This window comes from Cervus elaphus, chromosome 1, assembly GCF_910594005.1.
Source record: "Cervus elaphus chromosome 1, mCerEla1.1, whole genome shotgun sequence".
NCBI lineage: Eukaryota > Metazoa > Chordata > Mammalia > Artiodactyla > Cervidae > Cervus > Cervus elaphus.
In genome coordinates this window covers 40,103,411-40,391,768 of record NC_057815.1, presented here as the reverse complement: position 1 = coordinate 40,391,768, position 288,358 = coordinate 40,103,411, and the positions used below count along the sequence as shown (strand labels likewise).

Genomic DNA, 288,358 nt, shown 5'->3' with positions numbered 1-288,358 from the left:
TGAGCCTCCAGGTCAGTTTGTGAGAAATGATGCAAAGGAGGACAGTTCTGTTTAGGGATGTAGTAAGCATCTTCTAGGGGGTGTCTTACCAATTTACAGTCTCCCAGTTCTTTGGCTACTGCCTGACATAGGAGTGTGGTCCAGAAGCTATGTTTGTATTACATGGTGCTCATTCATTGTCCATACTTGAGAGGACCAACACAGACTCATGACCCAGCAGGGTTAATCTGATCTTCTCTCTCCAGGAGTTGAGAAAGAAGACTAAAAGACTAGTTTCAGCCCATGCTAGTCCTTTGAACAGAAAGTAGTAAACTGGTGAGCTGGGTTGTCAGGAAGCTGATAGCCACATTTGGCTACGTACATGTGAGGCAGGAAAATCCAATCTGAAAGAAAGTAGAGAAGACTAAGGCAGATGCACAGAGAGAAGTGAGGCCAGACATCCAGAAAAACCCTGCTTAGGCACTTGACAACTTTCTAGTCCATCCTGAGGCTCAGCTCCTCCTTCTCCTCAGTGTTGAAGATGCCCCTGTGCCTTTGGAATAATCCCCACCCCCTGCCAAACTTCATAGCTTTTGTTTCCATATTTTGCTTGTTTTTAAAGTCCACAATCAAAACAACATTGCTAAAAGTAAAATCAGATGTCAATGGAAATGGCTGTCATCTTGTATTGAAGTTTGCAAAGATAGAAATGACCCAGTTAAGACAAAGTGGCACCCTTTATTTCATTTGATTACCATTATGATAGAAAGCATGGTCAATAAGAAAGAAGAGACAAGATTATGGTTTTGGCAAGATGGTAAATCATTACAACCTAAAAGTCTTATGCCACTAAAAGCAGCTATAAATGTTTGATATTTATATAAAAACAATCTTGTAAAGGCACAAATTAAAGTCTTAAGAAAAGAAAAGGAATAAATGAAAGAAGAAACCAAGACCTAGGGAAATCAGAGGAAGACACGTGGAAATGGTCTACCATGAGTGAGAATCTACAAACACCAAAAACAGGAACATTTGAGCATCAGAAAGTTGACAGGCTAGCAATCTGAAAGATAATACAAACCAAGTATGTTGCAGACTTTTAAAAAGTAATGTAGATTCTAGTACATGCATAAGTCACTATGAAGACAGAAAAAAGTATTAAAATGAACCAAATAAAAATTTTGAAAATACAGCCTTTGGAACTAAAGGTTCAATAGAAGTATTTTGAAAACAAGAGAAAAGATGAATTAGAAGTTGATCAGGAGACTTTAACCAAAGTAGAATATGATGTGAGAAAATGATGGAAAATATGAAAAGTGTCAAAATAGAGAATGGAATTAGAGCCACGATAAATGCCTAATAGAATTTTTAGAAGAAAAAAACTGAGTATGCATAAAAGGAAAGCTGTCCAGTACTGGACAAACTTGATTAATTATGTTTTTAAAAAGGCATACTGTTCAGGTAGAATAAATTAAAAAATCTATAACTAAACATATTATAGTGAAACTGCTGAATATAAAAGTGAAAGAAAGTGAAGTCGCTCAGTCTTGTCCAACTCTTTGCGACCCCGTAGACTGTAGCCCACCAGGCTCCTCCGTCTATGGGATTCTCCAGGCAAGAATACTGGAGTGGGTTGCCATTTCCTTCTCTAGGGGATCTTCCCGACCCAGGGATCGAACCCAGGTCACCCACATTGTGGGCAGACGCTTTAACCTCTGAGCCACCAGGGAAGCCCCCTGGTGAATACAAAAGTCAAAGACAAAATAGAGAAGATGGTTTTCTGTAGACAAACAATAGTTACTTGGGCAGCAGACTTCTCAATGGCAATATTTAACCCAAAGGATAATGGGACAAGTCTTCAAAATGCTGAGGAAAAATAACTCCCAACCCCAGCTTCCATCCTGATCTAAACTATCATTCAAAAGTGAAGGAAAAATAAAGATAACTTTAAAAAACTCAAAGATTAAGAGTTTATAACTCATGGAATCCCACTGAGAGAAAAATTGTAGAAAGGAATTGAGCCCATAAAGAAAGAATAAGACAGAAAATGTAATGGTGAACAAAGAAACTGGTGAACATATGGGTGACATAAAGCAAAACTTGACTGTATAAAATAAATATAATGAAAATATTTGACTTGGGATTTGAAAAACAAGGTGGAAAATAAAATAGTGGACAATAATATCAAGTAAAATAAAGTATAATAGTTGGAAGCTGAAATGTTCAAACATTCTTGTTTTGTTCAGGAAGAGGGTAGAAATATTGATTAACTTTACATTTTCCAAGTCAGCAAGCATGTTACAAATTTAAAGCTAACCACACACACACACACACAGAGAAAAATAGTACATAAAAGAAGTAAAATTAAAAGAGATGTAATTAATCAAATAAAAGCAAGAGAAAGCAGGAAAATCTAGGATTTAAAACAATGAATCTAGAAATAGAACAATGAAAGGGACAATTCAATGCAAAAATCAGTAAGCACAATAAATATTCTACATTGAATGCTGTTTATGCATCTTACATATACACTAGGACTGTGTCAGATAAGCAAGAGTCCATGGTCACCATTGAGAAACCATATAAACAGTGAAAAATTATATTTAAAAAATCATATGAAGCAAAGGTGCTTATCCTCACTAGTAATCATGAAATACAAACTTTAAAAATAAGATGTAACTTGAAATCTATTTGATTTACAAAGATAAATGTTAGTCGGGGGTAAAGAAACCCTGAAACATTCCTAAGGAGGGTACAGATTGAAAGTAAATGGGCAATACACATTGTAAAGTAAAATGTGAACATATAATCAAGCAATAACCACTCTGGCTTTAAAGGAGTAAGAGAGTCCAGACTTGGCTTCCTAAGGTGAACAAATAGAAAACTGGACAGATAAGTGAACCAACACTTTTCTGATCTTGAACAAGAGGCATGCTGTACTGCAATCCCTGAAAGAAGGAAAACAAACAAGTGAACCCCACCATCCTTTCTGCCTTGATGCAGTTTCTAGATATTACAGGGGATGGGGACAAAAATGACCTGATGGTCCCAATAAGTTGAGAAGGTAGATGTCAGAGTCCCGCAAAACTGAAGTGGCAAGAATTCCTGAGGCAGAGTATTGGAGAGGGGAAGATACACAGATAAAGAACCCCATGAATCAGCATAGGAATTCCCTTGAATAGTTGACTGAAAACCATTCCTCACATGTACAGGATGAAACTCCTGAAGACTGGACAAAGATCAGCTCCTGAGAGGTGGGGGGCAGGGGACAATTACAAGCCAAGAACAATTTACAGAGTTCACACAGTCCAGGAATCATCTGAGTTCCCACTAGCCAGAATGGAGAGACTTTGTTGCTTACACAGAAAACTTAGTAAGGACACCAAAAGGGTCATGGTTGACTAGGGGAATAAATTAAATGTACAGGTATTTTCTCAGTCTAAAGTGTTTTCACATTTCACTTTACAATGTGTATTGCCCATTTACTTTACTTTCAATCTGTACCCTCCTAAGAATGTTTAAGAGTTTCTTTACCCCTCACTGACATTCCTCTGTCTTTAAAAAAAAATTCCAAAACAAGCTGTAAAGAAATCAAACTGATTCACAAGTAACTTCATTGTCTGTCAAATAAAACCCAATAATTTTACAAGAATACAACAAAATCCAGAGCTGAACAATATAAGGTTCACCACTTCTAATATTGAATTAAAAACTAGTAGACATGTGAAAAATGAGTCAAGAGAAAAAGCTGAAAAGAAAAATGACAGTAAATGAAACAGATTTACATAAAGGAATGTAGAGTGCTGGACATAGCAATTATGGAGCTAAATATAATATTTTTATTCACTTAATCTGTTCTATCATTGATTGTATAAAGAAACATAATGCTTTATTTTGGGATTTGTAACATGTAAGATTAAACTCAGTTATCAGTTCAGTTGCTCCATCATGTCTGACTCTTTGCGACCCCATAAACCTCAGCACGCCAGGCCTCCCTTTCCATCACCAACTCCTGGAGTTTACCCAAACTCATATCCACTGAGTTGGTGATGCCATCCAACCATCTCATCCTCTGTCATCCCCTTCTCCTCCTGCCCTCAATCTTTCCCAGCATCAGGGTCTTTTCAAATGAGTCAGCTCTTCGCATCAGGTGGCCAAAGTATTGGAGTTTCAGCTTCAACATCAGTCCTTCCAATGAACACCCAGGACTGATCTCCTTTAGGATGGACTGGTTGGATCTCCTTGCAGTCCAAGGGACTCTCAAGAGTCTTCTCCAATACCACAGTTCAAAAGCATCAATTCTTCGGTGCTCAGCTTTCTTCACAGTCCAACTCTCACATCCATACATGACCACTGGAAAAACCATAGCCTTGACTAGATGGACCTTTGTTGACAAAGGATTGTCTCTGATTAAAATATGTAGCAACAAAAACATAAAGAATGGAGGAGAAAAAATGGGATTTTTACTTATATGTTGTTAATGATTCAAGATTCTTACTTATATGTGACATAATGTGATATGACTGTAGATAGATTGTGATAAGCTATTAATAAAAATGTATGCTGCAAACCATGATGCAATCATTAAAAAACATAAAAATATAACCAATTCTCCACAACAGGAGATAAAATGAAAACATAAAGAGTACTCAATTAATAAAAAGTTAAAAATTTTGAAAGGTCCATATAATGGAAGAAATAACAAAGAATGGATAGAGCAAATAGATAACAAAGAGCAACATAGTAAGTGAAGTGAAGTCGCTCAGTCGTGTCTGACTCTGTGAGACCCCCAAGGACTGTAGCCCACCAGGATCCTCCGTCCATGGGATTCTCCAGGCAAGAGTACTGGAGTGGGGTGCCATTTTCTTCTCCAGAGGGTCTTCCCCACCCAGGGATCGAACCCAGGTCTCCTGCATTCCAGGCACACGCTTTGCCATCTGAGCCATCAGGTAAATCTAAACTCAACCTAATAAATACATTAGGAGTAAACTCTCCAACTGAAAGGCAGAGATTCTCAAACTGGATTAAAAAATAGATGATTAAGATTTATAAGAAATCCAACTTAACTACAAAGATATAGAATAGTTAAAGTTTGGGTTTCCCAGGTGTCTCAGTGGTAAAAAATCTGCCTGCCAATGCAGGAGATGCTAGTTTGATCCCTGGGTCAGGAAAATTCCCTGGAGAAGGAAATGGCAATTCATTCCAGTATTCTCTTTTTGGGAAATCCCATGGACAGAGGCCTGGTGGGCTATAGTACATGGAGTTGCAAAAGAATCAGACACAACTTAGCAACCAAAGCAACAACAGCAAGTTGAAATTCAACAATGAAAATGTGGTATTATGAAAATAATTATATAAAAGCTGAAGTGGTTATACTGATACCAAAGAGACTTCAGAACATAGAATATTACAGGGAATAGAGCCATTAAATAATGGTGAAGAGATCAATTTATCAAGAGGACATAATAGTTCTAAATGTTTACATGTCTAATAATATGTTTCAAAACACATAAAGCAAAACTGATAGAACTGAAAGGAGAAAGAAGTCAAAAATTATACTCAAAAACTTTAACTACTCTCTCATTATTAATAGAATGAATAATCAAAAAAATCAGCAAGAATAGATGCTCTGGACAGCATTATTAACTAGCACAGTCTATTTTAATTATCTAATTATTAATTTGGTATTTATACAACATCCTTCCCAACAACAGAATACACGTGTTTTACAAGTGTACCTGGAATGTTCATTAAACTAGACCACAAAAGCGATAAAAGCAAATAATATAAAAGAATTAAAATCATTAGAAGTATGTTCTCTGTCCATAATGAAATTAAAATAGAATTCAATAATAGAATGATATCTGGAAAATCCCCACATAATAAACTTTTAAACAATACACTTTCAAATATATTGGATATTTAGTTGCATCAAAAGAAAGCCATAAGGGAAATTAGTAAACATTTTTTATTTAATAAAAATTTAAATGTAACTTGCAGATAAAGCAAATGCTTAGAGGGAAATTTATAGCATTAAATGTTTATATTAAATAATAAAAATCTCAACTAAATTACCCTAGGGTTCACTTTAAGAAGCCAAATTAGAATATAAAATTAAACAAAGCAAAAAGGAGAAAGAAAATAGTAAGACCAGGAATAAATAAAATTTAAAACAGAAAGCAATAGAGGGGGAAAAAAAACAACAATGAAATCAAAAGATGCAAAAGATGGTTCTTTGTAAAAACCAATATGATTGATAAACTTCTAGCCAAACCTGACCGAGGACTAAAGAAAGATACAAAAGAACAACATCGTAAATGAAAGAGGAAACATCATGCAGATCCTACAGACCTTAAAATGATAATAAAGGAATCTTTGAACTGTTATGAAAATAAATTTGGAAACATAAAAGAAATTGACACATTCCATGAAAGACCCAAATTTAGCAAAGTTCACTCAAGAAAAAACAGACAACCTGAATAGCTCTATATTTATTAAAGAAGTAGAATTTGTTTATAAACCACCCCCCCCCAAAAGAAAAGTCTAGACCCAGATGATTTTACTGATGAATTCATACTGAACTTTGAAGGGGAAAAAAGTACAAATTCTGCAAAAACTCCTCTAGAAGATGAAAGGAGAGAACACTTTACAAATAATTTTATGAGGTCAGCAGTTCCCTGATACTGAAACCAAAGAAAGAAAAAAGAAACCAAACAAAGAAAAACCAAAAAAGAAAAAAATAACCTATAGATTAATACTCCTCATGAACATGGATATAAAGCCCCTTAATAAAATAGTAGCATTGATTCAGCAATAACATAAAAATGATAATTTGTTGTTGCTGTTCAGTCGCCAAGTCATGTCCAACTCTTTGCAACCCCATGGATTGCAACACGCCAGACCTCTCCGTCCCTCACCATCTCCTGGAGTTTGCCCAAGTTCATGTCCATTGAATCGGTGATGCCATCCAACCATCTCATCCACTGATGCCCTCTTCTTCTTCCTTCAAGCTTTCCCAGCACCAGGATCTTTTCCAAGGAGTCGGCTCTTTGCATCAGGTGGCCGAAGTACTGAAGCTTCAGCTTCAGCATCAGTCCTTCCAGTGACTATTCAGGGTTGATTTCCTTCAGGACTGACTAACATTTTTGAAATTCAACATTCAAAAGATGAAGATGATGGCATCCGGTCCCATCACTTCATGGCAAATAGATCGGGAAACAATGGAAACAGTGACAGACTATTTCCTTAGGTTCCAAAACCTCTGCAGATTGTGACTGCAACCATGAAATTAAAAGACTCTTGCTCCTTGGAAGAAAAGTTATGACAAACCTAGACAGCACATTAAAAAGCAGAGACATTACTTTGTCAACAAAGGTCCATCTAGTCAAAGCTATGGTTTTTCAAGTAGTCAACTATGGATGTGAGAGTTGGACCATTAAGAAGGTTGAGCACTGAAGAAATGATGCTTTTTTTTTTCCATTTATTTTCATTAGTTGGAGGCTAATTACATTACAATATTGTAGTGCTTTTTTGTCGTACATTGACATGAATCAGCCTTGAAATGATGCTTTTGAACTGTGGTGTTGGAAAAGACTTTTGAGAATCCCTTGGACTGCAAGATCAAACCTGTCAATCCTAAAGGAAATCAACCCTGAATATTCATTGGAAGGACTGATGCTGAAGCTGAAATTCCAATACTTTTGCTACCTGATGTGAAGATTTGACTCATTAGAAGAGATCTTGATGCTGGGAAAGATTGAAGGCAGGAGGAGAAGGGGACGACAGAGGACGAGATGGTTGGATAGCATCCACACAGTCAAAGGCTATAGCATGATCAATGAAACAGAATTAGATGTTTTTCTGAAATTCCCTTGCTTTCTCTATGATCCAACAAATGTTGGCAGTTTGATCTCTGGTTCCTTTGCTTTTTCTAAACCTAGCTTGTACATCTGGAAGTTCTCGATTCAAGTACTTCTGAAGCCTGGCTTGAAGGATTTGAGCATAACCTTACTAGCATGGGAAGTGAGGGCAGTTGTCCAGTAGTTTGAACTGGACTAGTACTGCCCTTCTTGGGAATTGGGGTGAAGATTGACCTTTTCTGGTACTGTGGCCACTGCTATATTTTCCAAATCTGCTGGCATGTTGAGTGCAGCACTCTCACGGCATCATCTTTTAGGATTTGAAATAGCTCTGCTGGAATTCCATCACCTCCACTAGCTTTATTGGCAGCAGTGCTTCCTAAGGCCCATTTGACTTCACATTAAAGGATGCCTGGCTCTAGGTGAGTGATCACAGCATCCTGTAGTCAAATGATAATATATTTGACAAAATAGAATATTACAGGATATTGCTCCTACTAAACATTGTACTGGAGGTCTTCATCAGTGCAATAAAGCAAGAAAAAGAAACAAAAGGTATTAGAAGGAAAGAAGTAAAAATCTTGTACTTTGCAGATAACATGATTATGCAGAAAATCCTAAAGAAATCTATAAAAAATCTACACTCTATTAGAATTAATAAGTAAATTCAATAGTTTGCAGCATAATTTAAAAAAATCAGTTGTATTCTATATCCTAGCAATGCACCAATGGAAGTTTAAACTTACAAAAGGAATATCATACATATTAACAACACAAATCTAAAATCTTATTATATGTATGTAAGATTTCTGTGCTGAAAACTGTAAAACAATGTTGTCATCATGACAATGATGAGAAGAATTAAGGGAGACATAAATAAATGGAGAGATATTATGTTCATACTTTGGAAGATTCAATATTGTTAACATTGGGAAGAAGTGAGTTCTCCCCAAATTAATCTATACAATGGAATTTCAATCAAAACTGCTAAGGGGTTTTGTTTTTGTTTGTTTGTTAATGGCATCACCGACTCAATGGACATGAATTTGAGCAAGCTCTGGGAGTTGGTGATGGACAGGGAAGCCTGGCAAGCTGCAGTCCATGGGGTTGCAGAGTTGGACACGACTGAGCAACTGAACTGGACTGAGAAATCAGCAAGTTTGTATATATAGGCAAAGGACCTGTTGTGGTAACTAGCCTCCAAAATGACCTCCAATGATTCTGGTATTCAGAGTAGTCTGTATGACCAATAGAATGCGGCAGAAATAGTTGTATGTTACTTCTGAGAGTAGGTTACAAAAGGCATCATGTCCCTTTCTTTCTTTTCTCCCTCACACATTCCCTTTCTCTCCATTGACCTTGGGGAAAATCAGCAGCCATGTGTGGGCAGACTTACGAAGAATCCCTTGTGGTGAGACCCTCACTGGAGTCTCTAACCAACAGCCATGTAACTGAACTTGAAAAGGACCCTTCTAATTCAGCCAGGCCTTCAGATGATTGTAGCTCTGGGTAACATCTTGACTGCAACCTATAAGAGAACCTTATCTGGAAAAATCCAACTAAGCTTCTCTGAATTTCTGACTCAAAGAAATTGTGAGATAATAACTGTTTACTTTTTTTTTTTTTTTAACTTTTACATTTTGGATAAACTGTTATGCAGTCATGAACAAATAATATCCTTAGAGTAATAAAAACAATTTTGAAAAAGAACAAAATTGCAGGACTTACAAAAGACTTTTATAAGGCTTACTATAAAGAGCTAAGTAATCAAGACCATGTGGTCTTGATCCATATAAGTAAAAAATATAGAAATACAGATCAATGAATCAGGTTGGGGAGTCCAGAAATAGACTCGAAATTTACAGCCAACAGATTTTGACAAAGTGCCAATGCCATTTATAGAAACAAAGATAGTATTCTCAATAAATGTTACTGGAACAATTGAATATCCACATGAAGAACAAAACCAGAAACATCTCAACCTACACCTTGGTCCATAGGGTCACAAAAGAGTCTGACATGACTTAGCGACATAACAAAATCACCAAAGATGAGATACAGATGGCAAATGTTGCTGTTGTTTAGTCGCTCAGTTGTGTCTGACTCTTCTGCGACCCCATGGACTATAGCCTTCCAGGCTCCTCTGTCCCTGGGATTTACCAGGCAAAAATACTGGAGTGGGTTGCCATTTCCTTCTCCAGGGGATCTTCTTGATTGGGGGATCAAATCTGCATCTCCTGCACTGGAAGGTGGGTTCTTTACCATTGAGCAACTGAGATACCAGTGAAGCCCACAGATGGCAAAAAAAAATAAGAACCTGAATATGCTCAACATAACAGGAAGGCAATTTAAAACCACAGCGATACCACTACCTATTAGAATGGCCTTCATTAAGAAGGAATAAAATCTGACAATACCAAGTGCTATTGAGGAGGATATGGAGCAACTGGATCTCTCATACATTGGTTAGGAAGGCAAAATGGTATTGCAACTTTGGAAAATAGTTTCCATTTTGGTATTAAGTTAAATGTACACTTATCATTACTTCATGGCAAATAGAGGGGGAAAATGTGGAAGTAGTGATAGAGTTCCTCTTCTTGGGCTCTAAAATCACTGCAGATGATGACTGCAGCCATGAAATCGAAAGACATTTACTTCTTGGCAGGAAAGCTATGACAAACCCAGACAGTGTGTTGAAAAGCAGAGACATTACTCTGCCAACAAAGTCCACATAATCAAGGCTATGGTCTTCTCAGTGGTCACGTACAGTTGTGAGAGCTGGATCATAAAGAAGGCAGAGCATCCAAAAATTGATGCTTTTGAACTATGGTGCTGGAGAAGACTCCTGAGAGTCCATTGGATAGCAAGGAGATCAAGTCAGTCCATCTTCGGGAAAATCAACCCTGAATACTCACTAGAAGGACTTAAGCTGAAACTCCAGTATTTTGGTCATCTGATGCGAACAGCTGACTCATGGGGAAAGTCCCTGATGCTGGGAAAGATTGAGGGCCAAAGGAGAAGAGGGCGTCAGAGGATGAGACGGCTGGATGACATCACTGACGCAATGGACACAAACTTGGGCAAACTTCAGGAGATGGTGAGGGACAGAGAGGCCTGGCGTGCTGCTGTCCATGGGGTTGCAAAGAGTCAGTCATGACTGGGTCACTGAAAAACAACAACACTTAGCATACAAGCCAGTAATTTCACTGCTAAGTATTACCCAAATACATTAAAAATTATAGTTCATATAAAAACTTGTATCTAAATGTTTGCAACAGCTTTATTAACAATTAACAAAACCCAGAAGCAACACAAGTGTCCAACTGGTCAATGCATAAATAAATTGTGGTATAGTCCTATAATGCAGCACTTCTTAAAGTAAAAATCAAGTACTGACACATGTGTTAATATGGGAGAATTTCTCAGGCATTATGCTAGGTGAAAGAGAGTAACCTCAAAAAGATGCATGCTCTATAATTTTTTAAGATATTCTGGAAAAAAAAAATTACAGAGACAGAAAACAGATCAGTGCTTGTCAGGGGCTGGGGGTAGAGAAGGAAGATTAATTATAAACGGGCACAAGGGAAATTTCTGAGGTGACTGAAACATTCTATATATTGATCAGATGATGTTACATGACCATATAAATTTTTTAAATTCATAGAACTGTATACCAATAAAGTATTGATTTTGTTGTGTATAAATGAGACCTCAATAAAATAACATTTACAAATGTGGAATACTGCTTAAGTGTCCTTTGTGGGAAATATATCTTTAAATACTTACATTAGCGTAAAGAAGGAAAGTCTGAAATAAATTATTTCAGCTTCTAGCTGAAAGAATCAAGGGAGAAAGTGACCAAATTAGCCCTACAGTGGGGAGAAGAAAGGAAATATTAAAAATAAGAGTAGAAATCAATGAAATAGGAAATGGATAAACAAAAGATAAAAAATCAAAGAAACAGAACATTGGTTCTTTTAAAACACCAATACAATAGACAAATCTTTAGCTAGACAAAATGAGAAAATAAGAAAAGACACAAATTAACAATATTAGGCATGAAAGAAAGGACAACAATACAGGTCTTACAGATGCTGAAAGGAAAATTATTAATTAACTGAATACTTAGATGAATGAAAAATATTTAAAAGATAAAAATTACCAGATTGACCCAATATGGAATAGAAAATCTGTTATTTTTAAATAAATTAATTATATTTAATAAATAGTCATTTACTAAAGAAATTAAACTTGTAATTAAAAGTTTTCCCACAAATAATACTCCCAAGCCCAGATATTTCACAGGCGAATTTAAACAAATATTTAAGGAAAAGTAATGCCAATACTCCAAGACTCAGAAAATATAAGAGGGAAAACTTCCCAATTCATTTTACAAGGCAGAATAATCCTGATACAGAAAACCAGTCAAGACTTCAAGAGAAAAAAAACCCTACAGACCAATAGGAGTCATTAATAAAATATTAGCAAATTGAACCTAGCAATAGATAACAAGAATAATAAATCATGAATACAGAATTGGTTTATCATTTGATAATTAATGAACATAATTCACTAAAATAACGGACTGAGAAAAAATCACCTCAATACATGCAGGAAAATGCATCTGATAAAATTCAGCAGCCATTTATGAAAAATTAATAACTCTCTGCATACTAAAAATAGAAGAAATCTTCTTCTACCTCCAAAAGTCATCTGTGAAAATTTTATAGCTAACATGTTTCTTAATGGTGAAATACTGAATCCTTCTCCCTTTCAGTTGGGGATGAAATAAACATAACCACAATTGCCACCTCTATTTTACGTTATACTGAATGTCTCAGCCACTGCAATAAGGCAAGCAGAAACAAAGGAATGGCATAGCATATAGGTCGTCTGCATTTTGTCAAAGTGGAATACTAGAAACTGCATTCACCCTCCCACCTGAAACAATCAAAAAACTGACAAAATATATGAAACATCCATTTTCAAAACACTAGACATCAGGCAACAAATAACAGCGATCTCAAAGAAATAGGAAAGAAACAACCTGAGCCCTGTGGTCGCATGTTGCACTAGCTTACTGCTTTGAGAGTATCCAGGAGGAGAGGTTATTCCCTGAGAAGATGGAGCTGAGAATTTGAGACCAGAGAGACTAGGGTTGGCAAGAAAGAGCATTAAAGAGGAGAGATCTACACAGAGAGCACTCAAAAGTTTTTTATACCACTCTCTTGATAATTAATAGATCAAATAGACAGAAACTCAGTAAAAATATGAAAGACTTGAATAACTACATCAATCAAATTGACCTTATTGACAATTACAGAACACATTGCCCTCAAACAAAAAAACATAGATTCTTTTGAAATGTCCAAGGGGTAATTCACAAGATAGACCATATTCTAGGCCATAAAAGCACAGAAATATAAAAGAGTTCACCATATACAAAATATAGTCTCTGTTCAAAGTAACTTTACAATAAAATCAACAGAAATGTATCTGGAAAAATCACCAGATATTTGGTTACTTCTAAATAACCCATGGGTCAAAGAGGAAATTAAAAAAAGAATTAGAAAATATCTTGAATAAAAATGAAAACATGAGAGCTGACATTTGTAGGATGCTGCTAAAGCAGTGCCTATAGGGAAATTTATAGCACTAAATGCCTATGTTAGAAAAGGAGAAGGTATCAAGTCAATGATCTCATCTTTCACCTTAAGAAACTAGAAACAATAGTAGCAAATTAAACTCATACAAAAGAAAGAAAAGCAAATAATAAAGATCAGAGAAGAAATCAATGAAGCAGACTGAACAGACAAAAATGGGAGTAGACTCAAATTTAGCAATATTAGAAATAAGATATATTGCAGATATTAAAAAGATAATAAGGAGATATTATTAATAACTTTATGCTAATACATTATATGACTTAGATGAAATGAAAAAAATAATTAAAGATGAGAACTATCAATGCTCACTCAAGATGAAATAGAAAATGTGACTAGCTCTGTACTTATTAAAGTTATTCAATTAAAAACCTGCCCACAAAGAAAACTTCAGTCCTAGGTGACTGCATTGGTTTCCTTCTATCAAACATTTAAGAATACCTGTTCTACATAAAATATTTTTAAAAGTGGAAGAGAAGGGAATATTTCTCAATTCATTCTGCAAGTTCAGCATTAACATGATACCAAAACTGCGTAAAGATAATACAAAGAAAACTACATCTTGGTATCAGCTTTATGAACATGAAGTAAAAATTTCTTTATACTTTAGCAAGTTAAGCCCAATAATTTATAAAAAGCAAAACATATTATAACCAAGTAAGTTTTATCTCATGCATGCAAGGTGAAATTAAGATTTGAACATCAATCAGTATACATTTATGTTAACAAACTAAAAAAAGCCATATGATCATCTCAAAAGATACACTAAAAGCATTTGACAAAGTCCAATATTGGGACAGGGAAGCCTGGTGTGCTGCAGTCCATCGGGTTGCAAAGAGCTGGACAAAACTGAGTGATTGAACAACAACAATATTCACTTCTGGCAAGAATGCATACAACATATGGAAACAGAAGGAAAATTAGTCAACCTGACATCAAACATCCATGAAAGACTCATAGCTAACATGGTACATGTGCTCAGTCATGTCCTACTCTTTGTGAGCCTTTATGGACTGTAGCCTGCTAGGCTACAGGGGATTCTTCAAGCAAGAATACTTGAGTGGGTAGCCATTCTCTTCTCCAGGGGATCTTACCAACCTAGGGATCAAACCTGGGTCTCCTACATTGCAGGCAGATTCTTTACTATCTGAGCCTCCAGAGAAGCCCAACTAGCATGGTGTTTAATGGCAAAAGGCTGGACATTATTCTTCTAAGAATGGGAACAACACAAGGATGCTTACTCACTTTACCTCTATTCAACTAGAAGTCCTAGACAGGATAATACAGCAAGAGAGAGAGAAAAAAAAAAAAAAAAAAAGACATCCAAGTTGGAAAGAAGAAACAATGTTATCTACATTTATATACCATGTTATCACCTATGTAGACACTCTGATGGCATCTACTAAAAAAGCTACTAGAACTCATTAGTGAGTTTGGAAATATTGAAGGATACAAAATATATACAGAAATCAATTATATTTCTTTGTGTTAGTAATGTATGGGCTTCCCAGGTGGCTCAGTGGTAAAGAATCTGCCTGCCAATACAGGAGCCTCAGGAGATGCAGATTTGATCCCTGGGTTAGGAAGATTCCCCTGGAGAAGGACACGGCAACCCACTCCAGTATTCTTGCCTGGGAAATCCCATGGACAGAGGAGACTGGCAAGCTACAGTCCACAGGATTGCAAAGAATCAGACACGATTGAGCGACTACACAACAACAAACAACACAGGATGGATTCTGTCCATGGTTCTGAAGGTAACATTTGTACCTAAACTTGTGGGAAGGAAGAAAAGAAATCATCCTCTTTTCCATGAGCCAAGAGTCGGACTCAACTGAGCATGTGTGCATGTACCATACATAAGAAACAGAAATAGCCTTTCTTGCAAGTATCCTATAGACCTGCTAGACTGGCATGTCTGACAAATAAGCACAAAGCAATGTGCGAGGATTCTCACTGCAGCACTGCTTTGCAAAAGTGAATAAATAGAAACAAACCATCCCTCACCAGGGGACTAATAAACTGATTTATTCACACAGTGAAATGCTGTACAATAAAAAATTTCAGTGAATGCACCTGATTCATATATAACCAAATCCATAAGTCTCTAAAACATAAAAGTGATGAAAAAATGAGTTACCCAAAGATGGGTATTATTTATAGACAACTACATAGTAAAAACACAAAAGATGAATGGAAATTACACTAACTTCAGATTAGCGGATAATCTGATATGGAGAGATGGGCAAGGATGCAGATGAAGCATGACCTGTATTCACAGTGTTTTATTTCTTTAAAAAGTAAACATTGGAAGCAAATATGGCAATGTGTTAATTTATGTTTAATTTCAGTTGTGGGAACATTAGTGTTTATTATATTTTGAAAATTTCTAGTTTTTATCTTAAATAACATAAGCAGGAAGGGATTGGCCTGCCCTCATCAAAGGGATTTCGTTTGTTGAGCCCCACTCTCAGGAATATAGGAAAAGCAAGTTTCTTGAGGCTTCCATTGTGTCTCCTAAAGAGGAGTGAGAAAACACACCCCAGAGACCATGCCTGAGAGAATGGTGTGAGATTCTGGAAGCTGTTCAGTTCCTATATTTGGTATCTGTCACTTCTACTTCAGTTCCTGACAGCAATTTGCAGTCTTGAACAGGAGCTGAATTTCTCAAAACCAAAAGGACCTATAAGCTTGTCTTTAGGAGAAGCAGGGGATGAGAAATGGGAAGAAATGGGTTAATCTTGTACCCAGATTTGGGGAGAAGTCTTAAGTAATAGAATGGGTGTTGTTGAAGTTGTTTTTCAGTCTCTAAGTCATGTCTGATTCTTTGAGACCCCATGGACTGTAGCACACCAGGCTTCCCTTGCCTTCACTGTCTCCTGGAGTGTGCTCAAATTTCATGTCCATTGAGTCCAACCAAGTCCAACCATCTTGTCCTCTGTCATTTCCTTCTCCTCCTGTCTTCAATCTTTCTCAGCATCAGGGTCTTTTCCAGTGAATCAGTTCTTTGCATCAGGTGGCCAAAGGATTGGAGCTTCAGCTTCAACATCACTTCTTCCAGTGAATATCCAGGATTTAATTCCTTTGTGATTGACTGGTTTGATCACCTTGTAGTCTAAGGGACTCTCAAGAGTCTTCTCCAGCACCATAATTTGAAAGCATAAATTATTCAGTGCTCAGCCTTCTTTATGGTCCAACTCCCACATCCGTATATGACTGCTGGTAAAACCATAGCTTTATATGGAACTTTGTTGGCAAAGTGATGTCTCTGCCTTTTAATATGGTGTCTAGGTTTGTCGTAGCTTTTTCTTTCAAGGATCAAGTGTCTTAATTTCATGGTTGCAGTCACTGTCCGCACTGATTTTGGAGCCCAAGAAAAGAAAATCTGTCACCATTTCCACTTTTTCTCCATCTGTTTGCCATGAAGTGATGGGACTGGATGCCATGATCTTAGTTTTTTGAATGTTGAGTTCCAAGCCAGTTTTTTCACTCTGCTCTTTCACCCTCATCAAGTCTTTTTAGTTTTCTTTGCTTTCTGCCATTAGGGTGGTATCATCTGCATATCTGAGGTTGTTGTTATTTCTCCCCATCAACCTTGATACCAGCTTGTGAGTCAACCAGCCTGGCATTTTGCATGATGTACTCTGTATATAAATTAAGTAAGAAGGGTGACAATATACAGGTTTCTCAGGAAACAGGTAAGGTGGTCTGGTATTCCCATCTCTTTAAGAATTTTCCATAGTTTGTTGTGACCCACACAAGGGCTTTCATGTAGTCAGTGAAGCAGATATTTCTTTGAAATTCCCTTGCTTTTTCTGATCCAATGGATGTTGGCTATTTGATCTCTGGTTCCTCTGCCTTTTCTAAATCTAGCTTGTACATCTGGAAGTTCTCAGTTCACATACTGTTCAAGCCTAGCTTGAAGGATTTAGAAAATTACCTTGCTAGCATGTGAAATGAGTGCAGTTGTATGGTAGCTTGCACAAAAATGGGTGTGGCTTGAGATAAAGAAGCAAGGGAGGCAGAGTGTACCTTGGTGTGGGAAAGAAGAGGTGTACTGGATGAAGCCCGAAAGAGGCTATAATTCTACACAGACTCCTGAGATGCCCTAACATACCCACTTTCCATCAGCACTTGGTGTTTCCTTGCATCCTACCCTTTGGGATATTTCTGCATTCTTGAAGAGATGACTCAACACAATAGTTTATAAGTTCTTTGACCTTCTCAATCCCAGCTAACATTGCTTCCAATCCTATGTAGTTGCAGTCTGCCTACATTCTATCACCGAGTTCTTCCCTTAGTGTGAACACCTCAAATGTGGTGTCCCCTGCTCTGCCAAAGCCTTAATTCCAGTTCTTTTACTTTCTAATTCCCATTGCACTTGTCCTTCGATCCTGCTGATGTCTCTAAGACCCTTGAATCCTCCATTTTCCTATCATCTATTAACTATTTTTTAATTTCATTCTTGTTATCCATAAAAACCACAGTTGATTCCTTGAGTTATTCACTTGTAAACTTTTGTTCCCATTTTCTTACATAGTACCCTTTCTAAAGGGGCTTCCCAGGTGGCTCAATGGCAAAGAATATTTCTCCTAATGCAGGAAACGTGGGTTCGATCACTGGGCCAAGAAGATCCCCTGGAGAAGGAAAAGACAACCCACTCCAGTATTCTTGCCTGGGAGGGCAGAGGAGCCTGGTGGGTTATAGTCCGTAGGATCACAAAAGAGTCAGACATGACTTAGTGACTGAACAACAACAGCCCTTTCTAAAACCATTCTACAATCTGTATTCTCTGCCCCTAGACTGTAGGGCCGAGGAGAGCTGAAGAAAATCATATAGCCACGCAGGCTGATATCATTAGAAATTTGGGGTTTCCAAAAGGAATCAAAGCTTCAATTCTGTTTAGCACTTTCCTATTGGGTCTTAGCCAACTCATACCCAATATTCCCTTAGAAGGCATTCCCAACTGATCTGCACTCAAGCACACTGTTCTATGCAGTTACTTTCTACTTCATAAAAAATATGAAGGTCATTGGGTGTGAGTGAACTCTGCCTATGTCTAAATCCACAAGAGGAATACTTGCTAATCTGTATAATCATGTCATTTTTCTGTTCAAGGCTTATCATTATTATTGCTCTCCCCTTTTAGGATCTCTTAAATTTCTAAGATCATAAAAAGAAATGTCTAAGCTAAAGAGAGAAAACAAAAAACATAATATATATACACATATAAATATTTCCAGAACTCACTGCTTTCACTATTTCACTAAAACTACTCTAGCAAGGGCACCCATGACCTTCTATGTTCAAGTCCAGTGGCTGCTTTCTGCCCTTTACCTGTGTTCCTGCAGAATTGGATTCTGCTTCTGAATCCCTTCCTTCAGGGAGGAATCCACTGCCCTGGCTTCCTCTGTGTTAAGCTCCCTGATCCTTCTGCTCTCCTCTCTCTTTGCATTCTGTGTACTCACCAAGTCTCATTAACTACCCGTCTCCTTACTGCTTGACTTTGACCCTCTTCCCTTCTCAGCCAGCAAACTCTTCCTGGGTGACTGCAGTGATGTCCCCATTCCCATGGCTTTAACTACCACCTCAGTCCTGACAACTACCAAAATCTATATTTCCAACTCAAACTTCCTTTCCTGAGCGCCACATCCTCATACACAACAATTTGCAGGTGATCTCCCACAAGACTTCAAAAGCAACACGTTCAAACTCATATCTTGCAAAATGCCTCTTCTTCCTGTTGCTCTGTTTTGATTGGTGGAAGCCCTGTCTTCTCAAAAGTCTGTGCAATCAACCTGGAATTTAACTCCTATGGCTCTCTCCGTAAACATCAGCAACAACCTCCATAGACATCAGCCATAACCTTCATAGACATCAGCGATAACCTCCATAGACACCAGCGATAACCTCCATAGACACCAGCCGTAACCTCCACAGACACCAGCCGTAACCTCCACAGACACCAGCCGTAACCTCCGTAGACACCAGCAGTAACCTCCATAGACACCAGCCGTAACCTCCATAGACACCAGCCATAACCTCCATAGACACCAGCAATAACCTCCATAGACCTCAGCCATAACCTCCATAGACCTCAGCCATAACCTCCATAGACCTCAGCCATAACCTCCATAGACATCAGTGATAACCTCCACAGACACCAGACGTAACCTCCGTAGACATCAGCAGTAACCTCCATAGACACCAGCTATAACCTCCATAGACACCAGCAATAACCTCCATAGACATCAGCGATAACCTCCATAGACATCAGCCACAACCTCCATAGACCTCAGCCACAACCTCCATAGACCTCAGCCATAACCTCCATAGACACCAGCCATAACCTCCATAGACACCAGCCATAACCTCCATAGACCTCAGCCATAACCTCCATAGACCTCAGCCATAACCTCCATAGACACCAGCAATAACCTCCATAGACATCAGCCATAACCTCCATAGACCTCAGCCATAACCTCCATAGACATCAGCCATAACCTCCATAGACCTCAGCCATAACCTCCATAGACACCAGCCATAACCTCCATAGACACCAGCCATAACCTCCATAGACACCAACCACAACCTCCATGGACCTCAGCCACAACCTCCATAGACACCAGCCATAACCTCCATAGACACCAGCCATAACCTCCATAGACCTCAGCCATAACCTCCATAGACCTCAGCCATAACCTCCATAGACCTCAGCCATAACCTCCATAGACACCAGCAATAACCTCCGTAGACATCAGCCATAACCTCCATAGACCTCAGCCATAACCTCCATAGACCTCAGCCATAACCTCCATAGACCTCAGCCATAACCTCCATAGACACCAGCAATAACCTCCACAGACACCAGACGTAACCTCCGTAGACATCAGCAGTAACCTCCATAGACATCAGCCATAACCTCCATAGACACCAGCCATAACCTCCATAGACACCAGCAATAACCTCCATAGATACCTACCATAGACATCAGCCATAACCTCCATAGACATCAGCCATAACCTCCATAGACACCAGCCGTAACCTCCATAGACACCAGCCATAACCTCCATAGACACCAGCAATAACCTCCATAGACCTCAGCCATAACCTCCATAGACACCAGCAATAACCTCCATAGACATCAGCCGTAACCTCCATAGACATCAGCCATAACCTCCATAGACATCAGCCATAACCTCCATAGACCTCAGCCACAACCTCCATAGACATCAGCCATAACCTCCATAGACACCAGCAATAACCTCCATAGACCTCAGCCATAACCTCCATAGACCTCAGCCATAACCACCATAGACCTCAGCCATAACCTCCATAGACACCAGCCATAACCTCCATAGACACCAGCAATAACCTCCGTAGACATCAGCCATAACCTCCATAGACCTCAGCCATAACCTCCATAGACCTCAGCCATAACCTCCATAGACATCAGTGATAACCTCCACAGACACCAGACGTAACCTCCGTAGACATCAGCAGTAACCTCCATAGACATCAGCCATAACCTCCATAGACACCAGCCATAACCTCCATAGACACCAGCCGTAACCTCCATAGACACCAGCCATAACCTCCATAGACCTCAGCCATAACCTCCATAGACACCAGCAATAACCTCCATAGACATCAGCCGTAACCTCCATAGACATCAGCCATAACCTCCATAGACCTCAGCCATAACCTCCATAGACATCAGCTGTAACCTCCATAGACATCAGTGATAACCTCCACAGACATCAGCCATAACCTCCATAGACATCAGCCATAACCTCCGTAGACACCAGCCATAACCTGAGGTCTACCTCTCTCCGGTAGACCCAAGCATTACTCAGAAGAGGTAGAGTCAGGTGATGATTGGAGCATGAGTCTTTGAGCCAAACAACATAAGTCTAAAGGTTGGTTTTACCACTTACCAGCTGTTGACTTTGATGAAGGTACTTATTTTGTGTCTTATCAATTTCCTCATATCAAAGGAGGAAGGCTAATAATATTACCTACTTCATAGAACTGTTGGGAGATTTAAACGAATATATGGAAAGCACCTAAAAAGTAGCCTGCAATAAGCATTCAGTAACTGTTCACCCACGGTCACTGTTACAACAGCATTCATTCCTCACCATCTCCACAGCCTTAGCACTGCTCAGCTGTTCATCTTGTCCTACAAAGGCCTTTGTCTCTTCTCTCTTTCTTTTTTTTTTTTTTTCAGTGATTAGGATCCTGTGTTGGGGTTTGCTCTGAGAGTCGTCAGGACTGGCTCATAGCAACCAGGCATGAAACTGGGGGTCACTGGTTATTCGATTTCTGAGTGAGGCCAGGTTGGGAGCAAAAAAAAAAGTCTAGAAGACCTCAAGAGAGAAAAATGGGAAGAACTGGGTTTGAAGGGAAGAACTGGCTACTGGGAACAGATGAGCCAGATGAAAAATGGAGGTGGCACTGGAACAGTCCAGGCATAACATGAGATTGGATAAAGAGAAAACAGATTTCAGAGCAATAGCTTCCTAACCCAGCATTTTGCAATCCATGATCTGTATTATTATCACCTGGGAAGCACTTAAAATCATACAGAAGCCGAGATACTGCTCCAGATAGTTTTAATTAGAATCGTGGGATTAAAGTCACAATATTATTATTATTTTTTATTTCCACAGGCAATTCTAATGTGTAGCATACAGGTAGGGTTTAGAACAACTATCTTTTAACTACTCCCCTAATTTGCATCATTTACTTCTCTCACACCATGCGTGCATGCCTGCTTAGTTGCTCAGTCGTGTCTGACTCTTCGTGACTCTATGGACTGTAGCCTGCCAGGCTCCTCTGTCCATGGGATTCTCCAGGAAAGAATTCTGGACTGGGTTGCCATGCCCTCCTCCAGGCTTTCACACCATACCCACCCATAGTTACACTCATGTGTAGTTTTTACTTGTTTTCCTTTACAAAAAATTTTAAATTATTTTTAATTTTTTAATTGAAGTATAATTTGTTGTACAATTTTATGCTACAGGTGTACAATATAGTAATTCACAATTTTAAAAGTCATAATTTTATTTATAACTATTATTAAATATTGGCTATATTCCCCATGTTGTACGATATATCCTTAAACTGTATCTTATACCTAATAGCTTGTACCCCTTATTTCCCCACTCCTATATTGCCCCTCCCTGCTTCTCTCTTTTCACTGGTAACCACCGAATTGTTCTCTGTATCTGTTAGTCTGTTTCTTTATTCACTAGGTTGTTGTATTTTTTAGATTCCACATAATAATAATATCATACAGTATCTGTCTTTATCTTTCTGACTTATTTCACTTAGCTTAATGCCCCCCAAGCTCTATCTATGTTGTTGCAAATTGCAAAATTTTATTCTTTTTTTTTTACAGCTGAATCATATTTCACTGTGTATATATTCACATCTTTGTTTCTTAACCATTCATCTGTTGATGTACACTTGGTTGCTTCCATTATCTTTGCAATTATAAACAATACTGCTAAGAACATTGGAGTACGTGTATCCTTTCAAATTCATGGGTTTCTTTATTAAGGCAAAGCTAGTCATGTCGTTATTTAGCTTTAAGTCCTTCATTGAGTCCTCAGAACCCCATAGGACAAAAATCCCAGTTCCTTAACCCATAAAATCCTTTCCTGATTATATCTTTTTCTACTTCCTACTGGCTTGTGAGAACCATTTGAACACAATTTTTCCCAACTCAGTGTTCAATGGTGTCACAGCAGTCATTTGCAATCAGCTATGACAGAAACATTTACATCATAGAAATAGGCAAATACTATAAAAATCCCCCAACTCCAAAGGGCTTATTATTAAACATTTAGGAGCTCACTGCTGCTTTCTCCCACCTTTTCCACATACCCATACTCTACTGAATCATCAGACAACTTGAAATTTCTAGAATATGGTCTTTCAGATGCTGTTTCTTCTGCTTATAACATTTTTTGTCTTTCCTTACTAATTATTCACACTTCTACCTATTATTCCAGTCTCAACTTAAACAGTACCCTCTCCCTGAATCCTTTCTTACCCATTCTGAGCAGAGAAGATCGCTTCCTTCCCTGTTAGCACTGCACTCTATTGCTATGATAGCTAAGGATTATTTGGTTTTTTAACCACATTTGATAACACAAGTTGTTTATGTACATGTGTAGTTTTCTTCCTCACCAGACTGTGAACTCCTTCACGTCAAGGATCATGTCTCTATCACATTTGTATTCCCATTACCTGTCAGAACGCCTGGCATACAGCTGACATTCAATAATTGTTTCTTTAATGAATAAATAGATGAAAAGTGGGAAGATAAATGAGCAACCCCTCATTGGAGGGGAATATTCAGAACAGAGAAGAACTTGAGAAATACTGAGGTGCTTGTTTGGGAGGGTATTTGATGCCAGATTTGAACTTCATCTCATAGTAAACAGAGAATGGCTGCAATTTCTCTGACAAGGGAAGTGACCTGTAAAAAAAAACATGTTTTAGGATGGTTAGTCTGACAGCAGCGTGCAGAATGAACCCGAGAGAAGAGAAACTGGAGGCAGATAGTCTGTGGTCAGATCCAAGGAGATCAGAGCCTCAGGCAAAAAGGTAAAGAGGCAGAATGTGGGCTCAGTTGAGGCACACCTACAGCCACTAGCATCCTGAAGTGCACCTAGAAAGTGAACATGATTGTCAGAATCCCAGGGAAAAAAAAAACGAAAAAAACAGGAAGGATTTTATTTGCTTTTCTGAGGCATAGAAAACATAAGCAACATGACGGTTCTCTTCAAGTCCTTGATGACCACTCCCAGGGGAGCAGGAATTGGCCAATTTACTTCTGTGTTCTGTTTTGCCTAGAAGTCAGATCTGAGACAAACATGAAGAGGAACAGGGCACCCAGAGAAGTGGTGAGTTCCTTATCACACGAAACGATGAAGTGGAACACTCTGTGCCGCTGTCATTAAGGGAACTCAAGGATTAGACCAGGCTACCTTTCCAGCGCTTGAAATTCTGTTACTTTAGGAAGGTTTTAGTCCTGGTGAGTTTGAGGAAACAGTGTGACCTGCAGGTATCTTGTCCAGCAGTTGGAGTTCCTGGACAAAAAGCCAGAGAAAACTTGAGGCCAGTGTTGGCTGTCCATGCCCAGGGTTGTTTGTGTTATACCACAGTTACCACGAAGAAGGACTCCTCGGGCCCCAAACTAGTGGCAACTCCAGGTTAAAAGAAATCTTGGATCCTCCCTAGCCCCAGGGAGACATGAAGAGGCTATGAGAGGGTGTCAGGGTGTCATCAAGAAAACACCCACAGCAGCTTTCCTTCTCCCTGACCCCTCTTCTCATTCTCCCAACTACACAGGTGCCCCTTCTCAGCCTTAAAGATGATCTCATGAGGTCTTCATCCAATGAGATCCTCAGCTCAGAATTTCCTCTGCTCTTTCACTCTCCCAGAGATACGCCATGATTGCCCTCCACAAATGTTCTTGATCCCATTTCCCTTCTCCCATTATCTTGCGACTGTTTCATTTCTCTCGATACCAAATCCTTCCTTGTCTGGCCCAAAGCATTTAAGGTTGTTTTTTATGCTAGAACACATATTCCCTCTGATGATCACTCTGTTTCTCTTCACCACCCAGACTTTCAAAGATGGTGCTTTACTCTCGGCACCCTGAACACTGACCCTCTCCTGGCAGCTCACTCCTTCCTTGCAGCCTAGCTTTGGCTCCAAGCTGCTCTCTTGAGGAATGCTGTCTGTGCAAAGTAACAGAATGAGGATGAGATCTGGAATCAGAAAATGTGGGTTCAGAGTCTGGATCAACTATTTACTCTCTGAGCCTCACTTTCTTCATCGTAGTTTTATGAATATCAGATGAACTAATAAGGAAGACCCCCGCCACACACACACTGAAGAGCATTATGCAAAATGCTAGTGTCCACGGAAACCACTGTCACAAGATGGCTAATGGCATCCCAATCACTTGTTTCAGTGGCCTTTCCTCAGGTCTCAATCTCATAACTTCTTGGCTACATTTAAATTGGCTGACTGTGTCCTTCTTTGTGAAGCTCTTTATTCTCATGATTTTTTCTTCGTTTGTTTCTAGGAAATTGACATTTGTTACCCAGTTACCTTTCTGAATCCTCTTCCTGCCCCTCACAGCGTCATTCTTATTAAGGCTTTTCCATGTTCTACTGTTACGCCTTCAATTAGAATTAAAGGAGCAATTTCTTTCCTAAGTGTCTATCTACTCCAGGTCTGTAACCAGTTCCAGGCCTTGGCCCCAGCTTTGCAGTTCTGCTGGGTTTCTCCGTCTGGTTTTCCTGCCAGCCTCTCCAGCTCTTCATTGTTGACACAGGGTAAATCAATACATCTTTGTAGATTCTCCTGACAAAGCAGTTTGAAAAGGCCAGACACTGAATGATTATTCGTCAGCCCTGCAGAAGACTGTACTTACCATCAGGGACTACCCCCAAAATGCCAATCAGAGAAAACAATATCTTTTACATAAACTTCATGCCATAAATTATAGCATCTGCATTGAAGCATTAGGTGGTGATATCTGCTCCCAAAGAAGTTTTGAATTGTCAAGGCATCTTATGGGTTGACAATTCCTTGATGTATTGTAACCCATCTCTCTGGGTCCTAGGTTCTAGATTCTTGAGGGTGACTGGGACCAAATTCTATAAACTGAACTCCTGGGTCCTCCTCAAAGTTTCCTTGATGGATAAACAATGTGTTTACTAGAAGAATAATTAGCACAGTTATCATCAGATGACATTTTCCTGGCCTGAACCAAAGAAAACCACTTAACTCCTCCATCTGGCTCAGATATTCTGTCCTTCTGGAAAATTCTGAATCATATCAAAGTGCAAAAATCTATTCTTTATATTACAGAAAAATGTGTGATCTTCCCATATTTCCCTCCTCCTAGCCTGGCTAATTTTTATTAACGGTATGTGTTTAATAAATGTTAGTTTTCTGTCCCTGTTTCCCTTTCTGCTCTCAGTCTAGAAGTGCCATGAGAGCAGGGACTCTGCGTTTCTCATTTTCTGTACCCACAACACCAAGCCTGTCCACCTATCCATCCACATACAAGCACATATTAAATGGAACATTATATTTTTCAAGATTTTAAAAAAAGTTTACTTGGAGGATAATTGCTTTACAATGTTGTGCTGGTTTCTGCCACACCACAACTGTGAATCAACTCGTATACATATATCCCCTTCTTTTGAGCCTCCCTCCCACCTCATCCTCAACCCAACTCCTCCAGTTGTCACAGAGCGCCAGACTGAGCTCCCTGTGTTACGCAGCGAGTTCCCACTCCTATCTGTTAGTATTTTACACGTGGCAATGTATGTGAGTAACAAGCAGCTCGTGCAGCTCAATATCAGAAAACAAACAACTCCGTCAAAAAAATGGGTAAATGGGTGGAAGACCTAAACAGACATTTCTCTAAAGAAGATACACAGATAACCAACAAACACATGGAAAGGTGCTGAACATCCCCCATTAGTAGAGGAATGCAAATCAAAACTACAATGAGGTGTCACCTCACATGGGTCAGAATGGCTATCAGCAAAACATCTACGGTTTTTAAGTAGAAAATATCTAGGTTAGTGATATGGGAACATCTGGATTTAAAATGGGATCATGAGGAATCAGGTACAGTGCCTCTTGCATTGAATTGTGGAGTGTGCTAATGTTTAGTAGTTGCATCTGAATGTAGCAACCGGAATCCTCAGCCTATTGCCCCATAAATTTTCTCTCTAGTCCCATCAGTCTCACTATCTGATCCCTTAACGTTGACCAGGACCCATTTCCTACTTGTGTGGCTGGGTAACCCTGAACCAGCCGTGTGTTGGAGGCCATTCATGCAGGATAGTGGGAATCCATTTTACACATCGTTCCCCAGTTCTGTGTTCAGCAATATCATGCTGGCAGCTTGAAATTGGCAGTGTAGAAGTATTTACACCATGGAAACTGGCAAACACTACAAATCAGGGCTTTTTTCTCCCCCAGAGAGCCTGCTGTAAAACACTCACCAGCACACCACTGATGCCAACCCAACCCTCTTCCTATTTATCTCTTGGAATAACTGGCTTCTTCTAATCCATACATTTCGGCTCAGATATCACCTCTTCAGAGAGACCTTTCTATCTGATCTTATCCCCCACCCCAGCCACCTTCTATTGTATCATCAACTTTTTCTTCAGAGCACTTATATCAGTATATAACTACCTCGTGTGTGTATGTTATGGACTGGTCTGTAGCCCAGCTTACCCACTAGAAATCTTGCTTTGTCTTGTTTACTTTTGTCTCCCCAACATCTAGTGAAGGGCCAGACACATGGTTGGTGCTCACAAAATATCTCTGATGAATGAATAAAAAGAATAAATGGTTCCAACAGTTCAGGCATTAGAAAAGCAAAGCATATATGTGTTTGTACTTTATAGTACATCCTGACTGCTTTTTTTGGAGGGGTGAGGGCAGTGAAGGAAGGTTTTACTACTTGCAGCTGGTAATAAGAACACCAAGATTTTGCTAGAAACTGTATCTCTCTTCCTGAGCATTTAGAGAGTGTTTTTCATTGTATGCCCAGGACCAAGCACAGTGCCCAGAATTTTCAGAATGGATAAAACTGGGGATTATCTAATTCATTTAACTTTCCATATAACACCCCAGGGGCTTCCCAGATGGCCTCAGTGGCAAAGAATCCACCTACTGATACAGGAGAAACAGGAGGTGCAAGTTCCATCCCAAGGTTGAGGAGATCCCCTGGAGAATGAAGTGGCAACCCACTCCAGTAATCCTGCCTGGAGAATCCCGTGGACAAAGGAGCCTGAGGCTACAGTCCATGGGGTCACGAAGAGTCGGACATGACTGAGCAACCGAGCACACACTCACATAATACCATGGAGAACTCCATTCCTTTGCCTTCATCAGCAACATAAAGCACAACTATTTCCTTCTGAGAAAGCAAAATCTCCAAATCAGGAAGAGTTCCTCACCACTAGGAGTGCTAGAAAGCCAGAGGTGGCATCAATTTATCTCTGTATCTGTAAAAATATCTGTGTTTTTCTTCTCTGACTAGGTCACAGCAATTCATTATGTCACCCTTAGGCAAGACACCAAATGGGGATGAGAGGGTCCGTGGTCCCATCTCTTCCAGCCAGCGGGCTGCCTCAGAGATAGCTGTGCTTACATGACTGAATGGCTGTGAGTCACCTTTGCCCCAGCCTCCTGGAGAAGGTGAAAGAAGTTTTTGAAATGTTTTCCTGCCACACGGATCACTGCATTATGCATGAGGGCAAACCCAAGGAACAGCAAATCATTGTGGGATGGAGGGGCAGGGTTCATGCAGAAAGGAAAATCGAAACTTTACTTGCCTTCTCCTCGTGATGGTTTCCCTCAATTGATAATTAGTGTTATATTATCCCACATCTTTAATAGGTTATTGATGCCTTTGGCAGCGATATAATCCTGGTGTCAAGAGTAATTCTTTCTTTCTATTAGACTGTGCTGACTACACTCAGGCAAGGCAGCTTGGACACAGGGTCTGGCTGATCCAACTCAAATCAATTCAATCCAGTATTTCTCTGGGCATTGACACGCAGAAGGAAAGATGCATATTCACAATTTGCCTTAAAAACACAAGAAGGCATGAGACTCGGGAGTCCAGTAAGTGAATACAAGCTGAGGAGGTCTTTTCTCTTCATCATCTTTGGGTGGAAGATGCCAAATACCCTGCTGCCATGTTCTTGGTACTCACCGTCATGAGCTGGAGTTGCTCTCCACTTCAGAAATGGAAACGATCCACTTTGTCTCAGTCAGCACCGCATCTCCTAGGTAGGTTTTCTCCCCTTTTCCAGTTCCTCTTTTCCTGTGGGCAGTAGTACTTCTGGTCCAGAGGACTCCAGACAATCCACAAAGCAGAAGTACCTCTAGGTATCCCAAATTAGTTAAGAGCTGAGTGGCTGAAGGGGCTGGAGTCTGTGAATATGAATCCTGGTTAGACAGCAAAATTCCTGCACCACGTGGGAATGGCCATTGAGGTCAGATTCATGTATCTCAGGGGATCCCAGCAAACTTCCAGGAGAAGCTAAGGAACAGCAACCAATTTAGGGTACTGTAAGCTGAGGATTTACATATTTCAGAAAATCATGATCTTGTCATAAGAGACTCCTTTTCTAGAAAGCTCAGAGTCTTACCAAGTCACCTCCCTTATAAGGGCATAAGCACTGGTGTTAAAGTGAAAAAAAAAAAAAATACCTGAGGCCTGGACTGGTCATTTAGAAGCTGTGTGACCTTGCTTAAGTTGCTTAATCTTTCTGAACCTCATTTTTTTCCAACAGTGAAATAAGAGCAAGTATAAAGACTCTGCACTCCTAACAGAGTGAAGAGGGACAAGTAAATGAGATGATACATAAAAGAGACACTTGTAGCCAAGTGCTGCATGAACTCCAGGGAATCTTTGATATGCCAGGACCCTTCCCTTCTTCTAAGAACAGAGCTTCCATCACTAGGAAACTTCCCCAAAACAATCCTTGTGATTTGAATCAAACACACTACTGTATATCAGATAGATAACCAACAAGGGCCTACTGTTTAGTAAAAGGAACTCTACTCAATATTCTGTGATAACCAATATGAGAAAAATAATCAAAAAAAAGAATAAATATATGTATACGTAAAACTGAATCACTTTGCTGCTTGAAACGAACACAACATTGTAAATCAACTATATTCCAACAAATTAAATGCTTAAAAAATTTAAAAAAAAAACAAACGAAAAAAATCTGCCAAGTTGTTACTCTATGTGGATATCTGCCCAGATCCAGCCAGTCATGGCAACCCTCTCTGTGGCTGTCATGGTTGACTGGGATGGCCCTGGTGGGGGAGCATGAAACCCCAGTGAGGCACTGTGAGCCCCTCCCCATGGGTTTTAATCTTGCTAAGAGAAAGATTATGAAGCAGTTTCCCCTGGGGTAGAAGCTATTGGATGTGAGGCATGGAGATTGTCGTAGCTTTGTTCCCTAATGCGTGAAGGAAGTCTGACTGCTGAGGGAGAAAATAGAGCCAGGACTCAAAGGAGAGATGAAATACAGAAAGAGATCTATCTCGTTCAGATTTTCCTGTGGGTCCAAAAGAAACCCTTCTCCTTCATGGCTTGAAAGGATATTCCATCAATATCCTTCCAGTACATTCCTCTTTTTTGCCTAAGCCAGTTTTTGTTATTTCTGTCACTTACAACCAAAAGAGGCTCAATAAAGAAATCGCAGTTCATTATTCAGGCTCCCAGCTCCAGGCTGAACTTAGATCATACATTCTGGTCTCTCTGCCTCATAGTGCACAGGTCTCCTTCTCTAGGGCCGTTTCACTTGCTTTGTCCTTCGTTCACTCCACCAAGAATCAATGACCTCTCCACATGTGCCAGGCACCCTCTCATCCCTCTGGGTTCTGCGTGTAATCTAAAGAAGACATTTGGGTGCTATCCAGAGGAAACTAACAGCTCCATACCTTACAGGCACCCAGTCAATAGGTCAAGTTCTAAATATTTAGCCTGATGCTCTCGTTTATTTGTTTTCTTTTTCTGTAGCATCTATTTACGTAGGATTCTTCAAATCCTTCATGGAATGGAATAGGTTATAACTCACGAAAAATTGCTGAGCATCTACTGTCGACTGGGAACTATTGGGGGAAAAAAAGACATGCCTTTGCCCTTGAAATGTGCAGAGTCTTGCTGAGCAAACAATGCAAAGCTAGAGAACAAGTCAGAAAAATCAAACCTGGCAATTTATGGGGCACAGATCATACCATTTCAAACAATCACAGAAGGGAAGTATTTGATAGACTAAGGTGTTTAGGATAGAATTGAAATAGGGTATACCCTGCTGGATTTTCTTTTACATACAGCACAGTAATTAATTTTTAAAACTAGCTGAAATTCAGGAGATTATATATTTTAAAAATATATATAGATTTCTGTCTTTTTTTGATAAATTAGGAGAGTTGGTAACAATTCCCATTTGGCCATAATCCACTGGAACCAAACAACCGTTGCCCTCTTCAGAAAGGGCAGCCACGTCTCTGTTATATCTGACCCGTTTGCACATTTGGATTCCTCAGCCTGGTTCCCAAAGACATTTGAATTTTATACCTAAAAACCAAGTTGAAGAGTTCAAAATGTCCCAGCTCCCCAGAAGCTTCAAACAAGGGACCTTAGAGACAACTCACATCTAAAGTTGAGGCCCACCTTGACAGGCACCCAGTTTAGCATTTTTAAAGCGTCATTGACCAAAGTGCCCTACACCAGCCAGGCTGCATTCACCCACCTGGCTCCAGATGGACAGGAGCCAGGGGAAGGGTTCTCTGCAGGAACATAAAGATGGAAGCATCCTTCATGAAGTCATCAACCATCAAATGCCTGCCACTCAGAGTCTCAGACTGTCTTTAGCCTCTCTTCCTCCTTCTTCTTTTTCTTCTTTTAAATGGCCACATTTTCTCATCTTGTTGCATTTGAAAGCAGACGATACAGAATGAAATTCCTTTGGCGGCTGTATGTGCGGGAGTGCGCAAAAGTATTTTTGAATCCTAAATGAAGCAGGCTGCAGAGCCCCGGAGCTCCAGCAGAGCCCGGCGTGTGTGCCCGGCGGAGTCTGATCTCTTACACAGGAAGCTGCGTTTGATATCTCATTTGTTGGCTGTGTTCCTCACAAAGCTGAGTGCTGTTTAACCCACTTTCACATAGCAGAAGAAAATGCAGAAGAGGCTGGGTGAGCAAGGGAAGGCCGTCCCATAAAAACGCCCTGGAATGGTCAGAAGAGATGCTCACAGGGCCTGTGGAAGGTGCTGCCACCCTCTGGCTGGGTGTAGCATCACACCTGCTGGACCACGTTGGTACCCCTCTCCCCTCCTTGAGGGCCTTTCTGCTTCTAAACTACCCTGAAATCCCAGAATTGTAGATGAATTCAGACTGGCTTGTTTTGTTTTTTTTTTTTTTTATTTAGGTCCTTAGACAAAGATGTTCTTTCTCCGCTTCTGGTTTCATAAGAAACTTTTCTTGGGTAAACCAAGACCCCCCCTCCAACCCTGGCCTATGAGAGACCCAGCATGTAGCCGGGCCTGAATCCACCTCTTCCTGCTAGATATTCAGCCCACGCATGACAAAGACTTTGGCAAAATGCTAGCAATCAGAAATCCGCTCTTCATAGACATAAAAGAGTCAGTACATAGGTCTCCCCAATAATGATAGTCTACATGCATTAGCATATATTTTCTTGAGAAGTGAACTATCAGAGTATGTCCCTAAAAGCAATTCATTCTATTTACAGCTTTTCTGAAGCCCCCGAGAGGGAATCATCTCAGAACACTGCAGACACCACACTGAAAATAGTGAAAAACATTCAATTTGGAAACAATTTTACCTCGATCTATCTTTTTTTTTTTTTTTTTCATTTGTGAGTCAGCCCACTGCTTCTCTTCCTTCCCTACCTGGTGGCAGTCCTCTCCACTCTCCCTCCTGGGGGCACCATGATGACAAGAATGATGCTATATCCCCAACATGTGGCCCGGGGGAGACCAAGGAGGACACCCTGTCTTTTTGTTGTTTTGTTTTTGTGTTTTTTTTCTTCCAGTTTGATTGAGATTTAATATACAGCACTACATACCTTTTAGGTGTACATGATGGCTTGACTCACATACATCATGAAATAATTACCACAATAAGTTTAGTGAACATCCAACATCATGTAAATACAAAAGAAAAAATATATATATTTTTTCCTTGTGATGAGAACTCTGAGGGTTTTCTCTCTTAAAATCTCTCATATAACATACAGCAGTATTAATTATATTAATCATGTAGTACATTATACCCTTAAATGTTTTCTATCTTATAACTAGAAGTTTGCAATTTTTGATTGCCTTCATCTTCATTCAATTCTGCCCAACCCCTCTTCACCTCTGGTAACTACAAGTCTGATCTCCTTTTCTATGAGTTTGCTTGTTTGTTTTTGAGGTATAGTTGACCTACAGCACTATTTTAACTCCTTGGAGAACACCGCATCTTTCCTCCTGGTGGAAAACACTTCATTCCCAGAACAGAGGAAGGCTGGTGAGGGAGGCAGAGAACAGAAGGTGCATCTGATCAGCGGTGGTGTTATTGCTACCATACACAGATGACTCTCCAGGAGCTGACTGCTGCTCTTTAAACAGTGTCAACATGGATGTGGCCCTGCATTACCCCATCCTCTGGGCTAACAATAAGATTGGGTAACCACATCAGGGCTTCCCAGGTGGTGCTAGTGGTAAAGAACCCCTCCTGTCAACACAGGAGACACAAGAGACCCAGGTCTGATCTCTGAGTTGGGAAGATCCCCTGGAGAAGGGCATGGCAACCCACTCCAGTATTCTTGCCTGGAGAATCCCACAGACAGAGGAACCTGGTGGGCTACAGTCCATAGGGTCGCACAGTCAGACACAACTGAAACGACTTAGCACACAACCGTGTCAACAGTAGAAAAGGGGAGCAAAGAAGTATCCCTTTGTTTACAAAACGCCCAGGTACCGGTACAGCTGAAGAAATCACTCAACTCTTAGGCATGTACGCCCTTTCCAGGTGACTCAGCGGTAAAGAACTCACCTGCCAGTGCAGGAGATGCAAGAGACATGGGTTCAATCCCTGGGTTGGGAAGATTGCCTGGAGAAGGAAATTGCAACCCATTCCAGTACTCTTGCCTGGGAAATCCCATGGACAGAGAAGCCTGGCGCGCTACAGTCCATGGGGTCACAAAGAGTCAGATACGTCTAGTGACCGAGCACACACACGCAGGCACGTGCTGCCCGATAAAGGACTAAGAGAATGGCAGGTCCTGCATCTTCAGCAAAGCCAAGGGCATCACAGCCTGGACTAAGTAAGTGGCAAATGCCTACTGCCTGCCCATAGCCATCCTCTGAATAGGAAGGAAACAGAATAAATAAATGCTAAAATACCATTTTTGCTTTTGAAAGAAGTGAGCAAGGCAGCTAGAGGTAAGCCACACGCAGTTGTGGGAGGTAAGTGCCCTGGATTCCGAACTCAAGAGACAGAAGATGGGACCTGCCATGTTCCCTTGGGAAGACAGTTGGCTGCTCTAAGACTTCAACTTCCTCTGCTGATACTAATCCTGTATGTCCCATAGCTTCTTGTGAGGAGGAAATAAAAAATGCAGTGGTTTTCAGGTCAATAGTGCTATTGTTTTTCAAAAGAAAAATTATATATGAAACTGTAAGTGAAAACGCAGATAAGAGCTGAGCTGTTGATTTGGGAGGGGTAGAGGCATGGGGCTCACCACCTACTCAGTCTTTCCTTGCCCCCCGAGTGGCTTCTGGGGCACCCGTGAGCACTCTATACCTCTGAGAAGTGTAACTTGAAGGCCAGTGAGATAATGGTTTGAAACTGTGTATTATTTTTATTAATGATCATACAAACTGGCCATTAGTACAGGTGACTGTAGGAATTGAGAGAAGGGAGAGATCAATATGGGCTTAAGTGTTCAAATAACAGTAGGACATGCACTGATCCTTAAAGGAAGGCAGGTGTCTGGCTGGGACAGAGGCTGTGGGGTGGGGACTCCAGGCGGGGTCGTGGACATGAGATGGTACCTGTGCTCCACAGGGCAGGGCCGGGGGAGAACCCACCTGGTTAGAGATGACCATGTGTTTGACGTGGACAAGGGAGCATGGGGTGGTTTAAGCTGCTTTTAGGCAAATGAATGATGATACAGGGTAGGGTCTTATACAGTGGCCGCTTTGGGAAGCCTACACCAGGAAGGAGCTGGCTGGGAGTGGTCCTGAGGGTAGTTACCCTGGCTTTGCTGTTTGACTCTAGTTGGACTAATTCATTGCCTTGAACCGTACTTGATTGAGGAGCCAAACTTCTAGCATCAAGGTCCATTTGCTCTACTGACTTTTGCTCTGGACTCTGAGTCCGAATCCTGGTTACCATGTCACAGCTCCCATGTGCCCTGCTCGGCCCTGCCACTAACTTATGCGTGTGGAAGTCCCCTACCTCCATGGAAGCATCTCCTAGAAGTCTGTTTCCTCAGATTCTCAGTCTCTCCAGATCCCCCTGGAGCCCCCGTGGCAGCCCCTTTAGGGCCCTGTGCCTGAGGGGAGAGCTGTCCCTGCCCTGCCTTCTCCACTGCAGTCCTTTAAGGCCCCAGGAATGATTGACCTTCCCTGTTTGTCTCAGAACACCTTGTTGTCTTGTCCTCTTTGAAATGCCTGACAGCAGCAAATGCTTGGGTCTAAAAGCAAAATAATGAAATCAAATGAAAGCTCCCCAATTTCTCAAGCGCTTGTCCTTGGTCCGGTGTGGTACACGGCATGCATTATTCAGAGAGGAGCAGCTGCATTACCTGAAGCAGAAATTCTGTTTTTCAGGTACCAGTCTGGAGGGAGGACTGAAGTAGAGCCGGATGGCCTGCCCAGCAGCCAGTGGGTGCTTTGGGAGCAGAGGAGGGTCCAGCTTTGGTGCTGGATCCCATGAGGTCATTGAAGTAGTTTGTGTCTGCTGCCCAGTCACAGGAATGGTTAGGTCAGTTACCCCAGTCTGAGAGGGAGGGAGGTCTTGAGGGGTAGGGCAGATGGCAGGAATGAAGGAGAGATTGTGCAAACTACGTGACTGGAAGAACTGCCAACTGCACCAAAGTCCCCCAGAGAGATGGCCCATACCCATATCACAGCCTCTAAATGCACAAGCTGCATGAAATTAAAGAATACAGAATATCTGCTAAATGAGATAGCTACAGAATTGAAATATGGTGGGTGAGGGGGTGGAGAGGGTCCACCGGGGAGGATTGTAGTCTAATCTCAGTTACGCATCCACTTCCCATAAGATCATTATGCTCCCTTGCCTATTTACCCGTGACTTACTGAGGCCCTGAAAAGAGGGAGTGTATTTTAGTCCCACCCCTCTGCATTGTCAGGTTTGATCATGTGACTTACTTGGGCCAATGGAATGTTGGACAGTGTTGCTCTAAGAAATATGGTGCTTTCACCGGTTCTCTTCAGTTCTCTTGCTTCTTTCCTTCTGTCAGAATAGCAGGTCCCAAATTAGGTTCAGCCTAAGTCCAGGAATGAGAAGACACATGGAGAATATCTGCAACTGCCAATATACTCTGTGAACAGAAAGAAATGCTTGTGGTTCTGAGCCACTTAGATTTTAGGGGGCGTTTGTTACCATGGCAAAGCTGGCTAATATAGTTGATGTCAATCAATGATGAGGAAATTAATCATGTCTGCCTTGAGTTAAGCTTTTTTAAACTTGATTTGTTTATTTAATTGATTGTTGTCATCTTCACTTGGGGTGAATAGCATTGATAAATAAGAGGGGTTGTTTGTTTTAATGAATCCATGGAAGAATGTTGACTTTTACAGAATCCACATATTATAATTTGACAAGTCCTATGGCTGGACTTCTAACTGAATTTCCCTTCATTTATGGTTGACTAGGTCTAAACAGAGTGTGTGGTTGTCCATTCTCTGCCCTGAACCATTGAGAACACTTTCACCAACACTCTCCAGAATCATACCAACTTTATGTGGACAGCTGTCCTTCAACTCTGACTTAATACGTATTGTCTAAGCCTTTACTCTGCCTAAGGCCATGAGAGTATACATCCATTACTTCATTTGGCCTTCCCAACAATTCTTTAACAATAGGTAATATTGCTGCTATAGACTGAATGTGTCCCCCTACATTCATATATTGAAACCTAACCCCGACTGTGATGGTCTTAGAGGGTGGGGCATTTGGGAGGTACTTAGGTTATAGGGTGGAGCCCTCATGAACAGAATTAGTGCCCTTATGAAAGAGACTTCAGAGGATTCCTTCATCCCTTCTTCCATGTGAGGACACAGTGAGAAGATGGCCATCTGTGAACCAGAAAGTGGGCTCTCACCAAACACCAAATCTATGTTCAACTTGACCTTGGAATTCTCAGCCTTCAAAACTTTGAGAAATGAATTTCTGTGGTTTGTAAGCCACCTGGCCTATGATATCCTGTTAGAGTAGTCAGAATTGACTAAGATAATTGTTATGCACCTTTTGAGGGAATCAGAGGTCCAAAGGGTTTTCCAAGGGCACAAAACTGGTAAGAATCAAATCATAATTTAACTTAGGTTTTTTCCTTCTTGACCCAGGGCTCTCTCTTTACTATCCCAAGATCCATGGATTGCACATGTTCTATATGAGGTTACCATCTAGGATCTAATCTGCCAGGAGCTCAGAGATACAGGTACACAGACTGTTATAGGGAGATGGGCCAGAAGCTAAGGCTTCTTATACTTCATACATTTTTATTTCAATTTATTTTATTCCCAGACATAAATTCACGTATATTATATCCCTAGAATGAAAAATTCAACAAGCTAGGAGCCTCTGAACTCTAGGGAGGTAATGGTCCTTTTGGGGGAGGTACTTCTGTGTCCTCTTAGAAGAGACGCATTAGTGGAATTAAAAATATATACCTCTGCAAGAGAGTTGGTCTCCAAGGGGGCTGCAGTCTTTAAAGAACATTCTTTCCTACTGTTAATTATCTGAGAGTAGCAAGACTCGTATTGTGGACAAAACAATAATAATAATATTAATAATTAAATAATAGCTTCAGTGTCAATAAGTATTTTGCACAAGGCTTTCATATAAATTATCTGTCTGCTGTCTGAGAAGGCTTCCAAGAGCCACTTGGATTGACCCTGTCTTCACTGCTAGCTACCATCTGTCTGGGGCTCAATAGTGCATGTGTCCAGGCCTGGCCGGGCTCCATCCATCACCTCCTGCCTTTCTGCCTCCAGAAAGAACAGACACTTGATGGTCTGGGAAACCTGGCAGCCACTGAGAGAGACCCCTTCCTATCCTTGTACCTTTAATTGACTGGACTATAGACTTGCTGGGTGACCTTGGCTTCTTATGGGGAGATGAGGAGAAAAGATAGGAGTTTCCAGTTTGCCTTTATTTGGCTTCCATACAACACTTCCCTGATGTCTCAGATGATAAAGAATCTGCCTTCAATGTGGGAGACCCAGGTTTGATCCCTGGGTCAGGAAGATCCCCTAAAGAAGGGAGTGGCTAACCACTCCAGTGTTCTTGCCTGAAGAATCCCCGTGGACAGAGGAGACTGGTGGGCTACAGTCCATGGGATCACATGGACTCTCATCGCATGAGAGTCAGACACAACTGAGAGACTAACACACACACACTCACAATTTCCACTCTAGGAAGCAGCTTTTGTGAGACCCATTACTTTCTCCCCAGCATCTGAATCACAGATACATTTCCTCAGGAGCAAAGAAGTACCAGCAAGAGGACGCGGATGGCTCAGTATACATCCATGTCTACCACTAAAGAGCCAAGGCACAGCCATGAGATGGAAGGGCATCTCCCTGTGAAGAGTGCAAGTTCTCCTTGAGTCTGGCCTCAGGTTCCTTGGATGGAAGGGCTTGGGAACTTGGCAATGGCCAGGCCTACTTAAGGGGCACTGTGGGCCATTTTGCTCTTGCAGAGAGTTTTCTGCATCAGTATGCTGTCTGGGGTGCTTCCCTTCCCTAGAGTGATGCTGAAGGGCTGAAGAAATCACAGGTCTGTTGGCTGTGTACAAAGCTACAAGTCCTGTCCTCAACTTTTCTGCACCTTTCTATGCCTGGGGAAAGGTGAGGTTCTGACTGTACTTACCTCCTAACCTCATCTTACTGACATCTACATCTGGCCATCTGCAACCTGGACCAGACTGCCATACTGGAAGAAAAGAGTTACTTTCTTTGAGACATTCTGATTCCCTCTCTGTGAAAGCTGCTTCAAGGTCAAGTGAGGAATCATACAAGACCTGGTTTCTGAGTGCCTCAGAAGGTCCCAGGCCCTATATTCTGATCCCTACCCTAGCCTGCCTTCTTGTCCACTCTTGTCCTGGGATGTAAGGCCGTGGCTGCCTGGTTGACTGTCCCCTTCTGGGAAGGGAGGTGGTCTCAACCCTGCCCTCCCACAGCCCTAGCCCTCTTTGGAGGGCATCTTATACACAGTGTCCATGCCTCTCACCACAGCTAAGAGACAAGAGTGGGCCTTGGACCCAAGGGCAGCCAACTGTAGCCTGCCATCAGCCTGGGTGGTGGGCTTGCTTTAAAACCTTTGGAACTGGCCAGTTCCAGATGACTGGCCAAATCTGGCAGATTCTGCTTCAGAAGTTGAATGTTAGAGGTACAGAGAATGGGCTGGTGATTAAAGTGGGGGTGGTAGGATCCAAAGACACCAAAAACCAGCAGTAGCTCACTCTCCGTGGGGGGAAGAGGGGGTGCTGGTGGGTGGAATGCCTTCTCCTGCAGGCGTGACCAGTGACCCAGGCACAAAGGCTAGGGTGGCACCTCAAGGACCCCCAGGCTTGTCTTTTCATAATACTGCTTTCCTGTATTCTTGCAACAATCTCAGTAACCCAATTCTATTTCTTTTTATAGAACCTGAAAGAATATAAGTTGTACAGAACACATACTTGAGAGGCCTGAATTTAAAAGGCAGAACAAAACAATTGACCAGAGGTTCCTTGGACCCCCATCAACTTGCTCACCCGGGTCAGGCTGAGATGTATCTCTGGCCCTGCCACTGGGAGTGATGCACCCTGGGGGATTGGAGGGTTCTGGGTGAAGATGATTTGAGAGAAGGGGCTCAGAGAGGGACAAGCAAGGCTGTTGAGATGGGAAAAGCTCTGACCTAAGAAGGGGTCCCTTTCCTGTTCTGCAGATACTCTGAGCAGAGGAAGGGGAGAGTTGAGACAGTGAGATGAGGATGGCGGTGAGGATAGGGTGGGATTGGGGGATGGGATAAAGGAATAGTCTTCTGCTCCTAGGATCCCAGTCTCCCCAGGCTTCAGCTCCTGGCTCAGACCCAGTCAGACAGTGGGGAGATGGATGAAGTGGACGCCCAGTGTCTGGGCCGTCCTCCTTGCTCTAATTTTGGCTTCGTGTCTGATGTCCTCACTTCACCCTCTTTGCAGCCAGAGCTGAGCCTCCCTGACCCGTGGGGGAAAATCTAGCTTTGTGTGCCCGGAAGCTCAGTAACCATGGTAAAGAGAGAGGAAGATGGCTTTTGAAGCCTGCCTTCTTCAGGAAGCCTTCTCTGCTTAATCCCAGCTGGACAAACTCTTTATTTTGAGTTATCCAGGGAATGTGAGAGCTGGACTGGCTGACTGGGAGCACCAGGAGGACAGCAGCCATGTCAGCCTTGTTCGCTGATACATGCGGAATGCTTAATTAACACAGCGCCCAGCCCAGAGAAGGGGCCCGATTAGTGGTCACTGATTAAATGAATAAACAAATGGATGCGTGATTGAATATACTCTTCTTTTTTTTTTTTTTAAGCCAAAGTATCTTTAATCTATATGAAATAGTATGCAGCTGCTAATATGTAAGAGCAAAGTCATGAACTGTTATGGAGGGAGAGGAGAGGGTCCAAACCTCTGCATCCTGGGCTCCTCCATGTTTCTCTGCATCAGTTTCCTAGGGATTCTCTGCATATTTTGAAATTCCATGTGAAACTATTCTCATTTTCCCAGTGAAGAAACAGGTCCCCAAAGGAAAAGTGGCTTGTCTAAGCTAGAACAAGCACCCTGGTCTCCCGACCCCCAGACAATTTTTCATGTGCTCCATTTAGACTGTATTAATTCACTGTGCTGCATGCCCAGCAAACAGTGGGTGACTGAAGCTTTGGGAGGGAGGGAAAGAATGCGAGGCGGGGGAAGGGGGGGACTTGTTGATTCCCAGGCTGTGTGCGCTGGCAAGAGTCATGAGCGACATCCGCAACAAAGGATGCGGCACCAAAATAAAATGTATTGTATTTAAATATTCCCCAAGTCATTTTGTGTATTTAAGTCTTAATTCATCTCCTCTAAATCTCTCCCCGCTACATTAATGTGACGACTTTGACAGAAAGATGAATAACATTATTAAAGGAGCTCGGGAGCAAATTTCACTCATAAAAATCTCCCATTCACTCACTTGCTTTGCCATTCCCACTCCACATTCTGTTCCTGTTCATGTCCCAGGTCTCCATCCCTCTGGGCCCCAGGCTGCTGGGAGGGAAGGGGTGCTGGTAGAGAGAATCAGAGGACAGGGGTACATGTGCATTTCATACTCACTTCTAAATCTTCCCCCCTTTCATTTGAAAAATAAATTGGTTGAGCTAAACCCCAGATGTGGCAAGATCCAGCCTGGAAAGGGGAAGAGAAATCAGATCCTTGTTTGAGAAAAGCCCCCTACAGGGACACAGGATGGGCACGAAGCAGGGCCGTGACCAGCAGGCATCCTCCTTGAGGAAGCACATCTCAGGAGAGCAGGGACCCTCCCTACAAAACCCTCCTCTGGGGATTCCGCCAAACCCACACCTTTCACGATGCTGGCTCCTGCCCAGCCGGAGGCAACCCTGGAACCGGTCGTCACATCCCGCTCCTCCTCCCAGAACCCTGCTTGGCTTCACTGGCTGGGGATTTATGCCCCTCTTTGCCAAGCCGCCTTGATGGATCGCTTCCAGGATGGCAGCAGAGTCAGTGGTATTCATCTCAGCTATGTCTCAACCTTCTCCTTTAAATCATTGCTCATGCTGGCAGCCGCTTGCTCGCTCCTGACAGCCTGGCCTGGGCCTGGCTGCTCCATCCATGGGACTCCCAGCTGGAAGGGCCTGCAGGGTCTACTCTGGCAGGCGCTGGAGGAGACTCCTTTGGCCTTTTCTTACCTGCCTAAGCCTCTGTTAGGCCATCTGACATTGGGGTCGCCAGCCCTGGAGCCCCAAGGCACACCTCTGATCCAGCACTGACTATTTAACAGGAAAGTCAGCTGCTGGTGTGGTGCCTGGGCTGCTAGCTCTTCTGGCCGTGGATGGCGCTCACTCTCTCTCTGTTCCCAGTGCCTAGTGGGGCTGCTGGCCCATCATAGGTGCTCAGAGACTGTTGGATGAACTCAAATTCTAAATTGGGCAGTGGTTACATTCTCTTTGGAAAACTATTTGGCAGTATCTACTAAAGCCAAGGGCTTCTCTGGTGGCTCAGTGGTAAAGAATCCGCCTGCCAATACAGGAGACACAAGAGACACAGGTTTGATCCCTGGGTCAAGAAGATTCCCTGGAGGAGGGAATGTCAACCCACTCCAGTATTCTTGCCTGGAGAAGACTATGGACAGAGGAGCCTGGCGGGGTTGCCAAAGAGTCAGACACGATTTAGCAACTAAACAACAACTGAAGCCAAACATACACACGCTCTGTGGCTCAACTGGACATGTATCCCACAGAAATGAGTGTGCATCTGTCTGCCCAAAGACATGCACAGGACTCTTCATGGAAGCTTATTCCAAACAGAACCAAACTAAAGGCAACCCATATGTCCATTCACAGTGAAATGGGCAAGTAAATTGTTGTGTATTTACACAAGGATCCCATGACCCCTGTGCTATGTAGCAATGAAAAAGAATGAGGTCCTAGTCACACGACAATATGGGTGAATCTCACACAAAAGAAGACACAAAACAGCATATATTGATTCGAATACAGGTCAGAATAATGGTTATCTTTGAGAGGTGGGAGGACATGATGGCTATTGATTGGGAGGAAATATAAGGAAGTCTTCTAGGGTATTGGAAATTTTCTTGATCTTGCCAGTGGTTGGTTACATAGGTGTAGACACAGGTAAACATTCACTACAGATGTACCCTTATTATCTGTAATCTTGTAAGTATATCTTATTCAAAATGGTGAAGAAAACGTGGCAGGATACCCAATCTTTTTGCATCAAAGTCTGTGCCTTATTGCACATGCATTCTACCTTCTGCATGTCCAAAACCATGTAACACTACCACACTAAGCTTTTTCCATGTTTTATATTATGAAAACAATTGATGTATTGCATATACGTTTTCCAACTATGCAAAAACATGCCCACCAGAAATTTTTATTTTCTTATTTTTTTGATGTATTACTTAAGTATAGTGGATTTATAGAGGCTTTCCTGGTGGCTCAGATGGTAAAGAACCTGGCTGCAATTGCAAGAGACATGGGTTCAATCCCTGGGTCGGGAAGATTCCCTGGAGAAAGGAATGGCTACCCATTCCAGTACTCTTGCCTAGAGAATTCTATGGACAGAGGAGCCTGGTGGGCTAAAGTCCATATGGTCACAAAGAGTCAGACATGACTGAGCGACTAATACTTTCACACATAGTTGGTTTATAATGTTATGTTAATTTCTGCTGTGCAGCAAAGTGATTCAGTTACACATATACGTACATTCTTTTTCATATTCTTTTCCATTATGGTTTATTACAGGATATTGAATATAGTTTCCTTTGCTATACAGTAGGACCTTGCTGTTCATGCATTCTATAATAGTTGGCATCCACCAGAAGTTTTAAACATATCAATCATCTCCCTTCCCTAATACCCTGAGTGAAAATTACTGCACTAAAGTGTATTTACCTCTTAGCATAAAACATATTCATTACTTCCCAAGACTATGTCTCATTAGAGTGAGATGGTGGGTAAAGAGGATGATTGCTAACTCATAAAGGTGGGGGCTGGGGACCATCATAGAGCAGAAGCAAAGGGGGCTTGTGTCCAAGAACCTCAAAATTATTGAGAGGTCTATATGCAAGACTTTACAAGAAGAGCAAAGGGCTAGAGCAACTCTTACTTTATCTCAGCTCAGTTCTCTGAAGACTGAGATGTGTATGTCCTGTGAATGCAAATGTGACTGGGTATCCATGGAGGCTGACCACCCAAACCATAGGAGTCAGTTTGAGAGAAGAGACAAATGATGTGGGGTTGGGCGGGAGGGGGTTGGTGCGGGGAGGAGAGGTGAAGTGTCAAAGCAGAGTCCAGAAATGAGAGGTAGTTCATATGGGTGAATTTCAGATTGCCATTTGTTCACTCCTCACCACCAAGATCTTATGCTAGAGCCCTAAGAAGAAAACCACTGAGGATATTTTGACTTAGTTTATAGAAAGCTCAGATCAACTTTGATTGAAAATAATAAAACTTAACAAGTGCCTTGTAAGTTTCCTTCTAGAGCTAAAATCTATGATTCTATAGAAAACAGCAACATTAAAAGACATATTAGCTAACTTTTATTATGTTTGCTAGGTTTCAGGCACTGTTCTAAGCATTTTGCATATATAGCTCATTTTAATAACCATATGAAGCACATACTATTATTAGCCCCATTCTACAGATAAGGAAACCAAGTCATGAAGAGTTAATGACCTTGCCCAAGGTCACACCCTCATAAGTGGTAAATCTGGGATTCCAACACAGATCTTCTGGTGCCAGAGCCCAAGCTCTAAGCTCCCACTGCCTTTGACAAGGAGCAGACAAAGGGATGTTCTCTTCAGAGCTCTCCAGACAGTTTATATAGATGAGGCTCCTTGCAGATTGGACAAATCCTGCCAGTGAGGGCCAGGGCTCTGTGGGATGACAGTATAACACCAAGTGCCTCCCTGAGTTGAGGTGGGGAGCAGTGGGAGGCAGGGTGAAAAGAGAAAGGAAAGGCACTTAAACCACACACACCACAAAGCATAAAACAGGAAGCGGTGCATGCTGCTTTGCCTTCAAATAAGGCTCAAATAGTTACTGTGCGTTTGACCTCAGTTAAGTTACTTAACATTGCTGAGCTCAAGGGCTCCATCTGCAAAATGGCGGGAGCAGTAATCCCTCCCTCCTGGGTCTACCACGAGGATTGTAACAACATGGAGTCCTGGCAGAGTATAGGGCATGATGAGTTCACTCTATGTGGTTGCTAAAGCTCTTAGATTGGGTCATGAGTTAAATGCAAATTAAAACTTCTTGTCCCTGGGGTTTTGTTTGGGGGGAGTTTGCTTTCCAAGGGGGGAGACGAGACAGACCACAGCAAAGCCAGCGAAAGAGTGTTCTAATGGGCTCCTTAGGATGTAAACGCAGTTTGGAACGAATACCGTCCTTGTTCCATTTGGGAGGGGTACCCATGGGATCAGGCAGGAATTAAGATACCGTGTGTGTGTGCCTGGAACTCAGGATGGGTGCTTCCCTGCCCGAACCCCTAGGGAAGACAGAACCACTGAGCTTAAGGGAGGGAGGGACCTGAGTTAGAATCCTGGCCTTGTCCCTCACCGGTTGGTGACCTTGAGCAGGTGGAGTTATATTCTCTGACTTACAGGATGAGCACAGGAAAAAAAATATACAGGGCTCTTGGACCAGGGCCCGGCACACAGTCCCTAAGGGGTGATTAGTATTGGAGACATACAGTGATGCCATGGGAATGTTTGGAACATCCTCTTCTTAAACTTCCAGGAAGGGCACTGTGTCTGCCGCCTTGCCCTCTTCTACCAGAAGGAATGACCTTGCTGAATCTTCCTCAGTCCCTGGATCTGAAACCCTAAGAAAGTCTCTTTCCTCTCTCCCCCGACTTGGGACTGAACCACTATAGTAGAAAGTGTGCTGAAATGAGAGTCAGTTGGACTAGACTTTCAGTGATTTACTCAACAGCTCTGAACCTCAGTTCGTTGTTGCTGCTGCTGTTTATCTGTAAAGAGAGAAGGGCTATATTTGAAAGTGTAGTTGTGAGAACTAAACTAGGCATCCTCTGTAAAAACTGATGGCCAGTGTTCATAGAGTTTGCCATGAATCTGGGGGGTGGGCTTTCTTTACTGCCTAACCTCAAATCCCTACACATGAATGCGTGCTTAGGCGCTCAGTCGTGTCTGACTCTTTGTGACCCCATGAACTGCATCCTGCCAGGCTCCTCCGTCCATGAGTTTCTCTAGGCAAGAATACCTGAGTGGGTTGCCATGCCCTCCTCCAGGGGATCTTCCAGACCTAGGGATTGAAACTGCGTCTCTTATGTCTCTTGCATGACAGGAGGGTTCTTTACCACCAGGGCCACCTGGAAAGCCCCAAACCCCTATGCATCTCCCCTTTATTCCCTAATGGGGACCTTTTCCTGCCCCAGTGGGTGCAGCATATTCTTGTTCTGCTCAGCAGGCACACTCAGGCCTCAGCCCCGGCATATCACACACACACACACACACACACACACACACCCTCCCCCCCCACCCAACACACACATGCGTGCACGCACGTCCACCAATGGCTGTCATGGAGAGAAATAGCAGCAGGAGGAATTCCCCACATCCTTTCTCCTCATGTCACTTTGTTCTGCCTGCACAGGCAACAAATTAAAACAAGAACCCCCCATCGCCCAGAGCTGCCTGGGCTTCTGCCACGACGGCTCTAATAATAGCTGAGCAGAGAGGCTCCCCCCGTCCTTCAGGTCCTGGAGCGAAGAGGCAGCGCTTTTCATTGGCAGCCAGAGAAGTGGCTGGGAGCTTTGGCTGTGTTTATTCAATGCGACTTTGGGGTGATTATATATTGTTTCTTGTCCTCTGTCTAAGTGCTTCATCAGAGATAGGGGGGTGGGGGACAAGGGTGAAGGGGCAATAGTAGGCAGAAAAGCAAAAAGGAAATCCAAGTTCCCCAGGAAAACACACACGGCACGCTCAGTCAATGCAGGCACCAGTACACGGCAAAATTGAACTTTCCCTGCCTCACCGTGGTCTTTGAAAGCATTCAATTATCTGTCTGCACCTATAGAAAATGTTAGGGATTGCTTCCAGAAGCCTTTAAAAGGGTCTATACATAACAGAGAGGCACATACACTCTCAGCGGCAGGCAGAAAAACAACAACAATCTATTCATTTACCTTTGAAAAAGCCAAAAAGGTATAAATTCTGCCCAGAAATCAATCTCCCTCTCTCTTTCTTTCTTTGTCTTTTGCCACATCCTTTCCCCAACCTCTCACCCCATCTCGTGTTTATTTATTTATTTCTCAGTTAAGACCACAGAAACAGCCAAAGAAGGCAACATGAATGCAGAGGAAAGGAGCCAATTTATTTCGATGGAAATGCCCGCTCTGCTCAGGCAAAGCAGAAGCTTCTGCAACTGCTTCCCTGCGGGCCTCTGATCTGAACTGAAGGATGCAGCACCCACTACCTGTGGAGACACAGCGCCCATCACTTTAAGGAATGCCTCCTCTCTAGATTCTCCAAACAAATCTTTGATCTCTGAGTCTGTGATAATCAAAGAGGATCTACTGTTTCTGTTTTTCAAATAAGTTCATTAGCATCGTTTCTTTTTAGATTCCTCACGTAAGGAGTATCAGATGATGTTTTTCTCTCTCTGTCTGACTGATCTCACTTGGTATGACACTCTCTAGATCCATCCACGTTGCTGCAAATGGCATTACTTCATTCTTTTTCATGGCTGAGTAATATTCCTCTGTATACAGAGAACAAACTTATGGTTACTAGAGGGGAAGGATGGGGTGAAAGGATAGTTAGGGAGTTTGTGATCAACATGAACATACTGCTATACTTAAAATGGATAACCAGGACTTCCCTGGTAGTCCTGTGGTTAGGAATCCACCTGTTAATGCAGGGGACATGGGTTCACTCCCTGATCCAGGAAGATTCCACATGCTGTGGGGCAACTGAGCCCATGTGCCACAACTACTGAGCGCACATTCTAGAGCCCACAAGCTGCAACTACTGACGCCCTCACACCGTGGAGCCCATGCTCTGCAACAGGAGAAGCCACTGCAATGAGAAGCCCTTGCACTGCAACTAGAGAGTAGCCCCCGCTTACTGCAACTAGTGAAAGCCCACACACAGCAATGAAGAGCCTGTGCAGCCAAAAATAAAAAACAAAAATAAAATAGATAACCAAGGATCTACTGTATAGCACAGGGAACTCTGCTCAATGTTACGTGGCAACCTGGATGGGAGGGGAGTTGGAGAGAGAATGGATACATGTACATGAATGGCTGAGTCACTCAGGCTTCCAGGTGGTGCTAGTGGTAAAGAACTCACCTGCCAATGCAGGAGACATAAGAGACACTGGTTCGATCCCTGGGTCAGGAAGATTCTCTGTAGGAGGGTAAGGCAACCCTCCTCCAGTATTCTTGCCTGGAGAATCCCATGGACAGAGGTGCCCATCGGGTCACAAAGACGTGGACGTGACTGAAGTGACTTAGCATGCATGAGTTGCTCTGCTGTGTACTTGCAACTATCACAACACTGTTGATCTGCTATATGCCAATATAAAATAAAAAACTTAAAAAATCTTTGAAGTAGATGTAGCTCCTCCTACTTCACAGATAAGGAAAGGGAGACCCAAAGAGAGAATGGAGTCATTAAATAGCAAAACTGGGCAGCTAGTTGATTCCTGTTTCTCAATTCAGGTCTCTTCCTAACCCTATCCATTTCTGTTTTTGAACCTGGACTATTATATTATCTATCATGGGAAGAGACATCACGGTGGGGTCAACAGATAATGTGCGAAGTTACCCACTGCCACAAAAGGAACCTGGCTTGCAGACAATGTTTATTAAAGGCTGGAGGACATTATGATTGATAAAAATAATGAAGATGAAATTGATAAAGGTAATAATGAAGGATGGGGGCAGAGTGTTGACTTAGAAGGTGAGTGCTCCAGGACTCAACTCAGTCCCCTTGCTTCCAGCTGTGTGACTCATCCAAGAGTTACTTCACCTCTCTGTGCCTCTGCTTCCTTCCCTGTGAACTAAAGAGGTTGGGACTAGATGAATGGCGTTCACACTGGGCTCAGAGGAGTCACTGGGACTCTAAGGACTCTCAGGGGTTGCTGGAAAATGGGTGGATCTCAGGAATCTGTTTCTACCAGAAAATTCTCAACCTCTTAAAAAAAAATCTAGTTTCTGTATCATGGTTCTGCAGGGTAATTCATCAGAAAGAAGAGTTCTAGTGTTAATGGGGTGGGATCTAAAGGCTTTTCCTGCTAGAACATTCTGTACTGTGATGGTGCCATGACTTCCAGAACCCAAGGAGCTCATTTGCTGTCTGAGGGGCTTAGCGTCCCAGAAGAAATGACTTATGCTGGGTAAACAGCTCTCTGCTGGGCAAGGAGAGTCTGCATCCCTCTCATTACTCGAGCGGATCTGCACTGGGAGGACAGAGCTGGTAGGACGAGTCAGAGATAGAAATGGTGAAAGAGAGCAGAGAGTCTGAGGCTGGGGAGGCCAGACCTGACCATCAAGGACAAAGGGCACATCACCCAGTGAATGATCGGAATCACAGAAAGTGGATGGGAACTGGAATCTGAATCAAAGCGGTGGCTGCCCAAGACAGAGCAGGCAGGGCATAGGACCATGTTGTGAACATCGTGACATCTGCCTTGCCTTTTTTTTTTTTAAGAACTTTTTTGATGGGGACCATTTTTAAAGTCTTTATTGAATTTGTTGAAGTATTGCTTCTGTTTTATGTTTTGGTGTTTTGGCCATGAAGCATGTTTGATCTTAAGCTCCTTGACCAGGGATCGAACCCTCATTCCCTGCATTGGCAGGTGAAATCTTAACCAACGTAACATCAGGGAAGTTCCTCTGCCTCACTTTTATGGGCAGGAGTACCATGTGTTCAATGTAGGGATATGGGATCCTGATTTGTGCCCCACCATCCCCACATCCCTGTGGATAAAAACCCAGGATGGCACAAAGCGTTCTCTGAGGCCTAAGTGTGTTTCTTAAAATGTTAAATGAGCCAGTCGGTTCCAAATCTTTAGGAGCAGAAGCAGTTCATTACATCCATATGATCAAGAGTCTAATTGTGAACCACAAAAGCACAAGTTGGCAGCATTTTGGAACCAAGAAACCTTACAGTAGCCCAACTTTGCTACTGCCTAAAATCAAGGCCGGCTTTTAGGGTCGGTTTGCATTTGGAACATTCAGCTCAAAGCAGATGGAATGGGCAAGATGGACCCTTTCCCAAGACTGGGCTGATGTCCTGGGAACGACTGCCTGGAAGCAAGGCTCAGAGTACTGTGCTGGGTGTGAATTGGCTTTACTAACATTAAATTTGGTGAGGTTGCTGCGAGGACCAATTACAACCCATCTGTTCCCAGCTACACGCATCTGAGAGGCTTGCTGAAGAAGGAATTTTGTTTCTGAAATGTGTCTGAAAGGTAATCACACTTACGTTTTCAGGGTTCTATGTCTGTTGTGTCTAATAAGTGAAATACTGAAGCTGTATAAGAGTCAGTTTCATTTGTCCCAATTTATAGATGAGTAGACAGACTGAGATGGCATAATGTAAGGTGGCATCACCAACTCAATGGACATGCATCTGAGCAAACTCAGGGAGACAGTGAAGGACAGGGAAGCCTGGTGTGCTGCAGTTCATGAGGTCACAGAGAGCTGGACATGACTTAGCGACTGAACAACAGCAGCAGACTGAGACTCAGAGCACCAAGTGACCTACTCAGGGCTTTTCAGTGAGTTAAGGGCAAAACTGGGGCTGAGACCCCATCTCCCACCACGAGCCTGGGCTCAGCTTCCTGGGGCCAACTACTCCTCCATGGACCCACGTCCGCTGAGCTCCTTAATCTGACCTCCTGAAGTCTCACTGACCCCCAGGGCCCCAGCTTTAGCATGGAGGGATTGAGGGTAAGTGAGAGAGTGACTTTCCATGACATGTGACTTGTCGACCAATTTGAAGAGCGTTTTCTTGGCCAGCGCTCTAATCCCAGTGCTTGAGTAATGCCCTGAGACCACATCGATCGGGATCCAGGAAATTCTGACCTGACCACAGCACGTTGTAATGGCCTTTGCCCGGGTGACCTTCTCCCTGTCAGAAAATACATCTTTCCTGCAAGTCCCTAGCCTGCAAACATCACCCGCAGCCAGCTTATCCCAGACAAAGGGCTTTTGAAACGGTCCAGATAATGCATCAAGGGGAAGACTGTTTTCCAAGTGTGTAATTCGTCCACTATTAACCTGCAGCTGTGGCGATGGCCCTGCCTTTGATTCCCGTCTCCAGTCAGGGGCACTTCTGTCACATAATGCATTGCATGATGCATGCAGAGGACAGGGAGCAGAGGCTTGTCATATCTCCTGAATGTCAATGACCCCTTCTCAGGCTGAGTGACACCCTGCTGGTTGCCTGGCTGTGCTGCAGGCCTGACCCACTGTGAAACGTGTGGTCTTCTTGGTTCTGCCAGAGAAGTTGTCCTGGAATGAGGGACATTCTAGAAGGGAGTTGGCATCTCTGGCCATCTGGAGCTGTGTATTCAGGAAGGATGAGACTTGACAAGAATACATGGCCTTCTCCTTTACACCTTAGAAAGGTGTCTCAGATACTCAGATACTAACAGCACTGGGAGGCTGTGTGCCTTTGCAGAAGGGACGCCCCTCTTCTGGGCTTCATTTTTGTTGTACACAAAATAGAAGGATTGGACTGCGTACTTAGTGTCAGATGAACTGATTCTATTTTTTTTTTCCGGATAGTTGTCTGTCTTGGATTAAATTAGATCTAAAAAAGCAAGGTGATAGGAAAGAAGAAAAGGAGGAGGACTGGGAGAAGAGGAAGAAGGGGAGGAGGAGGGATGAGAAGAAGGATGCTAAAGGCTGGAGTGAATTCTTAGTTTTAATCACCAAAACATGTGTGTACGGGGTGAGAAAAGAGATTTTTACCACGATCCTCCTGTCTTTTCCTTTCCTTTCTTTCTCTTTTCTTTCCTTGTCATCATTATTCTAGTCTTAGAAAGTTTTCTGACCTCCCATGAGCAAAGCTGTGCCTGGTGTTCAAAGAAGCAGGACCAAGTGAAAAGGGCCTCACACGGCCCCAAGTTTCCACAGGTCCCGGCACTGGAGTGTGTCCAGCAGGTGGGAGCGGGCCTGTGAAGCACGAGGATGAAAGAGGCAGTGGATGACGAGCAGGCATCAGAGCCAAAGCACGGGTTCTGCGCCACTAAATGGACCAGGCAGCCGGAGGAGGTGGGGGGCGGGTCAGCACCAGTGAGAGTTTCAAAAGCGATGGGAGGCAAACGCTGAGGTCTTCCAGACAGTATCTTCAGAAAGGTGTGCACAGGGGAGGAGCTCAGTTGAAAATCAAGCCAGTTCAAAGACACCGGTTTTGGACAAGTAACTCTCGGCCACTGGCCAACTTTCAGAGTTAACCAGCTAATGTCTGGCCCAAGACTGATGGTCTGTTTAATTTGCTAATTCGAGAAATCATACACTAAAAGCAAAAACTCTTCTTCATTAAGTTCCCCCAAACTAAGGAGGGGCCCACATGAAAGAATAAAAATCAGAAAAGCAGAATCACATTTAGATTGTCAAAGGAATGTATTTCCTCCCATCTTTGGGCTCCAGTTATCCTCAGGATGGCAATCAGATGGTTCACCTGCAGAACTTCTGGAAAAAAAAAACAATATCTGGGCCTCACTCCAGCCCTAGTAAATCCAAGATGAAGCCTCCCCAAGGTCTGGACCAAGAGTTAGTCTTGCCTCTTGAGTGTGGGTACCAGAGGATGTCAACCGCTCCTAAAACAAGAGCAGTAACAACTGCAAGACTTGAAAACAACTGCCCGGGAATGTGTGCAATCAGGCCAACTGTTTGTTTGACTAAACATTAAACATTTCAGGGCTAGACAGTGAGTTCCCTACCTTCTACAAGCTTTCAGTGCAGGGGGTTTGTCCAAAAGTCATCTCTGTGTCCCCAGTGCCTAGCACATGGTTGATGCCCAATGCATATTTGTTGAGTGTATAAGGCGCTACTGGTAAAGAATCCACTTGGAATGCAGCAGATGCAAGAAATCCAGACTCGATCCCTGGGTCAGGAAGCTCCCCTGGAGAAGGAAATGGCAACCCACTCCAATACTCTTGCTTGGAAAAAATCCCATGGACAGAGGAGCCTGGCAAGCTACAGTCCATGGAGATGTAAAGAGTCAGACACGACTGAGCACTTGTCAGTCAGTCAAGGGAATAACATGAATGTGGAATGAGTCTTCCTTTTGGAGTGGTGGAGTAGAAAGAGCCCAAGTTCTGACATTAGACATCTCTGTTCAAACCCTGGTTGTATGACTTTTTAATCCGAGTTCCTTGGGCAAGTTGCTTCCAATTGTGTTCCCCACTGGACAAAATTGGGGCCCATGGAGCATCCCTGTGCTCCACAGGGATGAATGAGTTAATCCGTGTGAATAGGCATCGACCCGTTTATAGCACAACATTCAATTAATACGAATAGAACAAAGTTCCATCTGGGCCTCTGATGTCAGATACTGGTTCAGTTCCCCTGATGTTCATATGCATCACTTGAGACCCCACAGCCTGGAAATGCAGGAGGAATTAGAGATGGTGGCTCCAAAATAGCTCCCCTCAAGTACTTCAGCATCCTCAAATAAGACCAGAGCCAAAGCTATATTTAATGCTGAGTGGCCTTGATTAAAAAAAAAAAAAATCTCATTTTCCTTTAAATTCATCATCAGACAACACTCCCTTCTCCCAGAAGCTGTATAGGAGTTTGGGTTGACACGACACACCAATGCAGCAAGACAACATAATTTAAAGGAGCCCTGTGGCTTGTACATTTGAGGCCGACTGCTTCGCAGCGTTTGAGCCCATGCTCAGCGAACAGCTGGGAGATTAGGTACTAACGAAAAGGAAATGATTTGAAATATCCACGCCACGCTCCCTGCAAATCAGAGCGCTGTGACTTGGCAAGCTTCATCTTTCCTCCCCACCCCTGTCACTGAAATGTGTCTCCATACGGGGCTGTCTGCAGAGCGGCACTGAGATGTTTACGGCTCTCTCCCTCTTGGCTTCTGTGTCCGCTAGTGTGATAAAGGTTTGGCTTTGTTGTATCAAGTGAAATCACAGAGCTGAATGTTCTCCTTATCTAAGAAATACTGATATATTATATTAGGTGGCCCCTTTGGGTGCCGTGATTCACCTCACTTATAGCTGTACCTTTTGGGGACCATAGAAGATGGTAGAGAAGGAGAGAGGAGCTACAGGGAGGTTGGAGCACATCACCTGGCCCAGCCCCCTGCCTCTGAGCAAGGACCTGCCTCTACCTTGTTCTAACTAGAGTAGCCTGGCCTCTGGGGACTTCCTCCAGGGACTGACGGGTCCTATTTGCCCAATCCAAGCGGAATCCCCTTGATCATCTAAAAGTCTTCCTCTTGGCCAAATCAAGCAGTTGCATTTCTGTTTTCTAAGGTTCCAAGTCTTCTCTTCTTTCATCTGTGTGTTAAGTCGCTTCAGTTGTGTCTGACTCTTTGCGACCCTATGGACTGTAGCCCACCAGGCTCCTCTGTTCATGGGATTCTCCAGGCAAAATTACTAGAGTGGGTTGCCATGAAGGGGGCCCTCCTGACCTAGGAATCAAACCCAAGTCTCTTATGTCTCTTGTAATGGCAGATGGGTTCTTTACCACTAGTCCCACCTGGGAAGCCCCTTCTTTCATCTACTCAACTCTAATGTTAGTTTTCTTCTTAACTGGTCTTCCCCTGGAGACAGTTCAAATTGGAAAAAGAACTGTGTTGCCCCTTTCTCCTCACACCCACCCTCCAGTACTTCTCAGGGTCCTATCCTCTCAGAACTTCATAACTTACAAAGAAGCTACTTGTCACTCTTTGAGACAGGTGCAAATAATAAGCAGGTAAATAACAAAGATGCTTGTGCTGGTACCTTCCTGGCCCACTCAAGTCAGGGAAGCGTTGCCGGGAAAAAAGACTATCTCTGCCTGATGAGGATTGGATCCTCCATGGTAATGTTGGGACTTCCCTGGTGGTCCAGTGGTTAAGACCTCGCCTTCCAACGCAGGGGGTATGGTTTGATTCCTGCTCAGGGATCTAAGATCCCTCGTGCCTCCTGGCCAAAAAAGCCAAAACATAAAACAGAAGCAGTATTGTAACAAATTCAGTGAAGAATTTCAAAAAATGGTCCATATCCATGGTGAGGTTGAGCTAAGGCAGGAAAGGAGAATATTCATTCAACAAACAACTGAGATCAGCCGGACATTGTGGATCAGTTTAGCCTTTGCTGCTTCCCAAGTTCTTTGCCTCTCCCTGGTATCCTGGTGTCCAGCGCCTCAGATGAGAGAGCTTAGCAGACAGACAGCATCTTTTAAAGAAGACAGAGGAGGGGAAGCTGTGAACACACATGCTTTTTGTTGCTGTTACGACTGCAGATGCTGCTCTAACTAGAGCGCTTGTACCCCTGGGGGTATGCGGTGGCAAACGAGGCGATATAAAGGCACAGAATAAACAAATGTATCTTCCCAGGGCATCAGTTTTGCTTGAAGATACGGGGTTAAACATTTTTATATTAGAACAAACAGATATGTACTGTGGCATGGAATGCAAAATTCACATGAATTCCTGAAATAAAGCATAAGACTTCAAAGAAACGTCACTCTGGTGGCAGGCTGCTTCGGGCTCTGCCCCCAGACCCCCTGGGGGGTGGGGCTGTTCTCAACTCCTCTGCCAGGAGGAACTTGGATGGGTGGGAGCATCTGAAAGGATCAGGTGTATCCCACCTCTGAGAGAGGGCAGCCTTCCCCACAGAGCAGAGCGGGGTGTCCCTTGGGCTCCAAAGCCCACCGGGATGACTGTGTGGGAGCCCCAGAACCATGGAATGAACTAGAAGAGGGTGTTCTCAACAGCAGAGGGGCCTGGCAGACTGCTGCAGGACAGCTCAAAGAGCTTGCTCCTGTTAGAGGAGGACAAAAATAGCCAATTTCTCCCCGTCATGGAGATGCATCACCCCGGGGCCTGTCACCTCCTTGGAAGAAGTGGGATGGATTACAGTTATGGAAAGGCAGCAACTAACTCACTTTTATTGCAGGAGAACTTAGTCCCCGGCTGCTCCGAGGGGACAGACACACTCACACACTCACCGACACATGGAGGCTCCACGCACCTACCTGCTGTCCTCCGAGCCAGCCAGACTGAGGAGAGAGAGCAAATGTGATTAATGGGGCCACCCCAGGGGACTTGCTGGATGGCAAGCAAACGTGCCGTACCACGGAGCCAATTTCAGTAACAGGTTTAAGGGAGCCCTGAGACGAGGCAGGGGGAATGCAGCTGACTCAGCCATTCCAGCCTCCTCTGGTCCAGAGGGAGCCTCAGGAGTAAAGGAATGGAGATTACTGCAGAGACCAGGGCCAGGGAGGACTTAAGGCTCACACCTCCATAGCGGCTGGCCTGAGGGTGGGAAAATGCAGGCATTACTAAGGACAAGGGGGACTTTTTCCATTCACAGAGTTAACATAGTTCTTGGTCTTAGACAGTGTCAGAACAAAAGACCACGCTCAATATTCCTAGAGTGCTTTACGTTTTCCAAAGCATTTCCATAAACATCATCTTATTTAATCTTTATGCTAATTTCATGAAGTAGGGATATAAAGGCTTGGAGAGTTCATTGTGGTTGGTTTTTTTTTTTTTTTTGCTACTGGACTCTAGAGTCAGGGCTGGGAACCTGGGCTTGGCATTGAGGTCAGTGTCCTCTTCACCCTTTCATGCTGTCATCAGATGTGATGACTATCTTAGCAGTCAAGGCTCTTGATGTTGAAACAGAGGGTCCAGGAGCAGATCCAGGAGAGGAGGGGCTTCAAGGTCTGAAAGGTCAACGGGCTCAGAGTCAGCCTGTTTCTGGATTCCCCCACGGGCTACCTGTGTGACCTTGGACAAGTTCCCTAACTTCTCTGAGCTTTTGTAACATGGGGATGACCTAAGTACACCATGTGAATGAACAAAATAGCTTACATTATGTGCTTAGCACTGTATCTGACACACACTACTTTCTCAATAAAAATGAGATATTAAATATCTCATCTTTATTGAGAAAGTAGTTTCATTTTGAGAGGAAAATAGTTTCCACTTGCTTGGACAGGAAAGAGAAAATCTCTATAGCACCATGTCCATCAGAGATTTTCAGAAGATGCTGTTAATCTGAAGGAGGCAGCAATAAAAATCTAAACCCTAGAATGAGCTGTCAATGGAACCGAATTTGAACTAGCATCTGTTTATAAGGGCTTCCCTGGTGGCTTAGCAGTAAAGAATCTGCCTGCAGTATGGGAGACCTGGGTTCAATCCCTGGGTTTGGAAGATCCCCTGGAGGAGGGAATGGCTGCTCACTCCACTATTCTTGCCTGGAGAATCCCATGGACAGAGGAGCCTGGCAGGCTACAGTCCATAGGGTCGCAAAGAGTTGGACACAACTAAAGTGACTGAGCTCACACACACACACACACACACACACACATATATATATAAAACACAAAAATACGTTGAAGATATTTTTCAATCTGCACCTGGGAACATCCCCAGTGACTACAGCTGGGTACCAATGAGAGAAGAGAGGGCATCAGAGAAACTTCTTGTTTTTCTTGTGTGAAATAAGCAGATGGATCGCAGTGGGCTGAGAGGAGGGCAGGACCACCTATAGGTGGTCAGGTGTCAGGCAGGACGCCTGCCCTGTCTGGGTGTGGCTTCTGTGGGTGCCACTTGGGGAAGGTGTGCATTGTCCATCTTCAGTACTAAAGCAAGAGCGGGTGACGTCCTATTTGTGAATGCATTTTCCCTGTACTCCTCCTGCTAAGAGAATCTGACTCTCAGGATGCTCCTTTGAGACCAGATCAAAGGGCTAGGCTACTCACACCAGAACTAGCAACTGACCCCTCCTTTTACAAACAAAGACGCAGAGGCCCAGAGAGGGAAAGGCATCTGCCTTGGAGCCACACAGCAGTCTCTCATCTTTACCCCACTGTCTGGGTCCCCTCAGGCCCCCCAGAGCACTGTCTCCTGCTACTGACCTGGCTCCAAGCCTCGGACGCAGGCACCAGGGAAGGTCGAGCCCCATCTGCCCAGCGATCTCCCCAGCTCCAGGCTGCACGCCAGCCTCGGGAAAAGCATGTCTTCTGAGGCTCCCTGAGTCCTTGACCAGGACTCCGGTACAATGCAAACAGGAGAACAATAGGGAGTGTGTGAGGGAACCCAGCCGGAGAGGGTATTGATCATGTTTAAAAAAAAGCAACACACACAGAGGAGCCCAGAAAAAAACCTTCCCAACACACCAGCTGGCTTAGCTAATTAGCGCTGGTGAGCCCGTGTCAGCCGCCAGCTCGGAGCCAGGAAGAAAACAATTCGCTCAACAAACAGAACATCTAAGAAGGAACAAAAAGAAAACAGCCTCTCTCCCCTAACCTCCGGAGAGTCCATGCAGCCCAGGGAAGGGGAGGCGATGGGGCAGGAGAAGTTCTGAGGGCAGGATGGGACTTGGGGTGAGGATGCTCTCAGGAGAGCATCAGCATCATTTAAACCAGGGATTCCCTGCAGGGCAAGGGGCCGAGGTGGCATCCAGACTGCATCAGGGGTGTCAGAGAGCTGGGGGCTGAGCTGCCCCTTCCTCTCTGCAAAGGGAATCTTGTCACCCCCTCAGAGGGCTGACTCTGAGCCCTGCCTCTCTCTCCAGGGGTCTTCCTCACCCTGCTCACAGCTCCTTTTCTGGACAGGTCACAGTTCTGGTGCGAGCAAAGCCAGGGAGCCATTGTTGGTCCCACTGAACCCGGTCAGAAGGCCTCCCTGACAGCAGGCTAAGCACAGCAAGCAGATGCCTATGGTCCCACGGAAGATATCACCCGTGGTACTTCCTCTGGAGGAAGGGGAGGTGGGTGAGGGTCAAGGGACAATTGGACAATTCAGGCTCCTCGAATGAATTAATTCAGGTTACTTGGGGTCAAAGCTACCAAATAGTGAAAAGAGAGGCAAGGAAGCAATGTTGGAAGGGAGGAAGAAAAATGGGTGAAAGGAGGGAAGGAGGAAGAAAGAAGGAAGGAAGGAAAGATGTAGTAATTAAATGCTTCTCTCTTCTTTCCCCCCTGGTTTTCAGTAAGATCTTTTATTTACCACCTGTTCCCGACCGTATCACGTGAACACAGGTAGCCAGGTACCTGAGTAGGCTGGTTGGCTTTGTAAGTGTAGAACAGCCAGTATGTATAGAAATCATGTACCTCAAGGATTCTTTAATAAGAAAATTTAATGAGTAAAAAAAGACTTCAGGTGTGTTTGAAATTTCTGCCCTTGGCTGCATTCTAATCACTGAAAAATATCTGTGTATTTTACTCAAACGTGGACATGCCTCAGCAGTCCTCAGGTACATTTGTGAAACCAGGCTTTTCACCCCTGTTGCAAAGCTAAGGAAATGGGCCATGCATTGTGTACCCAGGAGTCGTACCGGCAGACTGCACAGTGCTGGGCACCCACGCCCGAGGATTCCCTGGGCTCTGCAGATGGAGATACACCGTGAGCACGCTGTGTGTCCCACCGATGTATCTGCGACTCCTCCTCTCTGCTTCTCAGGCCCCATTGCCTTTTCTCCCACGTACTAGGAGCCTTCTGATCAGAAAGAAACCAAGATCCGGAGGTTGATTACCCCTCTATTTCAGAATCCTGAGCTAGGATAGAATGTGCTAGAACAGAAAACACGTTGGAATTGAATTCAAGCACTTGTGCTCGAGTCTCAGCTGCCCCACTTCCTGACAGGGTGATACTGAATGAATCACCTCATCCCTCTGGAGCTCAGTTTCATCATCTGTAAAATGAGGAAAAGTACAATAGATAGCCTTCAGAAGTATCATATTAGAAAAATGGTAGCCCGGAAAGATTCAGAATATAATTTTCTGTTTTTTTAAATTTTATTTATTTATTTACCTTTGGCCGTGCTGGGTCTTCGTTGCTGTGTGCAGGCTTTCTCTAGTTATGGTTAATGGGAGCTACTCTCTAGTTGTGGTGCATGGGCTTCTCATTGCAGTGGCTTCTCTTGCTTGTTGCAGAGCAAGGGCTCTAGGGAGTGTGGGTTGAGTCATTGTGGTGCATGGGCTTAGTTGTCCTGTGGCGTATGTGATCTTCCCGGACCAGAAATTGAACCTGTGTCCCGTGCATTGGCAGGAAGATTCTTAACCACCAGACCACCGGGGAAGTCTTCTTTCTATTTTTCAAATGACATCATGGATGGATCTTTAAGAGTGTTGTTTCCAGCATCACGACACAGAGATCACGGAGGCCTACTGGGGATCTTTCCCAACCCCTCAGATCCCATCCGCTGGTCTAACCTCCTCTCTTCCTCTCCTCCAGATCCTAAGGCAGGTACTAGGCACGGGTGGGGGCGGAAAGTAAGGCTATGCATTAGGAGGTCCCTTTGCGGAGTCTCTTCCTGTAAGTGTAGACACGATCATGTTCGTGTCTGTGTGTTTGTAAATGTACATGTGAACGAGGCCACGTTCATGTCCATCCATTTTTTGCTTTTATGTCTCAGTCAATAGTTTTTGGCAATGCCTTTGCAACACCATGAACTGCAGACAGGAAATAAGACCCATCCATTTGTGCTGGTACAAGCTAAAGATTTTCTATAAAGTGCCCACATTTCCAGGCTGGGGGAATGGATTTCACTGCAGGGAAAAAAAAAATATTGTAAGGTGAGAGAGGTGCAGCAAAGGAAAATATTGGCCACTTTAATGATTTACAGAAGCATAGAAAACCTCCTCGCCTGCTGAGATTTCATATTTCCCCTCCTGCCAGTAAGGGGGCTGGGGCAGGGGGTCTGATTGGAGCTGTCATGTGCGGAAGCGTGAAAAAGCCAAGCCAAGGCTGGCCCCTTTCTGAATATTCTGTAAGCTCCAGTTAAGGCACTCTCTGACCCAGGGAGAAGGGGCTGGGCTGGAGAGGATGGAAAAAGGAATAAAAATGGATACACATTTTAGGGGTGACTACTTGGTCTCTGCATAGGGTATAGAAAACTAGCCCTGGAAGAGATACTTAAGAAATAGGAAGTGACTTTTCCAAGATCAGCACTCTCATTTGTAGAGAAACTGAAACCATACCCCAGTCCAAAATTCTTTCATCTATATCCACTATTAATATTATCATTATTGTTAGTAAATTACCATCACAAAAAGACCACCGAGGGTTTCCTATGTGCCAGCAGCCATACTACCTGTACGAACACCGTCTTGTTTAACTGTCATACTATCTTGAGAAAATACGTGTTATGATTTCCACTTTAGATGAAGAAATTGAAACCCAGAGGGAGACTAAATAACTTACCAAGATCATGCGGCCAGTATGGGACAGAGTCAGGGCTGGAGCCAACTCCAGAATCCATGCCAGAATCACTTTCTTGCAGGTATTTCTACAAAGCAGGAAATGTGTGGACAGAGTCATAAATGCTACTCCCCAGAGAAGTTCCTCACCAACAAAGAAACACAGTCAAAGTCTCTGGCTTGGGCAATTTAGAGGATGGTGGCTTTAGAGCAAAGCCCAAGGTGGTTAGAATTAAATGGTAAACAAATGGGAAGCAGCCCCTTTCCTATACGGTTGCAGTAATCTGAATGGCTTGCAGCAGCGAGTCGTGGGAATTGAGCTATTAATAAAGGGAGTCAGCAGAATGATTTACAATCAGACATTAATATGGAGATTTTCATAAACACAATAATTCACACCCAAGCAGAGTCATAAATGTAAAGTTGCATTAACTATTCTAGTTGGCATGGAATGCCACACACAGTGTGAAACTGAACACTCCATTGTACTCTAATAATGGACTAATGGAAAAAAAATTTAGTGGGGGGAGGGAGGGGTAAGGGTAAGGCAGTGGGGGACCAGATGCTCTATATTTCAAACTTGCCTAGGCCTTGCAAGAACCATCCCCAAATTCTGCTCTTGCCTTCCAATTTTAAAAAAAAAAAAGGGGTTTTATATTGGAATAATTTTAGATTTACAGGAATTTACAAAGTAAAGAGAGTATTATATATCATTCAGTTTCCCTATATTTTACCATCTTATGTAACTGTGGCCTATTTGTCAAAACAAAGAAATTAACACAGTATAGTACTGTTAATTAAACTCCAGACTATATTAGAATTTCACCAGTTTTTTCTTTAATGTCCTTTTATTCTGTTCCAAGATTCTAAGCAGGATCCCACATTGCATTGAGTCATCACATCTCCTGCATTGCTGTTCTGTGATGGTATTTCATGACCTTGACAGTTTTGAAGGGTACTGGTCAGGTATTTTGTAGAATGTCTCTCAATTTGAGTTGCTCTGATGTTTTCCTCACATTTTGGTTGGGGTCTGGGTTTTGGGAAAGACCACCACAGAGTGGAATTGCCCTTCTCATCACATCATACAGGGGGTACATTATATCCGTGTGACTTATCGCTAGCATCGCTGACCTTGATCGCTTGGGTAAGGAGGATGGTATTTGTCTAGTTTCTCCATTCTAAAGTTACTATTTTTTTTCCCCCTTTCTGCATTCTATTCTTTGGAAACCAGACACTAAATCCAGCCCAGACTGAGAGGTGGGGAGGATTAAGTTCTACTTCCCAGAGGGGGAAGTTTCTACATATATTATTTGCCTTACACTTATCAAAAATTAATTTTACATTGAACTCTTTAAATTTTATTATAAAATTCCCTGCCTTCTTAAACACATTATTTTGAACATGATTTGACTTTTTCTTGGTCATTTCCTATTCTAAGTATACTCTAATCCCTCCCTCTCCAAATGTGTTCAGCTCTTACCCTCCTTGACCTCTCTGTAGAATTTGACATGGTTAGCCCTCTTACTATGGAAAAAAAAAGAAAATTTCTCCCAATTGCCTTGCCATTATTCTCTTTTGCTTTCTCTTCTTCCGTCTGAACTCATCACCATTCCAAATCTGTCTCATTTCAGTCTCAATCTCTGCTCCTTTCCTCCCTTCCCCAACCCCAGTAGTTGTACTCTTCGGGCCTTCTGTGGTCCTCACTTCTCTCTCTCTCCAATGTTCCCCTTAGCAATCCTGTTCCCTACCTGGCTTCAGTTATGAACATTATTCACAGGACTCCCACATCAATATTCACCCCTAGCCCTATCTCTATGGCTACCGTGCCCCAGTCTCAACTCTCTTCTGACCGTCTCCACCCACATTTTCCTCTAGCTCAAGCTCATCATCTCTCCACAGTTAGGGGACAGTCTCAGCTGTTTTAACAGAATCTGTAACAGTGGTCTAAACAATGTGGAAGGTTTATTTCTCACTTATGTGCAAATCTGAGCTGGTAGAGGTCTGAGAGGAGACAAGCAGTTCTGGCGGGGCCTCGTGTTGTTTTAACATAATGTTTTGGTGGTACCCTCACCTGCATAGCGGAAGCTGGCTCCTTGCTGCTGTGTTTCTATACAGACCTTCAGGAACAAGGACTAAAGAGTGGAAGACAAGTATATTTTTAAAAGGGAATGATCTGGAAGAGATACACATCACTCTGCTCAGAACTCATCAGTCAAAACTTAATCACATGGCAATACCCAGTTGCAAGGTAGGATGGGAAATGAAGTCTCTAACTGCACAACAGAGAATAGAATAGATATTGGTGTCATATACAATCTCCGGAACTGAAGCCACCATTTTGCTTTATTTTCTGACTCCTATAACTCCTGGCCTACTTCTCCTCTTATTGTCTTAATTTGTTGTTGTTCAGTTGTTAAACTGTGTCTGACTCTTTTGACCCCATGGACTGCAGCACACCAGGCAGCGGTCCTTCACTATCTCCTGAAATTTGCTCAAAAAATCCATTGCGTTGGTGATGCTATCTAATCATCTCATCCTCTGCCACCCCTTCTCCTTTCGCCTTCAGTCTTTCCTAGGATCAAGGTCTCTTCCAATGAGTTAGCTCTTTGCATCAGGTGGCCAAAGTATTGGAGTTTCAGCATCAGCATCTTCTTAGTATTTGTTATTATATTAATACTTATGGGTGTTCATTTCAGGAACGACAATTGGAAACTTGGGTAGCTCTGAGAGTTCTCCTGATTTCCCCTTAGAAACTTCTCTCATGTTCAAGATCATTTATTCATTCTTACTAACACTGTACAAATTCAGGCTTTCACTACCTCTTTTGAACTCTTGTAATCATTTCATAAACAATCTTCATGTGTTCAGTTTCTTGTTTCTCCAAACCATCTTCAGTATAGCTACTGGTTAATCTCAGATAACATAGCTCAACTCCTCACCCTATTCATACATTTTCTGTGGCTCCCTATTGCCTAAATCCAGAACTGTGGTATTGGAGAAGACTCTTGAGAGTCCCCTGGACTGCAAGGAGATCAAATCAGTCAATCCTGAAGGAAATCAACCCTGAATATTCATTAGAAGAACTGACGCTGATACTCCAGTACTCTGGCCATGTGATGTGAAGAGCCAACACATTTGAAAAGATTCTAATTCTGGGAAAGATTGAAGGCAAAAGGAGAAGGGGGCCCAGAGGATGAGATGGTTAGATAGCATCACCCACTCAATGGACATGAATCTGAGCAAACTCTGGGAGAAAGTGAAGGACAGGGAAGTCTGTTGTGCTGCAGTCCATGGGGTTGAAAAGAATGGGACACACAACTTAGAGACTGAGCAACAACAAAAACATTGCCATCTCAGAAAAGTTCAAATGCCCTAAATCTATCACTCAAGACCTTCCACAATCCCTCCCAGACTCTCTGCCTTACCTTCATTCTCTCCATTTTGTTCTGCACCATATGCATTTCCTTTATATGGCAAATCCTACCTCAAGTCTCACTCCCTGTTACTTTGTCTTACTAATAGGATAACAGCTAACTGTATTGATCACTTGTACTGAGTCCAGCTAAATATGTTATCTCATTAAATCTCACAACTCCGGAAGGTAAAGAAATAAACTGTTTTACAAACAAGGAGCAGAGGCTCAGAGAAGCAAAGTAGATTGCTCTTAATTATTTGATTAGAATGTGACAGAACAGAAGTTTGAGCCCAAGCCTGTGTGACTCCAGAGCCTGTGTTCCTAGCCTAGACCCTCTCCCACCCGAGTCACTGCTCAGGATGCTCCTTCAGCTAGAAATGCCCTTTCCTCTTATCAACTTACGGCAAAATCTTATCCATTTTCAAAGCCTATCTTAATGCCACTTCTTCCATGAAGTCTTCCTTCAATCACCCAGGTGGAACTTTTGTCTCTTCCCTCTGATTCCTACAGCTAGGTATCTGTGCCTCTCTTTCAACATTTGGCATCTCCTACTTCACATTATAGTGTCTGTAGATATATCTTAATTTTTTCATACTAGACACTGAACCTGAGGACAACAATATTATTGGGCAGGATAGAGCAGTTTTATTCACTTTTTTGTGTCTGAAGTAGAGCATTTATTACTTAAGCTCAACCCCCACATATAAATACAGCATCCAAAATATTTCTCAAATCAAACTCTCCTTTCCCATTCCTAACACTTCTTCACTTGTTCAGGTCCTTTTACATGTCTGTCCTATATCATTGCAATTATTCCTGGGTGTCCTACTCTTATTATCCCCTCCATACAGCTGTCAGAGCAATCAGTCCTCATCACAGGCTTCCAGACTGAATGCAATGTACTCTAAGCACCCTAACCTCTATAAGATTAGCACAACTCTCAAGGATGTGGACCGTGCTTGTCTCTATTGTCTGGGTTGTACTTGCCCTTTCTTATGCTCTAGAAATATTGTGCACACGTAAAAGGTTTCACACTTTCATGGCTTTCTCAGACTGTTCTGCCTTTCAGAAAAGTTCTTTCCCATTTCTCTTTGTTAACTCTTACTTCAAGACTCACCTTGGTCAAGATGACCTTTCAGTTCAGTTCAGTCACTCAGTCGTGTCTGACTCATTGCAGCCCCATGGACTTCAACATGCCAGGCTTAACTGTCCATCACCAACTCCGGAAGCTTATTCAAACTCATGTCCATGGAGTTTGTGATGCCATCCAACCATTTGTCGTCCGCTTCTCCTCCTGCCTTCAAACTTTCCCAGCATCAGGGGCTTTTCAAATGAGTCACCTCTTCGCATCAAGTGGCCAAAGTATTGGAGTTTCAGCTTCAGCATCAGTCCTTCCAATGAACACCCAGGACTGATCTTTAGGATGGACTGGTTGGATCTCCTTGCAGTCCAAGGGACTCTCAAGAGTCTTCTCCAACACCACAGTTCAAAAGCATCAATTTTCCAGTACTCAGCTTTCTTTATAGTCCAACTCTCACATCCATACATGACTACTGGAAAAACCATAACTTTGAATAGACGGACCTTTTTTGGCAAAGTAATGTCACTGCTTTTTAATATGCTGTCTAGGTTGGCCATAGCTTTTCTTCCAAGGAGCAAGCATCTTTTAATTTCATGGCTGCAGTCACCATCTGCAGTGATTTTGGAGCCCAAATAAATGAAGTCTGTCACTGTTTCTATTGTTTCCCCATCTATTTCCCATGAAGTGATGGGACCAGATGCCATGATCTTAGTTTTCTGAACGCTGAGTTTTAAGCCAACTTTGTCACTCTCCTCTTTCACTTTCATCAAGAGGCTCTTTAGTTCTTTTCTGCTTTGTGCCATAAGGGTGGTGTCATCTGCATATCTGAGGTTATTGATACTTCTCCCAGAAATCTTGATTCCAGTTTGTGCTTCATCCAGTCCAACATTTCTCATGATGTACTCTGCATATAAGTTAAATAAGAGGGTGACAATATACAGCCTTGATGTACTCCTTTCCAGATTTGGAACCAGTCTGTTGTTCCATGTCCAGGTTGCTTCTTGACCTGCATACAGATTTCTCAAGAGGCAAGTCAGGTGGTCTGGTATTCCCATCTCTTTCAGAATTTTCCACAGTTTGTGGTGATCCACAGTCAAAGATTTAGGTGTAGTCAACAAAGCAGAACTTTGAACTTTCTTGAACTCTCTTGCTTTTTTGATGATCCAGTGGACAACTTGATCTCTGGTTTCTCTGCCTTTTCTAAATCCAGCCTGAACATCTGAAAGTTCACGGTTCATGTACTGTTGAAGCCTGACTTGGAGAATTTTGAGCATTACTTTACTAGCATGTGAGATGAGTGCAATTGTGCAGTAGTTTGAGCATTCTTTGTCACTGCCTTTCTTTGGGATGGGAATGAAAACTGACCTTTTCCAGTCCTGTGGCCACTGCTGAGTCTTCCAAATTTGCTGGCATATTGAGTGCAGCACTTTCACAGCATCATCTTTTAGGATTTGAAATAGCTAAACTGGAATTCCATCACCTCCACTAGCTTTGTTTGTAGTGATACCCCTTAAGGCCCACTTGACTTCACATTCCAGGATGTCTGGCTCTAGGTGAGTGATCACACCATCATGGTTATCTGGGTCATTAAGATCTTTGTTGTATAGTTCTTCTGTGTATTCTTGCCACCTCTTCTTAATATCTTCTGCTTCTGTTAGGTCCATACTATTTCTGTCCTTTATTGAGCCCATCTTTGCATCAAATGTTCCCTTGGTATCTCTAATTTTGTTGAAGAGATCTCTAGGCTTTCCCATTCTTTTTTTTTTTCCTCCACCTCTTTGCATTGATCACTGAGGAAGGCTTTCTTATCTCTCCTTGCTATTCTTTGGAACTCTGCATTCAAATGGGTATATCTTTCCTTTTCTCTTTTGCCTTTCGCTTCTCCTTTTCACAGCTATTTGTAAGGCCTCCTCAGACAACCATTTTGCCTTTCCTTTTCTTGGGGATGGTCTTGATCACTGCCTCCTGTACAATGCCATGAACCTCCATCCATAGATGACCTTTAAGAACTCCATATCAGGCTGGCTCATTTTCTCACCTAGTTTGTTCATATCTTGTCATGCCCAGATCCAAATCTTTCTTAGATGTACCACTTAATTGAAAATTATCTATTTGTGTGTGTCTGCTAATCCATTTGTTTTTACACTTTTTGAGGTCAGGAACCATACTTTGGTCATCTTTGTCTTCCTTGTACCTAAGTTGGTACATATATTAGGTAATCAAGTATAGAGTTGGTCAAATGAATCATAAAAATCAATGATTGTATTATGCCTTAATACAGTGATACTACCAGCCCTACTGAAGTTCATGTGGATTACTGCCTATATTGAAGGATCCCATTTTCTATGTTTTCCTGCAGCCTGTCTGCTGTCATTTCACACTATGGTGAGAAAACCTGCCTGGATTGGCTCTTCTCCCAATAGACTTTATTGAAAGTCCTTATAAGAGAGGACTCTTGGTATGAATCAGAAAACCAAGATGGCTATGATAGTACTGGAACAAGAGTGTTTTATAAGTGTTGTGGCAGCAGCATCAATTCTACGTGATCAGGTCTTTGTTCCATTTTGGTTCTTGGTATATTCTGGCTCTAGGATTCAGGTAAGAGAACCCAAACCAACTGGGACACAGAATGCACCATTTTGCTCTTTCTTCGCATGGGACCAAAATAAGTCCTAGATTGACCAGGACTATTCTAGACATACTGTTTCTGCATTCACACATTTTATCTGGTTTGATCCCCAGAAGATCCCTTTGCTGCTGATGGACTATTTGAATTTTACAGATAATAAAAGAGACGTGAAGAGGTTAATGGGCATATCTAAGGTCGCAAAGTCAGTAAGTCACTGAGTCATGCTGTGAATTATGTGTCTTCACTCAAAATCCAGTGTTCCTTCCTCTATCTCACATTTCACATGATTTTCCTGTGGGAAAATTGTATTTACATAAACCAGTGCTTTTTCAAGATCTTAGTTCCTCGACCAGGGATCCATTGTGGTTCTGGTAGTGAAAGCATGGAGTCCTATCACTGGACTGCCAGGGAATTCCAAACCAACACTTTTTCAAACCACAGCTTGCAAACCATTACTTAGTCATCAAATAAATTTAGTGCATACCAAAAAGTCCATTGAACTGCAAGGAGACCTAACCAGTCAATACTAAAGGAAATCAACCCTGAATATTCACTGGAAGAACTGATGCTGAAACTAAAGCTCCAACACTTTGGCCACCTGATACTAAGAGCTGACTCCTTGGAAAAGACCCTGATTCTGAGAAAGACTGAGGGCAGGAGAAGGGGGTGGCAGAGAATGACTTGGTTAGATAGCATCACTGACTAAATGGACATGAATCTGAGCAAACTCCGGGAGATGGTGAAAGACAGGGGAGCCTGGTATGCTGCCGTCCATGGGGTTGCAAAGAATCAGACACAACTTAGTGACTGAACAACAATAAAGCAGCATTCAGAATGGAATGGGAAGGGATGGATAAGATCTGATAAAAGTATGAAATATCAGAAAGTGAGTATTGTTTATGAAACTTTTGTCCCAGGTTATAGTATAAGATATTCTTCTTACTCTGAGTTACAGGTTTTTTTTAAAAAAGGAAACAGGTTGAATGTTTTTTTTTTAACAACCTTATCTAAAACTAAATTGCCACAGTGACCCTCTATTGCCAAATATGATATGAGTTTCTGTCCCTGTCTTCTCTGACTCTTGGTAGAATATGGTTCCTTCCTCTATTTTTAGCATCATGAAGCACTTGTCTCCCTTGGCCCTTTAAATCCCGCTTTTTCCTGGTACCTCCATCTTTCTGACAGTCCTCACTTTAGCACTTACATTTTGTTATTTTCGAGAGTTCTTCATGACCCTTTTTTTCTTCCTGTTCTGTCATCTCAGCGCAAGTTCAGATTTGACCATCAAATAAAAGCCGATATAACCGTTGATTCATGCATCTCACCCTCAGTCACCTCCCAGGTTTCCGACTCATGTTTTGAACTCTACTGTACATCTCCTCCTAGACAGTGTCCACATGTCTCTCAGAACCAACGTATCCAAATGAACCCATTATTGTCCCTTCAAATTCACTCTCCTCCCCCTGTGTCAGTAGGGACACTCCCATTCACCCAGTCATCCAGGCTAATGACCTGGGAGCCCTTCTTGACTCCTTTCTTGCTCTCCTGCCTCGACATCTAATCAATTGCCCCGTGCCGTCAATTCCGCCTCCTCTACAACTCTCCAAATTGTCTGCTCTGCCACTTTCTTAGTTCACAGCCTCATTATCTCTCATTGAACTCCATTCTCTCTCCTCCAGTCAATCTTCCACACTGCTGCCCCGATTTCAAAAATGCAAATCTGACCACACCGGTTCTTTATGTAAGATCAGCCTGTGGCTTCACTGGAGTGTGGACTAGACAAAGATCCATGCTTTTCGGCATTCCTTGTGAGCCCCTCCAATTCTTTCACCTCCCGAGAACCTCCCCTCTTGCCTGTTCTTGCGTGTCCACCCCGCCCCCACCAAGCTTCAGATCCACCTGCTGAAGTCCTATTTCAGGTTGAACCCCATTGCCACTTCCCCTGCAGGGTGCTCTTCTTCAGAAGCATTTCCTGTGTAGATACCTGGGTGCACCCATGACTTCAGGACATTCCCTCAATACACATTGCCTCTCAGATCACACTAAATTGTAATTGATTATTTGCATTTCAGACTCTGGCACTCTACCGTGAACCGTTCAAGAGCCAGAATTATGTCTTATCCACTTTCCTCTGCCTGGGGCACTGGCATATAGTAGGTGTTCAATAATGTTTGTAAAATAAATGAAGTCTCAGTTCTGCCATTTACTGGCTGTTACTTTGAGCAATTCCCTGAACCTCTCAAGCCTCATTTTCTTCATCTGTAAGTGGATAGAAACTAATGATTATCCAGTGCTTCTATGCGTCTTTAAATACGTTATTTAATTCTTACCACACACCTCATCTTATAAGTCAGAGAGATGATTCTTCATCTTATAGGCAAGAAAAAAGAAACTGGGAGAAATGAAGTAAATTGCAGTTGGAGAGCTAGTGGAGGTAAGGGGGTCATTGTCAGGATTTGAACTTAAGTCTATCTGGCTTCAGAGCTCTTTCCTCTACATTGAGCTGCCAATAGAATGGAGAAGAGACCACCCATCTCACAGGGATTAAATTTCTAAACTGTTAAATGCTGATTAAACTGTGAGATGATATTATTGTCATTAAGGTGTGTCATGGTCTACATACGCATGGTCAGAATTCTCAGAAACTGAATATTGGAAATCACTTCATTAAAGCTGGCTGCAAAGCCCCATGGAAATCAGACACCACTCTGGGGTTCTTTCTGCAGAATCCCTGCCCCGTGCCTGTGGATGCAAATAAATGGTGGCCACATGACAGGAGGCCCAGTAGAGCGTATGGATGCTGTGCCCAGCAAAAAATCGCCACGGGTGCGCTTGTCGGTTACAGGTTATGCCACCTTACAAATGCCCAGTTGACACAATTGTATTTTAGAATCTTCAGGCAGCTTTGTTGTTGCAACAGTCCATTTAGAATCCTGGCGTCATGCTTAGGGTCGCGAACTGCACTGCTTTTAGCTTCTGCCACCAGTTTATGAATCATTCTGTTTACAATCCTATGGATGGTGTCTGGGTGGCATGCTTGCAGAAAGACGAGGATATATGGCAGTGCCTGCCTCAGGACACATCAGGGACCACCCAGAGAGGCAAGAGGCAGGCTCAAAATATATTGCACTGAGCTCGCCAGTTAGTCACCCAAAGCCAACAGGAGGGTCCTGAAAGGACGGCTGCACAAGGGCATATGGCGCCACTGGACACCGGACCATCTGAATTACTTTCTCCCACTGATGGCAGGGATGGCAGGAAAGACAGGATTGTTATTTTTACTGACTGGGTGAACTGCCCTGGTGGTGGAAGGTTAGCTCCTTAATTTTCCCTTTCATCATTTGAACGTTACTTAATTCCATCTAACATCATTGCTTGTTAATGTCTCTAGTTTTTTATTGCTGCAGAGAAACATGCTGTAACCAATCTGGACAAACCATGGACATGTCTGTAATTTAATGTCTGCTGACCCCAGTTGGTGGGGTTTTTTCTTCAAGCATGTTTTTCTTGGGTCTGTAAACCCTCACTTACACCCCTCCTGACAGCCTTTTCCAAACTCAGTTCATTTTCTTCTCAAGTTAATTTTTAAAAATTGGAGAAAACTTTACAGTGACGCTCTGCAAAAGCTGTGGAGAGAGACTGTGCTGAATATGGAATCAAATCTTAAAAAAGTTTGCCTTGTTTCCTAGGAACTATGAAATGTTTTCTATAGTGCATAACAGCTAGTTCAACCCTATATGCTGAAGCAAATACTCCCAATTTTGTCTCTTCAGGGACAGCTTCCTTTGAACACTCAGCTCTGCCCCCAACATGGTAGTCCATGATCAGTTTTGGGGTGCAATGACTAGGGATGAATCTGACTGTTCTTAAATATTGTCAGTGCTGGAAACTTCCTCATATACTAAGAAGTACTGTATTTACAATAGTCTGGCTTCTACATCACAAGTAGATAGTGAGTCGTTCAGGTTCATCAACAATGCATGTAGATATCAATTTGTTTCCAGTTTCTCTTGGGTCAGAGCTATCATTAAACCTTTTTTTCTCTTTTCCCAGAAAAAGGAGATGGTAGATTATGGCCCCTCAGCAGGTGGTGCTGCACCTTGCAGAATGGCCATAAGATATCAGACCAGTTGGTAGAATACACTTAGTAGTCACGGCTTTCATCCTAAGGGTTCAACATCCCAACTTGCAGACCGCCATGTTTACCATGAAGGGGCACGCACGTGGGCATGCCTGTGTGTCACCATTTTAAAGATGGCAGGAGTGAGGCCAAACACACTAAGTGATTTTCCTTAGGCTGAATAGTTTGTAAGAGTCAGAACAGAAGCCAAGACTCTTCATTCCCTGTTCCAGCTCTCAACACACTGGCCCCAAGCTGTTTCTAAACAGGTTAGAGGGAGTCCACTTCTAGGGTCCTCTGGTCTTCCTGCCTCCATCTTTTATAACAATTCCTGTTGTCTTTGGGAGCTAGGCACACCTGTGGGGAACCAAATCCCATAAACCTGGCGCCTGAGTTGTGCCCCTGAGAGGCTGTGACTGCACAGATAACAACGTTGAGCAAGAAAGCTAATAGCCCAGCATGGCTCACGGCAGTGTTCTGAGCTTACCTACAGGTTCGCTGTGGCGTTACTTATGGAGATGACAGATTTACTGTAGCTCAACTTAATAAAATAACATTTATGGGAATGTCTGCACAATTAGAGCACATTTCAGGTCATAAATATGCTCCAGCCAAAGCCACATTGTCCACGTCCCCCTGCTTTGGGACACCGCTGTTCTTTGGAGATTGATGAGAACTGTGGCAGGTCTGAGTATCTGGGATACAGGGGAGGTGCCCAGAAAAGGAGAGGAGCAACTCCCCAGTTCTCAGCAGAGAATTCTCCTTCACAGCCCGTTCCTTCTGAATATCCCCCATCACAAATTCCTCCACTGGATCCAGCTCTCCCAGTTCGCCAGCACCCACAGACAGCAGAGCACACGAGAATTTAGGCAAGTAGACACTTGCTTCCTACTCTCCTAATTCTGGGTGTGTCCTCCTACCTTCCTGGCCTCCCTTGTCTCTTCTTTAAAATCTGGGAGTTGGGTTCATGATCTCCAAAAGACTAGGATCAGTTTGTTTACTTGGGGTCACTCAACAGTCTTGGATGAAAGCAAAACTTTGGGTCAGCATGATTTTGGAGGATTACCTCTGGATTTCATAGCTTTGAACTCTGTCTGACTGCTGTCTCTGCCTCCTACCTCTGGACAGCAGATAGTATCCAAGATGCTCCCCAGACTTGGAATTTAACAGAAGTGGTCTGGTTCCCCCAAAGTCCTGTCTCTCCCATCTACCACTATTTCCTATGGGGCTCACACAGAGGACACGCTAACTAGTGAGGGGGATAGTTGATGGTTTGATTCTATTAAGTAGCTTGCTGCAGAGTTTTAAAGCTGTGTAGACAGTGCGTGGATGGAATTGCTGAAAGCCTCTGGGGGGTAAGCCCAGCCTCAGTGTCGTAATGACCAGCTGGGAAGTGAAACATGTAACCAAACAACGGGCTGCTTTCTTTTCCACCTTGCCAAATCTCCAGTGTCACTGATTTTCTTTTCCCACTGGCTTAATTGTTTTCTCAACGGATCTGACTCACTTCACAGATTGTTTCCAATCATGCGGACACAGCCCAAGTTGCCAAGTACGGTGGTTCCTGTTCCCTGCAATCCAGAGAGGAGCCCGGCTGACTCACCACACGCTACCAGCCTTGTGACGGGGCTTCATCACATCCGCCTCTGGGTGCAGAACACTCTGCTGCTGACATGGAAATAACAGATGCTGGGAGACAGACACACAGAGAGACACACAGACATGCACACCGTATCAGGCAAGTGTGGTTAGGATACGGTGAAGCTCAAAGGACTGGGCCTCCTGAAATTTTGTAAATAGCCACTAACCCAAGACAAATCAGGCCCATTAATAATGGAAAATGCCGATCTCATTGATTTACCTGTCTTACAGTCCACTTGCTCTTCTTCTCAGGATGACAAACTCTACCTCTGATCGCCTTACCTTCTCTAATGCATAGGCCAGAAGCTGGGGCTGGCCTGGATGAGTTCTAGGAAGCCCAAGGCAGAGCTCCAGGGGACGGGGGTGGAAATGCAGTCAAGAGTTTAATTGGGAAGAAGAACTGGTCAGTAAGTTACAGAAGCATATCCAAAGGGATCACTGAAGCAGGGAAGACCTGAAATGGTTATAGGGAAATAGAGCTCATAAGAACCAAGACATAGAGAGGATGGATATAGGGCACCATATGCTGACATGAGTAACCAGAAAAGTAGGCCAGCAGAATGCGCAGGACAGGCAGCCAGGATGCTGGCTAATTTACCAAGAGCTCCCAGCCTTTGTGGTGTGGGCAGGCTAGTCTCGTGACATCAGAGCTGTGGCATGGCATAGTTATTTTACAAAACCATTTCTACTAAACTGTTTTGACTCTAGTTGAACATAGCCATCTTGTAATTCTAATAATTCCATTCCCAAATATATAGAAGTGCACATATTATACAACACAATCCCTGTTAAAATAATTAGAATAGCATTGTTCATAGTAATCAAAATATGGAACAAACCCAAATGTCTATTACCAGTGAAACAGATAATTGTGAATTACTCATGCAGTGGGATAGTATACAACAATGAAAAATAACAAACTGTATACAAACATATTATTGAACAAAGGCCTTGTGTGTGAGCCTAGTTACACAAAAATTCCAAAACAATAGCAATGAATCTATGGTGATTACAGTCGGGAGGTCCCTTTTGGAGAGGAAGCAGGGTATTAGTGACTAGAATGGGGACTAAGGAAAGCTTCTGGAGTGCTGTGAATTTTCGAATACTTCATCTGGGTGGGAGAGTTACACTAGTATGTCTACTTTCTGTGTGTATTAGACTCTAATACAAATCTTTATAAAAATTTTAGGCAGGTTATAAAAAGGAGGGCAAGAAAAGTTGACAGAATGCTATAAACACCCTCTGCAACCAAGTACCTTTCTCACATGAATGAGCAGGATCACACCTATGGATCCTGCAGGTTTTGTCTTGCCTGGTGTCTGAAGGTGCTTGGTCTGTGTGATCATCTCAGAAATTGGCAAAGAGACTGAAGAATGGGGGGAGGCGCAATCTGCGTATCCATGCCCTTCACCTACAGAGGAATGTATGGAAGAAGGCACATGGAGGGGACAGTAGGAGAGGGTGAAGGTGAATGCACCTGCTCAGGAGAGGGGAAAGACTAGCAAGGGGTTGCAAGCTGGGAAGGGGGCCCATCGGCCTCTCACATCTGGACTCTGAAACCACCATCTGATGCCACGCCCCTCAGAAGTGCCAACGCTAATCACCACCAGCTGACACCCCCAGCCACATCTGCAGCACCCCGGCTAATCACTGCCCACGATTGCCTACACCTGTCTTCCCCGCCCGCCAGCCCCCAGCCACCTGCCTACCTGCCACTTTCGGTCCTCACGCTAAATCAATAACAAGGACCTCCAAGGGCTGCCTCGCTTCTTGGCTCGTGCCCCCCCTCCCCTGAAGCCCACTTCCCCTCCTCCCCTCTCCCAGCCCGATCCATCTGCCTGAGCTCAGATCGTCTCTGGCAGGACTGGCAGGCCGGCTTTCCTTGCAGACGGCAGGGCTCAGCCTGGTTTTAGCAGCTGCCGACGATGCAGTTTAAGAATCACCGTGTCTGGGAAAAGTCCATTAAAATACAGTAACAATGTATATTGTGCGGTGACCCTGGGGGCACCCAATTCCACCTTGTTAATGATCTCTTTGAAATAGCCGAGGCTATGGAGAGAGACACGGTTCAGAGGTCCCCAGCGCTGTGTTGTTAGGACACGGCTGCATTTGCTATGTTTGGGCAACTTTCCGGAATCACTCTCATGTTAATGGGGGCAGGTCCTCAGAGACCCACACAACCAATTAAAACGCTCTTCAGGAGTGTCTGTATCCAGTCACTGGGCAGATCTGTGAATATGAAGTCTGGGGAGGAGAAAGCTGAAGATCTGGTCAGCTATTCCACGGTGAATGAATGTTCTAACTGTGAATCTCATACTTGTAGCCCCCACAAATTAAGGTGCTTGGATGAAAGTTACCTATTCAAAACACACCCACTGCCTTCACAGAGGTTCTATACGGTGCCCTCGACACCCTCGATCCCTGGGTTGGGAAGATCCCCTCGAGGAGGACATGGCAACCCACCCAGTATTCTTGCCAGAAAAATTCCCATGGGCAGAGGAGCCTGGTGGGCTACAGCCCCTGGGGTTGCACAGAGTCCTCTGTAATCCACCTCTGACTCCTTGCTTTCCCACTAAGGAAGGAAACTGAAAGGCCAGTAAAAGGACATTATGATAAGTGCTCTTTTAGATCTTCTCTATTTCACAAATAAAACCTTCCCTGACTTGATGCTTTATTATCGCTAACAAATTACTTGCAGTGTACCTCCTGGCAGATAAAACAAGCCAGTGTGTTTTGACACCTAGGCTGAGAAGTGCGGCCGGGGAACACAGAAACCCACAGCTAACCACACGATAAGGAATACAGGAGTAGCAGGAGAGAAGGATGAAAGAATTTCTCGGAAGGAAGACTTATTGAGCATTCAATAACGCAGCAAACATTTAATGAGCACCTACTTGGTGTAGGCTGTCTCCTAGGTAGAGGGCATGATTGGCTTATTTTGCAAGGGTAATGGAGTTTTCCACTACCTTTTTTTTAAACTGTGGTATAAGTCACATAATATAAACATTTTTAACCATATCTAACAGTACAGCTCAGTGGCACTAAGGACATTCACATTGTTGTGCAACTCTCACCGTGATCCACCTCCAAAATTTTTCACCTTCCTCAACTGAAAGTCTGGATTTAAGAATAGTTTAAAAAATCATCTAAGCAGAGATGGGCAGAAGACAGGCAGGGATAAAGATGTTCCAAGATATTTCATTCCTGTTTCCTTCCATTCCATTCCAAGCATTTACAGATGATTTTGTGACCTTAGTCCCAGGATTGGAGAATGTGAGAGTCTAAGAGGGAAACCTACCACTGGTTCATGCACTCACCTGCCTTCACCTGGTCATGGTGTCTTGCTAACCCACAGGTTTCATTCTGGAGAGATGTTGGGACACTGGCTTTTAAACAGTGTCCCTCCTATACCCTTACCACCATGCCCCTGCTAATGTGAACAGGTTATAGAAACTCCCAAATGAGGAATTAAGAGACATAGGTTTTAACGCCATCAGAGCATAATAATTTAAGGAAGACATTGAGGGTCCAAGGTGTCACACTTCCATCATTATAAAGGAGCTATATTCCCAGGGTCAACAAGGAGGATCTGCAAGTCAGGACTTTGCATTTTTTTAGAAGAATATTGCTGTTAAAACATGGACCCCTGGGAACTAGAAAACATCTTTCCCTAGCATCTATATAATGCTTGGCCACTGTTCAGGCCTACTCAGTCCTCACATGATGCGACAAAACTCTGTTCACTGTTTTTAAGCCCTGAACACACCTCCAAGCCCACTGCTGTCTGTGAACACAAGCTCTGTCCTTTCCTACCTCCCACCCTCTCCCCTTTAATTGACCAATTTTTCTCCCATTCCAGAATCTTCCCTAGCCTTCCATCCATTTGTCCACTCTAGCCACATTTGCTTCCCTTGACCCTGTGCCCCAGGCCAGCCACTTCATAAGCTCACAGTCACTTTAGGAGTCTCCACACTCCTAACCCATCAGTCCCCTGGTGCCAGAACCCAAACTCAGCCAAGTGTTACATGCTGTCCGACCAAATGCATGGAAGACAACCATGCATTCATCATTAGTTAGCTGGACCATCTTCTCTTCAGGAACCCATTCATCCAGCTTTTATTGACTTCCCCACTGTGACTCTTCTGAAATATTTGCATCCTCCCAAACCTGTACTTTCCCCTCACCTTTAATGTGTAAGGGCTGCGGTAACAATTTTCACTTAGTAGGATAAGCTTCCCTGGTAGTTCAGCGGTCAAGAACCCACCTGCCAGTGCAGAGGACGTGGGCTGGATCCCTGGGTCAGGAGGGAAGTGGCAGCCCTGTCCAGTATTCTTACCTGGAGAAGTTTGGACAGATGAGTCTGGCAGGCTACAGTCCCTGGGGTCACACAGACTTGGACACCACTCAACAACAACAACAAAGAGTTTTAAACAACAGAAATTTGTATCTTCACGGTTATGGACACAAAAGGTCCAAGATCAAGGTGTTTGTAGGTTGTTTCTTCAGAGGCTTCTCCTTGGCTTGCACATGGCCCTCTTCTTCCAGTGTGAGTCTGTGTTTTAATCTCCTCTTCTTATAAGGACACCAGATTAGGGCTCACCCACCTGCCCTCATTTTATCTTAATTACCTCTTTAAAGGCCTGTTGTCAAATAGTCACATTCATAAGTATTGGATTTAAGACTTCAACTGTGGATTTTGGTGAGACACAATTCAACCCACAACACCTACCCCCAACAGACGAATTTGCTTTCTGTTTGTTGGGACATCAGAACCGCTGACTTTTTCCTCAACTGCCCTGCTTTGGACTCCAATTATTCCCTGTCTTCACACATTTCCCATTTCTTTCTCTCAGCTCTGAGGGGTTTTTTTGTTTGTTTTTACTTTTTTCCAGCTGAGCTTCTTCACTGTGGCATGAGGTCTTCCCTGGTGGTCAACTGGTAAAGAATTTGCCTGCAATGAGGAAGAACTGGGTTCCATCCCTGGGTTGGGAAGATCCCCTGGAGAAGGGAACGACTACCCACTTCAATATTCTGGCCTTTAGAACTCCATGGACTGTATAGTCCATGAGATTGCAAAGAGTCGGAAACAGCTGAGCGACTTTCACTTCTTCATTGTGGCATGAAGGCTTAGTTGCCCTATGGCATGTGGGATCTTAATTCCCCCACGAGGGATCGAACCTGCATTCTCTGCATTGGAAGGTGAATTATTAACCATTGGATCGCCAGTCAAGTCCCTACATTCATTTGAATAATAGTTTCTCTGGGAAGATTTGCTGGGTCCTCTGGGCAGGGTAAATCCTTTCTTCATCTACAATGCCATTGTATTTTGTCTCAGAAGGAAGAAAACTAAGCTTTCTAGAAGGCCTACTACATGCCCATTGCTATGCCAGCCACTCAGCCACTATATTCTTTCTTTCCCTTAAAGGAGTATTTCTTTCCTTTACACCGTAAATGTTTCTATTACAGAACCTGGCAAGTTTCTAGGGATTGTTTCTTTCCATCTCCTTCTCTTCTAGAGAGAGTAGCTATGCCCGGCCCTCCTCTTTATGCCTAGCACCCTGGAGTGAAACCTGGCACACAGAAGGAACCTAATCCAGGCCTGTTGAATGATCGAATGAATGAATCCTCTTTGTAAAAACTAAACTCTCTTGACCCCACTTAAGTTCTTGATCCCCTCTCCTTCTCTGAGCCCTTCTCCATGTATTATTCCTTTTCTTTTGCATCTTTAATATCTTCCTTTCCACTGGCTTAATTCCTTCTACCTGGTATACATCTCTTCTGCTTGAAAGGACATTTTTTTCTTCCTGCCTCGCTGCACTGGGGTTTCAAACGATCACAGTTCCTCCTTTTCCCTACAATCTAACTGAGAGAGAAGACCCGCCCCCATCCATGCAGATTATAACTCAGTGGGTCTATTTTGAGATGCTGGTATATTTTAAAGTCTTACTAGATACCAGGTGTAAGAGCTTGGAATCTAAGCTCTAGGCTTCCACTTTCTTACATAGTTATCCCTTAAAAAAAACAACTTTCACTGTCATCGCCAAAACCACTCTCTGAAGGTCTTCAGGAATTTCAGAAGTTCCATCTTCTCCTGGGGCCTCTGTGTGAACTCAGACCTCTGGTGAGTGCATGACCCCTTCAGTCTTGCTACAACCCCCTCCTGGACCTCTCCTATTCCCCATCCACAAGGGCTGCTGCTTGTCCTTCTCCCATGTGCCAGATGGAGAATTCCCCAAGGACTGGTATCTTCCCTTTTTCTTTTCCCCTCCTCATTTTCTTCTTGAATGATTCTATTCACTTTTCTAATTTCAAGCGCTTTGGTTCTACAGATGATTTCTGAGTCTAGATCTCAAACCTCGGCCTCACTAGAGTTCTTGGTTCACATTTACACTTTTCTTAGGAAGGGTCCACCTGAATGTCCAACACTCACTTTACCCATGATAGGTCTGTTTTGGATCATCCCAAAAGCAAAGCTTGCGACAAGGAATGGGTGCAGGGAGTCTATGTGAGAGGTGGTCCAGGAGACCGGAGCAAGGTAGCAAGGACAGGGGAGGCAGGGGTAGGGGAGCATCCAGAGAAGGGAGCATCCTCAGGATCAGTGCTCTGAGCAATGCAGCCTCCATCCCTCTGGGACCTCCTGAGAAGTGGTCAGAGGGCTCTCCACACTGTGCTCCCGAAGGACCGAAGGTAGAGCATTGATTCCCTTCCCCGTTGGTTGGCAATTGTCCAGGGGATCCTTTTCCCCTTATTCTCGGGTTGCTCCTATGAGCAGGGCAAGAAGACTCCTAGGGTTTGGAGATGGCTGTGTGGCACAAAGTAGAGAGACGCCCAGGGGGCCCTTGAGGGGAGATGCAGGCAATGTGCAAGGTGATTGAGGCCATGTGGATCTCTCTATTACAGTAAATATCCCAAATGTACTGTGATCAGAGGCAGACCTCTCCCAAGTCAGCTCAGCCAAGAATCAAGTACAAAACTGTGAAACTTTCAATTCTTCCTCTCCCTTTTACTTAGCAGTTATCAGAACCTCATCCCCTTGATTCTAACCAGACCTGCTTCTCAACAGTGTTCCCGCATTGCTTTCTCACCAGGAGTCCCATCCCTCAGACTGTCTCATATTATATCAACATTCATCTACATTGCCTAGCTTCCACTTTCCCAAACTTCCTTACACCTCTTGCTAGATTCTTCTTCCTAAAGATGAAATTTGACATCAGTAACCTGCTAATAAGTCTTCAATAGCCTCAATGAATTGCCAAAATATGTTCAACCTCATAAACCCGGAGTTCAATGCCATTTTTGCTCTGAGACTACATCAACAGGGCTAAAATGTCATTCTTATTACTCTTCTTCCTGTACCTTCTGTCCAGGAGGTTCTTTGACTTCTTCAACCCCACTGCCCTGATTTCTTCATCTATGTCTTCTCCTCTTTCTCCCTGCCCATAATTTGTTAGATTCCCCCACAGCCCCATACACTGTAACGGTTCCAGTCTCATCTGTCCTTCCTGGCCCACAAATGCTCCTTAATCCTCCTTGAAGACAAGGGAAGTCCACTTCCCCTCTCTCTAAACCCTCAAACACTTAATCTCTTCTAGTTTACATCTGATTTCCCTTTTATCTTTTCACAGTGCAGTGATTTTCAGCTTGCCTTGCTTCTCAAGTTGAGTGTGACCAGGTCCTTGGTGGCAGGGTGGCAGGGGGTGGGGGGTGTAACTACATCGTCTCTGATTCTTCTACAGCATGAAGCATGGTGTGATGCACAGTCAATGAAGGGAGAAAGGAAGTCAGGAGAAGGGGAAGAGAGGGCAGTAAATCTGATCCCCCACTGAGAAACAGACTGCACAGTAGAGCAAATGTTACAAGCGAAGTAAGGTCTGGCATATGCCAACCCACCCACCTCTCCAACAGACTCCCACCTCCTTGAAAAGGACTTTATTGTTGCTCATTATCTCACCTGCCCTTGCCGCTGAGTGCCCCCCTGGAGTCAACCTCCTTCTGCCGGAGACAGCTGTTCCTGATGTCTGGGTAAAGGTTGTGTAGATTTCAGCTGGGGGCGGGGGTGGGGGGGCAGTGGCGGAGCTGGCAGAAGAAAGATCTTTTGCTAATTCCAGATGGCAAAGGTGAAAAATACATAAAGGCAGCATGCCAACTGTTTTCACACTACCCCTAAGCTGTGTCAGCATTATGTCCACAACAACCAGGGGAAATTAAAAAAAGAAAAATCAGTCCGTCAGACATTGCTTTGACTACATTATGTCAAATACTTGGTATCACAAATGCTGTACCTACACAAGGCTGTCAGATGGACTGAATGCACCAGTATATTTGTCACTCTATTGATGGGATTTAACCAGATAGCCAGTGTCTTTCTGCACCTTAGTAGAGTCAGTTGCTCTCCAGAAGTCTTCAGATATCCCAAATGACTGGTGGTTTTGGTCAAACAAGAGGCCTGACTCGCTCATCAATGACATGGCCAATTCACCTGTGAGTTTGGCTGTGTGCCGAGCCAGCCTCCGTCACAGGCTAGCCACACTTAATTAAATCAGCAGTCAGGAAGATTCCATTGCTCCTCAGTTCCTGGCCGCATGAATGGCAGAGGGCCAGGAATAGGGCCCGTGGGGTTATTCATGAGCTGTGGTGAATCACAACCAACTAACTTTTCCTCCTTGCCTCATGTGCCCATTAGCCCAGAGACAGATCATGATGCTTATTGCTCTCCACATACTTTGATTAAAAACTAGTGAGGGCCGGGGATAAATTAGAAAGGATGTGGAGATAAACTTTGGGACCTCCTACCTTTCCCTCCAATGAGGTTATCCTTCATTTGAGTCATTTGTGTCAGTCCCCTCTCCCCCCAAAGCAGGGTCACCTGCAATAATGTTTATTTACCTACCCTGTGTTATTGTGCACCTGCCAACTCATTTATCCATTCAACAAATAGATGTGGGGCACCTCTGATGGGCTCAGACGGTTCCCCATCCTGTTAGGACAGTCTCAATCACAGGAGAGTTTTGTACGTAATACCTTCATTTAAGGGAGTGAGCCAGGAACTTCCTTGGGTCTTCCAGTGGTTAATAATCAGCCTACCTACCAATTCAGGAGACAAGGGTTTGATCCCTGGTCCAAGAAGATTCCATATGCCCCAGGGCAGTTAAGGCAGTGGACCACAACTATTGAGCCCAAGCACCACAACCACTACATTCCACATGCCTCTAGAGCCCATCTTCTGTTTTTGCAATAAAAGGAGAAACCGCTGTAATGAGAAGCCCACACACCACAACAAACAGTATCCCCCACTCGCTGCAATTAGAGAAAGCCCACACACAGCAACGGATACCCACTGCAGCCAATAAATAAATAAAAAATTTTTAAAAATAATAAAGGCATGAGCCAAAGGGTTGGGATTATGGGTACCCTGGCAGGCCCAAGGAGGAGGGGTGATTGTGTGGGGCATATAGGACTTCAGGACTTCAAAAATCAAAACAGGAACAGATCAGTCATCTTCTCTTTCTCTCTTGCTCAGAGGCAGGGCCCTTCTCTTACCACTCAGACAGGACTCTGTGTGAAACATGAAAAAGATAAAGTTCCCCATCCTCAAGGACATTATAACTGATGGGATTCCTTGCCTCACTCACCCTTATAAACCAGAATGAAGGACAGGACCATACAGAAAGTAGATTGGTCTCATCTCTCCCTCCCAGGAAAAGCAAAAAGCAGAGCTCTGCCCAGGCCAGCCATCCCAGCCGTAGCATCTGTTCATAGTGTCCTATCTGTCTTGGAACCCAACGAGTCCACCATGTGATGGATGATGTTCCACTTGATAGGGAATGGAACGAGCCATGATTTGTCATTCACCATAAAGTACTGCTATTTCATCTGCTCCCATTCCCCGGGACGCAACTCTGGCTGTTTGCTCTATGCATCAGTTTATAGTTTATCCTAAGACTAATGATGCTGTATTTAAGAGGCAAGGTGGGGCTGTGTTTTTGTGTTCTACCAGCAGAGGATTACATTACTGATTGATCGTACACCGTTGTCTGAGGCAAAAACATTTTGAATTGATACCCGGATTTGGACTACAATCAACTTCCTCGACAATTGCCTCTTGGTACTGAATAGATCAAGGAGCCACAGCTTTCTAATAGGGCCTCAAGGAGATTTTGACAATCCCTGCTAGAAGTGAGCAGTTTGTTGCAGTGAATGGGAGGCAGATAGATCATCCAAAGGGCTGGCTTGCAGCTTCCAGGAGCCTGAGGATTTGCCCTAAGACCTCACGAGTCCAGACAGCTGAAATGCGGCAGGAACAATGATGTGCTGGTGAATTGTGACAGTCAGCTCTCTTAAGGAAAAAGTACAAGGCCTAGTTGGTAGCACCTGCCAATTTCTATAGTGTAAATACTCCCACTATCACTGCTTTCAAGCTAGCAATGCCATGTTCCTGAACACAGATTTGGGAAGAGATGGCTCATAAGCTGGTGCAAACTGGCTTCAGCACAAGATAGTGACTAGTGTGTATTACTTACACTTACCATCTTGTTCCAGCAACGTTTTTTTCTGATAAGGATATTGGGGCTCAGAGAAGGTATGTAGCCTACCCAAGGTCACAGAGCTGTAAAGAAGTTGAATCTTCTTACCCAAGGGTTGCACTCTTTTCATTATCTGTAGTCCAGGGCATGGAGCCAGCTTGTTAAGGCTGGTCTCTGATTCCAAGGTCTTTTGAGGCAGCAGGCTGCTGCTACAAGAAAGGGTAGAATCCAAGGACATGCACTTTACATCTAAATTTTCATCGTTTCAGCCCGATTCTTCCCATTGTTGCCACCTCACTTACACTAGTGGGGAAATTCAGGTCTGCCTCTGAACTTATTTGTCAATCTCTAGCCCCAGTAAATTTCAGGAAAAGGATGTAAACTTCCATGGTGACTCTTGCCTGGAATCTGGGGAAGGAACAAGATGACCCTTAGGAGATCCCAATCAGAAGAGCCCACGAAGCCAACACAACAATCAATTTGGCCGGAAGACTAAATCACTTCCCCTTGGATTTGTTTTCTCCGTTTCTAATTTTCCCACCTACCGTCTGTGCTAGCTCATTTCCTTCCTGAAATTCTGAAGCAAATGAGGCAATGGCAGTGAGGAGGGGGGCAATGAGTGAGGGGGCCTGGGCAGGGACCCACCCTGGTGCTCTGGCAGGCAGGTTCCAGTGAGTGCAAAACAGCGGGGCACTGATGGCCATTAATATCCCCAGAAGAAATGCTGAAAGGCCAACAACCTAATTACCACTTATTCAGCATATTCAGCTGGTCCTCAGCTTCTTCTAGCAGTGTGTCATGCTATCCTGAAGTGGGGAGTCTGGGAGAAAAGGGGAATTAAGAGAATCAGCTAGCTTTTCCCCACCCACTGCCCTACCATCCTGTGATGGGGATGTTGGGCAGCCCATAGGCACTGCGGGTCCTGGGAAGGCCCTGTGGCTAGAGTACCAAGGCAAGTAGGGTGCCCTGGGCAAGTTCTAGATGGTGGAGAGCAGTGGTCAAGGAGGTTGGCTGCTGATTCAGAAGCTCCACAGCTGCTCAAGATTCTGCGGGGCAATCGGAGGGGAGAAAGGACCGTAGGCTGCCTGCAATTTTCTGCTTCCGAGAAGGGCTGTCTTCTGGACAGCTCACGAGCCCAGGTGACTTCCTGAGAAGGCAGAGGAAGGAGGCGATCCAGCCAGTCTTTCGGGTACTCCCACCCAAGGTGCCCAGGGCACTCTCACCCTCATTCCATCCCAGGAAAATGTAATAGTCTGATTCTGTTTCTAGATCAGGAATAGTTTCTAGATCAGGACAGGATAGTGGGGAAGAGATCAGTGCTGCTTCCCCCCACCCTTCTCCCTGGTCCCAGCTTGACTGGCAGCCTGGGCAAAGAAGAGCCCATTCTAAATGCTCCCTGGGGTCCAGAATGGAACTCATTACATCAAACCTGCCGGTCGCCAGCAGCTCTGCTTTGTGAGCTGTGAAACAAATGTTTATCCACCACTCAGTGAGGTTCAGAGCTATTTAAGGAGCTCAGGGTATTGAGCTGCAGGCAAGAGCTGTGTGTGTGAGGCCAGTGCTGGCACGGAGCGAGGCGGGCACAGTCTGGGACTGGAGCCGCCCCCTTCCACGAGTCAGGGCAGAGCGATCGTAACAAGACTGGGGTTATGTGTCGCCTTTCATCTTAAGCCCCTTCCTCTCCTTTCTTCCATTTCTCCTTCCTTTTCCTTGTCTCTGATTCTCTTCCCTCTCCCTTCTATCACTTTCTTTTTCCTTATTTTCTCTCTTCCTTCCCCTTCCTGTTATCATTTCCTGCTTCTCTTCTCTTGGACAGGCCTTTGGAGTCCTCATCATACTTTAATCTGCCTTGTTCTCTCTTGTGGAGACAGTGAGGAAATTCACAAATTTACTCACAAATTTATAGAAGAATAAAAGAAAGCTAAGCCTCTACCTTCACAAAACTTCCAGACTAAGGAGAACTCCTCACAGTGTGATCCTCAAGGGTATTTGCCAGTAAAGGAATGGAGCGTGGTAACAGAGCATGCCCAGCCTAAGTTCCACAGGGATTTCTTGAATGACATACAGGCCAGGGTCCTCCAGATCCTAGCATCACGGGCAGCATTTCTGGTTTTGAAAGGGCCCTGAAGATCACGGTTATATATGAGAAAGCTGAGACTCCCCTGCACTGGTTTTCATAGTTTTAATGAGGTGTCTACTCAGCTTGTATAGAAATGGCTTTTATTTTAAAGATAAGTGAAGAGGGGACCCAAGGAGGGTTGACAGATGAGGCTAAAGGAGGTGGCCTTCACTGCCAGGGACCTGGTGATACATTGTCAATTATTCTCCACATTAACTACCTTGATCCAAGGGTTATGTATTGGACACCCCAAGCAGGAGCTTAAGAGAACAATGATTATTCCTTTTGTTCACAGATCTGGGAGTTGCCTGGGCTCAGGGCAACAGTTCTCACTGCTGCTTGTCCTTTGTTGTTGTTCAGTCGCTCACTCGTGTCTGACTCTTTGCCATCTCACAGACTGTAGCCCGCGAGGCTTCCCTGTCCTTCATTATATCCCGGAGTTGGCTCAAACTCATGTCCATTGAGTCGACATGAGCCGAATGCTGCTTGTTCTAATCTTCCCTTAATTCTCCTAATCATGCAGGGAGGTGGAGGTTACTGTACCCATATCACAGACAGGGAATCTGAAGCTCAGAGAGGTTAGGAAATCTGTCCTGGATCACAGAGCAAGAAAGTAGGAACTCCAGGATTTAAACCCAGGGCAGCCTGATTTCAAAGTTTATGCATCCCTAGTTCTTCCTGGGTGAGGGAAGCTCTCACAGTTACAATTAGGAGATAGCTAGGACTGGGGGCATCCTGCAGGCTCTTCATTCCACGTGTTTGGAGTCTGGGCTGGGAGAGACACAAACCACCGGAGCTCTCAGGGATCTTGTCTCTCCTCTGTGGTCCTCCCACATAGCTTCTAGGAGGCCAGAGTTCTTACAAGGCTGCTGAAGACTCCCAGAGCGAGCATCCCAAGAGAGAGCAGCAGAATCCAAAAGGCCTTTTCTAATACAGCCTTGCACACCACACAGCATCGTTCTGGCTGCATCCTAACTCTCGAAGGCAGGTACAGGGTCCTTTCAGGACGTCCAAGGGGAGGAGACCTAGACTCTACGTTTTGACAGAAGAGTGTCAAGGAGTTTGCGGCCATGCCTAGAGACCGTCGTCTATTGTTAAACTGTTTCTTAGGTTCAGAGGGTTATCTAGCCCTGTCCAGAGGTACTGCAGTGTTTCAATGCAGGTACTGCAACTGAACTGCCTGGGCTCAGGTCACTCAAGCTTTGTGGATTAGCCACGTGATGCTGGGCAAGTTACTTAATATTCTGAGTCTTGGTTTCCTCATCTGTTAACTGAGGTTAAATAATTCTTCACTCACAAGATTGTTGCAAGGATTAAATTAACATATATTAAGAATTTAGGGCTTCCCAGGTGGCACTGGTGGTAGACCCTCCTGCCAACGTGATATGTAAGAGATGCGATTTTGATCCCTGGGTCAAGATGATCCCCTGGAGAAGGACACAGCAACCTACTCCAGTATTCCTGCCTGGAGAATCCAATGGACAGAGGAGCCTGGTAGACTACAATCCACAGGGTCACAAAGAGTCAGACATTACTGAGCAACTTAGAACGTATGCAATAACTTAAAACAGAACCTGTCGTATTGTTGGCATTCTACAAGTATTAGCAGCTATTATTATTATTCCCATTTTATAGATGAGAAAATTGAGGTGCCAAGAGGGTAATGATCATCCTCTGTCATGTAACTAGGATTTGAACATAACCCCAATAGACTCCAAAGCCAAAAAGCCTCCCTGAGTCCCTGATAGCAGCACTTTTTCCTTCTTCCCCATGAGAATCTTTCCTAACATTAAGATTCCTTTATGTATGGGGATTCGGAATTTGGGCCCCCAGAACTTTGCAGAAGGTCCTACCCTGGACTTGTGACCCCTCTTGATTCTGACCATATTAGTCAAGCTGCATGGCCATGGATGGGGGGAGCCAGGCTCCCAACTTGGCCTGCCCTGTACATGTCTGACCTTACGGGTTGAGAAGGTAGAGATATGAGGAGACGGTCCATAAATAGCAGAAAGAGCACCTTGTGGCGTTCAAGGACTGGGGAAACCACCCAGGATCTGACTACAAAAGGCAGGCATTTCTGAGTCTCTGCGTCTTGATTTCCAGCTCTGTAAAGGCTACGGCTCTGTCCACCATTAGTTTGTTGCGAGAGCCTGAGGGTGATAAAGCTCCCAGTGAACACCCAAGTCCTGGCCACGCGTCGGTTATGAATTCAGCCCAGCAGAGGATGAGGTGTCTGCCTTGAACTATCACCCCACTTCAGAGTCCATATTAAGCTGGGGAGTGGACAGGTCAGCCCTGACATGGAGATGGAAGACCATCACTTTGGATGATGTGCCCTGGGGAGGTCAGCTGGTGGGGGCTTCAATTTGCCTGTCTGCCTTTCGGGCAGGTGAATACACTCACACACACTCAGACACACGCAGATATGAATGCATGCAATCTGTGCACTGATAAGTGTGGCTCACACACATGTCCACACATGCACTCACATACACACAGCAGCCTTCAGACCCCTGCTCCAACAGAAGTGCTTCAGATAAACGTCTATTGCCACCAGGCCCAGACCTGCCCTCTGGAAGCTGAGGATTGCCTGGAGTCCCTGAGGGCCCTGCTGGAAGGACACCTTCTTTTGGCTTCTAGAATATGCAGCTTCTTTTCAGCATCCACTGCCATGAAGCCTCCAGCCCCACATGGGCTCCAGAGCCCAGCCCCTGTGTAAGTTGCCTCGTGCTTAGATAGCCTCTTCTTGATTGCGCGTCATCTCCTGGCTTTCTTCTTCCTTTCTCTGCTTCTTCAGCCCCTCTTTTTCATCCTCTGCCACTGTCCCTCCGTGGAAGCCTGCAGAGGGCATGTGAGCCCTTCCCAAGGCCCTTGAGGCCTGTGCCCTCTCTCTGTCACCAAGGAAGGAAAGGAGGTGAGGTGAGTCTCTGGGGTCCAGCGCAAGAGCAAACCCCCAAGCTGAAGAAGCACCCTGCTTTCCATTCCCAAATCCTGAGAAGATAAACAGCAAACTCCATAAACCCAAAACAGAGCTGTTTAAAGAATAGGGCCATGAGTGAGGTGGCGGGTCTCACCCCCCCATCCATCTGAAGGGAGGAAGGCAGGAGGGGTTGGGCTCCTGAGCATCCTGACGCTTATTCTCCCCTGAGAGGGGATTTGTTTCTCCCTCAGTGAGAAACCGCATTCTCTAGGACCCACAGGCTGGGAGTGCAGGGCGCAGGGCTCAGCAGAGGAACTGAGGCTGGCCAGGCCACAGAGGCACGTGAGTGTGCGTGCAGGCTTAGTTACTCAGTCGTGTTTGACTCTGCGACCCTAAGGACTGTAGCCAGTCAGGCTCCTCTGTCCATGGAATTCTCCAGGCAAGAATACTGGAGTGAGTTGCCGTGCGCTTATCCAGGGGATCTTCCCAACCCAGGGATCAAACTCACATCTCTTATGTCTCCTGTACTGGCAGGCAGGTTCTTTACTGCTAGCGCCACCTGGGAAACCCATGTGGCCAACACGCATAATCTCACCTGGGTGAGCCTAAAAGTGCATCTCCAGGTAACATTTCAGGCTCTTCAAGTCAATTTGATCCTCTGAGCTCAATGGGGCATTACTGCCACTCCATTTCTCAATGAAGGAAATTGAGATGCTGTGGGGTTATGACTGGTGGTTCACTGTGACTCCCACCAATGTGAGACGGGCAGAGCATGGCCGGTTACCGATCACCGAATACTCTGCATTAACTTCTCACAGCTGTCCCAATCTCTTCTCCTGATCCCTGAGGAGTCCACTGGTCAGGCCCATAGTGTGTAGGGGCTGGGCAGGGCATCCCACAGGGGCCTTCCTGAGCCCACTCCTCCATGCTGGTCTCCAGGGCTCCTGGCTGAGGGTTCCTGATTAAAGAAAGTAACCCTCCCCAAAGCAAGGCGTGTATAGTCTATCAGGGCTTCACATCCCCCCTTCAGCTGTCCTGCGTGTCTTTGCAGAATTGGTCCTATTGTGGTTTTATTGTTATAGTTTATTTATAGTATTTGTTTTATACTATTGTTTTATATTGGTTTATACTGTTATTACTCCAGGCCTCAGGAAAACTCAGGGCACTGAGTTGAAGGGGCCTGCTCAGACACCTAAGACCAGAGAGTGGCTGAGCTGGGCGTTGCCTGAGAAGGAACCCCGAAGTCAGGGACACCACCAATCTGCCCTGGTCTCTCTTTGGCTCACAAGCCAGTGAACCTCTCTTTGGATTTTCAAAATTGTAGAAGCTGGATTTTGTCCAAAGTTGGGACAAAGCCAGCCGCCTTGAAGCCAGGTCATTCAGAGCAAGGGGCTTGAAGGGCCAGGGGAGGCAGCCAAGAGCCATCCTTTCCCTCTAGCACATGCTTGTACACACACACACACACCCACACACCATGGTTAGCTGGGAAAACTCGTGATTCTCTTCTGTCTTTTTCTGTTCTTGTTGATTTGGGTCAATAAAATGTGTGTGTGAGAAAGACCCAAGAGGGGGAATAAAAGTTCCAACCTCCAGGAAAAGGATAATCCGTTCAGCCTGATCTCCTAGGAAGAGCAGGCATGGGCTTTGAGGGTGGATGTCAGTGGTGTGTGGATTGGCTGCAAATCCCTGTGGCCCCGGCGGGAGTCCCTCCAGGCATCCATGGGGCTCTGTGTCCCCTTGGCTCCCTTCCCATCTGCTTAAACCACAGCAACTCTTTCCATCTCAGCATAGACCGTGACAGACTGTTTAAACCCCTCAGGAGAGGGGCCTTCTTTGCTTCATTTTTCTCTAACACCGCTGACCAATGGGTAGGCATGTGGGACAGACAACTGTCAACTCGGCGTTCTGTGATACGAGGGGAGCCCAGAGTCCTTTAGCACCCAGTTGTCTCCCAGCCAGTTTGGTTACTAGAAATCCCACAGGGCCTGCTCTCCTTTAGTGCATCTCAGTCATCACCTCCTTATGGCCCCTTCAGGATGTGGGCAGAGGAAGTGGAGGTGAAGAAAGGAGAGGGGAGAGGAGGTAGGGGATGAAGGAGAAGGAGTTCCTTTCTGCTCACTCTCTGTCTTTCAAAGCTGGAACTGGGGGAGCGTGTAGCCCTGGAAGGAGAGGCTGCTTCTTCACATGGTAGGAAGCCAAGATGGGTTGTCTGAAAGCAGACACATCCTGCCCACCAAGTTCCTCTGGGAGGCGGTACAGGGCAGTGATGAGTGGGTTTGGGAGTCAGAGCACCCTGGCTTTGAATGCCAGACTTACCTTTCACAGAGCTCTATAACCTGAGGCTAATTAAATCCTCTGAGCCTCAGCTAGGTCCTCTGAAACCTGGAGATAACACCGCCACCACCCCCAGCCTCATAAGGTTGCTCAGGATTAAATAAGACGATGTAAAATATTTGGCACATGCTTAGAACATAAAGGCTTCCCAGGCAGTGCAGTGGTCAAAAATCTGCCTGCTAATGCAGGAGACATGAGAGATGCAAGTTCAGTCCCAGTGTTGGGAAGATCCCCCGGAGTAGGAAATGGCAACCCACTCCAGTATTCTTGCCTGGAAAATTCCATGGATAGAGGAGCCTGGCGGACTACAGTCTATGGGGTCACAAACTGTCAGACACGACTGAGCACACACATAATCCCACAATTCTAATAGCACATAAAAGGTGCTCAATAAATAGTCATTATTATGAAGCCCAGAATACTGTCATTTGGGAGTGAGGGGATGAAATTCAAATTGTAACGATAAATGGTAACAATTGTGAAGGGCTTACAACGCACGAGGCGGTCCTCTAAGGATTTTACATGTATTAACTAAGTGAATTCTAACAACAGCCCTGTGAGGTTGCTGCTATTATTTGCTCCATTTCACAGATGGACAAGCTGAGATGAGAAGTTGAAAAACTCTGCCCAACTACATATGGTGGAATATTATTCGGCCTGAAAAAGGAAAGAAATTTGGACACATGGTGTTACATAAATGACCCTTGAAAACACTACGCTACATGAAATAAGCCAGACACAAAAGTACAAATACTGTACAATGCTGCTTGTAGGAGGTACCTAGAACAGGCAAATTCATAGAGACAGAAAGTAGAATGAAGTTTATCAGGGCAGCTGGGAGAAGGGGAGATAGGGGTTGTTCATGGGTTCAGAGTTCATCATTTGCTAGATGAAATGTTCTGGAGGTCTGTGTGCACAACAATAGGAATATACTTAACACCACTGAACTGTACACTTAAAACAGTCAAGGTGGTGAATTTTATGGTATGTGCATTTATCACAAATATTTAAAAGATATGTGTTTCATCCTACTTGTAAAATGTGATTTAGACACACAGCTATGAGTGTTTCTATACACACACACACAACCATAACTGAACATCTTCCCTCCAAAGTGGTAACAGAGCATGTTTGTGTGTATTAGAATATGAGTTTATAAGTTTTCCATGTCTTCTGTAGCAACACATGAGTCTGCAATAAAATAAATTTATAAAAAGGAGAGTTTTTTAAAATAAACACTATCAATAGTATTTTTTCAAAAAGAAAGACCTAGAGAAAAATACCAGCACCTACACCACTACGACCACCAACAAAACATGTCCAAGGGAATCGAGCTAGCTGTAGCAGGGCCTGTAAGATGGGGGAACCACAACTATTGTCTTGAGTTATCATGAGGAGTAAATGCAATTGTGTTTCTAAGTGATCAGACATATTGTCTAGCCCCTAGAGGTGCGCAAATATACATGAGTGCCCCTAGACAGGCCATTTCAGGCTCTAGCTCTTCTTTCTCCACTTCTGGGAAACACTGCAAGCCGAGAGTCACTGGCTGGCACGGGCTTGGAAAGGGAGGAAAAAAAAATACCTTCCTGGTCCTAAGCATAGCTAGTGGCACATGCGAGTGGCCGAGTTAGTCCTGCCATGCCTCCATCCCTACTGGAGAGAAAGGGAAGGCCTGTAGGAGGCAGGGGGATGGACCCAATGACTTCACAAAACACATCGCCTTCCCTCTCCCTTGCCTGCTCCACCCCCACCACATGCTGCTGCTGCTGCTGCTAAGTCGCTTCAGTCGTGTCCGACTCTGTGCGACCCCATAGACAGCAGCCCACCAGGCTCCCCCAGCTCTGTTCTGCCACAGACTGGCCCGTTCAAATTGGGTGCATCCCTCCATCCTCTCATTTGCTGGCGGTAGGGAATAAATCAAGGCAGGGCTCCTGCAACTGTCTCTTTGGAGTTTAAAACAGGCCCCTCTCCCCTGCCCAGAAACCCGGGTCATCGCCTCTCCAGGCCCCCTCCCACTCTGGCTGCTGTTTTCAGCATGTATTAAAATGCCTCTCCAAGGGGTGCTTTAGAGGCAGGCATGGCAGGGGCAGCGATCTAATACCAACCAGACAGCCGGACCCCTGGGCGGGCAGTTTTGATAGCCCCATCCACGAAGAAACTCACGGAGAAAGCAGGGAAGCAAACGCCTTTCCATCAGCCAGAACACGCTAATCGCCCCCAGGGAGAAGGGCAGAGTTCACCCAGGTAACAGGTGTGCCTTGTCTTAATGAAGACTGACTGTTTGCCCAGAGCTGCCTGCAGAGGTGGGAGGAAGTGGGGGAGAAGGGAGGTTGGCTGCTTGGCTCGGGACTGAATGCCCCCTAATTAGAGGAGCTTGCTTTGTCCCCTCCACGACCCTCCCCAGGGCTGGCCATGCCACAAGAAGGGGAGGTAAAGGGTATCCCCCCAAATAGTGCTTGCCTGAAAGAATGGTGGTGACTGTGATTACTTACAGGAGGTATATTGACTTTGTGGGGTATCACTGACCTTCTTACTGCCCAGAAAGGTTGAATTAGGGGGGCCACAGGGAAGTGATGGGACAAGCGGGAGAAAACAGGAGGACAAAGTAAGAGGAGAAGGAAGAATGCAAGTGTGCCGTGGGAAGGGAGATGGGGGATGAGAGCTGGGGGTGAGCAGCTCTGAGCTCCATTCAACATCAAGTGTTTATTATTTGTGTGGTGCTGGCCTGGGCAATGGGGACACAGGGAAAGAATAACCGTGGTCCTTGTCCTAAATCCGGCTGGGGAGGCCACCGCGTAAATAGACAATTACTGCACAGTGCGAGGCTCTGCTGAGTGTCGTGGGAGCAGAGAAGAGGGAGAAGTCTGGAGAGGAACCAAGAGGGAGTTAGGCAGCTGAACTAGGCTGTCTCCCCACTAGGGCCACAGATCAGTTGTCAAGAGTGGGCAGCAATGCTTGGGGCTTATAAGAGGCTGTTTACCTTTCAACAGACCTAAGCTCCCCCCTTCCTCTTTCCTTCTCAGCTGCACCTCCTGCTAAGGAAGCAGCAACATGATCTCTGCTCAACAGATGGATGCAAGAGAGCACGGAGATTTCAGGGACTGGCCCATGGTAGCTCAGTCTGGTTTGAGTCCAACTGTCCTGTCCAACATCTCATCCGTCTTTCCTTCATCCAGACTTAACTGATGAAAATCACTCACCGTGGAACTGATCAAAGTTGAAAGGATGGAGTTCTGGAATGACCAACCAACAACCAAAACTAAACCATGACCCAGACATTTTGCCTAAAGCTCATCACAACAGTGCAAACTGGGTGTCGGTTTCCCATGGGAAAACAAGCTCAGAGAGGTTAAGTAACCTGCCCATCATCACAGTTCTCTAGAGGCTGAGCTGGAATTTCAAGCCAGGTCTCGGTAACCCACCATCCTGTGTTCTATGTGCCTTCACATTTCAGGGCAGCAAGGCTTCTAGTAAGAGTTAAGGGGAAGACTAAGGATAAGAATGAGTGGAGACGGCATCTCAAAACTGATCCAGTGCCGAGAGCTTGAATCTCAGTTAATTCCATCCTATGATTTATTAGTTACAAACAAGGGGTTGGGGAGGACAACATAGTTGTGTTGGTTTTGTGTTGTGATTTTTTTTTTTTTAATCTTTGAGATGTCCCAAAATGTTTACCTTGTAAATTTGTTCAGTGGAGAGGTGGGTAAACACAAGCTTTCGGAATGCTATCAGCATGGCCAGCCAGAAAGCCAGGCAGGTTTGCAGAGGTAGATGTAAGACACTGCACACAGCATGTGGGGGCGGCGAGCCTCCGTGAGCAGGAAGCATGACCTCAGCATGTAGCTCGCAGCCCCCACCAAGGCCAGAGAGAGGACAGGCATGCGCTGGGCTGCCTAGGTGGTCCTTCGGGCTCCACTCCACCCCCCAGGAGTGCAAGGCCAAACTGTACACAGCACACCCATTTCAAGCCTCGCTGCCTGCAGTGAAATGCTGTCTCCATGGGTCAGCCTTTCCCATCTCAACAGCCCACGTTCCCACTTGACTACAGAGCTTTAATCAGGCCTGGCCCCAATCAGACATGCAGTCCTAGCATTCGAAATGCATCCTGGGTGACCACAGGAGAAGGTCAAAGACCCTGGGAGGGAGACATGGGCTCTATCTGACAGCTCGATGGGAACCTGGGAGGTAGTGAGCACCCTGTCACTGGCAGCATCCAAGAAGTCATCAGATGGTCATCTGCACAGCCTAGTGTACTTGCAAAGGACACAGACTCTAGAATGACACTGGTCTGAGTTGGAATTCTGGCTCCACTGTTCATTGGCTTAACTTCCTCCACCCTCCGTTTACCCATCAGCAATGGGGGTTAATAATGGCTTCAATCATCTCCTGGGGTGGCTGTGAGCAGATGGTGCATGAATAGGGCTAAGCACAGAGCCCAGCGTTTTGTGAAGTGCTCAGCAAGTAACAAAAGCGATGAGGTAAAAGCAGTAGAGATGCTCAGGTGAGGAGGAGGAGGAAGACAGAGCTCGCAGGGAGGCATTTAGTAAGGAGGGATCTCGGTGGGTTCAGCCAGAGCAAATACCACCGTACTAGCTGTGCTCCTCTCTGAGACTCTAAAGAGAAGACCCTCTTAGATGGTGATCCTTTTATTCCACAATGAAACCCACCCAATCCCCCTACCTCCCTTGTGAGTCAGATGCTCCCTAACCACACCAGGTTGGACAGCGGGATGCAATTCTGCCAGTCAGAGCGCTGCTTTTCAGCATTTTGCAAACCACTGCCTTATTGGCTGTAAAGGCAATGATATCAAAAAGACCTCAGGGTGACTTCAGAGTTGGGAAAAATACCTGCCCCTAAGTCATACCCTCTGCCCTGGGCTGGGGGTCAAACCCCTCCCTCCTCGCACCCCCAGGAAATTCCTTCTTTCATTTGCTATAAAGTGATTTCTGCTGAACTGTGTGTTTTTGAAGTGGAAAATTGAAAACGCACGATTCATTCCCAAAGAAAACGGTGAGTTCACAGGTGAGAAATCACTCAGGCTTTTGATCCAAAGGGTTGCTTGGCAGGTGTGAGGGGGGCAACCGCACTTTCTCCCTCTCTGAATCCAGAACCAAGGACAGACTAAGAGCCAGAGAAATGGGGATCCAAACCTCACCTTTATTTCTGATCCTGTTAAATGAGATGGCGTGGCTCAGGTCTGGCCAAGATGACTTGCCACCGCACCCCTGAACTGATCTGATCCCCTCAAACATCAGGATTCCCTGGTTGGATCAGAGTCTGCCCCCCTTGAATCTCACCTCAATGCTGACAGCTGAGATTCTGTGTCCTCTGTAGACAAACCAATTCCAAAAGGGAAGAGGAGGAGGAAGAGAGTAGGTCACACATAAACCTGAAAGTGACAAATCACTCTGCTGGGTGAGGAAGGGGACAGCAGGGGGCCAGGGGTGTTACTCCAGGGAGGGCCCTCCATGTGGAAGCCAGAAAATGAAGGGACAAGCACTGCCCAGATTTTTGTTTCCTAGACAATTAACCAATTGGGCTGAACATTTTTTAGGGGGTCGGGGGAGTCTCACAGGTATACCTGTTCATGCCTGGGGACAGCGGTCCTGCTACAAATGTACACGATATCCTGCGTTCCCACAACATAGCCAGACCAATGTCCCATCCACATACAGCTGGTTAATGATGACCGTGAGCAGGTGCTCAGTACTCCTGATTTTATAAACAATGAATTCCCAGCAACCATGTTCATGCATGCTCAGTTACTTCAGTCATGTCCAACTCTTTGTGACCCCATGGACTGTAGCCAGTCAGGTTCCTCTGTCCATGGAATTCTCCAGGCAAGAATACTGGAGTGGGTTGCCATGCACTGCTCCAAAGGATCTTCCCAACCCAGGGATCAAACTTGCATCTCAGGTGGATTCTTTACCACTGAGCCACTGGAGAAGGCCCCCGTCAATCACATTCCTACCCAAATTTCCTGGGAAACCTGAGTACAGTAGGGCTTCATGGATATCCAAACATTCTTAATAAGGGTTTGAAGCATCTCAGTGCAGTACCCGTGGCTCAGGAATCCCCAGCCCACGACCAGTGACTTGGAGAGGTCTCTATGGGCTGAACTTTTAAGCCTCTGGTCAGCCATGTGTATGGTTGTCCTGTCCAAGAGAGGGAATGTGCCAGTCACCTGCTCTGCCTTCTTAAGGCTGCTTCTCCAGCATCAGGGTCTGCTCTCTCATGTATCTTCCTGGTTCCATAGTAAAACAGGGATGGCTTTGCTCCCAGGAGGCCCCGAAATGGGTCAGAACACTACGTTAATCAAATCTCCTCCAAAGCTCTCCTGCACCCAAGGCTGAAAGTTCAGAGCCTGTTCTCTTTCCATCCCAAATTTATGTCCAGTTGCATGGCCCAATATACTCATCAGAGGTTCTGTAATGAGATTTAATAGCAACATGAAGATACTTCAATAATAAAATGCATAAAGAGCTAATAAAAAATGCATAAAGATTCTTCAATAATAAATGCCAAAATAAGATGCCCCAAATTTGGATGTAAACCCTTCCCATTATCAAATTCCTAGGGAACAATTTAGAGAGTAGAGTCCCAAAGAGATTAAAGTCCAAAATCAAAGTATTTAGCCCCTGTGAATTAAAGTCCAAAGGGAGCCCAAGCTGCCCAAGTTTAAATCAAGTTCAAGGCAATGGAGGCCCTTTCCATTTTCTCACTTAGCTCCATCTCAGACAAGTGCTCTTGGTGTCTGAGCAGAATGGGGATTCCTTAAGTGGCTAGATCCTGAGCTGCCTCTGCAGCTCCTCGGAGAAGTAGTTCAACCCCAAGTCTTTTATGCCCTCTATTTTTAAGAGCCCAAAGAACTAATAGCACATTAAAATTGATCAAACTCTGACCCCAGACCAATACAGTTTAGAAGGTAAGATGATGTCAAGTCCTCAGTACAGTGGCCCAGGCAGAATTATGTTCCCAGCACCAGTGCTCAGGTTGCCAACGCCCATAGCAGAGCATCATGGTGCTCGTGAGAAGGCGGACAGCCAGAGAGGGTTCTGGTCCAGCCTCTGCACAAGTCCCAACGGCGCGTGCCTGCAGCCCAGAGTTCATGACCTTTGCCTCCACTGCACAGGGTTAATCCTGGCACTCTTCCAGGGATGCTCCACTCTTCCCTCCGGCTGGGAGGCCACACATCCTCACTGGTTGCATCTCTGAGTTTCCTCAGTCAGAGTTAACCCTTCCCTGCTCTAACCCTCCAAACCGGGACCAGAATCTGGAGAGTCACAGTATTGTATCCTCACCTGAGCCAAGATGGGTCCAACAGCATAGACTTTCCGGTTCCACTCACCTCTCTTCCGTCCACTCCTACCCAGTCCTAGTGGGTCACAAACAGAGAACTGGCAGAAGGAGAGAGGGAGAGAAACCCTCCACATTCCTCTGTTCCAGATAACAGCAGGCAGGGAAGACACTGCAGCAGGTCTTACCCAGGGAGAGGGCAAATAGATGCAACTCTAACTGAAGCTGGGTGCCTTGACCACGACACGGGATTGGGCAGTCTAAGCAGGTTGAGTTCATTTCAGTTCAGTCGCTCAATCATGTCCGACTCTTTGCGACCCCATGAACCGCAGCACACCAGGCCTCCCTGTCTACCACCAACTCCCAGAATCCATCCAAACCCATGTCCATCAAGTCGGTGATGCCATCCAACCATCTCGTCCTGTCATCCCCTTCTCCTCCTGCCCTCAACCTTTCCCAGCTTGAGGGTGTTTTCAAATGAATCAGTTCTTCGCAACAGGTGGCCAAAGTATTGGAGTTGCAGCTTCAACATCAGTCCTTCCAATGAACACCCAGGACTGATCTCCTTTAGGATGAACTGGTTGGATCTCCTTGCAGTCTGAGGGACTCTCAAGGGTCTTCTCCAACACCACAGTTCAAAAGCATCAGTTCTTCAGCACTCAGCTTTATAGTCCAACTCTCACATCCATATATGACCACTGGAAAAACCGTAGCCTTGACTAGATGGACCTTTGTTGGCAAAGTAATGTCTCTGCTTTTTAATATGCTGTCTAGGTTGGTCATAACTTTCCTTCCAAGGAGTAAGTGTCTTTTAATTTCATGGCTGCAATCACCATCTGCACTGATTTTGGAGCCCAGAAAAATAAAATCAGCCACTGTTTCCACTGTTTCCCCATCTATTTCCCCTGAAGTGATGGGACCAGATGCCATGATCTTAGTTTTCTGAATGTTGAGCTTTAAGCCAACTTTTTCACTCTCCTCTTTCACTTTCATCAGGAGGCTCTTTAGTTCTTCACTTTCTGCCATAAGGGTGATGTCATCTGCATATCTGAGGTTATTGATATTTCTCCCGGCAATCTTGATTCCAGCTTGTGTTTCTTCCAGCCCAGCATTTCTCATGATGTACTCTGCATATAAGTTAAATAAGCAGGGTGACAATATACAGCCTTGATGTACTCCTTTTCCTATTTGGAACCAGTCTGTTGTTCCATGTCAAGTTCTAACTGTTGCTTCCTGACCTGCATACAGGTTTCTCAAGAGGCAGGTCAGGTGGTCTGGTATGCCCATCTCTTTCAGAATTTTCCACAGTTTATTGTGATCTGCACAGTCAAATGCTTTGGCATAGTCAATAAAGCAGAAATAGATGTTTTTCTGGAACTCTCTTGCTTTTTTGATGATCCAGCAGATGGTGGCAATTTGATCTCTGGTTCCTCTGCCTTTTCTAAAACCAGCTTGAACATCTGGAAGTTCTCGGTTCATGTATTGCTGAAGCCTGGCTTGGATAATTTTGAGCATTACTTTACTAGTGTGTGAGATGAGTGCAATTGTGCAGTAGTTTGAGCATTCTTTAGCATTTCCTTTCTTTGGGATGGGGATGAAAACTGACCTTTTCCAGTCCTGTGGACACTGTTGAGTTTTCCAAATTTGCTGACATATTGAGTGCAGCACTTTCACAGCATCATCTTTTAGGATTTCAAATGGCTCAACTGGAATTCCATCACATCCACTAGCTTTGTTCATAGTGATGCTTCCTAAGGCCCGCTTGACTTCACATTCCAGGATGTCTGGCTCTAGGTGAGTGATCACATCATTGTGATTATCTGGGTCATGAAGATCTGTTTTGTACAGTTCTTCTGTGTATTCTTGCCACCTCTTCTTAATATCTTCTGCTTCTGTTAGGTCCATACCATTTTGTCCTTTATTGAGCACATCTTTGCATGAAATGTTCCCTTGGTATCTCTAATTTTCTTGAAAAGATCTCTAGTCTTTCCCATTCTATTATTTTTCTCTATCTCTTTGCATTGATCACTGAGGAAGACTCTCTTATCTCTCCTTGCTATTCTTTGGAACTCTGCATTCAAATGGGTATATCGTTCCTTTTCTCCTTTGCTTTTCACTTCCCTTCTTTTCACAGCTATTTGCAAGGCCTCCTCAGTCTAAGTAAGAGTCGAGTCTAAATGTTATTTAAAGTGTCATTGGACTTTTAAAGCTGGAAATTGCTTATCAAAGTCATGGATCTGTCTAAGCATAGATCAGGGGTAGTAGAATAACATCCCTTTTGAATAAATGTCAGTGGACAGTGGGAAACAATGGAAATCTCAGTGCTTTGTGATTTCATACCACATGTGAAAAAAAGTGAAAGTGTTACTCACTCAATCCTGTCCTACTCTTTGGGACCTCATGGACTGTAGCCCAGCAGGGTCCTCTGTTCATGGGATTCTCTAGGCAAAAACAGTGGAGTGGGTAGCCACTCTGTCCTCTAGGGCATCTTCCTGACCCAAGGATCAAACCCAGGTTTCCTACATTGCAGGCAAATTCTTTACCGTCTTAGCCACCAGGGAAGGCCATGTGAAACTTTCTCAAAATCCTTGTGACATCCCCCTAGCACGTGATCTGTACCTCCCTATGGATGCTTCTCTAACCTGTAGTGTGTTCATTTGTGGGCACATCTGTTCTCTGGTCAGTAGGCTGGAAGCCTCTTGTAGGCAGGTGTCTTCTTTATCTGTCTCTTATAAGTCCTACCAGAGTGCTCAATAAATATCTGAGGATAAAGTAAAGGAAAGGAGATTAAAGGTAGTAAAGCATCCATGAGATTCTCTTGCAGCAAAGATCATTGGCCTTCAATGGAACCAGAGAAGCATGAAGTTATCATAAAACTGACGGGGCAGTTTCCCTTCTTTTGGAATGCATCAATAGTCTTTGAATCCTTTCCCAAGATGACCCTTTGGTGCAGACTCACTTCTGGTCCCTGGTCATTAGGTCAGATCAGTAGAAATGCTACAGCGCCAGTGGAGAGATCTTGGGATGGGGTGTCCTGTGGTCCTAGTGCTGGGCCCAGGGATGCACGCCTAGAACCTATAAGAGGGGATGGTGTTGTCTTCTCTGGGCTGTTACAAAGAGACCGTGGAAAGGGCAGGTCTCCAATGTGACTGTCAGGTGCTGGCAACTGCCCACACTTCAGCTGCCCTTGCAAGGCCAGAGAAGTTAGTCTCTTTCTCTTGCTTCTGGAGATTTCCCTACCAGGTTGGGATCAGATGGCAATGTAGATGGCCTAGAAGACCCTGCCCTCCCTTTCCTCACAGCCTACACTTTTAAGGAGAGGAAGGTCAATTAGTTGAAACAGAAAAGTGGGATTTCAACACTTTCCCCTTCAGAACCCTGCTCATTGCCCTCCTTTACCCTCTGCCTTCACACTCCTTTCTGTCAAATGGGCTCAGAGTGGGTACTGAGAGGCACACCATTTTCACGTTACTCTGGCCTGCGATTGTGATGAAGTGGCATCAAAGCCTCTCTTGGTGTTATTTCTCTAATCTGGTGTGTGTGTGAGAGAGAAAGAGAGAAAGAGAAGGTTGGAGGTGGGGGAGGGGAGAAAGAAGGAGATGGGGAGAGGAAGATGGGCGAGGGAGTTTTTCCATCTCTGTATATTTTTAATCACATGAATAATACACACTCATTGTAACAAGTCAAATAATAGAGATGTTTTTCAGTAAATCATATCACCTTTTCCTGAAACCCCAGTGTCCTTGACCCTCAGCCCTCACAATCCTCTGCTTCTACCTAACCTTTCAACCCTATTAGAGACTCCTATACACACGCACACGCATGCACACCACTTCCTCATCTCCCCTCTCTCTGCAGCCCCACTAATCTCTCTCAGACATATTTGTTCCTCACTCCTCTATAGGCAAAGCTGATCAACATCCCAGTTGCTACTCTGGTCTGGAATTCACTGAACTGTTTGACATGTCCTTCACTTTGGAGAATCCTGAAATAGCCAGAGTAAAATTCCCTTGGCAGCCACCTTTCTCTCATATGACTACAAAGAGTCCCCTCCCCAAAAAGGAGACCCCTCCTGCAGGCACAATCAGGAAGCTTGTGGAGCTGACGGGGAAAGGTAGGACTTTGAGACTAACAATGAAATGCATCTGAACATTTCCAGGGCTGAGCAAACCATATGTCTTTATGATTTGTGTCCTGGTCCCAGAGGCATCCCCAGCTCTATTGAACACCGATGGAGTTATTTAGGATCATAAATAATATTATCAGAGAGGGTCCACTGGGTAAACAGAGTCAGTGTGTAATTGTCGGAGTACGATATTGATCGTTCTTCACTGACTAATGAATTATTCTCTTTAAAAGCCCACAGAAATAGTGCACAGCATTTCAAGGTGTTGGGGCCTCTGTAGGATTTTCCTGAAGAATGGCTACTGCCTAGTGATGCTGGCTGCTGGAGCCAGAGAAGAAGGCTTCTTCAGCCAGTCTCCAGTTTCAAATTTCATACCCCACCTCCACAAATCTCACACACTGCAGATCTATTAATATCACAGAAGATGCCCAAGATGTGGGTGCCTAAGTATGGGCTTCCTGGCATACAATTTTGCATATTGTCTATAACGTATTTTTTTCATGCTCCAGGCTTCCTCAATGACCTCCCAGTGGCAGACTAAAATCATGCTTTTAATACAAGGCTACTGGAGGGAATTTCAAAAGATAGAGGATGATGTTAATTTCTGCACCTATGTGCCCATCTTCAAAGTAGAATCTCTAGCTAAACATCTATACCTTGACCTCTTTCCCAACCTGAAAATTTTCCACGCAATTCTTGACCCTTTGCTGATCCTTATTTTCTTAACTATGGAATGTCTTTTCACACATCGCCCCACCCTCATTTAGCTGTTGGCTTGTTTGTCTTTTTCTTAATGGTTTTTCTGAATTCTTTGTATTTTGGATGCTAATCCTTTATTGAATCAATTTGTTGCAAATGTACCCTTTCCATCTGTACTTTGTGTTTTCGCTTTCTTTATGCCATTGTTACTGTGAACACACATTCTTAATTTTAATGTAGTTAAATTTATCAGTCCTTTAATTCATTATTAATGCATTTTGTGTTTTGTTTAAGAAATCTTCCCTGCCTCAGCGTCACAAAGATAGCCTCCTTTATTTACTTTTAAAAGCTTTAAAGGTTGGCCTTTCACATTTAAGTCTTCAGTGTATGAGGAAGTTATTTTTATGATTTATGTATCAGCTTCCAATTTCACTTGTTTTTAGTAAATACAGGCAGTCATCCCAGCCCCAATGTTAAGTTGTCTCTCCTCTCCTTTGGGAGCTGCAAGGCCATTTGTCATACATTAAGTTTACCTATAGGAATGGGCCCATTGCCAGCTCTCTGATTCATGGGTCAATTCTTCTACTCTTGTATTGATAGCACAATATCTTAAAATCACATGAAAATCTCCTTCTGCTCATTCTGCCCCTCCCTAGTGACACTTTGATCCAATCTAATCATCAAGACTCACCTGCTCCTTCACCTCTTCTCAGATTGCCTCAGTTCTTCCTGCCTCTTCCTCGCCCTCAATCTCTTACTTCTACATTTGCTTGTGGTGGTGGCGGTTTAGTCGCTAAGTCATATCTGACTCTGCCACCGCATGGATGCTACATGCATGCTACACTCCACTCTGTAGCCTGCCAGGCTCCTCTGTCCATGGACTTTTCCATGCAAGAATACTGGAGTGGGTTGCCATTTCCTTCTCTAGGGGATCTTCCAGACCCAGAGACTGACCCCTTGGACCCATGTCTCCTGCATTGCAGGTGGATTCTTTTACCGTTGAGTCACCAGGGAAGCCCCTACATTTGTTTACAATTTATTAAATAGCATCATGTGGTCCCTGCTCCCACCCCACCCCCAACACTTCACTCAGTACCAGACCCCCAGTAGATGTCATGAATACCTATTAAAAAGATTCAAAGAGCAGTCTCAGCTTAGATCTTCAAATCTCAATGGACTCGTCCACCCTGAAAAAAAAAAATCACTTGGGCCCTTCAAGATGAACTACACATCTTAACCACAAATTATCTTTTTCTGACCTAAGTAAACACAGTGGAGCTAGTGAGGCTGAAGAAACTCTGCTCAGGAGCAGAAACCAGCTACTTATCTTCCCCAGAGAAATCAAGGACAGCCAGGAGCTCGGGGGCACATGCTACAAGAGCCAACGTCTACAAGGTTGGAGGTGGTCCTGGTTCCATCCTGAATCCCCAGGTGCCAGATTGCCAGCCCAGGAGACTCAAGTTCTTTGCCAAACAACAGAGAGAATCCTTGGAAACTCTTGTACTTGCTGCCCCCACACCAGCTTACAAAACCACCTCAGTCTTCCTATTCAGACCTGCATCTTTAGCCCACAAAGAAGACTGCCAAAAAAAGGACTCCTAGCAACTAGGAACACAATCTAGTCTTGCGAAAGCCCTAAGGAGAAGGAATCTTCCTGCCACTGGCTACTGTGAATCGCTCTGCAATACAGGTTCCAACCAGGTGGGGGAAGTAGAGGTTCACACTGATGTAAATGTCAGGGGACAGGAAGCGGGAAGTAGCAATGGGATGTACTTGGTGGTTGAGAAACAACTTGCCATACCTCATCATTCACTCAACAAATATTTGTAAAGGACCTACTGTGTCCTGGGGCCTCTGCAATGTGTTGGAGACTCAGGGTTGAAGCAGCGCTGCTCCTATCGGCTTTCCGGCACAGTGCCATGCCCAGGATGGCAGTGGGCACAGTGGCTGTGAAATAGACTCCTTAGCTACAACTCATTTGCCTTTTTTTTTCCTTTTGAATTCAGTCTCCAAGTTAATTCAGAGCAAAAGACAGTTACTTAAATCCAGATATTTTATCTTAATGTGGGTAATTCCCATAATATCATACATTAAGATGTCTGAGTTCAGCTGCCACCCAACAGGCAGCAGGAATGTCACTTCAGATCTGTTTTATTACTGCATGTGCATATGTTTCTATTTCGTTTATGGCACATGGGAGGCTGTCGCTAAATTGGTCTTGCATGCCAAGTGTGGGAATAGAAGCCTGAAGTGGGATCCTGACCTTACATAAGGTAGGAGCTCGGTGCCCTGAGATCGAGTGTGTGCCCACCTGTGTCCTGGTGTGTGTCTGTGCATGTGTGCATGTGTTTAGGGCCTCAAAGGAGGTGGAGGAGGGAAGAGGAGAAAAATTTCTGACCCCACCAAGGACCCCTATAGTTCAGCCGTATCACTAGCAATTAGAAAAGTCCATCTGAAGGTACCAAGAGCCCATTGCATCTCAGAAGTCCCCATGGAGGCTAACCCAGAGGCTTTCTACTGAGCCTCATCCATTGGCAGTAAGAAGGTAAATTGCAAGGAGGGCACTTTCCGCCTCTCAGCCCTCCTCACCCCACCCAGTCATCTCAGCCAAATTAGCAACGCTTCACGGGACTGTTTGTTTGGGGCTGAAGCTGCTGCTTGCGCTCTCTTGTTCACTAAGATAGGCTGGGAAGCTGCCAAGCGGTTAAGGATCATGGTTAGCCTGTTACTTGAACTGCTTTCTTCTGGAATATTAAAAGTTTTACAGCCTCAAGCAGTGCACTTTGGCTCCTAGTAATTAATACCGATTTTACCATAATATCTTATTTTTATGGACATTATCTTGTTTTTCATGAGCTGCAAAAATATCACTGCAGCTTATGAAATACATTATAATATCTTGCTTTGTGCAATCATATTTGTGTCATTATCTGGCCCCTGGAGCAACTAATTTAGCCCACATGATACAGAGCAATATTTATTCTGACTATGTCACACATATAAGCAGGTCTAGCCTTGGTCACAAATGTGTCCTTCTAAAAGGGCTACCTCGTTTGACCTTGCTTGACCTCTCCAGGCAAGCCTGGGTCCTCCAACCCCCTGACTTTATTTTCACATATTCTTATTATATTTTTTATCACATTGCATTACATTTGTATATTTCTCTCTTCACATATCATGAGCTTCTTGAAGACAGAAGCTATATCTTTTCACCTCTGTGGCTTTGTTCCTGTTTCAGAGCCTGATAGGTTGTATTTATAAGCATTTATTGAGTGACTGATTGACTGCAACGTTGTTTAGCATATTAAATAAGTTTGTATAGACAAAGAACTTAGCAGAGGACTTTACAGAGAGTCGGCATCCAATATATACTGGTTGTTATTAGTATTATTATAATAATTAATGGGAAGTCAAGATCGGTCTCCCTGTAATTTGTACCTACTGGTCCTAGTTCTATCCCTTGGGTTATGAGCCAGTGTTGGAAAGCCTAAAACTGCTTCTCTCAGCAGTAACCTAGCTGAGCTCCTGTCCGATTTCTGAGCAGTGACTGCAGTGGGGACACTAGGTCCTGTGGGAAGTGGGAGGGTAAGTTGACAACTCAGGGCGCCCTTCTGCCTTGGGGAAAATACTCATGTTTGTACGGAATATAAATGTTTACAAGGAGTTTGCAGAAATGCTGTTTTATTTTATCCTCTTTAAAAGCCAGGTATATCACTTTACCTGCAAAATTTGCAGATAAATTTTGGAAGAGGTCCTGCCCAAGGCCACACACAATACCAAGGGCAGAAGTGGAATTTGAATCCAGGATTTCTGACTCCACTGCATATACGCACACACCCACACTGCCCTGCCATGTCCTTTAAAGTCGCCCTTCATAGTGGTGGCTTCAAAAGATAAATGGCAGAGATAGACATAGGTACCCCAAAGTAGCTCATCCTGGCCTGATTTGGGGCAGAAATGCTGCCCTTGCCATCCCACTAGGTAACTGAAGAAGAGCACTTACCTTCCAATCCCATCTGCCCCTTCAATTTATGCCTTTGGTCTTGGCTGTGGCCCAAAGTCTCTCTGATGCTGTCTTCTCTTGATACCTTAATCCATTCATGGGGTTGACAGGCATAAAAGATGGAGCATATCTCCTCTAACTGTCAGCTGACTGGACCGCTAGGGTGGATCCACGCCACACTGGTGGCCAGAAGAAATGTTGTCTAGTGCTGGCACGGAGGGAGGGACTTGTGATTGAATTATTTTACAGCCTCAGTTTTGGGGAGAGTAAACCTCACTCCGTGCAGAGAAAGGACTCTACACCCTCCCACAGACTCATAGTATCTGAGACAGTGGTCTTCACAGTGTAGAGGGAAAAGCAGACTCCAGTTTGACCGCTGATAAATCAAGTTGCCTTGAGCAAGTGACATTCCCACTTAGAGACTCAGTGACCTCTTCCATCAAATGGGTGGAGAAAAAAAAGAGCTACTCCAAAAGAGCCATATCAGTGAAGATGGGGAAAAGTGAACCCTTGTATACTGTTGGTGGGAAGGTAAATTGGTGAAATAGTAGGGAGGTTCCTCAATAAACTGAAAATAGAAACACTATATGTAGTGGAATTCCACTCCTAGGTATTTATCTGAGGTAAGAAAAACACTAATTTGAAGGCATACATGCACCCCCATGTTCAGTGCAGCATTATTTATGATAACCAAGAAATGGAAACAGCCTAAGTATCCATCAAGAGATGAATGGTTAAAAAATATGTGATATATATATACATATATAATATGTATATATAGTGTAAAGTGAAGTCGCTCAGTCGTGTCTGACTCTTTGCGACCCCATGGACTGTAGCCCACCAGACTCCTCTGTCCATGGGATTCTCCAGGCAAGAATACTGCAGTGGGTTGCCATTTCCTTCTCCAGGGGATCTTCCCGACCCAGGGATTGAACCCGGGTCTGCCACTTTGCAGGCAGACGCTTTAACCTCTGAGCCACCAGGGAAGCCCAATATGTATATACACATGCATATATATATGGGGTGTGTATAATGAAATATTACTCAGCAACAAGAAAGAATGAAAAGAATGAAAGTTTGCCATTTGCAGCATCATGGATGGACTTGAAGGGTATTATGCTTAATGAAATAAATCAGAAACAAAAAGACAAATACTATATATTATCGCTTATAAGTGGAATCTACAAATAAAACAAGCTAGTGATTATAATAAAAAAAAAAATAAGCACACTCACAGATATAGAGAACAACCCAGTGTTTACCTGTGAGGAGAGGGAAGTGGGGAGGGACAAGATGGGGCTAGGTGAATAAGAGGTACAAAGTACTATGTATAAAATAAGTAAGCTACAAGGATATTGTACCGCCCAGGGAATATAGCAGATATTTCATATTGAGTATAAATGAAGCATAACCTTTAAAAATTGTGAATCACCATGCTGTGCACCTGAAACTTATATAATATCATAAATTGACTGTATCTCAATAAAGAAATAAAAATTGAAATTAAAAAAATTTTAAAAGACCAGTGAGATGATGTATAAGAAAAGAGCTTTGGAAACTAAGGTCCATAAAAGCTGAAGCGATCATTCTGCTAAAGGTGACTTTTACAAACTTTCCATTTGTGTCTGTCATCTTCCCCCAGCTTAGCCTGTCCGTGACTTTTACACATCTCTTCCATGTTCTAGCCGCGGAACCATGATGACTCAACCTGCTCTATAAGATGACGACTTGCTGGGGCCAAGGCCATCCTGTACTCGGGCCGCTCTTTGGACTATCATGTGTAGAAACAGCATAAGTATGAGTCAAAAGGATTTTTCAGTTTTTGAAATTAGTCATAGAACTGATTAGTATCTCAGTAGTTTTTATGAAACATTTCTTGTATTCTAGTCTATCTTGAGAAATTTTATGGGGGTGGTGGTTTGTGTGTGTGTCTTACAGTTCAACTTCGTAGACTTTAAAAAGCAACAAATTTTAAAGATACCATACTTCTGCAACAAGCATTTATTTCTCTTTCAGGGCCCCACAGATTGCATGGTTAAATCCACTGAGCAGTTTCCTTAAGTATCATACTTTTCGGGTCTTTCAAGTTTAGTGACAAAGGGGAGGCACAAGAAAAATTTCAAGTTTTTTTTCTTTAATATTTTTTTATTTAGCTGTGCTATGTCTTGGTTGCGGCACGTGGAATCCTTAGTTTCGGCGTGAAGGATCTAGTTCCCTGACCAGGGCTCAAACCCAGGCCCCCTGCATTGAGAGCACAGAGTCTTAGCCACTCGACCACCAGGTAAGTCTCTTTTTATTGTTTATATATTTTATTTATTTGACTATGTCTGTTCTTCATTGCACCAAGGCATGTGGGATTTTAGTTTCCTGACCAGGTATTGAACCCACATCTCCTACATTGGAAGGAAGATTCTTAACCACTGGACCACCAGGGAAGTCCCAAGAAAATTTTCAAGTTTTTGTTTTATAAATGTTAATGTACTGCATGTGATATATACTGAAAATGAAAAATGTGGAATACAGTTTTTATTTTGTAAATGCTAATGTATTAAACCTCTTGTACATTGAAAAAGAAAAAAAAATGCAGAAGGCAGCATCTGACCTCATGATCTGGAAGCCATGCAGAACCCAGAATAGCCCAATGGTTATCTAGCTTTGGATAGCAATTCACTTAAAATGCACTTTTCCATAAAGTCCTTGCCATTAAAAGTGTTACAATTTTAAATCTCAGTAGCTTCAGGTTTTATATATCATATAAACTATCTGAAATCAGCACTGACCTCAAGGAATCATGAAATCTCAGAATAAGAAACCAGAGAGGTTATCTTTCTAATTCAACCCTTATGCAATTACTCTATATGGTTATGCCTCTCTTCATGACACAAACATAATTATAACTTCTCTAAAGGTGGAAAATGCTTCTGGTCCATCTTTGTGTCTCCCATCACAGTAAGTTGAACATAAGCAATGCTAAAAAGTTGTTTTTTGAATGAGTGAATAAGTTAATAGAGAATAAATGAATAAAGAAATGAACTTTACTTGCATAGCTAATGTGCCTTTCAGTTCAGCTAGTACATGAGCTGCCTTACTGGTTGACCATGACTTGAAATCAATTTACTCACTCAGTAAATGTTTATTCACTCAATCATTCATAAATCATAAATATTTACTGAGTACCTACTATATGCCAAACACAGTTGTAGGCACTCAGAATACATCAGTGGATAACACAGAAAAAAGCCTACTCTCATGAAACAATTTTCTAATGAAAGATAAACAAATGGCTGATCCAGTTGATTGACTTTTAACAGAATAAGATAGACTGAATTTCTCACTACTGATTTAGTTTTCACAACATTTGGGTACAATATCATAAAATTAATTTGTTGATACCTACTGTTTCTAGACACTCTTCTGGGCATTTTGGGAAAGGATAGATTGATAGCATACATAAAGAAATTAATATTTAGGCAATGTGAATAAATAATACAGGTACCACAAACTTTAGTTCATTTGATTCTTCCTACCACACCAGTGATCTGGGCTATTAAATGTTTATATTCCCCAAGGACTTTATGGAGTTCATACATCACAGTGTGTGCTATGCAGATTTGCATTCGTCTGTCATTTATTTTAGAGGATGGTAGAACTGACAATAACTCTTATCTGTGTGTCTGGCCATAGCCGACAAGATCTCCCTGGGGCCAACTGTCCTTTCCACAATGTGCACACAGTAAGGTTATTCTTTGGTTGGAAAAGAAAGCACTGTTTGCAAGGTCAATGATTGCTTACTCCTTGACTGGGACCCAGGTTGGAAGAGTCTTTGCTCCAGAAGAGTGGTGTCTCCCACTGCCTCCTCCCTTCCTTCGCATGGAGCCTTCTATGGCCAAATGGTGGCTCATCTGATGTGACCCCTTCTCAGTTGCCAGTGGTTCTGTTTCAGGATTGGAATAAAAATTGGAGTTGGGTCTGTGGTATCAATTGAACTGTCCACTAACCCCTTTATCTGTGAACTTGTCTGTGGGTCTTCTAACACCATCCTTACCCCATAGAGATACACATATGGTAGACAACAAAGGTGCTTCTCTTTATTCCCAAAACAATAGCTTACTTTAATATTAAAAAACCACCTACAAATCAAGTTGATTTGTGTTTTACAAGGTAAGGAGACACATTTTTATTGTTTATTTGATGCTTTGAAATTATATAGGTATACATTTGCAGAATTAATGCAACTTGAATATAATGCATAACAATAATTGATTAATTTATGTCATATATATTATATACATGTGTTTATCATGGAATATATATCTTCTTTTACATAAGGAAGCATTTATTTCATCTGTTAGCTGTCTGCCAACCTTATCTCTCACTGAAGGATAAGATCTCACAGCACATCCCATGGCTTAGATTCAGACTTTTATTCCTAATAGCACTATATTAATGCACACAGTGGGTACTCATTGCATATTTATTGAACAATGAATAAATTTTTAGAACTATCAGTTCAGTTCAGTCTCTCAGTCGTGTCCGACTCTTTGCGACCCCATGGACTGCAGCACGCCAGACTTCCCTGTCCATCACCAACTCCCAGAGCCTACTTAATCTCATGTCCACTGAGTCGATGATGCCATCCAACCATCTCATCCTCTGTCGTCCCCTTCTCCTGCCTTCAATCTTTCCTAGCATCAGGGTCTTTTCAAATGAGTCAGTTCTTTGCATCAGGTAGACAAAGTACTGGAGTTTTAAAAGTATAAATTATTATAAATACTAGTTTAAAAAAACTGAGGATCAGAGAGGTGTCTAAAAGTCTAATCTAAATCCTATTTATATACAAAAATAATAACATGAAACTAAAGGCCTTAATTTAATCCTTTAATATTTATGACAACTGCACTAATAAAGTAAGGGCTTCCCTGGTAGCTCAGTCAGTAAAGAACCTGCCTACAATGCAGGACATGCATGAGACCCCAATCTGATTCCTGGGTCAGAAATGTCCCCTAGAGAAGGTAATGGCAACCCACTCCAGTATTCTTGCCTGGAAAATCCCATGGACAGAGGAGCTTGGTGGGCTACACCCCATGGGGTTGCAAAGAGTTGGTTACAACTTAGCAACTAGAATCACCCCTGATTACTGCCCTCGAGTTGGTCTACCCCTTTTCTGACATCCATACTGCTTAGGGCCTTACATGTTTGCTGCTGTTGCTAAGTCGCTTTAGTCTTGTCCTGCCAGGTTCTTCTGTCTATGGGGATTCTCCAGGCAAGAATACTAGAGTGGGTTACCATTCCCTTCTCCAGGGGATCTTCCCAACCCAGTGATCAAACCTGTGTCCCTTACACCTCCTGATTGGCAGGCAGATTCTCTACCACTATAGTTAGCTGGGAAGCCCTCTTACATGTTTATTATGACACTAATAAAATAGTCAAGCCTAGTTTTTCTATCCTCTCATGACTGAGGCTCAAAGGATAAAGAAACTGAGATTACAAGGATTAACTCATTTATTCAAGGTCACACAGCCAGTAAGAAGCAGAGGAGACAGGACTATAGCCCAGGGGGACGTCTACTTGCCATATCATGTCTTCTGAAAAGAAGGCACTCACTAAATACTTGCTGAATCAACAAAGTATTTATTGAGGATCTATTTTGTACTCAGCAACATACAAGGAGCTATGGAGCAGTAGAAATGTAAAACACAGTCACTGCTTTCATGGAGCTTAGCACCTAGCTGGAGAGTCTTGTTATCCACGAGCAAGTATTTAAATAATCATGAGAAGGGCCAAAATAAACAGCTAAGACCCTAAGCAGCATGGAGTTCAGAAAAGGGTAGACCAGCACAGGTGCAGTAATCAGGGACGATTCCAGTTGAGTTCTAGAAGGAGTCAGGAGCACTGATTCTGACACTGGCGGTGGTTCTGCCTTCAGGACCGCTGACTTGAACGATGCCCAGAGAAGGACTGGGCTTCCCCAGAAGTTCAGCAGTAAAGAATCTGCCTGCAGGGCAGATGCTGCAGGAGATGCGGTTCTGATCCCTGGTTGGGGAAGACCCCCTGGAGGAGGCCACTCCAGTATTCTTGCCTGGAGAATCCCATGGACAGAGGAGCCTGGAGGGCTACAGTCTATGGGGTCGCAAAGAGTCAGACGTGACTGAAGCAACTGAGCCCGCATGCATGGAGAAGGACTATCTTTGGCGCTGAAGTTCTTCATTTCCCTTTCATCCCTGTTTGGCAAAGACAAGCGGAGCGGCCACCAGAGGAGCAGGGGGAAAGCCATGCTCTCCTGAACAACCCCATTTTAGCCACAAAAGCCCTTCTTCCTGGGGCCGCAGTGGGGGACTGCCTCTATTAACTGGGGCCCCAGGCCCTTAGGGCACCACTGCCAGAAGGAGCCCAGGGAGAAAGGTTTAAGGGGCAGACTCCCTTATCCCCAGAAAGTTGCCCGGACGATTTAATTAGTGTCCCCAGCTTATTACATCTGCCACTGTTTCTCCCCAAGGGACACAGCCGGGCCTCCCTAGGCTGACTGTTATCTTTCAAGAGCTCAGAGCGGAGTGCTTTTTCAGTAACCTCATCAAAGGATAAGCTAGGATTCAGATAAGCTTTTCAAGGAGGAAGTCAGGGTTATAATTTTCAGAGACTTCTGAATGTCACCTCCAATTTTCGACTCTTCAGTTCAAATGCCAGTTTGGGGGAGCCGGGCAGCCTCAGATATTGAAATGGCAACCTCTGACCTCAGCCCTTCTACATTCCTGGTCATCTTAGAGCCTGGCGGATCCAAGAGTTGAAAGTGCTAGAGATGTCTGACTTTATAATAATTCTGCTTCTCAGAAGTGCAAATTACACAGGAATTGGTGCTAAACTCTCCATTAACTACAGAGTCCAAGGAACCTTTAGTTTCCCAAATTACCTGTCAGTTTCTCTGCGACGCCATATAATTCTGTCGTTTAAGGGGGGGAAAAATGGTTGTAATTTGAAATTTCAGTGAAATTTCTAATTGAATCTGCATTTAACTTTGAAGACTTGATGTTTCTCCATTTCAGCAATGGGTTGAGTCACATTGGAAATTTCAGTTTCACCTTCCCCTGAATTCAACAGCTCCTTTTTTCCTCTCTCAATTGGGAGTATTCATTATGGTAGCACCAGCTGTTCATACAATCTTCATCCTGAAACAAGACCTTCAGAGATTCAATCCACCCGCCGCTGCCTCAGTAATGGGGGGGGCCGGGGGAGTAAGAAAGGAAAACTAAGCTCAAATTATGTTTAAAAAATAATTTATTCCCTTTAAAAAATTGTAAATGATAGTACATCACAATTATTCTTGGAAATAAATTCAAGTGACTGACAGTCCTAATAGTAATAGAGTTATAGGATGTTTTGGTTTCATGGTTTTTCAAGCTTTCTCCCTGAGGAAGCTCTGGAGTGTACACAAAGATGGAACGGGGAAGGAGGAGTGTCTTATTTTCTTCCCTCATTTGAACCAGAAGAATTCTATTTTTTAATCAAGGTATAGTTGATTAAAAATATTATATTATTTTCAGATGTACAGCATAGTGACTCAGTATTTTTTCAGATTGTACTCTATTAAAAGTTATTACAAGATAATGGCTATGATTCCTTGTGCTATATAGTATTTCTTTGTTGCTTATCTATTTTATACTTTCAGTTTATATCTGTTAATCTCCTACTTCTGGTTTGTCACTCCTCCCTTCCCTCTTCCCTTTAATAACCACAATTTTGTTTCCTGTATCTCTCTACCTCTGTTCTGCATATACTTTCATTTGCATTATTTTTCAGATGCCACATATAAGTGATATCTTACAGTATTTGTCTTTCTCTTTCTGATTTAGTTCACCATGCATAATATTCTCTAGGTTCATTCATATTGCTGCAAATAGCATTCTTTTTTATGGCTAGGTAATATTCCATAGTATATACCATATTTTCATCTAATCTAATCGCATTTAATCTCATCTTATCTATCTCATCACATCTACTGATGAGCACTTGGTTTGCTTGGCTACCATAAATAGCGCTGCTATAAACATTGGGGTGCATGTGTCTTTTGGAATTAGTGTTTTGATTTTTTCCAGATATATCCATGAGTAGAATTGCTGGGTCACATGGAACTCAGTACAATTAATTAACACAATTAAAAGTGAAGTTCTTCTGGTTGAAATTGTCTGTTTGATTTTTGCTCAAGAGTTCACTTAAAGCAGGAGTTCCCCAGCTTGGAAAGGTGGACAGAGTTTGAAGTCTACTGAACATACATTATATTATAACTTGGGAAACTGAGACCAGAGAGAGAACTTTAAGTCTCTGCCAAAGCTATCTGCTCATTTAGCCCACAAATATCTGGGGGGAGCCACTTGTGCTAGGCGTGTTCTAGATACTGCAGTACAGCAGTGAACTAAACCAAGTCTTTATCCTCAGAGAGCTTCCATTTTAATGGGAGGTGACAGACAATGAACCAGATATCACGATACACTTTGTCCTGTTTGTGTGTGCTCAGTTGTTAAGTTCTGTCCAATTCTTTGTGACCCCATGGACTATAGCCCACAAGTCTCCTCTGTCCATGGGACTCTCCAGGCAAGAATACTGGAATGGGTTGCCATTTCCTCCTCCAGGGAATCTTCCCAACCAGGGATCAAATCTGCATCTCCTCTGTCTCCTGCATTGGCGGGCAGATTCTTTACCACTGAGCCACCTGGGAAGCCCAAATATATACTCTGTCAGGTAGTGCTGACTGTTACAAAAAATTAAAATATAATAAGAGGAGGAAAAATATGTGGGGCAAAAAATAAAAATTAAAAGTAAATAAATATGTGATTCAGATGGGATATGCTTTTACATGGGTTGATCAGAGAAGACCTTTGTGTAAGGTAGCATAAAAAGACCTGAAGGAAGTGAGGAAGTGGGTAATGCAGATAACTAGAAAAGGAGCATTCCAGCAGGGAAACACTGGCAGAAAAGGCTCCTGCCTGGAATGTTCTAGGAACAACCAGAGCTGTGGCTGAAGAGTAGTGAGCAAGGGGGAGGCCTTGGAAAGGGCTCTCAGACATCAGAGGGGCCTGATCATTTGGGATGCTGTAGACCCTTGCTGGGAAAGATTGAAGACAAAAGGAGAAGATGGCAACGGAGGATGAGATGGTTAAATAGCATCTCTGACTCAATGGACATGAATTTGAGCAAACTCTGGGAGATAGTGGAGGATAGGGAAGCCTGGTGTGCTGCAGTCCATGGGGTGGCAAAGAGTCAGACATGACTGAGTGACTGAACAACAACCAATAGCCCATAGCAAGCCATTTGGACCTTATTCTGAGCGAGCTGGGAGACTTTGGAGGATTTTAAGCAAAGAAGTGACATGATCTGACTCAGTTTTGCTGAAGGATCACTTTGGCTGTTAATTGAAGAATTGGCTATAGTGGGGCAGGGATGGAAATAGGGTCCAAGTGAAGAGGTTTTTTCAGTAACCCGGGCAAAAGATCATGGCAGCTTGGACGGGGTGGTAGCAGTTAAGTCATTAGGCCCTGGATATCTTCTAAAGATTGAACCAAAATGATTTGCTGTTGACTTGAATTTGGGGTGGGAAAGCAAATGACAAGTCAGAGATTATGCCAAAATTTTATGGCCTGGGCAATTGGAAGGCTGGAAGCATCATTTTCTGAAATAAGGAAGACTAAGGGAAGAGCTGACTTAAGTAGCAAAATGAGGGCTTTGCTTCGGATGTGCTGTGCTGTGCTAAGTCGATTCAGTCATGTCCAACTCTTTGCAACCCCAGGGACTGTAGCCTACCAGGCTTCTCTGTCCATGGGATTCTCTAGGCAAGAATATTGGAATGGGTTACCTTGCCGTCCTCCAGGGGACCTTCCCAACCCAGGGATCGAACCTGTGACTCTTACATCTCCTGCATTGGCAGGCAGTTTCTTTACCACTAGCACCACTTGGGAAGCCCTTGCTTTGGATGTTCGAAAGTTAATATGCCATGAGACAGCTACCAGCCTTCAAATAACAAAAAAATTAAACGAGCACCAAAAAGTTTTATATATATATATTCCGTTCCATCTTTCAGGAGAAACACAAAAAGTAAAACAGAGTCAATTTGCAGGTAACTTGTCTGCAAGTAGTAGCTCATGCACAAGCTGATTTGAATTCGGCATACTAATTTTCTTTTTATTGAGTAACATATGCAGAGGAATGCAAGCTCATTTTAGCAACATTCCATGAAGAAAAGAGGTCTGCTGAAACTTGACCATCACAAAGTCTGTCTAAAGCATACAGGAAGCTTGCTTATCAAAGTTATACACAGCACTCAGCTGGGAGGGATAGCTAATAACTCTGATGACAAAATCTAGATTCAAAAGGCAGACTAACAGGGAAGGATAGAATATACAAGATGAAATTAATCAGAATGACACTTAAGATCCCACCCTTAGATCCAAAACTATTTGTGCAATGGGAGAAGCCTCAGTCAGTCAGTTCAGTCGCTCAGTCATGTCCAACTCTCTGCGACCCCATGGACTGCAGCACGCCAGGCCTCCCTGTCCATCACCAATTTCTGGATTTTATTCAAACTCATCTCCGTTGAGTCAATGAAGCCATCCAACCATCTTATCCTCTGTCATCACCTTCTCCTCCTGCCCTCAATCTTTCCCAGCCTCAGGGTCTTTTCAAATGCATCAGCTCTTCACATGAGGTGGCCAAAGTATTGGAGTTTCAGCTTCAGCATCAGTCCTTCCAATGAACACCCAGGACTGATCTCCTTTAGGATCGACTGGTTGGATCTCCCTGCAGTCGAAGGGACTCTTAAAGAGTCTTCTCCAACGCCACAGTTCAAAAGCATCAATTCTTCGGCACTCAACTTTCTTTATAGTCCAACTCTCACATTCATACATGACCACTGGGAAAACCATAGCCTTGACTAGACGGACCTTTGTTGACAAAGTAATGTCTCTGCTTTTTAATATGCTATCTAGGTTGGTCATAAATTTCTTTACAAGAAGTAAACGTCTTTTAATTTCATAGCTGCAATCACCATCTGCACTGATTTTGGAGCCCAGAAAAATAAAGTCTGACACTGTTTCCACTGTCTCCCCATCTATCTGCCGTGAAGTGATGGGACCAGATGCCATGATCTTAGTTTTCTGAATGTTGAGCTTTAAGCCAACTTTTTCACTCTCCTCTTTCACTTTTATCAACAGGCTCTTTAGTTCCTCTTCACTTTCTGCCATAAGGGTGGTGTCATCTGCATATCTGAGGTTATTGATATTTTTCCCGGCAATCTTGATTCCAGCTTGTGCTTCTTCCAGCCCAGCGTTTCTCATGATGTACTCTGCATGTAAGTTAAATAAGCAGGGTGACAATATACAGCCTTGATGTACTCCTTTTCCTATTTGGAACCAATCTGTTGTTCCATGTCAAGTTCTAACTGTTGCTTCCTTTCCTGCATACAGGTTTCTCAAGAGGCAGGTCAGGTGGTCTGGTATTCCCATCTCTTTCAGAATTCTCCACTGTTTATTGTGATTCACACAAAGGCTTTGGCGTGGTCAATAAAGCCGAAATAGATGTTTTTCTGGAACTCTTGCTTTTCTGATGATCTAGCAGATGTTAGCAATTTGATATCTGGTTCCTCTGCCTTTTCTAAAACCAGGTTGAACATCTGGAAGTTCATGGTTCATGTATTGCTGAAGCCTGGCTTGGAGAATTTTGAGCATTACTTTACTAGCGTGTGAGATGAGTGCAATTGTGTGGTATTTTGAGCATTCTTTGGAATTGCCTTTCTTTGGGATTGGAATGAAAACAGACATTTTCCAGTCCTGTGGACACTGCTGAGTTTTCCAAATTTGCTGACATATTGAGTGCAGCACTTTCACAACATCATCTTTCAGGATTTGAAATAGCTCAACTAGAATTCCATCACCTCCACTAGCTTTGTTCGTAGTGATGCTTCCTAAGGCCCACCTGACTTCACATTCCAGGATGTCTGGCTCTAGGTGAGTGATCACATCATTGTGATTATCTGGGTCATGAAGGTCTGTTTTGTACAGTTCTTCTGTGTATTCTTGCCACCTCTTCTTAATATATTCTGCGTCTGTTAGGTCCATACCATTTCTGTCCTTTATTGAGCCCATCTTTGCATCAAATGTTCCCTTGGTGTCTCTAATTTTCTTGAAGAGATCTCTAGTCTTTCCCATTCTGTTGTTTTTCTCTATTTCTTCACAGTGATTGCTGAGGAAGGCTTTCTTATCTCTCCTTGCTATTCTTTGGATCTCTGCATTCAAATGGGTATATCTTTCCTTTTCTCCTTTGTTTTTTGCTTCTCTTCTTTTCACAGCTATTTGTAAGGCCTCCTCAGACAACCATTTTGCTTTTTTGCATTTCTTTTTCTTGGGGATGGTCTTGATCCCTGTCTCCTGTACAATGTCATGAACCTCTGTCCATAGTTGATCAGGCACTCTGTCTCTCAGATCTAGTCCCTCAAATCTATTTCTCACTTCTACTGTATAATCATAAGGCATTTGATTTAGGTCATACCTGAATGGTCTAGTGGTTTTCCCCACTTTCTTCAATTTACGTCTGAATTTGGCAATAAGGAGTTCATGATCTGAGCCACAGTCAGCTCCCTGTCTTGTTCTTGCTGACTGTATGGAGCTTCTCCATCTTTGGCTGCAAAGAATATAATCGATCTGATTTTGGTGTTGGCCATCTGGTGATGTCCATGTGTAGAGTCTTTTCTTATGTTGTTGGAAGAGGGTGTTTGTTATGACCAGTGCATTCTCTTGGCAAAACTCTATTAGCCTTTGCCCTGCTTCATTCTGTACTCCAAGGCCAAATTTGCCTGTTACTCCAGGTGCTTCTTGACTTCCTACTTTTGCATTCTAGTCTACTATAATGAGAAGCCTTAGTTTTCCAGAAATTCATATAAAACAAAGTAATGGGTGATTAGTTGATGGTAAGCTCATTATGTAATAGTATGGTACATGACTTTCAACAAAACCAATGTAACATTAATAGAAATGTAGTATCCTGAGTAATGAAGTTGATAATCTCATCCTACTGTGCACTGAACTGTCCACACACATAGGGCTAATTGTGCTCTTTTCCAGTGCCATGGGCTTCCCTGGTGGATCAGATGGTAAAGAATATGCCTGCAATTTAGGAAACTTGGGTCTGATCCCTGAGTAAGAAAGATCCCATGGAGAAGGGAATGACTACCCACTCCAGTATTCTTGCCTGGAGAATCCCATGGACAGAGGAGACCACTACAGTCCATGTGGTTGCAAAAGAGTTGGACACAACTGAACAACTAAACACACACATCCAATGTCTTCATTGAAATAATAGCAAGAAGCAACAGAATAATGGTCAGAATATAATGGGCTGGAAACTCTCATGGCTTTCAGAACCTATCTATAGTGATTGCTTTGGGGAGATGAGCACTGAGAGAACTGACTTTATATCTCTCAAGTTGATGATCTGCTCTTAGTTATTCCTCACTTTTGATTACTTCAAGCCGAGGGTGTGGGCTGATGCTTGTCCTCAGACCGAAGAGTAGGTCTACCTTTTACCCATTCTGAATACCACATAGCCTACTTGTCTTAATCAAAATACATTGGATCCCATGGACATGTAAACAGTTCTTTTGTAAAAGATTTAAGTGATCATCCCCAAAGAAGAAAAGGAAAAAGTAGAGAGGAAAGGGAAAATAGAGCATGGTTTAAGCTTACTCGTCTCTAATACCACATAAAAGGATGGGGACCTAGGCCTTCAGAAGGCATCCAACATAAGTGCTCTAACTCTCCTACATTCGCCTCTTTGCTCATCTTCTTTCTCATAGTCCTTGCCCTCTAATTCCTCCCTGAACTGGTATTTCTGTCCCATGTGCCTATTCTGGAGACTAAATTAAAAAAGGGCCCGTCTACAGTTCACTGACTTTTATGTTCTGCAGCCTTAGACATTCTCCTCTGCTCAGGTTCTTAGTGGCTCCACAATGGGGGAGAAAGATAAGCCCTATGCTGCTAATATGGTGGAAGAAGGCTTGGAGAAGATCCTCAAATTAAGTTTGTCACAATGACAGTTCCTTTCCAAAGACGACCCATCAACCATCAAAAGCATATGGCTCTTATTGACATAAATTTGACCTTATTTGTTGCAGAGATAGCTGGCTTCTGACCTGGAGATTTGATACTGGCAAACAGTTTTGCCAGTTAGGAGTTATAATTTCTTAGCCTCACTTGAAGCTAGGAAGGACCATATGACAAAAGTTCTTACCACTGGAATGCAAACAGAAGTGATAGCAACACCTTTAAATCTTGGAGCTTAAAAAGTGAATGTACATCCTCCAGTCTCTTTTTTCTAATCCATCAGCCAAATGCAGAGGGTTTCCAAGTCCCTAGACATGAACAGAAACATACTAAAGGACTTTGAACTCTAAATACCATCAGCAATGGCTTCCAGAATTAACTTGTTAAGTGAATAAGAAGACAAATTTCTCTTGTACTAAGCCGGATTTGGGGGACTTATTTGTTACAGAAGCAAGAGTTACTTTAACTAATATATTATTTCTTTGGAAAAATAACTGTGGAACCAAATGCCAATTTCTTATCACTCTAATCTCTGGTGGTGGAAGACAGAGGGGGATGGTGCTCATCCTAACTCATAAGTCATGAGGAACAGTTGAAGAAAGCTGAAACTCAGAAGCCTTGTGTGTTTGGGGAGATGGTGGTGATTATTAATTGATAGGGAAGGATTAATCAGTTATTGGAAGTTACAGGAAACCCAATTACCTTCAATGAATGGAATATCTTCCCCAAATGGCACCATATGCATGCTCCATGAAACAGGCATCATATTTACCTGGTTCACTGCTGTGCTCTCAGAGAAATCATAATAGCTGGCCCAAAAGTTGATACTCCGTCAGTTCAGTTCAGTTCAGTCACTCAGTTGGGTCTTACTCTTTGCGACCCCATGAATAGCAGCACGCCAGGCCTCCCTGTCCATCACCAACTTCCCGGGGTTAACTCAAATTCATGCCCATCGAGTCAGTGATGCCATCCAGCCATCTTATCCTCTATCATCCCTTTCTTTTCCTGCCCCCAATCCCTCCCAGCATCAGGGTCTTTTCCAATGAGTCAACTCTTCACATGAGGTGGCCAAAATGTTGGAGTTTCAGCTTCAGCATCAGTCCTTCCAATGAACACCCAGGACTGATCTCCTTTAGGATCGACTGGTTGGATCTCCTTGCTGTCCAAGGGACTCTCAAGAGTCTTCTCCAACACCTCAGTTCAAAAGCATCAATTTTTCAGTGCTCAGCTTTCTTCACAGTCCAACTCTCACATCCATACATGACCACTGGAAAAACCATAGCCTTGACCAGACGGACCTTTGTTGGCAAAGTAATGTCTCTGCTTTTTAATATGCTGTCTAGGTAGGTCATAACTTTCCTTCCAAGGAGTAAGTGTCTTTTAATTTCATGGCTGCAATCACCATCTGCACTGATTTTGGAGCCCAGAAAAATAAAGTCAGCCACTGTTTCTGCTGTTTTCCCATCATTTCCCATGAAGTGATGGGACCAGATGCCATGATCTTAGTTTTCTGAATGTTGAGCTTTAAGCCAACTTTTTCACTCTCCTCTTTCACTTTCATCAAGAGGCTTTTTAGTTCTTCTTCACTTTCTGCCATAAGGGTGGTATCATCTGCATATCTGAGGTTATTGATATTTCTCCCGGCAATCTTGATTCCAGCTTGTGCTTCTTCCAGCCCAGCGTTTCTCATGATGTACTCTGCATGTAAGTTAAATAAGCAGGGTGACAATATACAGCCTTGATGTACTCCTTTTCCTATTTGGAACCAGTCTGTTGTTCCATGTCCAGTTCTAACTGTTGCTTCCTTTCCTGCATACAGGTTTCTCAAGAGGCAGGTCAGGTGGTCTGGTATTCCCATCTCTTTCAGAATTCTCACTGTTTATTGTGATCCATGCAGTCAAAGGCTTTGGCCTAGTCAATAAAGAAGGAATAGATGTTTTTATGGAATTCTCTTGCTTTTCTTATGATCCAGCAGATGTTGACAATTTGATATCTGGTTCCTCTGCCTTTTCTAAAACCAGCTTGAACATCTGGAAGTTCATGGTTCATGTATTGCTGAAGCCTGGCTTGGAGAATTTTGAGCATTATTTTACTAGCGTGTGAGATGAGTGCAATTGTGTGGTATTTTGAGCATTCTTTGGAATTGCCTTTCTTTGGGATTGGAATGAAAACAGACATTTTCCAGTCCTGTGGACACTGCTGAGTTTTCCAAATTTGCTGGCAATTGAGTGCAGCACTTTCACAACATCATCTTTCAGGATTTGAAATAGCTCAACTAGAATTCCATCACCTCCACTAGCTTTGTTCGTAGTGATGCTTCCTAAGGCCCACCTGACTTCACATTCCAGAATGTCTGACTCTAGGTGAGTGATCACACCATTGTGATTATCTGGGTCATGAAGGTCTGTTTTGTACAGTTCTTCTGTGTATTCTTGCCACCTCTTCTTAATATATTCTGCGTCTGTTAGGTCCATACCATTTCTGTCCTTTATTGAGCCCATCTTTGCATCAAATGTTCCCTTGGTGTCTCTAATTTTCTTGAAGAGATCTCTAGTCTTTCCCATTCTGTTGTTTTTCTCTATTTCTTCACAGTGATTGCTGAGGAAGGCTTTCTTATCTCTCCTTGCTATTCTTTGGATCTCTGCATTCAAATGGGTATATCTTTCCTTTTCTCCTTTGTTTTTTGCTTCTCTTCTTTTCACAGCTATTTGTAAGGCCTCCTCAGACAACCATTTTGCTTTTTTGCATTTCTTTTTCTTGGGGATGGTCTTGATCCCTGTCTCCTGTACAATGTCATGAACCTCTGTCCATAGTTGATCAGGCACTCTGTCTCTCAGATCTAGTCCCTCAAATCTATTTCTCACTTCTACTGAATAATCATAAGGGATTTGATTTAGGTCATACCTGAATGGTCTAGTGGTTTTCCCTACTTTCTTCACTTTGAGTCAATAAGGAGTTCATGATCTGAGCCACAGTCAGCTCCCTGTCTTGTTCTTGCTGACTGTATGGAGCTTCTCCATCTTTGGCTGCAAAGAATACAATCAATTTGATTTTGGTGTTGACCATCTGGTGACATCCATGTGTAGAGTCTTCTCTTGTGTTGTTGGAAGAGGGTATTTGCTATGACCAGTGCATTCTCTTGGCAAAACTCTATTAGCCTTTGCCCTGCTTCATTCCATACTCTAAGGTCAAATTTGCCTGTTACTCCACTTCCTACTTTTGTATTCCAGTCCCCAAAATGAAAAGGACATCTTTTTGGGGTGTTAGTTCTAAAAGATCTTGTAGGTCTTCATGGAACTGTTCAACTTCAGCTTCTTCAGCATTACTGGTTGGGGCATAAGAATACCCCATCTTAGATTACCGTGATATTGAATGGTTTGCCTTGGAAATGAACAGAGATCATTGTGTTGTTTTTGAGATTGCATCCAAGTACTGCATTTGGGACTCTTTTGTTGACCATGATGGCTACTCCATTTCTTCTAAGGGATTCCTGCCCACAGTAGTAGATATAATGGTCATCTGAGTTAAATTCACCCATTCCAGTTCATTTTGGTTTGCTGATTCCTAGAATGTCAACGTTCACTCTTGCCATCTCCTGTTTGACCACTTCCAATTTGCCTTGATTCATGGACCTAACATTCCAGGTTCCTATGCAATATTGCTCTTTACAGCATTGGACCTTGCTTCAATCACCTGTCACAACCACAACTGGGTATTGTTTTTGCTTTGGCTCCATCCCTTCATTCTTTCTGGAGTTATTCTCCACTGATCTCCAGTAGCATATTGGGCACCTACTGACCTGGGGAGTTCCTCTTTCAGTATCCTATCATTTTGCCTTTTCATACTGTTCATGGGGTTCTCAAGGCAAGAATACTGAAGTAGTTTGCCAAGCACGGTGACTGCGATGGAGCGGCCGAGAGGAGCTACCCCACGCCTGAGGTCAGGAGCGGTGACTGAGAGGAGCAACCCCGCGTCCAAGGAGCAGGGGCTGTGAGGGCGCAGGAGGGCCGAGAGGAGCTACTCTACATTCAAGGTCAGGAGGGGCGGCCGTGAGGAGATACCGCTCATCCAAGGTAAGGAGCAGCGGCTGTGCTTTGCTGGAGCAGCCATTAAGAAATATCCCACGTCCAAGGTAAGAAAAACCCAAGTAAGATGGTAGGTGTTGCGAGAGAGCATCAGAGGGCAGACACACTGAAACCATAATCACAGAAAACCAGCCAATCTGATCACAGGACCACAGCCTTGTCTAACTCAGTGAAACTAAGCCATGCCATGTGGGGCCGGGTCATGGTGGAGAGGTCTGACAGAATGTGGTCCACTGGAGAAGGGAATGATACTCCATAATATTAGCTAAATAAAATTCTAAAAATAATGTTTAAAAATCTGTGCATTTGCCAACAACAAAACAGTGTGGCTTGAGAGTGATTTTCCCATTAATGAAAGTTCCATACCAAGTCTCAAAGAATGTTGGAAGGCTGGGCTAGATAATCTCTCAGCAGATGCTTTCCAATGTTTAATATCCTCCATCTCAATACCTTTCAAACCACTCAACCATCCATTTTATCTTTTGATCCTCATAACAAATCTGGGAAATTATCATCTCTCTTTTATAAGTTTAAAAATTGAAAGGTTAATGACCGATCCAAGGTCACCCTGCTTTTCAATGATGAAGCTGGAGCTAAAACTTCAGTCACTTAATCCCTGGGACAGAGTTGTCAGATGCTTCCTAATTCTGAAAATAAAGAAATAGAGAAAAATAGCACCCTTTATTGAGTGCTTACAGTGCTAAGTATGCTACACACACTTTCTCAATAATCATAACCACTTTGTGAAAAACACACTATGATTAATCTGTTTTATAGGGAGCATGTAAAGCCTAAAAGAATAAGTAAGCTTACACAGCTCAAAGATTGTAGACCTTAGGTTGGAACCCATTTGTCTCACCCAGGCCTATACTCTTAAGCTCCACAACTACCACCTTCTTGGGAGTTCATGGAAGACTTCACTGGGGAGGTGGGACTCAAACTAGTCACTAGAGTTTTAGCCTATCCAGGAATTGGCCACAAAATATTTCTTAGGAGCAAGAGTTCACATATATTTCTTGTGCCTTTGAAGTTCCTGATGATCTCCAAGGAACCTAGAATGAGGACAAGGTTGGAGGAGAATGGGAATCCATCTACTTATACCTTTCTAGAATTTTTAGATGGTGTGTTGTTTTTCAGTTGTTAAGTCATGTTCAACTCCTTACAGCCCCATGGACCACAGCATGCCAGGCTCCACTGTTCTTCACTATCTCCTGGAGTTTGCTCAAATTTGTGTCCATTGAGTCAATGATGCTATCTAACCAACTTATCCTCTGCTACTCCCTTCTCCTTTTGCCTTCAATCCTTCAATCTCCTTTTGCCTCCTTTTCCCAGCATCAGGCTCTTTCCCAATAGTTGACTCTTTGCATCAGATGGCAAAGTATTGGAAATTCAGTTTCAGCATCAGACCTTCCAATGAGTATTCTGGGTTAATTTCCTTTAGGATTGACTGGCTTGGTTCCCATGGTGGGAAAGAACTCCCTGAGTGAAAAGAAATCACAATTGGGTTTAGAACTTGAGAGTTTAAAAAGTCAGCAGAGAACCCAGAGTTGCTTTTGATGGTTTTGCAGGGTGGTAGCTATTCTGACCTTTGAACACTGCTGAGTAGACCCTTCAGTTCAGTTCAGTTCACTCACTCAGTCATGTCTGACTCTTTGTGACCCCATGAACTACAGCACGCCAGGCCTCCCTGTCCATCATCACCACCTGGAGTCTACTCAAATTCATGTTGATTGAGTCAGTGATGCCATCTAACCATCTCATCCTCTGTCGTCCCCTTCTCCTCCTGCGCTCAATCTTTCCCAGCCTCAGGGTCTTTTCAAATGAGTCAACTTTTTACAGGAGGTAGCCAAAGTATTGGAGTGTCAGCTTCAACATCAGTCCTTCCAATGAACATCCAGGACTAATCTCCTTTAGGATGGACTGGCTGGATCTCCTTGCAGCCCAAGGGACTCTCAAGAGTCTTCTCCAACACCTCAGTTCAAAAGCATCAATTCTTCAGTACTCAGCTTTCTTTATAGTCCAACTCTCACATCCATACATGACCACTGGAAAAACCACAGCCTTGACTAGACGGACCTTTGTTGACAAAGTGATGTCGCTGCTTTTTAATATGCTGTCTAGGTTGGTCATAACCTCCCTTCCAAGGAGTAAGCGTCTTCCAATTTCATGGCTGCAGTCACCATCTACAGCAATTTTCAGTTCGGTTCAGTTCAGTCCCTCAGTTGCGTCCAACTCTTTGCAACCCCATGAATCGCAGCACACCAGGCCTCCCTGTCCATCACCAACCCCCAGAGTTTACTCAAACTCATGCCCATCGAGTCGGTGATGCCATCCAGCCATCTCATCCTCTGTCATCCCCTCCTCCTCCTGCCCCCAATTGCTCCAAGCATCAGGGTCTTTTCCAATGAGTCAACTCATCGTGTGAGGTGGCCAACGTATTGGAGTTTCAGCTTCAGCATCAGTCCTTCCAATGAACACCCAGGACTGATCTCCTTTAGGGTGGACTGGTCGGATCTCCTCGCAGTCCAAGGGACTCTCAAGAGTCTTCTCCAACACCATAGCTCAAAACCATCAATTTTTCAGTGCTCAGCTTTCTTCACAGTCCAACTTTCACATCCATACTTGACCACTGGAAAAACCATAGCCTTAACTAGGTGGACCTTTGTTGGCAAAGTACTGTCTCTGCTTTTTAATATGCTATCTAGGTAGGTCATAACTTTCCATCCAAGGAGTGAGCGTCTTTTAATTTCATGGCTGCAATCACCATCTGCACTGATTTTGGAGCCCAGAAAAATAAAGTCTGACACTGTCTCCCCATCTATTTCCCATGAAGTGATGGGACCAGATGCCATGATCTTAGTTTTCTGAATGTTGAGCTTTAAGCCAACTTTTTCACTCTCCTCTTTCACTTTCATCAAGAGGCTTTTTAGTTCATCTTCACTTTCTGTCATAAGGGTGGTGTCATCTGCATACAGCAATTTTGGAGTCCCCCAAAAATAAAGTCTCTCACTGTTTCCACTGTTTCCCCATCTATTTGCCATGAAGTGATGGGACCAGCTGCCATGATCTTTGTTTTCTGAATGTTGAGTTTTAAGCCAACTTTTTCACTCTCCTCTATACCCTTAAGGTGGCAGATATAGACTAGCTATGTAGACAGAAGGACTTTGAGAAGTTTCCAGTTACAGCTTGCACCACCTGCTCCTCATGGCCATGCCACCATTGTCTCTAACCTCCAGTGCTCTTTCTCCTGTATGATTCTTGCTTTCACTGCAGCCCTGTCCGCTTTTTCCCCAAGCAAATATTGAATCTTGCATCAGATCCTTCCCTGGAAACTTCAAACTTGGACATTTATCAAAAAAGGAAAACAATTACATTGCATAGGGAGCACCCAACTTCAATGGCAACCCCAGCCCCTGCCCTCTGATTCCCTAGACCAGCCCACCACTGCGGTAACTTATTTTCCTCTTGGTCAGATTCAAGACTCTTCTCCCAAACACTGAATCCCATCCATTTTGGTTAAGCGACACTAACTATATTGTAAGTAATAGCCGGCCTGCAGCAATGTCGCTAACGGGTCTGTCTGTGCCTGGTTATGAATGGGCCCATCCTCAGCAGCAGTCACACTGCTCTGGGCTGGGAGCTCAGCCCATCTTGCAAGGTCAGACCTCATTGGTTTTTGGACGGTGGGGAAATCTCCTAGGAAAACCTAGGATGTGACTGAATGGGCTATCCCATAGACGACTATCTCTCCTGGAAAGAGGTACCTTTTTCTTTTCTGGGTCCAGGGTCACCAATGTCTTCCAAAGCCAAGTTTTTAAATACTTGGATGCAAGACTCAGGATAAACCCTAATGGCTACCTCCTGGCCTCAGATGGTATGCACAAGAGAAATATATAAGGGATGTCTTTGCCCATCAACAACTCTGACTACAGCTTTATTCTTCATGTGCATCCAGCCTAGCAAAGCATCAAACACAGAGATAGCAGTCAGAGCATTTGTTAAATATAGCTTTATTTATTGAGTGCAAGGATGATGCTAAATGCCTTACAGATTTTCTTCTGGCTAAGGTTCCTAGCAAACCTGTGCAGGAGATGATGTGATTTGGCTAAGACTTGTAGAAACTAAGGGTCCAGCAGTTTCCCATCCTAGAGTACTACAATTGCTGAGAGGTGGAGCTGGCACTAGGTACTGACTCCAAAACTCAGTTCTCTTAAGCACTCCATCATGCTCCTTCTGAAAAGGGAAAACAATTGCTCTGTCAGATGCATTTTCACACCTGATCTTAAAAATCTGATCCAAGGGATCCATACATAAGTATGTGTGATTGTGTGTATGTGCAAATACACACATCTAAGTTTGTACTAGAGAAAAGGGAAATGATTCTGAAATAGTGGTTTGGGGGATGAAGTACCCATTGCCCTCCCCAGCTAGTCCTCCTGCCCTCTATCCCTGTAGCAAAAGGGATGACTTATAGATCCTTCAGTCCCTGAGTCTGTCTCTCACTTTTTCCCACTCTCACCCTTGCTTTTGTCCCCTCCTTCATTCTAAGCTATTAATTTTAGGACACTTTAGCTTGGCTTATTTCAAACCCAACTTTTTCCTAATAGATCTGACAGCTGAACTGCACTTCCCCAGTTTCTGACCCTTGGTAGTCTTCATGGATCCCCCCATCAAGTGTTTCCCCTCTAACAGGCTCAGACACACTCCTTGGCTGAGCTTTGGATTGGTTCATACAACCCCTTGCCTTCTTTCATTCAAGCATCATTCACGCGACAAATATTGCTTGAAGGCCTCCTCTCATCTGAACTTGGTTCTAAGAACCCATTGGTGAACACGACCATCTGAACCAACCCCTAAGTGGCTCACTGTTCACTGGGGAGACAGATAAGTAGTCAGGCAAAGATTATAGGTAGCAGAGAAAACAATAACTTTTCTGTTAAAGCTCAAGGCAGAATTCATGAAAAGTAAAGAGCTCTCTTCTGTTTAGTAATATACCTTGATGGGTCATATGTGGAAAAAAGTCAGGCCCAGATCCTGACCTGCCAGGAGGAGAGAATCCAACAGTTGCTAGTGGGTCCTTAGTGGATTCTTCGTTCCCCTCAGGGATCAAGCCTGTGTTTGCTGCATTGTAAGGTGAATTTTTAACCCCTGGACCACCAGGGAAGTCCCCCTGCTCTGCATTTTAAAGAGGAGTTTTAATCCATTTAGGTAGCCCAAGCAGGAAGAGTAAAGATGCTAGAAGGAATATAAATTGGGAAAGCCAAGCACATTTGGGAAAAGAACCCAACACCAAGAAGAGACAAAAGTCAGAGAAGGTGATGGTGGTGGGAAAATTCCAGGAACTTCTCAAGCCAAGCTAGAATTTGTTCTAAGTTCTTCGCTGTGTGCTACCCCTCTGCCTTGCCATTTAGCCCGTCAGTAGAATATGTGATACCAAAGTAGCCTCTGTTTGTGGCTTTGTGTAAATTATTGGACAGGACAACAAAGAGAAACCTCACCTTCTTCACATCACTTCTCTGTTGAGACCAGGATGGTAGCAGAACATGGCACTGAGAAAGTAAAGAACACTGAAATTCCAGACCACGGTTGGTCACAGATGAAACTCCAAACAGAACCAAAGAGAAATGGAGGAGTAGCTTCAGACATGGATGACAGGGACCACTCCCTTCACACACACCTTTTCACAAACAGACTAGACCTACAGTAGTTCTCAGCCCTGACTGCATATCAGAATCACCTGGTGCTTTCAAATATGTGAATGCTCAACCTCATGATTTAATTTTTCAGAGTTAGGACCTTAGCATCAATACTTTCTGAATCAGAGAACAATGGTCTTTGAAGGAAAGAGGGGCATTCAGACCTCAATATAATGTGGTAAGTGTTGAAAGAGACATCATTAAAGAGAACCAAGGAATAGAGAAAGGGTAATGATGTATGGAACTGAGGCCTGAGGACTGAGCAGGAATCAGACAGACAAAGGAAAGAAGGTGAAAATGGGACAATGTACCAGGAAGGGGAAAGAGTAGAATTGAAAGCAGAGCTCAAACTGTTACAAGGAGCCCAGGAAGGCTGAAGCTTGGTGTGTGTATGGGGGAGGGAGGAGCTAGGCAAATAAGGAGGGAAGGGTATATTAGTAGTGAGAAGTAAAGTCAAAGATCTAAGGAGTCCACATCATGGAGATTCCTGTGTGCAGTTAAGAACTAGATTTTTTTCTAATTCCTTTAGGATCTGTTATAAAAGACAATACCTATTTCCCCTTCACCCTCTCAATCCCTGCATCACTTCGCTCTTGCTACATAGCAAACTGCCCCAAACTCAGTGAGTTGAAACAACAAACCTTTATTATTCCTCTCAAAACCCATAAGTCCACTGGGTAGTTCTGATTTGGGCCAGGCTTAGCTGATCTTGGCTGGGTTCACTAATGAAATTGTGGTCAGCTGGTGGGTAGGCTGGGAGACAGCTTGTCCAGGATGCCACATTTGTGTCTGCTGGTTGGCTATTGGCTGTAGTATTGGAGTGACAGGGCCACATACCTCTCATCATTCAGCAAGCTAGCTCAGGCTTTATACATGGCAATGCCATCTTCACAGGAGAGCAGAAGCACATGAAAGCTCTTGGGTTCTAGACTTAGAACTGGTACCCTGTCACTTCTGCATTTTATTGGCAAATGAGTTTCTTTAAAGTTCAGTCCAGATTTAAGGGATAGAAGAACTGATAGGATTGCAAAGTCACATTGCAAAAGGCATGAATACAAAAAATGCAGCCATTTTTGCAATTGACCTACCACACTCCTGTAAGAGCCCTAACTGCCTCCATAGTTTCCTCCTGGTTTGAAATGGGAGGGGGTTCAGAAACACACTACTTTTCAGGAGCCATAAAATAACACAAACCCAGCCACAACTCACAGCAACCAACCAGCCACAGGCAAGGGCCAGGCTCCCAGTCCTAATTGCTCTGCCTAGTCTTCACAAGCCATCGATTTTCTTTTTCCCATCCTCTGCATCTCCAGTGTTATTTTCCTCACACCACAAACTGTCTGTTGTTTCCTGTGTCCCTCAGGCCTCTGTAGGCATTTTCTTTTACATCAGCACACAAAGAAGAAGCATCACTGCCCCAGGCAGCCAAAGTGAGTGTCAGGGCAAGACCAACAATCACAGGCTCTACTGGTGACAGGAGGTGGGGATTTCCCAGGGAAAGCTGGGTCCTTGCATGCCAACCCTTCTGAGAGGCAGAGTGCCGTGGCTTAGAGCTCCCCAGGCCTTTTCCCCCGCTCCATCCTCCACAAGACTGTGTGACAGAGCTCGTCAGCACCTGGCCAGTTGGCCCCCAAGGCTCATAGCAGCCACATCCCTTGGCCAGTCTCCCTTTAGACACCATGTCCAGCCTGGACTCCTCATTTAAGGAATGCAAAGGAAAACAAGAGACAACGTGAGAAAGAAATGGTGCCTCGGAGGACAGACCAAAGGAAACATATTCATGAAGAAGATAGAGTGAAAGGACAGGAAGGATTTTAGTCATTGACTCAATGTTTTAGAAAGACTAGCATCAGTGGGACAGTGACTTCCTGGCTATCTTTTCTGACGAACAAGTAGGAAATTCAAGACCAAATTCAGCAGGAAGGAATTAGGTTAGACAGAATGGAGAATTTTCTTCTGCAAGAGCTGCAGTAAACAGGACACAAGACAGAATTTAGGCAAGTCCCTTCACCTGAGAAGTTTCCAGTGTAGCTAGAGATTCCACAATGATGTTCATACACTAGTGAAAAGGACTGGCCACTGTAACTTCACTGTACAAATGTGAATGGTCTGGCAAGGAGTCTAATTGCAATGAAATTTTAAAGAAGGAAAAGGAGCTACGTAAATCTCTGTGGAGGTGGCAGGACTTGAGTTAAGAAGGACGTGTATAAATAAAAGCAAGAAAACAGCTCCTCCTATAAATACAGGAACTGTTTTAACAAAGGAAGTAGGTGCTGCTCTCATTTGTTGGGAAGTCTCCTCAGTCCTGGGCAAACTGACACCATCGATCACCCCAAAGCAAGGGAAACTTGAATTCACAGCATCCATGGGAACATTAAAGAGGCCATTTTGACAAGATGGTAGGATTTAGGTCAAAAGCGACCCTGAAAGCTGAGGTAGGAACAGGATGGTCTTTGCAGGCTCCTTTCGACTTGTTAGTTCTACCACCTCTGTCTTCAGGAGACGTTTAAATTTCCTCAGCTTTGGTCATAAATGTCTCACTGGCCACATATCCATCAGAAAACTCCGTATTTTGGTTCTGTTAAGTGACTTAGAACACAGTGTCTTCCCCCAGGGTGCTCATAGGAAGACACTCTTAACAAAGTAGTATTACTTGTGAAGAATTATGTTTCAATATCTTGTACTTGGTAGGACTTCAATAGGTGCTTCTGGGATAAATAAATGGATGGGTAGCTGGATGGATGGACAGACAGATGGAAGGGAGGGAGGGAGAAGGGAAGGAAGGAAGGACCGGAGGGAGAGAGGGAGGGAGAGAGAAAAGAGGTGAAATTGAATGCAGCTTTGTGAATGGAATGATGGATGAGTGAATGGATAAATAGAGGAATTATAGTGGCTAAAATAATTAAACTATAAGAAGTTATATAATATGGCTAGAAAAAAAAAGTATAAAACAAAGTTGCATTTTCAAGTTTTTGAGACTGACATGCCAGCAATATCTTTTTACAGACACATTATATAACACAACATCACCCAGCCACACACACACATCACAGCTAACAATACCTCCATGTTCCCCTTCCAACTCCTCTCTACTCTCTTTCCTCTGCCATCACCAACAAAATGTTTTAGATAAAACTAAATTAGTTCTATTACTCCCACTAACATGATGGGTCCTTGGACTCATCACCTCCACCTCCTAGCCTCATTAACTCCATCTGCATCAATGAGAGGGTTGAATCAGATGGTGCCCACAGTCCCTTTTAGTGCTAGGATCATAAACCATTGTCTTCTCTTAATTTTAATAAAGTGAAAGAGAGGACATTTACATAGCACAGGAGCAGTATTTTGGGGCACGTCTATAAATTCCGAGTTGGGAACCACTGAAATAATATGGTATTTTCTACACATATGAGATAGCAAGTCAGAAAGAAGTGAAAGGGGAGGCTCCCCTTTTGGTGCTGACCATAGGACCTCTGCCCCCTCCTCTCCCTGAGAGAGGAACTGAGCCTGGAAAAAAAGGATGTGTTTCCATTGTCGCCTTCAGTCTGGCTCCATGTGGCTGGTGTGAAGTTGTACATTTTGCAGCTGAAGGCAGTGGGCTCCCCAGGATAATAGCAGCTGTTCAAGTGCATATTAGCACTCGAGATGCTTGATAAGAGGAATTAGAGTACCGCCCGGTTTCTTTATTTTTTATTTTTTGCCTGGCTGAATCAATAATTAAGTGTATTCTAATAGTGCAGTTTTGCTCGAGATTCTCATTTGGCTCAGGCATTAGGTCTAAATGAAATATTTAGTTGACAGGATACAGTTATGGAGCAAAACCACATTTCTGTCTGTATACTTTAATTTTTCTAATGATGAGAAACCACAGTCTGTCTTCCAGCCCTGGCTGCTGTGGCTTTCCTGTCATTTCCTCTTCCAGGGAGAAGATGAAAATCCCTCTTCCTCCTGCAGGAAAAATGCGAATGTCACATCCTAGCGACCACTGTCCTATGAGGCCTGGAGCCATGAGAAAATGTTACTTCCACCCATTTTTGCCTTAATGCAAACAGACTCATCAGAAAGGCATGCTGGGACCTTTGCCTTAGGCAGTGGGTAAAGAAAAGAAGCTGGGACCATGAAAGACCAGGATTGGGGCACAGAGAGCCTATTTGGAAGAGACTAGCACCTCAATACATGAGGACGTGTAACACACAGCGTGTTGTTGGGCTGGGGTGATGCATAGGGATGCTCTAACTTAGACATTCCTTTGCAGTCAAGGGATGCTCCAAGTTAGAGAATGGTAGCTCCTGACCCAGGGGACCAATCTTTTCAGGGCAGAACCAGCCTATGCTGGGAGCTCAAAGACAACTGGGCCCAGAAGGGGAAGGCACAGGCAGTTAGGGCTCAGCTGGGCAGGCTATGGCTCAGAGCAAGCCTGCAATCCTAGCCTCATCCTTGCTGTGTGACACCGGAAAACCCCCTTTATATCTCTGAGCCTTTTTTCCTCAACTGTTGATAAAGAAGGACCACCCAGTGATGGCTTCTTACAATCTGGTTCCAGCAGACAGGGACATCTAAAGGTCACAGTGGATGTATCCCTGCCCCAAGACAATCCTGTCTTCATTTATTTATAGGCACCATCTCTCACCCATGAATCTTCCCCTCCCCCTGCGCTTGTTGGACCTCAGAAAGTCATTCTACAGCCTTCCTTCACATTTCACTTTATTTCAGATTCAAGCAGTATCCACTGGACAACATTTTCTCACATTCAACCTAAATCCACTAAGCTCTTTCATAGAGCACATCTCTGCTCTTTGCTTGTCGGAGTCCACAGCTCCTTACCCAACCCCATCCTCCCCACCTCTGTCTGGAGGAGTCAAACGGCTCCAAAGAGAATCATCTTGGAAACAGCTCAGTGCCACGAGCCTTCCCCAGGTATTTCTGCCTTGCAAGTCCAGGTTGGAGCCCAGACAGGTACCAGCACACAGAAAAACAGAGACTGGGGTCTCAGATCATCAGCTCTGCACAGTTTGCTTTTCTAAGTGCCTCTATTCTAGAGAAATATTTTGTATACATTTGCTTCAGAAATTAGAAAAGGAGGGAGGGGTGGGAAGGGAAGAAAGACAAGTGATGTTGATCTTGAAGCCAGGCAGGCTGGGTTCACTCTGAGAGTGTTTGAGAAGTCAATCCATTCATCTACAGCAAAGTGGGCCATGCAGAAAAGGAATATTTGTCTAATATTTGCTCAGCCTATTGCGTCTTGCTGTGTATTCCCAGGTGTGCTGGCTTTTGGAGAAAGTTAATCTCTCTGTCTTAAGACCTCCCTCTCTGTGCCATTTCTGAGCAAGAGGTACAGAATATGGGGTTTTTTTGTTTGTTTTTGTGTATTTTTCTTATCTTTTTTCTTCTTTCTTTCCTTTTGGTTGTAGCTGGGCAGGTTGCTCCCTGTTGCCAAAGCACAAAGTATTCAGAGCAGGGGCAGGATGGAGAACAGAGGATGCCTTTTCCGTGGCCATGGATGAGAGGATGCCTATTCCGTGGCCATGGATGAGAGGATGCCTATTCTGTGGCCATGGATGAGAGGATGCCTATTCCGTGGCCATGGATGAGAGGATGCCTATTCTGTGGCCATGGATGAGAGGATGCCTATTCCGTGGCCATGGATGGGAGGATGCCTATTCCGTGGCCATGGACGGCCATGGACGGCCTTGGATGGCCATGGATGGCCATGGAGGGTATTCTCCTGAGAGTCTCTGTGGACCAGACACAGGAAGCACATATGCTGAAGTATCCACGGACAGAGCTGTGGAGGAGAAGTCTGGAGCCATACTGGACACCACTGGGACAATCCTCGGCATTGTTAAGTGTTTGTGATGCTTTTTCACAGCAACATTGCATTTTGATCCCCACAGCAACCCTGGAAGGTGAACAAGGCAGCCAGAGCTATGCCCAACTTCCAGACAGGCCACACGGAACCCAAGATGATAGAATAAATGGCAGGGGTGGTATAGTGATATCTACAAGATTCCCAGCTACTAGTAGAAAGAAGTAGAAATTAATCATTTCAGAGTTGCCAAGCATTTATCAAAACGTACCCCAGGAAGGGAAAGAAAAGAAAACAAAAACACCAGTGCTCTTACACACCCCTCTGCAAAAGCCCTGTCTCCCTGGTACTTCACAATGTTCCACCCTACCCCATGAAATATCTTTCATGCCAGTGTTTACTTGTAACCTAGAGGGAGCATAGTCCTCACTTCTGAGGCTTTCTTCTATGGAGGAGCACTGATTAGCATAGCACTCCTTCTCCTTTCCTTACCCCCTCTTCCCTAGACAGGAGGGGTGGATAACATCTCTGCCCCAGGAACTGACTGACTGAAGCATCAGTCAGCCAACTCTTCTGACATCCATCTCACCTCTCTCTTCTAGGTCAGTGTCTGGAAGCCCATTGTTTTCACATATTTAAGTCATGTCCTCAAACTAATCTGTGTTGATAACCAAGGTGATTGTGTTGAGCTCTGTCTTCTGCCCTCTTTAAGAAAAGAGGGAAGGAGGTAGGAAAAAAGGAAAGAAGAAATAAAAAGTGAAGGAAGGAAGAAGGGAAGAAGGGAGGGAGGGAGGGAGGGAGGGAATAAAGGAAGGGAGACAGAGGATAGGAAGGCAAAAGATTAGAAACTTCTATGGACTGTAGAACCTCACACCATCTATCTTATTAGGCCTCATTTGATCCATAAGAAGCCTAAGTTTTCTCTTCCATTCTCATTTCTCCCAGGAAATAAGAGACAGTTCTGCTGAGGGTCTTATCTCCTTCCACTGTCCATGATCAGCAGCTGAACTGGGGCCCATAAATCAGAAGACATGCCAGTCCCAGTTGTCATTGATTATGCTTCCTCTGACACTACGTTTCCCCCTGACTTGAAATACATGTCAAGGCATGAATACATGCCTAATCCACCTGGATGAAAGGTCTGATATAGAACCATCTTCTAGATCCCACTGTCACTTTATGAAAATGCCCCCACTAAGTCTGATCAAAGGACAACTGTGTGTTTTGAATGCTCATAACTTTATCAGATAAAATCCCAGAACAAAGAGTTACTGGAATTCTAGCTAAGCAGCAGATAAGAAAAGAGAAGAACCATATTTTGAGGCCCTGTACACTATGTGTGATATCCCTGTTAAATAATCACAAAAAGCTTCGGAGAAGCATGGGTCTTAGATTTACCATGGAGCAGAAAGGTGCAAATATTATGGCTTTCACTAAAACTGCTGTCTCAGTTCCCAACCCACCTTCCAGGTCTCTGCTGAGTCTGCTTTTCTGATGGGACAGCTGAGCAGACACATAGGGCTTTGGAGTCCTAAGACTTGCACCACATTCCAGCTCTGCCATTTCACTATGTGTGATCTTGGGAAGATTACTACTAAAGCTCCCTGAAGCCTCAGTTTCTCTTTGACAAAATAGAAGAAATTACACCTAACTATACAGCTATTCTAGTGGTTCAATAAAATACAGTCACTTACTTCAAATATGTTTGTCTTTTCCCTTCCATTTCACTTTCTTCTGTCTTCTGCTTTCACACTTTCTAGGAAGTACATTCTTTTTTTATTTCACAAATCTTCAATTTATCTTTTTTAAATTTTGGTCACAATAACTTTATCTTTCAAGAGTTCTTTCCTGTTATGATATTGTTCCTTAGAAAAAAAATAGTATCCTGTTCTTGTTTCTGGAATGCAAGAAACAAGAAGTATTCTCTTTCCACAGATTTTACAGGGATTCTTTTTTCTCGTATTTCTCTTCTGCTCCCTATGTTGCTTTTTTTCCTCTGAATTTCTTTCCCTGATAGTTTGGGCACTGCTTTTAAGTTTTCCCCAAATGTGTGGTGATCCTTGGTGGTCCTTAGGATGAGGCACTAAAATCTGACTGGAAATTCCATGTGTGTGAGGTTGTCAACCTCTTGGGTCCACTAGTCTACAGGGCAGTACCCACATCTTTGAGATTCTCAAACATCAGTGTCCACAGGGCTTTTTTCTGGGAATAGTCTTTCCCAGAGCACAGTCCTCCTACCTCCTGACAGAGCTGAGGGAATAGAGAAGAGGAGTAGCCATTGGAAGAATTCAGAGTGTACTTTATCATAATATCTTTTTTCCACAGTGCATCTCTTTACCTTCACCCTCACCTCTTGTCCCTAATATAGAACTTCCCTCACTTAATTTCTCCAGAAGACAAAGCTTTTTGCCAGGTTGGAGAGGTATAGTCATTTGGCTGCAGAGAATGAAGAAGATCTGGGGGTCCAAATGCTCCTTAACTCATCTCCCTGTGTGCACCTCACTCCTGATCCATGCCCTCAGGACTCTGGTACTCCTGATCACCTAAGGCTTCCAGGGACTGCCTCTCACTTCTCATTGGCAAACCTCTCTGCTGGCTCTCAGATGTCAGCTCTTCAGTCTGCTGCATCATTAACACTCCAGCCTGCTATCCATTGTCAAAAAATTGTTGATATCTTTCATTCTTTGCTCTACCATCCTACTTGTCTGATCCCTTTGTTGCCATGGATTTCTTCTTTATCTATTCCTTGATGGTCATTGGAGCATGGCAGGGAGGAGGCTGGAAAACAGCAGGTAGAAAAATACCTGTTTAACCTAAAGGGGAATAGCTTCCTCAAAGGGCTATCATCACATCTGGCCTATGATAGAGGCTGAACAAATGTTAGTTTCTTTAGAACTCCCTGCTTCAGGCTCAGTGCCTTTAGCTTTTTGATTAAAATGACAACGGAGGACTTATCACCTCCTTGGATGATGCTATTTATGAGTGTATTTGTTTATTTTCTGATGTCCTGCACTAGAGTTAAAAAGCCATTGAGGCAAGTACTCATCTGTCTTGTTGTCCACTGAGGCTGCAGCATCTGGAACACTGTCTGATATTGAGTAGGTGTTTATTGTCTGAGTGACAGACTAAGAGAATAATTAGAAGATAGTATTGGAAAGGGGCTTCCCTGGTGGCTCAAATGGTAAGAATCTGCCTGCAATGCAGGAGACCTGAGTTTGATCCCTGGGTTGGGAAGATCCCCTGGAGAAGGGATTGACTACTCACTTCAGTATTCTTGCCTGGAGAATTCCGTGGACAGAGGAGCCTGGCGGGCTTCACAGTCCATGGGGTTGCAAAGAGTCAGGCACAACTGAGCGATTAACACACATGCAGTATTGGAAAAAGACAAGTTGGACCCATACTTTGGTGCCAAAATGAGGACTCTGGGCTGTATTTGATGAGCAATTAGAACCCGTCCAAGACTTTGGTGGTGCGAAGTTGAAGTCACCAAAGCCATCTTTAAGGATGAGGAATCTGATAAGTCTGTGAGCTTGAAGCAGATTTAGAAAATGGAGTGGAAACCAATTAAGTCCAGTAACATCGAGGAGAAAGAGACTGAGGGTCATAACTCAGGGAATAGCCGTGGGAATAAATAGCATTGAGAGATGGGCAGAAAAAGTGGCCTTCGCTGTCACAGTGTCAGGGTAAGTTGGCTGCCCCAGGAATGCCCAGCCCTGCCCTCCTTTCCCCTCGTAATACCCTGGACACGTTTGCAGTCCCTACCAACCAGATCTGGAGCCACGGCCGGCTGCTTTGCTTCGTGCTTTCCTCTCTGGCCGCCGCCTTTGCTGGATTTCTGCTCAAGGAGTAGCCCACAGCTGTCAGTTCAGTGGCTTCTTCTTTCTTCCCTGGTTAATTTTAAACTTGGGGTTTGCAAGCGCTGGCCACTACCATTGTTTTCAGTTCCCCAAAGCAGATTTAGATCTGATCACTGAGTTAAGGCAGACAGAGGCGAGCTGCTGCGTAGGTTCTGCCTTCATTAATAAGTTTCCCTGACAGCAGAAGGAAGTCTTTCTAGTCAATTCTTTGTAGTCAATTCCTGATCGTCATCCTCCTGTTGTTAATATTGTTGTTAAACTCCCGAAGTCACACTGAGTGAAAGCTAATTATAATAATTAACAGAGAACTCCTGAACTTGTCAAACTGGTAATTATAAACCACAGGGACTTTTATCATTAATAGATGCCGAGGAAAGTGAAGGCACAGGGGTGCTGGCAGGGAGAAGCGCGCTTGAGATGTTCCGGTCTGGAGCCAAATCCAAGTGCCACCGGGATGCACGGACACAGCTTCCCTTGGCTCTGTGCCCAACACTGAGGCTGCCTGTGGTTTCCTGCAAACTAGCCCCAGTCATTCCACACACACACACCTTCTGTCACCATGTCTGAGAGGACCCAACGTTCCCCACCCACAATACACTCTCCTACACATTCACATATTTAAAAGAGAGCAGCTTCTCTACCGGGGCCTTTACAGTCATTCAGTCCTTCATGCATCAAAATCTTTTTTTTTTAATTGAAATATAGTCAAGATACAATGTTGTGTTAAGTTAATGCATTGAAATCTTATTGAGCATTTACTAAGTACCTGAACTTACTTTAGGCATCAAAGATAAAATTGTGAATAAAATACAATACTTGGAGACTTCCCTGGCAGTCCATTGGTCAAGACTTCACCTTCCAAAGCAGGGGGTGTGGGTTCGGTTCCTGGGGAGCTAAAATTGCACATGCTTTGAGGCCAAAAAATCAAAACATAAAACAGGAACAGTACTGTAACAAATTCAATAAAGACTTTTTGAAAAGATGCAGTTCCTGACTTCAAAAATTTGTAGTCTAATGAATAAAAGGTGAGGATTCAAAAATACAATAAACATTTATAATTGCTCCAATGAAGGCACGTGCAAAGTGCAATGAGAGAACAGAAAAAAGGTTTATCAACCTGTCAGAAGAGGGACTGACCCTGGTATCAAACCAACATAGAACCTGAAATCTTGTTTCTAAAGCAGTGGTTCTCATCATTTATTATTCCTCAATGCCTTTAAGAACAGGCTGGAAGTCATGGCCTTTCACTCCAGAAATGAGTTCAGTCATTTTTGCTTAAATGCAAGATTGTTCCTGGAATTTCAACTCTTTACGGAGACCCTAAAGTCCATTCTAGCTCTGTTGGGGGAGTCTATCACTCACTATGCTAAAATCTCCTGCTTTTGTAAGCACTGAACACTGCCCAGTACATAGTAGGTACTCAATAAGAGACAGCTTTGATTATAGTCCTACTACCTCATGTTCTCTATGGAAGAACTTTATAAGATAAAGTATGAGGAAGTACTTCACTAGCTCCAAAGAATAAGGTGCAAGCTGGTTGCTATTATTGACAAACACTGGTTGATTCAGTCTGGTCACTGCCCTGTGTGCCCAGAGGCAGCACCCATCATGGCTTCTCTCCTGCCCTTTCCCAGGGCAGAGAAGGAGCCTCAGCTTTTCCTTGAGGAAATGATTCTTTCTCCCTTCTCCAAAGCTGGCCTAAGGCATCATAGGTGCCTGAGCGCTTCCCCATAGAAGCCTTAGGAATAGCCTGGTTTCCCCTGACCCTCCCCCAGACTATGGGTGGAATGAATTCTGCTCTGCTCCTGGGTGTGGTTTCCCCTCCCTGCCACTGATGTGGTCATTAATAGAAACAACTGCAGAGGGGTGGCTTGGAAACCTCTGCTGGCCTTCCTCCCCCAGCAATCTCCCCAATTAGACCAGCAATCTAAATAAAAAACCACTCCCTTGTAAGGCAAACATCATCTCAAGACAAGGTCCTCAGGACGCTCTTCTTAACAGATTACTTCTCCCAAGCCCTATCTAAACCCAAATGTGGGAAGTATCATAAAAAACAATTCTGCAGAGTCAGCTCAAAGGCCACCCCAGGGCCAGGGCTCAGGGTACAAAGGGGAACTTGGGCCATCCGAGGGACCCTGGTGACCCAGGAGGAGGGGGGAGATGCTGGCTGGCAGCCTGTTCCTTGTCCTAGCTGGGCTCCCTTTGAAATTTGGGGGCTTCTGCTGGCTGGCTGAAAAGGGCCAAACGGGTTCAAGTTAGGGCAAGGTTGGGCTGGCTTCGAAGTCCCAGGCCAGGGTGTATTTTTAGCACAAGCTCAAAAAATTGTCAGAAAAACTTGCAAGGGCTCCAGGGCCAACAGCAGCTTTTGGTTTTGGCTGGAATGAGAGGGACAGAAACCACATGCCTCAGAGGGACACAGAAAGGGGGCTGGGGGGCGGGTGACCAGGATGTCCTGGGGCCTTACTGCGAAAAGAGTGGAGGTCTCTGTGGAGGACCCAGGAAGCTGGAAGAGCAGATAGAAGTCAGGACGCTCCGCCAAAGTGTCCCCACTTCCCGACAAGTTCTGTGTCTCCTCTGCTGGAAGGGAGAGAGGGTCAGGCTAGGTTAGCTTTATCTGGGTCGCTTCTTGCCAGAGCCACAAAAGACCAGTTTCCTCCACGAGAGCTTTTGTTTTCTGAAGGGGCTGCGGCTCATCCCGGGAGGAGCCATTGTTTCTGCAGAGGATTTTTAGATCAGCCACTGGCTTTTGGCACCCTTCTCCTCCGAGTTCTCCCCCATTCTTTTTGTGCAGGGCCCGCTTTCCTGGACATAAACAACAAATGGTCCTATTCACCCTGGAGATAAGATTGTGCTTCTCCCAAAGTCACCGCTGTCCTCTCACTGCCTCTGGAACTGTTTGAATAATGAGGCTCCTGGAGAATTCATGTTGTTTTATCCTTTTCTTCCCCGAGATTGGAGATTCCCTAGGCAGGCCTGGTGGGCAGTGCCTACCAGGGGTTATCTGGGGGTGGTTCACGCAGGGCAGCAGCCCAAGAGAGCTTTTCTTCTTGCTGTACTGGTCCGGGCTCCATGCAGCTTTTTAGAATGTTTATATATACTGGTTTCTCTTCTCTTCATTAAAAAAAAAAAATTTTTTTTTCTTGCCAAGTCAAACAATGGCTTTCATGCAAAGAATTCCCAGTCCTCCCGAAATGGTAGACCGCTTCAGCCTGAGATTTTTTTTTTTTTTTCCACCTTCTAGAAGCTGCCATGGCTCCAGCAGACTTGCAAAGGGAAACGGACAGGATATGTGCCAGAGTGAGCAGCCAGCTTATTATTTCAAAGCGCTCCCTCCTTTGAGATTCTGTCCTCCTCGCCAGTCCCCACTGGACTTAGAGCTGGAAGACCTGGATTTGAGATCCAGCCACACTGCTTACTAAGACTGTGTGACCTTAGGTGAGGCAATTGATTTATCTTTTTTTAACTTGCTATCTTACATTGGAGTATAGTTGATTAACAAGGTTGGATATTGGGTGTACAACAAAGTGATTCAGTTATACATTTACATGTATCTATCTATCCTTTTTCAAAAATTTTTTCTCATAAGCTTGTTACAGAATACTGAGCAGAGTTCTTTGTGCTAACAGTAGGATACACGCACCCCATGTTCACTGCAGTGTTGTTTACACTAACCAAGTCATGGAAGCAACCTAAATGTCCATCGACAGAAGGATGGATAAAGAATATGTGGTATATATACACAATGGAATGTTACTTAGTCATTAAAAAGAGTGAAATAATGCCATTTGCAGAAACATGACCTAGAGATTATCATGCTAAGTGAAGTAAGTCAGATGAGGCACTTTAAACCCTCATACTTACTGTCTTTATCAGAGTTGGAGGCTAATTCTGATTTCATCTGTTTGTGATGGGACTCAATAACAATAATGGATAGGAAAGTGATCTATGAACTAACCACTGAGAAATGCATGTAAAGTGCTCTGACCATTTCTTAGTACCTCATTAAAATAATCATGATTATTATTATAATAACCTATTTAAGGGTAAACAACCAGTTTTGTTTTCAGACTTAGATTTAAATCTTGGCTCTGCTATATATTAGCTGTGTAACTTTGAGCAAAAGATTATTAAATTTTTCTATGCCTTAATCTCCTTATTCCTAAAAATGGGCATAAGACCATCTAATTAATAAGACTGTTGGGGGAGTTTAAAAGAGAGAACATAGGAAAAGTGTCTGCTATGTGGAAAGTTTCTAACAAATGCTGTTCCTTTTTCTTTTTACCTTTGATTAATTCCTTTGGGTATTTTTTCAATGTTTATTGAACATCTTTTATAAGCTGGATCTTGTGCCAAACACTTGAAAGTCAAGAGATAAAGATTTGAGAAATGCATTGTGTGGCAAGGATGGGAAAGATACTATAGCAATTCAATGGGCTAAGTGGTTTATACAACCAACTGAGAGGGACAGATGAATCCTGTCTAGGAGCTCAGATGGCACTTGACCCTGGCCTTGAAAATGTGCCCAGGATGTCTCCAAGGCAGAGACACCAGGAGAGGGCATTTCAGCAGCGAGATTTTGAACAAAGGCTCTGATGCCTAGAAGTGTATGATCTGTCAGTGGCAGGAGATGAGGCTAAAGAAAGCAAAAACCAGACTAGAAGCGTGCAAGCAATCGATGCAGAGACATTGGACCTTATCAGAGGGCATTGGGAAGCCTCTTAGAGGGTATAAGCAGGGAAGTGACATGGTCAGATTTGCATTTAGAAAAGCTGCCTAGCATCTGAAGAATGGCCTGGAGAGGAAGGGGAGGCAAGCAGTAGGGTAAGACTAGAGGCAAGAACCAGAACAAGAGGCAAGTGGGATAGAAGTGATTCGGGGGACAGATAGGGCTCAAATTAGGGAACTAGCAGCGGGGAAGAAGAGGTTTTGGACTCAGTGAAAATTCAGCTTTGTGAAATAAAGGAATAAGAGTTGACTTGGGTGTCTGACTCAGGAAAGAGGGAGGGTGGTGATCCCATGAACTCAGAGAGGAAACAAACTTGACATAAATGATCCCCAAATTTTTTTCCCCCAAATGTGTTTTTTTTTTCAGATATCAGAGACACTGGGAATAGGAGTGACCTTGTGATCAGCTAATGATGTTCCTCTGATTAGGGATGAGGTTAAGGGGTTAATATCCTCAACCCTTTTAAGGCTGAGAGAAAAAGAGTGCCTCCCTTCATGTCCCATTTGTGTACTTTGGAGAGCCTTAGATAAAACAGGAGTCAATGTAATTGTTTCAAGGAGTATGAACATTGCTATATTATTTTATAACTACTTTACAACTATAACTACTATATTGTATGATATAATGTGGTAAAATTATAATATTGAGTTATTTAAATATTATTGGAATTATAGGCTTTTTTTAATGTTGCTTTGATATTCTGTGTTTTCCAAATTTTCTATCATGAACATAAATGTTATAAAATATCATTATTTATAATTATAAAACAAATATCAACCCAATAGAAATATGAGCAAAACACTTGAATAAACACCAAAAAAGATCTCCAAGTAGCCAATAGACATACAAAAAGATGTTTGACCTAATTAGAAATCAAGAGAACACCTTTTAAAACTCACATTGCAATTCCACTAGACAGGTAGCCAAATGGTAAAATGAAGAAGATGGAAAATATCAAGTGTTGTCATGGATGAAGAACAAATGTAACTCTTGACCATTGATAGTAAGGAGTCAATTCATAGAATCACTTTTTAAAACTTTTTGGTAGTTATGGTATTTATACTATTGTGGAACATATGCAAACCATGATTTAGTAATTCCACTCCTAAGTATAGAACCAAGAAAAATGTGTACATATATTCAGCAAAAAATATGTACAAGAGTTTTTATCATAGAACTATGTTACCAATCTGGATAGTATACCAATATCCACCAATAGTACAATAGATAAATAAATTATGGTATATTAAGACAATGGAATACTATACAGTAAAGAGAATAAACCTTCTACTACTGTATGTATGTAACAATAGGAATAATTCTCAAGATTATGAGAATTCAAAATTCTCATAATTTTGAATAAAAGACAACAGATATTTATATGAAAACAAAACCAGTTCATGATGTTTGAAGTCTGGATTGTAGTAAGTGTAATTTGAAGGAAGCATGGGAAGGATTTCTGGATGCTAGTAATGTTTTATTTTTTAATATGTGCACTGATTATATAGATGAATAATCACTTATACAGATGTATTTCTCAGAATTCATTGAGTTAGGTGATATATATACTTTTGTGTACATATGTTATGCTTTCATAAATTTTCATCTAAAAATACTAGAATTGAAGGGATTGTTGATGATGGCCTGTAGCATCAATACTAAGGAAGACTCCGTCTACCTTTTTCAGCCTGGAGTTGGTATCTGAAGATGATGTTAGGAGATCAGAACTGGTGCTGGGAATAGTAACACAAAGTCAACATTTCTTCGTTTATTAAGGCCTAGGCTCTGAAAAAATCCTCTCCTTCTGATAAAAGAACAGTATCTGAAAAGGTGGTATTATTACAGATTCTACAGGACTAAAAACATGAAGCTAATATAAAAACTTTATACCAATACATTTGAAACTATAGAGGTAATGAATATATTCCTTAAAAACATAACTTATTAAAACTAACACCAAAAGAAAGAGAATATGATAGTTCCACATCTAATCAGAAGTCAAATCTACAGTTAAAAACATTGACACACACACACTTCAGACCTAGGTCGCTTCTGTATTGAAATCTACAAATTTAAAGCAACAATTTTACAAAAGTTTTTTCAGAAACTTTAAAAAGAGGGTGTGTGTGTGTGCTTAGTCAAGTTTAATTCTTTGCGACCCAAGGATTGTAGCCCACCAGGCTCCTCTGTCCATGGGATTCTCCAGGCAAGAATACTGAAGTGGGGAGCCATTCCCTTCTTCCCATCAGGGGATCTTCCTGACCCAAAGAGCGAACCCAGGTCTCCTATATTGTAGGCAGATTCTTTACTGCCTGAGCCACCAGGGAAGTCCCTAAAAAGAGGGAATACTTCCTAACTCATTTAAGAGTAGCAAACCTTGATATTAAAAGCTGACAAGGATATTACGAAAGAGGAAGTCTAAATTAATCTGACTCACAAACACAGATATAAAAATCCTAAGTAGCATCATCAAACAGAATTCAGGAATATGTGAAAAGAAGACTATTAAGACCAAGGAATATTTACTGTAAAAATGAAAAGCTGATTTAATATTTGAAAACAATTCTAGTTCACAATAATGATAGGAAAAAGAAGAAATTTTATACAGCCCTCTCAATAGAAGCAAGAACGATTATTAATAAAATCTAACACATATTGATGATAAAAGCTCTAAGCAAAACAGAAATAGAATAAAATTATTTTATGAGAAAAAATAACTATAAAATAGCAATCACCATCCTTTTTTAAATTAATTTTTATTGGAGATAGTTGCTTTAAACTGTTGTGTTAGTTTCTGCTGTAGAGCAAAGTGAGTCAGTTGTATGTACACATGCATTCTCTCTTTTTTGGATTTCCTTTCCGTTTAGGTCACCACAGAGCACCAAGTAGAGTTCCCTGTGCTATACAATAGGTTCTCATTAGTTATCTATTTTATACACAATGGTGCACATATGCTAATCCTAGTCTCCCGATTCATTTCACCCTTTCTTCTCCCACCTTGGTATCCACACATCCATTTTCTATATCTGTATCTCATAAAAAGGAACAAAATTGTGCCATTTGCAGAGATGTGGATGGACCTAGAGACTGTCATATAGGGTGAAGCAAATCAGAAAAAGGAAAGAGTATCATAAAATATTGTTTATATGTGAAATCTGGAAAAATGATACAGATTGACTTATTTGCAAGGCAGAAATAGCAAGCACCATTCTTAATGGAAAATACTGAAGATATCCTTTTGACCCTTTGAAAGGGGGAATAAAGCAAGGGTTTGCTTCCATTCAAAATTGTAATAGAATTGGTTAGACAATATCCAATGGCTAGACAATAGCCAATGTGAAAATTTTTGGAAAAAAGATCACAATTATAAAGTGATAACTAAACCTATAAAGAGATAACATTTGCATATAATACTGTTTTGTACATAGATAATCTGAAAGAGTATACAGATAAATAATCAGAATTCTAAAATTATTTAGCAAGTGGCTGGATATGAGGACAACATACAAAAATCAATTATATGCTTGTATAATATAAACAAAGAGTTAGAGTATGAATTGTTTTTCAGATAATTATAAGGCATTCATAACAGCATCAGCAAACAAAATACCTACGATTAAAACTAATGAAAGATATGAAAGACTTCTACATATACATGTAATTCCACCACCTTCAACAACAAAACAACAAGCAAAAAACATACCAAAAGAAATCCCTATAAAATGTTATTGGAAAAATGGGTCTAGATCCAATGCATGCATGCATGCATGCTCAGTCACTCAGTCATGTCTGACTCTTTGAGACCCCCTGGGCTGTAGCCCACCAGTCTCCTCTGTCCATGGGATTTCCCACGCAAGAATACTGGAGTGGATTGCCATTTCCAACTCCAGGGCATCTTCCTGACCCAGGGATTGAACCTACATCTCCCTATCTCCAGGACTGCAGGTGGATTCTTTAGTGCTGAGCCACCAGAGAAGCTCCCCTAAATTCAAAGAGATACAAAAAATTTTCAAGGATTAAAAACCAAATTGTGCAATGATATCATCTCCAAGTTTAGCTATATATTCAATTTAATCCTCATCAAAATGCCAGTGAATTCTCCCTTCTTTCCTGTTTTCTTTTTGAAATTGAAAATATTATTCTACAATCCATATGGAAGTGCAAAAGGTCAAGAAGTTAAGACATTCTTGAAAAAGAACAAAAAAGTAGAACATATCATTAAGTGACAATAATTAAGACAGCATAGTATTAGCACAAAGATAGACAAATAGACCAATGGAACAGAAGAGAATCCAGAAACTACTATGCATAAATGATCATTGGGTCTGACATTGCAGAATAGTAGAGATAACGCAATCTTTTCTTTAACGGTGCTAGACCCTTGGATATCCATATAGAACAAAATAAAACTTGATTTTTATAATATAACATATATAGAAATCAATTTCAGATGGCTTATTTATCTAAAAGTAAAAGGCAACACCATAAAGTTTCTACAAGACAATCTAAGATACCATCTCTATGAAAATGTTAGTCACTCAGTCATGTCTGACTCTTTGCCATACTATGGACTGTAGCCCGCCAGGCTCCACCATCCATGGGATTTTCCAGGCAAGAATACAGGAGTGGGCTGTCATTTCCTTCTCCAGGGGATCTTCCTGACCCAGGAGCAAGAAACAAAAAAAAAGGATTATTTGAAAGGACACAAAAGTGTTAAACATAAAGGAAAAGATGAATAAATTGGACTGCATAAATTGGACCTTCTATTCATCAAAAGATACTATTAAGAGAGAAAAAGCAGGTACAGAGTCAGAAACATTATTTGCAAGCCACATAAACTGACAAAGGACTCAATCCAAAATATGTAAAGAACTTATAAATCAATAAGGAAAGTACAATTATTTAAAAAGGATGAGAAAGATACTTAGTAAATGAGAATATTTTAATGACCAGTTAACAAATGAAAATAATTAAACTCATTAGTAATTAAGGAAATAAAGACTAAAACCACAGTGAAATACCACTACATACCCACCAGAACAGCTAAAATTACACAGATTGGTAATAAGTAACAAGTGTTGGCAAGGGTGTGGAGCAACTGGAACACTCATACTTTGCTGATGGGACTGTACTTTGGTAGAATTATTTGGAAAACAGCTTACTACTAAACTTAAACTTATGCATACTTTGTGATCCAGCAGTTTCAATCCAAGGTATGTGTAGAGTAGAATAATGCATATATGCATAAAAATACATGCACAAGGATATTCATAGTGACATTGCTCATAATAGCATAAACTGAAGCAACTCAAATTCCACCAACAATAGAATAGGTAAATGAATGTTGTATATTTGTACAATGGTATACTACCCAGCAATGAAAATAAACTACAAGTGTATTCAACAATGAGAATGAATCTCCCATGTATGTGCATGTGCTGTCACTTCAGTTGTGTTCAAATCTTTGCAGCCCTATAGACTGCAGCCTGACAGCCTCCTCTGTTCATGGGATTCTCCAGGGAAGAATACTGGAGCGGGTTGCCATACCCTTCTCCAAGGGATCTTCCCAACCCAGGAACCAAACTCGTGTCTCTTACCTCTCCTGCATTGGCAGGTGGGTTCTTTACCACTAGTGCCGGAAGCCCCTCATGTGTATGATATGGATCAAAATAAGTCATATGCATCTAATATACTTAGTATGATTCCATTTAAAGTCCCCAAAACAAGCAATACCAGCCTGTGATCTCAGAAGTGAGGATAAGAGTAACCTTTAGGGAGAAGAGAGACTAGTGATGAGGAGGGATTAAGAAGAAGGTTTCTGAGGTACTACAGGTGTTTTATTTTCCTATCTGGGTAATAGCTTCACTGAGATTTGTTTTATGATAATTATAGAGCTATAGTTTCATGTTGTGTACATATTTCTGTATGAGTATTATACTTCACATGCTTCTTTTTAAAAATTAAGAAAAACAAGCATGAATATCCATACTAAACTAGAAATAGTTTAAGTTCTGGACTACCTCCATGGATGGGAAAGAAAAGGTCAATGGAGTTTTGTGAGGAGAGGATAAATTCATGAAAATGTGGGTGTACTTCAAATAGTAAATTCCCAGAAAATGAAGCTCCTTTTTAACAAAGTCAACACACAACCTCTTTCTCTTTTTTTTAAAGTCTTCATAAATCATGCAAAGCAGGCTACTTGCCTTGGCAGCTCCATCCTAAAATTACTCAACACACAGAGTCATGTGTCCTCACCCATTTGAAAGTCAACAAGTCTCAGCCAGAATTCTAAAAGTTGGTAGGATATTTCTTCTGTTGTCAGTTTCATTCTGCAGCTTTGATATATTTTAAAGATCACTGGGCTTGCAATCAGAAACTTAGGTTCAAATATAAGATAAAGATCTCTAGTTTGGCAACCTTTGGTCCTGGCAATGGTTTCTGGACAACTCTGAGCCTCAGTTTCCTCTTATGCTTGATGAAAAGGACACACATGCTTGCCTCCCAGGGCTGTGAGCAGTAGTGATTCAAAACACACACACACACACACACACACACACTCTTCAAATCTTAAGGTGTTGTGTACCTAGAAGGGATTGCCCCCTCCTCCTTGGCTCCCATCTCCTTGGCAACCTCCTTTTCAGGTGTCACTATCATCCTGGCCTTTAACCCTCCTCCCTCTGTCATACCAGGAAAGAATCTGATATTAGTCATTTATATTCCAAGGATTGATTGATTATTCTCCAACTGGAGCTCAGCCAGGCGTTTGCATTTTATGTCTTTTATCCCTAATTGTGGCATGAAAGACTTTTTCTCTTGTTAAAAAGAATTTGAGACTTCAGCAAGAAGGTGGTGAGCTCTAGGGGAAGGGAGGGGGAGCTTGAAATCACATTAGCCAGATTCTGCTGGTTCTGAAGGTGAGTTTGATTTAGCCCTTTTCAAGTGCCTTTTGTTTTGCTGGAAATGGCATGGAGCAGTAGCCAGAGGGACTGCCCTACTAAACGGTCCCTGCCCTCCTAGATAGGGTTGGAGAATAGACAAACAGCACTCGGGCTGTCGATGTCCCAAGTCTTGCAGAGGGTAAAAGAGAGCCAATCCCTCAGTTACTATCTTTGACCCAAAGCCTGTCTGACTCCTGGAGAGATAGGCTGCAGCCCTGCCTCCTGTCTCTCCCCTCCACTTCCTGATTTGAGATCAACTGTGTCTCCTTCTGCACCCCTAATCTTAGCCTAATCCCTGACATTCCTTCCTTTTGTCCCAAGATACCATGCTGACTTTCAGTTTGATTTTATTACGCTTTTAAAGACTGTTCATACCTTAATCCCCTTTATCTGGCATCCTGGCATTTATTCTTAGAACTTATTTACTATTTCTGCATCTGGCTATCACATTTCAAAGCCAGAAATATGTTTTCCTATAATGTTTCTTCTTGGTAAATAAAGATGTTGCTGTCTCAAAGATGTTAAAAGGAAAGGGAAGTTGAGAAAGTTACAAGAAACTGAAGAGGAATTGGCCGAATGAATTGATGCAAATCAGACACCCAAAGATAGCAGAAAGGAAAAGCAGAAAGGAGCTTACTTGTCTATGAAAGAAACCTAACTAGGGTGGAGAGAGGGGAAACCCCAAGATCTTTTCTAGACCAACAAAAAGTACATGAAGACGACTTTGATGTAGACGTTCTGGGCAGAAACTAAGAAAAGAATCTCTAAGATCAGATTCTGAAAGTTGTGAAGGGAGTTCTTTGACTCAGCATTTAGAAGCAGAATTTGGGCAGCCAGTAAGAAATGCAAATTTGTTGAGAACTGAGCTTCAGAAATGAGACAGTGGACCTGTAACTGAGGTACCATGAGCAGCTCACACTGCAGTGAAATTCTTTTGCAGGGAAGTATCAGGCAAGGACTTCCCACGTGGCATTAGTGGTAAAGAACCCAGCTGCCAATGCAGGAGACGTAAGAGAGTTCTATTTCTGGGTCAGGAAGATCCCCTGGAGGAGGGCATGGCAACCCACTCCATGTCTGGAAAAGCCCATGGATAGAGGAGCCTGGCCGGCTACAGTCCCTGGGGTTGCAAAGAGTCAGACATGACTGAAGCGACTGAGCATGCATGCATGTATCCAGCAAGGAAGAGACTGAGAAAGTAGGAGCCAGCCTCAAGGACAGGGCTAGAGAGAGGGAAAGTCTGATTCTCTGGGAGGTGGAAGAGAACTGTGAACTGAAATACACATGGGCTTTCTTCTTCACTGCAAGAGGAGATGCTTGTTTTTTGCTTTAAGGGGAAGTGTTCCAAATCATTTCATCCCAGGAAGTACTGTGGAAATTCACATTTCCTCTACTCCCCTCCCATCCTACTGTCTCTCCTTTCTCCCCTTTTCCTCTGGATATGGTCATGATTCCCCCATCTCCACCTTCTGGTCCAGATCTCCTCATCCCTCTCCCCTTCAGGATCTATGAATTTGAGGCTCCTTTCCCAAATCATTTGGTCGGAAAGAAATGGCTTCTTGCAGCATTCACATTAAAATTTGAAGATGAGGAAGAAAAAGAGAGGGGGAAAAAAAAAGTAGCTAAATTAGCAATGTTCACTCTGCGTGATTTTGCTTTAATCCAGGCCTGTGAGCTTGACAGGGCTCAGAATAAACGAAAGCAGATGTGTCCATCACACCAGCAGATATATTACTACTAATCCCAGACAAGACGGCAAAAACACATCATGCCTGGCCCCCACACTGTTTCCCTCTTAATCCGCTTCTAATTGTCCTGGGCATGCTGCCTGCACACCTCTGCACCGCCCCCCCACCCCCCTTCCCAGGCAGTGCCAGTGCTCCTCTGGTTTCCACTCTCCCTGGAAGAGGCCAGTGTCATGTCAAAGTGACTCTTTGCAGAGTTAGAGCAGCCACAGAAATCTGGGGTTTGCCTGTGGTTGAAGAAGATGTAATAGGAAGAAATCAGCTGAGGGCCTGGAACTGGAATCCTGGTGTCAGTTCTCACAATTAGCTATTAGAAAGGGTTAGAGGACATAGTTTATATACAAGTTATTTATCCAATTCCTGACACATAGTAAGCTGGGTAAAAGTTACCCTCTTTAACTAATAACTATCATATATTGACTGCCAACTCTGTGTGGTGCAGGCTTCCCTGGTGGCTCAGTGGTAAAGAATCCACCTGGCAATGCAGGAAACGAGGGTTCAATCCTTGGGACCAAAAGATCCCCCACAGAAGAAAATGTCAACCCACTCCAGTATTCTTGCCTGGGAAATCCCATGGACAGAGGAGCCTGGTTAGCAAAAAAGTCAGACGCAACTTAATGACTAAACCACCACCACCACCCTGTGTCATCCACACTGATTAATCAACAACAACAAAAAAAGTACATCTAAGTAATGCTTGCTAGTAAATGCTAGTAAATGCTCACCCAGTCAGGTCCAACTCTTTGTGACCCTGTGGACTATACAGTCCATGAAATTCTCCAGGCCAGAATACTGGAGTAGGTAGCCTTTCCCTTCTCCAGGGAATCATCCCAGCCCAGGGGTTGAACCCAGGTCTCCCACATTGCAGGTGGATTCTTTACAAGCTGAGCCACAAGTAGCTATTAAAAAAGAAAATGTCTGACAGTACAGAAATTAATTATTAAAAAGTAAAGATACCCTGTCTTGGCATCAGTTCAGTTCAGTCAGTTCAGTCGCTCAGTCGTGTCCGACTCTTTGAGACCCCATGAATTGCAGCACGCCAGGCCTCCCTGTCCATCACCAACTCCCAGAGTTTACTCAAATTCATGCCCATCGAGTTGGTGATGCCATCCAGCCATCTCATCCTCTGTCGTCCCCTCCTCCTCCTGCCCCCAATTGCTCCAAGCATCAGGGTCTTTTCCAATGAGTCAACTCTTCGCATGAGGTGGTCAAAGTACTGGAGTTTCAGCGTCAGCATCAGTCCTTCCAATGAACACCCAGGACTGATCTTTAGGATGGACTGGTTGGATCTCCTTGCAGTCCAAGGGACTCTCAAGAGTCTTCTCCAACACCTCAGTTCAAAAGCATCAATTTTTTGGTGCTCAACTTTCTTCACAGTCCAACTCTCACATCCATACTTGACCACTGGAAAAACCATAGCCTTGACCAGATGGACCTTGGTTGGCAAAGTAATGTCTCTGCTTTTTAATATGCTGTCTAGGTAGGTCATAACTTTCCTTCCAAGGAGTAAGCGTCTTTTAATTTCATGGCTGCAATCACCATCTGTGCTGATTTTGGAGCCCAGAAAAATAAAGTCTGACACTGTTTCTACTGTCTCCCCATCTATTTCCCATGAGGTGATTGGACCAGCTGCCATGATCTTAGTTTTCTGAATGTTGAGCTTTAAGCCAACTTTTTCACTCTCCTCTTTCACTTTCATCAAGAGGCTTTTTAATTCCTCTTCACTCTCTGCCATAAGGGTGGTGTCATCTGCATATCTGAGGCTATTGATATTTCTCCCGACAATCTTGATTCCAGCTTCTGCTTCTTCCAGCCCAGTGTTTCTCATGATGTACTCTGCATATAAGTTAAATAAGCAGGGTGACAATATACAGCCTTGATGTACTCCTTTTCCTATTTGGAACCAGTCTGTTGTTCCATGTCTGGTTCTAACTGTTGCTTCTTGACCTGCATACAGTTTTCTCAAGAGGCAGGTCAGGTGGTCTGGTATTCCCATCTCTTTCAGAATTTTCCACAGTTTATTGTGATCCACACAGTCGAAGGCTTTGGCATAGTCAATAAAGCAGAAATGGATGTTTTTCTGGAACTCTCTTGCTTTTTCGATGATCCAGCAGATATTGGCAATTTGATCTCTGGTTCCTCTGCCTTTTCTAAAACCAGCTTGAACATCTAGAAGTTCTCAGTTCAAGTATTGCTGAAGCCTGGCTTGGAGAATTTTGAGCATTACTTTACTAGTGTGTGAGATGATTTCAATCATGCAGTAGTTTGAGCATTCTTTGGGATTGCCTTTCTTTGGGATTGGAATGAAAACTGACCTTTTCCAGTCCTGTGGCCACTGCTGAGTCTTCCAAATTTGCTGGCATATTGAGTGCAGCACTTTCACAGTGTCATCTTTCAGGATTTGAAATAGCTCAACTGGAATTCCATCACCTCTACTAGCTTTGTTCGTAGTGATGCTTTCTAAGGCCCACTCAAATACCTCTCCTCAGGAATCAACACGGTTAATTAAGCACAGTTAAAAGCTTGCATATGTGTGTGTACATATAAAGACATGAATATACATCTATGTATGTTTTTACATAATTGGTATCCTAGTATATTATACCATTATACAAACTTTTCAAAATTTAATATCTTGTCAACATCTCTCCTATGATAGTGCCTACAGATATGTTTTATTCTTTAAACTTCAATATGGTAATCCCTTTTGTCAGTGTATCATAACCTATCATTTTTAATTAGAGAACTATATGGGGTTTGAATTTTACAGCCACAAAATGGATTATGCAAAAAATAGTGACTCTACTCTTTTCTGTAACTCTTTAAGTAATCTGTATTTCAATTCCTTATTTTGTGTGGCAACTGGAAAGATAACCTCGTCAATTCTAGTAATCTCATTTTAGGATTCACTCAGTAATTCAGGTTTAAGGTCAGTAACTCTAGATTTCTTCCTTTTGAACCCTTCTCCCACAACCTTGTCTACATTCCGGGGTTCACAGGGCAATCATGATACGCATAGAGCCTCTGGTCTGTGGCCAGCCGTGGTGCTACCCTCTGAAGTGTGCTTATTCACCCACTAGGTTGTTGATTATAATCTCTCCCACTGAGAGCTGGTTGTATGTTCATCTGCCTCCTCCTAGTTCTGTCAACTTTGGCTTTATATACTGAGTTTACCAAAAAGTTCATCCAAGGGATGGTGGGAGGGCGGTTTAGGAGAGAGGGGTTATATGTATACCTACTGGTGATTCATATTGATGATGGCAAAACCCAACACAATATTGAAAAGCAATTACCCTTCAATTAAAAATAAACAACTTTTAAAAAATTAATTTATTTAATTAGAGGGTAATTACTTTACAATATTGTGGTGGTTTTTGCCATACATTGACCTGAATCAGCCATGGGTGGACATGTGTCCCCCATCCTGAACCCCCCTCCCACCTCCCTCCCCACCCCATCCCTCTGGGTTGTCCCAGTGCACCAGCTTTGAGTGCCCTGTTTCATGCCTCTAACTTGGACTAGTGATCTGTTTCACATATGGTAATATACATGTTTCAATGCTATTCTCTCAAATCATCCCACCCTCACCTTGTCCCACGGAGTCCAAAAGTCAGTTCTTTATATCTGTGTCTCCTTTGCTGTCTTGCACATAGGGTCGTCGTTACCATCCTAAATTCCATATATATGCATTAATATACTGTATTGGTGTTTTTCTTTCTGACTTACTTCACTCTGTATAATAGGCTCCAGTTTCATCCACCTCATTAGATCTGATTCAAATGTGTTCTTTTTAATAGCTGAGTAATATTCCATGATGTATATGTACCACAGCTTCCTTATCCATTCGTCTGCTGATGGACATCTAGGTTGCTTCCATGTCCTGGCCATTATAAACAGTGCTGCGATGAACATTGGGGTACACGTGTCTCTTTCAATTCTGGTTTCCTCAGTGTGTATGCCCAGGAGTGGAATTGCTGGGTCATATGGCAGTTCTATTTCCAGTTTTTTAAGGAATCTCCACACTGTTTTCCATAGTGGCTGTACTAGTTTGCATTCCCACCAACAGTGTAAGAGGGTTCCCTTTTCTCCACACCCTCTCCAGCATTTATTGTTTGTAGATTTTTTGATAGCAGCCATTCTGACCAGCGTGAGACAGTACCTCATTGTGGTTTTGATTTGCATTTCTCTGATAGTGAGTGATGTTGTGCATTTTTTCTTGTGTTTGTTAGCCATCTGTATGTCTTCTTTGGAGAAATGTCTGTTTAGTTCTTTGGCCCATTTTTTGATTGGGTCGTTTATTTTTCTGGTATTGAGCTGGATAAGCTGTTTGTATATTTTTGAGATTAATTCTTTGTCAGTTGCTTCATTTGCTACTATTTTCTCCCACTCTGAAGGCAGTCTTTTCACCTTGCTTATAGTTTCCTTCGTTGTGCAAAAGCTTTTAAGTTTAATTAGGTCCCATTTGTTTATTTTTGCTTTTATTTCCATCACTCTGGGAGGTGGGTCATAGAGGATCTTGCTGTGATTTATGTCAGAGAGTGTTTTGCCTATGTTTTCCTCTAGGAATTTTATAGTTTCTGGTCTTCCATTTAGATCAAATAACATTTTTAAAAATTCAGGTGTTGCAGAAAAACTCAAATGAAGTTTTTGGCCAACCCAATATTTTGAAACTGTTATGGATTGCACACAAATTATGCAATATTTTCCATCTTTTTTTGATGTGGACTTTTTACTGTTACAAAATGAAATGACATTAATTATATATACTACATACTCCAGTATTCTTGCCTGGAAAATCCCATGGACAGAGGAGTCTGGTGAGCTACAGTCCATGGGGTCCCAAGAGTTGGAGATGACTTAGCGACTGAACTATCACCACTACATATGATATTGTGTATTTGTAATGTCTTGCCTTAAAGTCTACTTTACTTGATGTTTATATAGTTAACTACACCAGCTTTATTTGAGTTAGTGATTACTTAGAATATCCTTTTCTATATTTCTGTTTTTAATTTTCAGTGGCTTTTAATGAAGAATACCATTTATAAATAGCATGTAGCTGAAGTTTATTTGTTTATCCGTTCTTACAAGCTCAGTTTTAATTATACTACTTAATGATTTCATTTATAATGTAACTCTTTAAATTATTTATCCCTAGTATAGCTTACCAATCTAGTCAGCACTGTCTTTCATTTTGGTTTTTGTGTTCTGTTTCATGTTTTTATTTGTTTTTTATTCTTAATTTCTTGCTCCCTTCTAAATCAATCAAGTTTATTTATAATCAATCAAGTTTATTCATATTTCAATTTTTCTCTCTTTTTGTTCTTTTATTTGTATATTCTTTTGTTGCTCTTTTATATGGAGATTTAAAAAATGATTTTATATTCTTTTAAATACTGAATATTTCAGTATTTATCCTTAATTTATTACAGTGCATTTAAATTAATGCTTACATTAATTTTTAAACAATGCAATACTCTTACAACAGTTTAATTTAATGAGATTCCCTTCATTCTCTTTGTGCTATTGTTGCCCAGTAGTTTAGTTCTATATGTTTTAAATCTGACATGTGTTTTAAATTTGCCTTTCAATGCAGAGGGTGCAGGTTCAATCCCTGATCTGGGAGCCAAGATCCCACATGCCTTGCAGCCAAAAAACTGAAACATAAAATAGAATCAATATTGGAACAAATTCAATAAAGGCTTTAAAAATGGTCCTCATTAAAAATTTCTTTAAAAAAATTAATATGACTATATTTAACTATCTTACTGCAAAATTCAGACTTAAATTGAAGAAAGTAGTAGACCATTCAGGGATGACCTAAATCAAATCCCTTATGATTATATAGTGGAAGTGACAAGCAGATTGAAGGGATTAGATCTGATAGATAGAATGCCTGAAGAACTATGGATGAAGGTTCATAACATCACACAGGAGGTGGTGATCAAAACCATCCCCAAGATGAAGAAATGCAAAAAGGTTGTCTGAGGAGGCCTAAAAAATAACTGAGCAAAGAAGAGAAGCAAAAGGCAAAGGAGAAAAGGAAAGATATACCCATCTAAATGCAGAGTTCCAAAGAATAGCAAGTAGAGATAAGAAAGGTTTCCTCAGTGATCAATGCAAAGAAATAGAGGAAAACAATAGGAGAAAGACTAGTGATCTCTTCAAGAAAATTAGAGATACCAAGGGAACATTTCATGCAAAGATGGGCACAATAACGGGCAGAAATGGTATGGACCTAACAGAAGCAGAAGATATTAAAAACAGATGGCAAGAATACACAGATCTATACAAAAAAGATCTTCATGACCCAGATAATCACGATGGTGTGATCACTCACCTAGAGCCAGACATCCTGGAGTGCAAAGTCAAGTGGGCCTTAGAAAGCATCACTACAAACAAAGCTATTGGAGGTGATGGAATTCCAACTGAGCTGTTTCAAATCTTAAAAGATGATGCTGTTAAAGTGCTGCACTCAATATGCCAGCAAATTTGGAAAACTCAGCAGGGGCCACAGGACTGCAAAAGGTCAATTTTCATTCCAATCCCAAAGAAAGGCAATGCCAAAGAATGTTCAAACTACTGCACAAATGCACTCATCTCACACGCTAGCAAAATAATGCTCAAAATTCCCCAAGCTAGGCTTTAACAGTACATGAGCCATGACCTTCCAGATGTTCAAGCTGGATTTAGAAAAGGCAGAGAAACCAGAGATCAAACTGTCAACATCCATTGGATCATAGAAAAAGCAAAAGAATTCCAGAAAAACATTTTATTCTGTTTCACTAACTAGGCTAAAGCCTTTGACTGTGTGAGTGAAAGTTTCTCAGTCATGTGTGCCTCTTTGTGACTCCTTGGACTATACAGTCTATGAGATTCTCCAGGCCAGAACACTGGAGTGAGTAGCCATTCCCTTTTCCAGGGAAACTTCCCAACCCAGGGTTCAAACCCAGGTCTCCCATACTGCCAGCGAATTCTTTACCTGCCACTGGGGAAGCCCTTTGATTGTGTGGATGATAACAAAATGTGGAAAATTCTTCTAGAGATGAGAATGCCAGACCACCTTACCTGCCTCCTGAGAAAACTGTATGCAGGTCAAGAAGCAACAGTTAGAACCAGGCATGGAACAACGGAGTGGTTCCTAATTGGGAAAGGAACACCTTAAGGCTGAATATTGTCACCTTGCTTATTTAACTTGTATGCAGAGTACATCATGCAAAATGCCGGGTGGGATGAAGCAAGCACAAGCTGGAATCAAGATAGCTGGGAGAAATATCAATAATATCAGATATGCAGATGACCCCATCCTTATGGCAGAAAGCAAAGAAGAGCTAAAGAGCTTCTTGATGAAAATGAAAGAGGAGACTGAAAAAGCTGGTTTAAAACTCAACTTTCAAAAAATGAAGGTCATGGCATCCAGTCCTGTTGCTTCATGGCAGATAGATAGGGAAACGATGGAAACAGTGACAGATTTTATTTTCTTGGGCTCCAAAATCTCTGCAGATGGTGACTGCAGCCATGAAATTAAAAGACACTTGCTCCTTGGAAGAAAAGCTATGACCAATCTAGACAACATATTAAAAAGCAGAGGCATTACCAACAAAGGTTCATATAGTCAAAGCTATGGTTTTTCCAGTAGTCATGTATGGATGTAAGAGTTGGACCATAAAGAATGCTGAGTGCCAAAGAATTGATGCTTTTGAACTGTGGTGTTGGAGAAGACTCTTGAGAGTCTCTTGAACAGCAAGGAGATCCAACCAGTCCATCCTAAAGGAAATCAGTCCTGAATATTCATTGGAAGGACTGATGATAAAACTGAAGCTCCAATACTTTGGCCACCTCATGCGAAGAGTTGACTCACTGGAAAAGACCCTGATGCTGGGAAGGATTGGGGGCAGGAGGAGAGGGGGACGACAGAGGATGAGATGGTTGGATGGCATCACCGACTTGATGGACATGAGTTTGAGTAAACTCCAGGAGTTGGTGATGGACAGGGAGGCCTGGCGTGCTGCAATTCACTGGGTCACAAAGAGCCAGACATGACTGAGCGACTGAACTGAACTGAACTGAACTGAGTGCCTTCTGGCTTTTATAATATACGTTGAAAATTTATCAGTTTATTGTTATTTTTGCTTGTCTTTTTTTTCTGAATATTTTAAGATATTCTCCTCATTTTTGGTTTTCAGCATTTTGACTAGTACATGCTTAGATGAAGTTTTTTAAAATTATATTCTGAGTTTTTTTGAATCTATAGGTTGATGACTTTCATCAGATTTGGAAATTTCTCAGTGCTATTTCTTCAAATATTGCCTCATTTCATTATATATCCTCACTTCTGGTGAATCAAGTACATATGTGATTTTAGACACCTTTGTGTCTCTTAAGCTCTATTCAGTCTAGCCTTCTTCCAGGGAAGAGACTTCTAGACTTTTTCAAAGGAAAAGAAACTCAAGCAGACAAAAGGGGTTTTGCTGACTTGGGAAGACATAAGCAGAATTTGTCGGAGGCTAATGCGACTGGGATTTGCAGGTCATAGTACTGTAGAGGAGAGAACTATGCAGATGGAGAGCTTCAGAAATCTACCTAGGAGTATTCTTGATTCTTAGCTGAGTATTTATTATATATTATCAAGTGAAATTCCTTGATGCTGCAAAAATTACAATCTTTAGTTTGCTACAAGTTAAAAAAAAAACACTTTAGAATTCATATAGAACTGGGAGACATCTATATTCCAGTCAATCACAGTAGAGAGAATTTACTGAATACTCAGGATATTGAATAGAGATCCCAATAGAATCATTTGTTAGTAGGTAAATTAAAGGTGTGTACATGCAAAAGTCTTTGAAACATCTCAAAAGGATCAAGCTGAACAACAAATAATTTAGCTACTTCCACCCTCCCCCCCAGCCCTAAATAAATGCTCTTTAAGCACATTAACAAAATCCAGTCATTCAACAGTGTAACATTCACAACGTCTAGTATACAGTCATAATTTATAGACATATCAAGAAGTAGGAGAATACAACTCATAATCAGGAGAAAATCAGTTAGCAAAGCATAGTCAGGAATAAGAAAAATGATGTAACTAGCAAATAATTTAAAACACTTTTTTATTTAAAAAACTCAAGAATTTATAGAAACTATAATCATAATAATTATATTAATTGCAATTCTAAAATAGAAACAAATGAAACATCAAAAGTTCACTGGGAAAAAAATATACATGTTCAATTGATTTTCAACAAGGCAATCCAATGGGGAAATGGTGTTGAAACAACTGGATATCTGTTTGGATAAAATGAACTTCGTTTCTTAAGTCTCAACATGAACACATATTTACTCAAAATGGATCATGAACCTCTGTAAAAGATAAAATTATGGACCTCTGAAACAAAAGAGGAGAAAATGTTTGTGACCTGAGTATAGGCAAAAGTTTCTTAGATGGAACACAAATGAGAAAATAAAAAATTATAAATATAACCAGCAAAATTTTAAATTTCTACTCTTCAAAAGATTTCAGTAAGAAAGTTAAAAGACAATCTATACACTCAGAGAATATATTTTACGTGTATATATATATATATATATATATAATGGCAAGGCAAGAGGCCCTGGTTCAATTCCTAAGGCAGGAAGATCCCCTGGAGAAGGGATAGGCTACCCACTCCAGTATTCTTGGGCTTCCCTGGTGGCTCAGATGGTAAAGAATCTGCCTGCAATGTGGGAGACCTGAGTTCGATCCTGGGTTGGGAAGATCCCGTGGAGGAGGGCATGGCAACCCACTCCAGTATTCTCATCTGGAGAATCCCCATTGACAGAGGAGCCTGGGGGTCACAAAGAATCGGACACAACTGAGCGGCTAAGCACACAACACACACACTATATATATTTATCTGATAAAGAACTTGCATCTAGGACATATAAAGAAGCATTATAGCTCAATAATAAAAGCACAAACAGCTGCATTTTAAAACACGGGCAAAATATTTGAACAGAGCCTCACAAAAGAAGATATGCAATAACCAATACCACCTGAAACATACTTAATATTATTAGTCACCAGGGAAATGCAAATTAAAAACCAAATAGAAAAGTATTCCATACCCATTCAGTTCAGCTCAGTTCAGTCACTCAGTCATGTCCAACTCTTTGTGACCCCATGGACTGCAGCACGCCAGGCCTCCCTGTCCATCACCAACTCCTGGAGTTTACTCAAACTCATGTCCATTGAGTCAGTGATGCCATCCAACCATCTCATCCTCTGTAGTCCCCTTCTCCTCCTGCCTTCAATCTTTCCCAGCATCAGGGTCTTTTCAAATGAGTCAGTTCTTTGCATCAGGTGGCCAAAGTATTGGAGTTTCATCTTCAGCATCAATCCTTCCAATGAATATTTAGGACTGATTTCCTTTAGGATGGACTGGTTGGATCTCCTTGCTGTCCAAGAGACTCTCAAGAGTCTTCTCCAACACCACAGTTCAAAAGAATCAATTCTTGGTGCTCAGCTTTCTTTATAGTCCAACTCTCACAACCATACATGGCTACTGGAAAAACCATAACTTTGACTAGATGGACCTTTGTTGGCAAAGTAATGTCTGCTTTTGAATAAGCTGTCTAGTTTGGTCATAGCTTTTCTTCCAAGGAGCAAGTGTCTTTTAATTTCATGGCTATTAGAGTGGTTAAAATTTAAAACTCTGACAATGCTAAGCCTTGACAAGGATGTAAAACAACTGGAATTCTAACACATTGCAAGTGGGAGTGTAAAATGACACCATTTTGATAAACATTCAACATTTTCTTGTTTAGTTAAATCTACACCTACCATTTAACCAAGGAACTGCTCTGCTAAGTATATAAAAGAAATGAAAAGATATGCGCACAAGAAAGTTCAGTTCAGTTGCTCAGTCTTATCCAACTCTTTGTGACCCCACAGACTGTAGCATGCCAGGCTTCCCTGTCAATCACCAACTCCTAGAGCTTGCCCAAACTCATGTCCATTGAGTCGGAGATGCCATCCAACCATCTCATCCTCTGTCGTCCCCTTCTCCTCCTGCCTTCAATCTTTCCCAGCATCAGGGTCTTTTCCAAGGAGTCAGCTCTTCACATCAGGTGGCCAAAGTTTTGGAGCTTCAGCTTTAGCCTCAGTCCTTCCAATGAACACCCAGGACTGATTTCCTTTAGGATGGACTGGTTGGATCTCCTTGCAGCCCAAGGGACTCAAGAGTCTTCTCCAACACCACAGTTCAAAAGCATCAATTCTTTGGTGCTCAGCTTTCTTCATAGTTCAACTCTCACATCCATACATGACTGCTGGAAAAACCATAGCTTTGACTAGTATGAAAAGGCTCATAAGAAAAGTCTATACATAAATGTTTATAGCTGCTTTATTTACTATAGCAAAAAATGAAAATAACCTAAATGCCTACCAATAGGTAAGTTATTATAGTATATTTATATAATGCAACACTGTTCAGAAAGCAAAAGGGCCAAACTTCTAATACACACAACAATATATATGATTTCAAAACATTATGCTGAGTGAAATAAGCCAGACACAAAAAGATGTTCTTTTTCAAAAGGCAAAATTTATCTACTAATAAAAAGCATATTAGTAGTATTCTAGAGAAATCTAGAGGAATCAGAGGGGTCATTGTCTGCAAAAAGTCACAAAGAAAATTTAGGGTGATACAAATGTCATTATTTCATTCTTTTTGATGCCATTTACAGCGAGATGGATGGAACTAGAGATTATCGTAAATCAGAAAGAGAAAGACTTTCTTATATGTGGAATCTAAAATATAATACAAACCACTGAAGCAATATCTATGAAACCAAAACAGACTCATGGATACAGAGAACAGATTTGTGGTTGCCAAGGGGAAGCAGTGGTAGGACAGGGAAGGATTAGAAGTTTTGGATTAGTAGAAGCAAACTATTATATATAGGATGGATAAACAGTAAGGTCCTATTGTATAGTGCAGGGAATTATATTCAATATCCCATGACGAACCACAATGGAAAGGAATATGAGCAAGAATATACATACATATTAAATATATATGTATAATCAAAACACTGCTAAACAGAAGAAATTAACCCAACATTGTAAATCAACTATATATCCATAAAATTTTTTTAAAAAAAGAAAATTGGGGTGATAGAAAACATGTATATCTTTTTTGGAGTAGTGATTATATGGTTGTAAGCATTTGCCATGAAGTTTTACAATTCAAACCAGTTGCTAAAATGCATTATTGTATGTAAATTAAATGTCAGTAAAATTATTTTAAATATAAAAGAGAAAAATTTACTGGAAGATCACTTTTATCCTGTAGAGGCCTTTTAGGATTTGTTAAGCAGGTTTACTTCAGTTTTGTACTACTCTGAGGATGTAGCTAGGACTCCTAACATTTGCCGCTTATTAGGATATGACCTTTCTTAGCTCTTGACTGAAAGTCTATGGGGTTCACCAAGATATTTCCATTTTATTTATGTCAAAGTTCTAATCTTTACCTCCCAAATTGTGGTTCTTTTTCCAGAGGTTCTCCTTATGCACAAATAATTTAGAAATTATTCAAAGAACTAGGAAAATATCATAGATTTGGGAGACTCAACTGCAGGTCTTTCCTTTACTGTTATAATCTTTCAGTTAAAGTTTCTCTTGGCAGATCTAAACAATGAATGTCTCTTCTGCTTAAATAAACCACCACTCTCTGTGTGGGTTCTCTGCACCTCAGTTTAGAAAATGCCTTTGGGGACAAAGTGAGTATAAATGAAGTGTTCACTTCCTATATTATACTTCTGCTATAATCGTTCTCTAATGCCTAGAAAAAAAGTTTTTATATTTTTTATCTAGCTTTTAGAGTTGTTTATGGAAGGTACTGCAATCTGATTGGAACCAGAGTTTCAGGTGTAGTCTTTTAAAATCAATTTTGCTCACACTTACAAAGTAAACAGAACCAACCACAGAAGAAACAGATAATTAAAGGGACAGAAATAGGAATGGGATACATTCACAATAAGAAAAAAAAGAAAACATGGAAAAATCAAAATTATTGCTAGTGTATGTCTTTGTTTTTTTCTGGAAACTATTTTTCTGTTTATCTTTGATATTTTCTCCACTCTTTTTTCCCCCAGAAATTCTTTTATTCAGAACAGAATTCTATTTACCAAGTCTCAACTTTGTTGTAACATAATATAATCCATTTATTATATTATCATTGATTTTCTCAATTTTTGTCCAGAAGTACCCAACTTACTTTGTCCATTTTATTATTTACTGGTTCGTTGATTTCCCTTCATAGTTAACACTAATAACAGATTTGCTAACTCTTTGTTGCTTTTTGATTGCATCCTTTTATGGCTGCAATGACCTCTCAAGTATATATCAAGTTCTCTTCTGCTCCATTATCATCTCTCTTTCATCTGTGGTCAGCTCTTCTTGTTCACCTTGCACATTTACTTCCTATCATATGTTTTAGTCATATATCTAGTGGTTGTTTATTAATACTTATGAATGAAGAGCCCCATTCATTTGTTTAGTAAGCTGATGTAGGTTTCATGAGCCCAATCCTTATGTTTGCAACTGCACATGGGGAAGATTTACTGCAAATGTTGATAGGCAGTTATCTGCAGGCTTCTGGGTAAAGACTAGGCAAGCAGGCAGGCTGCTGCTACTAAGTCGCTTCAGTCCTGTCCGACTCTGTGCGACCCCACAGACAGCAGCCCACCAGGCTCCCCCGTCCCTGGGATTCTCCAGGCAAGAATAGTGGAGTGGGTTGCCATTGCCTTCTCGGAAGCAGGCGGGCTAGGAATAGTGAAATTTTCCAAAATAAGAGGGCAGCATTCTGGAGATGGAGTAATTTGGGAAGCATTTTTCTTTTGAATGGAGCTACATTCTTTCTTCTCACTCACTCCTTATTTTCTTTTTATGTCTATCTATAGCCTCACCTATCAAGTTTATGTCTTCTTGCTTCCTTTTACAGTATTTCCTGGGAGATTGGGGTTGAGCAAAGAAAGTGTAAGGGACCTACCTATTTTGATAAATTGGACCACTTAGGGCTGTTTCTACCAAATTTTATCTGAAAGTCTGATGGGCTGAATTCAGTGGTTTGGGGCTTGGTCTGGGACTACTGAGATTGTGGGTAATCATTTCTACAAAGAAATGTGAGAAACAGCCCCAAGCTCAGAATAGACAAGGGTGTGTCTTGGGTTTGCAAAATTTTTGGAAAAAAAAAAATAGCCTCCTATTAAATGGTCTGAGCCTAGAATTTGAATCTAGTTTGCTGTGTTTCAGGGATGGGGTTAGGGAGAGCTGGTTTACTTCTTTTCAGTGAAGTCTATCCAACTATACAGTGGAGCTGGGAGAGATTTGGAGAGCGGGAAGGCTGAGCAGTATCTGTTGCTTGGTTTCTTGGTTTTCAGACACAAATGAGATTATAGGGTACCGATCCTTTTAGATCTTTACAAATCACAATGATCAGTTAGTATTTTGATGTCTGTTAAGCAACCTCTTTACGATTTATAAGATTTCTTCATTGTATTTAGTCTCATTGTGAAGCTAGGCTTCATCTCTTTCCCACTAAGGAAGCCAAAAACTTTCAATCCTCCTTCTCTTCATTCTTTGGCAGCCCCAGTATAGGCAGGTGAATAAGCTCAGCACATCAGAGGCTTCTGCCCTGAAGTTTGGCACGTGTGTGAGTGGCAATACGATGATGAAGTGATTAGAATTCTGTCATGAAGTTAGCAGTGATGGCAGATGTAGTGAAAAGAGTGGTGTCCTGGCCAGACTGTTTTCTCAGCAGAATAGTTACTGCCTTCCTTTTCTTTGGCCCACTATAGAGACCTCAGCTCCATCTTGTTTATTACCCAAGGCTGCTCTTGTAGTTTTTTCTGTCAATTCTGACGACATTCCAATAAAACATCATTTTGTTAAGATAGCAAAAATTAGTTTCTATTTCTCACAAAATGACAGCAAACTAACTGATAAGAATTCACTTTCAAATTGAGAAGCAGCAAAGCACAGGGAGGCGTCAGACTGCCTGGATTTAAATCTCCAGCTTTGCCACTTACAAGCTCTGTGAACTAACCTGTAGATGTATCAGTGTCTCCTTTTTAAGTGTGGATAATAACAGTGCCAATCTCACTGGCTTGTTTTAATGCTTAAAGAGTTAATGTGTGAGAATGACTCGGAACAGCGCCTGGCACAAAGTAAGCACATTGTAATTAATACGTCTCCAATAAAGTATAGAAAAGCTGGGATTGGGTATCTAGCCTAGATATAGCAGAAAGCAATGAACATCCTATCACAATTCCAGGATGGAATCTTAGTTTATGGCACACAGCAGCAAAATAGTTAAAGATTACCCAGAGTTATCGGAATAAAGTGTTCATGGAGGGCAAAGCTTGGGAGATTGTTGTTGCTAATGCAAAGACTACAGGGTAAAGGAATTACTTATCTTGGCATTTGACAATTTTTTAAAAAGAAAATGAAGCATTTAAATTTCTAAATTCTCAGGCTTTCTACGAACACTGTGAAAGAATAAATTTTTAGTTGCATCTTTAGGACTGAGATAAGTGAATACCAAATTTATCAGAGATTATTTTTTTCCCCTGCGGACTGCCAAATTGTGGCATCTGTTGAATTAACCAGCTTGTAATGTCTCTTCAGTAGGGCCGTGTATCAGGAAAAAAGAGAACACTGAAACACTGGATTAGATGTATGTCGCAGGATTAGGAGATGTCTTGGTATATAGAACCCTTACCCATCACTGAACTTCCCATGCTCTTGGAAATAATCTTCCTGTGCCATGAATGAAAGAGCTACCTGACAACAACAAACCATTTTATCTTTCAGCCTACCCTCTCTAACCCCTCACACACCCTTCTTTTCTCCAAAGTCACAATTAAATTAGATCACAGCATACCCTAAGGAGGAAATGATAAATAAAATCAAAGAGAAAAATCTATTTCAAAGAATTGCAGGACTTCCATTTTATTTGCAAAGGTCTTTGGAATGTGTGTGGGAACGAATTTATGGGGTTCTCACCAAACTGGAAGGAGGCTTCCCAGATGGCGCAGTGGTTAAGAATCTGTCTGCCAGTGTAGGCAAAGCAAAAGATGCAGGTTCTATCCCAGAGTTGGGAAGATCCCCTGGAGTAGGAAATGGCAATCCACTCCAGTATTCTTGCCTGGAAAGTTCCATGGACAGAGGAGTCTGGCTGGCTACAGTCCAGGGAGTTGCAAAGAGTCGGCCATGACTGAGCAGCTGAACACACACACACCAAATTGGAAGAAGCATAGCTTTAGATTGGACTCAAGTTATCAGTATGAATGGACTTACTAGACAGCCTAGTTTTTGTGTTCTTGCTGGTTCGTGTTGTAATAATTTGTATATCTTTTTAATGAACATTTGCATCTGTGTTCTTAACTGATCCTCACTAAATAAAATCCAAATACCAAAAATATTTTGATCTAATGTATATAAAGGAAGTTTAATTTGGAGGGATGTAGGAAGTCTGAAATTAATCACAATGCAACCAACCCACTTCCTAAGTCCCTAGGAAGGACCCAGGAAAAAAATCTCTCCTCAATGAAACCTTGAGATCAATATTGGTAAAAGAAGTATGAGCATCTTTGAGAAACACTCTGATGACTGTTCTGTGTAGTCCAAAGATGTTGAGGAAGATGCTACAGTTAAAATAGGCCCCCAGGTTTCAGTGTGATGTGAGGATTTCAGAAGGGGGAAAAAAAAAGCAGAGACACTTAACTGGCAGAGGCAGAATGAGCTTGATTACCATTAACGGAAGGAAGTATCATTATGGTAGATAAAATGGTCTAACCCACAAGATCATTGATGATGGTTGATTGCTCATGGGATCTTTTGACTGTAAGGACTGGTTCCCCAATGAAGAATGAATAAGGAAATGCTATGCTAATAAAAATGACCCCCAGGTGTCAGTGGTTTAGCAGTTAAAAGTTTATTTCTCTTGTACATAAGTCTGCTATAGGTCTGAGTGACTCCCTTGGGCTTTTGATCATAGAGTGACTAGAGGCCAAGCTTGTTTCATGTTGTGATCTGATCTCTTAGCTTCCATGGTAGAGGAAGAGACTGCATCAAGAGCTTATGCCTGCTTTTCTGGGCTCCAGCCAGAAGTTTCACATGTCACTTCTGCTCACGGCCCATTGAGCAGAGCTAATCACATGGCAGCACTTAACTACAAGGGGAAAGGGAAATGGATAGACCATATAGAATGCTTGTGAACATTACTTTTTCTGCCATACCTACTGAAGTCCTACATTATGGATATTACTGAATAACTGGAGGCCTGACCTCAACTACCAGCATGTTATGATGATCCTGATCCTTCATGCAATTCCTAGACTCAAGTTCAAAGAAACAGAAACTTGCAAATGAAGACTGGGTACGCTTGAGGGACTATCCTGTAAAAATATCCAAGTGTACACTTAGAATCTTCCCCTTATTCTTCTCCAAAGGTAGATATGGATATTTATCCTCAGAAAAAGATAGGTATCTAAACTTTTTATGTACATTACCCATCAGGTCTAAACTGACACTACTGCTTATGTTCTCAGAACTCCACAGTGATCTAATACCCAGAATGGAAGCTTACACAAGACAGGTGACAAGTGGAGTTTTGATCTAAAGCATGGTAGTGGGCCAATGGTTATCAAAACACATGTCAATAAATGAAATAAATATACACAGAAATGGTCCTCTATCAGTACCCTTTACCAATGGAGGGAGGGAGATCATGAAAGAAAGAGACAAGAGGAAGCCTCTACACTTTGTGCTTCCTACCAAAAAAATAAGCCAAAACACAAACCACATCCTTAGGAGAATCATGGAAATCAGTGTCACCATAAAATACTCGAAAAGCACTTCAATTCACAGGCCCATTTGGTTCTTTGGTTTATCCTGCCAAGGGTAGATGAACCTTGGAGAATGGCAGTGGATTATTGTCAGTTTAATAATGTATGACTCTAACTGAAGGTACTTTTCCTTTCATGGTCTCCTTATTAGAACAAATCAGTATAGCCCTTGATATTGAGTATGAAGTTATTAATCTGACAAATGCTTTTTTTCTCCTCAATTTCCAACAAATGGAGGACACTAGAAGCAATTTTCTTTTACTTGATGGGACAAATGTACACCTTTATGACTTTCTCAGAGATGTCTCAACTCTCCTTGACTAGGACATCTCTTTTTCCACTTTGCCTGGAAAGAGTGATAAGCTGAGTTAAGGAACTAGGTGTTTGCTAATGGTTTAGCAAAATTATTTATAAGTTAGAAGGATCAACATTTGGGGATTGGAAGGATGATATTGTCTCTTGTGAATAATCATCAAAGTTTCCTACTGCAGAGAGTCAGATGGTATTAGCTTTCTTCTACAATGCTTGCTTGTGGTAGACAAACTAATGGCTCTTCATGGGTGGCCATGCCCTGATCCCTGGACCTTATTATGTTTTGCTACTTAGCAAAAGGAATTTTTCAGATGTGGTTAAGGCTTTGGATCTTGAGCCTGGAAGATTATCCTGTAGTATCCTACTGGACCCAATCAAATAACTTAAGTCCTTAAAAGTAAAGAACCTTTCCTAAAAGAAGAGTATGAGGGATGTAATAAAAAAGCCAGGAGAGATTCAAAGTGTGAAAGGAATTCAACTCACAATTACTAGATTTGAAGATGGATAGAGGAGGCAATACAGGGGCCTCTAAATGCTGAGAACAACCTTCAACTGACAACCAGCAAGGAAGTAGGGGCCTCAGTCCTACAACCTCAAGGAATTGAATTCTATTGACTCCTTGAATGAGCATTAAAACAGATTTTTCTTAGAGCCTCTAGAAAGAAATACAGACATGCTGACACTTTGGTTTTAGATACAAGAGACCCATGTCAGAGTTCTGACCTACAGAATTGTGAGATTAAAAAGTTGTGTTGTTTCAAGCCATTAAATCTGTGGTAATTTTTATGACATCATTAGAAAATTAAATATTGCTTATTATTTTTATGAACAAAGCAAAGTTGTTATTGGGATTCTATTCTTCAGAGTACATTCTGATGATCTGAATAAGTGGACAATATGGAGTGCTATTCCACACATGGAACACCAGATCCATACAAGCATGGGACCAAGAGCTGATAGAAACACAGACTAAGAATAAGGATGTATCCTCAATAATTTGTAGAGCAGCAACCAATATCCCTATCCCCCAATATGATATATCAAAGGACCAGTTAGCCTCCTGTTGGCAGGTTGATTACAATGAACATTTATGTTATGAAGGGGCAATGATTTACCCCTTTGGAAGAGAAAGTTATTCTGGATTAAGAGTTTCTTTCCTTCTTAACATGTCATCTATGATCTAATTGTTGCCTTATGCATCATAATGACAGTCACACATTACTATTTCTTATCAAATAATTCAAATACTAGTATTAATAATTGATATTTGTACAGAAAAGAATTGACAATGGATCGATACCCATGGGATTCATTGATCACAACATATGCACATCACCCAGAAATAGGTGACTTTATGGAAAAAGAATATGGACCTTTATAAAAATCAGTGCCAGTTGTGGGGGAATCTTGGGAGATTAGAGCATGTGGTCTAGGGTGAATTGGGTGCTTTGAGTAGGCAACAAATATATTGTGCTATTTCTACTATTAACCTATTGAAGAAATGAAGATGTGACAATGTATGTACATAGAGTGGTGAGGGGCTGTTCAAGGTTCACAGTTACACCCATAATCTTGATTTTGTTTGTTTCCCTTTCTTGTAACTGTGCTCTGTGTGTTTAGCACTTCCATGGTAACAGTTTATATTTTAAAAACACTCATGTGAGGGGCACTGTCCTATGTGACTTATATGGAATATCTCATTTAGTCATCATAATGACTCCATTGAAGTACTATATTGTCCACATTTTGCACATTAGGAAATTGAATGCAGTGAAGTGGTAAATGGTGGAACTGGAGTTTGAGTGCTCAGGCCCTTAACCACTATGCTACAATACCTCTCAATAGAGGAATGTTCCCCTGAGGAAATACAATTATTTAATCAAGTTGGAAGTTGTCATTGTCTCCTGGATGTTTTGGGTTTCTCATGGTCCTGAGACAACATGCAAAAAAATAATAATTTTGTAGTGTTAGATAAGATGGCTAATTCTCAGTATCAAGATGAAATAAATAAGGTTTCTACTATAAAAGGGGTGGAGAAGGGAATGGCAACCCACCCCAGTATTCTTGCCTGGAGAATTCCATGGACAGAGGAACCTGGAAGGCTACAGTCCATGGAATGACAAAGAGTTGGACACAACTGAGTGACTTATAAAAGGGGAGGAAGAAAGAGAAGGAAGTAAATTCAGAGGCTCTTCTAGTACTCCTCCCAGTACCATTGTTTGCAATGGTGAAAATTCATAGAAGGCTCTACGCTCAGGATTATCAAGAGCTCACTTCCCTCAGAAATGAATGTCCTATGCACCACCTCACTCAGGAAGGAATTCCAACTAGTTAAGGTGCTAATTAAAGACCATGGAAACAGGAATTGGTAATAGAGAAAGGAAGTCATAAAAATTAACTACAATGTCATAATCAGCTTTGGAAAAAACAGACATAGCCTTTATCTTTATTTCTTTATTTGTGGTGTGATATATTTCACTTTCTTTTTCTTTCCTTTTTTTCATGAGTTGGTATAATGTGCATTGGTGGTGGTGAACTTCACAACTTGGTGAGCCAACCCTAAGACAGCATCACCAAAATCCTGTACCCAAAACTGGAGCAAGAGCTGCAAGACCGTAGTCTGTCTATCTTTGATCAAAGGTAGACATTTCATTTGTATAAAAGATAGGTGTCTTTTATTGAGTTGCTTCTCTTCCTTTCTTCTTTCCCTCCTTTGTTTATTTTTATTGTTCCTGATAAAATTTTAAGATTTAAGGAACAGTAAATGGATTTTCACCAACCAAAGGGATGGACTGCAATAGAGATTCAGCTTTTCCCACTGCTCTCCGACATCAAACTCCTTTCTCATTGTAAAGGAATCACCTATTATGCAGTCTTAACCTCCTATACTACTGACACTGAAATATCAGTTTCATCCTCCATTCCCTAGCAAGGAAATCACAGGAACAAGCCTAGACTTTGCCAGTAAGGTGCACCTAACCTCCCCACCCCAGATTTTAACTCTTGAGTAAGTGACAAGAAAATGAAAGATAGTTAGAATTCATCTACACCGTCAATGACAAAGCCCAGCCTCTGTTCTTAGTAATGTCACAGGAAGCACCTACAATTTTTTCAAGAGCATCAGAAGTGGCATCTGTTTCCACAGGAAAAGAGCAATGAGTAGAAAGAGGCTGTGTTGGGCCCAACTAAGGAAACTTTGGGTGGACCCACGCCAAAACTGCCAACTTAGTAAGAGTGCTGGCTTGTTGCTGAAGAGATCCCTGCAAATCCATCCTTCTTCATGACATCAAGACTTCACTAAGATCCTTTTTTTTCTAACAAAAGTAGGGGTGAATTCAGAGTCATCAGTGATTTCTAACTATTCATTTAATATTTTTAAAAGAAGATGATGACAAAAATGGAATGATCTTCATTTTTTCCATTAATTTTCCCATTAAAAAAAAAAGACATAGCAACTGGAATATCAAAATCAAAGAATCATGGAAAACATCTATAATAAAAGGAGAAATCATGAAATCCGGATATATACCCAGTATGTAGGAACAAACCATCAAAGAATAGTCTAATATCATCAGAACAAGTGATATTAACATCTGTGCTGAAGGAAAAAAGGAAAGGCAGTTGAGCTCTCATGGCCCCAAGGATATGAGAACTTTAAGATGCCAAAAGGATTTGCATTCTGGAGGCCCAGTCTGAGAACAGAGGCCAAAAGTGGGGAAGAATTCTACAGGAGCCAATTTGTGGGTGCATGCAAAGAGACAATGCAGTATTGGCTGTGCAACGTGGGTGAGTACAATCATGACAGATGGTGCTGAACCAGTCTGGACCCTAAAACCTGGAGCTAACCAACTAAATCTTGCTTCTGAGGCAAAGCATCACGCCAAGAAACTTCTGGGAGTAGAAATCCAAACTGTGCAGAAAAGGACTATAGAGGCATAAGAAGAGGAAGCTTCAAATAAAAGTAAGGGTGGACTTGGGAGAGGAGAAGAGAAGAGGGCAGGATGAACTGGGAGACTGGACTTGACTCCCAGTCAATTACTCCCAGACTGGGTGGCATAACCATTACTAAGTATAGAATAGACAGCTAGTGGGAAGCTGCTGTACACGCAGGGAGTTCAGCTTGGTGCCCTGTGATAACCTAGATGGGGGGCAGCGGTATGGGGCAATGTTGGAGAGAGGCTCAGGAGGGAGGGGATATACATATGTACATACCTGTGTGTGTGTGTGTGTGTGTGTGTGTGTGTGTGTGTACACACACTTGCAGCTGATTCATTGTGTTGTACAGCAGAAACTGACATAACATTGTAAAGCAAATATATCCCCAATTTTTTAAAAGAAAAGTAAGGGAGCGGTTGGAACAGTCGTATTTTGAGAAATATGAAATCCAAACAAAAGCCATGTTTTCAATGAGTTTGCAAAAGAGCAGAGGAGAGAACACTAGTGCCCAGAAGCTGGAAAAGCTGTCCAAGCCACCTTCCCCTAATTAACTCTGTTTTCCGTTTGTACTCTCCTAGCCTCCTGGGCTGGAGAAGGCAATGGCACCCCACTCCAGTACTCTTGCCTGGAAAATCCCACGGACGGAGGAGAGTCGGACACGACTGAGCGACTTCACTTTCAGTTTTCACTTTCCACTTTCTTGCATTGGAGAAGGCAACCCACTCTGGTGTTCTTGCCTGGAGAATCCCAGGGACGGGGGAGCCTGGTGGGCTGCCATCTATGGGGTCGCACAGAGCCAGACACGACTGAAGCGACTTAGCAGCAGCAGCAGCAGCAGCAGCCTCCTGGGCACAGAAGAAAACCTATGGCCACGCTAAGGGGTACAGCTTCAGGCTATTAAGAGGCAGTGGGTGGTTTTAAAGACAGAAATAGCAGGACAGGATTTGAAATGTTTCAAGATAGCAATTTGTTAATGACCATTCTGACCATGTGAGATGATACCTCGTTGCAGTTTTGATTAGCATTTCTCTAATAATGGGCAATGTTGGGCATCTTTTCATGTGTCTATTTGTCATCTGTGTGTCTTCTTTGGAGAAATGTCTGTTTAGATCTTCTGCCCACTTTTGATTGAGTTGTTTGTTTTTCTGGTATTGAGCTGAATGAGCTGCTTGTATATTTTGGAAATTAATCCTTTGTCAGTTCTTTTGTTTGCTATTATTTTCTCCCATTCTGAGGACTGTCTTTTCACCTTGTTTATAGTTTCCTTCACTGTGCAAAATCTTTTAAGTTTACATTAAAAAATCTATAAATAATACATGCTGGAGAGGATGCAGAGAGAGGGAATCTTCTTGCATTGTTGGTGGGAATGTAAATTGATACAGCCATTATGGAGAACAGTATGATTTCTTTAAAAAAAAAAAAAAAAAATAGTGATAAAACCACCGTATGACCCAACAATTCCACTACTGGGCAAATACCCTGAGGAAACCATAATTGAAAAAGACACACATGCCCCAATATTCATCATAACACTATTTACAATAGCTAGGACATGGAAGCAACCTAGATGCCCTTTGACAGATGAATAGATAAATAAGTTGTGATACATATATACAATGGAATATTACTCAGCCATAATAAGGAGCACATTTAACTTAGTCCTAATAAGGTGGGTGAACCTGGAGCCTATTATACAGAGTGAAGTAAGTCAGAAAGAGAAAAACAAATACCATATATTAATGGGTTATATCGACTCTAGAAAGATGGTACTGATGAACCTCTTTGCAGGGCAGCAATGGAGATGCAGACATAGATAACAAACTTGTAGACACAGTGGGAGAAGAAGTGGGGTAGGATGAATTGAGAGAGAAGGTTGGAAACATACACTACTATATGTAAAATTAGATACCCAGTGAAAATTTACTGTATAATGCAGGGAGCTCAAATCTGGGGCTCTGTGATAACCTAGAGGGGTGGGGTGCGATGGGAGGAGGGAGAAAGGTTCAAGAAGGAGGGGTCATACATATACCTATGACTGATTCATGTTGATATATGGCAGAAACCAGCTCAACATTGTAAAGCAATTATCCTCCAATTTAAAATAAATTAAATTTTTAAAAAAGAGAAAGCAATTTGTGATACCTATGGCAAACATGGCAGATTGTCCATACCCATCCTGATGTAGGAGATAGATGGGCTCCAGGTTAGACATTTACAACTGGCCTCCTGTTTGCATTTCATGGGGCTTGAAGAAGTGGGCCTCAGGCTGGATACTTATAACCGTTTGCACTTCCTGAGACAAAAGATAGATGGGCTCTTGTTAAGGCATTTACAATCAGCCTCCTGTTTGCCCTCCAAAATGGAAGTAACAACAGAAACAGGGTAAATAGCCAGTGTTTGTCTCTAAGGTAATAATCATGGCAAGGACAAAGAGGGGCAAAACCCTGTTTGAGGAAAGGATTAAGGAATCTTTGTTCTCCTTTCTTTTGGGGACAAGGCAGACACTACACATGCACAGATCCTTGTGGGTCAAAAGCGAGGGGATAATTCCATACCATAATGAGCCTTGCTCCTCCCAGAAGCCTTCACTTCAAGATTTATATTGGCTGAGGGGTGCATACACACCCAGGGGAGGTCCCCGGAAAGGTCAGGTGTAGAAAAAGAAACCAGATATTATGCCTGAAGGAATACAAAGACCCAGAAGAACTGCCTTATATAAATGACTTAACAGCCTCTTTACTGCCCTCCTCCTCACTAGGGGGACGGCCACACCCTTCCTCTCCCTGTGTGCGTCCTGTCTTGCTTCTCTCTCATCTAAACAAACTGTTTATGCGCTGTCCTGCTTCTTATTGTGCTTTGTCTCTAATAATAAACTTTGTACCTGCATTTACAGCTTCTGCCTCTGTGATAAATACATTTTTACTGGGGGCAAAGATCCAGGGAAAAATAGCTTCTAGCCTGTAGCCTTGCTGGTCTGGTGGCTAGGATTCCTGGTTCTCATCCAAGCTACCCAGGTTCAATTCCCGGGCAGGGAATTAAGATCTTACTTCACGCCACCGCTCACTGCTGCCTCACCGAGATCAATCCCACTCTCTTTCTACTGTGCCTTTCTGTATTGTGGATGGTAGAATGCCAGGAACTGCAGGACCTAGGCTTTTTCAGCTGGATTTCAAGATTTAGCTTAAAGCAATCACATCTACTCACGCAAGATCTAGAAGGTAGAGGTGGGCATCCTTTCAGGCATCTGCTGTCTTCTGCTGGCAAGCATGACCATGAAGTAGGGCATTTGTGCACTGTGTTCCATCATCCAGTCATTCGGTTCTCAGATGCCAAAACATTGGGCATAAGGCATCCTTTTTCCCAGTGTACTCTGGCAGGACTGATGTGGCTCTTAAGCCAACAGTTACAATACTGGCAATACTCTGATTCCTGGACTTTACCTAAAACCAAGTTTTCTAGGGTTTTTATTCCTAATCCCTAACCTTTCCTCTTGGATCTAGGAAGCAGCTTCCCAAGAGGATGAACTCTTGATATTTTTCAAGTCTTTCTAAAAGCGCAGTCTAGAGCATGCTCTTCCAAACTTTTCAAGGCTACCCAATTCTCTGTAATTCATCTTTTTTTATTTTTTATTTTTATTTATTTATTTTTTTTGCTTTAAGAAAGATATCATGGTTTCTGTAGCTTATCCCAGGTTTCTACTAGATCAAGAACTGCAGTGTCAGGGGAGAGGGGTCAGGGCAATGAGGGAAGACTCCACAGTCTACAAAGGACTTATAACACATCTTGAGAGACAGATGTAAATTAAATAGAGAGGAAAGTGGACATTTCAAACTAAAATGGAATGTTTAAGCAAATGCGCAGAGACCAGATTATCAATATTTTTCCACTTGTGACAATAAGGAAGCCAGGCTAACCAGAAAGAAGGTTATGTATAAAGGACCTTAGGAGGATGATAGGATGGGTGGAAGGAGATCATAAGAACCCTCAAAGCCAGAGGATTTCATGCTGGATAGAATAGCAGCTGGATGAGCAGTGGGCTCTTGAGAAAAATGCAAAGATGAGAAAGATAAGTACATTCAAAGTGGAGAGTTGAGGAGTGGGGAGTTCCCATCCAGGCTGGGATGTTGAATTTATCCAAATGTTGAATTTATCCAAATAAAGTTGACAGTTTTTGCTTCTGCGGAAGAGTCAGGCAATATGAGGCTCTAAAGCCACCCCCACCCCCTTGCCCATGACCCACACCAACAGCAGACAATTTATATCAAACGTGACCCTCTTTCTTGAGGTAACCAGACTCAGCCTCAGAACTCTTCGCACAAAGCTCCAAGCAGTCATTAGCAATCAATAGGACCTGGCATGAGAAATAAAATCTACTAGTTGTACTCAATGTATTAAATGCTGTTCTAGCAAATCCTAACAGTTATAATAAACTATTAACATACTCTGTTTATTTATTCACATCTTTCATTGTAAACACAATTAACAATCTCATTCTTCTTAGACACAAGAATGATTTTAGCCATTGAACTCTTAAAAGAGTTACATAAAGTTGTCCGTGACTAAATATAGGTTTCAGAAGGCATAAGCAGATTGTGTCAATAGTCTGTCCCCGTGACAGGCTCTGAAGTACCTCTAATTCCTGTTAACATTTCCATGCACCGTATTAAGTTTGGAATCAGTGACATGTGTTTAGCATTACATGTAGTACAAATTCTAAGATTAATTTTTAAAAGATCAAATAAACAAACACTCAGAGATGCAGGCAATTCTTGCATTCATCTCATTCTTATCATTTGTCACTGTCAACATTTAGAACTGAACCAACTAGAGGCTTACAGATTCCTTGGCTGTAGTGATCCCACAAGAACCAGCCCAAAAACATTTGGGAACATAAACCCCAAAACTTGCAAAATGACAGAATTGTCATCCTGGACTAGACATCAGTTCTTGGGAACATTAGGTGACAGAATGGGTTTCCCCGATGTCTCAGTGGCAAAGAATCCGCCTACAGGGCAGGAGACATAGGAGATGGGGGTTTGATTCTCTGGGTGGGGAAGATCCCCTGGAGGAGGAAATGGCAACCCACTCAAATATTCTTGCCTGGAAAATCCCACGAATAGAGGAGCCCAGCAGGCTACAGTCCACGGGTTTGCAATGAGTCAGACGTGACTGAGTGACTGAGCACACACAAGCACAGGTGTCAAATATTTTTAATGGGCTTTGGAGACAGAGTAACCTAATTCATAGGTGCGAGAGGACCTCAGTCCTATGGGGGTTAATAAAGCCCAGAAGTGAATTTATCAGTGTAAACACATGTACTGCAGATACCAAAACAAGAAGAGTAGTTCCACTAAGTGAAGGCTTGGTGATATTTTCTTTAAAATATCCTAAAAGGAGCTGAATATAGGGGATAGAGAGCTCTGCAGGTGCCCAGGAATACACGGATCTGAGCATCTTCTTATGCAAATTACATATGAAATCTTGTAACCAAACTCAAAAGAAAATAACTCATGGAAAAACAATCTTTGAGATATCAGTGATGATAACCCCCTCTCCATCTTCACCACTATGACTTTAGAACAAGCCGCCATCAACTCTCCCATAGATCTTTGCAGTAGTCTCCTTGCTGGCCTCCTTGTGTCCACTCCTGTGAAATATTTTCAACATAGAAGCCAGAAGGTAAATCAGACCATCCCAGTCTTCTGCTCAAGGCTCTCAGATGGTTTCCATATGATTTAGAGCAGTGTTTCTCAAACTCTAATGTGCATCAGAATCACCCATCAAGCTTTGCATCTACTCTAATAATCAGTGATGTTGAGCATCTTTTCAAGCACCTTTTCAACATCCATATATCTTCTTTGGTGAAATCTCTATTTAAATCTTCTGCCCATTTTTTAATTGGTTTGTTGTTGTTGTTGTTTATGTTGAGCTGCATGAATTAAAACTACAATGAGGTTATCACCTCACACTGGTCAGAATGGCCATCATTAAAGACTACAAACAATAAACACTGGAGAGGGTGTAGAGAAAAGGGAACCCTCCTACAGTGTTGGTGGGAATGTAAATTGGTACAGTCACTATGGAGAACAATATCAATCAATCACTTCAGTTGCTCAGTTGTGTCTGATTCTTTGCAACCCCATGGACTGCAGCACACCAGGCTTCCCTGTCCATCACCAACTCCCAGAGCTTACTCAAACTCATGTCCATTGAGTGGGTAATGCCATCCAACCATCTCAGCCTCTGTCATCCCCTTCTCCTCCCAACTTCTAGCATCAGGGTCTATTCAAATGAGTCAGTTCTTCGCATCAGGGGGCAAAAATATTGCAGTTTCAGCACAGGGCTGATTTCCTTTAGGATGGACTGGTTGGGTCTCCTTGCAGTCCAAGGGACTCTCAAGAGTCTTCTCTAAGACCACAGTTCAAAAGCATCAATTCTTCAGCTCTCAGCTTTCTTTAGAGTCCAACTCTCACATCCATACATGACTACTGGAAAAACCATAGCCTTGACCTATAGATGGACCTTTGTTGGCAAAGTAATGTCTCTGATTTTTAATATGCCATCTAGGTTGGAGAACAGTATAAAGGTTCCTTAAAAAACTAAAAGTAGAGCTATCCCACTCCAAGGCATATATCCAAAGGAAACCATAATTTGAAAAGATATATGCACCTCGCTGTTCCCAGAAGCACTATTTACAATAGCAAAGACATGGAAGCAACCTAAATGTCCATCAATGGACGAATGAATAAAGAAAATGTGATACATATATACAATGGTGTATTACTCAACCGTAAAAAAAGAATGAAATAAGGTCATTTCCAGTGACATGGATGGACCTAGAGACTGTCATATTGAGTGAAGTCAGACAGAGAAAGACAAATATCATATGACATTCTTATATGTGGAATCTAGAAAAAAGGTATAAATGAACTTATTTACAAGACAGAAACAGAATCACAAATGTAGAAAACAAATTTATGGTTACCAAGGCGGAAGGGGGAAGAGATAAATCTGGAGATTAGAATTGACATATACTATAAAAAGTGTATGAGAAGCTATTTATAGCATAGAGAACTCTGCTCCATGCCCTGTAATGACCTAGATGGGAAAAGAATCTAAAAAAGGGTGGATATAGATATAGATATATAGGTCTATATGTATATGTATAACTGACTTTTTATAAATATATATATTTATATATATAACTGATTCACTTCACTGTACAGCAGAAGCTAACACTGTCAGCCAAGTATACTTCAATCAAAATTAATTTTAAAAAATAAGTTTAAAGAAAATCACCACAGGGGCTCAGAAAAAAGAAATCAGCCAAGAGGCTGTTACAACACAGATTGCTGGCCCCATTTCTAGAGTTTCTAATTTATCAGGTAATGGGAAAAGCCTGGGAATATATTTTTTTAAGTGAAGTATATTGATTTATAATGTGTTAGTTTTAAGTGTACAGCAAAGAGATTCAATTATATATTATTCAATATATTCTATATATCTATTATTATATTATGTGTATGTGTGTGCTCAGTCATGTCCCACTCTTTGCGACCACGTGGACTATACCCCGTCAGACTCCTCTGTCCATGGAATTTTCCAGGCAAGAATACTGGAGTGGGTTCCCATTTCCTTCTCCATATTATATTATATTTTATATATATATATACTTTTCCAGGTTGTTTTACTTTATAGGTTATTACGAAATATTAAGTATAGTTCTCAGTGCTATATAGTGGGTTCTTGTTGATTATCTGTTATATATACTAGTATATATATATTAATCTCAAACTCACAGTTTATCTTTCACTCCCTTTCTCATTTGGTAATCGAAAGTTTGTTTTCTATACCCATACATCTATTTCTGTTTTTTGTTTATAAGTTCATCTGTATCACTTTTTTTTTTAATAAAAAAAATTTCTGACCACGCAGTGTCAACTGCAGGGCGGTGGTCTCCTGCCCGAGGTGCCCCGGCAAGGTGGGGGGGTTAACAGTCTCCCTGGGGAGACTAAACTCCAATACTTTGGCCATTTGATGCCAAGAACTGACACATTGGAAAAGACCCTAATGCTGGGAAAGATTAAAGGCAGGAGAAGGGGACGACCGAGGATGAGATGGTTGGATGGCATCACCGACTCAATGGACATAAGTTTGAGTCAGCTCGGGGAGTTGGTGATGGGCAGGGAGGCCTGGCGTGCTGCAGTCCATGGGTTCGCAGAGTCAGACCCTGATTTGAACTGAACTGAACTGGGGCGTCAATCAGGCCGCTGGGATGTCCGCGGACCCTCCCCAGGCCAGACTGGCGGAGGGAGGCCCGGCAGGCCCCAGGGCCCAGGAAGCCACCAACGGGCGAGGACTAGCGGGCGTCGCCAGGACCGGAGCAAGGAAAGTGAACGGCTGGGGGGCGCCTCTCTAGTTGCGGCCCTTGGGACGCTGGGCGGGCGCGGGGCTGGGGACGCCCAGAGGCCGGCCGCCCTCACACACCCGGCCTGCCCGCTCCCGCCCACCTGGAGGCCCTGGGCGGCCGCGCCCTCCGGGCGACTCCCGGGCGGGAATATAGGCGGCTGAGGCCTGAGCTCCAGGGAGGAGCTGCGGCCTCCTCCCCAGGGATGCCTGGCTATGGCAACCTCCACGCCAGCTGTGTCAGTTTTTTTAGATTCTACATCTTAATGATATCATATTTGGCTTCGTCTGCCTTACCTAACTTATTATGATAATTTCTAGAACCCATCTGTGTTGTTGCAAATGGCATGATTTCCTTCTTTTATGAATACTATTTGATTGTATGCACGTGTCACATCTTCTTTATCACTCCTCTGCCAATGGACATGTAGGTTGCTTCCACATCTTGACTATTGTAAATATTTCTGCAACGAACCTTGGGTTGCACATACCTCTTCAAAAGTTTTCTCCTGATATAAGCCCAGGAGTAGGCTTGCTGGTTCATATGGTAGCTCTATTTTTAGTTTTTTAAGGACCCTCCATAGCTTTCTCCATAGTGGCTGTACCAATTTACATTCCTACCTACAGTGTAGGAGGGTTCCTTTTTCTCCACAACCTCTGTAGCGTTCATTATTTGTAGACTTGTTTGATGATAGCGGTTCTGGCTGGTGTGAGGTGATATCTCACTGTAGCATTGATTTGCACTTCTCTGATGACTAGCGATGTTGAGTATTTCTAACACCATCCCAGGAGATGCTGCTGTTGCTGGGTGGGGACCCAAGTGGCTTCAAGGCCACCGATGTAGAGCGAAAGCTAAGGCCTTACACTGGGATCTGGCCATGGGGGTCTGGTGTCATCACCACCCTGACCTCAGTTCCTGTTACTTTTTTCTTTAGTCTGTTCTGGACTCCATGGCCCCCTTACCCATTCTTGAGCCAAGCGTACGCCTTCCTGCTCAAACCTCTTTTCTGAACACTTTCCCCCAGGTAGTTTCACAGCACATTCTTCACCTCCTTTAATTACCTGCTCAGAAGGCACCTCCATGAGGACCTCCCTAATCATCCTATTTAAAACTGCACACTTCATCTCTCTCCAGCATCTTTATTCCCTTTTTATGATTTATAGTTTTTCCATAACATTTATCACCAGCTGACATACTACTATATTTTACTTATTTATACTTTTCTTTTTTGTCTTCTCAACCACCAGCTAGCACTAAACTGTAAGCCCCATCAGGATAGGAAGCTTATCTTTTTGAAAAACCTCTTTTGTTCACCACTATAGCCTGCTTCCCAGGTGATGCAGTGGTAAAGAATTCTTTTGCCAATGCAAGAGATACAAGAGAAGTGGGTTCCATCCCTGGGTCAGGAAGATCCCCTGAAAGAGGAAATGGCAACCTGCTCCAGTGTTCTTGCATGGAAAATTCCATGGAGAGAGGATCCTGGCAGGCTACTGTCCATGGGGTGGCAAAGAGTTAGACATGACTGAATGAGCATAAAACAATTCTTGGTGCATGATAGGTGTTCAACAGTCATTTAACAAGGTGAATAAATTCTGAGAAGTAAAAGGAAAATTTAGATAAGTTTAAGTTCCATAGAAGCCAAGCTAGAAAATAATCATAGCTAGATTTCAAGATAAATAATATTGAATAATATAAAGTGCTTCAAGAAGTTTGAGTAAGATTGAAAAATGAGGAAATGTCTTTTGTATGTAGTACATTTTGTATTTTGTTTAAGAAATTCTTCCCTACCGTGAAGCAATGAGGTTATTCTATTTTGTCATCTAAAAACAAAATAATTTTTAAAATCTTTATTTTTTATTTTGAAATAATTGTAGAGTCACAAGAGGTGCTAAAAAATGTATGTGGACACAACAGGGTAAGGAGAAGGTGGGATGAATTGAGAGAGTAACATTGAAACGTATGCATTACCATGTGTAAAATAGAGTGGCTTTCCACTTTAAGCCAGTGGGAAGATGCTGAATGACACAGACAGCTCAACCCAGTGCTCTGTGACAACCTAGAGGGGTGGGATGGGGTGGGAGTGGGGGAGGAAGGCTCCAGAGGGAGGGGACATGCGTATACTCATGGCTGATTCACACTGTTGTACGGCAGAAGCCCATGCAACATTGTAAAGCACTTATGCTCCAATTAAAAATAAATTTAAAAAACAGCAGGAGTTTAGAAATTACAGGGCATAAAGGATATTTCTTCCTCTGCTACCAGTACAAACTTCAGGAGGAACCTCCTCACCAACCATCTCTGTAAGCAAGAGAGGGTCAAAAAGAACATTCTCCCCTTCTATCCCATAGTCATGGCCATCAGGTAGATGTTTCTGCCTCTTAAACATGAGAAAGGGTAAAGATAAAAACCATTATATTAATAACAAAGTAATACAACTTAGCAACTGAAAATCAACAACAAAGTGTGTTTTTAAATATATATATATATATATATATATATATATATATATGGGGAATCTCCATACATGCATCCTTCACCCAGCGTTAGAACTGGGGTGAAATACCAGGATAAAGAAATTGACATCTCTGCAATTTACAGAGCATATTCAGATTTCACTGCACTCATATATATGTACCTGTACATACATGAGTGTGTATTTGTATCACTCTAAGCAATTTTATTACAAGCGTAGCTTCATAGAATCACTGCCACAATCCCTATACATAAGTGTATAGTTATCACAAGACTCCCTTCATGCTACACCCCAATAGCTACTTCCTCCTCTCTCTACCCCTGTCTCTGGGAAGCATTAATCTGTTCTCCATCTCTGTAATTATGCTATTTCATGAATGCTGTATAAGTGGAATCATGTAGCATATACACTTTCAACCATAACTTTTTAAACTCGGCATAATTTCCTCGAGGTTCATCCAAGTTGTTGCAGTTATCGAGTTTATTCCTTTTTGCTGCTGAGTAGTAATCCAGAATATAAATGCACCACAGCCTATTTAATCTTTCAGCTAATTAAGGACAGTGGATAGTTTCTGTTTTGGAGAAATTGCAAATAAAGCTGTTATAAATATTTTTGTACAAGCTTCTGTGTGAAAATAAGTTTTAAATTCTCTGGAATAAATGCCTAATTGTATGATTGTTGGGTGAATTTTTAATTGTAAAGGAAATATCAAATTATCTTCTGAAGTGGTTGTACCATTTTACATTGCCACTAGAAATATATAGGTGAACCAGTTTCTTCCCATCCTTGCTAGTATTTGGTGTGATTTTTTGCGTCAACTATTCTGATAGGTGTGTAGTACTGTCTCACTGTAGTTTTAATTTGCATTTCCCTAATTGTTAACGATGTTGGACATCATGTGCTTATCTGTCATCTGCATATGCTCTTTGATAAAATGTCTGTGCATGTCTTTTGCCCACTATCTAATTGGATTTTTGTTTTTTTATGTTGAATTATTATAGTTCTCTATGTAGTCTAGATATAAATTCTTTGCAACATTGCAAACACTTTCTTTCAGCATGATTTGTCTTTTTGTCCACTTAAGAGGATCTTTTGAGAGAAGAGCTTTTTAATTTTTCCTTTATGGATTGTGTTTTTGGTGTCAGGTCTAGGAACTTTCTGCCTAATCTTGGAACCCAAAGGTTTTCTCTTATGCTTTTTTCCCTAAGATTTGGCCCATGATTCATTTTGATTTATTTGTACATAAAATGCATGGTTTAGAATCAAAGTCCATTTTATGCTTATGGATAGCTCTAGTACCACTTAGTGAAAAAGCCCTCTCTTCTCCTTTAGTTATTTTTGCCCTTTTATCAAAAATGTGTTGGGTATTTTTGTGTGGATCTATTGCTGAGTTCTCTGTTCTATGGCACTGATCTATATGTCTATCCCCCTATTAATATTACATTTAATTGAATACACCGTGTGCGTGCTCAGTCACTTCAGTCGAATCTGACTCTTTGTGACCCTTTGGACTGTGGCCCGCCAAGCTCCTCTGTCCATGGGATTCTCCAGGCAAGAATATTGGAGTGGGTTGCCATGTCCTCCTCCAGGGGAATCTTCCCAATCCAGGGATCGAACCTACATTTCTTTTGTCTCCTGCATTGACAGGTGTGATCTTTACCACTCACACCACCTGGGAAGCCCATTGAATACCCTAGCAATATAGTAAGACTTAACATTGGGAAAAGTGGTTTCAAGCACTTAGTTCTTCTTTTTCAAAATTGTTTTGGCCATTCTAGAGCTTTTCTCTTTTCATAAATTTAAAAATAAGCTGATTTACAAAACAGAAATAGAGTCACGGTGTAGAAAACAGACTTATGGTTACCAAGAGGGATAAGGGGATAAATTGGGAGATGGGGATTGACAAGGCCACCTGATGTGAAGAGCTGACTCCTTAGAAAAGACCCTGATGCTGGGAAGGATTGAAGGCAGGAGGAGAAGAGACGACAGAGGATGAGATGGTTGGATGGCATCACTGACTCGATGGACATGAGTTTAAGCAAGCTCCAGGAGTTGGTGATGGACAGGGAAACCTGGTGTGCTACAGTCCATGGGGTCACAAAGAATCAGACACAACTGAGCAACTGAACTTACTAACTGACTACTATTATAAAACAGGTAACTAATAAGAACTCACTATATAGCACAGGGAACTCTACTCAATATTCTGTAATGACTTATATGGGAGAAGAATCTAAAAAAGAGTGTGTGTGTGCGCATGTGAGTGTGTATCTGATTCATTTTGCTGTACAGTAGAAATTAGCACACATTGTAAATTAACTATACTCCAATGAAAATAAATTTTTAAAGATAAAACAAAAAAATACAATAAAGTAAACTTGTTTGTTTCTACGAACAAAAGAAAACAAAAAGCCCTGATATCTGTTTCAGCTGATTCAAGCTTACCATTTCTTTAAGAACTGAAAAATGTTATGCCATTTCTGTCTGCTTCATGGGTTCAGATAAGACATCCTCTGTCATTCAAATTGGTGATTTTTAATAATGTGTCACTTATCTCTGGCTGTTTTTAAGTTTTTTCCCTTCACCATTAGTTTTCAGAAGTTTGTGATATTTCTCAGTATATATTTCTTTTGGTTTATCCTATTTGGGATTCACTCAGCTTCTTGGTTCCATAGGTTTTTGCTTTTCACCAGTTTGGAAAGTTTTCAGCTATTATTTCTTCTGGGACTCCATTGATATACATGTTAGATATTTGTTGTATAAATCCCTGATACTTTTATTTTTTCTTTAGTCTATTTTCTCTTTATTGTTCAGATTGAATAAATTCTATTGATTTGACTTCAAGTTCATGGATCTAGTGCTCTGTCATATCCACTCTGCTATTGATTCCATTCGGCAAGCTTTTCATTTAAGTTATTGTATTTTTGAGTTTATTTCTCTTTGGTTCTTTTTTATGACTTCTATTTTTTTGCTGAGATCTTCTATATGTTTCATTGTTTCAACAGAATCTGTAATTGATTATGGGGCATTTTGTCTGAGTTGCTTTACAAGTCTTGTCAAATAATTCAGCATCTCAGGATTGGTGTCTGTTGACTGTCTTTTCTTTTCCAAGTTGTGGTTCTTCTGTTCTTATGAAGGATGATTTTTTTTATTGTATCCTGGATACTTTGGTTATTAAATTAAGAAATTTTGATCTCATTTAACATATAGGTTCTGCCCTACTTTTGTGGTGTTAGTTCTAGTAAAAGTTCAGTTTTCTGGGTCCTTACAATGTTGTTTTCACTTGCTTTGTTCTTGGTGCTATTGAAATATTTGCTCAATGCCTGCCCCACTGTCTGCAGTGGCAGAAGGTATTCCCTTAGGCCACCTGTTACTGAGAGACCTTTGACAGAGGAGAAGAAAATCCCTGGGCCGGGGCCTCCCTATACCTCTAGGGGGAAAGCAGGGAGACACAGATCTTCATGGTTGTTGCCGCTGTTGACAGATGGGATAAGCTGCCAGTGTTCCAGTTGTTCAGTGGTGGCTTAGACAGCTCAGAGCTTCACTGTTTCCCGTGGATTAGGTCACCCACTGGGCCTGGCCTATGGAGCAAGGGCTGGGTGGCCTGGGGACTTTCTGCTGCTGCTGTGAGCAGAGTAGACCACCCACCAGCGTCCTGGTCGTGGAGCAGGGTTGAGGGGGCTGACCTTCTTTGCTGCCACTGCTAGTTTCCTAGTGATGTAGCAGGGGTTGAGATTCCTCACTAGATCTCCATTGGCTTTGCCTCTTTTTGGTCCCTTGGCAGTAGAGAGAAGATCTTCTTTTTCCCCTCTGTTTATGCCTGTCAGTGGTTCTGGGTTGCAGCCTTCTCCAGTGCCCAGTACAAGGATATATGAGAGATATAAAACAAAACAGACAAAAACAAACCAACCCAGCCCCCCACCCCCAGCAAGGAAACTCATCACATTGTTATTCCTCAAGTCCTGAGGTCTCTAGCCAGTCTGACTTTTTCTTTCCAGCTTTCAGAGTCCTTTTATCGTTGTCTGTTTAAAAATTCCTGGGTATTTAGCTATATTTAGAGAGAGAAGAAGCAAGAAAATGTCAGTCTATAGTATCTTGTTCTGGAACTGAAATTCCAGAAAGCAATATAATTTTGACTTCATAATCAGGTCTTTAATCCATCTGAAATTGATTTTAGTGTATGATGTGAGACAGATATCTAATTTCTTTTTCTCCCATATGGATATCCAATTTTCTTGGCACCATTTTTGAAAAGTCTGTCTTTTATCTAATTCTCTGCAGGATCACCTCTGCACTGTATCAAGAGTCTATTGCTTGGCTTGCTATTCCATGGCATTGCTCCCTTTTGCTATCGCTGCATCAGTGCAACACCAACCTAATTAACATATTATTTATAGTAGGGCTTGATATATGGTGGTGTAAATATTCTAACAAATGTTGTTTTTATATTTATTTTGTACCCAACAAACTTGTTAGATTTTTCTTCTTACATTTAAAAATTTATCTATGGAAATTTTTTCAATTTTCTACATGCACAGTTATATTTAAGTGATGACTTTTTTTTCCTTTTCAATCATTTTCTGGAGCTGGGGTTAATAGAATTCCTTGTCTTGTTCTTGCTTTCAAGAGGAAAGCATACGGAGCTTTACCATTAAGTATGGTACTTGCTATGTTTGCTAAGTATGATGTAGATATGTTTTATCAAAACAAAGAAGTTTCCCCTCCATTTCTACTTTGATAAATGTTTTCTTTATCATGAATGGATAGCAAATTTTATTAAAAAAAAATAAGGTAATCAAAAGGAAAAATATTAACACTAGTTAAAAGAAGGCTGGAGTGCTTATATTATAATTAGACAACTGGAATCATAGCAAAGAATACTATAATAGATAAAGACCTTTAAGTCTTAATGATTAACGGGGTTGATCTATCAATGTGTGTGTGTATATGCCTGTGTGAATTGCTCGGTCATGTCCAACTCTTTGTGACTTCATGGACTGTAGCCTGCCAGGCTCCTCTGTCCATGGAATTCTCCAGGCAAGAACACTAAAGTGGATAGCCATTCCTTTCTCTGGGGGATCTTCCTGACCCAGGGATCAAGCCCGGGTCTCCGGCATTGCAGGCAGATTCTTTACCATCTGAGCTACCAGGGACCCCCTAATCTATCCACAGTATAACAATTCTAAACATTTATGTTTAGAATATAATAATAGAGTTTCAAAATACATGAAACAAAGAAAAATAAACCTAAGAAGAGAAATAGACAAATCCACAGGTATAGCTAGGGATTACTCTTGGAAATTTTTCCTCTTTAAATACTTGAGAAAACAAGTAACATGAAACCAACAATGATATAAAAGACTTAAACACACTATCAAACAACTTGACCTAACTGATATCCATAATATATTCCATCCAACAAGAATAAATTACACATTGCTTATAAATGTAAACAGAACAATTGTCAAAGTAGACCAAATTCAGCCCAAAAGCCAAAAAAGTAAATCTAGATAAATTTAAAGGGATTCAAGCCATATAATGTATATTCTTTGACCAAAATGGAAGTAAGTGTGAAGGTGTTAGTCATTCAGTCATGTCCAGCTCTTTGCAACTCTGTGGACTCTGGCCCTCCAAACTCCTCTGTTCATGGAATTCTCCAGGCAAGAATACTGGAGTGGGCTGCCATTCCCTTCTCCAGGGGATTTTCCCAAACCAGAGATTGAACCTGAGTCTCCTACATTGAGTGCATCTGAGCCACCAGGGAAGCCCAATGGAAGTAAATAGAAATCAAAAACAGAAAAATATAAGGAAAATTCTAAAAATTAGGAAACCAAATAACACATTTCTGAATAACCTATGAACCAAGGAAGAAACCAAAAGACAAAATCAAAAACATTTTGAACTGAATGAAAACACAATGTATCAGAATTTGTGGGATTATTAAAGCAGTACTTAGAAACAAATTTATATCTGTAAATATCTATTTTAGTAAAAATAAAATATCTCAAACACATAACCTCAGTTTTCACCTTCACAAACTGGAAAAAAAATAAACCTAAAGCAAATAGAAGAAAAGAAATAATACAGATCAAAGGATCACAGTAAAAAAAAAAACTTAGCAGCTTTTAAAATAAATATATGTATATGTATAAGGTAGTAATAAACAATAAATATTGTTTAATAATGACAAAACTGATAAGCCTGTAACCACACTAATCAAGGGGGAAAAAAGAGAGGACACAAGAGACTAATATCAGATATGAAAATGGATGTCACTACAGATTCTACAGATATTAAAAAGGTCAGAGGGAATTATTATGAACAATTTTATGCCAATAAATTTATTAACTTAAATGAAATGTAAAATTCCTTGAAAACCACAAGCTATCAAAGCTCATTCAAGAAGAAATAGCCTGAATAGTCTTACATCTATTACAGATATTGAATTTGTAAATAAAAACCTTCCAACAAAGAAAACTCCAGGCTCAAGTGACTTCATCTGTGAATTCTGCCAAATACTGAATGAAAACATTAAAATGATTCTACTCAAACTCTTTCAAAAAATTGAAAAAGGGAATATGCACCAACTCATCTGAAACTTAGTACAGTTGATACAATGATAACAATGCAAAGACATTACAAAAAAAAGAAAAACTACAAAACAATATTTCCCATAAACCTAGATACTATAATTATAAATAATATTTTAGAAAACCAAATCAATAATAACATATCTTGACCAAATAGGATTTATCACATGAATTATTCCATGAATCAGTGTTAAAGTTGCTTTAATGTTTTAAAAGAATTAATATAAGTCACCATATTACCAAACTGAAAGAGAATAACCACATAATTATCTCAATAGATGAAGAAAAAGCATTTGAGAAAATCCAACTTCTATTTTTCATTAAAAAAAAAAACTCTTAGAAAACTTCTTTTCCCCCCTCAGATCAAGAACAAGATAAGGATATCCAGTCTCATTATTTTTATTCATTATGTTGGAATTTCTAACTATTGCAATAAGGCGAGAAAAAGAAATAAAAGGCATCTAGACTGATAAAGAAGAAGTAGAAATATTTTCACATACATATACATATGATTCACATACAATAAGATTGTACATCAAAAAAATTGGATGCAATCTAAAAAAAAGTTACTGAGACTAATACGTAAGTTTAGCAGAACTGCAGGTTGCAAGACCAATATACAAAATTCAACTGTATTTCTAAATATTGACAATGAACAATCATAAATTGAAATATTTTTAAAAGATAATATCACCAAAATATGAAGTGACTAGGTATAAAACTGGCAGAATATATGCAAAATCTGTCACTGAAAACTGCAAAAAAATAATGCCAAAAGAACTGGAAGACCTGAACAAATGGAGAGAAATAGCTTATTCATAGGTTCAAAGGCTCAATATTGTTAAAATGACAATTGTCCTTAAGTAGGTTCCAAGAATCTCTATTGAAAATGCCATAAGGTTTTTCTTCTTTTTATAGATTTAGACAAGTTGACTCTAAAAGTTATATTGAGTTGTAAAGGTAGACTAGCCAAAATAAACTTTAAAAGGAAGTGCAAAACAGAGAACTAACTCTACCTGTTTTTAGAATTAATATAAGGGTACAGTAATTAAGATAATGTGATGTTGGCATCAGATAGACTGACATATCAATGGAACAGAATGGAGAATCTAAAAGTTACACACACGCACACATACACACACATTGATTTTTAACAAAAGGGCAAGGGGGCTTCCCAAGTGGCACTAGCAGTAAAGAACCTGCCTGCCAATGCAGGACACATGTGTTCAATCCTTGGGTCAAGAAAATCCCCTGGAGAAGAAATGACAACCTACTTTGGTATTCTTGTCTGGAAAAATCCCATGGACAGAGGAACTTGGCGGGCTACAGTCCATAGGGCCTCCAAGAGCTGGACACAACTGAGCAATTGAGCGCACACACATACCAAAGGCAATTCAGTGGAGAAGCATAGTCTCTTTTGACTTATGGTACTGGAACAATTGGATATCCACAATGCAAAAAAAAAAAAACAGAAAAAAAGAATTCCAATCAATATGCAAAAAATAACTTGAAATAGATAACATATACCTAAATATAGTATACAATATATACATAAATGTAAAAGTAAAAACTATGATGATTCTAGTATAAAAACATAGTAGCAAATCTACTTCTTTGGATATTATACACTCTTTTTATTCTTTTTTTTTTTTACCTTTTTTTTTTTTTAAATTTTTTTTTCCAGTGGGTTTTGTCATACATTGATATGAATCAGCCATGGATTTACATGTATTCCCAATCCCGATCCCCCCTCCCACCTCCCTCTCCACCCGATTCCTCTGGGTCTTCCCAGTGCACCAGGCCGGAGCACTTGTCTCATGCATCCCACCTGGGCTGGTGATCTGTTTCACCATAGATAGTATACATGCTGTTCTTTTGAAATATCCCACCCTCACATTCTCCCACAAAGTTCAAAAGTCTGTTCTGTATTTCTGTGTCTCTTTTTCTGTTTTGCATATAGGGTTATCGTTATCACCTTTCTAAATTCCATATATATGTGTTAGTATGCTGTAATGTTCTTTATCTTTCTGGCTTACTTCACTCTGTATAATGGGCTCCAGCTTCATCCATCTCATTAGGACTGGTTCAAATGAATTCTTTTTAATGGCTGAATAATATTCCATGGTGTATATGTACCACAGCTTCCTTATCCATTCATCTGCTGATGGGCATCTAGGTTGCTTCCATGTCCTGGCTATTATAAACAGTGCTGCTATGAACATTGGGGTGCACGTGTCTCTTTCAGATCTGGTTTCCTCAGTGTGTATGCCCAGAAGTGGGATTGCTGGGTCATATGGCAGTTCTATTTCCAGTTTTTTAAGAAATCTCCACACTGTTTTCCATAGCGGCTGTACTAGTTTGCATTCCCACCAACAGTGTAAGAGGGTTCCCTTTTCTCCACACCCTCTCCAGCATTTATTGCTTGTAGACTTTTGGATAGCAGCCATCCTGACTGGCGTGTAATGGTACCTCATTGTGGTTTTGATTTGCATTTCTCTAATAATGAGTGATGTTGAGCATCTTTTCATGTGTTTGTTAGCCATCTGTATGTCTTCTTTGGAGAAATGTCTGTTTAGTTCTTTGGCCCATTTTTTGATTGGGTCATTTATTTTTCTGGAATTGAGCTGCAGGAGTTGCTTGTATATTTTTGAGATTAATCCTTTGTCTGTTGCTTCATTTGCTATTATTTTCTCCCAATCTGAGGGCTGTCTTTTCACCTTGCTTATAGTTTCCTTTGTAGTGCAAAAGCTTTTAAGTTTCATTAGGTCCCATTTGTTTAGTTTTGCTTTTATTTCCAATATTCTGGGAGGTGGGTCATAGAGGATCTTGCTGTGATTTATGTCGGGTCAACCACTTGTAAAAGAATGAAACTAGAACACTTTCTAACACCATACACAAAAATAAACTCAAAATGGATTAAAGATCTAAATGTAAGACCAGAAACTATAAAACTCCTAGAGGAGAACATAGGCAAAACACTCTCCGACATAAATACACTCTTTTTATTCTTTTGGTGCTGAATAATGTTTAGTGGTAATCATCTTTCATTTCTATCTTCTTCTGTGCCTGTCTCTAGATCTCAGGGGCTGGAAACCTATAACCTACATCTCTCAAACTCTTTAACACTGGATTTTGAAATGCAACTTATGTTCTGCCAATAAATATATATAATCTGGAGAGCAAGACTGAGGAAAAGACCTTTCTTTCTTTGACAGTGGTGATGGCTGATGTACAGGTTGTAAAAACCTTGAAGTTTGCAGCAGCTGGATACTTTTTCACTGCCATTCTAACTTTTGTTCTCAATCATTCCAATGATTTAATAAACTCCTAATTCCTTGAATTTATATTTTAGTTTATTGAAATATTTTGTTTCTGTTTTCCTGTGCTGAATCATGAACAATATATTCTAAAATGAATAAGATATATGTTTAAGTTATCAAAACCAAATGTGAATAACCTAGTCCTCATATCACATAACCCAAAGATCTTACAACACTAACTCCATTAATTTGTTATTTCTAAAATTAAGTTGCAAGATTTTTATACTTATTCGTTTGTATATTCACTGTTCATGTGGATTATCCACTTATTTACAACTTTCCTTTCTCTTGATTCCTTTCTGCATTTTATATCTTCTATCTGGAATAATTTTCTTTTTGCCTGAAAGACATCATTTAGAATTTATTTTACTGAGGGCTTGTTGAAAACAACTCTGTTTAGTTTACCTAAAATGTCTTTATTTTTTCCTCATTTTTTTAGTTTATTTTTTTATTGAAGGATAATTGCTTTACAGAATTTTGTTGTTTTCTGCCAAACTTCAACATGAGTCAGTGATAGGTATACATATATCCCCTCCCTTTTGAACCTTCCTCCCATCTCCTTCCCCATTCCACCCCTCTAGGTTGATACAGAGCACATTTCAGTTTCTGGAGCCATACAGCAAATTTCTGTTGGCTATCTATTTAACATACGGTAATGTAAGTTTCCACGTTACTCTTTCCATACATCTCACCCTCTCCTCCTCTCTCCCCATGTCCATAAGTCTATTCTCTATGTCTGTTTCTCCATTGCTGCCCTGTAAATAAGTCCTTCAGTACCATTTATCTAGATTCTGTATATATGTGTTAGAATACAATATTTATATTTCTCTTTCTGACTCACTTCACTCTGTATAATAGGTTCTGTTTTCATCCACCTCATCAGAACTGACTCAAATGCGTTCCTTTTTATGGCTGAGTAATATTCCATTGTGTATATGTACCATAACTTATTTATCCATTCATCTGTCAATGGACATCTAGATTGCTTCCATGTTCTAGCTATTGTAAATAGTGCTGCAATGAACAATGGAATGCATGTATCTTTTTCAATTTTGGTTTTCTCAGGGTATAAGCCTAGGAGTGGGATGGCTGGGTCATGTGGTGGTTTTATTCCTAGTTTTTTAAGGAATCTCAATACCATCTTCCATAGTGGCTGTATCAATTTATATTCCCACCAACCATTCAAGAGAGTTCCCTTTACTCCACATCCTCTCCAGAATTTATTGCTTGTAGACTTTTTGATGATGGCCATTCTGGCTGGTGTGAGGGTGATATCTCATTGTAGTTTTGATTTGCATTTCTCTAATAATGAGCAATGTTGAGCATCTATTCAAGTGTTTGTTAGCCATCTGTATGTCCTCTTTGGAGAAATGTCTGTTTAGGTCTTTTTCCCACTTTTTGATTGGGTTGTTTGTTTTCCTGACATTGAGTCATATGAGCTGCTGGCATAATTTGGAAATTAATCCTTTGTCAGTTGTTTCATTTGCTATTAATTTCTCCTATTCTGAGGGTTGTCTTTTCACCTTGCTTGTAGTTTCCTTTGGTGTGCAAAATCTTTTAAGTTTAATCAGGTCCCACTTGTTAAATTTTGTTTTTCTTTCCATTACTCTAGGAGCTGGGTCATAGAGGATCTTGCTTTGATTTATGTCATCAAGAGTTCTGCCTATGTTTTCCTTTAAGAGTTTTATAGTTTCTGGTCTTACATTTAGGTCTTTCATCCATTTTGAGTTTGTCTTTGTGTATAGTGTTAGGAAGTATTCTAATTTCATTCTTTTACATGTAGCTGTCAGTTCTCTCAGCACCATCTATTGAAGAGGTTGTCTTTGCCCCATTGTATATTCTTGCCTCCTTTGTCAAAAATAAGGTACCCATAGGTGCATGGGTTTATTTCTGGGCTTTCTGTCTTGTTCCATTGGTCTATACATCTGTTTTTGTGCCAGTACCATACTGTCTAGATGACTGTAGCTTTGTGGTATAATCTGAAGTCAGGAAGGTTGATTCCTCCAGCTCCATTCTTCTTTCTCAAGACAGCTTTGGTCATTTGGGGTCCTTTGTGTTTCCATATGAATTGTGAATTTTTTTGTTCTAGTTCTGTGAAAAATGCCATTGGTAATTTGATAGGGATTGCATTAAATCTGTAGATTGCATTTGGTAGTATAGTTGTTTTCACAACATTGATTCTTCCTACCCAGGAACATGGAATATCTCTCCATCTATTTATGTTGTCTTTGATTTCATTCATTAGTGTCTTATGATTTTCTGTGTACAATACTTTTGTCTCCTTAGGTAAGTTTATTCCTAGATATTTAACTCTTTTGTTGCAATGGTGAATGGGATTGATTCCTTAATTTCTCTTTCTGATTTTTCATTGTTAGTATATAGATATGCAAGTAACTTCTGTATATTGATTTTATATCCTGCAACTTGGCTAAATTCACTGATTAGCTTCAGTAATTGTCCAATACTATCTTTAGGGTTTTCTATGTACAGTATCATGTCATCTGCAAACAGTGAGAGCTTTATTTCTGCTTTTCTGATCTGGATTCCTTTTACTTCTTTTTCTTCTCTGATTGCTGTAGCTAGGACTTCCAGAACTATGTTGACTAATAGTGGTGAAAGTGGACACCCTTGTCTTGTTCCTGATCTTAGGGGGAATACTTTCAGTTTTTCACCATTGAGAATAATGTTTGCTGTAGGCTTATCATATATGTCCTTTACTATGTTGAGGTAGGTTCTTTCTATGCCCATTTTTTGAAGACTTTTAACCAGAAATGGGTGCTGAGTTTTGTCAAAGGATTTTTCTGCATCTATTGAGATTATCATATGGTTTTTATCTTTCAATTTAATATGGTGTATCACATTGATTGATTTACATATATTAAAGAATCCTTGCTTTCCTGGAATAAACCCAACTTGATCATGGTGTATGAGCTTTTTGATGTGTTGCTGAATTCTGTTTGCTAAAATTTTGTTGAGGGATTTTGCATCTACGTTCATCAGTGATATTGGACTGTTGTTTTCTTTTTGTGTGTTGTCTTTGTCTGGTTTTGGTGATGGTGGCCTCGTAGAATGAGTTTGGAAGTGTTCCTTCCTCTGCAATTTTTTTAAAGAGTTTTAGAAGGATAAGTACTAGCTCTTCTCTAAATGTTTGATAGAATTCTCCTGTGAAACCATCTGGTCCTGGGCTTTTGTTTTTTGGGAGATTTTTTTATCACAGCTTCAATTTCAGTGCTTGTAATTGGGTTGTTCATAATTTCTGTTTATTCCTGGTTCTGTCTTGGAAGATTGAACTTTCTAAGAATCTGTCCATTTCTTCCAGGTTTCCATATTACTGCCACATAGTTGTTCATAATAGTCTCTTATAATCCTTTGTATTTCTGCATTGGCTGTTGTAACCTCTCCTTTTTCATCTCTAATTGTGTTGATTTAATTTTTCTCTCTTTTTTTCTTGATGAGTCTGGCTAAAGGTTTGTCACTTTTGTTTATCTTCTCAAAGAACCAGCTTTTAGTTTTATTAATCTTTACTACTGTTTCTTTCTTTTTCATCTATTTCTGCTCGGATCTTTATGATTTCTTTCCTTCTACTAATTTTGGGATTTTTTGTTCTTCATTTTCCAGTTGCTTTAGGTGTAAAGTTAGGTTGTGTATTTGATGTTTTTCTTGTTTCTTGAGGTGGGATTGTATTGCTATAAACGTCCCTCTTAGAACTGCTTTTGCTGCATCCCATAGGTTTTGAGTTGTCGTTTTTTCATTATCACTTGTTTCTAGAAATTTTTTTATTTCACTTTTGATTTCTTCAGTAACCTGTTGGTTATTTAGAAATGGGTTGTTTAATCTCCGTGTGTTTGTGTTTCTTACAGTTTTTTCCTTGTAATTGATATCTAGTCTCATAGCATTGTGGTCAGAGAAGATGCTTGTTCAGTTCAATTCAGTTCAGTCACTCAATTGTGTCCAACTCTTTGCGACCGCTTGAATCACAGCACGCCAGGCCTCCCTGTCCATCACCAACTCCCAGAGTCCACTCAAACTCAAGTCCATCGAGTCAGTGATGCCATTCAGCCATCTCATCCTCTGTCATCCCCTTCTCCTCCTGTCCTCAATCCCTCCCAACGTCAGGGTCTTTTCCAGTGAGTCAACTCTTCGCATGAGGTGGCCAAAGTATTGGAGTTTCAGCTTCAGCGTCAGTCCCTCCAATGAACACCCAGGACTGATCTCCTTTAGGATGGACTGGTTAGATCTCCTTGCAGTTCAAGGGACTCTCAAGAGTCTTCTCCAACACCTCAGTTCAAAACCATCAATTCTTCGGTGCTCAGCTTTCTTTATAGTCCAACTCTCACATCCATACATGACCACTGGAAAAATCATAGCCTTGACTAGATGGACCTTTGTTAGCAAAGTACTGTCTCTGCTTTTTAATATGTTATCTAGGTTGATCATAACTTTCCTTCCAAGGAGGAAGTGTCTTTTAATTTCTTGGCTGCAATCACCATCTGCAGTGATTTTGGAGTCCCAAAAAATAAAGTCTGACACTGCTTCCACTGTTTCCCCATCTATTTCCCATGAAGTGATGTGACCAAATGCCATGATCTTAGTTTTCTGAATGTTGAGCTTTAAGCAACTTTTTCACTCTCCTCATTCACTTTCATCAAGAGGCTTTTTAGTTCCTCATCACTTTCTGCCATAAGGATGGTGTCATCTGCATATCTAAGGTTATTGATATTTCTCCCAGCAATCTTGATTCCAGCTTCTGCTTCTTCCAACCCAGCATTTCTCATGATGTACTCTGCATATAAGTTAAATAAGCAGGGTGACAATATAAAGCCTTGATGTATTCCTTTTCTTAGTTGGAAGATGCTTAAAATGATTTCAATTTTCTTAAATTTACTGAGGTTTGGTGTGTAACCCAGGATGTGGTCTGTCCTGGAGAATGTTCCATGTGCATTTGAGAAGAAGGTGAATTCTTATGTATTTGGATGGAATGTCCTGAAGATATCAGTGAGATCCATCTCATCTAATGTACCATTTAAGACTTATGCTTCCTTATTAATTTTCTGTTTCGATGATCTGTCCATTGGTGTGAGTGGGGTGTTAAATTCTCCTACTATTACTGTGTTTCTGTCAATTTCTCCTCTTACGTCTGTTAGTATTTGTCTCATGTATGGAGGTGCTCCTATGTTGGGTGCATAGATATTTACAATTGTTATGTCTTCCTCTTGGATTGATCCCTTGATCATTATGTAGTGTCCTTCCTTATCTCTTGCAATCTTCTTTATTTTAAGGTCTACTTCATCTGATATGAGGATTGCTACTCCAGCTTTCCTTTGCCTCCTATTTGCATGGAATATATTTTTCCATCGTCACACTTTCAGTCTATATGTGTCTTTAGGTCTGAAGTGGGTGTCTTGCAGACAGCATATATATGGGTCTTGTTTTTGTATCCATTCAGCCAGTCTGTGTCTTTTGGTTGGAGCATTTAATCCATTTACATTTAAAGTAATTATTGATATATTGTCCCTATTGCCATTTTCTTAATTGTTTGGGGTTGATTTTGTGGATCTTTTTTCTTCTCTTGTATTTCTTGCCTATATAAATCCCTTAAACATTTGTTGTAAAGCTGGGTTTGGTGGTACTGAATTCTCTTAACTTTTGATAGTCTGAAAAGCTTTTTATTTCTCCATCAGTTTTGAATGAGATCCTTGCCAGGTACAGTAATCTTGATTGTAGATTTTTCTCTTTCAGTACTTTAAATATATCCTGCCATCCCCTTCCAGCCTGCAGAGTTTCCACCAAAAGATCAAGCTATTAAGCATATGGGGTTTCCCTTGTATGTTACTTGTTGCTTCTCCCTTGCTGCTTTTAATATTCTTTCTTTGTGTTTAGTCTGTATTAGTTTGATTAGTATGTGTTTTGGCATGCTTCTCCTTGGGTTTATCCTTTATGGGACTCTTTGTGCCTCTTGGACTTGATTGACTATTTCCTTTTCCATGTTGGGGAAATTTTCAACTATAATCTCGTCAAAAATTTTCTCATACCCTTTCTTTTTCTCTTCTTCTTTTGGGATTCCTATAATGTGAACATTGGTGCATTTGATATTATCCCAGAGGTCTCTGAGACTGTCCTCAGAGACTGTCCTTCTTTTTACTTTATTCTGCTCTTCAGAAGCTTTTTCCACCATTTTATCTTCCAGCTCACTGAGTCGTTCTGCTTCAGATATTCTGTTACTGATTCCTTCTAGAGTAATTTTAATTTCAGTAATTGTGTTTTTTGTCTCTGTATGTTTGTTCTTTAATTCTTCTAGGTCTTTGTTAATTGATTCTTGCATTTTTTCCATTTTGTTTTCAAGGTTTTTGATCATCTTTACTATCAAATTATTCTGAATTCTTTTTCAGATAGTTTGCCTATTTCCTCCTCATTTATTTGGACTTCTGTGTTTTTTGTTTGTTCTTTCATTTTTGTAGTATTTCTCTACATTTTCATTAATTTTTTTAAACTTATGGTATTTGAGGTCTCCTCTTCCCAAGCTTCAAGGTTGAATTCTTTCTTCCTTTTGGTTTCTGCCCTCCTAAGGTTGATTCAGTGGTTTGTGTAAGCTTTGCATGGGGTGATATTTGTGCTGAGTTTTTGTTTGTTTGTTTGTTTGCCTGTGATGGGCAAGGCTGAGTGAGGTGGTAATCCTGTCTGCTGATGATTGGGTTTGTATTTTTATGTTGTTTGTTGTTTAGATGAGGCATCCTGCATAGGGTGCTACTGGTGGTTGGATGATGCCAGGTCTTGTATTCAAGTGGCTTCCTTTCTGTGAGTTCTCACTATTTGATACTCCCTAGGGTTAGTTCTCTGGTAGTCTAGGGTCTTGGAGTCAATGCTCCCACTCCAAAGGCTCAGGGCTTGATATACAATAGTCTGGGTAAAAGGCATCCAAGAGATGGTTGGACAACTTCTTGGGTCTGGAATAAGGGCACCTTTCTCAGCTCGTCACTCAGCCATCCTGAAAGGTTTGCTTCATCTCGAGGGTCTCCGAGGACTCAGCTTTACATTTGGGGTCCTTCTGAGATAGGAATGGGAGTCTGCCAAGAAGAGAGATCACCACGAGTGCCCTGGGCTTGGGGGGTGGGGGGGGGGGGGGCAGGGGCATCCCTTTGCCGAAGAAGTCACACGAGTTTAAAGTGTCTCAGACGTTTTGAACATGGAGCATGCATGGATCTGCACAGGAGGCACTGCGGCCATGCCTGGATCCCATCATGATTCTCAAGGAGCTGCTTTCCTCATTATTAAAAGATATTTTACTAAGTGTAGAATTGTTCACTAGCTATTAATTTTGTCAGCATATTTAAGACATTATTCCTTTGCCATCTAGTTTCCTTTAATATTGTTGAGAAGTCAGTACTTAATCTAACTCTGATTCATTTGAAAATAACCTGTATTTCTTTAAATCTTCTATTAAGATTTTCTCTTTGTGTTGTTCTACTTTGTGTTTAAGTGTTTTGTAGATTTATAAGACTCCTTGAATGTATGATTTATGACATTCATTGGTCCTGAAAAATCCTTAGCCACTATCTCTTCAAACATGGCTTCTGTCCTATTTTCTCTCTTCTCTCCTGGGATTCTGATTAAACACATGTTAGCCTCACTTCATCCTGTGTATCATCTGACTACTTTATTTTCTACCTTTTTGTCTCTTCATGTCAAACATAGGCTACTTTCTTCTGACATATCTTCCAGTTTACTAATTTTTTTCTTCACTTGTGTTTAATCTATAATTAAGCCCATTTCTTCATTGTAATGGTTAGATTTTACAGTTTTAGAAACTCTATTTTTAAAAAGACCTACTCTGTCAATCTTTATAGCTTCCTTCTCATACAAATACATTCACACTTCTTTTTTATTTCCTTAAACAGAGCATTATGGATGTTATGCTACACTTACCTTTCAGGAATAAGAGATTTCTTACCCAGCTGATGAGAATGTTGTTGTCTGACAATCTCATTGGAACTTGCCTTGATTGAAAAGAGATTCCTTATCTCAGTTAAAAAGAGGTCCTTCCTACAGCTGAGTCATATCCAAGGGTTGGTTGTAATGGGAATTAATAACCTAAATCCCTCCCTCCAATTCAGGGTATCTCTGAAGAGCCATCCTACCTTCAGAGTTTCTCCTAGTGTTGGCTGAGGTCTAATGAGATAGAATTTCAGTCTGGTTTCTTCCTCTTCTCAATCCTACTTTCTTTTCTTCCCCCACAGATGTTGATCCCTAATAAGCTTTCTAACTTTAATATCCATCTCAGAGTCTAAGTCCCTGAGAATTGAGGCTGCAATCCAGATTAAACATAGTTGTTTTATAACTTCTGTCTGGTCAAGATACTGAATTATTTGTTGATATGTTTCTATTTTTTTGTTTGTTTGTTTGTTTTCTGTTTTTCTACACTTGTTTTGCTCTTTACAACTTGGCTGTCTTTGACTTTATGATACCCATCACACTTGAAATAATTACTTGTAATATTTGAGGACAAAGGGAAGTAGTTGCTCTTCTTTGGAGCCAATTTGCATTGCTTCTTTCAAGTGCCATGGGTATATGCCATCCTATGCTGATTCTATGCCCAAAGGCTCCTTGAACCATCTAGGAGATTTGAAACAAGATTGCAGAACTGTAGGTGGGCTGGATTCCTTCTGATTCACATTTATATATATCCAGCTTGTTGAAGAACATATCACCTATTAAACTTCAAATCTTGTGCAGATATTGGATTTTCTCTTCTTTCCCCTTCTTTTCATAATGAATTCAAAAGAAAAGTTCAGAATTCACCAGACTGGCCAATGCTCTCAAGGCAAAAAATGTCTTCTGTGTTGGCTTTACCTATCACATTTTCCTTTAACTAATTTTCCCAGTAGTTTCATACAACTTCTTACCTACTTGATACTTTTAAGAGGACTTGTAGTTTTCTCTCAACAGGTAATTAGAACCAAATAACCTAGCCCATTATTATAGAGAATTAAGAGTACCAGTTCCACTCATTTCATGCAGATATTTTGACATATGATATATTCATGAGTGTTGGGGAAAGAATTGAGTTAGCCAGAATCTAGCAGTGGATATTAGTTTGCTTTGTTCAAAAAGACTTCAAGCTTCCTTCTGAGCCCAGAAGACGAGTGCCAATATGGATGAGTGATGTCTACCATGGTCACAGGAGGTGGTTAGCCACAGCAGGAGAAATCCTTGAGCCAGATAATTCTGAAAACCTCTTCCAATTCTATGGCCCTCTGAGTTAATTAATATAAAGGTCCATTTTCCCCTAAACTTCAGCTAATCCTCTCATTTTATAAACTGCTCAGCCTGATTTTAAGACTCTCTCCCTGGTCTTGTCCCAACCCATACTGCCAGACTCTCCCGCTGCTACACCATATGCACCACAAGTCTTAGTCAATCAGACTCTTGTCCTCCCCTGAACATCTTTCAAGCTTTCCATCTCCAGCAACTTGACTCCGAGTCTTACTGGTTGGAACACTTGCTCCCAATTATACACGTAGAAATTCTAGATATTCTTCAAACTTAGCTCAAATCTCACCTCCTCCGTTAAGTTCTTCTTGGTCTTCCTACTGGATTGCTCCTTCCTTTGATCTCTCAGAGCTTTGGAAACCTTTCCAGCTAACTTTGCCTTTCTCTTTTTCTATTTGGCTCTTTCTTTAATCTCTTGTCCTATGTTGTTAGGTGCAAGAGATTCAAGCTGGGACTGCCTTATCTTTGTACCTAACATTGCTTGATACCTCAAGTATCTCCTTCCAGAAGAGAAATTTCTGATGAAGAAGAAAAGCCTTATTCTTCAGTATTACTTGTTCTTAAGACTTGAGCAATTGAGGCTACTCATATTCTGAGGGGTAACTCTAGATCCCCTGAGTTGTGCTCACTTCTCCCCAGAGTCCTGGGACAGCTGTTTGTAGGGCCCATACTGAAGCATAGATGGTAGGACAAGGGGCCACATATTTGCATTGGTGCCAGAATCAGAAGCCAGGAGCCAGGCATGCCTGGGTTGCTATCACCCACCAGCAACAGAACTGGCCAGACCAAGCATAGTTGAGCATTTAAAATACATTAAAGGCCTGCTGCCTTTGAAGTTGGAAACTATCTCTATTTAATCAGAGAGAAACAACTTTTCAAAAGATTTTTTCCCCTCTTTTTTACCTTCAGCTTGCTGGCTTCTCCTGTGGTTAGTAGCATGAATAAAACATGCATATCCCAATTAAATCTTGATTTAATTTCACTTCTTTGCAAAGCTGATGAACTCCAGTGCTTTCATAAAGACACTGAGCATTAGCATTCTTTTGTTATGCACAATCCATTCTGAGGAACAAGGGGCTAAAAATAATCAGCCGCCTCTCTCCTGGCCTTGCCAAGCTCTCAGTGAGTTAGGGAGAAAGGAAAACACACACACGCACACACAGAGACATCTCCAGCCAGGCTAATCCTCCCTGTGGAGGCCCCCTGGTAATTGTGGAGAATGACAGCACATTTGACCACGAGGAATATCCTAGGGTTGGAAGGCAAACTCTGTCTGCACCAAAAAATACACCTTCCTATAGACTCTTGGGCACTTCACCTGGAATAGCCAGCAGCCCATAGTGATTAGAGAGTCCCTCCTACTCCTTACCCTGCTTCCAAGGAAGAACCAACAGAAAGTTCTGGACTGAACTGCACCATCCCAGAAGGCTGACTGAGCTTCTTGGTTACCACTAGCTTTTGAGTTTGAAAAACACAAAATTCCCCCACAAGTTTATCTTCATCATTTCAAAAAATAAATGTGTGTTGAGGACTGGAAGGAAATGCATGAACATGTTTGTCAGTGGTTATTTCTGGATGTTGGGATGATGGATCATTTTTATATTATTCTGCATGCTTTGCAGTTTCTAGACTCTTTTTAATAAGCAGAAATATATTTTATCATCCAAAAAAGTTAAAGAGACACGTATATTGAGCCCTCTACTATATTCTAGAAAAACAATCATCTCAGGAAGTGTCCTTAGCTTCAAGGAATTTTTGCTCTACCTAGGGTAACTAATAGTAGACAAGGTAACTAATAATCAGGACTAAAGACTGAGCTCTCGGTTCCAAGTGGTCTGGAGAAATAAATATCTCTGAAGGTAGCAAAGGATAAAGAAGATCTTCCAGAATAAGTGACACTAGAAAACTGGATCTCAGGGTCCAAGGGGCTGTGGGAGTCATTGAACTACAGTCATTGAAATATAGGGACTTGTAAACCGACCCTATATTTCATCTTCATCAGTCCCAGGAAATGATCCCCTGGTGAACACAGTCAGTATCTGACCAGAGACTTGATACTGTCCAAGTCAGTCTGATCCATGTTTGGATTTCTAATATTGCCTGGAGGTTCTCTCCCATATTGAGCTGAAGTGAACCTCTGGTGGCTCTGACTTGCCTTCTGAGATCATATATACTAGATCCTCTACCTCTTCTACCAGATGATTTCCTTCCCATATTTCGCATCAGCTTTCACATATTTCTTCTGAATTGTCCTTCTTTTCTTGCCAAAACAACTATAGATTCTTCAGTTGACCTAAAATGGCATGACTTCCAACTGCCAAGGGCTTCAAAAATGGGCAAAGCTCACACAAAATGAGAGACAGGGGAATGGACATGCTCAGCAAGGAAAATGGTACAAGCAAGACATAGATTTTGAGAGAGACCAAGTACATAGACTGGCTATGAAGAAATCCACCTATCTAGGGCTGAGTTTAACTGGGGAGTTGGCAAGAGGTGCAGGAGGAGTGGTAGGAGGCAGGTTCCCTGGGGAAAGCCTGAATTGTAGACTCCACATGCCCAACACTGAACAATCTCAGTCATTCTAAGAGGAGCCTGCTCTGAGATTAAGAGAGTCTTTTTGTAATCAGGTCCTATTGCTTCATGAGAGCCCAGGCCATTGTGGACTCAATAGGGGGAAGACCAGAGAGAAGACAGCCATGAGAAGATGCTGGGTATCTAGTTACTGAAGATGGCTTTTCCCCCAGCTTCCAACTTTCTCTGTGATCTGACCAGCAAATTATAGACAATATACAGCTGACCTGTGGAGAAAGACCCCCTGAGGTCTCCATGTTCTTGGGGAATATGTCTATCAGTTTAGTCAAACTGGAGCTGATTAGCAGCGACAAGTTTCAAAGATCTTATCCCTGAGATACAGGTCAATTTCATGGCTTGTGCAAGGAGGATGCTAGAAAGGAGGAGGGACCACAAACAACATGACAGGCCTGAGCAGGCACTGGAGAGAGATCAGAGGGTGTTGGAGGACAAGTCTGGGGGTAGAATCCTCCCTCATCCTCATATTCTTCCAGTCTCATTGAGTTGGAGTGAATATCACACGGTGGATGGATGCAATGGAAATGGTTCAGAGGCTCCACATACTCAGGATGTCATGATGATGAAAATGCAAGCCTGGCATCTGTGGGCCCTGCAGCAAGAGTCCTAAGGAAGGAGCCTGACTGAGTTGCCCACCCATCTCCTCTTTCAACACTTGGTTCACTCTGTAAGTCAAGGCTGTATATTGTCACCCTGTTTATTTAACTTATATGCAGAGTACATCATAGGAAATGCTGGACTGGATGAAGCACAAGCTGGAATCAAGTTTGCTGGGAGAAATATCAATAACCTCAGATATGCACATGACACCACCCTTATGGCAGAAAACGAAGAACTCAAGAGCCTCTTGATGAAAGTTAAAGAGGAGAGTGAAAAAGTTGGCTTAAAACTCAGAATTCAGAAAACTAAGATCATGGCATCCGGTCCCATCACTTCATGGCAAATAGATAGGGAAACAGTGACAGACTTTAGTTTTATGGGCTCCAAAATCACTGCAGATGGTAACTGCAGCCATGAAATTAAAAGATGCTTGCTCCTTGGAAGAAAAGTTATGACCAAACTAGATAGCTTATTAAAAAGCAGAGACATTACTTTGCCGACAAAGGTCCATCTAGTCGAAGCTATGGTTTTTCCAGTAGTCATGTATGGATGTGAGAGTTGGACTATAAAGAAAGCTGAGCACCGAAGAACTGATGCTTTTGCATTGTGGTGTTGGAGAAGACTCTTGAGAGTCCCTTGGACTGCAAGGAGATCCAACCACTCCATCCTAAAGGTATCAGTCCTGAATACTCATTGGAAGGACTGATGTTGAAGCTGAAACTCCAATACTTTTGCCACCTGAGGTGAAGAACTGACTCATTTGAAAAGACCCTGATGCTGGGAAAGATTGAAGGTGGGAGGAGAAGGGGACCACAGAGGACGAGATGGTTGGATGGCATCACCGACTTAATGGATGTGAGTTTGAGTAAACTCTGGGAGTTGGTGATGGACAGGGAGGCCTGGTGTGCTGCAGTCCATGGGATCATAAAGAGCGATCAAGATACGCAAAGAGATATGACTGAGCAACTGAACTGAACTGATAAAACAAGAGGCCCTCATGAAAGTATGTGAATATCCCAGACCACATATCTAAATTCCAGTCCTTGGCCTTAAGGCTCTGAAAGTTGGTCTTGAAGAAGGGGTGTGAGATCCAGGGGTGTGTCATGTTCTGTAATAAAAGCCAGGGCTGGGCCCTCTGAGCAGGGACCCCAGAGCCCTGGTGGCATAGGACCAATGACAGTACCGATGAAGGTCTGATGACCCTAAAACACTGAAATAGAAGCCAACCACACAGTCCTAGCCTCAAATCCTAGCTTTAACACTGCTTTCTTAGTCAATTAAACTCTTACAGTCATAGACTCCTCCTAGACAAATCTGAGAGTGCACACCTGCCTTGCGGAGTGTTTAATGAGACAGTGTTACATTTCTGCCAAATATCAGCCTTCCAATGAACAATGGTTATTGCTACCTTTAACATAAAGTCACTCAGCAAGGGACAGGAAGCTTAGAACAGTGAGAAGACGGAGCCGCATCCTTGGGGGAAGGAATGAAGGAGAGTCGGGAGAGGCAGGTGACGTCTCCCCTGGGGGGTGAAGACCTTCTCAGACAGCTTTGGTAGAGCCAATCTGTCCAACCCTGAACCTGGGACCACAGCTCTCAGGCCTTTGAATTTGTTTTGTGTTATTTCATCTGAGCAGGTTCCTGCCTCATGTTCAGGGGAAAAAAGTCTGCTGCTTTTTAAAATTTCCAGACCATTTCCCTCTCTCCACTTTGCACAAGTCCAGTCCACAATGAAGATTTCTCCTACACAGGCTGTACACCCGAGGCTCCGAGCAGCTCACACCAATAAACAGACCCCCGAGACCCAGGAGGCGCACACTGTGAGAAATTTACACGCTCATAAACAGACAGGTCTGCTAATATGTTTACAGGTCGGGGGTCTTTCTCCCAAATGCAGACGAGATATGCTGCAGTAAAAGGGGAAATTGTTCAGTCCTATCTTCCAAGCACGGACCAGGGAGGAATCCCTAAGACCAAGTTGACACAGCTCATAAATCTCCCACATTGCTGTTTGTCCCAACTTCCATCATTTCAAGCAACATGTGGGATTGTCACATTTTAAGAAATAAATAAAATGAAATTATACATTCGCCTTTGTGATCCTGATGTGCAGATTACATGTTATTACATTATGGATCTCACACCCTTCAGTGCAATTGCGCTAGGGTACGATTATTGGATTTTGATGTATTGCCAACCTCAAACCCAAATAAATATTTTTCTCCACTAAGTGATGCTGGGAGGGAAGGCACTTCTTAAACATAAAGCCTATTTGGGTGTTTTAGTGAGAAATGAAAGGAAACCAAAGTGAAGAAGAACAAACAGGCTGGCTCTGGGCTTCCACGGCAAGTCTTGTACATATAGTTCCCTAAACCCCAGAAAAAATAAAACAAACAAACAAAAAAAGAGACAGAAAGGAGACCTGAAGTGACTCTAATTCTCAGAAGAATCCATGCACTTGATCAACAGACTACTATGTGCTATGTGCCAGGCATGGTTCTGGGCATCAGGGGTAGGACAGAGAAGAAAGCAGACAAAAATCCCTGCCATCTTCATGAAAGCCCGCATTCTAGTAACAAGAAGACAAAATCAACAAGTGAAATATATAGCACACTAGTGGGTAAGTGCTTTAGAGAAAAATCAGTTTAGTCAGCAGGGGACGGAATGTGGTACTGATTTTTTTAATTTTTTTATTGTGGTGAAAATCACATAATATAAACATACTATTTTAACCATGTTTAACTCTACAGTTCAGTAACACTAAGTACATTGTTGTGCAACTCTTAACATCACCCACTTCCCAAATTTTTCACCTTCCTTCACTGAAAATCTGTCCCCACAAAATATTAACTCCCAATCTCCCCTCCCCAATACTCCACCCCCCACTTGGCCTCTGGTGTCTATCAGGGTACTTTCTGACTTTATGAATCTGACTATTCTAGGCACCTTGTATAAATGGAATCAAAGTGTTGGTCTGTACCTACTGTATATTGGAGTGCATTTTAAGATTAACTTAATATACCTCCTGCAAACAGATTGTACCTTTTCTTTTTAATGGGTAGTCAGATATGGCCTTCTGGAAAGAGTGACATTCGACAAAAAGCCCAGTAAAAAGTGAGACAGACAGCCAACCCTGGAGATACTTGTGGGAGAGAAGCACATGGAAGCAGTTGGAACGAGTACAGAGACTCTGAGGCAGCAGTGGACCCAAACCTTCAGAAAAGAGTTGAAATGTAGCAGAATGAGGATGAGCAAGGGATAGTGACATGCAGGAGCAAGATCAGAGAGGGGATGGGGGATGGGATGGCCACACTGATAGGGTCTCGTGGGCCTCTGTCAAGACTTGGGACTATCTTAGGTCTGTTGTACAGCGACGGATGAAACAAATGCCACCCCAGCTTTTTCAGAAACTATGTATAATGCTGAAGCTGTAAGCAGCCAACAAACTATGTACAGTGTGAGAAATGTCATAAGTGAGGGAGGGGTACTGTAGGAGTGATGGGTGAGTCAGCAAGAGACTTCTTCCAGCCCTCCATCCTGGATACCTTTCTCCTGAGAGTCTGGTTATTTGAAGGCATAACTCAGAAAAGCGTCTGACCTCCCCTCTTTTCTGCCCTTGCGTGTACAAGGTAAGCCTCTTCAGTCGTGTCTGCTTCTTTGCAACTGCATGGACCATAGGCTTCCAGGCTCCTCAGTCCACGGGATTCACCAGGCAAGAATACTGAAGTGGGTTGCCAAGCCCTCCTCTAGGGAATCTTCCCGACCCAGGGATCAAACCCACATCTCTTATGTCTCCTGCATTGTCAATCAGGTTCTTTACCACTAGTGCCAAATGGGAAGCCCCTTTCGGCCCTTAATGTAGTTTAAACCACTGACAAACTTGAGGAACAAAAAATATAAAAACAGACATAGGATTTAATGTGGTACAATTTCACCCCTCACATTGGTCTAAAGAAATGTAACTTTATGTTGTTAAAAAATATGTGATCCTCTGATTTCCTTGATTGCTTTTCTGCTTTTAAAATCTGTAATCATGAAGATGGTCAAAAGGTACAAATTCCAGTTATAAGAGTAAATACCAGTAACTTTATAAGAGTAAATACCATGAATGTACAACATGATTAATAAAATTAACACTGCTCTATGTTATATATGAAAATTGTTAAGAGAGAAAATCCTGAGTTCTAATCACTAGAAAAAACTTTTTCTTAATTTTTGTACCTGTATGAGAAGATGGGTGTTTACTAAACTTATTGTGATAGTCATTTTGTGATATACTTAAGTTAAATCATTATGCTGTAAAAGTGCTGTATGTGAATAAGGAAAAAGTGAAAAAAAAGAAATTATTCATATTAAATCTTTTTTAAAAATTAAAAAATAAAATATGTAATCAAATGATTTTATTTGTTTTGGGGGGAATATCAATTTCTTTTAGTTGTTTCCAGTTTTCTCTATCATTTGTATTTCTCTTTTATGTTCAGTGTTTCAAATACCATTTATTTTGAAAGATTTTAAAATACCAAAGCTGTAACTGAGTACAGTGGAATTTGTTTCTGGTATGATGTTAATATTATACTAGAAAATGTATAAAGCATTGTTAATTTTATTACTGACACATACAATATGTTTACAAATAAACTATGGTATTGATCCAAAAAAGGGGGGGCGTGGATCTGAAGGAGACCTCTTAGAAGGCAAATGGTGTTTCCGAAGACGGACAAGGCCAAAGAAAGAGGGAGACAGAGAGGTCTGTCTGACTCTGAAGACTTTTCCAGTGGAGAACCTCCTGATTGCATCTCCCCACAGCCTCACCCCCAGTCTCTACTGGAAATGCCAACTGGAAAGGCTAGAAAATGAAATGGGATGTGAGGTCAGGGTGGGAGAAGGTAAACATTATAATCACATCATAGAGGTGAAGGATCAACTTTTTTTGGAAAAACTTACAAGTCAAAGCCAGCAAAAGAAGGCCTGCGGTTCCCATGGGTCAAGGCACTGTGGATCAGACTACAGAGTCATGCTCTAAGGAAAGGATGCTACTTACAGTACAAGCAGAGCAGCATGGTAACAGGATAAACAGGCCAACCCAGGTGCCAGGCAGACTGCGTGTAAATGCCAGCTGAGTAGGGAGTTATCTAAGAGTGCTGGCTGTTAGCACCTGGAAACTTGGTGAAAAGGTGTATTCGGGCTGCTGGGAGAACGGGGACCCCAGTCCCATAGGAGGTTGAGTTAAAACCCGATCTCTCCTATTAGAAGATGGGAGCTCTTGTTGGTGGTCCATTCCCAGGAGATTTGAGCTTCAGGAAACATCCCTGAACAATCTACTTGTCTCTCCTGTTGAGCTAAAAACAGACCCTGAGCAAAAATTGTCTTTTCATACTGTTCTGTTCATGGGGTGCTCAAGGCAAAGCTATTATTTTTCCAGTAGTCATGTATGGATGTGAGAGTCAGACCATCAAGAAAGCTGAGCATCAAAGAATTGCTGCTTTTGAACTGTGGTGTTGGACAAGACTCTTGAGAGTCCCTTGGACTGCAAGGAGATCCAACCAGTCCATCCTAAAGGAGACCAGTCCTGGGTGTTCACTGGAAGGACTGATGCTGAAGTTGAAGCTCCAACGGCCACCTGATAGGAAGAACTGACTCACTGGAAAAGACCCTGATGATGGGAAAGATTGAAGGCAGGAAGAGAAGGGGACAATAGAGGATGAAATTGTTGAATGGCATCACCAACTAGATGTACATGAGTTTCAGCAAGCTCCAGGAGTTGGTGATGGACAGGAGAGCCTGGCATGCTGCAGTCCATCGGGTCAAAAAGAGTCGGACATGACTGAGTGACTGGACTGGACTGAACTGAACAAAAATTACTGAACCATAGCAACAAGAAGACTGATGCTCCTGTAGCATCTTAGAAAGGTATAGACAATCTTGTGATGGATGGAAAACACTTTAGGAAGCTTTGTGTAGTAGAGGGGGCTTCCCAGGTGGCCCTAGTGTAAAGAACCCACCTCCCAATGCAAGAGATGAAGGAGATGTGGGTTCAGTTCCTGGGTGGGGAAGATCCCCTGGAGGAGGGCATGGTGACCCATTCCAGTATTCTTGCCTTGAGAATCCCATGGACAGAGGAGCCTGGCAGGCTACAGTCCATAGGCATCACAAAAAGTCTGACATGACTGAAGCGACTTGGCACACAGGCACATTAGTAGAGAACTATGCAGTTGCCAGAGTATCACTGGCTTTCATGCCAGAATTGGTTCTTGGACGTGGAGAACATCATTTCACTCTCTGGCCAGCCAACTCTTTGTCTTTCAAGTAAGGCTTTTCAGACTCTGGTTTTAGAAATCCAGAGGACCCATTAGAAGTGTCCCAAGTGCCATTGTAGTATAAGAGGAGGCCTCAAGGGAGCCCCTCTGCAACAGTTTGGAAGCAGTGCTGTCTTCTGTCCAGAGAAGCACTACTTTGCATTTTCTTTTTCTGTGAAAGTTTTCATCTGAAGAGATAGTTATGATGGATTTTTTAAAATAGCTTGAAAACTACTGAACTATGTATTCATGTTACATCCTTTTCTCACCCAACCACTCCTACCACATCAAAGCAGTGCCATGCTTAACCTACTCATCCCTTTGGTTGAGAGTCCTAAAGGGAGAAATGTCTTAACTTCCCTTTGCCATTAATTCATTATTTTTCTGCCTGGTCGAAAGTTTAGCCTAAGTCTTTCCTGCTACAAGAACACTAAAATTTGCTGGAAAACTGCCATTGCTTTTGTCTGGAACCCTTCCTGTGGATCCCTTCCTCCCATCTTCACTGGCTAACTTACAGTCACTCTCCAACTTAAAGCTCAACATTCAGAAAACTAAGATTATGGCATCCGGTTCCATCACTTCATGGCAAATAGATGAGGAAACAGCGGAAACAGTGTCAGACTTTATTTTTCTGGGCTCCAAAATCACTGCAGATGGTGATTGCAGCCATGAAATTAAAAGACGCTTCCTCCTTGGAAGGAAAGCTATGACCAACCTAGACAGCATATTAAAAAGCAGAGACATTGCTTTGTCGACAAAGGTCCATCTAGTCAAGGCTATGGTTTTTCCAGTGGTCATGTATGGATGTGAGAGTTGGACTATAAAGAAAGCTGAGCACCCAAGAACTGATGCTTTTGCATTGTGGTGTTGGAGAAGACTCTTGAGAGTCCCTTGGGCTGCAAGGAGATCCAACGAGTCCATCCTAAAGGAGATCAGTCCTGGGTGTTCTATGGTAGGACTGATTTTGAAGCTGCAACTCCAATACTTTGGTCACCTGATACAAAGAGCTGACTCATTGGAAAAGCCCCTGATGCTGGGAAAGATTGAGGGCAGGAGGAGAAGGGGACGACAGAGGATGAGATGGTTGGATGGCATCACCGACTGAATGGACATGGGTTTGGGTGGACTCTGGGAGTTGGTGATGGACAGGGAGGCCTGGCGTGCTGCGGTTCATGGGGTCGCAAAGAGTCGGACACGACTGAGTGAACTGAACTGAACTCTCCAACTCAGTATAACTGCCACTTCCTACAGGATGGCCTTCTGGGTGCTCCCTGGGCTTCTTCCCCCATACATTGCACTCAAATCACATTTATCTTTAGTTCTCCTATACTCGACTGTGATTGTTTTGAGAGCAAAAAATAAATCTGTCTTAATTATCACTGCCCACCTAGCCCAGTGATTGCTATGTGCTTATGTGCTCAGTCACTTCAGTCGTGTCTGACTCTCTGCAACTCTATGGACCAAAGCCCGCCAGCCTCCTCTGTCCATGGTTATACTCAATAACAGTATTTCTGCCATAAAACCTATTATCTGTTAAATTTATACCATATTCTAGGAACTGTAGCAGGCAAATAACACTCACTGTTTCACCTACTTCTTACACAAACCCTTGAGGGTAGGTATTATTTTATAGATAAAGAGACTGTGTTCAGAAAGCTTGAATGGACCTACCCAAGGTCACCAATGAATAAACAATATCATCATCTACATCTTGGCTTTTGAAAGGTGTTAAAGAGTAAGATTTAATTATCTCTACATTCTCCTATTTTCCAAAGTAGAAAATAAGGCCAAAGTGGCCCATGTTTAGGTGAGAGTCTAGGGTAAAGGCTGGTGGTAAAGGACCTGCCTGCCAATGCAGGAGACATAAGAGGTGCAGGTTTGACCCCTGGGTTGGGAAAATCCCCTGGTTGAGGGCATGGCAACCCACTCCAAAAGTCCTGCCTGGAGAATTCCATGAACAGAAGAGCCTGGTGGGCTGGCTACAGCCCACGGGGCCACAAAAGGTTGCACACAACTGAAGTGACTTAGCCCGCCCGCTTGCTCTAGGATAAAGGTTGGCCCCCTTACTCGGATATAAGAATATGGGTGGGATTTTAATCTGTCACTCACTGCTCTCTGGAGAATAAAGAAGTGGAACAGAGAAATCGTTGAGGGGTTCATAAGGTACATATGGAACACACCTAGCAGTCTTGAGAAGATTTCCAGAATATACCAACAGTCACTCATTAGCTCACAATAGAATGCAGGAGCGCCTGATATATATACACCCCAGTTCAGTTAATGCAACCAAATATTTAAAAATCACTTTTAACAAATGAGTCACTGAGGACTTATTCAATTAAATAAACATTTCCTGCAGCCCCAATAAAGGCAGGGCACTTTGGTCTGTATTACAAGACACAAAGGGGCTTACCCGGTGGCTCAGTGGTAAAGACTCTGCCTACAAGGCGGGAGCAGTAGGAGGCGGAGGTTTGATCCCTGTGTCAGGAAGATCCCCTGGAGGAAGGCTTGGCAACCCACTCCAGTATTCTTTTCTGGAGAATCTCATGGACATAGGAGCTTGCTGGGCTACAGTCCATGGCGTTGCAAAGAATGGGGCACGGCTGAAGTGACTTAGCATGCACGCACAGGATACAAAGGGCTGAGGCCACAGCAACCTCCCTTCCTGTGCTTCCTGCAACTCCATGTGAAGACCTCTGGCTCTACTCCAATGTGCTGGATTGTAATTGTGCCTTTTTGGCCTCTCTTCCCCACAAAATGCTTCCTCCTTCAGAGCCAAGTCACAATCTTACACACCTCAGTATCCCAGGACCTACCGTGCACACTGCACAAAGCATCGGTTGAATTGGATAAGTCAGATCTCAGCCCCCAGGGAGCTAACACAGAGAGACAAAACATGGATCAAGTTTATATGCTGGGCAGAAAGTGATGGGTCTTCCAGAGAACTAGAGCATTCCCTGGAAGTCCAGGGACAATGTTAACAGTGGGAGACGGGGAGAGCCATGATTGCCACTATTTGAGCAAAAAGGATGGTGAAAGCAGAGTGTGGTGGGAGTACGTAGGGTGAGGATTGCATGGGGTGGTCATGGAGGACAGACTGGAGGACCTTGCAGGCCACAGCAAGAAGGCAGGGCTTTACCTGTGGCAGGGGATCCTGAATGGTTTTGAAGAGGGAACACGGCACGGGAGTCTTGATGGTTTAGGAAGGTCACTCTGCAAACAGTGGGCAGGGTGGGCACAGCACAAGGAGACTGGGTAGGGCTGCTGGTTGGTAAGCTACTGCAAAAGAAAACAAGAGAGGTCCTTGCAGGGAGGAGAGGAGGGACAAAGGACATGGAAGTGACAGGAGTGGGACTGTGGTCACATCAACAGACTTGACAACTGACTGAGTGGGCAAGGCAGGAGAAGAAGTGAGAAGAAACATGCTCTAAGGTTTGGCCCTGCCCACAAGCGGGAGAACTGTGCTAGACAAACAGGTAAGAAAAAGGCAGGTTTACATAGACTAAGGTGGGATAGGACACATCTGATTTTATGCACCTTGACTTTGAGCTGTCAAACTACATCTTAATTCATCACTTGTGACCCGTGTGAATTTCTCTTTGTCTCAGTCTCTTTAGCTGTTGTTGTTGTTGCTTATACGCCAAGTCGTGTCTGACTCTGTGACCCCATGGACTGCAGCTTGCCAGGCTCCTCTGTCCGTGGGTTTATCCAGGCAAGAATACTGTAATGGGTTGCCATTTCCTTATCCAGGGGGTGTTTCGGACTCAGGGGGCTAACCCATGTCTCCTGCACTGGTAGGAAGATTCTTTACCACTGAGCCACCAGAAAAGCCCCCTGTATCTGTTAAGAAGGGATAATATAGGATTTATACACAAGCTTGTGGTGGGAAAATTGCACACATGCACACCCACCCATGCATGTGCCTGGCACACAACAGCCCATCTGCCAGTACTGTTAGTATTGTTGTTAGGCAGGTGGACATGTCCCGCAGAATGACAGAACTGCAAATCTGCTGCTCTGGACTACAGCATCTCTTCGTGAAAGGATTCATCATAAGATTGCTTTAAGTAGAACATCTCTGGGCTTTTAAAAGGATTTTTTTTTTTCATTTTACTTACATTTCAGAAATCTATTCAGTGCGTTAAGTGAGGCACCCCCCTAGTTAAAATGACACCACTTCAATTCCTCAATGAAGACATTCTTTGAAACAAATTCCCTCTTGAAAAAGTCAGCCAGGACAGACAGAAAAAGTGTGAACTCCTCAGGGCTGGTGGCTTAGAGAGAGGTGGATGGCACAGGGGCAGGTGGGGCAGAAGTAGATAAAAACCCTTCTGAACAACGAGGACCTTGGAGGGTCTGGCGCCTGGGACAGAGGATAGAGCCCAGGGGAACCCCAGGGGAGCCCACCCCAGGAGAAACACCAATGTCCCAGGTCCCTCCTCATCCACAAAGACCTGATCTGTCTGCATATGAGCAGGAAGTTACTCCTAAGAACACAAGCCACTCCTTTATTAGCTCATCCCCTGATAAAGTACCTGCTTGGTTTCTCACTGTTGCCACTTGCTAATATTGCTTGGCCCAAAAGTTCGTTCAGGTTCCCCGAGGCTGTCACAGAAAAACCTGAATGCACATTTTCGCCGACCTAATATAAATCCTTATACGTGATGTCAGTTAGAGACGACTTCTTGGAGGAGGTGGCTTCCTAAAGGAATCGAGGCAGGAAGGGAGGGGACTGGTGGTGACGCTGCAGCAGAGGGGAAGTCTGTGGACACCTCTGGTGCGGGAAGGAGGAGCCGGTGGGGACTACAGCAGGGACCTGGGGATGCTAGAGGCTCCTGTGCCCCGCGAGGTCAGCTGGCGGCACCCCAAGGGTTAATGTGGGATAAGAACCAGGCGGGGTGTGGAGGTCTACGTGTTCCCCACCCTGGGAGCTCTACAGGAAACTGCCTAATAAACCAGCCCAGAATCCATCTCCTGTTGCATATTTTATTGACTTGAAATTTTTTTTTTTTTAATCAGTGGACTCCCAGAGCCAGATAGACTATAAAATAAATAAATAAAAAGACTCCAAGGCAAATCCAGGAACAAATCAGCCCTGTGCTTCCAGCCCCTCTACACCACCCCTCCTGGCCTCCCAGTCACAGTCCCCCTTCTTTATTTCCAGCTCTCCCTTCCTAGACATGTGAGGTCTGATTGATCAGGAAGGATTGTAAATGTGAGATTTATAGGAAGAGGGAGACAATTTATACCAGAAAAGTTTCTATCTGAGATGCAAGTGATTTATAAGTTTATTTTTTAAAAAGCAAACATGGAGACCCTTGTAAATAACAGCTTTATATATTAACTTTCTGATGCAGCCTCCTACCTATGAATGAGTGAACAGCATTAAGTTCCCATTTAGGAAACAAGAGCCTAAACCCGCTGGATTGAGGGACATGATTTATCAAATGCAGCCTGCTCCATTCATCAGAGCCCAGCTCCAGGATTCAGTGGCAGTAAGACTCTGCAAGCTGCTCCAGGGTTTCCTCTTTGGGTGGTATCTCTTGCCTTCATCTTTATTTATTTCCAAAAGAAAAAAATGTTGCAACTGATTGAACTGACTGATTGATATGTCAGTGCTGAGATTTATGAGGCCGGGCCCAGCTTCCAGGGCTGTCTCCTTATCCCGAGTCTTTTCTGATGTAAGCTTGGCCCCTCACCAAAGATTTGCATATGCCATGTTCCATCTTGTTCACCGTCTAAATTGCTGTATTTCTGGTCAAATCATCACCTCCTCTGAATCTCCTGGTCAAATCTTCGCCTCCTCTGAACTTCCTCCCAGAGGAGAGTTCCAGATTGGCCCTCCAAAATTTTTTACCACCAAAATATCCTATCAGTGATGGCTATGGGAGGCTGAGAGCCCCAGAAAATCAGATCTGTAAAAGGCCAGCAGGAACTCCTCTTTTCAACAAGGGGGACCACAGCTCAGAGATGTGGAGGGGCTGATCAGAGTCACACAGCAGTCAGGGGCCAAAGTGGGAACAGAAAAAGGTGGGATGTGCATTTGTTGATGCCATGTCCAGCCCTCTTCCCACCACACTGAGCTTCACCAGAGAGCACTTACTTCAGGGTCTATGAAGGAAGCTTCCCTTATATCTCAGTTGGTAAATAATCTGCCTGCAATGCAGGAGATCCCGGTTCAATTCCTGGGTTGGGAAGATCTGCTGGAGAAGGGATAGGCTACCCACTCCAGTATTCTTGAGCTTCCCTTGTGACTCAGCTGGTAAAGGATCCTCCTGCAATGTGGGAGACCTGGGTTCAATCCCTGGGTTGGGAAGATCCCCAGGAGAAGGGAAAGACTACCCACTCTAGTATTCTGGCCTAGAGAATTCTGTGGACTGTATAGTCCATGGAGTTGCAAAGAGTAGGACACGAGTAATCGACTTTCACTTGCACTTTCATGAAGGAAGCTGAGCTCCCTGGAAGTTTCCCCAGATGAGTGCCAGAGTAGGGGGCAGGAGCCTGAGCTTTGGGGAACTGTCATTGTTCACAGTGATGTCCTCCTCTGCCTGCACCGTGACCGCTGGGACCAAAGCTGGGAATCACAATCATCATTGCAGAAAGGCTCCCCCATTTGTCCATCCTGATTTCACGGGGCCTCCCTCCCCTCCACAACTCCTGATCTACGCATCGTTCTCGGACTTGCTCTTGCCCCAGGTCCTGAGATAGTATTACCCCCTCAACAAGCATTGTTTTGCCCTTTCGTCCTTTCTTATCTGCCCTCCTTTAATCTCTGACAGCATTTGTCTCTACCCCTCAGTAGACACTTAATCACTATCACACATAGTATCTGTCCTGCAATTAAGTGCTTCACCAGGTCCCCCTATGTGTTGGCTTTTGTCTCATGGGTATGCCGGGCACTGTGCTTACCAACTGACCCGTGCCAGCCAATGATCCCTGCCCCTCTTGGATGGGGCCATGTAACCGGTTCTCGCCAATGGACTGGCCAAGGCAATAGGAGCTGGCACACCTCCCCCAGCTCTACCTGCCTCCCTGTGGTAGCCTTGGAGACCATGAGCAACAGAAGATGCAGCCCCAGAATGCAGCAGAGTCCCCCGGTCCCCATCTGACTTTACGTAAACAATCAACAACATTTCTCATGCCAAGCCATTGAGATTTGGGGGTTCGTCACTGAAGGATGTACCTTCCTATACTGATTAAATTAGTTATTGCTGCTAACCCCAGTTCCGCCACTAGTGAACAGTCATTTTTCCACCTCTGGGCCTCAGTTTATTCACTTTTTTAAAGAGAGGCCGTTAAAATGTCAACTGCTGTATATTTCACACTTGCTATATCCCAGGCCATGTACTATGTGCTTTATAAGCATTAATTCACTGACTGATAATGACTGTGTGAGCTAGATTTCATTGTACTCTTAGAATGAGGAATCTGCGTTGGGGTGGGGTAGGCTGCAGAATGGCAGGCACCTCTTCCAGGGTTGCGCAGCTACTAAGTGGTGATCTGAAGTCAGAACATAGGCAATCTGACCCCAGTGCCCCATACTCTTACCACCATGCTTTATGACCACTAAAAATCCCTCAAGCACAAGTCTTCCAGAATATTAATATTGATCCCTCACTCTCTGCTGGTATGCATAACTTACAAATCAAATTGTAATTTATTTGAGCATAGAAGTGATGGGCTGCAGCAGCTCACAGACATGCCCTCCTCCTGAGCCTAGAACCCGGTGAACACGGAGAAGGTGTCTCTCAAATCCTGCTTGAATGGAATTGCACGACTCTGAAGTCAACTGAGATAAACATATCTCCTGCTTGGCAAATCTGACTCCAACCGTGGGATCGCATTAGGACTAAGACGATGAAAACTAGAGTCATTCAGCCTGATGATTTGATATGTGTCCTTCATTCCTCTGGCATACAGTAGACGTGCAGCTGCTGTGACTGCAAGTCACGGCCTCTGCTCGCTGCGAAATTATAGTCCTGCCTGAGAGTGAGCTTCACCTGAAAGCACTAAAGTGGTTACCTGATAGCACTACGGTGATGTGTACGGAGAAGCATTGACGCCCAAGTTCCGGGGAGTACTGCTCTCCATTACTAGTTGTGTGCTGGGAAATGTTAAACAGCTATTTGTTCCTGGGAGGAAAGAAAGCCCTAATCTGTGGCGTTTGCCCATTTCCATGGTGTAAATACTCTCACCACGGCTGATTGTTGTTTAGTCACAAAATCACGTCTGACTTTTTTGTGACCCCATGGACTGTAGCCCACCAGGCTCCTCTGTCCATGGGATTTCCCAGGCAAGAATACTGGAGTGGGTTGCCATTTCCTTCCCAGGAGATCTTCCCAACCCAGGGGTCAAACCTGTGTATCCTGCATCTCCTGCATTGGCAGGCAGATTCTTTCCCACTGAGTCACCTGAGAAGTCCACCATGGCTGATTTCAAGCTTACCAAAGTGACGTCACTGAACGCAGAGTTAGAAGACGCACAGTGAATTCTGGAGATGTCTGCGTGAGCAAGCTCCAACGCCTACTGCATACAACATGCAAAGGGTTCTTCCTTCCATCTCTATCGAGATATAAATCAAAGAGAGAATCATTTGGGAGCAAGTGGAATACAGATGAGAGCTCAGAAACAACTGTCTCAGGGTTGAGGAATATTAGATACTAAGGCTATACATGAAATGTCCTTCTGTGTGTGAAGGTTTTTGAAGGCAGGGAGAGAGAACAGATTCTCATCTGTCTCTGCTGGTTTATGTCCAGGTATGCCTGCAGGCAAATGGCTGGACCAGGTGACCTCTAAATGTCACATTCAGCCTAAGGATACTGTGATGCTGGCAGAATTTGCTCCTAGCTTTCTTCTGCCACTAAAGACATGCCAGGCTTTCTGGGGACCAGAGTCAGTAGTACCAGTACACCCAGTAGAATGCCATCAGCAAACATTCCCTGCAAAGTTGCTGACCTAGTCTTGAGCAGGTTAATTGCGGCCAGTGGGATGTTCAGCTGCCAGGGGAATTTCTAAGACTCTGGAGTCCACACTGCTGGAGAATGCAGACATACCAATGACAGCTCCTCACTCCTAAGGATAGCTACCAGGTCTCCCTGTGCTGGGCTTCTCTCCCAGGGTGCTCAGACCCTGGGAAAAATCCCCCCAGTCCAGACCCTGGCTAACCCCGCCCTGCAACACCCGTCCAGCCCAGCCCATCCTAGCTCAGTGGCCCCCGTGTCTGGCACAGGAGCCCTCCCTGCATGTTTATCAATCTCAGGGCTCACAACTGTAGTCCGGAGTCTCTCCTGGGAGAGAGCAGATAATGTCACAGGCTCCTGGGACCTCACAATGGCAGGAGACAGCAACCTGCCAAGGAGGAAGGAGGATGTGGATGGGAGCTGTTCACTTCCCATACACAGGAAGCTTCTAAAAGAGGGAAGACTAACCCTCTCTGCAATGAGCTCCCATGTGAAGGCATCACTTCCCCAGCTGGGAGAGGCTGGTGCCAAGGAAGGGCTCTGGTGAGACCTGTCCTACAGACTGGACACATTTCCGGAAGCAATCTAGATGGGCCCAGGGTCTACTCCTATTTTAAGGGGTACAGCTCCTACATTAATGGCTTGTCATTCTGAAGTAACTGAGAAATAAAAAGATGGGTTAATTTTCCTCAGGTCAAGTCTCAGGACGCAGAGTCAAAAACAGAACCCAGCAAAATGGCCTGGCAAGCACCATTAACACTTGGAACAGAGGCAGAATTAGATGCTCGAGTTCACAGCAAGTTGCTTATGAAGGCAGATTTAGGAATCAGGCCTTTGATCCGTGGTTCACCACTTACATGGACCCTGGTAAATAATATTCAATACGAATGATGACCCACTGGAAGCATAGTTTTTCATGGAAGAGTCTATGGATTAATTTGGTGGCAAAAGGAAAGCTGGGCTCAGCAGTTGTCTGGCTTTTCCTCTGGTTCTCTCCCCTACCTAATCAAAGACGAGCTTTTGTAAATGCCGCACAGATTCTCCCCTGAGCCTGTCTCTCTCCTGCAATCTCCATTTCTCCCAGATACCTTAGTTCTACCATCTATCCATCCACCCACCACTTGTCCACTCATCCCTTCATTTGCCCATCACTCATCCATAAACCCACCCATTCATTTAATTACAATTTATTGAAATCCTACCATCAGAAATTCTGTTGGAAACTTGGGATGCTTTAGATTTTGTAGTGCTAAAACCAGAAACCCTGGAGTCAGATTAACTGAGGTTGCAATACAGACTCTATCAGCTTTCTAGCTGTGTGGTCCTTAACCCTTTACTTGACCACCCAAAGTCTTGGTTTCCCCACCTGTAAAATGGGAGTAATACTACTCTCTGTTTAACGTTATGCTGAATAGTAAAGAAAATACAGGGCTTCCCAGGTGTCATGGTGGTAAAGAATATACCCATCAATACAGGAGATGGAAGAGATGTGGGTTCAATCCCTGGGTCAGGAAGATCCCCTGAAATAAGAAATGGCAATCCACTCCATTATTCTTGCCTGGAAAATTCCATGGATGTAGGAGCTTGGAGGGCTACAAGCCACGGGGCTGCAAAGAAATGGACACAACTGAGTGACTGAGCACATGTGCAAAGAAAATATCAGTTCAGTTCAGCTCAGTCGCTCAGTCGTGTCCGACTCTTTGCGACCCCATGAATCACAGCACACCAGGCCTCCCTGTCCATCACGAACTTCCGGAGTTTACTCAAACTCATGTCCATCGAGTCGGTGATGCCATCCAGTCATCTCATCCTCTGTTGTCCCCTTCTCCTCCTGCCCCCAATCCCTCCCAGCATCAGGGTCTTTTCCAATGAGTCAACTCTTCTCATGAGGTGGCCAAAGTATTGGAGTTTCAGTCAGCATCAGTCCTTCCAACGAAAACTCAGGACCAATCTCTTTTAGGATGGAATGGTTGGATCTTCTTGCAGTTCAAGGGACTCTCAAGAGTATTCTCCAACACCACAGTTCAAAAGCATCAATTCTTCAGTGCTCAGCTTTCTTCACAGTCCAACTCTCACATCTATATATGACCAATGGAAAAACCATAACCTTGACCAGATGGACCTTTGTTGGCAAAGTAATGTCTCTGCTTTTTAATATGCTGTCTAGGTTGGTCATAACTATCCTCCCAAGGAGTAAGCGTCTTTTAATTTCATGGCTGCAATCACCATCTGCACTGATTTTGGAGCCCAGAAAAATAAAGTCTGACACTGTTTCCACTGTTTCCCCATCTATTTCCCATGCGGTGATAGGACCAGATGCCATGATCTTAGTTTTCTGAATGTTGAGCTTTAAGCCATCTTTTTCACTCTCCTCTTTCACTTTCATCAAGAGGCTTTTCAGTTCCCCTTCACTTTCTGCCATAAGGGTGGTGTCATGTGCATATCTGAGGTTATTGATATTTCTCCTGGCAATCTTGATTCCAGCTTCTGCTTCTTCCAGCCCAGTGTTTCTCATGATGTACTCTGCATATAAGTTAAATAAGCAGGGTGACAATATACAGCCTTGACGTACTCCTTTTCCTATTTGGAACCAGTCTGTTGTTCCATGTCCAGTTCTAACTGTTGCTTCCTGACCTGCATACAGGTTTCTCAAGAGGCAGGTCAGGTGGTCTGGTATTTCCCTCTCTTTCAGAATTTTCCACAGTTTATTGTGATCCGCACAGTCAGAGGCTTTGGCATAGTCAATAAAGCAGAAATAGATGTTTTTCTGGAACTCTCTTGCTTTTTCGATGATCCAGCAGATGTTGGCAATTTGATCTCTGGTTCCTCTGCCTTTTCTAAAACCAGCTTGAACATCGGGAAGTTCACGGTTCACGTATTGCTGAAGCCTGGCTTGCAGAATTTTGAGCATTACTTTACTAGTGTGTGAGATGATTTCAATCATGCAGTAGTTTGAACATTCTTTGGCATTGCCTTTTTTGGGGATTGAAATGAAAACAGACCTTTTCCAGTCCTGTGGCCACTGCTGAGTTTTCCAAATTTGCTGGCATATTGAGTGCAGCACTTTCACAGTGTCATCTTTCAGGATTTGAAATAGCTCAACTGGACTTCCATCACCTCCACTAGCTTTGTTCATAGTGACGCTTTCTAAGGCCCACTTAACTTCCCATTCCAGGATGTCTGGCTCTAGGTGAGTGCTCACACCATCATGATTATCTGGGTCATGAAGATCTGTTTTGTACAGTTCTTCTGTGTATTCTCGCCACCTCTTCTTAATATCTTCTGCTTCTGTTATGTCCATACCATTTCTGTCCTTTATTGAGCCCATCTTTGCATCAAATGTTCCCTTGGTATCTCTAACTTTCTTGAAGAGATCTCTAGTCTTTCCCATTGTGTTGTTTTCCTCTATTTTTTTGCCTTGATTGCTGAGGAAGGTTTTCTTATCTCTCCTTGCTATTTTTGGAACTCTGCATTCAAATGGGAATATCCTTCCTTTTCTCCTTTGCTTTTTGCTTCTCTTCTTTTCACAGCTATTTGTAACGCCTCCTCAGACAACCATTGTGCCTTTTTGCATTCTTTTCCACGGGGATGGTCTTGATCCCGGTCTCCTGTACAATGTCATGAACCTCCATCCATAGTTCATCAGGCACTCTGTCTATCAGATCTAGTCCCTTAAACCTATTTCTCACTTCCACTGTAAGGGATTTGATTTAGGTCATACCTGAATGGTCTAGTGGTTTTCCCTACTTTCTCCAATTTAAGTCTGAAGGACTTAAGGCCAAGAGAAGCTACCCCATGTCCGAGGTCAGGGGCAGCGGCCGAGAGGAGCTACCCCACGTCCAAGGAGCGGCGGCTGCATGGGCGCAGGAGGGTGGAGAGGAGCTACTCCACGTTCAAGGTCAGGAGGGGCAGCCATGAGGAGATACCCCTCATCCAAGGTAAGGAGCAGCGGCTGCACTTTGCTGGAGCAGCCGTGAAGAAATACCCCATGTCCAAGGTAAGAAAAACCCAAGTAAGACAGTAGTTGTTGCGAGAGGGCATCAGATGGCAGACGCACTAAAACCATAATTACAGGAAACCAGCCAATCTGATCACAGGACCACAGCCTTGTCTAACTCAATGAAACTAAGCCATGCCATGTGGGGCCACCCAAGACTGACAGGTCATGGTGGAGAGGTCTGACAGAATGTGGTCCACTGGAGAAGGGAATGGCAAACCACTTCAGTATTCTTGCCTTGAGAACCCCATGAACAGTATGAAAAGGCAAAATGATAGGATACTGAAAGAGGAACTCCCCAGGTCGGTAGGTGCCCAATATGCTACTGGAGATCAGTGGAGAAATAACTCCAGAAAGAATGAAGGGATGGAGCCAAAGCAAAAACAACACCCAGTTGTGGATGTGACTGGTGATAGAAGCAAGGTCCGATGCTGTAAAAAGCAATATTGCATAGGAACCTGGAACGTTAGGCATGAATCAAGGCAAATTGGAAGTGGTCAAACAGGAGATGGCAAGAGTGAATGTCGACATTCTAGGAATCAGTGAACTAAAATGGACTGGAATGGGTGAATTTAACTCAGATGACCATTATATCTACTACTGTGGACAGGAATCCCTTAGAAGAAATGGAGTAGCCATCATGGTCAACAAAAGAGTCTGAAATGCAGTACTTGGATGTGATCTCAAAAATGACAGAATGATCTCTATTCATTTCCAAGGCAAACCATTCAATATCATGGTAATCCAAGCCTATGCCCCAACCAGTAATGCTGAAGAAGCTGAAGTTGAACGGTTCTATGAAGACCTACAAGACCTTTTAGAAATAACATCCAAAAAAGATGTCCTTTTCATTATAGGGGACTGGAATGCAAAAGTAGGAAGTCAAGAAGCACCTGGAGTAACAGGCAAATTTGGCCTTGGAGTACATAATGAAGCAGGGCAAAGGCTAATAGAGTTTTGCCAAGAGAACGCACTGGTCATAGCAAACACCCTCTTCCAACAACACAAGAGAAGACTCTACACATGGACATCACCAGATGGTCAACCCCGAAATCAGATTGATTATATTCTTTGCAGCCAAAGATGGAGAAACTCTATACACCCAGCAAAAACAAGACCTGGAACTGACTGTGGCTCAGATCATGAACTCCTTATTGCCAAAGAAAATATATATGCATATAAAATAGTACAGTCCCTGGAGACTAACAGTACTCACGAGCCTGTCCTTATATGCTGTGGAAGAGAACTAGGAAGATGGGATGTAAACCTTGACTTAGGAAGCTTTGAGTCAAACTCCAGATCCAAACTGGCGAGTTGGATCCTGACGACTAGAGAAGACAGAACACTAGTCTACTCATCTCTCAGGCTCTGCCCTTATCCTCTTGGCCATGGTGGCTCTGCATGTGTCAGATCAGCTAGATCAAATGAGCTTCATTTCCCAGAACTCCTCTCTGTATGTTTCTGGTTAGACAAGCCACGAGACAGATTTTCCTTAAAGCTTTGGTGGGCGGACATGGAGCCACAGCCATGGCGGTTTTGACATTCAGAAGCTGGGACAGGAGGTCTTTGGGTTCACTCACTTATCAGCTCTCACCTCTCTTTGATGCTGGGCACCTTCCTCTGGGCCCTCCCTCAGCTCCTCCAGTGACTGGGTCTGGTAATTTTTCACCCCATCGTGAGAGTAATCACCTTCGCTGTGGGTTCCCTGTTTCTTCATGCCTGGAGGTGGCGAGAATGGGCACAGATTCCAGCTGGTCCATCCTTGCAGATTCTAGCTTTTCTTGGAAGTTCAATTTGTCCTTCTTTCCCCACGTTATGTCTTTCTTCCCTTCATGGCTTCCCTGGTGCCTCAGATGGTAAAGAGTCCACGTGCAGTGCAGGAGACACAGGTTTGATCCTTGGGTCAGGAAGATCCCCTGGAGAAAGAAATGACAACCCACTCCAGTATTCTTGCCTGGAGAATTCCATGGAATGAGGAGCCTGGAAGGTTAAGTCCTTGGGGTTGCAAAGAGTCAGATATGACCAAGCTACTTTCACTTTCTTTCCCTTCATGACTGCCTTCCTATGGACATGAGGCTCCAGCATCAGATGAAATTTAGCAGCCTTACAGAGACTAAGCAGTTCCCACAATTGTGTAAGGTCCTACTCTCGTAACAAATCACTTAGACATGCAGGTTGATAGGTACATAAATAGATGGAGAGATAGAGATGTGTAAATATAAATGCATATATATGTATATATGTGCATATATCTGTGTATATACAAGTACATGTATATGCATGTACATAAGCGCATACATAAATGCATGTATATGCACACACACACACACACCCCTCTTAATGGTCTACTTCTCTGGCTAACCATCATCTTCAAGAATCTTCTTTCACATAGCAGCCATGTCTACTAATATACCTCTCTCCTCCCCTGGGGGTGGGGAATATCTTCAGACTGATTCCTAGGGCCCCGCAGAAGAAATTCTCAGAGAGCAATATTGCTTCATCCCTTCCCTCTTCCATTGCTTCCCCACTCACCACCTCCTGGACAAACTGTAGCTTCCATTCTGGAGTCTGTCTTGACCTCTCTGTGGACTCTGGCTCCCTTGTTTCCTGTCTTCTCTTGTCCTACAGAGGATAACAATGGCAAATTCAGATCTTGAAAATGACTAGATAGTCCCAGTGCTGGTTAAGAACTCACCATTTATAGGAGCTACAGTGAGGCAAAAAGGCAGGGCACCTCCTGAATAATGGCATCTCTGTCTTAGCCTTCTTCTCATTTTGCTTTACCCTCTGCCCCTTATTGGTCTTATCTGCTCTCCAGTCTCACAAGTACCTATCTGTAGACTCAGGCCCTTGCAGAAGTTGTAGGTCTTTCAAGACTGGAACATTTCATTCATCCTCCACCCCCATGGCCCACTCTCAAGTCAGTCTATCTTTGTGGCAGTGTTACTTCTAGTCTGTTCAAGGCTTAGCTCATGGTACCAGTTACCAGGGCTAACAACGTGGGCGCCATCTTTGATGCTCCGCCTGCGTTAGCGGCCCTCAGTATTCATGCATCATATCCAATCAGAAGCCCGTGGTCCTGCACGTTTATCTTCCCTCCTAATATCTCTCAGAGGTGCTTTTTTCTCTGCAGTCCCACTGCTAGAATCCCTAATTCAGACCTTCCTTCTCTCTCTCGTGTTTTATTTCAAAAGCTCCCCAACTGGTCTTCTCAATTCCTGCGTGACTCCATTTTTGTCCTTTGTAAACTCTGCTGCCAGCTTAGTTCCCCTGAAATGTAACTCTTACCTTATTCTTCCTCTGATTAAAAGCTTTGAATTATCTCTCCATTTCCTAGTGAATTCATCCACAACTTCTTTCAAGAAGTTCAAGACCTTATACAATTTGATCCCAAACCCACCCTTTCAGACTTATTTTTCCATTGCTCCGCTGCATGTACCTGATACTTCCTCCCACCCAACTGAACTGTCTACCCTGCACTGAAACGTCCTGTGTTTCCCTATCTCCCACCACTTTGTTTCCAATCTCTGCCTATGAAATCTGACCCATTTTTCAAAGTCCACCTCAATTGCTACCTCTTCAGAGAGTCATCTGAATCCTCCCAATTTGTCCCCCATAACATTTTGTCCTCCTGCAGGACCATTCACCTCAATCCTCCTGTCATGTTTATAAACCAGTCAGAACCGTGGTTCTCTTCATTTTTATCCCCACAATACATAAATGCTTGATAGTTCAACCAAGCTGCTGCCCCCACCAAGCCTATTCCCACTCAATCTCACTTCATGTGTCAAGGTTGTCGATTTTATTACCAGGAAACCATCTGCATATTCCTACCTGCTTTGCTCACCATGCTTTATACCTCAGATTAGAGGTAAGTTAGACTTTAGACTGGCTTTTAAATATCCCCAGCTGATTCTACTACTGCAGCCGATGCCTGTAACATTTATTTATAACTTTACAAAATTGGCTGTGGTTAAGATATATAAACCCGAAGGGGGCTCGTGCATTTCCAATACATTAAGGTATATTTAAAACATGCTGTGTCTTATCAGAGGCTTTAAAATACACATTACTGCAGGAGCTGGGAAGACAGGAGCAGGGTAATTGGCTAATGAGAATTCTGAACAGTGACTGGAAATATGGCAGAACTGCCCTTTGAGAACTGTGCTCGCACCTATTAATGAACTTTATCCAAGGCTCTAAAACACAGCCCTGTGTTTCAAACACAAGCCCAGGAGGCTGTGCGGCATGAATGCTGTTGCGTTAATTCACACCTCGTTATGGTGACTGGCACCAGCCATCAACACTGGTCAGAAGAAAGCTGCTGAAAAGTCCTTGAATAATTACTAAGGCTGGGTTTATATTATACCAGGTGCCAGGTGTTAATAGGGAAGGGCATGTTTTTCTAACTCAAAGCTTGTGCGTATGTTAGCGGGGATGTGGGGATGTATGTGTTTACATGATCACAATCATGCTTGAGCATGTGACTGTGAACACCACATTCTGCCATTTAGGAAGGACCAGGACATTGTAGAAAGAAGGGTGATGTGGAAAATCCAACAACTTTCCATCCTGGGACAGGACTGTAGATGCCAGATAGAGCTTCCCATGGTTCACAGCCCCACAGTAAATATTCCGATTAAGAGTAGTTCAAGTCCAAGCCATGAGCACTGTAAAGTTGGCAAACCGTTGACCTTGTGTTGCAACGAACAGCCATTCCCTTCACCTTAGGAGGGCAAATGGCAGCTTCCCACTGAGCCTCTACAGTGATCATCCAGAGCATAGCAAGCTACATTGCCACATGTACTTGCTTTATTGGGGTGCTGTTCGTTCAGCTTGCCAGCTTTCACTGAGTTCTCTGAATGCCCTCCTGTCATCTCTATGGGGGGGCCTCCCACTGCCTTGTTTTACATCAGCCCAGTGCTTTGGTCACAGACCATTGGACTGAAGAGGACACTGGGCCAATTCACTCAACTGTGCCCCATTGTTGCAAATCCCACTTCTCTGCTGATGATTCCAAAATCTGTATCTCCATCCCATCTCTCTCCCTACAAGTTCATTTTTGTCCAATGGTTCACTGGACAGAGAGATCTATCCGATGTGTGCCAGGTGATAACTCATGCAACCAGTCCCAACATAACATATCCTTTTCCTTTAGCTCTTAGATCTAAATACCTATGTCTGCTGACTTTAACTCCAAAACAGTTTAAGCTCTTGACCTGGACTCCTGCAACAGCATTGCGGCCCAGCTCTCTGGCTCCAGCCTCGAGTCCCTCAGGTCTGTCTTCCACGAGGGTTTAAGCACAGCTTTCCCTAAGGGTTATAACCTGAACATTAAAACCCACTCCCCTCATCAGTGTCTCCCTAGCATTTATAAGCTCCCCTTTCAGGCTTCAGCCTACTCCTCTACCTTCTTGCCCCCCACTGTGTGCTTTGCCTTTCGATAACACAGGACTACTGCACTTTCTCCATATGCTCTTTCACCATGAAGCCTAGGCCTCTGAGACTGTATTTTCATATGATCCCTTCTTTATCTCTCCATTTGACCAATTCCATCTCAGCCTTTCAGACTCCACACAGTTACCATCTTCTGGGAGACATGCATGACTCCCAGGCCCCTAGAAGCTGACTAGGGGCCCCTTTTCTGCACCTCTCTAATAGCCTGGTCACATCTCCATCATTAAACTAAGCACACTGTAATAGAATGATTATTTTTTTAGGCTTTTCTGACCTAATAGACTGTTAGTAACTCGGGAATAGAGACTATATATATTTCTCTCCCCTTTGTATCTTCAACCCTTGATGAATATTTTTGAGTGACTGTATGAATAAATGAATGAATGGTGTGTGTGCATGTCAGAGATTGTTCCATAGGTATAAGAGGGGAGAAAGATCTATGTCAATGAATAGAAATTTTTGAAGCCATTGGACTCCTTGAATCTTGAATTTAACCCTGGAGAGATCAAGAAGGAAGCAAGATTATTTTTTTCAGTTTTATTGAAGACATAGTTGATGTATCACATTGTTTTATCCTAAGCTGTACAACATAATGATTTGATGTACATATATATTGCAAAATGATCACCACAGTAAGTTCAGTTAACATGCATCACCCCATATGGTTACAATTTTTTTCCTTATGGTGAGAACTCTTAAGATCTATTCTCTTAGCAACTTTCCAATATACAATAGAGATTATTAACTATAATAACCATGCTGTACATTACATCCCTAGGATATTTTTTATTTTATAACTAGAAGTCTGTACAATCTGCTTCCCAGGTGGCGCTACCAGTAAAGAATCTGCCTGCTAATTCAGGAGAACCAGGACACACAGATTCGACTCCTGGGTCGGGAAGATCCCCTGGAGGAAGGCATGGCAGCCCCATCCAGTATTCTTGCCCGAAGCATTGCATGGACAAAGGAGCCTGGCAAATTACAGTCCATAGGGTCGCAAAGAGTTGGACACAACTGAAGCTACTCTACACACACACACACACACACACACAACTTTTGACAACTTCTACCCATTCTGCCCACCTTCTACCCCTGCCCCTGGCAACTACCATTCTCTTCTCTGTCTCTACAAGTTTGGTTTCTTAGATTCCACATATAAGTGAGATCATACAATATTTGTCTTTCTCTGACTTGTTTCACCTTGCATAATGCCCTGAAGAGTCATTCATGTTGTCACAAAGGGCAGGATTTTGGAAACTACTTTTCTTTGGCAACTCTGGAACCCGAGGCTTCTGCCCATCTAAAGAGTAAGCAGTTCCTTGTTCTGTGCTCGGTGCTATCCAGGCAAGACAGTTTCCTGTCCAGCGGGGCTGCAGGGAGCCGTGCGGAGAGGGGGGTACAGGAGAAGCCCAGGACTGAGCTGACACGGGCCCCATCACTCACTCTGCCAGGGTGAAAGTGAAAGTGAACTCAGTTGTGTTCGACTCTTTGCGACCCCATTGACCATACAGTCCATGGAATTTTCCAGGCCAGAATACTGGAGTGGGTAGCCTTTCCCTTCTCCAGGGGATCTTCCCAATGCAGGGATCAAACCCAGGTCTCCCACATTGTAGGCAGATTCTTTACCAGCTGAGCCACAAGGGAAGCCCAGTGTGGTGATGGTTTAATTATTAAGCCATCCAACTCTTGAGACCTCACAGACTGTAGCCCACCAGGCTCCTCTGTTCATGGGATTTTCCAGGCAAGAATACTGGAGTGCATTGCCATTTCCTTCTCCAGGGGATCTTCCCGACCCAGATCTCCTGCATTGCAGGCAGATTCTTTACCTATTGAGCTATAGGAATGTCCTCTGCCAGGAGCCCTTTGGCAAATTTCAGCACCTCCTGAGTTTCAGTTTCCTCATTTTGAGTTAGAGTAATAATTCTTGCCACTCAGGGTTGTTTTGAGAACTGAGTCAATGAGTGTGATGACTTAGAACTGTACTCAGTAAATATTCAACAAGTAGCAGATGTTACCATGAATAGTAGCGTGACATCAATTTTAAAAATCACCAGCTCCTCCTAAGAATGATATCCTTGAATCAGAGTTTTCTCAACCTCCACACTTTAACACTTTAAGTAATTCTGTGTCTTGGGAGACAGTCTCTTCAGTTATAGGAAGTTTAGTGACATCTCTAGCCTCCACCCGCCAGATGCTGGTAGCACTGTGTCCCCCCGTCACCCAGTTATGATGACAAAAGTTTTTCCAGGTGTTATCAAGATCCCCCGAAAGCACAACTACCTCTAGTTGAGAAACACTGCTTTAAAGAGAGAGGTAACCTCTGTTGCTTTGAATTTGGGCCTCAGTTTCCCTGTCTGTAAAGTAAGGAGAGCAATGTCAAGTCTGCTGTTATCATGGGAAGAAGAAAGATGGCCCCATTATAGAACCAGGAAAACGTCTACCATAAAGCTAAGCCAACTGAGCTATCAAAGTATTTGGTGGAAGTGGGGTGCTCTCTGGGCACAGATGCAAAGGCAGAAGACAGCAAGACAAGGAACTGGTAACAACAAAGGTCCATATAGTCACAGCTATACTTTTTCCAGGAGTCATGTACGGATGTGAGAGTTGGATCATAAAGAAAGGCTGAATGCCGAAAAATTGATGCTTTCAAACTGTGGTGCTGGAGAAGACTCTTGAGAGATCAAAGCAGTCAATCCTAAAGGAAATTAACCCTGAATATTCATTGAAAGGACTGATGCTGAAGCTGAAGCTCTAATACTTTGGCTACCTGACACAAAGAGCCGACTCATTGGAAAAGACCCTGATGCTGAGAAAGATTGGAGGCGGGAGGGGAAGGGGATGACAGAAGATGAGATGGTTGGATGGCATCACCAACTCAATGGACATGAGTTTGAGTGAGCTCCGGGAGATGGAGAAGGACAAAGGAGCCTGACATGATGCAGTCCATGGGGTCGCAAAGAGTCAGACACCACTGAGGGACTGAACAATGACAAGTCTAGTTAACTTGATTTTTTAAATTAGATAAACTTTCAGCCAGCAGCAGAAGCACTTACATGGCACAAACCAGAGGCCTGAGATATAGCCATACCTCCCGCAACATTCCCAGCTGGTAGGAGCAAGGGTACAGGAAGGCCTCCCTGTTCCGTGCAGCATCATCCATTAGAAAACAAAAAAGGTACAGTAAGTGCCACTGAGCTCCTCCATTAATTGCTAAGTAAGGGGGGGAAAAAAGAGAAGAATAAAGTGCTTTTACCTGCTCGGCTGGATAATTAAAAGCTGCCTGAAGCACTGCTAACCTTTTTCATTATGGCAGTGTTCATTATAGAGCCAGAAAGAATTAACTACACTGCATTATCAGATATCGAAAAATATTAATAGCAAAAGTGAGAAAGGGAAAGGAGGAATTTTGGGCGAGTTAATTAAACCACACGTCCTCAATGACTTATTAAGTGACTGGTCGAGCTTCCTGGAGCTCGGCGAGTCCCAGAGAGCTTTCGATGTGCCCCTGGCTCCTCAGGAAATGAGTTTTCAGCCCGTGAAGCTGTAGTTTTTTTTTATCCTCTATTGCAAATTTTTCTTTCTTTCTTTCCAAATCTCACCAAGTGTGTCAAGTCTTGGATGGGGACCGTCTTGGAGCCAATAGCAACGGGAGCTCATTGAGAGCTCATAAAGGTCACTACTTTGGAACTGCATCGCAAGCCAGTTCACGGCATTGTTCAGCAAAACCCTTTCAGCTCTTCTGTAACTGAACAGGTGAGAACAGCTTATAATGAGGTCCCTTTGCTGCTTCTGTAACCAAAGCCCATGAATGAGTTCAAGACAGGCCCGCCTCACCAATCGTATTCCCTTCTACAAGACACAGTGCTACAGCCTGGCACGGTGCATAGGGTTGGGATGGGACCCTGGGGCCTTGAGAGCTGCTTAGAGTAAGTGTGCCGCTATTGACTCCAGAAAAATTGGAGCAGCCAATAGTTTCATGGAGCAGTACATGTTAGGGCCCTGCTGCAGTGGCAGAAAGTCCTGCCGAGCAAGGACCATTGTACTAGGAAATCTTTGGGGCATTGAGATGGCATCCTCTGCAGTTTAAATGCTTATTACAGAAAGGCATACCTATGACACCATCCTCCATAGAGCTCTTTGAATGAGCACAACTGACATGACAGTATGGGGTAAAGATAGTACATGTGCAGAGAAAACATCTTCGATGGCAGAGGGAACAAGAAAGGGAATAAAAGCATTTTCATTTAGCAAAAAGCAAAAATTGATGATGAAGAAAATGTAGTATTGATTTCTTTTTTCTTCCTGCTGGCATTGGAGCTTTCAATGAAGTCATAGAGCAACTGGGACTCCAACTTTGGTCCTACTTCAGCCTAATCTTGTTTTAAGAGTCTAGTTTGCGTGATTACTAGAGACAGGAAGAACGTTCTCCTTTGGCAGAGTGAGGGTATCTTTACTCCAACATGCCATCGTGACAATCAGACATTGTTCTGTTGACTCCCATCCTGCCCTTGACCCTGGGCCATACCTTGGCCTCAGTATGCTCTGCTCAGAAACTCAGCAAACAGCGCCACTTGCCCAGGGAAGAGCTTTCTAGGAAGTGGGTGTGAGTGATGGTTTATCAAGCTGCAGCCTAAATGGTTCATGGGAACAGGAAAGCTTCAGCTTATACATGAAAGAAAACAAAAATGCTACAGGGGCAGGAAGAAAATGTTGGGTGAAATCAATAAAGTCTTTGAAATAGGCCCAATGGTCATGTCTCTTCCTGACCATTATTAAGAGCTATGTTTGCGCAGATAGCTTCTTGCATTTTGCCAGCCCACTGTTGTTGTTTTTTTTTAATTTCTTTTATTGAAGTATAGTTGATTTACAATGTTGTGTTGATTTCTGCTGTACAACCAAGTTATTTAGTTATATGTATACGTACATTGTTTTTCATATTCTTTTCCATGATGGTTTATCACAGGATACTGACTACAGTTCCCTGCGCTATATAGTAGGACCTTGTTGTTTATCCATTCTATACACAATAGTTTGCATCTGCTAACCGGAAACTCCCATTCCTTCCCTGCACTACCCCACCGCCTGTTTGGCAACCACCAGTCTGTTCTCTATGTCTGTAGTCTATTTCTGTTTCATGGATAGGTTCATTTGTGTCATATTTTAATTTCATGTATAAGTAATATCATAGGGTGTTTGTCTTTCTCTGTTTGACTTGCTTCACTTAGTATGATCATCTCTAGATCCATCCATGTTGCTGCCAATGGCATGATTTCCTTCTTTTTTTATCAGCCCACCATTTCTAAGCTGCAGGCAATGAGGGCTCAAGATTTTCATCAACAGTGTCTTCTCCCTGTTAAATGAGTTGTACATGGAAAGTATTGAGAACAGTGCCTGGCACTTAGTAAGCACTCAATAAATGTTATTGATTCTTCAACATTCTGTATCTTTCTCTGGGACTTGTCATGAACTTTCAATACCTTGAGATACCCTGAAAGAAGAAACCTAAGGATTACGCAGAGTAGGATATGAACACTGAATTCTGAAAAAGTCTTTGGAGGCAGATTTCTGTATGGAATGACACAGGCGTATTCCCCATATTGGCAAGAGTCTTAATTTTCTGGTTTCTAATCTATCCTTCTGGGTGTGTGTGGAGTGAAGAAGCTAAGAATCACTTGTAAGTGATTTCCAGATTTGAGATCAGGGTTAAAGTGAGTCACCTCCAAGGATCTGAGCCACTCCACAGGGTCTCTGACACCTCTGCCTTTTTCTAAGGCATGAACATAAGGATCTCCTTTACTCAAAGGTCCAATGAAATCATTTGACTTAGGACTATGTGAGGAAACTTTAGAATTCAGTGACTTGGAGCTTGAAAGTGAGAGTGAAAGTTTCCACTTTCCAACTGTGTCCAACTCTTTGCAACCCCATGGACTGTAGAGTCCATGGAATTCTCCTTGTCAGAACATTGGAGTGGGTAGCCATTCCCTTCTCCAGAGGATCTTCCCAACGCAGGGATGGAACCCAGGGATCTTGAAGGAAGTAGAAAAGAGGCTGCCCAGGGCTTTTCATAACCAGGCAAGGCTTCCAAACACATCATGCTTATTCCCACCTCTTTAACTCAGCTCACTTCCCACAGACCCCTTATTCTTCCTTGTATCTTTCAAGTACCATCTACCAAGTTCAACACAAGGTCCACAATCCCAGGAAGTCCTGTTTGAGGGAGCCGAGTCTTGGGTGACATTTTTTCCTCTTAACCTCCACAGTATTCCTTGAAATTTCCATACCCAACTACTCCAGATTGGTCAGTCTATACGTTTATTCATTCTGGAGAATTTGACAGCATTGTGATATAAATCTCTTTTCCATCTCGTTGGACACTGGAATGGTCATTATAAGTGCCTCTCTGGTTGGGTCCACTGAACTCTCACTATCTTTCATTCATGTCATATTTCAGCAAGTATTTTAGAGTGCTTTAGTGAGTTATTCAGTTGTTGTCCATTCTATTCATGAGCACTTGGAGGGAAAGCATCATTTATTTATCTTTATATATTTATCATGCCTGGAACAAGCACATTCAATCCGCGTTTGTTGGGTCATGGTGAACTGAATTGAATTGAACTGCACTTGTTTTTTTCCATCACAGGACCGAATTTGATACTGGGCAAAGTGTGGGCACACACCAATTATTTGCTGCTGGGCCTGAATTAAACCCCTCAATCCCCCATTCAGCCCCTTCACACCATGCCAAAGTTACATGACTTTATAATGAAGAAGCACACGGTTTTCTGGGCTTCAGTAAGCTTACTTGGACTTCCCTGGTGGTAAAGAATCTGCCTGCAATGCAGGAGACACAAGAGACATGAGTTTGATTCCTGGATCAGGAAGATCCCCTGGAGGAGGGCATGGCAGCCCAACCCGGTATTCTTACCTGGAGAATCCCATGGACAGAGGAGCCCGGCGGACTGTGGTCCACAGGGTTGCAAAGAGTCAGACATAACTGAAGTGACTGAATGTGCACGCATGAGCTTACTTACCCTACCAAACCTTTCTGGCCACCTACCAAGTAGACAACCTTGAGTAGTCAATAGCTTCTATTTCCCCTCTTATCTCTATAACTTAATTTACTTCTATATTCTAGAAACCACATAACTATCTGAAAAGAAAATACACATGTGTTTTGAAACTCAAGATTTCCAGGCATTCTGTATAAGGGAGCTTTCCTCAAATGCCTCATCACCCATGTGAAACCCACTGATACCTCCTTCAAGCATGGAAGGTATCACTCACTTCATTTGTGACTTTGGACAAGCAATAGCCTCGCTGGGCCTCCTGTCTCTTTTTATGAGGTTAAACCAGATCCTCTCCAAGATCATCACCTTCCTGTTCCAATAGCAGTTGCCTCTGATACCCTGTGGAAGACCTGGTTGGTTAGCAACACAGACATTTCTAACTCCTTTCTCTCTTGCCCTCTGTTGCCTTGTTATTGCCTTGCTATTGATGGGGGGGAGAAAAAAGACCTATATTTATTCTCTCAGGTGCTCACACAATATGAACAGCCATGTGACAAATTCTCAACAGGGGCTTCTGGGGAATTTTTTTTTTTTTTTTTGCTTTCCAAGGTAAAATGGACAGATATGATGTCCTTTCTTTCTTTGTCCTGTCTTGAGTGAGGAGTTGTTAGCTGTATAATGATAATGAAGAGGCAAGAATGAGGATGAAACATCAACATATCAAGGACAGCGGTGTGCCTAATTCCTTGTTAACACATAGACACAGAAATAGCTAATTAAATGATAATACCAAATTAAAAACTGAACTGCCTTAATTCTTTACATTATTTTGAATGTACAGCTATGGTCCAGACCTGCATATGACTAGTATATTTACATTGTGACACACTTCTAACTAGTTTTTTTTAATTGAAAAGTAACACATGCACATTCTTAGGAACAATATTTCAGAACAATATAAAGCTGTGGGATCATCTCAGTGAAGGAATCTCTTGTGCCTTCAAGAATTTAAATTCCCATTTAGGCAGGAATTTTGCTGAAAGTTTTGCTGAAAGCCTCTCTGACACATACCAATCTAATTTCTAGTCAAGTGGGTTCATCAGATAAATCACTTTATTCCTTTGGGTCCTCTCCACGAGTATAACTCCAACTTGACCAAGTTCACAGGAACACATACACACACACACACTCCCACACACAATTTGCAGAGTGCTTTATATCACACAAATTTCCACGTACATTATCACATTTGATTCCTCTATCAGTCCTGTGAGATTTGTTGTTCTATAATTTCCCCTGTTTTGTACATGAGGAAACTTAAAGTGAGTTCCCATGATCTCACTCAAATGCAATGGGCTTCCCAGGCAGCACTAGTGGTAAAGAATCTGCCTGCCAATGCAGGAGACTCAAGAGACACAAGTTCTATCCCTGGGTAGGGAAGATTCCCCTGGAGAAGGAAATGGCAACCCACTCCAGTATTCCTCCCTGGACAGAGGAGCCTGGCAGCCTATAGTTCATGGGGTCACAAAGAAAATACTTTTACATAACTCAGTGGCAACTCAGGTTAAAATTGTGCACCCCATATCATCAACAATGGAAGCTGCCAGCTTTACCTTTTCCCTGTGCTGGGGCTAAGGCTCAGAATTTCTAGAACCTTAGAGGAAGCTCCAAGGACCATAGAACCCCATGGGAAGCATCATGTCGGAGAGGGGGATTCCCCTGCCCCATGGAGCTCAGCAGCCCTCAGTGGGAAGGAAGCAAAGCCTGTCCCCGCTCCAGGGCCTGGAGCACAGGGTAATTAACAGGGATCGCGGAGTTGGACAAATGCAGACTGACGGCGGGCTTACCTTCCCTCTAAGCTGCACCTTGGCTAACATGTTGTACAGCCAAACCCGGCCTCCTTGGCATGTTGTTCTTTCTCATTAATAAATAACTGCCCGAAACAATTACACTTCAGGAAACTAACCTTATTTTTCTCTTTCCCTCAGAGAGCTACCAAAAATTAAAAGCAAAGATGCTTAAATCAACTGGAGGGCTTCTGGGCAGACATTCCTAAGTGCAATCTGTCTAACGGGAAAGAGCTTTCTGGGGAAGGGCTGTCTGTCACTCTGCAGCAACCCTGCGCAGGCCCACCAATAGCTAAAGACAATACACATTTCCTTCATGAGAGCCTGGCCCTCTGCATACCTCAGGATCCACCTGGCCAACAGATGTAATTTGCCTCCCTATTCTAGCTCCTTCTGGAGCTGCAGGCATATGTCATTCTTTTTTTCTTTTTTTTTTTTTTAGCCAATATAGTATCATGAAAAGGTTGCAATATTTCAACATCAAGCAGTTCCAAGTTTGAGTCAGAATTCTACCACTTATTAACTTTCATTTGACCATTTCGTATTATTTATCTACTGTCGCATAACAAAATACTCCAAAACTTCAGTGGATGAAGACAACATGCTTTTATTATCTTTCCATTTCTGTGGGTCAGGAATTTAGATGCAGCTTAGCTGGGCCTCTGCTCAGAGTCCCCCAGGCTGCAATCAGCATGTCATCTCTCGAGGCTCCAGCAAAGAGGACGTGAATCCAAGCTCACTCACGTGATTATTGTCAGGATGCAGCTCCTCCCAAGCTATTGCCTGGAGGCCTCCCTCCATTCCTTGCTGTGTGGACTTTCCCATAAAGCAGCTCACAACATGGAGGCAGGCTTCCATCAGGACGGACCAGCAGGAGACAGATGGAGGTGACAGTCTTTTCGTGGCTTAATCTCAGAAGTGACACCCCGTCACTTCTGCCGTATTCTGTTTGTTAGAAGCAAGTCTCAAGGTACAGTCCACACTCCAGGGACAGGTGTTATACACGGACATGAGTGCCGGGGAGCAGGGGCCCTGGGGAGCCACTGGGGCACCTACCCACAGGAGCTTCTGAACCACGGTTTCTTCATCTGTAAGGGAGCACTGTAATAGCTCCCTCAAGGTAAGGAGAAAGAACCAAATAACACAGTGTTGAGATCAGCGCTTAGAAGAATGCAGGGCACACTGTCAGTGACTTCCAGAAGTTAACTGCCCCGCCTCTCCTCAGCCTGTCATGTCCCAATGATACATTTAGAGATTTATGTGCAAAGAAGGCTACAAAGTCTCCACTTCCAAGGATGAAGCAAAGGGATGCAGTGAGCAAGTCAGAGGGTCCCAGGAAACAAAACTGAAGGCAAGGGAAGCATTTGAGTTCTCTGGATGGGTCAGAGGCAAGCCTTCTCCAAGGCAGATGTTCAGAGGGAGTCTGGCTAAGGTAGCTGAGACCTCAAAGCCTGGATGATGGTGAGGGTTTATAAACAAGGACCAGACTAAGAGCAAACAGCCTCATGATCAGGATCCCTGACTCCCTATCACTAGTTAAGCCCACCACCCTCCCCTGTGGTATCTGACAACTCTATGAACATTTTTGAGTCAGGGGTGGGGGCAGGAAGTGGGGGGGTCCATACATTCCGAGGTCTCCTCTTCCCCCAAGGTCAGAGGACTCTGGAGCAGGCTCTGAGCGTTGATCACTTCCACTTTCCTCCTCTAATTCTCATCAGTTCATTAAAGCTTGACCTTCTGGGCTTCTCTGGCTACTCTGGATGTCCAGCCTGAGAGACCATTATATTTTAAAGGCTGTTAAACTGTCCAATGATATTTTAGCTTCTTCTTTTTTTTATTTGATAGCGAATCATCCATCACCTGTGTAAACTTCTAAGTAAAAACTCGGAAGAAAAAGATGGAGAATTATATAAAATTATGGTGGGATAAAGCAGTTAAATTTCTCTCTATCAACTGAGGCGAGGTGAGATGATGGTCAATTATCTTTTTCCACTCACTGATAAATCGCCCGCACCATTGAGACTGTCAGGGCCTGACTCATGACAAGCAGAGGAGGGCGTCAACGTGACCGGAGGACCGGGAACATAGAACGGTCTTGCAGATGGCCTTTCAGCTTCTTCCAATCCAAACCTTGACTTCCTGGCCCAGAATACTAGTCCGGGCCCTGACCATGTCCTGGGAGCCCCCCACCCACTTCTGACCACTGCCCCAACTCTATCCTTCCTCCCTCTCATTATGCTCAGAAAGCAGCATCACCCACATGAAGCTCTTCACCAAAATCTCTCAAATTGACCTCATTATTTTTCTCTCACTTTCCTTATCCAACTTAATGGTACCATTATTCACCCAAGTTATTTAACTAGAAACTTCATCATAACCCCAAACACCTCCCTTTTCCTCATGTCCCACCACCCATGCACTCATCTCTGAGCCTGTCCTGTTGTCTAACACAGTGATTTGTCAACTCCAGCCCCTCCTCACCATCCCCGCTGCTGTTTCCTGGTCCAGACCCTTATCATCTCTTCTGTAACCTGTGGGAAAAGTCTCTTAATTGGTCTCCATGGCTTTAGTGTTTCCTCACAAATACGCAAATACTCGGGGCTTCCCAGGTGGTGCAGTAATGAATCTGCTTGCCAATGCAGGACACACAGGACACACAGGTTCGATCCCTGGATCGGGAAGATCCCTTGGAGGAGGAAATGGCAACCCACTCCAGTATTCTTGCCTGGGGAATCTCACGGACAGAGGAGCTTGGCAGGCCACAGCCCATAGGGTCACAAAGAGTCGGACACAACTAAGCCCAGGACAGAATACAAATACACATGCATACACTCCACACTCCTTCCAGTTTGCTTTTAAGGCACCTTATGATTGCATCTCCTTCCCACAGACTTCAGGAAAAAGCTAAGACTCCTCACCCAGCATGTGATTTCCTGACACCCACGTGCCATCACCAGACGGCGGAGTTAGTAGTTTTCCTCACATGGTCTGTCTTATGTCCACAGCTTTGTCTGTGTTTGTTCCCCAAACCAAGTTCTCTCTGCTTCCTTTCTAGTCTAGCTGATCAACTTCTCCCAACCTTTGAGATTCAGCTCCAAAGTCACCTCCTTCACCAATTGTTTCCTAACCTTCCTCTAGCAGTTAGCCAAGCTCCTCTTTGTGTTCTCACAGAACCGTGCAACTCCTCCACTGATTTCTGACTTTGAGGGATATATATCCCCTTGCTCTTGGACTACAGGGTCCCTAAGTAAAGATCATGGCTTGCCTTCCAGCAACTAGCACCATCGTTGGCTCAGGGGCCGGCGAGTGTCTGAAAGAGAAAGTCACTCAGTGGTGTCCGACTCTTTGTGACCCCATGGACTTCTCCAGGCAAGAACACTGGAGTGTTTGCCTTTCCCTTCTCCAGGGGATCTTCCCAACCCAGGAATCGAATCGGGGTCTCCTGCATTGCACTGATCAGGAAATCACCAGGGACAGTGGAAGAAGAGAAACCAGATTAAGACATTGCTCTACCATCTCTCTGTAGCCTCAGCAAGATTTCTGTGTCTCTGAGCTTCATTCCTTATCCATAAGTGTAAATGATATCTACAACCTATGAGCATGGTAGAAAGAAAATAAATATGACTTAGGAAATGAATAACTATTAGGGAAATGAGGAAACAAGGGGTGTTTGAGACGAAGCTGAAATTTCTATAATGACTTGGGTGAATGAAGGTACCATAGAGGAGAGAAGAAATGTTAGACCAAAAATAGTGTAGTAAAGAACCCAACACATAGTAGGCATTCAATTCTCCCTTCCTTGTGGGAGTCTAACAGCTGGAGAATAGGAAGAAATAGTGTGTCCCTTACATGTCCACCATCTCATTTCTTTCCATTTCAGTTCAGTCACTCGGTCATGTCCAACTCTTTGCAACCCCATGGACTGCAGCACGCCAGGCCTCCCTGTCCATCATCAACTCCTGGAGTTTACTCAAACTCATGTCCATTGAGTCGGTGATGCCATCCAGCCATCTCATCCTCTGTTGCCCCCTTCTCCTCCTGCCCCCAACCCCTCCCAACATCAGGGGCTTTTCCAATGAATCAGTTTGTTCCTTTACTGACCTGGATAGATGCCAAGGCCTGTGGTTGGGGCAAAAACCCCTCTGTTTGATATTGTCATCCCTGATAGACTCAAACAAGCTCACTGAGATGTCTGATCATCTCCCAAAGTGACTCTGAACTTGCTTGTCTGGCACTGTATCATGTGTCACGCAAACACAGCTGGACAGGTCGGTAGGGAGGACACGCCCTCGTAAGTGTCCTCTGCCAGCATGACACCGAGGGACCCCACCTGTGACAGAAGGACTGAGAAGCAGGCCCATGAGTGACAGTAGCTGATCTTGGACCCCCAGTTTCTGGCCCTGACACAGCTGGACCTGCCCCCACTAGGAGTTGCTGCCTGGGGAACAATGTGGGGTAAAGTAAGAAGTGCCAGCTGGGAAAGCAGGCCATGGAGGTAGAAGGGTTGGATCAGGCTGGAATGGCCCCATGAGCCAGGCAGCAGTGTTCAGAGAGTTCCAACAGTGGAGAAAGAAACTAAAAGGACACAGCCCAGGGCCCAAAAACAGGGAAAAAACAGGAAGACCAGACAACCCTAAGAGCAGAGAGAACCCATGTGTAACATGGAGTGTTTGGCAAACAAACAATCCAAATGCAGAATTTGGTGGGCTGAAATGGGATGGAGGATACTTAGCTACAGTTGATGCTGAGTCTTCCAGCCTTTTTTTGCAAAACAGACAAGCCCTGCTTGGATAGCGATGATTTAAAGGCACTGGACTGAACAAGAGAAATGGCAGTGCCTTCACCCATGAGGGTAGGTCCCACCGTATATAAACATCCCGATGAGTGGGCGTGTCAGCCTCCACTCAGACCCACAGGCGTCAGCAGAGCAACTGGCATAAGAGGATTCTGATTCCTACTGCATCCCAGCTGGAGAAAGCAGCTGGGTTTTCTTTTTAAATTTGTGCTATTTTTTCTTTTTATTATTTTATTGCTGCATAGTTGATTAACAATGCTGTCTTAGTTTCAAGTATACAGTAAAGTGATTCAGTTATATATTAATTTCTTTCAGATTATTTTCCACTATCTGGTTACTACAAGACATTGAATATAGGCCCCTGTGCTTTACGGCAAGTCCTTATTGTTTACATAGTTTATGTACAGTCATCGTATCTGTTAATCCTGTACTGTTAATTTATCCCTCCCCCTCCTTTTCCCTGATAACCATAAGCTTGTTTTTTATGTTTGCGAGTATATTTGTGTTTTGTAAACAAATTCATGTGTATCTTTTTAGATTCCACATATAAGTGATATCACATGCTATTTGTCTTTTTCTGTCTAACTTCACTTGTATGACAATCTCTGAGTCCATCCATGTTGCTACAAATGACAGCATTTCATTCTTTTTTATGGCTGAGTAGTATTCCATTGTGTGTGTATATTATACATATATTATATATACATACAGAAATGTATATAATATCTTACGTCTTCACCTGTTCATCTCTTGATGGACGCTGAGGTTGTTTTCATGTCTTGCCTATTGCAAATAGTGCAGCTAGGTTTTCTTAAGATGCTTGAAGAAGAACTGGGAGCTATAAAGTAACCCAAAATGTTGATGCTTCCAATTGAGTTTTCAAGTTTCTTATTTAATATGATTCCATTTATAGTAATTTAATTTATCGCAACCATTTCCCTACATCTTTTGCTGGAAAAATTTTCTTTGTCTAAATCTAAATTTCAGAGGAGAAATGCCTGAAAATTCTTGTTTGTGTCCTTATGGAATGATTTGCTCCCCAAAGATCAAGCATGGAGACTGAAAGTAGGAAAGCATAGACTTCCACTTTGAAGTGAAGGATAAAATTGGACTAAATTTGATAAAATACAACTTAGACTAAACTGGTTGTGTCAACATATGACATTATATGATACCGAACAAAATGGACTTTGGTTATTGCCTTGTGGAACCATTGTATTGAGGTTTGGGATTATGTAGACAGATGCAACCTTGGCAATTTCCTCTGAAAGTCAATCTTGGGATGAAAAAAAAAAAGAATGAAGTGGAAGAGAAAAATCCATCCTTTACCATTTGTAAAATCAGAATCGGTTGGTCTGGAATCAGGAAAGATGGGGAAGACAGGCACCTGCCATGGAAACAGAACAGCAGCTGGGCCGGAATCTAGCTGAGAATAGGGCTATGAAGTTGGGTTCATGCTCATGGATTCTGAGGACAACCAATGCTAGAAGCAATGAACTGCTATTATATTGAATGCTTTAATTAATGCTTATTAAAAGTCATAGTCTGACCTCAGTTGGGCTGATGGGAATTAGGAAAAGCTAAGCCCCATGGTTAAGAAGAAGCCAAGAGAAGCCTGGATGTCCCTCTCACTTAAGCCAGTTTGGAGTTAACAGTGACAACAGCCTTCAGCCAAAAATTTAGGACTAGACAGGCAATGATCTCTGTGCGATCATCAGCAATAGGGACAGTAGGAGGGCAGGAAGATTAGTGGACTAAAGAGACCAGAGAATATTTTGAAGTTCTTATTCCAGAAGAGAAATTGTGTGGATGGCCACTTTGATGGGACTAATTTGGGGCAATTAGGCTAGCGGGAAATCCTACCAGGTATTAAAACTCTCTTGGTTGCAAGTGAGAACAATCAGCTCTGGCTAATTTAAATTTTTTCCTTTAAAAGACAGGATGGAAGATATATTAGAAGGATAGTCGGGACATCTCACTGAACAGAAGGTAAAATTAGGCAATCAAAACTCAAGATTCTCAACTATATGAGTTGATGGAAGCTTATGCAAGGTGCAGACATTAATGTGGCTAGTTTCTGATTTCCAATCAAATTCTGTTTCTTTTTGTTTCAAAAAATCCAATTCAAAAAGAATCAGAATGGCTTGAGGGTCAGTAGAGACCTACCCATATGTGTAACTAGTTATCCCTATGTATAACTAGAGGAAGAATATCTTCACTCTTCCCACACTGTTTGGGCCCATTAAATAAGAACTGTTTCCATAATAGGAATATCAACATGTGTTCTCCACCATTTACTGTGACCCCTCTCACTTCTCTCCAAGAAGACATTATTAGTTTTCTATTGTAGAACAAATAATCAGAGACTTAGTGACCTCAAAGTGCATGTGTTAATTACCATGTTTCTGTTGGTCAGGAGACACAGCTCCACTGAGTCCTCAGCTCGTGATCTCATTCATAGGCAGCAAAGTGTCAGCTGAGATGTGTTTTCATCTGAATGTTCAAGTGGGGACAAAAAAGCTTCCAAGCTCATTCACGTTGTTGGCAGAATTTATGTCTTTGTGGCTGTAGGACAGGGGACCCTGAATTTTTGCTGTTGTCAGTTGCCCACGTATCGTAAAGGCCATCCCACTACCTTGCCCTGTGAGCTTCCTTCAGTGTAGTGGCTTCCTCCATCGAGTCAGCAAGGGATATCTCTCTCCCAGGGGACAGCTTATTGTTGTCGTTCAGTCGCTCAGTCATGTCTAACTCTTTGTGGCCCCATGGACTACAGCATGCCAGGCTTCCCTGTCCTTCACAATCTCCCAGAGTTTGCTCAAACTCATGTCCATTGAGTTGGTGATGCCACCCAACCATCTCATCTGCTGTCACCCTCTTTTCCTCCTGCCCTCAATCTTTGCCAGCATCAGGGTCTTTCCCAATGAGTCAGCTCTTTGCATCAGGTGGCCAAAGTATTGGAGTTCAGATTCAGCATCAGTCCTTCCAATGAATACTCAGGGTTGATTTCCTCTAGGATTGACTTGTTTGATCTCCTTGCTGTCCAAGGGACTCTCAAGAGTCTTCTACAGCACCACAATTTGAAAGCATCAATTCTTTGGCACTCAGCCTTCTTTACGATCCAACTATCACATCCATACATGATTACTGGAAAAACCACAGCTTTGACTATACAGACCTGTGTCAGCAAAGTGGTGTCTCTGCTTTCTAATACACTGTCTAGGTTTGCCATAGCTTTTCTTCCCTGGGGACAGCTTAGCCTCTAAGAGCTTTTACCTATTGAAGTTAGGACCACTCCCTTCTGATTAACTCCCAATCCACTGATTTGTAAGCTTAATTACTTCTGCAAAATCCCTTCACCTTTATCATGTTCCACTGACCAGAAGCAAGTCACAGGTCCCGCTCACGTTTAAGGGGAGAGGATCATACAGAGCATAAGCCTGAAGGGGTGGGTATCACAGGGCCACCTTAGTGTGTATCTGCCCAGGGACTTGGAACCAATGAGATGGACAGGGAGTAAGGCTTTGATCTCCTCTTGACATGCATATTCTCTCACATCTCACCTTTTCTCATCTTCCTACACACAGGTCACAAGATTTCTTGTCTCCTCCATGTAGTAAGCTCACCAGGGCAGGCCAGCAGTCGCTCCATTTTCTACCTATGACGAGGAAATTTCCATTCAGGAGGGAAGGAAAGAAAATTCATGTTCCAAACTTCATTAAGCCTCAGATCCAAACTTTATTTTCCTATTCAACTTTGCCACCCACAAAACCGATATATTGATCCCTGATTCCTTTCCAGTTGTTTCAGAACTCAGAGAGGAGAGCTCTGATTTATTAGAATCTCGAATGCCACTTGGTATTCTGAGGTCTGGCACCAAAGTCATGACCATTCTCAGTTAGACAGCCACCCTAAGATGTACCTCCCCTATGCCCTGACAACTCAGATGTAGAGGGAATGGAAAACTGGTTTTGGTAGTTGCAGGCACCTGACACTTATGACACTTTAATATAAGGGAGGAAAAGTACAAAGCGTGTCACTTGTCTTGGAGATTTAAAGGCTCCTCTACACCTCATTTGCACCCTGATTTTGGAAAGGGTATAGCTGCTACAGCAAACAACTAGAGTATTTATTAATGTACGAAGGCCTTTCCTCCATATCCCATCCAACCATAAACTCCCTCCATCTCTGTCTGTTTGTGTGTTTGTTTTTGACCCCTCTACCTCTTCTGACAATAGGGAGGACTAGGCTGTGTGTGGCCATGAGCATGCCATCCACAAGCATGCCTGTGTCTGTCACAACTCCAATACCCTCCAACGTTTCCTGGGGCCACAAATCTCAACACATCACCCTGTCCCACGAGTCAGGGACAGGTTAATTGAGAATGAGGCAGTCCAGACTCTAAACCTGCATCACCATTCCCCAACAAGGAAGAAGCAAATTCACAAGAGTCACCACATAGAAGCATCCTAAAGAGAAACTGAGGCACAGAGAAGTTGAGTAACTGTCTCAAGACACACAGGAGTCGGCACCCAAGCGGAAAGTTGGACTTGTTTGTTTGTAGCTCCTGATACCACATAGCTCCCTTAATACAGAGCTGAGGTGTTTAACCCCCCACATGCTTAACATCTCCTGGGAGACAGGCTGCTGACGTAAATAAACCAGGAACCCAGGGGCCCTTGGGGGGTCAGCTCCTGGGACACTTTAGTTAAGGCGGTTAATAACCACAGCAACATGATTTATTACTTAGCACTCGAAAGGAACTGGCTGTCACAGCAGTACCTCCTGCCCCAGTCTAGCTCCTTCATTTGCATAGGTAATGGTCATGTTATTAACAGCTCATTAGTGTCAGGCCCAGGTGACCAGAAAGACAGACTCAGTGGACCAGAGGGAAAGAGCCTCTTGCATTTCAAAGAAAACCCTATCAAGAGTCTTATTCCAGGGCCAAGAAGGGGCTGGTGTGACCCAGACACGGCTGGGAAGGGTTCTAAATGAGGAGGTCCCTTTCTTAATGACAAAGTATAACTCCAAATAGCATTGCGTGCATGCACGCTCCGTCACTCAGTCGTGTCTGACTGTTTGCAACACCATAGACTGTAGCCTGCCAGGCTCCTCTGTCCATGGGATTCTTCAGGCAAGAATACTGGAGTGGGTTGCCATTCCTTCCCCAGGAGCTCTTTCCAACCCAGAAATGGAACCTGCATGTCCTGCACTTATTGCATCTGCAGGCAGATTCTTTACTACTGAGCCACCTGGGAAACCCTCCTAAATAATATTAAATAAATGTTAAATTACTCTAAATAAAGTCTCAGACATGATCTCCCCTTGATAGGATGTGATAGAAATGGCATGTTACCTCTGCAGTCTTCTTCCCCAACACACAGGACCCCAGTCTAATCATGAACAAATCACATCTGAGGGTCATTCTGCAAAATATCTGACCAGTCCACCTCAGAACTGTCAAGGTCATCAAAAACAAGGGAAGTCTGAGAAATGGCCAAAACCAAGAGATATGTTGACTACCGGTAATAATGTATTTGGCTGCGATCCTGGAACAGAAGGACATCAGATAAAGGCTAGGGAAATTCAAATAAACTGTGAACTCCATAATAAAAATTTGTTAATATTGGGCCATTAATTGTAACAAATGCACCATACTAATAGAAGATGCTAATAATAGAAGTAACCAGGTGTGGGTTATGTGAGATCTCCCTGAACCATCTTTTTCTATAAATCTAAAACTGCTCTAAAATAAACAGCTGGATTTTGTAACTCTCTTGTTATACATGATACAGTAGAACCTATGCCATGTTATTGTTCAAACTATCAGTGTTGGTCCTCAATGCCTTAGTAAGGTAGGGAGAATAGGCATCTTTACCTTTCCTTTACAAATGAAATAACTGAGATTTAGAGAAATTAAGTGACTTGCCTATGATCACATAGCTATTAAGTGTAAGAGATTAGTTTCATTCTCAGGCCTTTCAACTTAAAATGAATGTTATCATCTCAGAGAGAACAAGGATAAAGAAAAAAGACAGTGCAGGTTTCTGTCTAACAGCCAGAGCAGTTGACAGTAGGGGCTGTTGATAGGGACAGATGAGAGGTCAAGGTCAAGGTCAGCCAGGAGTTCACGGTCATTCTTATAGGTCTCATATTATGAAACCTTAGAGTGAGAAAAAAAATCAATCCAAAAAAAAATCAACCTTTTTCATTCTCATCCTTTCCCAAACCTCCCCCACATCCTACATATGGAAACACAATCCAGAATTCTTGTGGAAGTATTTTTGTTGACTCAAAAAACAAACTGACATGATGACCTTTCATCCTTTTTCTCTTTACTTGGACCTCTAAACCTCATCCCACAGAATGTCAGTAACAGCCCCAGTGTAGAAAAGAAGTGGTCCAGGTTTGCACAAAATGAGTCAAAGGGCAATCAGGACCCTAAATCTAGCTCCATTTCTGCTTCTTATACTTTCCTCCAGCCCCTGCTGTTTTCTAATCCATCTAGAAGCAAACAGGAGAGACTCAGCCATAAGCAAGTTTGGAGACATAGAGAGAGACATTGGTGACTAGGCCCTGCTATTGCCCTCAGAAGAAAATGATGTAAGAGGAAGAAAAGAGACTGATTGTATGTGAGGCAAATACACTGAAATGCTCCTGATTTTAACCCAAATCCAAACCAGTTGGCCTTGGGACAGGTCATTTTCATCTCTCTGTGACCCAATTTCCTCTTCTGGACAATGACAGATCTGGAGGAGCCAATCTCTAAGCTGCCCCTGAACTTGGGCCTTCTGTGGCCTAGCTCACGATCACAGATCTCATTCTGCTGATTAGGCTGGGCTCTCCTTGACGGGAAGAGAAGCCGATGAAAATGCAATCAGAGGGTGATAGACACACTGAATCAAAGTCATGATGTGCTTATTTTGATGAGTTGGAAAGTCCCTGGTCCCTTCTCTACAAGAAGAAAATGTTCAAGTAACCATGAAACTCACCACAGATTATTCAGCAAATGCCCACTGGCTTTATCATGCTACACTGCATAGAGGATTGGAGACAAAATGGGTATTGGGGACATCGAAAAGGCATAATCAATTTTTTAAGAGCTTATAAGCTCCCCCTATACAATCCAACCCAAGAATCACAAATATCAAACTGTCTGCTATGTCCTATACGTAAATATTTTATAATGAAGATGTACGTGAGGGTCAGGGAGGGAAGGATTGGGAGTTTGGGATTGGAGAAGTAAACTGTTATATATAGAATGGATAAACAACAAGGTCCTACTATATGACACAGGGCTTCCCCTGGTGGCTCAGATGGTAAATAATTCACCTACAATGTAGGAGATCCAGGTTCGATCCCTGGGTTGGGAAGATCCCCTGGAGGAAAGAACGGCATCCCACTCCAGTATTCTTGCCTGGAGAACTCTATGGACAGAGGATCCTGGTGGGCTACTGTTTATGGGGTTGCAAAGAGTCAGACAGGACTGAATGACTAACCCTTTCATATGCTATATAGCACAGGGAATATCAATATAAATATATATTCAATATCATGTGATAAACCATAATGAAAAAGACTATGAAAAAAGGTGCATATATATACATATGTATAATATATATTTTGTGTATATATATATAGGATGTATTATACATACACAACTGAGTCACTTTGCTGTATAGCTGAAATTAACACAACATTGTAAGTCAACTATACCTCAATAAAATTTTAAAAAGATGTACATGAGGGTGCACATGTGAGTGCATGTACTTGGAGGTTTATGTGCACAGTCCTCCTGCCCTGACTCACCCAGTATCTCCCCTTGCCTTATCACGATAATCTCCTGGAGGAAGAAAGCCCTGCGAGATGAGAATTTATCCTCTGGGATGCACTAACCCCCAGTGAGGCCCGAAGCTGCGGGAGAGCCAAGCATCTGATGAAGTCTTCGCCAGATCTTGGCCTCAGGAGTTCAGGGTCAGCAGATAGCAGTGGGGGGGTGGGGGGGGGGTCCCCTGTTCTGCTCTGTGCCCTCCTCGACCATGCCTTCCTCCTTCTTTTCTACTCCTCCCCCAACCCTGCTCCCCGCATGCATTTCCCTCCCCTTCCGGCTACATACTGCCATGTCCCAGACTCTCCTAAGGACAGCAAATTACTCCTATCATTTTTAAAATGTAATCAACTGCATTTGATCCAGCAGGTGCTTTTGTGAGTATGAGTTTAAAAAAAAAAAAAGCAGATTGAAAAAAGTGGATAAAATATAAATTAAAAAAGAAGAATGGGTCTGGTTACAATCAATAACCACAGAATTATTGACTCCTCTTCCCATTACACTGTGATGCCTCTGTAATCTTGCTGGCAGATTCTATAAAGGACGCATCTGTGCAAGATGAGATGTCCATTGTCAAAAGTTATAATTCTCTCCAACACAACTCCCATAACAGCAGCTAGGCAGTTTCTGCAGAGCGATCTGGTGTCTGGGAACCACATGACATCACTTTCTAAAACCCATTTAGTGTCTCTGCCCCAGGCCCTCTCTGTCCTAAGCAAGTTGGCAAGAGGAAAGGAAGCAGAACCAGAAGCTGCACCTTGGCCCAGCCTGGTGTCCTGAGTTCACGCATTTCAGGCTCTCCTTGGCCCTTCCAAACCCCATTTTGGAGAGGCACATGCCTCTACCCTTAGTAGGAAACAATTGGATTATTCACTGAGGAAAAGCTGAAGCTAATCTCTGCTTCCCTGTACAAATTCTCCATGTGGGACTGTGGCTCAAAAGAACAATTTGGCTGAGGGGCAGAGCTTGGAGTTGGTTTCCATGGGTTTCTCCAGGGCAGGCGAGGGCAGGTTGTAGTCATATATCAACTAGGGAAAGCAACTCGCCTGCACAAGGCCCCAGGAAGCCAAGCCCCAGACCTACCAGGAGTCAAGGAGAATCTTCAACTGGGAGCCACGGACCCCGGCAGGCAGCCGCTGGCCCAGGGAGTCTTTTGGCAGTCCATGTTTAATCCCCAGGAGATGGTGTGGCCGAATGCGAAGGGCACTGGTCTGGGAGATGTGTGACCTTAACAAAAACCACCTCTGAGCCTCAGCACCCTCACTGCAGAGGAGAGTGTTGACGGGACAGCCTAACAGGCCCTTCCAACTATGTGACGAGTGACAGTCTCTCCTTCGATGCTGGGTAGGGGTGGGGGCTGGAGCTTCCATCACCTCTCAGCCTTCCCAGCCTGCGGGCTGATGCCCTCGGTCTGACCCCAGGAAGAGCCCCCCCTTCTCCCCAGAGGGGTTCAGGAGTCCCCCTGCTGAAGCAGGACTACTGGAAAGCCTGGGTGGTCCCTGCCCTCAGGGACGCTCTGTCCAAACGGCAAGCAAAGCTCTGCTGGTTTTGATGATGAAGATTTACAGCCAGAAGTGAGTTTCCCTGGCAATATTGTCTGCTGCCTTTATGAGCAGCAATTACATAGCATTTGGTACCTGGGAAGGCAACCGGCGAGAGCTGAAATGGTGAAATGCTCTATCACTCCAAGGAGCACAATGCCTTTGGTAATAAATATTGACGTTCATTAAGACAAAGCCAGAATTCAATCTGTTCTGGGGAATTCTCTGCTTCCGGCCTCCAGAATGGCCCTTATTTACAAGATGTCCCTGAGGGAATGAGACAGGCTGGCTCACCTTGCTCCCCAAGATACATTTTATTCAACCGACTCGTCCTGGGCAAACGTGCATCTGACAAGCCAATTTGAAAATGAATTTGGTACATTTTTTGAGTTGATTATTTATTCTGAAAATGAATGCCTGCTCTGGTCAGGCTGACAGCTCTCAGGACGAGAGAACCCATGCTCACAGCTCCCGTTCCTTGCTTCCTCCCCAAATAAAGGGGCACAGAATCCAGAAACCCAGCTCTCCCAGCACTGGGGCAGGTAGCCCCTCCAGCCTCACTCACTGGTGCCCAGCCCAGCCTAAGTTCACGCTGCTGGGGGAAGGCCAGCGTGCAGAGACCAGGCTTGTGCCTGGGAGAAGTGGCATGGTGTGAAAGCTGGGCAGAGGGAGGGGGCGTCTACCCGCTCTACCCTACTGGATGGTTTGATCGGGCAAACACTTGACTCCCCCTGCCTGGAATCATCATGAGGTCCCCAGGAGAGACCCAGGGAAAGGGTGTTGGGAAGGGAGGGTCTTTCTACACCATTTAACTTCCATTCTCCCTGTTCCTTACTTTCACCATTTCCTCTAGACTGCCATCATGTCAAGATACCTTGGCGAATTTCACTAAAAGGTAACATTTTAGAAGGATGCGCTGAGAGGGCACCCCCTTCATCCCTCCCCCTCCAGATGTGCTTCCCAGAACTCTCAGGGACCCTGGCTTTCTAGTATAGTCCTAGAAGACTTCCTGTAAGAAGAGGGCTGTGTGGGAAGGATGTAGGAAGCATGTTTGGGAGATTTTGAGCTGCTCGTGGCTAAAACCTCCCTGAGGGAAGTTAAGGTCATGGAAGGCCTTGAACGCAAGGCTAAGAAGCCTGGACTCAAAATTTGCCAAGGTGATTAGGTAGCTTTTGCTCAGTGGCTTTCAAGTTACTTTGAGATCATGAGACCATTTGTTCTAATGTACTTTTGTCCAGAGCCTCAATGTACAAAGTAGATAAATGTGAAACTATTCCAATCAAACAGATGGAAGACCCAGAGACCTACCCTCTCCCTTCACTCAGTATTTAGTCCCATTAATATCAGGATCACCTGAGCTGCTTGTTGAAAATGCAGGCTTCTAGAACCCTTCACCAGACCCACTGATTCATATCCTGCAGAGGTGGTGTCCTGGAATATGCATTTCTTTGTACCACTCTTGGTGGTTGGCAAAGCGCACGGAAGGTTGATCATCATGCTCCAGGGCTTGGCAGGACAGAGGGTAAAAACAGATGCATACCTGATTGGCAGGTAAATCCTTCCCTTGGCTTGACTGTATCCTGACCTGTGTTACTCACCTCCCTACCACGCACTCTGGTGCGTCTGTGTTCTGGGGCCTCATGTAACTGTTCGTGGTGCTGAACCTGGAGAGGCAGGGAGCAGAGGGAACAGCAGTTATAAAAACCCCACCAACCCCTTAAACCCACACCACTGCTTAGGGCCTCTGTGGCACTAGACACCACAGGCTCTGCAAGCACATGTTTTTAAAGCACCTTGAAATCTACATGCCCACTCCCAACTCCTAGTGTGAAAAGGCTCATCCATTTCCCAGACCAGCTGCAAGAGCAAATAGTTCAGGAGGTTGAAATCAAAGAACCTCAAACCAAAGTTCTTCAGAGACCTGCTCTCTCTGGAGCAGGCCGGGGGGCGGGGGGCAGGGGGGTGGGCAGACCCAAGGGGCCCACACTCAGGGGTGCGGTGTGGCTGGAGAGCGGTTTTTCCGGAGCACCAACCTCCAAGCCAGAGCCTGCATGACCCCCACCCGCAAAGGGGCAGCTCCTGCCCGCTCCATCGTATCATTATTCTGCTTTCCAGATGGAGGGGAGGGGAAGCGGCCCTGAGCAATTAAGTGTCTAGCCTAAGGTCACGGAGCAAGTCAGCGCAGGCCCTCAGAAAGCACCAGCTCCTCCTGCGGATTTAGGCAGCGAGTGGGCAACATGCCCTCGGGCATCTGCCTCACGGCACCTTCATCTTGCCTGCCTCAGCAGCCTGGGCTGGCTCTGCCACTGCTCCCACACGGCTCAGCCAGCCCGTCACCACCCTGATCTAAGCCTCCCCTGCCACCCCCAGCCTGGGGCCTCTGGAAATCAGGAGACACCTGCCCAGGTAGGTGACGGCTGTCACGAAGCGAGCCCAGAGAGGAGGAGGAGGAAGAGGGGAAGCCGCAGTATCCGGTTTCATCTTTACTTCTCAGCCCACTAATTGGGGCAGTGATGGGAATGTGAGAAATACAGGCAGAGTCTCACTAGGATGACAGGGCAGCTGTAAGCCCAGCAGATGGGGTGTCATTGGACAGCCTGTTGTTTGGAACTGACCCCCCAGCACCGTCACCTACGGCCATCACTCCTCCTCCTTTTGAGAAACTGCTTCCCTGTCACATCGGCTGTGTGATTCTAACAGGATGTTGATAACCCCAAAGAGCAGAGATGGTGTGCAGTCCAGGTCCAGCCAATTACTGCTCCTCATGCCCTTGGGCATAGCGATGGTTCAAGGACGGACCTCGGACCATGTCTGGCCAATCACTGTTCTTCCCTGGGATTTCTTCCAGTCCAAGTATTGCGAGGAGGGTGTAGCTAGAGATGGGAACCTTCCCTGACACCTGAGAAAGACCTCTCTGCAGAAGGAAATAACGAAGCCAAGCAGAGACAGGTAGGGTGTAGATGCAGAGAAAAAGAATCCTGGTGACACCGTCCGAGTTCCTTAATCCAGTAGAAGCTGAAGTTCGCAGACACATGTGCCAGTAAATTCCCTTTGTTAAAATAAGATAATTCAAGCTGAGTTTTCGTTACTTGCATCCAAACAGTCCTAATAAATGGAGAGAACCATAGGGCCAACTGTCAAACATAAAACAAGCTGTTTAAGTTGGCATTGAACGCTGACCACAGAGGACAGCAGGCAGCAGGCCTAGAAGAAACTGACTCTGAGCTGCCCCCACTTTTATGACTTGGGTGATGGGATTTCTTGCTCCTTGAGGTTTTACCAAAGGGCAGTAGCCCTAAGGGCTCTCTTGTACCCTATGGAATTGGAAGAGGGAGTGGGTAAGTCTAGCCAAGAGCCAGCCATGGAAGGAACAGGTAGAGTTAGAGCAAAAAAAAAGGGGAGGGGGGAGAGAGAAATCTTCAAAAATGGTGCATACAGATTGAAAACCCCTACTCTAATTTGAGGCCTGATGAATGGAACTGAAACAACACTCTGCTGCTCACTGAAACTATTCTCTCCAAGGTCAACAATGACAATCTAACTGCTAAATCCTACAGCACAACCTCAGTTGCAATGTGTCCCCACCTGTCTACAATCCTAGAGCACAATTCTTAGTGCTTTCTTTCTTATTTTAAAAAATATTTATTTATTTCCCTGGTGGTTCAGATGGTAAGGAAACTGCCTGCAATGCAAGAGACCTGAGTTCAATCCCTGGATCGGAAAGATCCCCTGGAAGAAGGCATGGCAACCCACTCCAGTATCCTTGCCTGGAGAATCCCATGGACAGAGGAGCCTGGCGGGCTGCAGTCCATGGGTCACAGAGTCGGACACGACTGAGTGAGTAACACACACACACACATATTTGTTTATTTATTTGGTCTTAGTTGCAACATGTGGGATCTCTAATTGTGACATAAGAATTCTTCGTTGTGGCATTCAAGATCTTTGATTTCAGTTGCAACCTGTGAGATCTTTAGCTGTGGCATGTGGGATCTAGGTCCCTGTTCGGGGATCGAACCTGGACCCCCTGAATTGGGAATAGGGAGTCTTAACCTCTGGACCACCAGGGAAATTCTAGTATTTCCTTCTTTAAATGCCCTTCTCCCTTGAATTCCAGACTCTGTGCTAACCTAATCCCCATAGTGCCAGGACCATTCTTGTGTCTCTAAGGATGGCTGGTTTTTCTTCTCCCAACACTAAAGTATAGGCACTGCTCCAGATCCTCCCTTCCAGCCTACGTTTCTGCAGAAACTGTTCCTCCTGGGCCAGAATCGTTAGCCCTGATCCCTCTCAAAAGCTCCAATTCCCACTCCTAATTCAAAGACTCATCACCTTTTATCACATCCAGGGCATTCCCTGAATTTCTTGGTTCAGGGAGTGGACCCACAGTTCCCCCAGTAACTCAGGTTCCAAACTTGTGAGCCAGCAAAGACTCTTTTCTTCCCTCCGACCTGCACAGCAGGTCATCCTGGTCTGTAATTTCGTCTATGAATGTCACAACCTTCTTCCCAGGCTCTTTATTTCTCACTGTTAGTTCCTTAATGTCTTTATCACCTTGTACCTAGACTTTTGCAACAATCTTTTCTTTGCTCTAGTCAAACATTTTATTCAACAAACATTTACAGTACAGGGTGCCTTTTATCAACCAAACCCTGTGCAATCTTCACATTCTCTAATTCATTCCAGACACTACAACCAAATTCATCTTCGTCAAGTACTACTTTGATCACATCATCCTGGGGCGCTAAAGCCTTCAGTGGCTCCCCATTGCCCACTGAGTACAGCCCCCATTCATCAGCCTGTCATTCAAAGTCCTCCATAATTTGTCCCCAACCTACCTTTCTGGACTTATTCCCTACTATTTCCTCTACATAGGCCTTATATTCCAGTCAACCTGATCTATTTATTTTTCTTTAAACAAGCATTGCAATTTTCCACTTCTGAGTTTTTGCCTATTCCATTTCCTCTGCATGAAAGTGCCCCCCACTTGTCCTGTGTCTGCTCTTATTCATGTCTCAGAGCTCAGTTCAAACATGATCACCATCTCCTCTTAACACATCTGCCAGAAGTGATTGTTCCACCCTTTAGAATCCTGTTTTTAGCATTTGGATTTGATGCTTTGCATTGTGGATCAGTGACCTGTGTTCTGATTCCCCATCATCAGAGTTCTTACCTGAAGCATCTGTATGAGAATCACAAAGGGGCTTGCTAGAAACAACAGGCTCTGGGGACTTCCTGAGGGTCTAGTGGTTAAGACCCTGTGTTTCTAGTGCAGGGGGTACAGGTTTGATCCCTGGTCAGGGAAGCTAAGATCCCACACGCCGTGTGGCATGGCAAAAAGACAAAACAGGCTCTGGCACCATGCCCAGAGAACCCACATTCTCAGCATGTACCCCAATGATATTCTTGTGCATTCAGATCTGACAGCAGCAGCCCTGTGAGACTGTAATTTTCCCAAGGGTAGGGACCACATCTTACCTGGCTTCATAAACATCAACACACCTGGAAACTCAAGTGGAAGGGAAGCTCCGAGATCACTGAGTTCAAACACCAGTCCAGTGCTTGACTATCCTCTCAACATCCCTAATAAGTTAAAATTTACTAAATTTTTCTAATAGCCCAAGTTTTCACAAAGAACATTCATCAGTGTTTAGTCTGATCACTGCGGAGACCCTACTTTATTAGGAGAACCTAGCTCAAGACTCAGAAGAAATCTGTCTCTAATATTGGTACCTTAAATGTTTGTCATTTTCATGAGAAACTTAGATTCATTTTTGTCTCCTGGATACCGAATTATGTAATTGATCTCATTCCCTTTTTGTGTTGACCATGGGATACCCGTGGTAAAATCCATGGCCACCACCAGCAGACGGATGGGACTTTATTATCCCACAGGGAGCCTCACATTTGTCTCATCACCTTCTCCTAACCTTGTTTTACTTTTGCATCTTCTTCTTTTTTCAAACCAATTTTTTACTTTATCTTGCCATATCATTTGCATCTTTGCAAACTGTTTTAAATCCTTTGGTAAGAAGACAGTTATAAATAAATAAGATAAATTCCTGAATCTATGGATGTGCAAATGCTTTCTGATTTTTTTTTTAAGATGAGGAGAGAAATTGGGTTGAACGATGAGTCCTTGGATTGGCACTTCTGACAGAAAGCAGGGCCAGAAAGAACATATGGAGTAAGTGATGCTCTAAGGTCAGAGTTGTAAAAAATTAGGACTTGCAGAGAAAACATGGATTCAGAAAGGATGATGAAGTTTTAGAACAGGAAGAAAGGAGAGTGGTTTTAGAGTATAGTCATAAAAGGCAGAAAGCAAGGAAAAGCTTTTAGAGCAGGAAGAAGTAGTTAAAACAGGGACAGTTATAGAGAACTAACCGTGGGGTCTTTATACCCAGAGAACGGAGGTCCTAATGCATTGTAGTTCTGAGGCTCCAGTACAGAAGGACTCCTGGTGGGTTCAGAAGGCTGTGTGGAGGAATGAACTTAGGGTCCAGGGAAAAAAGACCTTACCTTTCCCATGATTAAGAAAACTAAAGAAATGCCTCTGGGCTAGAATTGGAGGTTGAAATAAGAGTAAACAAGAAGGAGAGTCAGAAACAATAATAGAAATCTGTCCCACATTGAAGGCATGCCAGATGAATTGAATATGTGTGCCTGCAACTTTGGTATATTGAGGTCCATCTCAGTATAGTTATAAACTGTGTGCAGTTTAAGTACTAGAGTTGAGGTGGAGAGAGGGAGCAAAGCAATTATAGGAGAAACTGTTTTTTTAATTGAAGTATAGTTGATTTACAATACTGTGTTAGTTTCAGGTGTACCAGTGAAACAATTCATTGATATATATATGTGTGTGTGTGTATATATATATATATCTCAATATGCCATGCTGAGTCAGTCATTTCTGACTATTTGTGATCCTTTGGACTGTAGCCCACCAGGCTCCTCTGTCCATGGGATTTCCCCGGCAAGAATACTGGAGTGGGTTGTCATTTTCCTCCTCCATGGGATCTTCCTGACCTAGGGGTTAAAACCGCGTCTCCTGCATTATACACATATTTTGCAGATTATTTTCCTTTATAAGTTATTATAAGATATTGACTCTAGTTCCCTGTGCTGTACAGTAATTCCTTGTTGCTTGTTTATTTTATGTATAGTAGTTTGTTAATCCCATACTCCTAATTTATCCCTCCTTCTCCCTTTCTTAGGAGAAAGTCTTGACTTCAGAAGGGCAGAGAGTGTCAGACTATCATCTGTGTAGCATGGAAGATGCCTGGGCCCATGGCCTACACTCCCACAGATGCTGGTAACTGCTAAACACCTTTGGGCTGCCCCAACTCAGGATCACAATGCGTCAAGCAGGCACCTCAGTGGGTATAAACTAGTCTTCATAAGCGTGTCTGATTCCAGCTCACAATCTAGGGCCCCAAAATATCATCAAACATAAGAAAAGAGAAAAATATTTATTGAATGGTTGTTCCTTTTTTTCATTCAATACTTACTGAATATTTAATGATTACTGAGCACTGCAGTAGGGAATGGAGATATAAAAGATACTAACACATACTTCTTGCCCTTAATAAGCTCCAAGCTCAGGGAGAAAATCTACGTGTAAACAAAGTACTACAGTGTGTGGTATGATTAACGCCATAGTTATGCAAAATGCTACAGAATAGATAAGATCACAGAGGATGAAACAACTAACCCTGCCCTGGGAAGGTAGAGAAGGGGGCATATTTATCCAGGGTTTTGAAGGATGAGTAGGAGTTGTACAGATAGAAGAGAGGGAACAGCAAACATCAAGGTACAAAGGCCTGAAAAAGAAGGGGATGTTTTTGAAACTCTGAGAAGTTTGAAACGATTAGAATAGTGTGGAATAAGAGTAGCAGGAGACGTGACCAATTTTGGAGATGGGCTGTGATGTTTCCTAACATGATATCCGAGAGTTTAGACTGTCTTTCAGGCAGAACAGTAATCTCAGACATGTTTGAAAAAAGAAGAAAAAAAAAAGTGACCCTCGAGTAATCAGCATCACCTGCTGGGAAATTTCCAGAATCCTGATATCTCATGGCAGGGGTCCACCCTGGAGCTATCATCAGAGTGGCAGGCTCTACATGCCTGAGGTCCAAGGAGAGGCAGAGAGGCTTAAAGGGTGCAGGCCAGCTGCAGGGTTAACACTGTGAATGTAGCAGAATGTAGGGTGGGGTCCAGAAGTCCTGTTTTCCCTGGCTGGGAGCCAGGAATAGGCTGAAAACCTCTTGGTTCTGAAGCCCCAGTGTGGGCCTTCAATCCTTGGGTCCAGTTACTTTGCACAACAGCAAGAGTGAATTCGCATGCCAGGGAAAAATGAAAGGCTGTACTTCCTCCTTGGAATCAAGTTGTTATTGTTCAAATGCATTATTAATGACCAGGGCTGCAATCATTTATAACACGGTCATCACAAAAGCAGCTGTTACCATTTACACATAGCTCTCTGCGAGTGTGTTATTAAGGTAATATTTTACCATGCATGCGACTTGCTCAGGGGCTGCATGCCTAATGCTCAGCTTGAACAGATCCCCCACTCCCTTCTCAGAAGTAATCACTCCTTCCCTTTCTTTATGGAGACGCCAAATGCCAGGGAACAGAGGCAGGAAAAAGAGATGAAAACAGGAAGCCTTGAAGAATGGAAGCAGAGACGAAGGCCATGTTTCCCCACCCCCACCCCCATCCTTTTCTCCTCCCCTGCCTTTTTTTTTCTTCTGAATGAAAAATAAAAATGCAGAAAACCTCAGGAGCCTTGTAACTTCCCAATTTTTGTTTAAAAATAAACCCACTGTCGCGGCTGTCACCACTCTTGTCTGCAGAGCGTGAGTTCCAACCCCACAGCCTAATATTTATACACAAGAAAGTAAATGCTCTAAAGAGAACAAATAAATCAACTTAGATTCTGCAAAAAGAGCCTAGAATTTGCCAAGAAGGAGAATTTGGCTGCCAGCATAGTCCTTGGAGGACCTACCAGCCAGCGGCCCCATGATGACAAAAGGTCCTGGTGACAGATACAGAAGAGCGGGGGGAGCATGTGTGGCCTCCCCAGGCAGGGCGAGCCTCCGAGCCTTTCTTACTCCAATAGGACGGATCTGAACATCTGCATCGAGGGTGCTAGAAGCATTGGTTGGGAACAGCCAGGCCTGATCGCAAGACTCAAGAAAGAATTCAGGCAGCAGGGAAAATTGTAGAGGGGAAAATTGCCCCACACCCTAGGTGCAAAATAGGGACTGAAAATGCCGAACTTGCCTGAGCTTTCACCTGATCACTGATAGGGTAGCCTCTTCCCCGTTTCTAGCCAGGAAAATAGGGGCATCATGAGAGGACCCGAGGTGTGACCCTCACGGCTGATGGTTGAGTGCATGATGAAGGGGTAGGTCACCCAACAAATGGAATACAGGGGCCAGAGTGGTTCTACTCACTGGGAGAAACCTGGCTGAATGGCACAGACCTCATCTGATCTGAGAGATCATGGAAATTTGATGAAGGTCAAGAGCTGGAGTAGAAGGTTAGCTTGGCAAACAAGAGAATAGCAGCCTGTGCAAAAATCCTGGGGCAAGAGGAAGACTGGATTAAGGAACTGAGGGAAGAGCATATGCCGTGGCTTGAGAGGTGAGGGGAGAACAGTGCATGATAAGACCAAGGAAATAGTCTGACCAGCTTGCACACAGCCTTGGTAAGGGTTATGACCTACAATTTAGGAGCAATGGGAAACCAGTGCAAGATTTCAACCTAGAAGGACAGCATGGCCAAAAAAATTGCTCTTGGACCACAGGATGGAGAACAGACTGGAGGGTCAGCCCATGTGAGGTAAGTACAGAAGCTGTAACCAGCGGTTACATCACCAAAGGTGTTGGCCAGGGGAAAAGGAAAACAAAGAAATAACGTGGGAGTCAAATCAGCAAGGACATGGTGATCAACTGGATGACGGTTTCAGAGGGGGAGGAGGGCCCCAGTTTTCCAGCCTGTGTGGACAGAATCCCAGCCTTTCTGCACGTGCAGAAAGAGAACAGTGAGGGAGGCCAAGACTGAAGACAGGGATTCCAATTTTGAAAATGTTGAGTTAGAGGCAGCTCTGAGATAGCAAAGTGGAAATTCCAAGTACACCATTGGAAAGACAGCTGCGGGGAAGACAGAGAGGTCTGGATTGGAGGCCCACGAGGGAGACAGTGCACAGAGATGATGACTGAGGCCAATCCCACAGGAAATCAACTTTGGATAGAGTATGGAATCAGAAGAAACAAGGGCCAAGTCTTGAAGAGTAGGGATGGCTGGGAAGGATGAGCCCAAAGAAGAGATGGCAAAGCCCCTAAGAAGGAGAAAGAATCCAAGTGAACACAGCATCACAGGGAAGAGGAGCAGTGTGTGCTTCAACTAGAGAGAGTGATCAAGGGGGTGAACTATCACCAAGAGGTCAAGGGAAACAAGGGGCAAAAAGAAATCCATTAGACAATACAACAACACCAACCAGTGACTCGGGCCATGGCCTAATCTGCTGTGTATCAAGGCATTCAACACAGTGTCAGGCACATACATATGTGTGCTTAGTCGCTCAGTCATGTCCAACTCTTTGTGACCCCATGGACTATAGTACTGGAGTGGGTAGCCTTTCCCTTCTCCAGGGGATCCCCCCAACCCAGGATCAAACCCAGGTCTCCTGCACCACAGGTGGATTCTTCACCAGCAGAGGCACAAGGGAAGCCGGACGGGCACATAACCTTCCCTCTATAAATCTTGGCTCTTGTTAAATTCCCTCTCTCAGGTCTTGAAATCTAATATTCTCCTATTCTATTGAAGTGGGGGGTGGGAGGCAGGGTAGGAGGAGACATAGGCTAACATTTTAACAGGAGAGCTTTAAGATTAAACCCAAAGAATTTCCCGACAGGAAGGTCTGTAAAACACCCATAAAAGCTGTTAAAGAAGATGATAGAATCCTGGATGAAATTAGGATCAAAACAGATTCCTGCATGTCTGGGACTGGTTGGACACAGCCCTTTCTTGAAGCGGAGGACAAATCCAAATCTCAAGACAGGTCAGTTCTTCTCTAGGTGGCCCCCTGCTTCCTCCCCTGCCCCCAAGGAGATGTGAAGGGGAGCCTTTTCATTTCAATAGGCTGGAGCCCAGGTTAGCATGACCAGGGCCACCAGCAGAAAGAACCCAGAGGACAAGCACTGAAAAAAGAGGCTTGAAGGGTCACTGAGTGGCCAGGATTACAATGTAATGCCAGGCCTCGGGTCAGTAATGGGGAGGTATTAGTCATCCCTTCAGACCTCGGCTCCATTATTTTTGCCGGAAATGTGAGAATAGCTCTCACTAATAACGTGTGGAATCACTTCCAACTATTTGCCTTTCAAGTCAGCCTCCTCAGGTCGGGTGACATATCTCGTTTAACAGGGGGTGCCATTAGAGAGAAGATTTAACGTGCGGCTAAAAGCATTTGTAGCGGGAGCTGTGGGTGGGTTCCTTTTTAAGCTTCTGTGGCTGGTAACTTGTGTCTCTTCCCTCTGTGCTGTTGGGTTTTGTTACTGGAGCCTTTTTCTTTTCTGAAGGAGGTTGGTCATTAACCCTCCGCCGCCCAGAGCGTCCCCTGGCATGGCCAGGGCAGGTTGAGAGCAGAATTAGAAAGCTTGCCCACCATCAGCCGAGCCTGCAGGAGGCTCCTAGGGCTGGCAGGATTACTCCAAGCAGCTCTCCATCTTTATGCACCTACCCCTCATCCTGTTTGAATGACCTGGTGTCTCCTTACCCTGACCTCTTGCAGAAATATCACAGCTTTGCAAACAGAGCCACAAATGCACTGGCCCATGGAATTTGCATATCTACCCACAAAATGAATCATGCCTTTTGCCATGCACTGACGGGCCCAAAAGCCCATGCCAAGAACTGCAGGAAGGAAGGGGTGAGACTCTAGAAGAGGAACTTGTCATTTGATTGAACTTTCTCTTTTTTACTGAGACTTAATTTTTTTTTTCCCCTGAAGGTAAGGAGCCTTTCAGACCCTGCCTGAGCTTCTTAAATCTTTGCCCCCCTTCCCAACTCCTGGAGTCCTGACCTCTTGAGCCTCAGATTCTCCATCGGAAAGATGGAAACAGTAACTGCCACCTATCAAAATAGAGGCTAATTAAAATAGAGGTAATTAAAAACATTGAGCACAGAGCTAAACCTCTATCAGTTATATCTCTTTTGGCGACATGTTACAAAGGATCAAATCCCCAACCAAAGTGCCTAAACAAAAAGGGGATGTATTGGGTGGTGTACCTGACAAGCCCAAAGCTGAGCCTGGCTTCAGATACACAGAGGGGCACTTGGGGGCTGTCCCCAGGACAGAGTTTCTCACTCAATATTCCCTTCCTCTGTCCTCGTTCCATGTCATGCAAGACCTGGTGGCAGCAAGATGGCAGCAGCTGCTTCAGAATGGCACCCTCAGGATCCCAAGCCCAACAGAGAAGGAGCTGCTCTTCCCCTTAAGGACTCACCTAAGTCCCGAGCTGGACACACGTCGTGTGAGTTGAGTCATTCCTGAGCCAATCACCTTGCCCTTGGGCTTGGAATGTGATCACTGGTAAACTCCACCTGGAGGGGAAGAATGGGGGTGGGAGGGAGCCCTACCTATGTCAAAGCACTGAGAGTTGCATAAAAGATGTTTTCCCAAAGGAAATTTATATCATTACCAAAAAAAAAAAAAAAAAAAGAAGCAGCAGCAGCAGGCAGGGAGGACATGAGGGGTCCAAATATAGAATTATTCACCGCAAATAATAATTTTCCATCCTGCTCTGTGTGCAAGAAAAGGATTATTTGATAGAAATGTGTACTAAAGGAGAGCTCCATGAGGTTCTCCCCCTCCCCCTGAAAAAAAAATTATTCAGCAAAGAATCTCCTTCTCCATATACTAGTAATATATTGATTGCACCCTTCATGGCACTTTTCTCAATCTGCCTTCTATTCTTACTCCAAGCATCTATCTGCTCCATCACAACAGAGCCTCTCAAGATAAAGGACTAGGTCTTACTCACCTCCATACCCCTCACAGCACCTACAGCATAAGGGGACATCCACTCACATAGGAGATGATTTCAGACCCACACTGGCTCCCAGTGTCTGGCTCAGTTCTCTTCTTTCCCCTCCCCGATCATTGCCTCTGTGTGGGGGGAGACTCATAGAGACTAAAGGCCCTGAACTCAAGGCAAAATGCACCCTGAAGCCCCCTCTTCTGCTAGAATGTGCTTCTACTACAGTTTCTCTCATACTGTAGCTCAGATGGTTTTCTAGATTCCCCACTACAAAGAAAACTCTCTGGGAGCAGACAGGATCTTATCTTTCCATTTTCTCTATCCTTGGTACCTGGAACAGCATCCGGCACAAAGAAACCGCCCTGGTAAGTGGTGTAGCTACCCCAGATCTCACTCACCATCACCCCCAGACTCTCAAGAAGAGCTTCCTGGTCAGAGCTACAGAAAAGGCAGGTACCCGTCCAGGTGAGGGGTTACAGAGCTGGAGGAACACACAAACCACGGAAACCGAATAGGCAGTAGGACTCATTCCTGTTCTCTGTCAAGCTGGAGCAGACACAGAGAGGGTACAAGGAGCCCAACAGGCCATAGGATGTAAACTGAGCTAACGGGAAAGTGGGTGAGGTAGGGGGGGTGTGACTTGATTCCTGATCAGGTTGGGATCCATGGGGAGGTGGGAGGCCAAATAATTAGTGAGGAGCTGGCAGTAGAAACCCTCAAAGACAGATGGATAACACGGCTATGGGTTTGGATGATCATCCTGGTCAGAACAGGACCCCAGTGGCGTCAGGAAGCTGAGAGGAACAGGCTCAGCTCCCTGGGATGGGGGTGGTAAAGGGTCAGAGAGGAGGTCAGTCCTAGCACCTGTCGGATGAGACTGAAGCTCTGGGGCAGGAGAGCTGAGAGGGAAACTAAGCAGAATCCCAGTGGTATGAATCGGACACTTTAGTAACAGTCAAAGGAAGGGTGTTTGCTCCCCAGTGAACTGGATCCTGGTCCTGTGGGCAGACATCTGAGCACAGCAGTGCCCCTGCCGGTAAGATGGAGATGCTGGTACCCGACCCCCCGACCCCCCACCCCAAGCCCAGTTAAGGCATGATGCACCTTAGAAGAAGGCCTGGGTGACTGCGCCCTGCGGGGCTGGGGAAGGCGGGACTGACAGGCTGGCCCGTGTGAGAAAGGCTTCCTGGCAGACTCCCAGGCTGAGTGTGTGTCCAAGGCCAGGGACTGAGCCACTGCCAGCAGCATCTGACCTCACGATCCCCCTAGTCAACAAGGAGCAAAAACAGGAGGCTCCAGAGGCTCCCTCGGCTTTGGAGAAAGCTCTGCAAACAAAACTCAGTTTTTAGGGGTTAATCCACAGCCCCAGGAGGAGGTGGGGGCCTCCTCTGCAGGGCAGAGCCAGCGAGTGGGCTGAAACTAAAGGAAAAGCACGGGCTGCCGGCCTGAGATTAGCCTGGCAGCAGCTCCAAAGGCCGGCCCTTCAATCGCCGGGCTTGTCTGAGCCCTCAAACGCGCCAGCCGCCTCCCACCAGCCCAGCTAATGGGGCTGAGCTGCGGAGGCCACCTCCTCTGTCTCCCAGCTGATGGTGATGGTTTGCTGCTCTGAATCTCAGTTCCCCAGCAACCACTGGACCCCGGACTCCACCTAGTCTATGGGGCTGACGCCTTGCATGTTTTCTCAGCACCCACCATGGACACAGCATCCTACCTCCTCACTCCCCTGCCTCCTGCCACTCTGACCAGCCCCAGGGTGAAGGGGTGGGGCGCCAGGCTCAGTCAGCCCTTTGTCCAGCCAGTGATTTGGGCTATAGATTCTATGCATGGTGGCGGTGCTGTGAAGTAGGGTGCCCAGTGGTGAGCGGAGAGACAAGAGAGAGGAGAGACAAGACACAGTCTACCCTTTCTCCTAAGCCCTGAGGCCCTGTGCGTGGGTGCTAAGTGGCTTCAGCCGGGCACGATCTTTGTGACCCTATGGAGGGTGGCCCGCCAGGCTCCTCTGTCCATAGGATTCTCCAGGCAAAAATACTGCAGTCTGTCTCTACCTGCTTGGGAACACAGGGAGCGCGGAATCTGAGCAGTTCCCGTCCCATTTGAAAGACCACACACACCACACACACACACACACACACACACACACACACACACACACACACACACACACACACACACACACACACACACACACACACACACACACACACACACACACACACACACACACACACACACAGCCAAGAGCCCCAGGGCAGGGATGGAAACTGAGATTGAAATTTACCATTTGCTCAAGCACAGGACCAAGCTCTGGTTTCTCTGGGTGCCCGATTTCTAAAAGGAAGGGGGGGGGGTCTCCTTTGACAGGCCGCACGGCCCCCATCCCTCGACACCCACCGCCACGCCAGCCCTTGCCTGGTGGGTCCCTTGTGAGGACCCCCAGCACGTCTCCGCAAAGGCCCGGAGCAGCCCTGGGAGGGGGTGTGGGCAGGAAAGGTAGTAAGGGGCCGGGTGGGTAGCGAGGAGGGGCTGCCTGGGCGCCGCTGTCCCCGAGGACCTCCCGGAGGGAGGGAGAGAAGCGCCGCAGAGGGAAAGGGGAGAACGGGCGCTGGCGCGAACGGGCGAGCAGCCGCGGCGGGTCTGTTCTTCTCGAACCGGCAGGCGGCTCCGCCGGCGCTTCTAATCACCGGCCGCGGCTCGGGCAGCTCGCCGCGCCCCGCAACCAGTCCCGGGGACCTTGGTCAGCTCGCGGACACTGACGGCTCTCGGACAGGCGTGCGGGCCCGCCCGCCGGCTCCCGGGGCAGCTCCTGCCGCGGCCGCGGTCCCCGGCTGCCTCCTGCCGTAGTGAGCGCCCGGCGGACGCCGCATCCGTCCCGGCGCCGCGACCAGGGAGGCGCGCGGAGAGCCCGTTGCCACCCCGCGCGCCCAGCCCATCTGCTCCCTTCACCCGCCTTCTTCCCCCGCCTCCGCTCTGGGAGGGGGAGCCCCGTGCGACCTCAGGCCTCCCCTCGGGGTCTGCGCCCCATCCTGCCGTCACACACACAGATCGGCTCCCGGGAGGAGCAGGGAGCGGCCGCAGCGGCGAGTCGAAGCCCAAAGAGCAGGTGGGAAGCGAGCTGGGGAAAGGGGCACAGGGAAACCGGAGGGAGGTCCCTCGGCATCCTCGGGAGGGGACAGGAACTAACTCCCGCGTCTAGTCCGGCATCCCCATCTGCTCCCGGTCGCTGAAAAGACAGCCGATTATCGGCAGCCCAGAACGGAAGGCAGCTCTCCTCTCTCCCGGCTCCCAGCTCGCTAACCGTGTTGGACTCCCTGCGTCCTGCTCCTCCCCTTGGCTATGAGCAGCTATGGCCTCTTGAGCCCCAAATTCCGAAGGCTGGCGTCCGTGCTCAGAGTTCCCAAGGGGTGCAGATCAGTGATGTCCCACACGGTTCTTGACAAGGACAGACAGATGCTCTCAAGCTTGTGTTAAGCACAGCTTCTACCTAAACGCCTCTTTCCACCTTCCCACCAGATTGCCTGGCCTCAGGTGCTCTGAAGAAATAAAGGCACCACTGCGATATTAGCCAGGTCTACCCGCTCTTGAGGAAGGCCCCGGGGCACCCATCTTTAAGGACACTACCTTAGTCTTGCAGTCGGCCCTTCCCACCCCAGCAGCTCCCCTGCCTGGAGGACTTACCTGGTCACTGCAGTCCGCAGGGACTCCCCTCACCTAGCACTGAGGCTCAGCTGCACCCAAGGCCATGCTTGCTTGGAGAACAAGAACTCCTTGTTCTCCAGGAGTCTCAAGTGCCTGTGTTTGACTCCCCCGGGGAAAGAGAAGGTCCTCACAAGCAGTAACTACTGCTTTGCTTGTTTTGATTCCCATGAAGCTGAACTTAGATTGATGTAGCGTAAAGTGAAAGTGAAAGTAAAGTCGCTCAGTAGTGTCCAACTCTTTGCGACCCCATGGACTGTAGCCAGCACCAGGTTTCTCTGTCCATGGGATTTCCCAGGCAAAAGTACCGAGTGGGTTGCCATTTCCTTCTCCAGGGAATCTTCCCAGCCCAGGGATCAAACCCAGATCTCCTTCCTCGCAGGCAGATGCTTTACCCTCTGAGCCACCAGGGAAGCTTAAACACTTCCCTGATGTAGCTAGCGTAAGCACTCAATAAATGCCCATGGACTTGGCTAATAGATGGACAGACTTGCAAAGGGGGCACTGTCCCATCGAGAGAAAAAGATGACCTTACTCCTCTCTTCCATGCCAGGAGTAAACTAAGGTCATGTGTCCTCGGGCTGTCTCAAAAATCAGCAAAGCCCAGCCCTCCCCTTGTCCCTGCTTGCCTCCAGCCGCCTTGGCCCTCTGGATCCCGGTGGGTTTAGAGAGGCCGATGCTTGTGGCTCTTACCAACATCAATTTGCAGTCACCAGGATGCAACTTCACCCTATGCTGCGTTCATAAATTAATCTCCTGGGATTAGATTCTGTGTTTTAGTAACACTCCTGAGGCATTGTATTTACACATTAATAATAAAAGAAAAGAGTGAGACAAGTTCTGACAACTTTCAATAACATTCAGAAATAAAGTGTGAGGCGAGGAAGTGTCCAAAGTTAATTAAGACCATTTGGTGGTGACGGGGGTGGGAGGCGGTGCCTGCCGCTCTCTGACAGGTGCTATTTCTGAAACCCAGTTTCCCTGTCTGCAGTGTACCTGATGCCTGCAGAAAAGGAGGTGCTGAAATGAACAGAACTGCTGGCGTGAGCTGGGACTTGCTCTTGTGTGGTTTACACCGCTGTGGTCTACAGTGCTGTGGACACTTGGCTGGAATTTGTGGAGGGTCCCTATGAAAAAAAGGAGCGCTTTGGCCCTTCCCTGTGGTTAGCAGATGGTGTGTCCAGACTGTTCACATCTGCTCCGTGTAAGTGGGGTCCTAGAGAAAGTTAAGGGGTGCCCTATTCCTTGGAGAAGGGCTGACAGGTCACTTTCCCACTTTTAGTTATGAGAGCCTTGCAGACACTGACCTAACTAGAACATCATCCCAGAACAGGAGGAGAAATGGCTCTAGTACCGAAAAAGAGAGACTCCTAAAATTGGGTATGGAGTGAAGCTGGACGTTCCTGCCTAGTAACAAGTATGATTTATTGCACAAATGCTTGTATTTTAAGCTTGCATGAGTGCATCAGTCACTCAGTTATGTCCAGCTCTTTGCAACCCTATCGACTGTAGCCTGCCAGGCTCCTCTGTCCATGGGATTTTTCAGGTGAGAACACTGGAGTGGGTTGCCATTTTCCTCCTGCAGGGGATCATCCTGACCCAGAGATTGAACCCAAACCTCCTGTGTCTCCTGCAGTGCAGGCAAATTCTTTACCTGCTGAGCCATCAGGGAAGTCTGCGTACACTCTGCATTTTTGTTGTTGTTGGTGTTGAGGCGCTCAGTCATGTCCGACTGTTTGCAACCCATGGACTGCAGCGCGCCAGGCTTCCCTGTCCTTCACTATTTCCCGAAGTTTGCTCAAACTCATGTTCATTGAGTTGATGATACCATCCAGCCATCTCATCCACTGTGCATTTTTGTACTTTTTTCAGTTCCCTTTTAGCTTCTTTCAGTTTTAGAATAGGTCCTTTTTAAAAAATGCAGAGCCTTTCTTTCATAAAGGACTTAGAAGAGGAAGTAGAATTCTCTTTGTTTCTTTCTTGAGCCCAAATGGACCACTGTGTGTTGGGCCTGACAGGGACAGAAGGGAGATGCTCAGAGAAATATTTCCGGTGCTACTTATGGGGCCCCTCCAGAGTGGATCTTCTCAGAGTTCTTTTCTTCACTTTCTCCACAGTGTTTTGTTCATGTAAGGGACGAATGAATTCCTTCCTATCCCAAGGGATTTCCTTTGATTTTTATTGGCAGTAGAAATGAAATTGGCAGCATCAAACTCTTCAGCTGTATCCCAAATGATATGTAATCCCAGCTCATCATTCTTCATCTTTGATGGAGGCTATCATCTAAGAGAGAAGATGAAGGACAAATGGAAATGGGAGTTTGGAAGAGAATGATCATCCAGGTTCCCATCACAGTCTGAAATTTCCAACTCGATTAAGATTTTCAGCGAGTGATCATAGTCTTGTTTTCTATTCTGGACTTCTTGCTCTTGACTTTACTAAAGGGCTTCACAGTAGCCAGGCAGATCTCATCTGTCCCTTGAAACATGATGTTTCATGGGCAAGTATATCATAAGGAAAATGAGGGTTGGGTCTAGCCAGGTGCTTTCAATACACCTCCCATTCCAACCTTCTAACAAGGGAGAAAATTCAAAATAAAAAGAAATACCATCTGAGCAAAAGCCCTCACAAACAACAGACTCAGTTCCTCAACAGGGCCTCGCAGAAATTGACTCCTCTCTCAGATCTTATGTTTGCCTTGATTGCAGGCCTGTTTGTTCTCGATCACTGATGCTGCTGTTCTGTGGCTAGGTTTCTCGAGGAAGGTAAGTGTTTGGGAAACACAGGGATTGGGCACAAAGGAAAATCCATCAGCTGAGCTATACCTGGAGGCTGTCTGCCCAGGGGACTGGCCAGAGGAGAAAACCTGTAAACTGTGTGGGAGTTACAACACAGGACTTTGCACCAACTAGTTCATTCATTCACTCCAAACAGCTTGTGACAAATGTCAGTATTCTGTGGTCCACTATGGAGAGAGGTTTCTGAGAAGAGTAGACACAGTGCTACAGGTCCAAGGCTGTTATTTTAAGAGATGAGTGGAACACCACCAACAGATAGCTTCTGAGCAATCAATGCAGATACCATGGCTACATCTGTTTCTTGGGGACTAGCAAGGGTGGAGATTCAGAAATAGAAACTGCCATGCTTCCAAGATCTGCTGTAAGATTTGTCCCAGGGAGCCCTAATTTCATGGCCACACTCACCCCCTACTCTGCCACCCTTCTCCAGTTTAGATCCCCTTAGAAACTCACTTCTTAGACATCAGAATAATTATTCCAGCCGTCCTCCATCTTCAGCTATCCCTTACCTGGTCTACATGGCTTTCTAGGAAGAAAGGAAGTCAGGAATGATCCCACTGAATTCTAGGCTCCAGAATTTCAAGCATTTTTTTTAAGCCACTTCTATGAAACAGCCCTTGAGGACTCAGTGATTTTCTCATCATGTTCAATATGATGTAGACATTAAGCATGAAGGTCTGGAATAGACTATCTGGATTTGACTCTTGGTCAGAACACTTACTAGTTATGGGACCTTGGGCAGGAAGCTTAACCTCTCAGCTGTGTGTCAGTTTCCTTATCTGCAAAGTGTGGTGAACGATAGCCGACCTCCCAGAAGTATTGTGAGGTTATTGAGTTAATTAAATTAGTTGATCCACATAAATTGTTTAGAAGAGTGCCTGACATTATTATTAATAAGAATATGTTTAGTTTAATTCCTGCCAGCTGAGAAGGAGATTCTACATCCTGGTCTTCTCTTTTCTGGACTAGTTGACCCAACTTTTTTTTTAACCCATGCAACATTTCTCCCAGGCTGGTAAGGAATTGCTCCTCCACACAGAATTGATAAGGCCACTAGAATACCTGGCAACTAACCCAAAAGAGAGAGGAAACAGTGTTTATCATAATTTATAGGGTTTATGTTCGCAAAGCTCCTGATCTTATCCCCGTGAGCTTCTGCCATCTCCAGCCCTGCCTACCTAGAGATACTGAAAATTTTCAACTGGCAGACTCAGACCTGCCCTGTCCCTAACCCTGTCTGGACCAAGCCCAGTTGTTTATTAGGGAACCAACTCCACCTGCAGTTGAGAGGAGATAACTGATCTCGTTTCATTAAGTCAGGCACCCAGTGGTCCCAAAGCTCAGCTCATGAGGCTTTTAAAGCCCAATGAGCTTCATCATTCCCACTAGTGCTCACTTTGTCCTCCCAGCAAGCATGGCTGGATTCTGTCCACTTCTAAATTTACACTCTGATCCTCAGGTGGCTCAGTGGTAAAGAATCTGCAATGCAGGAAGCGCAGGTTCAATCCCTGGGTAAGGAAGATTCTCTGGAGAAGGAAATGGCTACCCACTCCGATATTCTTGCCTGGAAAAATCCCATGGACAGAGTAGCCTGGCAGGTTACAGTCCATGGGGTCGCAAGAGTCAGTCATAACTTAATGACTAAACAACAACAGCCTTTTCTGGAACTGTCACCTTGCCCCTAAATCTCTGTTCTAGAACCTTCCAATTTATCCATCTTATGCCAGTCCTTTTTCCAGATAAACTGAACTCTATGTCAGTACCCAACCACGCCATAGTTCTTGGCCTGGATCATCACTAAAGTGTCCACAGGGCCACGATCACCTGCAGCAGGAGATGAACTGTGTCGACACCAACCTTACCATGACCATCACTTTGCCTGGAGTCTCCCCGTGCTGAGCTTATGCTTAAGAGCCTGCCTTACCACGGAGGCAGATTCCACTACTCGCTACCCTGCCTGGAGTTAGTTTCTTTCTCTTTCCTTCCCTGTTGACCCATAGATTAAGTTGCTACATGCCCTGTGGCCAATGCCTGGATATTATGACAACTGCAAACTAAGTTTTATACGTGCAATTTGTCTGAGCTTTCCGCCTACCTGACGGCTCCACTAGGGTGCTTGCAAAGCACATCAAACTCAATAGTCCAAGACCAAACTCATGATCTTCTGCCCAAAACCAAACCCCCCTTCCACTCTGATGCCCCTGTAATCAGTTTTCCACGCTGCAACTAGAGTGATCTTTTCAAAATGCAAATCTGTTCATCACACACATACACACTCAAAACCCATTAGCTTCTCATTGTCCTTTGGATAAAGGCCCACAGAAGGGGACTTCAAGTCTGGCTGCCTTTCCAGCTTTACCTGGTCTCTCTCTTCCTCTCTATTACTGTAGTCCAGACCAGGCTGAAAGCACTCAGGGCACTTTGGAGGGGATAAGATAAAGGTTCTCCTTCTGGGCAGCCCCACTGGAAAAAAAGATGCCCTTTCCTGTGGGCTGACACAGCTGCTCATGAGACTCTAGCTTGGCAAGCGGAGCAGGGCCGGATGTCAGCTCCCTACACACCTTCCTCAGCCCAGCTATTCACCTCTGTCCACAGCATAGCCTTGATCTGCCGGGCCAGTCATCCTTGCCTTTTGAGTTCCCCCAAAATCCACCATGCTGCCTCCTACCAGTAGGCTTTGCTCATGCCACTCCTTCTGCTTGGGATTCTCCTGCCTTCTCTCTTTACCCAGTGATCTCCAACTTCTCCCCCAGAATCCCAGCTCAGCCATCACATCCTCAAGGAAGCCTGCTTGATCTCTCCACCTGTCCAACTCACCAGGACAAGTTCCTTTGGGATAAGCTCTCATCAGACAGCGTTCCCATGCTTCTTGAGACGATCTCATCTTATAAGCTTTCCCCACATTTGTATAACTAATGTCTGACTCTGTCATTGTATTACAATACAAGCTCCATTAAAGTAGGAACCATATCATTTTTTTTCTCTTTTTGTGTCTCCAGAATGTAACACAGTGTCAGGCACATAATAGCTGATAATTAAATATTTATTGAAAACCTACTGAGCGCAGGGTGCTCCATGGTAGATGGTAGTGTCTGGACTTTATAATTGGAACAACTTAAGCTTCCCAGAGGCGTGATTAAGCATGTCAGAGAGGAAAATATTCCGTTCCACTTAATTATGCATTTTATTTAAAAATAGAAGTCTTTATTAAAACAACAAAGCATAAATATTAAAGAATGTATTTAAATAACTTATACAATTTAGTGCAAGCTTTAAAGGTGCATAAACACTGAAATGCAATTCAATGCCTTTTTAAATCATTTTCTATCATTATCTTGACTTTATCTAATCTGGTTGCAACGTAGGTTGGGAGAAGTAATTCATTTTGACTTTCCTAATTTTGTCTCAAAACCTGCTAAGGCTTGTCCACAACTCCAGCAGGTTTCTGGCCTCCCAGGCTTTAGGTCAGATTAGAGAAAAAGCCTTTGCAGGTGGCTTGCATCTTTGCTCCTACAGGGAGTGCTCCTACAGTTTTAGAGGGGAAAGGTCCTTCTCCTAAGGGTAAGAATTTTGAATATATATCACCCCACTCTTTGCCTGGTCTGGCTCACCCTGGTCCTGCAGAAAATGACAGATGGCTCAGAAAGGCAAGAGTGTGACTTCCACACCGAGACCCACACCTGACTTCTGCATCTGCCTCTTCTACAGAAAGAGAAGCTCTTTGTGTACAACTTCTGTTTCTCTATGGCCAGGATTTCTGATCAATAACTTGATCTCCGTACTGGTTAGACACCTTCCTAACAATTACAGCCCCAGAACTTAATGTTGCAAACAGAATTGAACTAAGCCCAGGACAGTTGTAAAGGAGCTGTCGCGGTGCCCTATGCAAGGTATGGCCACCTGCCCATCCAAGGTGTGGCCACCTGCCCATCCAAGGTGTGACCACCTGCCCATCCAAGGTGTGGCCACCTGCCCATCCAAGGTGTGACCACCTGCCCTTGGGAGAGTGATGGCTCATACCACCCAGGTGATTTGCTCCTGAGCTTAGCCTACCCTAGGATCTTTTCCCACGGTTGTCTGTTTACAGGTACACAGAGAGGGAAGTCTTCGGGGTGGTGAGAGCTGGAAAATAAGAAGTCCGCCCATTGACAGAGTTGCTAAGAGGCCATTAATGCTAAGCTTCAGCAGTGGAACACAGAAAACGGCATTAAAGGATTTACTTTTCGTGACCATAATTCACAGCTAATGTACATTTGATGTTTAATGTATGAACCAGAGGTGACTTCAAACTCGCGGGCCTTTTCTAAATAGTGTTTTAATCTAAGTTTTAAAAAAAATAGAGGTTCATACACTCTGTCTGTCAGACAAGAGGGAGGGGAAAAAAGGCAAAGCTAGGTGTGAGAATCCAATGTGGGAGCGGGCTTTTGTTCAGTCCTTTATTGAGGTTTTACCTCTAATCTCTCCCTTTTTGATGCAATTTAAGATTAAGGAAATGAAAGGCAAGGCTGACTGTGAATGGTTTTACAAACAGGACAGCCAAGGGGCCCTCAGAAGACAGTTTTGTAAGAGGCTTTGGCTGCAATCCCTAGAAAGGACGGAGTTGGGAGGGTGGCAGTACCCCTGAGCTGGGGAACATGGCCCCAGGACGGCCAGCCCATCTGTCTGCCGGAGCAACTGACCTTCAGGGTTCAAATAGGAGGCGAGGGTGGCCACAGCACAGCTCACCATGGGCCAGAGTCAGGCTTGGAAGGCTAAAAAGCATAGCTGTCAGAGCAAGAGGCACCCTGCTCTGGTGAAAAGAGCCCCAAAGTAAACATTCCTAGTCTTGGGTCTATTGTGTAACTTCAGGTAAGTGGTTTGCCTCTCTGGACCTTGGTCCGCTCACCTTGACAACAAGCCTCTGAGGATAAATCAGTGATTTCAAACGATCGAGCTTCAGGAGCAATGGATGGTCCAAGCTGAAGGACCCTGGCTCTCAGCACCTCTTCAGCAAGACCTCACACTCATCTCTTTCATAAATAATGAGAAGTGAAAGCGTTAAGTAACTCAATCATGTCTGACACTTTGTGACCCCACGGACTATAGTCCGCCAAGCTCCTCTGTCCACAGAATTCTCCAGACAAGAATACCAGAGTGGGTAGCCATCCCCTTCTCAACCCAAGGATCAAATCGAAGTCTCCTGCCTTGCTTGTGGATTCTTTACTGTCTGAGCCAAGAGGGAAGCCCTCAATGGTTTTATGTAAAAGGTTTCCCACTTCAGGGTAACAACACCTTGAAATGTACAAGATCAGCTGATCCCTAAGATGCTCTCCAGCCCAAGCCTAGAGAGTAAATATGCAGAAAACTCACCCAGGTGGATGTCCTCCAAAACATATTCTTTTAAAATGGGCAACAGAAATAGGACAGGACCTACAGATTGCAGAAGCCACATTACTAGAGATCACGGTATGAGGTGGGGCCAAGGATGTGTTCCTCGGAGTTCAGTTGATCTATTTCAAGGGGAGGAAGATGCATTCCAGCTGCACCACTTTAGAGAAGATGTAAAGTAAGCAGGTGGGTGGGGTTTTCTGGTGGGTGCAGTGGAGGGAGGGAGGACAATGGAAGTTAGGGGTATTTGCAAGGGAATTGCTTTATAGAGCTGGGTTATGGAAAGAAGGAAAGAAAAGGAAGGAATTTATTGGAGTGGGAATGCAGAGAAAATAAAAGTTTTTTTCTCTTCAATAAACTGGGGAGATTTCTAAAGCTCTCTTCCGCTAGAATCATGTTATGTGTCTGTGATTCTTTCCTATTGCTTAACATGGCTGGAGAGTTCGTCCATGGGGACAAACTTCATCCATGGGGAGTTCGTTGCTTCAGTAGGAGAAAGGCAGTCACAACTAAGAAAAGGAGTAACAGGAGTTTCCAAACAGGCCAATGAATGGAACCCATCAACAGAGACCTCAGGGCAGGCAGGACTTGAATCCAGTGATGCTTTCTCGGTTCATTCATCCAGTCCACGTGGCTGCACTTGTGCCTCCTCTGTACTAGGCTCTGTGCATGAAGGATCATGAGAAAGATACACATGGACCCTTCCTTCAAAGCCCATGAGGAAGTCAGGGGCTGAGCACATGGGATACACATGGGCCCTGCCTTCAAAGCCCATGAGGAAGTCAGGAGCTGAGCACATGGTTATGTGTAGGATGCAAGGGAGAAGCGTGGAGATGCAGAACATTCTGGGGTGTGATGAAGTTGTGCTGACTCACCAAGAAGCACGGGGGAACTTCTCCCCTCAAGACTTGTTCTGAGATCAACACAATGAGGTTGAGAGTCCCTCCCACATCGGTGGTGGCCCGTGTCCTCTCACCCAGAGCTGCTCCCCAAAACATTGTTTCTCTGTGATCCCTTCCACCTCTTCTTCAGAGGGAACCGCAAGGCTTTCTTCCATTCCTTTAAAAAATTTCTATTTCTTAGGTTGCATTATAAAACAATATTTTTTGAAAGAAAGGAGATGGACCTATTCCATCACATATTCAGAGATATATAAAACAAGCCTTGGTCATAGGCAGGTGACTAGGGTGGAGGGCATACTTGAAACCATAACTCATGAAGAACATATAAAGAAATGGGATGTTTAAGCAGAAGATGCAGGGTGAATAAGAGCTCTCTTTTCCAAAGTTTAAAGAATTGTCCTAAGGAAGAGGACCTATACAAACTGATGCCCCAAAAATAAGAACAAAAGTCAATGGGAAAATGGTCAAGAACAGATATCCTTGTCTTGATTTTTTTAAAGGAATTTTATTTTTAAATGACTGGACATGGAATGGAGGCCTTTAGGACATGAAGGACGGGTGAGTTCCCCAAGGAAGACATGTAAGCATGGACTTAGTAGCCATGGAGAAATGAGTGAAGAGCAAGCCCCAAGATCTTTGAGACACTGCCCACACTTGACATTGCCTGACTTCCTGTGCATCACAAATTATTCTGCCTTCTTTCCCCAGCCTTCAGTCCTTGTCATTCCTCTCCCTGACTCTCTGTCAAGCCCTCCAGAGGTCCCTCAAGATCCGGTAATAGAGGGATTTCTGCCTGGATGGACTCAGCCTCCCTGAGCGCTGAGCGGACCTGGTCCCTCCTGCAGCACAAGCTCCCTGATCATGCTCAGTTCCCCCCCGGTTAGACCCACCACATCTCACCCAGGCACACAGGGCCCTCTCTCCCATTGCACTGTGCAATGTGATTTACAATAAGAAATAGACTTTTGGTCTTGGTCCCCTTCTGGCACCAAGCTTCTAAAACCCTTGGAATTTCCTAAGTGACAAATGCCAGAAAAGTTAGGTTCATGAGTTGACTCTTGGAAAACCCCTACAACACCTAAGGGTGGGGGCTGGTTGCCAGTGGAACCAATCACGTAATTAGAAGGTTGGGGCTTTCAGTCCCACCTCCCTGACCCACAGGGAAGGGGGAGGGCTAGAGGTTGAGTTTAATCACCAATGGCCGATGATTTTATCAATCATGTCTATGTGGCAAAACATCCATAAAAACCCAAAAGGATGAGAGTTTCTGGGTTGGTGAACATGTGGAGATTTGAGGAGAGGAGGACACTTGGAGGGGGCGTGGATACTCAGCACTCTTTTCCCATTCTTTGACCCATGCATCTCTTCCATCTGGCTGTTCCTGAATCCTTTTATAATAAACCGGTAGTCTAGCAAGTCAAATGTTTCTTAGTTTGAGAGCTATTCTAGCCACTGATTGAACTCAGGGCGGGAGTCCTCGGAATCTGTCTACTCTGGTCCATCAGAAGCACAGGTGACAACCTGGACTTGGGACTGGTGTCTGGAGTGGGGGATAGAGACTTGTGAGACTGAGACTGAGCCCTCAACGTGTGGGATCTGACACTGTCCCCAGGTAGACAGTGTCAGAATTGTGCTAATTGCCTGGTGAGTGGGAACCACCCCCAACACACACACACACACACACACACACACACACAGGAATTAAGTATCAAAACTTTTACAGTGAAAGTGCAAAAAAGAGGATACACACCATCCCTTCTTAAACCACTGACCCACCTCACCAATGCACAAGTGCGCATGCCCTGGGAGTCAGTCCTTCACTGTAGACTGAGCAGAACTCATGTGGTCAGCCCCTCTGGCCCACTTCTGTCTCTGCCACTGCAGCTCTTGCACATGCTGTGGCACGTGGTACCTTTCCAGGCAAACTTCTACAAAGGCAGAGAGCGAAATGGATTCTGTCCAGGAGAACTAATCCCCCCAAATCAAAATCTTCCACATGGGGGTGATGATAAACAGATGCCTCTCATCTCGACAAATGAAAGGTCACCCACAGACAGTGCAGAGTAATTATTAAATCACTTCCCCATTTGTTCAGGATCAGTAGCAACCTCATTACCTGGATCCAAAGACAATATCTCTAAGTCCTGGGCATGGATCCAAAAAGGTCATTAATAACAGGATAGTCCCCAAATTTGCAGGAAAAGAAAGATCAGCTCTAATTAAGGGAGCAAAGTACTCCAGACCAGCCCTTTACATCAACAGTTTGCATGGTAATAACAACAATTTTCTTTTCTCAGGCACCGACTTTATAGCCTCCAAGAACAGTAGCCGGGCTCACCAAGCCGTTCCCTCCTCCACAAATGGGATGGGACAGGACGTGTGTGTTAAAGGCAGCCAACTGGAGGGGGATTTTCTTATTGTTGCTTCTTGTGGCTTCAGATCAGAGGCCAAAGACTAGAAACAGAGACTCAGATTCTTGGCTCTGTGCCCAGACATCTGGACTTTAAGAAGAGCCAGGCGCACGTGGGTCACCTCTTGGCAAAGAACAACACTTAGTCCCCGTCTAAGTTCTCCAGGCACCTGCCTTGAACAAGTTTATCCAGGAGTTGGATTTCAGAGGGCAGGCTGTCTTTCTCAGCTGCCATAGGTTTGATGCAGGAGGTAGATGCCAACCCCTGCCCCCCACCACTCCATGGTGAACAGTTGGAGTTCATTCCCTGTGGACGGAAACTCTAAGACGAAAATAGCAGGACAATTGAGAGAGGAGGCTGGGCCCTGCCCAGATAAAAGATACGAGACCACATATTTCTCATTCTTGAAGTCAAGGAGACCTTCTTGACTCGAGAGTCCCTTGGAAGTCAAAAAGGGAGTGGTGTCAAGGCTGCCCATAGGCCTTCTCCATGGAACCCATCTTGGCTGAGAGATGCGTGTAGCACATGGGAGGATCCTGAGATATACCAAATACAGACTCTGAATCAGGCAAATCAAAAGGATGGTCCAAAGGAAACCTGAAAGAAATGTCCCATATAAGTGATGAAAACTAAAGGCGCAGCTCTCTCTCTGAGTCTGCCTGTGTGTCTATCCACACATACTGTATTCTTTTTCCCTCCTAATGACCCTGTTCAGATCATGATGCATGGTCACCCTATTTAAAAGGGTTATTGTGAAGATCAAACAAAAGAATGAGCGCAAAATGCTCATCACAAGCCTTGACTCATACCAGGCATCAGAAATCATCATCATCGCATTACCCCAGATGGCCAAAAGGTGAAGAGTGGCCAGGATGGACCGAGGGAGACTTCCTGCCTCCTGTAGGCCTGTCACCACTCTCACTCCACACCCAAGGGTGCTGACTGGATGCTAGTTATTGCGGCAGTAAGGGCAGCAATGAATGGACACACCAATTCTCACCAAAGCAGAGCAGTTGAGGGTCACAGAACGTCCCTGTCAATGGGCTGACATCCCCCATGGCAACTCTGAAGGATACACACACACAACCCGCCTCTGGGTTATTACAGCCGATAGATCTGATTAATCTGATTAAACATGGAACATTCCATTTCCACCTCACTCAGCTCCATACTCATGGGGGCACCAGGCTAGATCCAGGTTGGCCCCCAAACAGGCCTGATAATTAAAACAAGTTCTGCCCTGGCTGACTGCATTCCCCCATTACTCTCTCCCATTACTGGAGATGCAAACAATAAATAATTTAATAACCTGGGTTGAGTCGAATCTGGTTCCAAAACAAAGTGTTTTAATTCTCCAGTGTGCCGGCTTTCAGCATTACTGTAATTCCATTTCCCTTCACTTGACTGGGCCTTTTGCTGCTTTTTAGGCTTCTCGTATTTCTCCCCAAGTTTTCCCCATGGGGCCCTGACAGCTGCATTATAGCAGGGCCGGCCGGGTAGCCAGCATGACATCACTCACTACTCAAGTCCTAGGCAGCAGTGAAGCAGCGGGCACGTACTCATTAGCTCAGCGATCAGCCTGAATCTTGATGGCCATAGAAAGCTGTCTGTGTGGCCGCGGGCAGGACACCTGGGCCCTTGCCTTCCCCCTCCATCCTTCTCTTTCTCTTTCCCTGCCTCTCTCCAGCCCCTTACAGTCTCTGGCAGTTCTGGCTATGAGAAAAGGACTCGGGGGTGAAGGGATCACTGG

At 43.3% G+C, this 288,358-nt stretch overlaps 3 long non-coding RNA genes across 5 annotated transcripts; 2 read left to right on the top strand and 1 right to left on the bottom strand.

Moving 5' to 3' along the window:
* The first annotated feature begins 145,046 nt into the window (after positions 1 to 145,046).
* On the top strand, positions 145,047 to 267,136 carry LOC122681353. 2 transcript variants are annotated; one of them, XR_006337018.1, is made up of 3 exons: positions 145,047 to 145,315; positions 265,609 to 265,706; positions 267,007 to 267,136. It is a non-coding gene; the product is annotated as an uncharacterized LOC122681353 (long non-coding RNA). The 2 variants fall into 2 exon arrangements; XR_006337094.1 differs by lacking the exon at positions 145,047 to 145,315 and adding an exon at positions 259,245 to 259,289.
* LOC122680860 lies at positions 244,834 to 260,042 on the bottom strand. The gene is made up of 3 exons (XR_006336893.1): positions 259,993 to 260,042; positions 252,589 to 252,683; positions 244,834 to 246,002 (listed from the first exon to the last, which is right to left on the bottom strand). It is a non-coding gene; the product is annotated as an uncharacterized LOC122680860 (long non-coding RNA).
* Positions 267,137 to 274,068: 6,932 nt separating the features above from the next.
* Positions 274,069 to 280,881, top strand: LOC122681938. 2 transcript variants are annotated; one of them, XR_006337387.1, is made up of 4 exons: positions 274,069 to 274,537; positions 276,122 to 276,334; positions 277,839 to 277,895; positions 280,682 to 280,881. It is a non-coding gene; the product is annotated as an uncharacterized LOC122681938 (long non-coding RNA). The 2 variants fall into 2 exon arrangements; XR_006337231.1 differs by lacking the exon at positions 280,682 to 280,881 and adding an exon at positions 279,741 to 279,808.
* Positions 280,882 to 288,358: the final 7,477 nt, after the last annotated feature.